The sequence below is a fragment of the Harpia harpyja genome, chromosome W (genome assembly GCF_026419915.1).
Source record: "Harpia harpyja isolate bHarHar1 chromosome W, bHarHar1 primary haplotype, whole genome shotgun sequence".
Classification (NCBI taxonomy): domain Eukaryota; kingdom Metazoa; phylum Chordata; class Aves; order Accipitriformes; family Accipitridae; genus Harpia; species Harpia harpyja.
The window spans coordinates 34,101,822-34,390,179 of NC_068968.1; the positions used below are offsets into that span (position 1 = coordinate 34,101,822).

General features: G+C 46.4%; 2 protein-coding genes across 4 annotated transcripts; both read left to right on the forward strand.

Moving 5' to 3' along the window:
* Positions 1 to 28,315: 28,315 nt before the first annotated feature.
* LOC128136246 (protein FAM219A) lies at positions 28,316 to 201,046 on the forward strand. Of its 3 annotated transcripts, none has more exons than XM_052775505.1 (6): positions 28,316 to 28,500; positions 146,287 to 146,386; positions 189,408 to 189,510; positions 193,083 to 193,163; positions 193,530 to 193,584; positions 194,794 to 201,046. In XM_052775505.1, exons 1-6 carry the CDS (start codon positions 28,441 to 28,443, stop codon positions 194,950 to 194,952), a joined length of 558 nt encoding a protein of 185 aa, XP_052631465.1. In that variant the 5' UTR covers positions 28,316 to 28,440; the 3' UTR covers positions 194,953 to 201,046. The 3 variants fall into 3 exon arrangements, with proteins under 3 accessions (XP_052631465.1, XP_052631467.1, XP_052631466.1); XM_052775507.1 differs by having other exon boundaries at positions 28,359 to 28,467; XM_052775506.1 differs by having other exon boundaries at positions 28,364 to 28,500; positions 194,797 to 201,046.
* A 48,445-nt stretch (positions 201,047 to 249,491) lies between these two features.
* On the forward strand, positions 249,492 to 251,820 carry LOC128136251 (myogenesis-regulating glycosidase-like). Its single transcript, XM_052775514.1, is given in 5 exon segments — positions 249,492 to 249,741; positions 250,343 to 250,404; positions 250,406 to 250,564; positions 250,566 to 250,740; positions 250,742 to 251,820. Coding segments are annotated over 5 exon segments (1,725 nt in total).
* Positions 251,821 to 288,358: the final 36,538 nt, after the last annotated feature.

Genomic DNA, 288,358 nt, shown 5'->3' on the forward strand with positions numbered 1-288,358 from the left:
TCTGGCCTGTCTCTTCCCCTGGATGCCTCTGTGGCCTGATCCTTTTGGACAGAGGAGTGCCCTGCTTAAACAAGCCATCTCTGGGATAAGTGGCTCATCACAGCAAAGAATCCTTGAGATGAATGGCTTGAGATGATAGTCCAAGTCTCTCACACCTAACAATCTTTGAGACAAATAGCTCGAGATAACAATTCAGTCTCTCACACTTGTGGCTGATATTGACAAATGCCTACAGTTCAGATCTTTCCAGCAGAGATACAAGCTCTTCTCCTGATTGCTGTGCAATCACCTTATTACTACCCTTGCTCACTAGTTTCATATCAAGTAAAAAACTGTAAAGTTTACTAAAAACTATAGGTACTTCATTGCAGAGGAAAACTAAGAATAATGATTCTCAGCACTCAACCTTTGCAAATAAAGCAAACAAGCAGGAACTAGAGGCTACTCATACGTACATCTATCCATATCCATGAGGTGGTTTCCTCTCCTTTTCAGAGCTATCTCCCTAGAGTGCCTAATGAGTTTTTTCACCTCTGAGCCACACTGCTGCCAAGTGGTACTCATAAACCTACCTCTAAAACCCCCTTACAGACTGCATCTACTGCTGAACGTACCTGCTTCTGGTCTGTAGGGATGAGACCACTAAAAACACCCTTTAAGCATACTCTGTCCTTCCCAATATCAAGGATCACCTGAAATTTACAGCAGGGTTGCACACAGATGGAGGTTAAATCAAATCACACACACACACACACACAGACAGATAAAACAGTTCTGAACCACACAGACAGACAAAATAGTTCTGAACCAAACTGCAAATGCACATGCACAGATACAACCCACACACACACAGAGGTTAACCTATGATTAAAATTTACCTCTCGTGAGTTTCATGAATTACTCACTTTTATGTGCCGGCATTCATCAATGCACAGTCAGTAAACCTCGTAAAATCAGGCCTTTAAGTCCTCGCAAAATCGTTGACGATCTTTCAATCCTCGTGAAATCTACCCTGAGAGGCGTCCCAGCTCAGGGGTTGATACTGGGTCACACAGCCCGCTGCAGTCCTGGAGAGCTCAAAAGGTCTCTCCTTGGATCGCTATTTATCGGGTCTCGCAATGACTGGCTTTGGTCATTATTTGACATTCTGGCCACAATTCGTGCTGAGTCATTCTGATACACAATTCAGGCAGCAGATGCCCCAGGTGTGGCCAGGGGGTGCCTGGCACCGATAAGTCTCTGCACTTGCAACCAAGATAACAGCACAATGGGAGTTTTCCAAAGCATTCATAGCTTATCCTGAGATGTCAGAGTGGCCTGGGGGGCTGCACCACCACAGCAACAAATGGACATCTATAAATGTGCTGCCTTTGGATAATCACACCAGCCTGCTGTTATTTCAAACAAGCCAGGCTGCCGGCATCTCAGTACTCCTGACCTGAAGAGCTCTGAGGAGGAGGTGCATGCACTGCAGGAGATGCTTATGCATTCCATAATTAAAAGACAGGAATGTTAGAGGTTTATGATGGTGTTGCGGCCTCTTGAAAGACAACAGATGCCTGATGAGATGGACATGTACAGCCCATGCCATGGTGTGAGAGACTGAATTGTTATCTCGAGCTGTTTGTCTCAAAGATTGTTTGTTGTGAGAGACTGGACTGTCATCTCAAGACATTCATTTCAAGAATTGTGAACTGTTTATCTCGAGCCCTTTGTCTCTGAGATGGCCTGTCTAAGCAGGACATTCCTCCGTCCATAAGGACAATTACTAGGCCACTAAGGCATCCAGGAGAGGAAATGGGCTGAAGCCGACGAAGCATGCAAGAATGTGGAGGCTACCATTCTCATGGAAACTGTAGTCTTTGAGATAAGATACTGGTTTCTGGTGTTGATCATGGGAAGGTCTGTGATAGATGAAACCTGCAGCCTGTGAACAGTGCATGAACAATACATATGTGCATACATCATCGAAATATGCCCTATAAAAAACCGTGGAGACAAGCTGTGGTGTGCACCCACCACCGAAGAATTGAAGACTGAGGACCAACGGGACACCGCTGGATCCATGGTGGTGACTATCCTTGCAACTCTATCCCGACTACTTGCTTGATTTCTGCCTTTTTCTTCCATTCTATCCTATCGCTACTATTTTCTACTTTTGATGCTTTTGATAATAAAAGGTCGTTTGGGTATACGGCATTTGACCTCATTTGTGTCTTAATCTCGCTCTTGGGATCATATCGAAACCTTCCCCGACATTGGATCGGGACACATGGAGGAGGCAATTAGAAATGATACTGCAGCTCAGAGAACTTTTCTGAAGACATTTGGCAGAAGACACAGATTTGACTGAGGAGCAAAGAAGCACCAGAGTTTTACACACAGGCCAACCTGCAGTCAATTTTGTACAGGCATGTACTTCAAGAAACAATGAATATAAGAGCAGTCATTACAGCTCAGACACCCGCCCCTATCCCATTTTCAGCAGTGGTTGACATGAGATGTTTAGGGAAGTGTATAAAAATGGTGATATTTTTTCCAGAATACTGTCTAGGCTCCTACTAATTTGTAGTTAAACATCTCCCAGGTCCCTAATGGTCCTCTTCCCATTCCCCTGTGCAGAAGCCAGCTACCAATCATTAAATCTGGACAGTATTGAGACAAGGGGAGTCAAAAGAATCTCAGTAGACATAATAAAGGGGGATGAGAGATGATGTTTAGCGCTTACATTGTTGAAATTAGCTGAGGCAGAGACAGTCTTTGATAAGAAGAGCTGGTCCCAAGGACCAGCCAATGAGGTAGAGACAGTTCCTGATAAGAAGCAGGAGCAGGCCCCAAGAGCCAGCTAAGACTGGTCTTGCAGCTTGGGTGAATACCAAGAAACCACTGAGCCTGCGCAAGAAAAAAGGTTACTAGCGGTGACGGAGTCATCTATCTTCATCTCTGCGACCACCAGGCGACCACCATAAAGAGGCACTGCGCAAGTGCAGTTGAGAGGAGACTATGGAAATGACCTCTCGGAGCTAATTTTAATATGAAGCGGGGATAGGTCATGCATATGTATAGGCGTATTGTGAATATGTAACACTTGACTGTATAAACTTGAGACAAACTGCCGAGTCGGGTGCGCACGACTTTGGTGGGACTACCCCCCGTGCTGCCCAGCGCTGAATGAACATACCTACTTTACAATCTCACTGATTGTGGAGTCTGTTTCCGCACATCACTTTAGTAAATCATCCAGCATGTTTAATGAAAGAAAAGGTGTAAAAAGAAATACTAGTTGTTTGACTCATCCTAAACCTCCAGTTCTGAAAGATTGTTTTTTTTTTTTTACTATACCGTTACATCCTGAAGATCAATAGTAGTTTGCTTTTACAGTACCATCAATAAATAAGGCAGAGCCTGCACGACGGTATCAATGGGCAGTTTTACCACAGGGAATGAAAAACTCTCCTACCATGTGTCAACATTTTGTTGCTTGGGCTTTGAAACCAATCAGAGAAAGATTTGCTCAATTTCTGATCTATCACTATATGAATGATATATTGAATGCAGGGAAAAAATCACGGAAAGCAGCTTGTGTGTGGCAGGAGGATGGGAAATGGCAGACGCACGTGCTGCAAGGAGACGGGCAAGATAGCCTGCAGACCTTAGAGCTCAAGGCGGTCTGTTGGACCGTCTTAAAATGGATTGATGAGCCTTTGAATGTGGTGTCTGATTCGCTGTATGTCATCGGAGTAGTGCGCCGCATAGAGGACGCCCTACTGAAGCGTACTGCCAACCCTCGGCTAGGAAGTTTGTTTCAAGAATTGCGGCGCGCCATTAACACAAGGCAACATCAGTATTGTGTCATCCACATTAGAAGTCATATGTGGGACGTTGGCCTAGGGGAAGGAAACGCCAGAGCAGATGCTGCAGTCAGTTGGATCACACACGTGCCTCCCTTGAATCAGTTTGAACAGGCATGGAATAGTCATGCAAACTTTCATCAGAATGCCCGTGCGTTGCGAAAACAATTTAGACTTACACATGCGGAGGCCCAAGGAATTGTTCGAACATGCCCCCAGTGCAGCCGTCATGGCCCAGGCCTCGGTTTGGGAGTCAATCCAAAAGGCTTGCGAGGCCTTGAACTGTGGCAGATGGACGTTACCCATGTAACAGAATTTGGGCATCTGAAATATGTGCATATTACAGTTGATACATTTTCAAAATTCATTTGGGCCACTGCTTTACCTGGAGAGCGAGCTCTTCATGTAAAGAAGCATCTCACAGCTTGTTTTGCTGTTATGGGGGTCCCAGAACATATTAAGACAGACAATGGCCCAGCTTACACAAGTCAGAGCGTTTCTCGATTTTTGGCTACTTGGGGGGTAAAGCACAGCACTGGACTCCCGCATTCTCCAACTGGTCAAGCTATTATTGAAAGAACACACAGAGTACTAAAGGACTATCTTGCCAAGCAAAAGGCTACAGAGGAATTAGACCCTGTACAGCGACTACACAAGGCTCTTTTTACTTTGAATTATCTGTGCTTAACGGAAGGCAGGGAGGAGCTGCCTGTGGTCATACATCATACAACAGGTGAAGGACCATTGTGGGTACCAGCGCAATTTACCCGAGCTGCACGACAACCGAGAGAAGCCGACAAGAACGAAGAAGACATCTGTGCCTCCGCAGATTAGCGGCCCTGCTGGCCTTTTAGACAGTGTGTGTGAAGTTTGAGAGAAAGATACCTTGTAATATTAAGATGAGCACTAATCAAAAGATTGGCAATCGTTTGAGCCCAAAAGGGTACCATTTGTGTATAACAAGTCTGTTCCTACAGTGGGTGACGAGCGTCATAGCCATACATCGCATTAACCCTCAGGTAAACAAGTGGGTCACATGGGCAAATGAGACGGGACAGCACTCTTTGTTTGGCAATGGCATCAGCTGCAGATCCATTTCGCACTTCTTTAATTGGAATACCCCAATTTAATGCAGAGGATTTTAAGAGTCATAGCACTGGAAACTGTAGCAAAAGTCAGTCAGTAGCACGGTGTGCTGCGCAATTAATTAATATGGCAAACATCTCGTTGCCCTGGGACCCGCAAGAGCTAGATCTGCTGGGTTCAATGCCCATTGACAACTCTACCAAAAATGTAACACAAACTTGTTTTGTATTTGGCAGTTCGTTATTTGCTGGCACAAACATGTATAAACCTCAGAGTTGGTCTCAGTGGACCAACATAACAAGCCGCTCTACGATATATGGCTATATGAATGCAGGAGATTTTTGTGGTACCAGCCGCACCGAAAGTCAAAAACAAGGCCTTGGCGTCTTAGGAGCAGAAACAAAAGGCAGTAAGCAATCTATATGGGTAAACAATACTGCTAAAGCCTTACCCCCGGAGTGTTTTTAATTTGTGGCGACCGAGCTTGGCAAGGCCTGCCAAAAAATGTAATAGGAGGACCGTGCTATTTAGGTAAGCTCACCTTATTTGCACCTACCATTAGGACTTGGAGGAACCTTACAAGAAACCACCCTCGGAGCAAGCGAGCAATAACGCAGTTGACTCCCGAGTGCAATGATAATGTGGAACTTTTGGGAACACCTGCAAGGGTAGTGTTGTCTCTCCTCCTCCCGGGTGGTGCAGCAGGGAACGCTTTGAACAATTTAAATAAGCTTGCTTGTTGGACGCAAAAGCACTTTAACACAACTGCTGATGTAATCACGCAATTATTAGCTGATCAGAGTAGCTTGCGCCATGCTGTTTTACAAAATAGAGCTGCCATTGATTTTTTGTTATTAGCCCAAGGACATGGCTGTGAAGATTTTGAAGGAATGTGTTGTATGAACTTGACTGATCATTCTGAATCCATTCACAAGGCACTGTCGCTGATGAAACAACGCATGTCTCATATTACAGTGTCAACATCTCCATTTGACGAGTGGCTAGCCAGCTTGGGCCTTGGTGGATGGCTGGGAAACTTATTTAAGGAAGGAGTTCGTTTGATTGTTTATGGATTGATATTTGTTTTAGCAGCATGTATATGTGTGTCGTGCATAAAAAAGGGTTTAGAAAAGATAGTAAGTCAGGCCTGGCTTGTCCAAAAAACAAAAAGGGGGAATTGTGGGAGATTTCATGGAAAATGGGGGACATTTCTTTGAGCCTGATTATTTAGAGTTAGCAGAAGTAGGCCGCAGTTAGCATGAGTGGGCCAGAGTACGTGACAGCTGCAGTATGAACGGACTTTGAACCACCAGAAAAACAAAGGACATGAGGAACTTGGACAGTGGAGCAATTAATAAACAAGATAACAGAACTGCAGAGGCAAGAAGGAGCTGCAAGAGCTTTAACGCAATTAAGAAAGCTGTCATTTCGGCTTAGAGCATTTAGCTGCGGGATGGGGACTTAGGAGTTGGTTTGTATCTTTGTTAAAAATCGGGGTTTCTTTTATTCTTGTGTATTTTATTAGGTATAATGTTGCTTTTACTGTGTTTAATTAATTGTGTCCATAGATCTTGTAGGTTACCTTGATCAACGTGAAGGGTCAAGATTCTTTGTGCATTGCAACTGCATCACAAAGCCCATGAACCAATAGACAGGATGGCTATGACTCGTGCAGTGCGCCTGGCCAGCAAGCGCATGTGTCATAGGCTCCCCATGTTGCAACCGAGGCAGATTTTGGCACCCGCTGGCCACGTGTGCTGAAATCTGTTCCTCTGCAGATGTATAAATACCGGGATTTTCCGAAGACCATCGGGCTGGTGTATGGCAAGGCCATCGTTGCCTACGTGGGGACGCCCACGTAAAGCTGGCACCTACCGATTGCTGGGCTGAGTTTGCGGTGCAAGACGGCACAAGAATGTATGGATGGTCCACCTTCCTCACAGTCCTCGGTTGGATGTAGTCACGGATACTGCCGCAAGCCAAAGAAAACATCTGGATGACCCTGGCTGACGTGACTGGACAAGATTGCTTATGCTTCCGTACAGCGGCACCAAGCAATCCCTTTTTCACAGGTTTAATAGGGGGTTCCACTGGCATCAACGAAGTTTAAGAACTTATTGATGGAGACAATTGATGAAAAACAAAAAAGGGGGAATTGTTGCGGACACATATTTAGCTAACGGTCGCAAAAGTATTCCAGACGCCTTTAGAAGGCCTTGAACAGAATAAACAAGAAGACAAAAAAAGAAAGATGCCAATTAGAAGAACACAGGTGCACATTCCAAGATAAAGGGAGCTTGGCACGAAGAACCTCAATTCGGCAGTTTATCTTGACCAATTAGGCTGAGACAAGTTTCGCACGTTTTAGTTAGTATAACCAATTGTGTCCTATGTTTAGGCGCGTGTACAGAGTTAGTATAACCAATTGTGTCCTATGTTTATGCGCGTGGGCAGAGATAGTATAACCAATTATATTTTAGCTTTTGGCGCGTGGACAGCTGATGTTTAGCTTGACAAGGTATATAAGCACGCTATTTGGGCAATAAAGGGAGAACAACTTTAACCGTATCGGTGTCCGGTTGTTACTCGGCTCACGTCTCCAGATGGTTCCCTGCTACATTCCATTCCCTTCAGTCTGATTTAGGGGTGTTGGCTTATGCCTTTACATAATTCTGCATCTTCCCAAAATGCTGTCGGGCTCAATTGTGCATAACACATTTCAGGCCTGAAAGGAAGTATGTTATTGAAGTACAAAGCATACATAAGTATTATTATTTACAAAGCTGCATTGGGAACACAAAGATCCAGGCACATCCAACTATTTTAACAGACTGAACACTGAAATACATTTCTTATTAATGTACGCAAACATACAAGAGCCTAAAGATGCTTCTAATTAATTGTCCTGGTTTCAGCTGTGATAGAGTTAATTGTCTTTCTAGTAGCTGGTATAAGTGCTATGTTTTTGAGTTAGATATGAGAAGAATGTTGATAACACTGATGTTTTCAGTTGTTGCTAAGTAGTGTTTAGTCTAAAGTCAAGGATTTTTCAGCTTCTCATGCCCAGCCAGCAAGAAGGCTGGAGGGGCACAAGAAGTTGGGAGGGAACACAGCCAGGGCTGCTGACCCAAAGTGCCCAACGGGGTATTCCATACCATGTGACGTCACATCTAGTATATAAACTGGGGGGAGTGGGGGTGGGGGGTATCGCCGCTCGGGGACTAACTGGGTGTCGGTCAGTGGGTGGTGAGCAATTGCACTGTGCATCATTTGTATATTCCAATCCTTTTATTAGTACTGCTGTCATTTTATTAGTGTTATCATTATCATTATTAGTTTCTTCCTTTCTGTTCTATTAAACCGTTCTTATCTCAACCCACGAGTTTTACTTTTTTTTTCCCGATTCTCTCCCCCATCCCACTGGGTGGGGGGAAAGTGAGTGAGCGGCTGTGTGGTGCTTAGTTGCTGGCTGGGGTTAAACCACAACATTAATGATTCATCCAGAAGGCCACTACCTTTATCTCTGATGGCCAACCAGCTTTTGACATATTTTCACCCAAGAATATGGAAGATTCCATTCAACGAAAAAGACATCAGGTGGCTGGAGATTGAACTGGAGGCTGAAGCCACCCGGATGAAGAAATAAAGAGTTAAATAAAGCAAGGAACTGATGTCAGAGGAGAAGGCAGATACAAGACAGGTACAGACGAAGGGCAGGCAACCACCACCTGTAAGGGAAAAGAATAAGAAAAAAAGAAGAATTGATCACAAAGCACTTGAAGAACACACAGCCATGAAAGCGAAGGAGGGACTGGGAGTAACACACAGTAAAAGGGAAGGACCTGAAAGTGTTCACGTAACTATCCTGGCTTTGAGAACAATCTCAGGAAGAAAATTTTCAAAGGGAAAGCAGTCAGTAACGAAAAAATGAGGAGGCAGAGCAGAACAAATCAATACATAGGAAATAGAGGAATGAAAAGCACAGGGATAGCAGAAAAGAGCATAGTGCTAGAGGAGAATTTGCAATGAAAGGGACAAGGATGGAAAGCCTATGGAAATAATGCTCAGCAGTAAAAACAGCCTCACTGGCAAGTATCAGGCTTGTTTCCTGCCTCACTATGAACACTGGCAGAGAGGAGGAACGTATATGACAGAAGTGCAGGAGCTTACTCACTTATTTTCAAAGATTTTCTTGTCAAGAACTGTGATCTAGACCTTGACTCACCAATTAATTTTACAGTGGTCATCAGGGCTCAGTAAATACTAATCATCAGGCCCTGATCGGGCAGTGAGTAGTGCAAAGGCACAGCCATCCACTCCCTGGACTCTCAAAACCACTGAGACGTGGGCTATATTTTGAGTCAGGGAAAATGAGGCAAAAGCCTCTGGACTCCAGAGCCAGCCAGTCATCCACACAATTCCTCCACTGCAAGAACATTCTAGTAGATAAAAGGACATGAAACAGCAATCAGATTTAACAAGCTCAAGGCAAATATAGGAAAGGGAATACAGACAAATTAAAATTATTTTCTTTTACGTTATTGTAATAAAAGTTATGTGAAAAGAAAATAAATCCAAAGAGTTTAAACAGTTTATGATGTTTCAAGAGCTTTAAAATAAAATTAATACCTTTACAGCACATTAATTAAGTTTTTCAAATAACATGTGAATCAAAGCCTCTCTGTTTCAGAATATTTGAGATGATGGCTACTGAAAATGATTGAAAATATTTATATGGAAATTCTAAAAATAAAAGAAACTGAAATTCAGTGCAAACATTTCATCCCAGGTTTAGTTTATATCATTATTATTATTACTGGGTTTTACAATTTTAGCATAACGTCCTGGTTTCAGCTGGGATAGAGTTAACTGTCTTCCTAGTAGCTGGTACAGTGCTATGTTTTGAGTTCAGAGCGAAGAATGTTGATAACACTGATGTTTTCAGTTGTTGCTCAGTAGTGTTTAGACTAAAGTCAAGGATTTTTCAGCTTCTCATGCCCAGCCAGTGAGAAAGCTGGAGGGGCACAAGAAGTTGGCACAGGACACAGCCAGGGCACCTGACCCAAACTGGCCAACGGTGTATTCCATACCATGTGACGTCCCATCCAGTATAGGAACGGGGAAGTGGGGGGGCAGGGATTCGGCTCGGGGACTGGCTGGGTGTCGGTCGGCGGATGGTGAGCAATTGCACTGTGCATCATTTGTACATTCCAATCCTTTCATTATTGCTGTTGTCATTTTATTAGTGTTATCATTATCATTATTAGTTTCTTCTTTTCTGTTCTATTAAACCGTTCTTATCTCAACCCACGGGTTTTGCTTCTTTTCCCGATTTTCTCCCCCATCCCACTGGGTGGGGGGGAGTGAGTGAGCGGCTGCGTGGTGTTTAGTTGCTGGCTGGGGTTAAACCACGACAGTCCTTTTTTGGCGCCCAACGTGGGGCACGAAGGGTTGAGATAACGACAAACCTGACCAGAGCTTGTTAAAACAAATTTGTTATAAGCATTCATTATATCGGTCTAATAGTCGCTGGTCATTATGTTGATTTATGTGTTCTTAGAGTTGTTGCTCTGGTTTTTAAAGTTCTGTTATGTATCACCTCGCTTGCTGTATGTAGTCCCTCTTCTGCTGCTTATCATCCGTGGGAGGTGGATTAAGGTTTTCGCTTTGATGTATTGTATAACACTGGTTTATGGTATGATAAAGTCGTCGGCTGTGGGATTAATCCGGTACTTGCACTCAGCATTGTCACCTTTATACTGTGGAAGCCATCTGTGGGAAACTATTAATAATTATACCATTTACCTTTCCTCCTTGGAAAACCAGTCTATGGGTGGGATACCTTTCTTCCCCTCTCCTTTCTCCTTCAGTCCAGTTACAATGGTGTTTGGGAATTTTGAAAAATTTGAATACTCTTGGGATGTTGGGACCAGCACGGTCCTAGCCCTACTGCTAGGAATTAGCATGCTTCTGAATGTGGTTCAACTCTCGTTTAAGGTTAAACACCTATTTAAGAAGATCACCCAGAGATCTGCCCCAAGGCTGGATAATTATGAGTGGCAGGGTGTGTGGGGTAGTATGGGCAAGTACCTAGAAAAGTGGGCACCTCCAATGTTTTGGAAATTCACCCCTGAACAAGTGCAGAATCAGGAAGAACTAGTAAAATATTTGGAAAAGGTATGCTGTCACCCCAGCAGCTCCAGAGAGATACAAATTACTGCAACGTGCTGGGACAATGGGGCTAATAGCTTGGAATTAGAAGGTAGGGAAGCCAAGCAGCTGGGATCGCTTGCCAGGGAAGGTGGCATTGACAAGGCAATTGGAAGAGGGACACAAGCCATCAGCCTCTGGAGGCGACTCCTGTCAAGTGTGAAGGAAAGGTACCCCTTTAAGGAAGATGTTATATGTCAATCAAGCAAGTGGACAACCATGGAAAAAGGTATCCAATATATGAGAGAATTAGCTGTGCTAGAGACAATTCATCATGATCCGGACAACCCACAATTACCCAAAGATCCAGACGAAGTCCAATGCACACGACCCATGTGGCGGAAGTTTGTACGGAGCGCACCATCGTCCTATGCCAACTCACTGGCAATAATGACCTGGAAAGACGAAGAGGCACCGACAGTGGATGAAGTGGCTCGCCAACTCCGTCAATACGAAGAAAATCTCTCCTCCTCCCTACAAGCCTGCATTTCGGCTGTGGAGAAGCTGTCCGAGGATTTCCAGCAATTCAAAGAGGAGATGTCCTATTCCCCACCTGTAAGGACCAATGTCTCAGCTATTAGGAGTGAGCGCTCCTCTGCCCAAGAGAGAGAATATAGAAGGTACACACCACGAGGTGCCCTGTGGTTTTACCTATGTGATCATGGAGAGGACATGAGGAAATGGGATGGAAAACCTACCTCGGTCCTAAATGCACGGGTACGTGAGTTGCGAGGAAAAAACACCACAAAAGGGGATTCTACCAGGAAAAATGCCGCTCCGGTTTCCAAACAGAGTAGAAGGGCTGATCTTATTTCTGATCCTCTTGAAGGGAATTCTGAGCCAATTTTACGAGAAGTGAATACTGGATACTCTGACCAGAATTAGAGGGGCCCTGCCTCCAGCCAGGTGGAGGAAAGGGATAACCGGGTCTATTGGACTGTGTGGATTCGATGGCCTGGCACGTTAGACCCACAGGAGTATAAGGCTCTAGTAGACACCGGCGCACAGTGTACTTTAATGCCATCAAGTTATGAAGGGGCAGAACCCATTTGTATTTATTTGTGGTGTGACAGGGGGATCCCAAGAGTTAACTGTATTGGAAGCTGAAGTAAGCCTAACTGGGAATGAATGGCAGAAACACCCCATTGTGACTGGTCCAGAGGCTCCGTGCATCCTTGGCATAGACTATCTCAGGAGAGGGTATTTCAAGGACCCAAAGGGGTATTGATGGGCTTTTGGTATAGCTGCCTTGGAGACGGAGGGCACGGAACAGCTGTCTACCCTGCCTGGTCTCTCTCAAGACCCTTCGATTGTGGGGTTGCTGAGGGTTGAAGAACAACAAGTACCAATTGCTACCACGACGGTGCACCGGCGCCAATATCGCACCAACCGAGACTCTCTGATTCCCATCCACAAGTTGATTCGCCAACTGGAGAGCCAAGGAGTGATCAGCAAAACTCGCTCACCTTTTAATAGTCCCATATGGCCCGTGCGAAAGTCTAATGGGGAGTGGAGACTAACAGTTGACTATCGCGGCCTGAATGAAGTTACGCCACCGCTGAGTGCTGCTGTTCCAGATATGCTAGAACTTCAATATGAACTAGAGTCAAAGGCAGCCAAGTGGTATGCTACAATTGACATCATTGCTAATGTGTTTTTCTCAATCCCTCTGGCAGCAGAGTGTCGTCCACAATTTGCCTTTACTTGGAGGGGTGTCCAGTACACTTGGAATCGATTGCCCCAGGGGTGGAAACACAGCCCCACCATTTGCCATGGACTAATCCAGACTGCACTGGAAAAAGGTGAAGCTCCAGAACACCTGCAATACATTGATGACATCATCCTATGGGGCAACACAGCAGAAGAAGTCTTTGAGAAAGGGAAGAAAATAATCCAAATCCTTCTGAAAGCCGGTTTTGCCATAAAAGAAAGGAAGGTCAAGGGACCTGCACAGGAGACCCAGTTTTTAGGAATAAAATGGCAAGATGGGCGTCGTCAGATCCCAATGGATGTGATTAACAAAATAGCAGCTATGTCTCCACCAACTAATAAAAAGGAAACACAGGCCTTCTTAGGTGTCGTGGGGTTTTGGAGAATGCATATTCCAAATTACAGTCTGATTGTAAGCCCTCTCTATCAAGTGACCCGAAAGAAGAATGATTTTAAATGGGGCCCTGAGCAACAACAAGCCTTTGAACAAATTAAACGGGAGATTGTTCACGCAGTAGCCCTTGGACCGGTCCGGACAGGACAAGATGTTAAAAATGTGCTCTATACTGCAGCCGGGGAGAATGGCCCTACCTGGAGCCTCTGGCAGAAAGCACCTGGGGAGACCCGGGGCCAACCCCTGGGGTTTTGGAGTCGAGGATATCGGGGATCCGAAGCTCGCTATACTCCAACTGAAAAAGAGATATTGGCAGCATATGAAGGAGTTCAAGCTGCCTCAGAAGTGGTTGGTACTGAAACACAGCTCCTCTTAGCACCCCGACTGCCAGTGCTGGGCTGGATGTTCAAAGGGAGGGTCTCCTCTACACATCACGCGACTGATGCCACGTGGAGTAAGTGCATTGCACTGATCACACAACGGGCTCGCATAGGAAACCCCAGTCGCCCAGGAATTTTGGAAGTGATCACGGACTGGCCAGAAGGCAAAGATTTTGGAATGTCACCAGAGGAGGAGGTGGCACGGGCCGAAGAGGCCCCGCTGTATAATAAACTGCCAGAAAATGAGAGGCAATATGCCCTGTTCACTGACGGATCCTGTCGCATCGTGGGAAAGCATCGGAGGTGGAAAGCTGCTGTATGGATTCCTACACGACAAGTTGCAGAAACTGCTGAAGGAGAAGGTGAATCGAGTCAGTTTGCAGAGGTGAAAGCCATCCAGCTAGCATTAGATATTGCTGAAAAAGTGGCCAGTGCTCTATCTCTATACTGACTCATGGATGGTGGCAAATGCCCTGTGGGGGTGGCTACAGCAATGGAAGCAGAGCAACTGGCAGCGCAGAGGTAAACCCATCTGGGCTGCCGCACTGTGGCAAGATATTGCATCCCAGCTAGAGAATCTGGTTGTAAAAGTACGTCATGTAGATGCTCACATACCCAAGAGTCGGGCCACTGAAGAACATCAAAACAACCAGCAGGTGGATCAGGCTGCCAAGATTGAAATGGCTCAGGTGGACCTGGACTGGCAACATAAGGGTGAGCTATTTATGGCTCAGTGGGCCCATGATGCTTCAGGCCATCAGGGAAGAGATGCAACATATAGATGGGCTCGTGACCGAGGGGTGGACTTGACCATGGACACTATTACACAGGTTATCCATGAATGTGAAACATGCTGCAATTAAGCAAGCCAAGCGGTTAAAGCCCCTGTGGTATGGAGGGCGATGGCTGAAATATAAATATGGAGAAGCCTGGCAGATTGACTATATCACACTCCCACAAACCCACCAAGGCAAGCGCTATGTGCTCACGATGGTGGAAGCAACCACTGGATGGCTGGAAACATATTCTGTGCCCCATGCCACCGCCCGGAACACTATCCTGGGCCTAGAAAAGCAAGTCTTGTGGCGACATGGCACCCCAGAAAGAATTGAGTCAGACAACGGGACTCATTTCCGAAACAACCTCATAGACACCTGGGCCAAAGAGCATGGCATTGAGTGGGTGTATCATATCCCCTATCATGCACCAGCCTCTGGGAAAATTGAGCAATACAATGGACTGTTAAAGACTACATTGAGAGCAATGGGGGGTGGAACTTTCAAACATTGGGATACACATTTAGCAAAAGCCACCTGGTTAGTCAACACCAGAGGATCTGCCAATCGGGGTGGCCCTGCCCAGTCAGAATTTTTACATACTGTAGAAGGGGATAAAGTCCCTGTAGTGCACATAAAAAATATGTTAGGGAAGACAGTCTGGGTTACTCCTGCCTCAGGCAAAGGTAAACCCATTCATGGGATTGCTTTTGCTCAAGGGCCTGGGTGCACTTGGTGGGTGATGCGAAAAGATGGGGAAGTCCGATGTGTGCCTCAAGGGGATTTAATTTTAGGTGAGAACAGCCAGAATTAAACTGTATATTAGTTGCTATATAACCCTGCTACTGTATGTTATCCTTACTATAATTGTTATATGCTATATTCATAGTACTATAGTAAGAATCACTTAGATCAAGCAAGAAAAGAACTGTGATAAAACTGAGCAAAGCGCAGTAGTGATGGGACCAGAACTGACTCCAGCATGCAACAATCCAACGGTGCACACCATCCTCCTGCTGCGCCAAATGTCACCTGCTTGTCACACTGCACTGAAGCCCAATTCTGCTCTACCAGAGAGGACTTTGCCCCATCCCTTCTGCCCAGAAAGACTGGTATGACAGATGGAGCCCAGAGTCGGAAACTAAATGAACTCAATGAACATTTTATGAACGTGACCCATGAACTAAAGGAATGATATCTCTGTGTGTGTATACATATATATATATATATATCATTGTTCATATGTCTTAAAGGGATGGAAAGGTGATGATTGATCAGGATGTAACTAAAGGTATGGGAACTGTGCATGACGTCAATGGTATAGAATAAGGGGTGGATACTGTCCTGGTTTCAGCTGGGATAGAGTTAACTGTCTTCCTAGTAGCTGGTACAGTGCTGTGTTTTGAGTTCAGTATGTGAAGAATGTTGATAACACTGATGTTTTCAGTTGTTGCTCAGTAGTGTTTAGACTAAAGTCAAGGATTTTTCAGCTTCTCATGCCCAGCCAGCGAGAAAGCTGGAGGGGCACAAGAAGTTGGCACAGGACACAGCCAGGGCACCTGACCCAAACTGGCCAACGGTGTATTCCATACCATGTGACGTCCCATCCAGTATAGGAACGGGGAAGTGGGGGGGCAGGGATTCGGCTCGGGGACTGGCTGGGTGTCGGTCGGCGGGTGGTGAGCAATTGCACTGCGCATCATTTGTACATTCCAATCCTTTCATTATTTCTGTTGTCATTTTACTAGTGTTATCATTATCATTATTAGTTTCTTCTTTTCTGTTCTATTAAACCGTTCTTATCTCAACCCACGGGTTTTGCTTCTTTTCCCGATTTTCTCCCCCATCCCACTGGGTGGGGGGGAATGAGTGAGCGGCTGCGTGGTGTTTAGTTGCTGGCTGGGGTTAAACCACGACACATAAACATCTTCATTATCTAGGACTGGATGAGGTCTTTGGTTCTGAATTTGTGCCCTTTGCAAACTTTATAAAGCCTTTTGCAACTTGATAATTATTAGTACTTAGTAGAAGCATTAGGAACGTCACAGTTACCCTCTCTCTCATTCTTGCCTACACTAAAGTCCAGAAGCCCTTCTACCACATGCGCAGAAATACCCAGATGGCTCCCAGAGACATCAGGCACATGCAGAACCATTTCAGTACTTCTGGTTTTCAGGCTCCAACCCTTGGTTGCAGGAGCAGGGAGATCTGATCTGGTTCTGCAGAGTCAGCTCACACTTAGCAGGGTTTATTAGCTCAGGCTTCAGAAGTCGCATAGATCTGTACAGAGTCTATACAACCCTAGTGCAGATAAACCAGAGTCCAGATGAATCACCCTTGGATAACTAGATGGGAATCAGAAGATCAGCAAGGGTTGCAGTTCCCTCATTGTTGAAAGAGCTCCTGCTGTCTGGATGCCCTCACAGACCAATGGGATTGTCCAGGGATCTCAGCTACCACCTCACAGCTCTGAACCATCACGTGTATTGGGTCTGGCTGAGATGGAGTTAATTCTTCCCATAGCAGCCCTCGTAGTGCTGTGCTCTGCATCAGTAGCTAGAAAGGTGTTGATAACACACCAGTGTTTTGGCTACTGCTGAGCAGTGCTGGCACAGCATCAAGGCTGTCTCTCCAACATTTTTGCCCCCCCCTCAATGGCAGGCTGGGGCAGGGCAAGATCTTGGGAGGGGACACAGCCAGGACAGCTGACCTAAACTAACCAAACAGATATTCCATAGCATATGACGTCAGCTCAGATATAAAAGCTAAGTAAAGGGAGATGGAAGGGGGGCATTTTTGTCTTCCGGAGCAACTACTACGTGTACTGAAGCCCTGCTTCCCAGGAAGTGGCCAGACATCACCTGCTGATGGGAAGTAGAGAATAACATCATTTGTTTTCCTTTGTTTTCGTGCACGCGACCTTTGCTTTCACTTTATTAAACTGTCCTTATCTTGACCCATGAGCCTTTTGTTATATTTTCTCTCCCCTGACCAGTGGAGGAGGGGGAGTGATAGAGCGGCTTTGGTGGGCACCTGGCACCCAGCCAGGGTCAACCTACCACAGTCCCTCTTTTTCCTTCTGCTTTCCTTGGTCAGTTATGGCTTTCTGGAATGTGTTCTGGAGTGAGGAAGCAGGCTGCTTGTTCATCTTTTTTCCTTCTGCTTTCCTTGGTCAGTTATGGCTTTCTGGAATGTGTTCTGGAGTGAGGAAGCAGGCTGCTTGTTCTTGGTCACTTCTGGGCCACCTATGCTAACCTTCTTTCCACCACCCCAAAGGTCACGTTTGTTGGGATTGACCTAAACTTGTTATGAAAAAGGTTTTATCTGCCAGGTCAGCTTCTGCTTTTAAATCAAATACTTTGGTGCTCCAGTAGCAGATGAGATCCAGGAATGAATCTGACTGAGCCATTCATCCTGTGAGAGGATGCATGCAGAGATGCCCATGCAGAGCCCAAAGGCAGACAGTGAGGTCTCACAGACACACATCCACCCACACTGCTGCTCCTAGAGTAGGTTTAGGGCCACGAAGGTTATCAGATGTCCTCACTTCATTGTCTGAACTGAGAGAAGACCAAATAGTAAAAGAAAAGGAAAGTGATAAAAGTTACAGATAAGTATAAGTGAAAGCATTTTTTAAAACTTTTTAAAAACAGGGGTTTCAACCTGTCAATTCAGCATCCCTTAAAGATTCTCTGACAGACTGGGGACATCTGAAGTGCATTAAAATCTGCCCTGGAAGGGAAGTGTTGACGCGGAAGTCACGGACACTGCGCACAATCAATATGATCAAGCAGATGCCACTTTATTGCCAAGATAGCTCGGTTTATATATTCATTCTAGTTACTGTTCACGCATAAGCAAATTAGAGATTGGTTAGCATGAGCTGTCCACGCGCCTAGTTACACCTAATGATTGGTTATAACAACACTGCACACGCGCATAAACATAAGGCATAATTGGTTGTATTAACTAAAACATGCGAAACTTGTCTCAGTCTAATTGGTCAAGATAAGCTGTGGAATTGAGGTTCTTTGCCAAGTTCCTTTTATCGTGGAATGCGCACCTGTGTTCTTCTAATTGGCATCTTTCTTTTTTTGTCTTCTTGTTTATTCTGTTCAAGGCCTTCTAAAGGCGTCTGGAATGCTCTTGCGCTCGTTAGCTAAATATGTATACACAAACAAAGCGTCCTTGAAGCCTGGTGCCTACAAAACATCCTTGGCTCACAAATTGATCAATTCCATCGAGTCTGGATTGTTCACTACATGCCCATTACTTTCCAAGTATCCCACAGGGAAGTGTCACACGCTGTAACAGTGATGAAACGGCATGACATAATGATGTCCAAAGACCTTTGTAGTCTCACAGGGATGCAACAGTACCAGTGACACAGTGTGGGGTGCTGCGGCTTTGGGACACGCTGGTTTGCCTGAGTAGGGTGGCAATGCATAGAAGTGCCACAGAACATGCAAGGTGTCACTGGCAGGGTGATGACATACCTCAGTGCAGGGACAGAGCAATGCAACATGATGTAACCACACAGCAAGCAGTGCCAAGGAGGGGCTGTGCTGAGCCCCCATGTCCCACCCAGCCCTGCAGGGTTACAGCTCTGCGGGGCACCCTGGAGGGAAACGAGCTGGGCTACACATGGTGATGTAACATGTGGTGGTGCTGGGAATGGTGATTGTGGAACGATTGCTGGAGGTGACTCATTGATATGTTCCCTCCCACCCTCTTAACGGAAGGTAAACCTCCAGGGTGGAATGCAGTGGATATACACAAAATCTGTTCCATAATAATTCCCTAAGCAACATAACCTGCAACCTTAGATGTTAGCAACACCAGGGGAACTTGGTATGCTGACTCTAAGAGAAAGAACATGGAGGGTGGAGCGGAGTGGAGACACCATGGCCAGGCTCTGTGATATCACCGCAGGGATGGGGAACTGGAACTACTGGAACAAGAATAGAAGGTCCCTGCATTGAATCCACTGAAGCAAGGAGGTGAAACAATGGGGTTCTGTCAATGCTATGGCCTTACTTCTGATTTATATCATAAGTGCCCAGTTCTGGAGTAGTGACATGCAAAATCATGTCCTCTGGGTGAACTTTGCTCATTATAATCTCATTATAATACCAAAACACACCTCCATCCCAAAAACTACCTGCCTCCAAGGTGCGACCACCCCTCACTGAGCATGCACTCTTTATTTTTTCCAGCATTTACCTTTAAAAGCAAAGCGAGAGAACTTTATACCAATCAAAGTAAAGGTATGTATGACTAGAGTCACTCAAGCTCCACCTAAAAAATAAGACAATATAAAAGGGCTTAAGAGAGGAGGAATGCTAGGGAAGACACCATCATAGACAAGTCAGGAGGACATTGCTGACTTCTGGGATCAGTTGACAGGCTGAACCTCTCTTCCCCGCCATAGGGATGCCTATTGGGTAAGATTCGAACCCTCGGTTATACTGAGTGCTTCCCCGGGAAACTTAGAAATCTATATAGAGTTTTTTCCATAATTTAGTGTGCTTGTAGTCGACTGTATTATTATTTGTACGTGCTTTGCAGACAGTGTATTTATCACCAACAATCCAAAAGAACCTGTACTCCTGTTGCTTTAATAAACTGTACTGTTCATTAATCTAGCTGTGATAGTTCGTTGAACACAACCAAACTCCTTAAGTCTGGCCATGATAGTTCATTGAACGCAACTAAATTGAAAGTACAGTGTGGTATTTGTGCATCTGTAATTGTGATAATCCAATATATTGAACGTGACTGGACTTATAGTGCTGAATTGTGCATCGCTCAGAATCTAAGCCTAGCTGCCCCTAGCCCCTCTGATACCTGAGGACAAGCTGGAATGCAAGGGGATTTATTTTCTGCCAAACTTCTTTACCCTTTAATTCAACAGTGATGTCATTGTGGGCCTGGTGTCACACTAGTTGTGGACACATATTTAGCTAACGGTTGCAAGAGCGTTCCAGATGCCTTTAGAAGGCCTTGAACAGAATAAACAAGAAGACAAAAAAAGAAAGATGCCAATTAGAAGAACACAGGTGCGCATTCCACGATAAAAGGAACTTGGCACGAAGAACCTCAATTCGGCAGTTTATCTTGACCAATTAGACTGAGACAAGTTTCGCATGTTTTAGTTAGTATAACCAATTATGTCTTATGTTTATGTGCGTGTACAGTGTTGATATAACCAATCATTAAGTGTAACTAGGCGCGTGGACAACGCATGAATAATGTGTGTAACCAATAGTAAAATAGCTAAACGCATGTACAGATGTAACCAATGTATAAAATGATGTCTGATGCTCTAGTAAAGGGTCTTCGACTATGATCATATTGATCTGTCGTTGAGTCCATTATTATGCTCCCGCAATTGGCGCCCGAACAGGGACCACCCGAAGTCTGCGCTACGTTTGGGGAACGAATGGCAGGATAAGAGGAGGACGGGAGGATCCCGACCGAAAGACTGGCTGCCCCGGCTGGTGTGCCCATAGAGGCAGATAAGACAGCGCTGTCGTTTTTTCGCCCATCGAGGTGAGGATTCGCCCGTAAAGGAGGCGAGGTGAGGACTCGCCCGTAAAGGAGGTGAGCGGTCGGGAGAGAAGATGGGGTCTACGCTTGCTGAAGAAGAAGAAGCAGTAGTTAAGCTCCTCCAACATATACTCTCAAAGAGAGGCATAAAATATGATGAAGTTTGTTTAAAGCAGCTTTTACAATGGAGCAAGGACAGAAACCTTTTAATTAGTGTGGGTACAGCTTTTGAGCTTAGTACCTGGGAAGCTATCGGAACCTCCCTATGGGATGAAATTAGTGACGGGTCTAAAGAAGTTAAAGGTCTTGCAACTTTATGGAAAGTAATTAAGACAACTCTGCAAGAAATGAAAGCAGATCGTAAAGCGTCTGCATCTGCTTTTGCTGCTCTCTCTCCCACCGCAAGTGAAGGGGAAACGCGGAGAGAAAAACATAATGCAGCGAGAGAGACTTTTGGCTTCCCTGGAGCTTGTCCGCCTGCTCCTGTGCCCTTGACTTCTGCTCCACTCCCTGGGACTGCCGATATTAATCAGCCATCTGACGGTTCCCAAGCCTCCCTAACTGTATGCTTAAAGGAAACCCTACAGAATCAGGAAGCGAGTAAAAATCCGCCTACGAGAAAACAGCCCCCAGATATTGCCGCTCAACATGAACAAATTATACCTAGCATATACCCTCCGTTGCCTCCATCTACGCCTGGGTCACCTCAAGAGCATGATGAGGGGCCAGAGCTCACTTCGCAGCAGTTGCAGTCAGTAATAGAAAAGCTGGCACAGCTGTAGGCTGCTGTGAAGCAAGAAAAACCGCCAGCCGTATCCTTTGATGCACCCCCCCCCCTCCTTCCCCCCCCCCGCCCTCTTCCTCCTCCGCCTCCTTCAAACCCTTTTTTACCTCTGTCCCCTCCTTGTCCTGCACCTATACCTCTGCCTTCTCCACCTCCCAGGGAACCAATCCCCACCTTTCCAGAAACAACGGACCCCCGGAATAAATGGCGGGGAATTATTTGCGATGCCTTAGTTGAGGGAGAAATCACAGCAGCTCCCACAGCGTTTCCGGTTATTGCTGGGGCTGGGGGTGGACCTCATCAATGGGTTCCATTTGATTGGAAAATCAGAAAAGCAGCAAAGGTTGCAATTGCTCAGTATGGTTTAAAATCTCCTTTTACGCAGGCAGTTTTGTCCCATATATTTTCTGGGTCAACCTTAACTCCACATGACTCGTGAATGCTTGCTAAAACCTTGTTGTCGCCGTCACAACAGCTATATTTTTTCCATAGGTGGCAGGAACTCTGCAATGATGCAGAGGCAGGAAATAGGGGACGTCAACAAAATGATCCCTTATTTCAATGTACTGCTCAAATGCTGATGGGTTCTGGACCATTTTCAAACGCCGCTTGGTAAGCTCAATTTGATACTCAAGTTTTAATGCAATCACAGGAATTGGCATTTAAAGCTCTCCAAAGCATACCCGAGCAAGGAAAGGTTTCTCCTTCCTATGTTAATATTTGGCAGGGAGAATCTGAACCATTTGCTCAATTTATAGACAGACTGCATACCGCATTGGAATCTCACGCAGATCTTGATATTAACATGAAGGTTAAGTTGCTTGATCAGTTGGCGTTTGAAAATGCAAATGCGAAAACAGAGCAAGTATTGTGCACGTTACCTCGAGGTGTTACTGTTAGTGAGATGTTAGAAGCTTGCGACCGTACGGGTGAACAAGGGAAAGCTGCTCTTTTTGCTTCTGCATTTGCCGCAGCAGTGCGACCTCTGCTACAAACAAAACACGGGGAAAGGTCAGGAGGAAAGAAATGTTTTAATTGTGGAAAGCCAGGGCATTTTAAGGCACAATGTAAAGTTTATGGTAAGGTCTCTGGTGAAACACAATGCGATCGATGTGGGAAAAGAGGCCACATGACTAAAGAATGTAAATCAAAGTACCATGTCAGCGGCAGGGTTTTGGGAAACTCCCAACTGAGCGCGAGATCCCCGCGCGCTACGACACAAATACAGGGTGTCTGGACAGCGTCCCCTCCGCCACAGCAGGAAGTGCCGGAGTGGACGTGGCAACAGCAGTAGAAGTAACTTTGTTGGACACAAAGGTGCATTGCATTCCATCAAACATGAAAGGACCTCTTGGTCATGGATTATGTGCGATATTGTTGGGGCGATCGTCAACATCTCGACAGGGGATTTTTGTCTTACCAGGAGTAATTGATGCTGATTACACTGGTGTGATCACGATCATGGTCCAAACAATAACGCCACCCGTGAATATTGCGAAAGGTGCACGCATAGCGCAGTTAGCTCCGTTTGAATCCCGAGTACCAAAATCTGGCGAACTTTTGCGAGGAGATGCAGGTTTTGGATCCTCTGGTTCACCTGCAGTGCTATTGGCCTTAAATATTCAAAAGTCAAAACCAGAGGAGACAGTGAGAATTATGGGACCAAAAAACGAAACCATTGTTTTAAAAATGATCATTGATACGGGAGCAGATGTTACCGTAATTCCCAGAAGTAAATGGCCTAATGAATGGCAGCTAATACACACCACTGAAGAGATTTATGGAATTGGTGGGATGCAATCCACTAGTGTGAGCAAAGAGCATTTAAATTTCTGTTTTTCTGACGGCTCTGAGGTGAAAACACGACCATACGTTTTGAACGTTCCCATCGCATTGATTGGGCGAGACATCTTGAGTCAACTGGGTGCGAGGCTGACAACTCAGGGTTTTTAATCGCGGCCATTGAAGGACTGCCAATCCTAAAACTGAGATGGAAAACTGAAACACCGGTATGGGTTGATCAATGGCCGCTCAATGCAGAAAAGCTGTCCAAGATTCAAGAGTTAGTACAAGAGCAGCTAGAGGCAGGACATATAGTTCCCTCTACCAGCCCATGGAATACCCCAATTTTTACCATCCCAAAGAAAAATGGGAAATGGCGTTTGTTGCACGATCTGCGTGCGATCAATGCAGTAATGCATGATATGGGAGCCTTACAACCTGGATTGCCCTCCCCGGTAATGATTCCAGTAGATTGGAACATTTTGATTATTGATCTGAAAGATTGTTTTTTTACTATACCGTTACATCCTGAAGATCAAGAGAAGTTTGCTTTTACAGTACCATCAATAAATAAGGCAGAGCCTGCACGACGGTATCAATGGACAGTTTTACCACAGGGAATGAAAAACTCTCCTACCATGTGTCAACATTTTGTTGCTTGGGCTTTGAAACCAGAGAAAGATTTGCTCAATTTCTGATCTATCACTATATGGATGATATATTGATTGCAGGGAAAAATATGAATTCTGATCAAGTCCTCAAGGAATTAATACCATGTTTGGAGAAAAAGGGACTTAAAGTAGCCCCCGAGAAAATACAAGAAAGTTCTCCCTGGAACTACCTTGGTTGGGTTATCACTGCCACTCAGGTTAGGCCACAGAAAATAACGTTACAAATGGACATCACTACATTAAATGATGCTCAGAAACTAGTAGGTGACATTCAATGGATAAGAAATTTGTGTGGGATTTCAAATGAGGACTTAGCACCATTATTGCCGCTTTTATCTACTAGCACTAACGCAAATGACAAGCGACAGTTGTCCATAGAGCAGACAGAAGCCTTACAATGTATCATGGATAAAATCGTGAATTCTAAGGCGGCACGATATGACCCTGACCTATTGATACAGCTGATAGTTATAAATGGCGAGAAGAGTAGTGATCATCCATTTGCATTATTAGCACAATGGGATCCAGCACTGAAAGATCCTTTGCAAATTTTAGAATGGATATTTCTAGCTTTTAGACCAAAGAAGTCGATATTAAGTCGACTTGAGTTGTTGTCTCAACTAATCATGAAAGGAAGATCTAGACTAACAGAAATAGCAGGACATGAACCTTGCCTTATCATAATCCCGTTAGTACAAGCCTATTTAGAATGGGTAATGAGACACTCCCAGGATATGCAGATTGCTTTAGCAGGATACCATGGCAAAATTGTGAATACCTACCCCGCACATAAATTGTTTTCCTTTCTGCATGGAAACAGTTTTGAGTCTTTTCCAATTAGATCTGAAACACCAGTACAAGGGCTTACAGTATTCACAGATGCCAGCAAGAATAACAGAAAGGCCACAGTTACATGGAAAAAGGATGGTGAATGGCAAGACCACATCATACAGGGTCAGGAAAAGGACTCCTTACAGACATTAGAACTCAAAGCTGTAGTTTGGGTCTTTTCACAATGGACAGAAGTACCATTAAACATAGTGTCTGATTCTCTTTATGTTGTGGGAGTAGTTCAAAGGTTGGAACATGCAGTTCTAAAAGAATTAAAAAATGTTGTCCTGTCAGGTCTTTTCCGTGAACTTTTGTCATTGTTGAATCAACGCAATGTAGCGTATTTTATTACACACATTCGCAGTCATTCTGGACTACAAGGAGGCCTAGCGCAAGGAAACGAATGAGCCGACATGCTAGCAGCCCCAATGTGGACAGGACCACCGGTGAATAGTTTTGAACAAGCCCGACTATCACATGCCTTTTTCCACCAAAGTGCAAAGGTGCTTTCTCGTCAATTTGCTATTTCATTAGCAGATGCACAAGGCATAGTACAATCTTGTCCTGATTGCCAACAGATTGGTTTTGGCATTGGCTTAGGAGTAAATCCTCGAGGCTTGCGGCCTCTTCAATTATGGCAAACGGATGTCACTCATATTCCTGAGTTTGGCAGGCTAAAGTATTTACACGTATCCATAGATACTTTTTCTTCGGTTATTTGGGCCACGCCATTGACAGGTGAATCAGCAAAACATGTGAAAAAACACCTAAGAGGATGTTTTGCAATTATGGGTGTTCCCCAAGCCATAAAAACAGATAACGGACCCGCGTACACTTCTCATACCTTGGCAGAGTTTTGTCAGCAGTGGGGGGTTCGACACCACACAGGCATTTCACACTCTCCAACAGGTCAAGCTATTATCGAAAGGGCACATCAGGTAATTAAAGGACTGTTAGCTAAACAAAAAACAGGGGAAATAGGTCTCTCCCCACAAGAAAGAATTTGGAAAGTTTTATATGTACTCAATTTTTTGCGGTTGGCAGGCAATGCCGATAACCCTCCCATGGTAATTCATAGCAGTGCCTTGAGCAATGATTTATCCACAGTAAAAACAACAGGAATTAAAGTAATGTATAAGGATTTGAACACAGGACAGTGGATGGGCCCAGCAGAAGTACAAGTAACCGGTAGAGGATATATGTGTGTCATTACAGATTCTGGACCAAAGTGGGTACCGGCTTGCTGGGTAAAACCGTGGAAAGCTTCTGCCACTGTGAATGGGAGGAACACCACAACAGACGACCCAGGGGATAAGGGAGACAACGAGAGCTATTGTGTATTTTATTAGGTATAATGTTGCTTTTACTGTGTTTAATTAATTGTGTTCATAGATCTTGTAGGTCACCTTGGCCAACATAACAGGTCAAGATTCTCTGTGCATTGCAACCGCATCACAAAGCCCATGAACCAATAGACAAGATGGCTATGACTTGTGCAGCGCGCCTGGCCAGCGAGCGCATGCGTCATAGGCTCCCCACGTTGCAACCGAGGTGGATTTTGGCACCCGCTGGCCACGTGTGCTGAAATCCGTTCCTCTGCAAATGTATAAATACCAGGATTTTCCGAAGACCATCGGGCTGGTGTACGGCAAGGCCATCGTTGCCTCCGTGGGGACGCCCACGTAAAGCTGGCACCTACCGATTGCTGGGCTGAGTTCGCGGAGCAAGACGGCACAAGAATGTACGGATGGTCCATCTTCCTCACAGTCCTCGGATGGACGTAGTCATGGATACCGCCGCAAGCCAAAGAAAACATCTGGATGACCCTGGCTGACGTGACCGGACAAGATTGCTTATGCCTCCGTACAGCAACACCAAGCAATCCCTTTTTCACAGGTTTAATAGGGGGTTCCATTGGCATCAACGAAGTTTAAGAACTTATTGATGGAGACCCCTGTGCAGCAGGTCATGGACTCAATGGATGGGAATGCCTGGTTTCCACGGATCGGGCATTCACCCTCATTGCCACCCCAGGAATCACAAATTCTGGGGTCCCTGAATACAGATTGGTGTAGTATTATCTGATTTACTGTATAGATGTAGATAGTATTAGACACACAACCTTACAAAATAGAGCTGCTCTTAAATCATTAATTAAGATAGTTTTGATTTATCTCGTAGTGGTTTTTTTGTATTTTAATTTGTGTGCCTTGTATGTTGCAATGTGTTTAAAAATTAATTGATAGATCAAGTAAGGCTGTGTTAATTGACGAAAAACAAAAAAGGGGGAATTGTGGACACATATTTAGCTAACGGTCGCAAGAGCGTTCCAGATGCCTTTAGAAGGCCTTGAACAGAATAAACAAGAAGACAAAAAAAGAAAGATGCCAATTAGAAGAACACAGGTGCGCATTCCACGATAAAGGGAACTTGGCACGAAGAACCTCAATTCGGCAGTTTATCTTGACCAATTAGACTGAGACAAGTTTCGCATGTTTTAGTTAGTATAACCAATTATGTCTTATGTTTATGCACGTGTACAGTGTTGATATAACCAATCATTAAGTGTAACTAGGCGCGTGGACAACGCATGAATAATGTGTGTAACCAATAGTAAAATAGCTAAACGCATGTACAGATGTAACCAATGTATAAAATGATGTCTGATGCTCTAGTAAAGGGTCTTCGACTATGATCATATTGATCTGTCGTTGAGTCCATTATTATGCTCCTGCAACTAGTGACACTGGCACCCACCCAGAGCAGGAGCTGAGGGCGGCAGAGACAGAGAGGGGCCACAGAGCAACGCTCCCTCATGTGAACCGCTATCCCCCCGCAGCACGAGGCACTTCAGTGACACCATTCGGGAGTGACATCACAGCGCCAGGAGTGACGTCACCACGGCGCTATCACACGGGAGCACAGCGCTGCGCCGCCCTGCTACGATGCCCGCTCGGGACAGACCCTTACCTGCCGGTGCCTGTCGCCCACCTTGGCTGCCATGGCGGCTGTCGCAGCGGCTCCCCGCCACCAGCCGCTCTTCACGACAACCCCACGCCCTCCCGGCCAATCACCGGCCAGAAGTTGATTGTGGCAACCATGGCAACGCTCCGAAAGTGGCGTGCGGCCAATCCGGCCGCAGAACGCCGTCAGCGCTGACTATTCCTTCCCCCCCACACCTCCCCTCGAGGCGAGGGTTGCGACGAACCGAGCATCCGGGCTCCGGAATTATTGCCATAGGCCCCGCCCTCCCATACGTAGATGTAGGTCGGGGCGGTAGCGGTTGAGCCCGGAAGTGGTGCGGCTGAGTCACTTCGGCGGTGACGAGAAGGCAGAACCTGCGGTGGCGTCGTTGTCTTTCGGCGTTTGAGGAGTTTTCCTGCGTTCGTTTTTCTTCCCGCCTTGCCTCCACTATCATGATGGAGGAGATAGACCGGTTCCAGGTGCCTGCCGTTCGCGCCGAGATGCAGCTGCTGGTGAGGGGCGGGTGGGGCTGCGCTGTCCCCGAGAGCCGCCGCCTCGTCAGGGGGCTGGAGGGGGGTGTTCGGTACTGTGGGGGCGGCGGTAGCGCTGAGGTCGGACCCACGCGCCGCGATCGTTATGTAATGGCCGTCCCCTCAGTGTCCCCACTGGGGCTGTGCCCAGCGGCGGCTGCTGTGTCATCTCGGGGCGCCCGTGGTCACGGTTGTCCGCCCGGCTCTTCCGTCCTACTCTTCTCCTCCCCCGGCATCTCCCTGGGTGCTGTCGGTGGCAACGGCAGAAGCCGCCCGTGGGGAGGGCGGGGGCAAGCGGGCGGCAGCGGCTCTGCTCCTGCCTCGGTTGAAACGTCGCTTCTCCAAACGCAGCGGCGTTCCGGAGCGCCCTGGCCTGGCTGGCACATGGGGCGGGTGTTTCCCGCCGTCTCGGCTGATGGGCTCCAGCGCCAGGGAGGGGAGTGCTCCGGGGGATGGGGAGAGGCGGTAAGACTGAGGAGCCCGTCCGGGGAAGGACGAGCAGCCAGAGCATCTGAGCAGCTGGAGGTGCAGAGGACTGGTGGGGTTTTAGTTGACTCTTACAGTATACATTAGATCTGGGGGAAGAATTAGGCGGTGTTTGTGCGCTGTCCGCTCTGAGAGGAGCTCCCCAGGGACGGGATACCTGCACGGGATGGGTGTTAAATACATGTCTGGTGTGAGTTGTGGTATGAAGCTGCAGGATGCTCTCTGTGGCTGATTTTATAGCCGTTGCTCTTAGTGCAAAACTGCTATTAGATACTCGTTGTGTGAAAAATCCAGGTGTTTTGCAAAGAAATATCTCTGTCAAATTACAGTTTTGCTCACATAAAATTCTTTACGTAAAAAAGCAATCTGTGAGGCATTGTGTTTTGGGTTTTTTTTTTCCCTGTGCCAGGGCATGTGTTTTTTATTTCAGGATGTTTTTTCACTTCATAGACACATAGAGCTCTGAAGAAGTTGACATAATGGTTGCACTACTACATGGGATCCTGGGGAATCTTGCCAGAGAAGGAAGTATACAGGTTTGTGGGACTTTGTGGCTGCATAAATGGGCAGGTACAATGGTCCTGGGCTCTTGGTAGCTTCTGAAATGACACTTGTGAAGGAAGGTCAGCTGGCTGGCAGCCATAGGAAATGCTAGATCATCACCAAGTAGTCCAAGACTTCTTATGAGCGTGTAGCTGCTTTGCTTTGATGTTACAGGCTGGCTTGTGTGTGTTGTGCCCCAGCTGCATTCTGCAGAACATTTGAATGTGTTTATCTGTTTGTTTCCCATCTGGGAAAGGTTCCCTTGCGTGTTCCTCTCTGCTTACTCCAGTCTGCCTCATTCTCCGCTTGAAGGTGCATTGTTACGTGTAACCTGGGACCTGTTGAAATACAGTTCACCTTGGCATTAAAGTGAAAGCTGGGTAATGGACTGACTCACTCAAGGTGTTGATTCCCTTTGGCACCTGGAGTAAGCAAATTCCATCTCAACATCTGATTGTGTGAAATGGCGATATGAAATATTTGGAGAAGTGGAAAGAACTTTAATGAAATACTTGTACAGGTCCTTTTGATAGCAGGTGAGGATAGGTTATTGGCAGGTTCATGTTAGCACTGAAGATACTACTGAGATTTCCAGTATATCAAACTGTACATTATTTAGAGTTGATGTACCAATCCTTGGTTTCTTGTTGCAGCTAGTGTTTGCAAAAAGTTGAGAACAAAATAATTGTCTTGTGAACAGAAAGACTCTCCTATGAAGGTCTACAAACTCAAATTAGCCCTCAGTTGCAAGAAAACCGCTTTTCTTACGGTGGGAGTGTTGAAAAATTGTGAAAATATTTTTAGCTTGGTGGTGGTGGTTGTTTGGGGTTTTTTTTAAGCTTCTAACCTTTGTGGTGGGGAAGAAAACTGTCCATAAAAGCTGATGTAGACTTGTTGCATGCCCTACTTGTGTGTGTGTGGTGTGCGTGGTGTTTTTTTTTTTTTTTTTTTGTCAAGCAGAGGCAGCAGACATGACAAGGCTGGCCCTCTTTATTCATGCTGAGGGTGGTAGGCACGGTAGTGAGATTAGCAAGTTTGGAAAAGCTGTTGGCAGACAAAAAAAAATACACGTAAGTATTTTCTAGAAACCCCATGATAATAGTAGAGGAGTGGAATTGGCATGTGCATGCACATTTGCATGGCCATGAAGTGACCAGAACCCGAAGAGGTTGTCTGGTCCAGCCCTGCTGTCGCAGGGTAGGATGGTATATTATGTAGCTGTGATGGTAAGCTTAGGAAGTAGGTTTCCTTCCCCTCTTCAGCAGCCAAGAATTAGGAAATTTTCACAAAGGGATTTAACACTTGCATTAAAAGAATGCTCTGAACCTTTGCTTCGGAGTTTCAGTTGATTTTTAACTAATGGAGTTCATAGTGAAACCTTGTGTATGTGAGGGGCTGTTGCTATGACTGGATGTGTGGGATTCTTCCGTGTGCCTGGAAATGCTGGCATTGGGCTCATAAGTGGGACAGAACAAGTCTGGTACAACATTTCCAGTGGTTTTGTCTGCTTTGTAGCTTCTGGTCTGTGTCTTGCAAGTAGGGACTGGATGCTTGCAAGAATCCTTGCAGTTCAGAAGCCGGTTAGGGTTTATCATAGTAGTTTGCTTGGGTAACACAATTCTGCCCAATACTGCTGCTTTGTTCTATTACAGTTACCATTTGTCCCTTCCCTCTCCCCCCTATCCCACGCTTTCAAGTATAGAATAACCTTAGCATCTTGGGACTTTTTTTTTTTTTTTTTTTTCTCTCCTCTTCCCGGTTTAAAAGCTTTCAGTTCCATACAGTCTTGGGGACAGATGGGTCATCCAATGTTGAAGGCCAAAGGAGTTTGGCAGTGTTTTCCCCATCCAAAGGGCTGAGGTAGAAGTTTTGTTTTCCAGGTGTTAACCTGAGAGCTGTTGTGAACTGCCACTAAAGCTATCAAAAACTGTTTTGAAACATGATCCCCTGCTGAAAGCAAATAGAGAAGAGAAGGTCCCTTGCCTGGTCTGAAGTGCGTACACTATAAGAAATGTTTTTTCATCTTGTTTAGGCTGGAGGGTGTCCTAGGAGAGCACTGTTCCCTCTGAGTCTGGCCAGTACCTGGCAGTGCGAGAAGGGTCCTGAAGTGAGGTTTGTGAAGCTAGCCTTTTCTTGAAATCCTTAAAACCTTTGTGTTCTTGACCAGCATGCACACTTTTGAATGTCCTGTTCATCTGCATAGATAAAGTGTCATCTTAGCTTTTGATGTCTTCATGCTGAACTCCAGGATAACTGCTGGACATCTGCCTAGAAACCATCTGACAGACAGGCCTGCTGATCTGCTAATCTTCAAAATTAAGAGATAGTTATGGCTGTTAAATGCTGAAGGGAAGCCATTCTCAGAAGCTGGTCTGAAGCCTTTCTGAGCCCCTTAGCCTCCAAACCTGCCACTGATACTGGCACTATTGATCAGCTGTCTGAAATCCTCCTGAGCCTGTGTCTCTAGCATACACCAAGCACTGGCTGGTGTATGATGGCAAACTGACAGATGATGGTGTTGGATCACATGTTGCTCCCATACACTGATGCAGGCAGTTTCTGTTCTTGGCACAAAAATGGAAGTAGAATAAAAGTGCTCTTGCCCACATGGCACCAGTAAAACTTTTCCTAAGAAAAAGCACCTGTCAAAGTGCATCAGCTTCAGAGGAGCTTTGCCACAAACTCCTGAGACTTTGGCTTGCTTTTTGAAAGTGGCAGGTGTAACACAGTATTTTAGTTTCCCAATTCTCTGCCCATGTGAAAAGTGGGAGCACTTTCTGGAGAAATTGGGTTAATGGTTCTTGTATCTTGTTCTGAAGCATTGTGGCCAGGCTGGTTCCTTGCAGATGTTTGCCAGGCTGTGGGACCTCGGGCTGGTAGCTTTAGTTGTGATGGCTACAGCCAACCTAAGGATTTTGCTTAGCCACATCCTACAGTGAGGTGGTTGGCTTTCTAGCTGAGATGCCAAATCTACGCTGGTCCTGGAGGTGTAAAATTTCCAGAAACTCTGAAGATACAGAAGATGCATTTCTATACAGCTTTTCTTTTTTGAACATGAGAAAAGAAAAAACAGAAAAGAAAAAACTAGATTATCTACTAGATGCTTAGTTTTTTAAAAATGAACTATCATTTTAGTCATTGGACAGTATGAGTGTTCAGCATGCTTAAAATCTGCATTCTTTATTTTTGGAAAATACCGACTGTCTCATCCTAGGGAAGTTGCGCTATGTGTTAAGATCTTTTTGTTTTGTCTGATGCATTCCTAAAATAGGGAAAAACCTGAAAACAGAAAAGCAGGAGTAACTAAGAAGCAAAAAGAAAGGTTATACCTGTAGGCCTTAGAGTATGTTAATATAACATTAGGTCTCTAGTGTAGATACACAAGAAACTCATCTTTCTAGAAGGAAAAAGCTTTTAAAATGAAAATGTCATCCCTATGTATATTCACAGTAATGTAGCCCAGGGGTTACACAGCTATATGTTTTGTAAATGCCTACAGTACATGAGACTTGTAATGTCGCAGTACTATGGGTTCTGAAATTGAACTAATTCAGATAGTGCTGCTTTTAGTTATACAGCCTGTTTTGATGTGCTGCTGTGTCGCTTATAGCAGTAACCTAAAAATAACCTCCCTGCATACTTCAGTTCTGTCATTGGGGTTGTCTTGTCCCTCCCCTGCCCTGTATCAGGCCTTAAGTGCAGAGGTACAGGAGCATTTTTATTATCTCCCCAGGCCAGGGAGAAATTCCAGCACAGGCTCTGAATGGCTGTGGTGAGGGATGCAGTGCTGTTGCTAGAGGATGACTTGTCAGGACACAGGAGAGTGTTCTAGCTGGCACTGTCTATGCAGGCATGCTGTTTCTTCTTCTCCACTTCTTTGCACAAAATCTTATATGTAGTTGCTCTGTCAGTATGTTTGGAAATCTCTTCTTGAGTGAAGAAAGGTGTTTAAAAAGGGGCACTGAACTCTATGAAGACTTAAACCTGCACAGTCTCCTCTTGGGATTCTTCCATAACTCCCAGGAGCTTGTTATCTGTAGCTTGATATTAATATCTACTCAGACACCAACTTCTGCTACACAAATAGCCGTATATTCTCTCTGCCAGTAGATAGTGGCAGGTCTGTAAGGAGTCAGACAAGATGAGCGAAATGCCAGGGTGAGAGAGGAGAACAACATGTGCCTTTTAATTCTGAAAGCTTTCATTCAAGGAAAGCCCTCAGCTTACCCACAGGGGACTGTAAGGTATATGTGGCCTCTCAGGAGTTGCATCTTCCTTGCTGTGAAATTGAAGACTGAACCTGATAAGAAAAGAGGAGGCGACCCCATCACTGATTTGATCTGTGGAGCAGGAGATTAAGAGGGTAGCTGGCTAACAGCAGGACTGGGAGTCAGTCAGTCATGATGATGTACCTGTTTTTTTCCAGACATTTTAAGACCTTGGCTGGAGTAGTTGTCTTTCAGCTTCCAGACATCAATTATCTGTCACTTTCCACAGACAGTCTGTAGGAAATGCATCTCCACTTTCCCCTCACTTGCACATGCCATGCATCTTCTGTGAAGTCTTGTGCCATTTTGAATATAAGGTCCCTGTGAGGTTATTCTGTGTCTGTCAGTATAAAATTTACATTGTAGTGATGCAGCTGCTTGCAACTAGTAAATCCATTAGTTCCAGCTCTAACCCTGTGTGGCCTCCCTGACTGTTGTTGCTCTTTCTGAGGTTTAAAGTATAATCTTGTACAATGGATCGGTGTCCATTTTGGAATATTGTCACGTCCCAAAGTTGGAGCGACTCAGGTTCGTGGATTTCCTTTGTCAGAATTAAGGTGAAATGACACCAGGGGAGTTCAAACAACAATCAACATTTATTCAACCTAGCTAACTTTGTCCAAGTACACATGAACTTATCAATATGAACCTTGCAACATGTCATTAAGCCGCTGTTTGAGAAGAGAAGGGAAGTATAGAAAAATGAAATGGAAAAAGGAACATGAAACTGTGTCAGGAGAGCCCTCCCGTTGAGTCACGAGGTTCAGAGCAGACCCCCTTGCTTTCTGGACTCCTTCTCAAAGAGGAGCTCAGGGGCAGCTAGATCTACTCCACTCGGTCAACGGTTTATGTTTAAAAGGATGAGGTGTAGGGACTGTGGAAAAGAGAGGAGGAAAAGAGGGAGAGAGAGAATGAGAGAAAGAAAGAAAGAGAGAAGAGAAGGGTTTCACCAGTCCTGGGTCCAGCGTTGGTCCAGCCAGCGTAGAGATCCAGTTCCGGAGGGCGCGCACTGAGGACTCGTTCTCTCTTCTTTTATAGTGTGTTAGTTGATGATCTCAACATGCGCAGTTCCCACACCTGGGGTTCACTGGAATCGGTCAGTGAGCTTTGGGGGGGGGTTCATTGTGGAGTTGCCTCTTTTCCTGCTGGCATGACCGCTTAAGATAGAAGCACAGTCCCAACTTCTGTGGGGCCTTCTTCCTCCAGGAAGGCATAAATTGTGTTCCTTCTCCTGGTCACTTAAGATAAGGAATTGGGGCTTTGGAGAAGTGCATTCCCACCCTCCATGGGGCCCTCTCCTCTGGCCACATTGTCCTGTTCAAAAAACTCCAGCATTTTTACAGAGGCTATTTTCTCCAGCAAAGCTCTTTAACGGATGTTTGAGACATTGAATTTGTTAGACCGTCACAAATATGTAATAGAAAGCAAGCATTTGCTTCTCTGCTTTGACTCTGAGGATAACAAGTTGGAGAGAATGAATTTCTAGGTGGAAATTTTCTTCAGTTTCGAAGAGTACCTGCTTTTGGACATATCCACCATTGATTCACAGGATAACAGGAAGTTTATCGCTTCTCTGGGAAGAAATGTTCTCGTCAATACATGCCGAGTATACTGGCTATATCCCAACTGCTTTTACTAAGTGAGTTGCAAAGCCCTCTTAGTTAGGGACTGAGAAAAGTTTGTTATTTTCAGTAGTAAAGCTGAAGGGGGGGAAATGATGTCTGTCTGTTCACTAAGTTTGCCACAGGCATCAGAAGAGCTTTTGAGCTGGGATGAGATGGCCTGCTTTGGTGGTAGCCTCTCCTGCTTCTTGCTTTCAAACAGATCTCTCTTATGATTGGCCAGTAGATGATCTTTTTTCCTGGTGGACTGAGTATCTTTAGCTTCCTTAAATGCAATTATTTTTGTGTCTTCATCAGTTCTTCATTTCACTCCTACACACAGTTGTCTAAGATAACTTGATGTTTCATGTTTCTGTGTGTACCTCTGTGGTGGTATTCTCAAACTTAAAGTACTGCGACTTCCTTTTTTCCCTCAAAGTGAGAAAGTGCTGCAGTCCTCACAGAAGAACGCACTGGCAGTGCCTTGCAGTATTTAAAAGGACTTGTTGGTTAGACCCACGTTTGTAAAAATGGAAGAGATTAATTTATGCTTGGCTTGCCTAAGCTCTTTTGCTAGCATTGCTTAAATCATGTCCCCAGACAGTGAACTGCTGGTTTGACTCTTTGGCTGATGTACCAGTCTTACACCAGACTTTGTAGTGATGGGACAAGGGAAGCAGATGAGACTTGCCATGTTTTGAGCCATGCTAGTTCTAGGAAAGTAACTTCTTGGAGCATGTCAGAGCATGTAGGTCTAATATCTGTTAGAGATGAGGAGGTAGGGGGATTCAAATCCACTCTTGCTCAGCCTCCCAGTTCTGCTGAATTGCTAGCCGAGTTCCTGACTGAAATGATTATTGCTGCGTTGCTCTGAAGTGGTGTGAGATGTTCTTTAAGGTCACCATATCTTTAAAAAAAAAAAAAAAATTACTGAGAGTCCAGTAAACCCAGTCTGATGTTCAAAGTGGTCTTGACATTGAGAGACCGTCAAACAAACAAAATGCACAGGAACCATAGTGGTGATATTCATTTATTCAGAAAACATTTGAATTCTGTATGAGTAGAGCAGTCCTATAAGTCAAGTCCTAATGTTTGTGGCCATGGTTAGAAATCTCTGAGTATAAAGGCTTTCACCTGCAGTAGTTAATGCAGTAGAGGAATGTACTACTTCAGTACTCATAGGGTTTATCCTCATTGGTAGTGACTCAATTGTGGGGCTTAACTTTTAATCTGAAACTTGTTTTGTGGTCGGTTGTTGCAAGTAGCTTAAGGTGTGGTGTAAGACAAATATCTGAAGTCTGCAGAACCTGAACATCCAAGGAGCTGTCTGAGCAGACTGACCTTCTAAGAAATGGGAGAGAAAGGGAGAGGTGTCTGCATTGCACAGAGTGCATGTTGTTAATTGAGAAGAAAAAACAAACAGGAGTGTTCCTGACCAACAGTGGCATTGTAAAGCTTTTGCCTGGCTGGATCTTGTGACTGACCCTTCTAAAAACAATATGCTCCTTTGTATGTGTTGTGGTTTAACCCCAACCAGCAACTAAGCACCACGCAGCCGCTCACTCATTTCCCCCCCACCCAGTGGGATGGGAGAGAGAATCGGAAGGAAAAAGGTAAAACTTGTGGGTTGAGATAAGAACAGTTTAATAGAACAAAAAGGAAGAAACTAATAATGATAATGGTAACAATAATAAAATGACAACAGTAATAATAAAAGGATTGGAATATACAAGTGATGCACAATGAAATTGCTCACCACCCGCTGCTGACTGATGCCCAGTTAGTCCCTGAGCAGCGATTCCCCCCCCCCCCCCCCTCCCCCCAGTTTATATACTAGCTGTGATGTCACATGGTATGGAATACCCTGTTGGCCAGTTTGGGTCAGCTGCCCTGGCTGTGTCCCCTCCCGACTTCTTGTGCCCCTCCAGCCTTCTTGCTGGCTGGGCATGAGAAGCTGAAAAATCCTTGACTTTAGTCTAAACATTACTTAGCAACAACTGAAAACCTCAGCGTGTTATTAACATTCTTCTCATATCTAACTCAAAAACATAGCACTGTACCAGCTACTAGGAAGACAATTAACTCCATCCCAGCTGTAACCAGGACAGTATCCACCCTTTATTCTATACCATTGACGTCATGCTCAGTTCCCATACTTTCTCTTACATCCTACTCAATCATCATCACCTTTTCCATCCTTTGAGATATATAGATATACACACACAAACACGCACACAGAGATATCATTCCTTTAGGTTATGGGTCATGTTTATAAAATGTTCATTGAGTTCATTTAGTTCCCAATTCTCGGCTCCATCTGTCATACCAGTCTTTCTGGGCAGGAGGGATGGTGCAAAGTCCTCTCAGTCAGCAGAGCAGGATTGGGCTTCAGTGCGGTACGGCAAGTGGGTGACATAGGACGAAGCCGGAGGATGGTGTGCACTGTCAGATTGTTGCGTGATGGAGTCAGTTCTGGTCCCGTCACTACTGCGCTTTGCTCAGTTTTATCGCAGTTCATTCTTGCTTGATCTAAGTGATTCTTACTGTGATACAGCAAATGACAATTATAGTAATGATACGTACAGTAGCACGGTTATATAGCAACTAACATCATACAGTTTAATTCATTGGCTATTCTCACCTAAAATCAAATCCCCTTGAGGCACACATTGGACTTGCCCATCTTTTCACATCACCCACCAAGTACACCCAGGTCCTTGAGCAAAAGCAATCCTGCGGATGGGTTTGTCTCTGCCTGAGGCAGGAGAAACCAGACTGTCTTCCCTAACATATTTTTTATGTGCACTACAGGGACTTTACCCCCTTCTACAGTATGTAAAAGTCCTGACTGTGCAGGGCCACCCCAATTGGCAGATCCTCTGGTGTTGACTAACCAGGTGGCATTTGCTAAATGTTTATCCCAATGTTTGAAGGTTCCACCCCCCATTGCTCTCAATGTAGTCTTTAACAGTCCATTGTATTGTTCGATTTTCCCGGAGGCTGGTGCATGATAGGGGATATGATACACCCACTCAATGCCATGCTCTTTGGCCCAGGTGTCTATGAGGTTGTTTCGGAAATGAGTCCCGTTGTCTGACTCAATTCTTTCTGGGGTGCCATGTTGCCACAAGACCTGCTTTTCAAGGCCCAGGACAGTGTTCTGGGCAGTGGCATGGGGCACAGGATATGTTTCCAGCTATCCGGTGGTTGCTTCCACCATTGTAAGCACATAGTGCTTGCCTTGGTGGGTTTGTGGGAGTGTGATATAGTCAATCTGCCAGGCTTCTCCATATTTATATTTCAGCCATCGCCCTCCATACCACAGGGGCTTTAACTGCTTGGCTTGCTTAATTGTAGCACATGTTTCACATTCGTGGCTCACTTGTGCAATAGTATCCATGGTCAAGTCCACCCCTCGATCGCGAGCCCATCTATATGTTGCATCTCTTCCCTGATGGCCTGAGGTGTCATGGGCCCACTGAGCCGTAAACAGCTCACCCTTATGTTGCCAGTCCAGGTCCACCTGAGCCACATCAATCTTGGCAGCCTGATCCACCTGTTGGTTGTTTTCATGTTCTTCAGTGGCCTGACTCTTGGGTACATGAGCGTCTACGTGACGTACTTTTACAACCAGATTCTCTAGCCGAGATGCAATATCTTGCCACAGTGCAGCAGCCCAAATGGGTTTACCTCTGCGCTGCCAGTTGCTCTGCTTCCATTGCTGTAACCACCCCCACAGGGCATTTGCCACCATCCATGAGTCAGTATAGAGATAGAGCACTGGCCACTTTTCTCTTTCAGCAATGTCTAACGTTAGCTGGATGGCTTTCACCTCTGCAAACTGACTTGATTCACCTTCTCCTTCAGCGGTTTCTGCAACTTGTCGTGTAGGACTCCATACAGCAGCCTTCCACCTCCAATGCTTTTCCACAATGCGACAGGACCTGTCAGTGAACAGGGCATATTGCTTCTCATTTTCTGACAATTTATTATACAGTGGGGCCTTTTCAGCATGAGTCACCTCCTCCTCTGGTGACATTCCAAAATCTTTGCCTTCTGGCCAGTTTGTGATCACTTCCAAAATTCCTGGGTGACTGGGGTTTCCTATGCGAGCCTTGATAGAGAGGGCTTACAATCAGACTGTAATTTGGAATATGCATTCTCCAAAAATCCACAACACCTAAGAAGGCCTGTTTTTCCTTTTTATTAGTCGGTGGAGACATAGCTGCTATTTTGTTGATCATGTCCATTGGGAACTGGCGATGTCCATTTTGCCATTTTATTCCTAAAATCTGGATCTCCTGTGCAGGTCCCTTCACCTTACTTTCTTTTATGGCAAAACCGGCTTTCAGAAGGATTTGGATTATTTTCTTCCCTTTCTCAAAGACTACTTCTGCTGTGTTGCCCCATACGATGATGTCATCAATGTACTGCAGGTGTTCCGGAGCTTCACCTTTTTCCAGTGCAGCCTGGATCAGTCCATGGCAAATAGTGGGGCTGTGTTTCCACCCCTGGGGCAGTCGATTCCAGGTGTACTGGACACCCCTCCAAGTAAAAGCAAATTGTCACTGGCACTCTGCTGCCAGAGGGATTGAGAAAAACGCATTAGCGATATCAGTTGTGGCATACCACTTGGCTGCCTTTGACTCTAGTTCGTATTGAAGTTCTAGCATATCCAGCATGGCAGCGCTCAGCGGTGCTGTGACTTCATTCAGGCCACGATAGTCAACTGTTAGTCTCCACTCCCCATTAGACGTTAGTGCTGGCCATATGGGGCTATTAAAGTGTGAGCGTGTTTTTCTGATCACTCCTTGGCTCTCCAGTTGATGAATCAACTTGTGGATGGGAATCAGGGCGTCTCAGTGCGATATTGCTGCTGGTACGCCATTGTGGTAGCAATTGGTACTTGTTGTTCTTCACCCCTCAGCAACCCCACAATTGCATGATTTGTTTTCCCATCCACATGCATGTGATGCAAATGGAAAATACATTGTCTATGATGGCCAGAGCAGACCCTCCAGTTGAACACCCCGTATTCAAAGGGCTTCTACAGGCACTGCTCTGTCAGTTTGGGCATGGAAAGGGGTCTCTTCTGATGATCACACAAATGGGACTAAAGTAGTGAAGGTTCACCCCTGCTGGCTTGGCTTGTCGTTTGGAGTAGGGGTCTTGGGTGTGCAGAGAAATGTACAGTGCTCCTGTGTTTGTACAGGGACCAGCTTTCTCAGCATAGCTTCCCCTCTGCAACAACAATTCCAGTATTATCTGTGGGACAGCTTTGTTCCAGTGGTAGAACTGATTTAGTACAAGTGCAGCCTGGGTCCTCAAAATGCTGTAGTGTCTTTTTAGTTGTAGTACTGAGCCTTAATGGTTGCAAATGTGTATTTATTTTGAAAGCACAAAGGAATGCACAATACCTGAACCTTGGTTCTTGTGACAGCTGGCTGTGGAGTACAAGAAAGCTGATTATGATATCCCTTCAGACAAGCTTGGGGGGTATGTGAACAGGATGGGAATGCGTAATGGGTTTCACAGAATCCACATGATATGGAAACAGCAGGAAAAACTTTATTTCCAAGTTTAGGATTATTAAACTGCAAAGAATCTTGCAGCAAAATTATGATGTAGTCCAGGGAAAGCCTTAACTTTTCCTTTTTTCCCCCTACCAACCTCTTCTGGGTCTGTGGGTCTGTCTAGATCTCTGTAATCTTACTTTCCCTTTATGTACAAAAAAAAAATTGTGAATAGCAGTCCTGAGAATAATTGTAGGAACAGAATGTTCACAAGCTTTGAAGATGGAGTTCCCCTAGTCCACTGGAGCATGTAAAAGCTGCACTTCACTTTGGGTTGTTGGCAGTTGATAAGCCTAGGAGAAACTGCTAGCTAGTGAATCAATTTCTGTAAATTTGTGTGTGTCAAAAGTTTGATCAAAACCAGAATGTAAATCACTATGCTAGGATAAAAGGGGATGGGTATGGTAAAGGAGTTACAGGAAGTCCCACTGTTCTTGAAAATGTGTTATGAAACATCCGTACTGAGGTTTAACTGGCAGGAATTGTCCCTTTCTATTCTATGAATCATTTAGGTTGGAAAAGACCATTAAGAGGATTGAGTCCAACTGTTAACCTAACACTGCCAAGTCTACCACTAAACCATGTCCCTAAGTGCCACGTATACATGTCTTTTAAATACCTCCAGGGATGGTGACTCAACCACTTCCCTGGACAGCCTGTTCCAATGCTTGACAACCCTTTCAGTGAAGAAATTTTTCATAATATCCAGTCTAAACCTACCCTGGTGCAACTTAAGGCCATTTCCTCTTGCCCTATCCCCTGTTACTTGGGAAAAAGAGACTGACACCTACCTCACTACAACTTCTTTTCAGGTAGTTGTAGAGAGGGATAAGGTCTCCCTTCAGACTCCTTTTCTCCAGACTAAACAACCCCAGTTCTCTCAGCTGTTCTTCATAAGTCTTGTTCTCCAGACCCTTCACCAGCTTTGTTGCCCTTCTTTGGGCACGCTCCAGCACCTCAATGTCTTTCTTGGAGTGAGGGGCCCAAAACTGAACACAGTATTTGAGGTGCGGCCTCTCCAGTGCCAAGTACAGGGGGACGATCACTTCCCTAGTCCTGCTGGCCACACTATTTCTGATACAAGCCAGGATGCTATTGGCCTTCTTGGCCACCTGAGCATGCTGCTGGCTCACGTTCAGCTGGCTGTTGACCAACACCCCCAGTCCTTTTCAGCCAGGCAACTTTCCAGCCACTCTTGTCCAAGCCCGTAGTGTTGCATGGGGTTGTTGTGACCCAAGTGCAGGACCTGGCACTTAGCCTTGTTGAAACTCATACAACTGGCCTTGGCCCATTGATCCAGCCTGTCCAGACCCCTCTGTAGAGCCTTCCTGCCCTCAAGCAGATCAACACTCCCACCCAACTTGGTGTCATCTGCAAACTTACTGAGGGTGCACTCGATCCCCTCATCCAGATCATTGATGAAGATATTAAACAGAACTGGCCCCAGTATTGAGCCCTGGGGAACACCACTTGTGACTGGCCGCCAAGTGGATTTAACTCCATTCACCACAACTCTTTGGGCCTGGCCATCCAGCCAGTTTTTTACCCAGCAAAGAGTATGCCCATCCAAGCCATGAGCAGCCAGTTTCTCCAGGAGAATGCTGTGGGAAATGGTGTCAAAGGCTTTACTAAAGTCCAGGTAAACAACATCCACAGCCTTTCCCTCATCCACTAAGCAGGTCACCTTGTCATAGAAGGAGATCAGGTTAGTCAAACAGGACTTGCCTTTCATAAACCCATGCTGTCTGGGCCTGATCACTTGGTTGTCCTGTACGTGCCACGTGATGGCGATCAAGATGATCTGCTCCATAACCTTCCTCAGCACCGAGGTCAGACTGACAGGCCTGTAGTTCCCCAGATCCTCCTTCCAGCCCTTGTTGTAGATGGGTGTCACATTTGCTAACCTCCAGTCAACTGGGACCTCCCCAGTTAGCCAGGACTGCTGATAAATGATGGAAAGTGGCTTGGTGAGCACTTCTGCCATCTCCCTCGGTACCCTTGGGTGGATCCCATCTGTCCCCATAGACTTGTGTGTGTCTAAGTGGTGTAGCAGGTTGCTAACCGTTTCCCCTTGGATTATCATAGGGGGCGCCATTCTGCTCCCCATCCTTGTCTTCCAGCTCAGGGGGCTGGGTACCTGGAGAACAACTGGTCTTACTATTAAAGACTGAGGCAAAGAAGGCATTAAGTATCTCAGACTTTTCCGCATCCTTTGTCACTATATTTCCCCCCTGCATCCAAGAAAGGATGGAGATTCTCCTTAGCCCTCCTTCTGTTGTTAATATATTTATAGAAACCTTTCTTTATTGTCGTTTACAGCAGTAGCCAGATCAAGGTCTAGTTGGGCTTGGCCCTTCTAATTTTCTCCCTGCATAACCTCACGACATTTTTGTAGTCCTAGTGAGTTGCCTGCCCCTTCTTCCAAAGGTCATAAACTCTCCTTTTTCTTCCTGAGTTCCATCCAAAGCTCTCTGTTCAGCCAGGTCGGTGTTCTTCCCCGCCAGCTCATCTTTCGGCACATAGGGACAGCCTGCTCCTGTGCCTTTAAGATTTCCTTCTTGAAGTATGTCCAGCCTTCCTGGACTCCTTTGCCCTTCAGGACTGCCTCCCAAGGGACTCTGTCAACCAGGCCCCTAAACAGGCCAAAGTCTGCCCTCTGGAAGTCCAAGGTAGCAGTTCTGCTGACCCCCGTCCTTACTTCTCCGAGAATTGAAAACTCTATCATTTCATGATCGCTGTGCCCAAGACAGCCTCCAACCATCACATCACCCACAAGTCCTTCTCTGTTTGCAAACAACAGGTCCAGCAGGGCCCCTTCCCTAGTTGGCTCACCCAACAACTGTGTCAGGAAGTTATCTTCCACACACTCCAGGAACCTCCTAGACAGTTTCCTCTCCACTGTATTGTATTTCTAGCAGACATCTGGTAAGTTGAAGTCCCCCATGAGAACAAGGGCTAGCGATTGTGAGAGTTCTTCCAGCGGCTTATAGAATATTTCGTCTGCCTCTTCATCCTGGTTGGGTGTCTATAACAGACTCCCACCACGATATCTGCCTTGTTGGCCTTTCCCCTGATTCTTACCCATAAACACTCGACCATTTCATCACCATTGTCAAGCCCTAGACAGTCAAAACACTCCCTAGCATACAGGGTTACCTCACTGCCTCTCCTTCCTTGCCTATCCCTTCTGAAGAGTTTATAGCCATCCATTGCAGCACTCTAGTTGTGTGAGTCATCCCACCATGTTTCCATGATTGCAGTTATATCATAGTTTTCCAGCTGCACAATGGCTTCCAACTCCTCCTGTTTGTTGCCCATGCTGTGTACATTGGTGTAGATGCACTTCAGTTGGGCTATTGATCCTGCCACCTTTTTGGGGGGAGAATCCCTAATTCCTATGTGACTGTTCTCAGGTGCTTCTGTGGTTTCTAACGCGCTGACAACCCTTGCGTCTTTGCTGCCGCATGGATCTCCGTTCCCTACCCCCATTGAGACGGCTAAGGTGCTGCATGCATTAGTATAGAGACGTTTCAAATGTGCTCCCGTGTACTCAGCACATCGTGGAGCAGACTGAAGGACCTTGCTAGCACACTGTCCCTCAAACATTGTCATGCCGCCCCCACCTGTATCTCTAAGCAAGCCTGGTTTTATCCCTTTCCCCCTTCAAATCTAGTTTAAAGCTCTTTCAATGAGCCCTGCTAACTCCTGCGCAAAGATCCTTTTCCCCCTTTGAGACAGGTGTACCCCATCTGTCGCCAGCAGGCCTGATGTTGTATAGGCTGTCTTGTGATCAAAAAAATGCCAGATTCTGCCAGTGACACCAATCACGCAGCCAGGTATTGATCATCTGAGTCTTCCAACATCATTCCCTGCAACTGGAAGGATAGCGGAAAAAAACTACTTGTGCTCCTGATCCCTTAACCAGTTGTCCGAAGGTCCTGAAGTCTTTTGATCGCCCTTGGACTTCTTATTGCAAGTTCGTCACTGCTGTTATGATTAAATTTTCTTTGCCAACTCTTGCTTTTTGTGTCCAAGTCATTAATGAACATATAAATGAAATGGCTGTTGGAGAACTCCATTAGCAATCTCTGTTCTTCTGATACTTTCTCCTTCAACACTACCTGATGTGTTTTGAGTTCCTGGGCTTCTCAATCTACTTGCTTTGCTTAAGCACTTAGTTTATAAAACTGAATTTTGTTATAGATCTACCTCAAATTACCTTTTCATTTAATTTGCATGAATTGAACTTGTTATCCCTCAGTCCAAATCTATTTCCTATGATCAGGTCTTCTATAACGTCCTCATGACTTACTAAAACCAAGTCTAAAATAGCACTATTTCCTGTCATGTTAGTGAACCTCTGGAGGATATTTTTATTGCCTAGAAATGAAAGAATATCTCAGACTTACCAATAATAATATCAATTGCTCTCCAACCTGATTCTTGATGTTAAATTATCCAAAACAACTATTGCAGTAGTAATTATCTCTCTAATAACATTACAGAACTCTCTTGGCAGTGAAAAAGGATCTTGGTGGCATATGGCATGCTGGCAGTGATAACCTTTTACTAAACTGTGAATTGTGCTATCATTAACACATACTGCTGCTCCCTGCCTTTTCCTGAAAAGCAGCCACTGGTTTTAGAGTGCTCATGACTGCGATTGCAAGACAGATGTACTGTCCCAATGCACTTGCTCATATCCTGTATCAGTAGCTCAAGGTCTTCCACTTTGCTGCATAATCTTGCTACATTTTCATATCTAACTTTCTGTCTTTTCCTCCCTAGTCACTCTTTCAGCAAGGTCTTGTCTATTCAACCACTTTCTTTTCCTTTGCTGTCCATGGGTCTACTCTGTGACATTCCTTTCTGCACTGCCATGACCAGATTTGTCTGATTATTCAGTTTATCATGTACTCAGGCAGAGCCTTGAGACTGCACAAGTGCTTCCCAGCCTTTTCCTGGTGTTTCTTTAAGGTTTCTCTTATAAATGAGGCCAACACCAGTGTTTGCAGTAGTAATGCAGGTCCTTGGGTAAAACCTATCTATCAGAGAACATCTCTTCATAATCATACACCAATGCCCAAACTTCCCCAAATCTTCTTCAAACCTTAGCTGTTTGCTGACCTTCCCTGTCACTCATTTGGTAGGGGCCAGAGCTATTCCACTGAACATCTGGGCACCCATTTCTTTCAGAGCTTTCCCCAGCATGGCATAGAATCATAGAAAGGCTTGGGTTGGAAGGGACCTTTAAAGGTCATCTAGTCCAACCACCCTGCCATGAGCAGGGACATCTTCAACTAGATCAGGTTGCTCAGAGCCCTGTCCAACCTGACCTTGAATGTTTCCAGGGATGGGGCATCTACAACCTCTCTGGGCAACCTGTTCCAGTATCTCACCACCCTCATCGTAAAAAAAATTCTTCCTTATATCTAGTCTGAATCTACCCTCTTTTAGTTTAAAATCGTTACCCCTTGTCCTGTCGCTACAGGCCCTATTAAAAAGTCTGTCCCCATCTTTCTTATAAGCCCCCTTTAAATATTGAAAGGCTGCAATAAGATCTCCCTGGAGCCTTCTCTTCTCCAAGCTAAACAACCCCAACTCTCTCAGCCTTTCTTCATAGGAGAGGTGTTCCATCCCTCTGACCATTTTTGTGGCCCTCCTCTGGACCTGCTCCAACAGGTCAACCTCAACCAGCTCCAGCAGCATCCTGTCAATGTTATTTGTTCTGATGTGAAGGACAACCAGGGGACTGCTTCCTGCTCCTATGGGAAATTTTCCAGACTTAGATTCCCATTTTTTATTAGCACAGAGTATTGTGCTAATATGATGATTCTGCTTCCAGAACTTCAAAAATATTGCTCAGAAATAGCACGAGTATTTCTATGTGAACCTTTACAAACCTACAAACCCTCCACCTCACAGTAACACACAGCTCTATCTTTTCCTAGTAGTCCAAGTCTCTGATCCTTTCCCTTTTGCTTGCAGTTATCCTGTCTTCTCTTCTTTTTACAGTACCTCTATATTATCTTCATTCTTTTTCTGGCCATGCCTTGATCTTAGCTTGATAAAAATCTGTACGTTTAAAAAGCTATGCCTTCTTTTCAAGGCATAGCTTCCTTCCTCTACCGCAGCCCAAGATAAAGGGTCCTTGCATGTTTGTAGGTCAGTTCCCTGAGCAGCAGAATCGCACTGATAAACTGCTCTGTGAGTTGTCTGAGCTGAGCTAGCATGCTCAGCCACATGCATGGAGAACTGCATATGATCCCATGAGCACCTCACCATATGTCAGACCTTGGATTCAGCCTTTTTACTCTCCATCATCAAAGACTCACCTAATTTCACTTGAAGTGGGGATGGCTTATAGTTCACGGCTACAGTCTCTCCCTCTCTCGTATCACAATCTCTGTCCGAAATAGATGCAGCTGTTGGATCCTGTTAAGAAAGAAAACGAAACAAAACAGAATGGTTTAGCTAAAAGTTATGCAGTCTCTTCTCTAACTGTTAGGTGAGTCCATTCCCACCCGCATTCAGAGGGAACAGAGAACATGCTGGTTTTTTGAATGGCTGAAACCTAGGGGCAAAACACAGAACTTTGGAAGCACGTTTAGTACGCTATACCTCTGGAAACACCAGATTTCAACATCTGACTCATATGATGGATGATACTGGGAATATATGGAAGATGGGTCACCAGTTCAAATTCAGCCTGGGCTGGCAGTAGTCCAAAACCATTTTCACATGATGACTCTTCAGGGTGTTGTATGAAATGCATTTACAATTTCAGCTGAGTTCCAAGTGGACCAGTCAACCTCATGATTAAAACTAAAAAGCTCGTGACCAGCTGTGTGAAAGTCCAGCTCAGAAGAAATGAGGACTGAATGAGTAGGAGAATTCAATCTCCGGTCCCTCTTGGAGAGGAATGAAGAAGTCTGTACTTCCCAATCTGGACCTATTTTGTAGCTAACTGGAAAGATTTAATTTCAGTATCTGTCAGCACAGCACCTTTCACTGTCACTGAAATCCCCCCGAAAACCAAAGCTCCCCAAACACGGAGTCCGCCCCATCATGCCTACTTGCAGACAAGCTAATCCAGGTAGTGTTGTACTCTGGTACAGCGCATCAAAGGATTCAGATAGACAAACTACCAATTCAGGCAGCTCCAGCACTGATGAAAATATTTAAAATCCTTTCATGGCAAACTTCAAACCTGTTGGAACTGTCTCTGTTTGGCACCATAGTGAAAATTAAAATTGGTTTTCAAACACATTCACTTCTTCCCACATAGAAGCTAGAAACTAAATTGAACATGCATATATATATATATATATATATGGGATATGTAAGGTGGTAAGTGGCAGGCCACCACCTGGGTCCAGGCTTCCCAGATGAGAACCTTTTCTTTGACAGTCTAGGAAAAGGCAGGATGCAGCCATTTTTAAAGAGCATGACTCCAAGAGCTGGATGCTTCCTAGTGCTACTGAACACAACCAAGTCCTTGGAGCCCCAATCTGCTGGCTGCAGGAAGGCATGGGAGTAGACATGTTATGGTAAAGGACATGGTGTGATGGCCAGATACTGCCTCCTGTGCTGGTGCAGTCCAGCACTTGAACACATGAGCTCCCATGTGGAAGGAACCCACAGCCAGAAGTTCACATGGCAGGGAAAGGGCCTGGCCACCTGGACTAGCTCAGGTTCAAACTGTTAAAATTATACTTAAACTCTTTAAATCAAAACCAGCCCCTAATTTTCTTGGAAGCTGATGTGCTGACAGTAGCTTCTCCTTGTGGGTAACCTGCCAGTGACATTAGACATCCATTTGCATGAACAGCAGCAGGAGAGAAATGTTCTGAGGTGCCTTTGAGGATCTGGAAGGTCCTGGACCAGAGGACTCAGCTAGAGCAACCTCAAAGCTGGGCTCTAGACCAAAAAAATAGAAAAGGCTTCCTAGACCACCAGAGAACAGAAAGATGATTTTCAAAGAGTGATTCATTCCATCCTGTCTTAGACACTCATCTTAAAAGGAGACAAGTCCATCCCTGGAGATGAGTCTTCCTTTCCCCTTACTGACTACAGAGAAGGCCTGGCAACTGGTGGAGACTGCACCCCTGCCCCTGCCACGGGAGGTGGGGATGATGAAGGACACACCAGCAGAGTCCATAACAATGCCAGTCCACACCAGGAATTCATCTCCAAGGTTTGGAATGATGCTTTTCTGCCTCAGCAGCACTGCACCTCTACAGCAGACCCACAGGGGAACACGTTACCACTGCACAACAGACTCACGACTAGCACAGAGGGATCACAAAGCACCAGCAGAGTCTGGGCAACGACCACTGCGTGCATGGGCCAGGCCCGCTCCCTCCAAAGAGTAAAATGGAACCAAAAGAAAACTGAGATGGGCCAGAGACAGCATCCCCAGTGCCAGCATGTATCTATCCCTGGCCCAGGAGCATCAAGGCACTGTCATATTTCCCATCCATCACTTCATATACATTCTGCAGCAATGCACAGGACTCCATAGTAACAAACTCCAGCTGCGAGAAGACAGCATTCCCATGGCAGCTCGGCTGGAGTTGCCTCTTTGCACAAACACGCTTTGCTTCTGTGCATACTGAATGGGCGCATTTCTCTCTCTATAGCTCATCCACCCAGAAAATCATTTACTTGACTAATTAGCCTTTTGTTTGTGAATGCCTACAAATACACTGAGATTCACCATGGGCTTTCGCTATTGGAATTCACTTGGCAATTTTGTCCTTTTTTACAAGCTTCCCTAGACTGATGCATTCAGCTCTGAGCCCAACGTCAAAATCTCAGCTACATGGTGTGACCAGTCCCAGGCCAGATGATGAGAATAGAATAGAATAGGACTATTTCAGTTAGAAGGGACCTACAATGATCATCTAGTCCAACTGCCTGACCAATTCAGGGCTGACCAAAAGTTAAAGCATGTTATTAAGGGCATTGTCCAAATGCCTCTCAAACACTGACAGGCACAGGGCATTGACCACCTCTCTAGGAAGCCTGTTCCAGTGTTTGACCACCCTCTCAGTAAAGAAATGCTTCCTAATGTCAAGTCTGAACCTCCCCTGGCGCAGCTTTGAACCACTCCCACACGTCCTGTCACTGGATCCCAGGAAGAAGAGATCAGCACCTCCCTCTCCACTGCCCCTCCTCAGGATGCTGCAGAGAGCAATGAGGTCAGCCCTCAGCCTCCTTCTCTCCAAACTAGACAAACCCAGAGTCCTTAGCCGGTCCTCATAGGACATTCCTTCCAGCCCTTTCACCAGCTTTGTTACCCTCCTCCGGACGCATTCAAGAACCTGAACATCCTTCTTAAATTGTGGGGCCCAGAACTGTACACAACACTCAAGGTGAGGCTGCACCAACGCTAAATACAGCAGGATGATCACCTCTTTTGAGTGGCTGGTTATACTGTGTTTGATGCACCCCAGGATGCAGTTTGTCCTCTTGGCTGCCAGGGCACACTGCTGACTCATATTGAGCCTGCTGTTGACCAGCACCCCCAGATCCCTTTCTGCAGGGCTGCTCTCCAGCCACTCCTCTCCCAATTTATACTGGTATCCAGCATTACTCTGTCCTAGGTGCAGAATCTGGCATTTTGACTTGTTAAATTTCATCCCATTAATCATTGCCCAATGCTCCAATCTATCTAGATCCCTCTGCAAGGCCTCTTGTCCCTCAAGAGAGTCAGCAGCACCTCCCAGTTTGGTATCCTCAGCAAACTTGCTAATGGTGCATTCAACTCCTGCATCCAGATCATTCATAAATATATTGAACAAAACTGGCCCTAGAATTGAGCCCTGAGGAACACTGCTGGTGACCAGTCGCCAGCCAGATGTAGCCCCATTCACTACAATCCTTTGAGCTCTGCCCTTCAGCCAGATCTTCACCCAGCGCACTGTGAACCTGCTCATCTCACAGTTGGACAACTTGTCCAGAAGGATGCTGTGAGGGACAGTATCAAAAGCCTTACTAAAATCCAGAAAAACTACATCCACCACCTTCCCTTCATGCACTAGGCAAGTGAACTTATCATAGAAGGATATCAAATTAGTTAAACAGGACTTTCCCTGTTGTGAACCCAAGTTGACTGTGCCTGATGATTGCATCATTCTTTAAATGCCTTTCAGTAGTACTCAGTATAATCTTCCCCATAATTTTTTGAGGAACTGAGGTTAGACTAACAGGTCTGTAGTTCCTGGGTCTTCCCTCACACCCTTTTTATAAATTGGAATAATATTGGCTAGCTTCCAGTCAGCAGGGACCTTCCCAGACTCCCAGGACCTTTGGTAGATGATCGAGAGGGGTCCTGCCATAACATCCACTAGCTCCTTCAGTACTCTGGGATGAATCCCATCAGGCCCCATGGACTTGTGAACATTCAACTGATCCCTTACAATTTCAGTGTCCACAAATAGAAAAACCGCTGTTCCCACACTCGTGGTCCTCTGACTCAGGGGACTGGGCAGCCCAAGGTCTATCAGTATTATTAAAGACTGAGGCAAAAAAAAAAGCAATTGAATGCCTCCACTTTTTCTTCATCCCTATTTGTCAGGTGACCATCTTCAACAAGTATCGGTCCAATGTTTTCTTTAGATCTCCTCTTGCTATTAACATACTTAAAAAAGTACTTCTTGTTATCATCTGACACAACACTGGCCAGTTTCAACTCTAGTTGAGCTTTGGCCTTTCATGTCTTCTCCCTGCATAGATGAACCACGGCTCTATAATCTTCCTGCAAAGCCTGACCTCGCTTCCAGAGATCATACAATTTCTTTTTCCTCTTGAGCTCCACGAGGAGTTCCCTGTTCAGCCAAGCTGGTCTTCTGCCACACTTGCTTGATTTAGGACACAGTGGAATTGCCTGCTCCTGTGCTTTTAAAAGGTGGTTCTTAAAGACTGACCAGCACTCATGGACCCCCAAGCCCTCAAAAGCAGATTCCCAGGGGATACTGCTAACTAGTTCCCTGAATAGCTTAAAGTTTGCTCTCCTGAAGTCCAGGGTAGCAACTCTGCTGACCTTTTTTCTCATTACACTGAAAATTTTAAACTCAACCATTTCGTGATCACTGTGGCCAAGACAGCCACCTACCATCACATCCCCCGTGAGTCCTTCTCTATTCACAAACAACAAGTCTAGGAGGGTGTCATGGTTTAACCCCAGCCAGTAACCAAGCACCATGCAGCCGTTCACTCTCTCCCTCCACACCCACCCAGTGGGATGGGGGAGAGAATTGGAAGGAAAAAGGTAAAACTCCTGCGTTGAGATAAGAACAGTTTAATAGGACAGAAAGGAAGAAACTAATAATGAGAATAATAACAATAATAATAAAAGGATTGAAATATACAAAACAAGTGATGCACAATGCAATTGCTCACCACTTGCCGAATGATGCCCAGTTAGTTCCCGAGCAGTGATCCGCCCCCCCAGGCAAACTCCCCCCAGTTTATATACTGAGCATGACATCACATGGTATGGAATACCCCTTTGGCCATTTTGGGTCAGCTGCCCTGGCTGTGTCCCCTCCTGACTTCTTGTGCCCCTCCAGCCTTCTTGCTGGCTGGGCATGAGAAGCTGAAAAATCCTTGACTTAGTCTAAACACTACTTAGCAACAACTGAAAACATCAGTGTGTTATCAACATTCTTCTCATACTGAATCCAAGACATAACACTATACCAGCTACTAGAAAGAAAATTAACTCTATCCCAGCCAAAACCAGGACAGAGGGCATCTTTCCTAGTTGGCTCACTGAGTACCTGTGACAAGAAGTTATCTATCTTCCACAAACTTCAAGAATTTCCAAGACCTGCTCATCACAGCAGTATGATATTCCCAGTTGATGCCTGGGAAGTTGAAATCTCCCATAAGGACAAGGGCTACCGATCCATAGATTTCTCCTAATTGCCTATAGAATAGCTCATCAGTGCTAACATCCTGGCTGGGCGATCAATAGTAGACACTCACTATGACAGCTGCTTCATTTTCCATCCTTCTAATCCTCAGTCAGAGGCTCTCAACCACATCATCCATAACTGTAAGGGCTGTACAGTCACACCTCTCCCTTACATACAGAGTGTGACACCTCCACCTCGCCTGCCCTGCCTATCCCTCCTGAACAGCCTGTAGCCCTCCATCCCAGCACTCCAGTCATGGGACTCATTCTACCAAGTCTCACTAATACCAATGATATTGTAGCTCTGGGAGCCGACCAACACTTCCAGTTCATCCTGTTTGTTTCTCATACTGCGTGCATTGGTGTACAAGCATTTCAGATGTGCTCCTAAGCCCTCCGTGCTCCCAGGAGCAGCGTAAATGCTCCCACTAGCATTGCCACCCTCAGGTGATACCATGCCAACCCTTGGCTTACCTACTGCAATCCTGTTGGTATCCCCTTCGCCCATCAATTCTAGTTTAAAGCCCCCTCAATCAGCCACGACAGCTTACACCCAAAGATGTGTTTTCCCCATCGGGACAGGTGGATCCCATCAGGCCCCTGCATACCTTGTTTCTTGAAGGCTCTTCCATGGTTTAAAATCCCAAAGTTTTGGTGCAGGCACCAGTCCTGGAGCCAGGTATTGATATCCTGGGCTTGCCTGTTTCTTCCGAAGTCTCCCCCCATTACTGGGAGGATTGAGGAAAACACTACCTGTGCTCCCAAATTTTTTAGCATTCTTCCCAGGGCTCTGAAGTCTCTTTTGATTGACCTCAGACTTTTTGTTGCGACATCATTTGTACCCATGTACCAGGAATGGATAGTAAGTAGTCTGTGATTTCTCTCTGCTCACTGGGAGGGGAACACAACACTCCCAATCCAAAGGCAAGTGCCAAGATGTGGCTGCAGGGGCTCTAAATGGCTCTGGGAATTTAATACATTTAAGGGGGTTTTTTTTTTGTTCCTGAGGCCTCTTTATGTCTTCATTCCTAGGGAAAAAATACATTCAATCAGGCCACTGTGTGAATGTTTGGCTGAGGCCAGAGTTTAATCGAAGTTTTCTCCCCACGTGCTCAGAGCTTAATTGTGCATGGGCAACCACAGTATTCGAATGGTGGGGTGGTTCCTTATTAGTTTGTTTTTTTCTATAGGCTTGACACAATGGACCTTGAAAACTCTGCCCTCCTGCTAGGTACAGCTGTGTCCTACAGTGTGTACAATGTGCCATTTGTGAACATCAGAAATTAGTTCCAGTGAACCTTCATGGAGCAGGAGTGCTGTGAATCCTCAGTATGCAGGGGCACAGAGAGACGCTGAAACCACTTTAAACTGAAATCAGGGGTTTAAGGAACGTGACATGCTCAGTAGGGTTTTTAGTCTTTCTCTGTTTAAAAAAAAGAGAAAATTCCCCCTTTCCTTTTTGCAGTACTTAGCAAGAAACACAAGAACTGCCATAATGCACCAGCCCACACTCACTATGGTGGGAAATAGCCCCAAACAGCTAGCAAACTGTGCAGTTACACCCTGAGCAATGGAGCTGGGTGCTGGGTACAAACACACCCTTGTAGCACCTTGGAAAAATGCAGCTTCCTTTACCTTCCTTCACAGTCAACACCTCTGACATCTTGCAAGCTTAACAAGCCTCTGCTTTCCACCCCGTAACTCCTCTGGGACCCCAGTGCACGTGGAAGGGAATGGGCACATGCAGTTTCTGTGGCCTTCAGCCGCCCCTTAAAAACATAGCTGGGAACTGAGATGTCTCTATCTGCCCACCTTTCCCAATGCTAAAAATCAGTCATTTTTACAGCCCTAAGAAAATATTCTCCACTCTGCTGTCTGTGGGAAATTCTATGATCATTAAAGCAGCTCTGCTTTTTGATAAAGCAGAGGAGGAAGATTGCCCTTACTGTCCAATCTGAAGGAAAGACCCAATATACAGAGCTTTACCCACCACTTCTCTCCAAAGTTCAGAGGCTTTGGTCTGATCATCATCAGCTGAATCATTATGAGCTGACTGTTCAGGAATATCATCCAGCTACCTTTGTCTCTCCCCAGTACCAACCAATGATGTGCTTGCTGTCTTCTGCCTAAATTAAAGATGCTGGAATTCTCAGTACCAACTCGTGTGTGACAGCCTACAGTGAGCGCTTGCAGCCCAGCAGACTCCTGCTTTCTGGAGCTGCCCATGTGGATCACATGTTGCAAACAAATGCTAACAAGAAAGGACAAGCCCAAGTGTTTTGCTTCTTTTCCACATCAAACACTGAGTTTGAAAATTCAATAGATGTTCTGTGCATGAGAGACTGACTTAGTGAGCAGAAAAACAAGTGAGAAACCACATGCACCCCAAATACAGGGGGTACATTCAGGTCACCAAGAAGTTTCTATCATTCCCATGTTGTCATCCCAGACTCTCAGGCTAGAACATTGTTCCTGCTAATAAATATTTATGCCTTCAGTCTCTCTGCCCTGGGAACAGAAAATTATATGCTGTTTGCAGATTCACTCTGCCTCAAGCAGTACTGCACTAGGTTACCCTGAGAAATGCAGCTGTAGGTGGTAGGCTTCTCCGGAGGGGACTCTAATGTGCACAGGTGGGTATGTAAAAACACGATCTCACAATGTTTTGGACAACAGACCTCTGCAGCCTCTAGGTACCACTACAATATAGAGATGAAATATCTATAAACATAGAGTGCTTAAAAAAACTACTGGGAACCAAGATGTGCGTAGTCTCTCTATCTATGTGAGAAACAGCATCCACCATATAGCTGAACAATGGTAAGTAATGGCATGTTTGGCAAGAGAAAGGAAAGTGTCACATGTACGGCAGGAATGGAACCTGCAAACCTCACAGACGACTCTCTCGTGCTCTCCTCCGCATCCCTCGGGCTCCAGCTTAAACATTCAGTTTTGGAGCCCATTATTTTAAGGAAGATGTAATCCCCTCGGCAGTCCTACAGATAAAAGCTAGAAGCTACAGGAACACTGGAAGAATGGGGTTGTTCAGAGAAGAAAGGGGAACACTAAGGAGGGATATAATAGCTGTCTTCAGATAAAGGGCTGCCAAAGAGAAAAAGGGAATAATTTTTTTTTCCATGTTTCTGATCACCAGAAGAAGAAACGATTACCTTAAATTGCAGCAGGGTTGCAAGGAAATATCAGGGAAAACTATAGAGGTAAGGCTAAGGAGCTGTGCATTCGCCTGATGAAGTTATGGAATTGCTGGAGGATTTTCAGACTGGGTTAGAAACTGATTTGTCACTGTGCTGAGTTGACCCTGGCTGGATGCCAGGTGCCCACCAAAGCTGCTCTATCACTCACCCCCACAGCTGGACAGGGGAGAGAAAATATAATGAAAAGCTTGTGGGTCGAGATAAGGGCAGGGAGAGATCATTCACCAATTACCGTCACGGGCAAAACAGACTCAACTTGGGGAAATTAGTTTCATTTATTACTAATCAAATCAGAGTAGGATAATGAGAAACAAAACCAAATCTTAAAACACCTTCCCTCCACCCCTCCCTTCTTCCTGGGCTTAACTTTACTCCCGATTTTCTCTACCTCCTCTTCCCCCCCGAGCGGCACAGGGGGAGGGGGAATGGGGGTTGCAGTCAGTTCACCACATGTTGTCTCTGCTGCTCCTTCCTCCTCAGGGGGAGGACTCCTCGCACTCTTCCCCTGCTCCAGCATGGGGTCCCTCCCAAGGGAGACAGTTCTCCACAAACTTCTCCAACGTGAGTCCTTCCCACGGGCTACAGTTCTTCACGAACTGCTCCAGCGTGGGTCCCTTCCACGGAGTGCAGTCCTTCAGGAACAGACTGCTCCAGCGTGGGTCTCCCGCAGGGTCACAAGTCCTGCCAGGAGCCTGCTCCAGCGCGGGCTTCCCACGGGGTCATAGCCTCCTTCGGGCATCCACCTGCTCCAGCGTGGGGGTCCTCCACAGACTGCAGGTGAATATCTGCTCCACCGTGGACCTCCATGGGCTGCAGGGGGACAACCTGCCTCACCATGGTCTTCACCACGGGCTGCAGGGGAATCTCTGCTCCGGCGCCTGGAGCACCTCCTCCCCCTCCTTCTTCACTGACCTTGGTGTCTGCAGAGTTGTTTCTCTCACATATTCTCACTCCTCTCTCTCCAGCTGCAGTTTCTGTTGTGCAGTTTTCTCCCCCTTCTTAAATATGTTATCACAGAGGCTCTACCGCTGTCGCTGATTGGCTCGGCCTTGGCAGGTCCGTCTTGGAGCCGGCTGGCATTGGCTCTATTGGACATAGGGGAAGCTTCTGGCATCTTCTCACAGAAGCCACCCCTGTAGCTCCCCCGCTACCAAAACCTTGTCACGCAAACCCAATACAGTCACACAGAAAGTCAACAGAGCTGATCCAGTTTTGGGGCAGCCTGATCTGGATTTGGTGCAAGCTGATAAGATCCCTGATCTTTTTAGGTCCCTCTCCCCACATGTCCTAATAAGAGAGGATCCTGCTTCTAAGCCAGACTCATTTAGGCAGAACACCAGTTTATCCCGGGAACGAGAGGTTCTCCAAACTCCCTTACCCACTTCCAAGGACCATGGCTGTCCTTCACCTTCTCTCTGGGTGAGCTGAAGAAAAACATCTTTTTTCTAAGTCTCACATGTTGAAGGAACTCCAGAATCATATGGTGACCAGAGCAGAAGGCTCCCCAGGAAGATGTGGTCGGCACTTTTCATCAACATGTGCAAGCTGCTGGATCCAAAGCACTAACCATTCATCTCAGCATTGCCACCCCATACCAAAGTGAAAATAAATGGCATTTTGGTGACACAGTGACTGATGCACTGAAATACACTCTGATAGCTACTGACTCCGTTCCAAAAAAGCAATAAACAACAACTGCTTATTGACTTTCTACTAGCTCTGCCAATGTACCAGCTACAACATTGCTGTTTTTCTTTTCTGAGCAAATGCTGAACAGATCTTATTTAACAGTAACAAATTAGGCCTGCAATATCCACTATAGGATCCAGATTTTGAACCCAATTCATTTATAATTGTAAGACAAACCAGTATTTGAAGCCATTTTTTCAGCAATTGAAAAACCAGCAGTGTTAATATTGCTGCACGATTAAAACCTCAAGTCTTATTAGTTAAATTGAACCAGAACGGCACTGAGATGACTTTCTACTGTGTACACCTGCAGTCGGTGTAGCTCAACTCACTGGCAGATAACGAGGAATTTGGATCTTTGCTTTGTTTCAAACGGGGGCAGAAGAGAAGTGCCAGTCTGCCTTCGTGTGCTGCAGTGCTTGCGCTGAAACACTCCCTTGGAGCCCCAGCCGCGAAGGGTCTGCCCGACTGCCACATTCATGCTGAACAAAATGCAGCAAACAGAAAGGTGTAAGCTGTGGAAAGGGAACAAGACACTTCAGAGGTCTGTTTACCTAATCAAAAATGGCATTTGCAGCACAGGGAAGAAAGTCCCTTTTTTTAGATGATAATGTATGACTAATCCTGGGAGTCTACGGTAACAGAGGAAGCACCAACTCGGTAAGTAGACCAAATACTTTGGGAAAGCAACTGAGGGCCAAGTAAGTAATGTTGCGTTAAGGCATAAAGAAGTTTGGCAGAAAATAAACCCCCTTGCGTTCCAGCTTATCCTCAGATAGCAGAAGGGCTGGGGGTGGCTAGGCTTAGATTCTGAGCCCAATTCAGCACTATAAGTCCGGTCGCGTTCAATATATTGAATTATCACAATTACGGATGCACTAATAGCGCACTAATAGCGCACCGTACTTTCAATTTAGTCACATTCAACGAACTAGAACAGCCAGACTTAAGGAGTTTGGTCGTGTTCAACGAACTATCACAGCTAGATTAATGAACAGTACAGTTTATTAAAGCAACAGGAGTACAGGTTCTTTTGGATTGTCGGTGATAAATACACTGTCTGAAAAGCACGTGCAAATAATAATACAGTCGACTACAAGCACACTAAATTATGGAAAAAAACTCTATAGAGATTTCTAAGTTTCCCGGGGAAGCACTCGGTATAACCGAGGGTTCGAATCTTACCCAATAGGCATCCCTATGGCGGGGAAGAGAGGTTCAGCCCGTCGACTGATCCCAGAAGTCAGCAATGTCCTCCCAACTTGTCTACGATGGTATCTTCCCTAGCATTCCTCCTCTCTTAAGCCCTTTTATACTATTTTCTTATTTTTAGGTGGAGCTTGAGTGACTCTAGTCATACATATCTTTATTATGATTGGTGTAAAATCTCCTTGCTTTACTTTTAAAGGTATATGCTAGAAAAAAATTCAGAGTGCATGCTCAGTGAGGGGTGGTCACACCTCGGAGGCAGGTAGCTTTTGGGATGGAGGTGTGTTTTGGTATTATAATGAGCAAAGTTCACCCAGAGGACATGATTTTGCATGTCACTACTCCAGAACTGGGCACTTATGATATAAATCAGAAGTAAGGCCATAGCATTGACAGAACCCCATTGTTTCACTTCCTTGCTTCAATGGACTCAATGCAGGGACCTACCATTCTTGTTCCAGTAGTTCCAGTTCCCCATCCCTGCGGTGATATCACAGAGCCTGGCCATGGTGTCTCCACTCCGCTCCACCCTCCGTGTTGTTTCTCTTAGAGTCAGCATACCAAGCTCCCCTGGTGTTACTAACATCTAAGGTTGCAGGTTATGTCTCTTAGGGAATTATTATGGAACAGATTTCTTGCATATCCACTGCATTCCACCCTGGAGGGTTACCTTCCCTTAAGAGGGGGACATATCAATGAGTCACCTCCAGCAATTATCCCACAAAGAAAAATGGGAGTAATTACATGATTTCTGTTAAGATTTCCCTCTGAGAAACCAGCAGCACAAGCAGCCCCTGGTCCTTTCCTTTCGATCGTGATAGAGTATATTTAACATCATATTTCCCTTCAGGCTCTTCTCATGCACATAAGCACCGGCCATCACTATTATCACATGCCTTTATAGGTTTGGTATCTTGTGCTAACTTTACATGACTTAAATTGGATCATTAACATTGCAAATTAGAGAAATGCCACACTGCACTCCCCACTGTTTGCAGCACTTGCCAAGCAGCTGGCATGCAATAGCTATTTATAAACCAGCTATTAACTGAGGTATGTTTTCAGGATGCTCTAATGCCAAAACATTTCCTTCCTTGTAAAGGGTATATACATGAGGACATTACACCTTTCCTTTTGTACACACAGCTCTGAGGTGCAACATGAGACATATGAGTATTTAAGGCAATAAAGCATCACAATTCCTTGGTAGCTGTTGTAAGAATCAGTTTAGCAACCGGCATCTGGCCAAACCAGGATCTCAAAACCCCCCAAACAACTTTACAACTGCTCTTTAAACCTCAACTCATGAGGGAGGATATCCTCAAAATGATTAAAAATTGAGACACGTGTCAGAGCCAAGGTCACAGTGTGTTTGGAGGACAGAGGCAGGAACAGGAGCCTGGGCTCTTGGCTACATGCTGTAGCTGCATCCTATAGAAAATTGCAGTGCTCTGCACATCCCTAGTGCTGCTCATAAGGGACCACAGCAGGATCTTGTAGTGTCTGAATTCATGCTCGTGGGTTAGTGTTTAGAACTTCTTTCAAAGGTGTGTCCCATCTTTACTCCTTCAAAGCTTTAAAGGAGCATCACAAAGAGGAAAAGTCTATTTTCAAAGAGAGAGTTGAGTTTTCCACCTGAAATGAAGACAAGCAGAGACTCTCCCGCATGGCAGAGAGGAACTGTGCTTCCTTTTCATGGACAACCCCAACACCCGGAGAAACTGGCTGGGAAAGTGCAAGACAAGTGGTGCCATCACTGCTGAAATGCCACGGTCGTGGGCATATACAGAATGGTTTACGGATTCTCTCTGCACACAGCTAGGCTATTCCGGCTGTACATGAAAGATGAGATCAAAGCTTGCCTGAAGGAAACACTAAAAATATTGACTGCAGAGATTATATATTCTGACAAAAATATCCAGGCACAAAACAAATGACAGTAGGAGAGTCCTGTTCCAGTGATGCAAGTTCCCTTCAACATCCTGGAGATTGGATAATCACTTTCATAGGCCATGGACTGGATCCAGCATGGCAAATCCGACATTGCTAAGCTTTCAGAGCCTCTGGCTGTAAGAACAATAGCAGGAAAAGCCGGGACAGCTCCACATCCATACCTTTCAACAGACCAAGGGCTCCAATCAGTGGTTCAATGTCACAGCTATTACTAGCATACCTCTGGGGCCACTCGTTCTTTTCCAGTTAGCAGTTAGGACTCTTTTTTTAAGAAAGGCTGCTGATTTTTACATGTTCAACTCCTATACATGTAAGATGAATGAGGTCTTGCTTTTTGCTCCTGGAATACCCCTGGCACCTTTAATCCAATCCTTCAGATCCTTTTCTGAGCTGTCTGATAGTTCCTCCTGTTCACTCCTCCATCGATCATTCTTCATCCTGCCTTTCTCTTGCACCTAGTAAATGCCCCCTCTCTCTGAGGGCAGGGGAGTCCAGCTCTGAAGGCTCTCTGACTGAGGTCTCAAGTCAACGGCAAGACCCACACAACTGACAATGCCGCCTGCTGAGTGTCAGCTTGATGTCAGACATTTCTGGAATGAAAATGAGATGTGTGAAGACTGCAGAACTTTTTTTTCAGCCTCTGGATTCACGTCTAAACCACAGGCTGCCCTCTCCATGGCACACCTACTTTGCGTTCGCCAGACCTACTACCCTTCAACCCAAGGCACCCTGGGCAAGCTGTTTGCTGTCTAGACAAGCTGAGTTTGTACGCCTCCAAGTTTACGCCTCCTGCACTCACAAGCAAGGGCTCGGAGGGTTCTTGTGAGGGCTTTCAGCAGGGAATCGCCACGTCTGGCTTCAGCTACTCAGCCAAAACTGCCTCAGGAGAGTTAAAGTCAACAGCATGGAAATCTCAAGGACTCAGCACCCTGCTTTCTAGGGAAGTTGAAGATCTGGAAATGCTGCAAATGCAAATGCAAACAGTCAGGATGCTAAGGGAAGAGCAAATACCTGTGCATTTGTCCAAGATCAAAGCCACCTCTGGCCCCAGGAAGGAGGTTGCAGAGAAAACCAAGGAAAGGAGACAGGCTGTAAACCAGGATCCAAACAAAGCCCTGAAGGAGCACTGTGGGGGCCCACCACTCCAGGACAGAGGTTTCAACAGATTTCTCAGGAATAATAATGGATGCCCAGTGGCATTCAAAGCTCTTTAACAAATCTAAAAACGTAGACTCTTCCAACACAACCCAAAAGATGAGCAGCTGCCCAAGCATATTTGTCACACTGCAGACAGGTGGGGATCTCAGCGGTGGACACCAGCTTAGCCTGGATGGAGCAGAGGACTCTGCCACAGCCCATGCTTTCGTACCCACCCAGCGCTGCCTCCTGACCCCACAATCCAGGCCGATGGGTTCAGCCAGGATTTTGGTGGGCAACACTAATGGCTTTGAGAGGGCAGCACAGGGCAAGCAGGACTGCTCTTGTCCTCACCTCACCATGCTCAGGCTTGGACACCAGTTCAAAGTCATCAGCACGTTGCCCCAAGCATGGCCTGAGAGGTCACTTGCCCGTCCTGCAAAGGTGGATCCCAGCGTTAAAACCTTACTGATTTTTCTCCACTAGTAGAGAAAACAAAGCCACCAAGCCGAGTGCTCAGCAGCCCTTTTCTCTTTAGCGCAACGCTTTGAACTTGTCCCAAGAGATGGAGAGCTCAATCATCAGATTTCCATATTTATAAGGAGAGAGTTTCTGTTTAGCCAAGCTTGTGACAGAAATAACCCCACAAACAGCAGCAGGAGCAGCAGCACGGCAAACACGTCTGAGGGGTGGGGATGCGAAAGCCAAGGGAGATCTCAAGTCGCTTTCTACCTTGGCACAGCTTTACAGCCCTGTGCGAGAAATTGCGAGGGCACAAATCATTTTGGCTTCTAAAATAAGAGCTCGCCTCGCCCCCACCCCCCACGCCTGCGTCTCCATGACTAATTAGCATCCGGAGGGGGATACAGATTCTCCTCTGATAAAGCGCTGTTTGGCTCTCATTCTCCCCTGACACATTTGTATTAGAAATATCCTCATTATGTGACTAATCAGGGAAGCTGAGATGAAGGCACAGGAGCCGTCAAAGGGAAATCACCGATTTTTACAAATGTGGCTTAGAAATTATTCTGTCTCCAAAGGGCAGGGACACTTCTTCCCCTCCCGATCCTGAAAAAAAAAGTGCAAAATTGAGGTCCCTAAAGAAAAAAACTATTTTTATTCCTAGAAGTAGCAGCTCTCATCTTCTCCCCTATTTGCTAAGCTCACTCCCGATTCCCTCAGTTATTGCAGCACTGTGGTTTATGCGCTGCAAAGGGCCTGGAGAGCCTGCCAGCCCCATGCCACCCACCGGGGCTCAGCTCAGCAAGGTGCCTGACAGCCACAGCACTGCCAGACGCTGCGGATGGGAAGTGATAAGCATGGTTAGTGTTTTACCACGTTGAGCTTAAAGTCAGCAGCACACAAAATGCCAGCCACATTCTGTCCCTCAAGAGCATCTGAAGATATTTAGCACTGTTATCTTTCACATAGCACAGCGGACTGAGCAAAGACCAGAGCATACCTTAAATATTGAGGTAAACTGGGCTTGGCAGAAGCTGTTTGAAACAAAGGCAAGCAGACACCATTTAACGGCACAAGGAGAGTGTTTTTAAAGGAGAATTTGTTTCCCCTCCGTGTTCCCTGCAATGGAGCTGGTCTCCATCCAGCTCCAGCTTGTCTCCTCGGCCTCCTGTTGACAGCACCAGAAAGAGATATCAGGCCAGACCAGACGGCTTCCGCCTCGCTTCTACTTTGAAGGCAGCCCCTTTATCAGCTGAAATCAAGCCATCTGTCCCTGTCCCCCCTTCAAAGAGCCACAGCAGATTGCAGATCACGGGAGGAAGCGCTGCACGAGGTGGGAGCAGGAGGTCGAGGGAGCTCATTGCATGCACAAAAAGCCAAACCAGATCCCTGGTTGAGCTGGGAAGGGAGATGAAAGGGTGACCGCAGCATCAGTGCTCCCTGGGACAGGCTCAGGCACATGCTCGCCAGCCAGCTCCCTCCGGGCTGCTGCTCCTTCTGCTGTGGAGACATGGACCAGCCCCAAAGCCCTGTGTTGGGGCTCCCAAAGGCCTTGCTGGAAGGCAGACTGCTACGAGCCACGGAGGGTTTTGCCTGCTTTGCTCGCTGAGCATCACTGCCCAAATCTTTGCATTTTGACAGTTTTTTTCAGTTGCCAAGTTGGGATGAAATTTTGCACTCTGGACATTTCTCTCAGCCTGATTTAAAAACTATATATAATTTTCTATATATATATATACAAAAATACTTTTTTTCTTGTTGGGGTGGGGTGCTGGAAACACATTTTGTCACTCTGAGCCCTTCCCTCTAAGTGATATCCCTCTCAGCAACTGCAGTCCGAGGCTGAGCCTGATGAGGGCAGGAGACTGGCAAGGGATGAGCAGGGAGGGAAGACAGGGTCTGCCAAGAGGACTAGAGCTGGCTGGAGAAGGGGATGGGGGAAACAGACTGGATGGGTAGCCAGGAAGGGGAATAGGAATGGCTGAAGGATGTACCTAGAAGAACAGATCTGTCCTGGTTTTGGCTGGGATAGCTAATTTTTCTTTCTAGTAGCTGGTATAGTGTTATGTCTTGGATTCCGTATGAGAAGAATGTTGATAACACACTGATGTTTTCAGTTGTTGCTAAGTAGTGTTTAGACTAAGTCAAGGATTTTTCAGCTTCTCATGCCCAGCCAGCAAGAAGGCTGGAGGGGCACAAGAAGTCAGGAGGGGACACAGCCAGGACAGCTGACCCAAAATGGCCAAAGGGGTATTCCATACCATGTGATGTCATGCTCAGTATATAAACTGGGGGGAGTTTGCCTGGGGGGCGGATCGCTGCTCAGGAACTAACTGGGCATCATTCAGCAAGTGGTGAGCAATTGCACTGTGCATCACTTGTTTTGTATATTCCAATTCTTTTATTATTATTATTGTTATTATTCTCATTATTAGTTTCTTCCTTTCTGTCCTATTAAACTGTTCTTATCTCAACGCAGGAGTTTTACCTTTTTTCTTCCATTCTCTCCCCCATCCCACTGGGTGGGTGTAAGAGACTGAATTGTTATCTCGAGCCATTTGTCTCAATGATTGTTAGGTGTGAGGGACTGGACTGTCATCTCAAGGAACTGTGAACTGTTTATCTCGAGCCCTTTGTCTCTGAGATGGCCTGTTTAAGCAGGACACTCCTCTGTCCATAAGGACGATTACCCGGCCATTGAGGCATCCAGGGGAGGAAATGGGGCTGGAGCTGATAAGATATTGGTTTCTGGTGTTGATCACAGGAAGGTCATGTGATAGACGAAACCTGCAGCACATGACATCATCGAAATATGCTCTATAAAAACCGTGGAGACAAGCCGTGAGGGCTCCCACCACCGAAGAATTAAAGATTGAGGACCAACGGGACGCCGCTGGATCCGTGGTGGTGACTGTCCTTGCAACTCCCACCACCAACTGCTTGCTTGAGGACCAACAGGATGCTGCTGGATCCATGGTGGTGACTATCCTTGCAACTCTATCCCGACTGCTTGCTTGATTTCTGCCTTTTCTTCCATTCTATCCTATTGCTACTATTTTCTACTTTTGATACTTTTGATAACAAAAGCTCTTTTGGGTATATGGCATTTGACCTCGTTTGTGTCTTAATCTCGCTCTTGGGATCATATCGAAACCTTCCCTGACATTGGATTGGGACAAACAGCTGCGTAGTGCTTAGTTGCTGCCTGGGCTTAAACCACGACAGACCATTTTGGTGCCCAACGTGGGGCACGAAGGGTTGAGATAACGACAGATCTGACCAGAGTGTGTTAAATTGAATTTATTACAAGCATTCATTATATTAGTTTAATAGTCTCTGGTCACAACGTTGATTTATTGGCTCTTAGAGTTGTGGCGCTCATTTTTAGAGTTCTGTTATGTACAACCTCACTTGCTGTATGTAGGCCCTGTGCTGCTGCTTATCATCCGTGGGAGGTGGATTAAGGTTTTTGCTTTGATGTACTATGTAACACTGGCTTATGGTATGATAAAATTATCGGTCGTGGAACGAATCCGGTATTTGCACTCAGCATTGTCGTCACCTCTACACTTCAGGAGCCATCTGTGGGAAACTATTAATAATTACACCATTTACCTTTCCTCCTCCGAGAGCCAACCTATGGGTGAGACACTTTTCCTCCCTTTTCCCTTCTCCTCCAGTCTAGTTACAATGGCATTTGAGAATTTTGAAAAATTTGAATACCCTTGGGATGTTGAAATCAGCATGGTCCTATTGCTAGGAACTAGCATGTTCCTGAATGTGGGTCAGGTCTTGCTTAGTGTTAAAGAACTATTTAAGAAGATCACCCAGAGATCTGACCCAAGGCTGGATAATTATGAGTGGAAGGTGTGTGGGGTAGTATGGGCAAATGCCTAGGGCGGTGGGCACCTCCAGTGTTTTGGAACATCACCCCTGCACAAGTGCAGAATCCTGAAAAACCAGTAGAACATTTGGAAGAAGTATGCTGTCACCCTGACAGTTCCAGGGAGACACAAATTACTGCAATGTGCTTGGGCCTGGCCCATGCCTATCGAGCCCTGTTCAACACTATTCAGTACTGTATTGGATTTGTGTGGCAAGGTTTTTGGTAGCGGGGGGGCTACAGGGGTGGCTTCTGTGAGAAGCTGCTAGAAGCTTCCCCTGTGTCTGACAGAGCCAATACCAGCTGGCTCCAAGAAGGACCTGCCACTGACCAAGGCTGAGCCAATCAGCGATAGTGGTAGCGCCTCTGTGATAACATATTTAAGAAGGAAAAAAAGTTGCAGGGCACACAGAAACGGCAGCTGGAGAGAGGAGTGAGAACATGTAAGAGAAACAACCCTGCAGACACCAAGGTCAGTGAAGAAGGAGGGGGAGGAGGTGCTCCAGGCACCGGAGCAGAGATTCCCCTGCAGCCCGTGGTGAAGACCATGGTGAGGCAGGCTGTCCCCCTGCAGCCCATGGAGGTCCACAGTGGAGCAGATATCCACCTGCAGTCTGTGGAGGACCCCATGCTGGAGCAGGCGGGTGCCCGAAGGAGGCTATGACCCCGTGGGAAGCCCGTGCTGGAGCAGGCTCCTGGCAGGACCTGCAGATCTGTGGAGAGAGGAGCCCATGGAGCAGGTTTTCTGGCAGGACTTCTGACCCTGTGGGCGACCCACGCTGGAGCATTGTGCTCCTGAAGGACTGCACGCTGTGGAAGGGACCTATGCTGGAGCAGTTCATGAAGAACTGCAGCCCGTGGGAAGGACCCATGTTGGAGAAGTTCGTGGAGGACTGTCTCCCGTGAGAGGGACCCCATGCTGGAGCAGGGGAAGAGTGTGATGAGTCCTGCCCCTGAAGAGGATGAAGTGGCAGAGACAACATGTGATGAACTGACCATAACCCCCATTCCCCGTCCCCCTGCGCCGCTGGAGAGTTAGGTAGAGAATCTGGGAGTGAAGCTGTGCCTGGGAAGAAGGGGGGGTGGAGGGAAGGTGTTTTGAGATTTGATTTTATTTCTCATTACCCTACTCTGCTTTATTGGCAATAAATTAAGTTAATTTTCCGCAAGCTGAGTCTGTTTTGCCCATGACGGTAATTGGTTGAGTGATGTTTCCCTGTCCTTATCTTGACCTACGAGCCCTTTGTTGTATTTTCTCTCCCCTGTCCAGCTGAGGAGGGGGAGTGATAGAACAGCTTTGGTGGGAACCTGGCGTCCCTCAAGGGGAAGAGAAGGTCTCTGGATCTGACAACGAAGCGACAGGCACTGTGGCTACCCCAACCCCAGCGACAGGCACTGCGGCCACTCCAATCCCCGCGACAGGCACTGCAGCCACTCAAGCCCCGGCGACAGGCACTGCAGCTGAACCAGACAATCAAGCTATGCCAGTTTCAGTTGCCCCCATACAGAAGAAGAAATATACAAAAAAAATCAGTTCACTTAGTGAGGGATGAAAGTGAACCAGGGTCATAATGGGAACAGGGGGAAGAGGCAGAACCAGAGGTAATCACCCGATCCTTATCCCTGAATGAGATGTGGGATATGCGAAAAGATTTTGGCCGTCATCCAGGTGAGCACATTATCACCTGGCTGCTCCGATGCTGGGACAATGGGGCTAGTAGCTTGGAATTAGAGGGTAGGGAATCCAAGCAGCTGGGATCGCTTGCCAGGGAAGGTGGCATTGACAAGGCAATTGGAAGAGGGACACAAGCCATCAGCCTCTGGAGGCGACTCCTGTCAAGTGTGAAGGAAAGGTACCTCTTCAAGGAAGATGTCGCCAGTCTCTTTTAACCTCTCTTCCCTTGGTGTCTAATTATCCCATTTTCCCTCGCCTCTCTCTGTTACCTCTCTTCCATCAAGGTCTAATTTTTCCCTTTCACTCGCCTCCCTGTTTTCCCGCTCATTCCTCAACGCTCCCTTTTCCTTCTTTTCCCTCTCCAGTCTTTTTTACCTCTCTTCGCTCGGTGTCTAATATTCACACTTTCACTCGCCTCCCTCTTTTCCATTAACTCTCTTGTCCTTGTTTTCCATCGCCTGTCTCGTTTACTCTGCTTTCCCTCAACTCTCTCTCTCTTTTCCAACTTTCCCCTCGCCTGGCACTTTTCCTTCCTTTCCCTCGCCAGTCCCTTTTACCACTCTTCCCTCGGTATCTAATTTTCCCACTTTCCCTCGCCTCTCTCTTTTCCCTGTTAACCGTCAACTCTGTTATCCCTCTTTTCCCTCGCAAGTCTCTGTTACCTCTCTTTCCTCGGTGTCTAATTCTTCCCACCTTCACTCGCCTCCCTCTTTTCCATGAACTCTATTCCCTATTTCCAATGAACCCTCTCTTTTCCGTCTTTCCCCTCGACAGTCACTTTTCCCCCCTTTCCCTCGCCAGACTCTTTTACCTCTCTTCCCACGTTGTCTATTGTTCTATCTTTCACACGATGCCCTCTTTCCCCTCTCTTTCCTCAACTCTCTTTTATCCCTCATTGCCCTCGCCTCTCTCTTTTACCTCTCTTCCCTCAAGGTCTAATATTTCCACTATCACTCGCCTCCCTGTTTTCCCGCTCATTCCTCAACGCTCTCTTTTCCTTCATTTCCCTTGCCAGTCTCTTTTACCTCTCTTCCCTCGGTTTCTAATTCTTCCCACTTTCCCTTGCCTCCCTCTTTTCCATTACCTCTCTCTTGTCCTTGATTTCCCTCGCCTGTCTCTTTCCCGCTGCTTTCCCTCGCCAGACTCTTTCCCCTGTTTTCTCTCGCCTCTCTATTTTCCGTGGCTTCCCTCTTTTCTATGAAATGTCCCTATTCCCTATCTGCAATAAACCCTCTCTTTTCCATCTTTCCCCTCGACAGTCACTTTTCCTTCCTTTCCCTCGCCAGTCTCTTTTAACCTCGCTTCCCTTGGTGTCTAATTTTCCCACTTTCCCTCGCATCTCTTTTTTCTATGATGTAATTCGTCAACTCTGTTATCCCTCTTTTCCCTCGCCAGTCTCTTTCCCCTGTTTTCTCTCGCCTCTCTCTTTTCCCTGGCTTCCCTCTTTTCCATGAACTCTCTCTTTTCCCTATTTCCAACCAACCCTCTCTTTTCCCTCTTTCCCCATGACCGTCACTTCCCCCCCTTTCCCTCGCCAGTCTCTTTTATCTCTCTTCCCTCGGTGTCTATTTTTCCCACTTTCACTCGCCTCCCTCTTTCCCCTCTCATTCCTCAATTCTCTTTTATCCCTTGTTGCCCTCCCCTCTCTCTTTTACCTCTCTTCCCTCAAGGTCTAATTTATCCACTTTCACTCGCCTCCCTGTTTTCCCGCTCATTCCTCAACGCTCTCTTTTCCTTCTTTTCCCCTGCCAGTCTTTTTTACCTCTCTTCGCTTGGTGTCTAATATTCCCACGTTCACTCGCCTCCCTCTTTACCCTGTTATTCGTCAACTCTGTATCCCTCTTTTCCCTCGCCAGTCTCTTCCCCCTGTTTTCTCTCGTCTCTCTCTTTTCCATGGCTTCCCTCTTTTCTATGAACTCTCTTTTTTCCCTATTTCCAATCAACCCTGTGTTTTCCCTCTTTCCCCTCGCCAGTCTCGTTCCCTTCTTTTCTCTTGCTTCTCTGTTTTCCCTTGCCAGTCTCTGTTACCTCTCTTCTCTCGGTGTCTAATTCTTCCCACTTTCACACGCCTCCGTCTTTTCCATGAACTCTCTCTATTCCCTATTTCCAACCAACCTTCTCTTTTCTCTCTTTCCCCTCGACAGTCCCTTTTCCCCGCTTTCCCTCGCCACTCTCTTTTACTTCTCTTCCCTCGGTGTCTAATTTTACAACTTTCCCTCGCCTCTCTCTTTTCCCTGTTATTCGTCAACTCTGTTATCCCTCTTTTCCCTCACCAGTCTCTTTCCCCTGGTTTCTCTCGCCTCTCTCTTTTCACTGGCTTCCCTCTTTTCCATGAACTCTCTCTTTCCCCTATTCCCAATCAACCCTCTCTTTTCCCTCTTTCCCCTCGCCAGACTCGTTCCCCTGTTTTCTCTTGCCTCTCTCTTTTCCCTCGCCAGTCTCTGTTACCTCTCTTCTCTCGGTGTCTAATTCTCCCACTTTCACTCGCCTCCCTCTTTTCCATGAACTCTCTCTTTTCCCTATTTCCAATCAACCCTCTCTTTTCCCTCTTTCCCCTTGCCAGTCTCTTTCCCCTGGTTTCTCTCGCCTCTCTCTTTTCACTGCCTTCCTGTTGACGCGGAAGTCACGGACACTGCACACAATCAATATGATCAAGCAGATGCCACTTTATTGCCAAGATGGCTCGGTTTATATGTTCATTCTAGTTACTGTTCACGCATAAACAAATTAGAGATTGGTTAGCATGAGCTGTCCACATGCCTATTTACACCTAATGACTGGTTATATCAACACTGTACACGCGCATAAACATAAGGCATAATTGGTTGTATTAACTAAAACATGCGAAACTTGTCTCAGTCTAATTGGTCAAGATAAGCTGCCGAATAGAGGTTCTTTGTGCCAACTTCCCTTTATCGTGGAATGTGCACCTGTGTTCTTCTAATTGGCATCTTTCTTTTTTTGTCTTCTTGTTTATTCTGTTCAAGGCCTTCTAAAGGCATCTGGAATGCTCTTGCGACCATTAGCTAAATATGTGTCCACAAGCAAAGCGTCCTTGAAGCCTGCTGCCTACAAAACATCCTTGGCTCACAAATTGATCAATTCCATTGAGTCTGGATTGTTCACTATGTGCCCATTATTTTCCAAGTATCCCACATAAACTTAGCTGCCTTGCACCTGATGTGATGTTGCTGTGTGCTTCTGTCACTTGTTCCACAGTAAGTTGTATGGTCACAGTTTTGAGTGTTATAGCCAGAGATGAGTTTGTGGCCATACATGCCAGGAAATGTCACAGGACACTGACCAGCCCCAGTGTCAGGCTGTGCTTCATGCTGCATATTGAACAACTCTTTTGCTAAAGCTTTTGAAAACAAATCCAGGGTGCTGGGTTAAAAGTTGCTGGTAAAGCAACTAGCAGGGATTCTTTTTGATCTCCAGAGGAGCTGCTCTTTGAAGTTCGTATCTCTTTCTCGTAGCTCAGAGAAGGGTTTCTACAGATTTAGCTATGCTTGTGGTGCTGGGTCAGGACTTTCCTCGCTGGAACTCAACTACAGGGTAGCCTTCACTGTGCTGAATACCCCTTGAATGCAAAGGCCAGGTAGTAGCAAGAGGAAAAGCCAGTATAATTTGGAGTGTTTTCTTCAAAAGCTTTTCCTTGGCTTTTACAGAATGCACCGATGGCTTAATGTGACACATCCTATTTTTAATGTAAACAGCTTCCTTCTGGAATCCTACTGTTGTCTAGAAAGTGAGCAAGAGAAATAGCTTTTAGGACTTGGTATTTAGATTGGAGAAATTAAGCTGTGTTACAAGGTCCAGTGAACAGGAGTATGAACTGTCTCATGGTGGCTTTGTTGCAGGCTTGCCATCTGGCTAATTATCTAGTGGATGGGGGGAGGCGTATGTGGTGGTTCCTTTGCTACCTGCAGGCCTCTGACAAGTTTGGGTAAACTGGAGTACTTCAGGGCTTGGAAGGTAAAGCCTTCCTGTAAACTGTTGTTTTGCTGTTTTGGCGTAGCTGTTCAAAGAAATCAAAAGTTTGTGTTTTGGGCCACTCCAAAAGCACATGTGTAGGACTTTGTGTGTAGGCAGTGTGCATCTGATCTGTGGCCACCAGCTAAGCTTATCATACCTGCTCATTTCATCTGCTATAACCCCTTTGCCTGCATTGCTGTTTGCAGCTGGCAAATCGTTTCCACCTATCTGGCCTTGCCCTGAGGAAAGGTTCTTCTCTGGTTAAGGTAAAAATTGCACCCAAGCTCCATCCACTGTGGTCTGCTGGAAGGGAGGGGTTTTAAAAATAAAATATTTCTTCTCTTCTCCAAAATGTTTGAATTTATCCTATCTGTGAACTTTTCTCTACTAAAGAACTGTTGAAAAAGGGACAAACCTGGACAACTGGTGGTAGAAGGGTTTAGTTCTGTCCCAAAATGTCTAGGAGCTTGGTAAGAGTCACAGAAACTGCCTGATGAGCCAAAAGCAGTAAAATTTTCTGGTCAGTGGAAGAGACTTTGCCCAAACTTCCAGGAAAGAGGCTTATGGTCCACTTAAGGTGATGTGCCCCCCATATTGTGAAAACTGTCATCATGTTGATGTATTGGGAAAGCCCTGCTGTAGCCCTCTCCAGTAGCATGCTGGGCTTCTGTGGTCCCTGCTGTCTCTTGAAAGAGCTATATGTAAGAAATCACTAGTGACTTCTGTTTTCCAGGGGAAGAAGTGGCAGACAGTAGAAAACCCAAATTTAAAGTCTTTTCTCTAGAATAAATTGTTGTTCTTTGTAAGGTTCAAATTTTCTATATGCAGTGTTGATTAAGAACATGATAATTTTGTGGTGCTGTACTGTATCTTTAAGTATGTTCATCTAAATAACGAAGTCTGGGTGTTAGAAAAATAGCTCCTTAACCAGATAGTTGTACTTAAATGTCAGCTCTGTGTCAATGCAAAACCTTTGATTGGATGTGCACTCAGTTAATATCCATTAAAATTGCAGTCTCAATTAAGTAGAGTCTGGCGATAGTGCCCTTGTGTTGCTATAGGCAACCAACATGTTGTAAACTTACTGAATATTAGATTTCTATTTAATGTTTCCATGGCCTTTCTGGTAGAAACAAGTTTTCTTCCCATAGAAGAAAAGGGCTCTGATAGCCCTGTGAGTATGCAGAAGCAACGCTAACAAGATCAGGGATTTAGATTTCTGTTCTCGATTATTTTTTTAACATCTTTCCACTGTGGAACAGGATTTCTGTTTAAGTCTTTCCTTTGCTTCCTGGGTGGTCAGGGGCAAACATTAGAACTACACAACATTCATCCTGTATCTCTAAGGTTAAAAAGTGAATTTTGAGTTTACACTTCAGCAATGTCTCTGAGATTCTGGCAGGTCTCCCTGTGGAGGTATGTGATGGGTTAACCCTGGCTGGACGCCAGGTGCCCACCAAAGCTGTTCTATCACTCCCCCCTCCTTCTCAGCTGGACAGGGGAGAGAAAATATAACAAAGAGCTTGTGGGTCGAGATAAGGACAGGAGAGATCACTCACCAATTACCGTCACGGGCAAAACAGACTCAGATTGGGGAAAATTAACTCAATTTATTACAAATCAACCAGAGTAGGGTAATGAGAAATAAAACCAAATCTCAGAACACCTTCCCTCCACCCCTCCCTTCTTCCCGGGCACAACTTCACTCCCGGATTCTCTACCAACCCCCCAGCGGCACAGGGGGACAGGGATGGGGTTTACGGTCAGTTCATCACACGTTATTTTCTGCCGCTTCATCCTCCTCAAGGGGAGGACTCATCACACCTCTTCCCCTGCTCCAGCGTGGGGTCCCACCCACGGGAGACAGTCCTCCACGAACTTCTCCAACATGGGTCCTTCCCACGGGCTGCAGTTCTTCACGAACTGCTCCAGCATGGGTCCTTTCCACGGTGTGCAGTCCTTCAGGCACAGACTGCTCCAGCGTGGTTCCCCAAGGGGTCACAAGTCCTGCCAGAAAACCTGCTCCGTGGGCTCCTCTCTCCACAGATCCGCAGGTCCTGCCAGGAGCCTGCTCCAGCGCGGGCTTCCCACGGGGTCACAGCCTCCTTTGGGAACCCACCTGCTCTGGCATGGGGTCCTCCATGGGCTGCAGGTGGATATCTGCTCCACTGTGGACCTCCATGGGCTGCAGGGGGACAGCCTGCCTCACCATGGTCTTCACCACGGGCTGCAGGGGAATCTCTGCTCCGGCGCCTGGAGCATCTCCTCCCCCTCCTTCTTCACTGACCTTGGTGTCCACAGGGTTGTTTCTCTTACATGTTCTCACTCCTCTCTCCGGCTGCCGTTTCTGTCTGTCCCAGAAACTTTTTTTCCTTCTTAAATATGTTATCACAGAGGCGTTACCACTATTGCTGATTGGCTCGGCCTTGGCCAGTGGCGGGTCCATCTTAGAGCCAGCTGGTATTGGCTCTCTCGAACACAGGGGAAGCTTCCAGCAGCTTCTTACAGAAGCCACCCCTGTAACCCCCCCGCTACCAAGACCTTGCCACACAAAGCCAATACAAGGTACCAGCTACCTTCCTGAGAAACCAACAAGGTAGGTGAGGGTAAAACAAGACTAAATGAATAGACTGTTAGTGTCAACTTTCCTTTGGAGCTCAGCAGCTCATGGCTTTTCTGGAGGTGGTAGGAATTCTCTGATGAAAACAACCCAAAGAAAAATTAATCCTACCCTGGCAATGAAATCTAAATAAACAGTGTAGGGAACCTTATGGTTCCAGAGTGCTAGACACTTGTGTCCCACAGACAATCTCTAATGTGATCTTGCAGCATTAATTTTTGTCTTCATACCCTCTGGTTGTTCTCACTGAAGTCAGATGGTAGTCAACAGCCATCTTAGGCTAGAAAGAGCCTTTTGGGATATCAGTGTGACATCCACATCCTCTGTTCTCCCTGAATAGCCACCACTCTTCTTGTTCCTACAGACAGGATGTTACAAGCTAGCTTAATGCAGGACCTACAATTCTGAAACGGTGTCCTGGTTTCAGCTGGGATAGAGTTAATTGTCTTCCTAGTAGCTGGTACAGTGCTATATTTTGAGTTCAGTATGTGAAGAATGTTGATAACGCTGATGTTTTCAGTTGTTGCTAAGTAGTGTTTAGTCTAAAGTCAAGGATTTTTCAGCTTCTCATGCCCAGCCAGCGAGAAAGCTGGAGGGGCACAAGAAGTTGGCACAGGACACAGCCAGGGCACCTGACCCAAAGTGGCCAACGGTGTATTCCATACCATGTGACGTCCCATCTAGTATAGGAACTGGGAAGTGGGGGCGGGGAATCGTGGCTCGGGGGACTAGCTGGGGTGTTGATCAGCGGGTGGTGAGCAATTGCACTGTGCATCATTTGTACATTCCAATCCTTTCATTATTACTGTTGTCATTTTATTAGTGTTATCATTATCATTATTAGCTGCTTCTTTTCTGTTCTATTAAACCATTCTTATCTCAACCCACGGGTTTTACTTCTTTTCCCGATTTTCTCCCCCATCCCACTGGGTGGGGGGGAGTGAGTGAGCGGCTGCGTCGTGTTTAGTTGCTGGCTGGGGTTAAACCACGACAAACTGTTTCACTTTTATATAGACCAGAAGTATATGAATGTGCCTGTACCAGAAATAAAAAATATTTCTATAACAATTTTTGTGTCTTACAACTTAATGACTTGGCTGTGTCTTTCAGCTAACTGGCATGGGATGTAACTCTCTCTCTCCTTATGAGCAACATATCATTATCTTCTAATGGGTTTCTTAAGTCCCTTTCACAGAAGGAACCTCCTGTCCAGTATGGGATAGGATATTACATAGGCAGTCCTTGGCTTCACGGTGGTGATGGCTGTAACAACTGTGTGGGAAAATGAATGGGTCTGCAGTACTGTTCTCCATTCCCAGGAACATCTGAGGGTGCATCTGTGCTGTAACCACATCAACAACTCCAGGCATCTCTACACTATGCTGAATTAATGTTTAAAATAAGAATCTCTGTCCAGGCATCCCAGCATGAAGCCCAGCAGGACTGAGAGATCTGTCCTAGAAGGCAGGTAAATTAGCCTTCAGTGAGCTTTGTGCTTTTCTGATGAAAATATACCTCAGGTAATTTGTTTAAAGCTAAATGGAGTTGTCTTTCAGCTGCACTGCAGTAACTCAGATAGCAGTGAGTCCCTCAGAGCACTGAATTTTTTTAGCCACATGGAAGAGATTTGCCTCTAAGCTATGCAAGGGTGCATGCCAGTCATGCAGAGGTTCTATTGCCTCATGGTTACATTTTTTCACTTACTAACATATTCGAGCTGCTTCCAGCAAGGTTACTTGTGAAGAGTGAGTCTGGAGGGGCGATTCTTTTGATGTTCACTTATTTGACTTGAGTTTTATGTGAGTCTTAAAGGGTGTGTTTTGTAGATAACTCTGCAGAGGAGGCAGTGTGGAAAGCCGGGCACCAAGTGTCTTTGCTTAAAAAATAGGGAAGAAAACTTGATTTCTCTTAACAGTCAGTTGCTGAACTGAACTGTAACTAAATTTCCAAACAATCTCTAAGCCCTACAGAATATTGTGTAGAGTTTCATATTTTTCAGTTTTGTGCAAAGCAATGATTATTGGGGGTAGTCTTTAGAGCTCTTGCAGAGTAACGGGGGATTGCCATCCAGTTCCAACGCTGCCATGTTCCTTCCTAAAAAACTGCCTGGAAGGTGTTCTGGGAGAAGGATTTTTTTTGCATCCTGCTGCTGTTGGAAAAGTGTTTCAGAACAGGGCAAGCTGTGTGGATTGGCCTCTGGTATCTGTTCTGTTCTTGCTTGAAAGAATTTTACTCAGTAAGCCTTGGTGATTTCTGTAGGTGACTGCTATGCTGCCATGGTGTGCTAGGCTCTAGAGGCAACTGGAAACCAATGGAAGACCTCTACAATGCCCCTGTGAAAGCCATCAGATAAGAGTTTTACATTATCTGTATGCCTTGGCTGTGCCTATAAAATAAGTAAATGAATGGGTGGGCAAACGGAGACTTACGTGAAGAAGCCTCCAGATGCTTTTGGAGGGCTATGTCTAAAGGAGCAACTACACAGGACTTATTTTCTAATAAGTATTTGTTTCAGGACAGTCACATCAAATATAGTAAACGTGTGAGTTAAAATAGAAACTTCTGCTAGACCATTGCTGGGTCAGCGTGTTGTGTGGGAAAAACCGATGTAAAAAGTTGGTGCCGATTGATTGTAATATTGCTGTGCCTTGTTTCTGGCTTTGAGCTGCTATGCAGGGTTTTGTCTCTCAAGGGCAAATAGCCCCAAAGGACTGAACGTGCAGTGTTATTTCCTGGCCGATCTGTAAGGCACTTGGGGCTCTGAGGAAACTCTGAGACAGCCCTTTTATTCACAAACATCCATACAGTTGTGCTCAGCAGAGATTGGAGGCTTTCCTGCACAGGGAGTTGTTTTGGCTGAGGCTTTTTCTTGATTAATATGTCAGTATTTTGCATGATATAGTTCTGCAAATCAGCTAGTTTGCTTTCAAAGATATCACTAAACATGCCTTTCTTAAACAGTCTTCCTTGCTGCCAGCCCTCCTGCTGCTGTCCCCCCACGTTATTTCAGATTGCTGCGGGGTCATATCCAACTTTAAATACTGGAGCACAGCCAAGTATGTTTGTGTGCAATTGCAGGTTTCTGTCCTTGGTGTGAGAGCCACCGAGCTTTGTGTGCGCACCTGCAGAGACTGCAGATGAAGCAGCTGAGGAAAGATGTCTGGCAAACTCCCAGCAGAGGTTTGTAAGGTGCTTTCTGTGTGACAAGGTGTAGATGTTGGCAAGGGGGTGACAGCAGGCACCAGCACACAAGTCATGGGACCACCTAAGACATGACGCAGGCTGTTGCATCTATGACAAGTTGTAGCAGAGCAGAGGAAAAGAGCTCCTGGAGAACTTCAAAACAACAACCCACCTATCAGCCCTACACACAGAAGAGGGAGCCACAGGCTTGTTGGGTGTTTAGTGGGTTGGGATTTCTGCCAAGAATTAAGCTGTAATTAGGCAGCAATAGGACTGATGAAGAAATACCAGAGGCCAGTGACCTTTAACAAGGCTTCTGATGGGAAGGTAGTCAAATCTTTTCTGAAGTCAGAGTTTCTGAAACCTTGGTAGACACAAACCTGCCGCCAAAACCTGCTGGGATGGGGGGAGCTTTTCCAGGAAATATTAAATGTAACACTTGGGTATATGCATTGGGGGTGCACTTTTTGCTGTGGCTGGTGACTGCAGTGGTCCTCTCAGCACCAAACTCTTTTTCTAAACAAATCAGCATAAATTTACCTCTCTCCAGAATTTGCAGGGGAGAGGCCTCTGCCTTCTGCTAGACCCCTCTTCTTTTCAGCCTCCATAAAGTGGGTTGCACAGCCAAGGGCAGCCCCTTCACAGTACAGGTATAGGAATCAACATGTCAGAGACCAAAAGCAATTGCAGCATAAAAAATACCTTGCTTTGAGCAATGTCCTGTTGCAATTGAAAACGGACTCCGAAGCTGGTTGCAAACGAAGACCCTTTATTGAACAAAACGAGTCCTTTTATCTGCTAGTTGTAGCCGACGCAACAGCCAGCAATTATAGGCAGAAACTTTCCAAAATTTTACACTCGGCAGCAACTATCTTATCTCTACACAATTCTTGGCTCTGTGTTCTTTCAGCATGATTACTTTGCCGGGAACCTCACTGTTCCCATGGCTTTCTGCCAACCAGAGCAATAATATCATTGTTTCCACAGGTGGTCACTGAGTCAAGTGTTCCCACAATGTCCAGCTTTTTTGGCCACCTTATTTTAAATGGCACTTTGAGAAATTCTTGTCAATACATTCATGGGGAGATATGTAACTCGGTTAATCACTAAAAGCATTAATGACTCTGGGTTTAGGACACCTGCTTATTTTGCAGTGCACTTCTCAACACCTGCTTGTCAGCAGAACAGAATTCAAAAGTGTAGAGGGTTGTTTTTTGTACAAATACTCGAGGCTGCACATTGTTTTTATCACCTCTATAGATAAGCTGTACTGCTTTCTGCTACTGGAAGAGAGCAGCATTCTGGTTAGGTATATATGCGTGTCCTGTACCAATCTGAACAAGATACATTTCTGCACCCTGGAGACAAGTGGCAAGGCTTCAGATATGTCTGATTAGTTGTCAGCCTGTTCTCTGCTACTCTTCAACTTTCCTTCTTCTACCAAGCTAGTGGTTATAGAGGTCCTGTGTGAAAGAGACAGTTATGCAGAGAAACAGTCTTATATCCAAGTTTAAAGAAAGTTTCTTGGAATATTACCACAGAAGTAGGGAATGTAGTGGTTACTACACGCACTCTTTTTTAGCTTTAGTTGCTTTCCTGGAAGTCACAGACTACAAGAGCTGTAGAGCTCTGAGCAGCTGCAAAATATCCATGGCAGGGAGCGGGTAGCAGGAGATTAAATGTTTGGGGACTTAACAATGCATAATGAAAAGATAGGAAGAGATAGAGGGAGATGCTTAGGGGTGTAGTAGAAGGGAAATTGCAGAGACACATGCAGAAACATTTTGCTGGAGAAATCTGGATTATGATATTATTGTTTATTGTTGCAATCTCAACCCAGTGATGTCTGTCAGGTGGTAACAGATAATCATATGGAACTTGCCAGGCATTTCACTGGCTAACATAACTGGATTTGATTTTAAATATGTAATCAGCTATTTTAAAGATTCAAGACAAATATTTATTTCAGAATCAACCCGTGTGAAAGAAACTTGCTACTGTATAAATAAAACATTCAGAAGAACATGTGATATCAACATTTTGCTGTCAAACTAGTGAACTGGAAAAGTCACTATCTGAACATTTGGTGCCTAGGTTTGACGTGCAAAGCCCCAGCTTCTCTGGTAATCATCTCTTCAGGGGCATGAGAAAGATTTTTCAGGTTATTAAACTGAACTAGTTGAATAATTTCACAGCTGAGAAATCAATTGGGAGTTAGAAAAAGGGAAGAAAGCTTACATGTCTTCAAGCTGTGAAAGAGGTCTGAAGCAGAGACCCATTTATTCTGAAATCCTGTTGGACCTGTAGTCAGAAATTTGATCAATTTTGCAACACATTGATTCAAAATGTGCATTTAGAATTTTAGATGTGCAGTGCTTTTAAGACTTTTCATTGCTTTTTAAAAGTTGGATTTGTGCACTTGACCTCCAATTTCTATTCAAATATAGTTTCAGCAGAAGAGTGGGAATTTGGGGGGAGGGAAATCAGATTAATTCATCATGACACCAGAGACTGGATAAACATAATAATGGGTGATTACTTTTGCTTTGCAAAAGTAGTAGCAAAAATAGTTACTATGATGTAAGACTAGATTTAGTGGCAAATTGAAAGTTAACCTTGTCTGAAAAATGGAGAGACCACTCACCAGAGTAAAAACTAATAATGCATAAATGTGAAGTTAGTCAATGACTTAAATTTATGTTCCATGCTTACTGATTTAATTTTTTTTAAGTCACTGATGTTAATAAGGACATAAATCACTTAAATTCATTCTGCTATCTTTACCTTGCACTTCAAGGCAATGAAAACAACCAGTGCTGCAAAGGATGTACTAGCAGGAGCAAAGATGGTTTTTCCCTTGCTAGTTCTATGTAGCAGGTCATTCTAATCTGGTGAAGCCCTGTGCCTTCATGCTCTTGTGATCGGTACATCACAGCCCAGGTCTCCACTCTAATGTTCTGTAACACTTTATGGAGCCTTGTGTTTCAACATGTTCTGTTGGTTGAGTTTCTGTTGTTCTGGTTAATAAATGTTTATTTGCACTACTTGCTGTTTGGTAAAGCTCATTGCTAGAGATTCAACTGTTCTAATATAGTTGTGTTTTCTCTCCCCATAGAAGGATGTCTGCTCATGAAATCACTGCAAAAAGGAAAATAAACTTTCCTCTTAGAAATAGCTGCCCATGGACTAACAATTGTTGTATTATACAATCTCTTCACTAAATAGCTTCAGTCCTAATATTGAGGCATAAACTTCATCAGTCCTGGCTTACTGCAGTGGTGGGAGGATAGGCTGGATTTTCTGGGGAGTCTGAGGCCTGAAAATCCTTCCGTTAGCATCACCATAGACACAATACAGTGCGCTATGTGGAACTGGGGGGAAAGGGCTACAGTTGTACATAGGGCGGGCATGTTCTTCCAAGAAGCCTCCCACCTCTCTCTGGCCCTTAGTGAGTCAACCAATTTTTACCACCAACACTTCTATGATTCAGAGGCTGGTTTACTTGAGGAGATGAGGTCTTGCTGTTTTTTGTTCTCTAAGACTGAAAAACTGGGATGGAGTGGGTAGAGTACAGAGCAAATAAGGAAAAAATTGGGCATAAAGAGCTGGAACCCTGAACTAGAAAGGATGAACTTGGCTTTCCAAAGCTTTAACCAAAGAGTGGTCCTGACTTGTTATTCTTCCACATTTGCTGGCTGGGTTAGCTCTCACCTGCCTTGGTAGGAAGATGCTCTTTTTATAAAAGCAGCTCAGTCCAGAACTGGATGGTTGCATAAGATCATCATGCTGCTTCATGCAGCATCACTTGTGATGGAAACGGTACAGGCCAAATCATGCAGTCTCTGACACTACTGATTCTCTGGCAGAATATGGTTGTAAGTGTTTAAAAGCATTCAGCGCTTCAATTATGGGTGAGGGAAAGGATCCTGCCACAGGGTTACATTGCACACTGCTCACCAGGAAAATGTTCCTAGAGAACTTAAGTGGAGTGTGTTTGATCTGGGCCACTGAGATTTGCTAACTTTGAATTCTGCAATGATACTTTTCAAATTGGTTTCCAAATGTGGAGCCATGCTTTAATTTCTATGCAGGACTGGAATACCATGGTGGCTGACCCTTATAAATGCTTGAGCGGGTTTTGAAGAAGCACATCTGTGTCTAATGAGTCTAATTAGAAATTAAAAACTTGCATTTTTACAGCTTGGGGTGAGGAGAAAAGGATTCTGATACAGAGGCTGTGTCTTGATGTATGCATGATGGGGAGGGAGAAGGAAGCTGACCCTGGACCTTCTTCCAGTTCTTGAGGCATGTGCACAGAAGCCCACTATGTTTCAGTCTTTAAATATTGTTCAACTGTCTAGAGGTAAAGGCTATTACACATTTCATCATCTTAGTTAAAATGCAGGCGAAGGCCTAGAATGCCATTGGCTTGCCCTACTTCTTAGCTGTGGTAAGTGCTGCTTTGAAGCACCTCTGCGGCACACAGGAAAATGACAGCGTATTTTCAGCAGCACATGGAAACATGAAGGTGTGTCATAAGATAAATCTTGAAGTGCAGATCCTGCCTCCGTAACGTAGTTTGGTTTCAGGAGAGGAAGCTTATGCTCTCCTCCAAAGATAATTAGGATCCCATATTTCAGGTTCACTGAAAATCAGCAGTAGGATAGAGACACCCAAACAAGTGCCCCACTGTGGGAAGGACAGACAGAATTCAGGCAGGCTGGGGTCCACATGGCAGCTGCCCGCAACCCAGGCAGCACACTCCTGGCTCTCGCCTGGTCCAGGTGCTGCTTTCTGCTTCCTGTCAGTGGTGATCTTGGAGGGATATTGCAGCGAGCTGGGGAGATGATGGTTAAAGGGCAAAATAAACAAATTTTTGTGGAACCAAGATGCATTTGTTCTCCTGGTTAGGGGAACAGCCTGTTACTTTTTTAGAAGGAAATCAGAAGGGTTGATTTTTAGAGAAAAAAATCTGGCTATGGATCAGTGTAATCTAACAACCAGCAGAGTAACAACTTGTAAGGTACAAAGCATGTTAATGAAGGGTGAACTTTGACCACATGGTAGCAGAGCACTTGGGGTTAGGACTGTATGAGATGACTCAGAAAGGCCCCTCTGAGCATCATGTTTTGTTAACTTTCATTTTGTTTTTGAGGCTGTAAGCTTATTCTTTCCACCCTGTGCTTTGGATTCTCTGTTCCTGGTTCTCTGATGCACCTCCTATTGTCCCCAGTAGCCCAATGTTCCTCTGTATATTGATTGGGGTTTTTGTTTGTTTGTTTGTTTGTTTTGTGTTGGGTTTTTTTTGTTTTCTTTGGGTTTTGTTTGTTTGCTTGCTTGTTTTGGTTTTTTTTGTTTTCAATTTAAATGATAGATTGCAATTTCCTTCAGGCAGAAGATGAAAAAAAAATCTAAGCAACAGATTAAATTGCTCTGTGAAAGCCTCAGTTACAATAATGATGGCTTTTCCCTCTCCCACACAGATTTAGATTAAATCGAAGCTGTGTTTGGGAGAAGAACCTTATTGGAGAAACCTCCACTAGTGTTTCAGACCCTTTAAATGAATTAGCTGTCCATCACATCATAACAGAGTATAGCCACTCAAGTCCTGCTGTGCTCAGTTTTCATTAGCAGAGTTTCTTCTTTTGTTTGTACGGACTCGCTTCAAAATTTAAGTCAAAATAAAAATTCATTCCTCTTAGCTGCTCTGATGTTCTGGGGCAAAGTGCAATGACTGTGCCCTTGACAAAGTCATGTGTCACCTGACTTTGGTAGCGTGTGTGTGTCCCATGAGAGAGTGGTGCCTTGGCAGCCTGGCTTTGAGAGCGGTCCCTCCTCAGGCCCCTCACCTGGTGTGGGCAGGGACAGGCATGACTAACAGCCTACCAGCCAGATTCAGTGCAAACCATCTGCTTCTCACAGCAGTGCTGGGTAATGATCTCGGCGTGTTTCACGCCCTGGGAACTTTGTGCAAACATGTTCTCATATGGTGGATAACAAGGAAGTCCTAAATGTTTCCAGCCTACAGAGCGGCTGTGAAAGCAGTAGCCAAAGCAGGGGTGGGTCAGATGTGGGCAGTCAGCAGAGATGGTGATGCCGTGGACTAAAAAGGGTCACTCCACCACACACGGCACTGATAGATTGAGCCCTGGCACGCTGAGAGCTTTGCTTGCTCAGCTGCTTCTGCAGGGAAGGCAGTTCACTGTTCTGTGCCTGTCCCTGTGGAGACAAGCTGTTCTCTCTGCACAGCCCAGGGCAGCTCTCCCAGCCCTCTCCTGTCTCTGCCACCAGGCTGCAGCTCTAGGGATGGTTTTGCTAACCACTAATTGCTTGTTTCATTCAAACAGGGAAGGAAAAGTCTTGGTGGATGTAGTTTTTTACCCATTATCTTAGATTTCAGAGCTGCTCTCTGTAACGCTGCAGTGCAGGGGAGGCTCATCTTATCCTGTTCAGATAGAGCTATGAAACGTAAGTTGTTGTGATCTGTAAACCCTCATCCTCCTGGGGTCCCTCTTGCTGGCTGTGTGCAGCCAGAGTGGGGCAGCATCTTCTGAGCTGGCTGAGAATGGTGGGAAAGGGAGAGGAGAGGAGGGACAGTGCTTGAGGACAACAGAGCAGGTTCATTCTCCCAGAAACCTGTTTCTCCCTTCTCCAAGATCACACAGCAATCTGATCTTCAAGAAAGGGTGCAAGCTTTGGGAAACTTGGACACTTGTTTTCCATGAGGCAGAGTGCTGGAATAGGTGGAGTAGCACAGCTGTTTTGGAGCTCATATATAGGGCTCAAGAAACACATTTATGCTCCTGATATCTCGGAGCTGGGACAGAAGACTCAGAGGCATTGCATTGTGTGCCACAGCTGCTGCTGGAATTAAAAGATGTCAGGATCCTGCTAAAGTGGTCCTGCTCTTTAGGTATGCTGGAGTCCCATTTAGTCAGTACCTGCAGAAAATAAGGTATCTGAGTTGGATCTTCCAGTTGGTTTCATTGCTGGAAAGGAGGAGCATTATCTCTTTGAAGCCATGTTGATTGGGTTGTGAACAAGAGAGATTTTCCACTGTCTTTTCCCCTGTCCTTTTTTTGATCTGTCTTTTTCAATATCTGATAGCTGCTAATCAGGCTGTTCCAAAAGCAGCAGAATAAAACAGAGGTAGTTTTGTTAAGGTTTCCTGCTCACGATCCTTTTCTCCACCCTAACAGAAGTACCCAGAACATCTGTTCTCACTGTGCTGCTGGTGGGCAGAGCACAAGCAGCCGCAGAAGTCCTGTCCGTCTGCAGAGTTAGGACAGCATTGCATTGCCTCGCCTCACATGTGGAAGCAGAGGGCTCAGGGCTTCACTGCTTTCACATGGAAAGTTAGCTTTTTTCGGCAGGTATGGTCATCTGTCTGTTAGGGACTGAGTCCTGCCTTCTGTTTCTTTTTGTATCAGCCTACATAAGTGATTGCTAATAAAATCTACAGTTTAAACCAGGACACCAAGGTGAAAAGCTCTGTCGTCCTTCATCAGTGCCTTATGACATTGAGGCACCAGAGTTAATCTCATGAAAGGAATTAGCAAATTGACAAGTCAATTTTTTTAATTTAATTGACCTTGTATTTTGATGATCAGTTGGAGCCACTGATCCTTAAATGAGTCAAAACCTTCAAATCATTGTCTTGGACAGTAAACACTTTGACTTGACATAGTTTCCAAATACAATGATAGACTACAATTGTAAAAGCTCTTTTAGTTATTAAAAAAAAAAAATTCACCTTCAGCAAGTTAGATGCTTCCTCCTGAAATTTGCTATATTTGAGCTGAGACCAATACAAAAGGAAAAGGAGTCAAATGTAGAAGAGGTAAATCTGCTGGTGTTCTTCTAATCTGGTCACCCTGGTGCAGTGTTTCAGGCTATTTTCTGATTGGCAAGCTGAGTATACTGGTCCTAACAATGTTAATAAGCCTTTTGTAAATGAGTTTTAACTTTTTAATTAAGAATTTCTAGCTACAGTTATGACCTGCAGGGAAATGTTTAATTGGTTGTTTTCCCTAGCTTGTTCAATGTCTTCTTACTAGAAAAGAAGAAGAGTGTATGCTTATGGGATTTGAATGCCTCAGACGTAGCAAAAGCCAGAATTACTGTGCTTAACACTGCTGCAGAAATTTTCACAGATGGTATTTGCAAGGCAACTCTCCCCTTCAGCGCAACAGAGCAAGCGCTCGCTTGCCTGCCTCAGTGTGGTGGGTTGACCCTGGCTGGATGCCAGGTGCCCACCAAGCTGCTCTATCACTCCCCCTCCTCAACGGGACAGGGGAGAGAAAATATAATGAAAAGCTTGCGGGTCGAGATAAGGACAGGGAGAGATCATTCACCAATTACTGTCATGGGCAAAACAGACTCGACTTGGGGAAATTAGTTTCATTTATTACTAATCAAATCAGAGTAGGATAATGAGAAACAAAACCAAATCTTAAAGCACCTTCCCCCCACCCCTCCCTTTTTCTCAGGCTTAACTTTACTCCCAATTTTCTATACCTCCTCCTCCCCCTGTGCTGCTCGGGGGGAGGAGGAATGGGGATGGTGGTCAGTTCATCACATGTTGTTTCTGCTGCTCCTTCCTCCTCAGGGGGAGGATTCCTCACACTCTTCCCCTGCTCCAGTGTGGGGTCACTCCCACAGGAGACAGTTCTCCACAAACTTCTCCGACGTGAGTCCTTCCCACAGGCTGCAGTTCTTCATGAACTGCTCCAGTGTGGGTCCCTTCCACGGAGTGCAGTCCTTCAGGAGCACATTGCTCCAGTGTGGGTCCCCTGTGGGGTCACGAGTCCTGCCAGCAAACCTGCTCCAGCGTGGGTTTCCCATGGGGTCACAGCTGTCCTGGTTTTGGCTGGGATAGAGTTAATTTTCTTTCTAGTAGCTGGTATAGTGTTATGTCTTGGATTCAGTATGAGAAGAATGTTGATAACACACTGATGTTTTCAGTTGTTGCTAAGTAGTGTTTAGTCTAAGTAAGTCAAGCATATTTCAGCTTCTGATGCCCAGCCAGCAAGAAGGCTGGAGGGGCACAAGAAGTTGGGAGGGGACACAGCCAGGACAGCTGACCCAAACTGGCCAAAGGGTTATTCCATACCATGTGATGTCGTGCCAAGTATATAAACTGGGGGGGCTGTTGGCCTGGGGGGGGGCATCGCTGCTCAGGATCTAACTGGGCATTGGTCGGCAAGCGGTGAGCAATTGCATTGTGCATCACTTGTTTTGTATCTTCCAATTCTTTTATTATTATTCTTGTAATTTTATTATTGTTATTATTCTCATTATTAGTTTCTTCCTTTCTGTTCTATTAAACTGTTCTTATCTCAGCCCACAAGTTTTACCTTTTTTTTTCCGATTCTATCCCCCATCCCACTGGTTGGGGGGAAGTGAGTGAACGGCTACGTGGTGCTTAGTTGCTTGCTGGAGTTAAACCACAACAGTCCATTTTGGCGCCCAACGTGGGACATGAAGGGTTGAGATAACGACAGATCTGACCAGACCGTGTTAAAACAAACTTGTTACAAGCAGTCATTATATTAGTTTAATAGTCTCTGGTCACAACGTTGATTTATTGGCTCTTAGAGTTGTTGCTCTCGTTTTTAGAGTTCTGTTATGTATCACCTCACTTGCTGTATGTAGTCCCTGTGCTGCTGCTTATGATCCGTGGGAGGTGGATTAAAGTTTTTGCTTTGATGTACTATGTAACACTGGCTTATGGTATGATAAAATTATCGGTCGTGGAACGAATCCGGTATTTGCACTCAGCATTGTCGTCACCTCTACACTTCAGGAGCCATCTGTGGGAAACTATTAATAATTACACTTTTTACCTTTCCTCCTTGGAGAGCCAATCTATGGGTGAGGCACCTTTCTTCCCGTTTCCCTTCTCCTCCAGTTGAATTACAATGGCGTTTGAGAATTTTGAAAAATTTGAATACCCTTGTGTCCTGGGTTCGGTTGGGATAGAGTTAATTTTCAGAGGAAGCTGGGAGGGGGCACAGCCAGGACAGCTGATCTGAACTAGCCAAGGAGCTATTCCATACCATGTGACATCATGCTCAGTATATAAATGGGGAGCGGGCTGGGGGGGGCCTCTCTCTCTCAGTGTGGGAAGTGGTAGAGCATCGGATTCTGCGTGGTGAACAGTTGCACTGTGTATTACTCGTTTTGTATATTTTTTTATTAGTACAGTTGTTGTTGTAACTTCTCTCCTTGTGTTGTCCCAGTAAACTGTCCTTATCTCAACCCACGAGGTTCCTTTTTTTTTTTTTTTTTTCCCCTTTCTCCTTTCTGATTCTCCTCCCCATCCCACTGTAGGGGGGCGGGGAGGAGTGAGCGAGCAGCTGCGTGGTCCTTTGTTACCGGCTGGGCTGAAACCATGACAGTCATTTCTGGCGCCCAGCATGGGGCAGAAGCATTGAGATAACGACAGATCTGGCCAGAGCGTGTTAAATTTGTTATATGCATTTCTTATATTATTTAAATAGTTGCCAGTCACAATGTTGGTTCATTTGTTCACATGGTGGCGTTCTGTAAGTTCTTATATGCTCTATGTATTCCCTGCGGTTATGTTTATCACCTCTGGGAGAGGGATCGGGATTATCATTTTGCTATACTGGGTAATGTTGACTTATGAAATGATTACATCACTGGTCATGAGGTTTAAGCTGGTATCTGTATGCAGCAGTGATATCATTTCCATACTTCGGGTGCCTTCTATCGGAATTTATTGGTAATCGCACCCAATCCATGGGGAAGTCGGGGGGGATACTTCCTCCCGTTCGTTCACCTCCCCTTTTTCCTTCCAGCTAATTACAACAGCTTTTGAGAATTTTGAATATCCTTGGGATGCGCAAGCCAGCATGCTGTTATTGCTATGTGTTACAGAGGCACGCACAATCAAATCCAACAGGTGTTAAAACTCAGATTTATTCTTCAGTAAAAAGTTAGTTAGAACTCTGGTAACATTTGTAAACCACAGGCTCAGTGATCTAAGGGGAATTAGTACTACACAGCCGACTTAAGAATTCTTAAGATTTAAAATGATGACTCAAAATGCGCATATCACTCACCTAAAAGCTGAGGGCTCTCTCCCTCGAGGAGTTACCTCGGGCGGTGCCCCGACCCAAAGGGGAGTCCCTGACTGCAGACCCGCTGCTCCGAGGAGGACCGATTCCAACATGTCCTCTGGCAGGACCCCGTTTATACCCTTGTCAAATCTGATCTGTGGTCATTTTAATCCCTATTGGCCAAAAGGTCACTTCAGTGTACCTGGTGCATCTCAATTGGTCAGTTCAATTTTCAACCTGTGGCCTCTAGGGTTTGGGGTTTTTTTTCTTCTCCTCCCTGCCTGGACAAGTTTCGTTTCCTGTCGGGGGTAGGGGGTGGGTGGGTGGGGGTGGAGTGTACTGCCACAGAATCCACCCCTGTGGTCACGATTCGACTGGTTTCCTTGGAGTGGTGGTACAGTCACCTCTTGCCTCCAAAGTTAAAAGGGAGTGCAGTCTGATGAATTTGATGCTCATCATGGGTCATCATTCCATTCTGGTCTAGAATTAAAGTGGAATATCTGACACAGGAATATTCAGCGCAGGAACAGGTTTTAAGGGAGTATATTTAACTGTTAGTATAGACTTCATTACCATGCGTTTGATACAACTTATTGCAATACAGATAACAATAATCATAACTACAAGCATTATTAAAGATTGGAGAAGGCTGGTCATCCACCCCGTCAAAGAAAATCTGAACATATCAAAACCTTTCCCAGCCAATTAGTCCCTGGTGCAGAAGCAGTTGCCTCTGAGTCTCTTGCCACTTTCTTCCGTTGATTTGATCTTGAAGCTACATTGACACATTTGGAGTGAACACAGCAGTCGTCCATCAACAGGTTCAAAACTCCACATACACCTTTCTCTTTCAGTAGCATCAAATCCAATACGGCTCAATTTTGTATAGTCATTTTAACCGGTATGTTGTAACTGATTGTTCAAGAGTCCCAAACTGGCAGATGTAACATTAGCTAAGGTTGATAGTTGTAAACTCAGTTCTAGAATGCTCTATCGGTGTTCCCTTGGGTACCATACACAGTCGCCCCCATGGAATTTCAGGGCATGGTGTAGTACCATTCCAACTCCACCCCTTGGTCTCATGGGTTAGTTGGAGGATATAGTCACATTGGGTGTTTCATACCGAACTAGCATTTACTGCACCTGGTGACCAACTATAAACAACATGAGTATAACCTCCTCCTCCATCCAATCTGAACCTCCAACTATAATTGTTACATTGTTCCCATGTGAGTTCAAGGACTCGCGATATATTGATGTCCATCATTTTTGCCATGACATTGTCATCCAGATCTTCACCATCCACGCCTGCCACCATCATCACTACCAGTAGAAACACTGGAATGGCTTGTTTCTTCATTGTCCTGTAAGAAAGCACAAAACTAGGCGTCGGTCTTAAAACCAGGTCACAGGGTTAGAAGTCTGGGATTATCCACTTGGCACTGATACGGTGAGTCTTTCCACTCCCATCTAAGGCTTCCCAGGCATGCAGGTCTCTGGGTTTTGCTAAGGTCATAGGAACAATGCCAATGGAGGGCAGTTTCACCATGACAGGTTGGCCCACGTATGTCCCCAGTGGGAAATGGTGTCTCTGGTCATCTGGTATAGAGTCATCGCCCGTTAATGGTCCTGTAGGACAAAATGCTCGAATTTTTGGAGTTCCATAATTTCCCCATCGGTTATTATCAGTAAAAACTGCCTGTGGTAATCGTGTGTCCCAGTTATGGCATGAGACATCAGCATGTTTTTTGATCAAGCCATTGGTTCATTCAACTATACCATTAGCTTGGGGGTAATATGGGGTGTGAAACACTCATCTGATGCCTTCCCCTCGCGACCAGTCTCATACCACTGTGGCTGTGAAATGTGATCCATTATCACTTTGAATGCATTCAGGAATAGGTAGAATACCAAACCACTCTCACAAAACCTGGACTGTCTGGTCTCCAGTAGCTGTGCCAACAGCCATTGCCATAGACAATCCTGATACTACTTCCACTCCCACCAAAATATATTTCCTCCCATGGGATGGTTTCAGAGGACCAATGTAATCAACCTGCCACGTGCTCCAAAGAGCCTTGCCTTGTCTGATATGCTGGGCCAGGGCTTGATTTGGGTGATTAGCCTTAAGCCTTATTCGGCATTGCGGGCAAGCTGTGAGAATTGCTTCACAGGTTTTCATAGACACTGGCCAACCCCAAGATCAGCATTCATAATAGAGATCTGCTTTCCCTGAGTGGCCTCATTTGATATGCAACCATTCTGCTAGTCTATCCCAATCTTCCTTCTCACTGGTGACCATCCTGATTTGGGCCAGGTGGTCCACCTGCTGATTCCATTTCACAGCTGGGGTTCTATCCCAAGCAAGTCCCTTCACCCATCCGACCTTTAAAGGTCAGGACCTCCCTATTGCCAGGAGACATTGCCAGTCCTCTGTCCTCCACACTTTCACATGACCTACTTCCCACTTACTAGATTCCCACTGACATAGCCACTCTGTAGCACCCTTAAAGGTTGCATAAGAGTCAGTATAGATGATGGTAGCACCATTCTCTACGGCCAGTAATAAAGCCCATAGTTCTCCTACTTGTGCACTACCTTCACCCTCTTCCTCGACTGTCTTCCCAGTACCAATTTCCAATGCCACTGCTTTATATTGCCATTTTGATCCCACTCGATGGGCAGATGCATCCGTGAACCACACTCCCTGCATATCTGAGTCTGCCACAAATTCGGGTGCCTCCTCAATCGGAGAAGGTTTATATGGTCGACACAACAAGGTTGGATCAGGGTTCACAGGTTGCTCTAGTTTGAAAACCTTAGTCGGACCCTCCTTTAGTGGGAGCAATTGGCTTATCCCTTCTAGGTATGCATACCATTTCCTAACTGTTGCCTTTTGGGCTACTCCCTCAGGAGGAGGTGACCTATTGAGGATTGAATTTAAGAGAGGGAAAGGACCCTGTACTATAACATCCTGTGAGGTACGCAGCTTTTCAGCCTCTTTAACTGCTCTAGTGAGGGAAAGGACGCCCTTTTCCCAGTCTGAATATCGTTGCTCAGTCTCCTTAAATGAAGTGGAAGAGAATAATAAAGGCCTGGCTGGTCCTTGCAGACCCTTTTGAAACATGCCACAGTATGAGGCATGTTCAGCAAATCCCCATTCCACCCTTAATGGATCTCGTGGGTGCAATGGGCCTAGTCTCTGATAAGCCTTAAGCTCATCTTTCAGATTGTTAAGGGCTTCTGTATGCTGCAAAGTCCAATCCTATTTCCTATTCTTTCGGAGCAGGTCATAGAGAGGGCGGGCAATCACTGAAAACCCAGGTATATGTTTTCTCCAGTAGTAGCCCAAAGTACCTAACAGCTGTTGTAATTCCATTTTATTGCCTGGAGTCTGTCTCCTTTCAATAGCTGATAGAGTGTCGCCAGGTACTGCAACTGCTCCAGCTATCCACCATGCCCCCAGGAATTTAATTTCTTGTCCAGCACCTTGACATTTAGAAGATGGAATGTCTAGCCCATTCTTGACTAACAGATTCCAGATGGCCTCAGCCACTTGCCCTACCTGTTCCTTGTTATCCCCACCAACTAGGATATCATCTATATATTGATCTATGTGGACACCTGATGGCACTTCCACAGCATCAAGGAGCTTAGCTAAAGCATTGTGAGCAATAGTGGGGGAATGCCTATATCCCTGGGGAAGTCAATTAAAAGTGTATTGGGTCCCCTCCCAAGTGAAGGTGAACTGGGGTTTGTCCTCTTCCCTTAGGGGAACCATAAGAAAATCATATCCTTGACATCTAAAGCAGCCATCCATGGGCGGGTCGCAGCCTGTATTGCTGTTACTATTGAGGTTATACTAGTGTTGTCGAAATCCGGAATAAAACTCCTTAACAGCAATGAGAAGTTAAGAAGCAGGCACTCCTTTATTGCAGCGCTGGGCACACGGGGGATCGCTCCACCTATCGTGTGCATCTGTCTGGTTTAACTATGTAGGTTAAATGCACACCTGTTATACATATTCACTAGATTTCCGAGAAATGTTATACATAATCATTAGTTTTCCGGGAAACTATTAACATATGTAAATGTCCTTTACGCAAGCGCAGTGAAGGTCTCTGGTGGTCTTCAGAAGCCCTCTGGTGGTCTTCCATAGTCTTCCTCACTTGTCCGCTTCTTGACCTCTCAGGTGATTCTGCGCACTACGATTCTCACCATCATCTATATTAGTTTACATAAAAATGCATACTATGTCTATTCTTAAATTTAACCTTTATAATGATTGGTCCTTCAGTCACACCATCTTATTAATATTCTTATGTTAAAACAATCATTGGTTAATCTCACTTAACTCTACTGATTGGAATCCTCGATACTCAGATCGAGATGGGAGGGGTAAGGGGGTTTCCAAGCAACAAACTGGTGTCCATGACGGTTTCCTTAGTTTCCTAAAACAAAACACTACAAACCAACAAATCTTTGTCAAAGTTTCTGTGGTTAACTGATTTTAGACAATACTTGAATTCTTATAGTCACACATAGTACATTTTCTAAAGTTCCTAAGTTCCTATGACTACATTTCAAACTTAACACTCCCATACCTATGCTTCACAATTTTCTACTTCTTAATCAAACCAAACTCTTATATATATATAATTGGATTTTAATTTCTTTATCAGAATATTTTCAACATTCCCCCCTTTGAAAGTTTTGAAAATCATTTCAATACTTTCACTATCATTTTACTAATCACTCACTATATGGTGGGGGAAACTCTGAGATTGTTTGTTCATCTTGTTGTCTTGTAACAGCTTGGATGATCATGCGATTAAAAGAAGTTTTACGAGTAATTTGCCTTTTCAAAAAATAATAAATCAAAATGATCATTACAAAAATTATCAACAAGGTTAATATTGTACTAATCAATGATTTGATCCAAGAATTCAGATTCCAACCTAATCCCTTAAAGATCTTGTCTATCCAACTCTCTTGCATATCTTGTTGCAACTCTTGAGTGTCTTAATTTTTCCCAATAATTTCAAATCATGTTTTACATCCTGAGTTACATTCGGAATGTGTATACAACAATGGTCTATTCTGTCTTTTAAATATCCACACACTCCGTGTTCTTTGAGTAAAAGCATATCTAAAGCCATTCTATTTTGTAGAGTCATTTTGGAAGTGGTCTGTAATTGTATATTTAGATCTTTAAATCCTTTTCTGGTCACACTGGTCAGTTTCTCTACTTGTCCTGTTAGTTGGTACAGCCAGTCTCGATTCCTATATATTGTCAAAGGGGTTAATAGAGATTCTAGGGTTCAACTAATTCTAACTCCAGTGGAGGGTTCATTCCATTCATCATCTATTTCTGACATTTTTGTCCGTTCTAATTTCAAATTTTCTAATGATCCTCTAAAAGGAGACTTTTTAAATTGGGTATAATGTTGGCATTCCCAAAGTGATTTGTTTTACCTTCCCATCAAGAGGTAGGTGGGTTGTCCAGGTTCCATCACTCATTGCCTAAACTAAGTGTCCTGGACTCTGAATAGTAGTTTTTCTGTAACTAAATATTGTTCCTCTTTTAGGTTTAAAGGTTTCAGTCAATTGAAGATCATTTTTAAGTCCTCTACACAAGCAGCCATACTTCACGGCTGTTGCTAAAGGTGGAATTCTTTGGATTGCCATGTCTTTAGTATTGCAATTATATATTTTCTCACATTTCCACCAAGATACTGAATTTTCCTTTTCTCGTAATGTACTCCCTTTGTCATTTACCGATGGCCAAGTTGTGAAAATGGTTCCATTCCAAGTAAAACACCAAGAAGCTTTAGCCATATATTGGAATTGAGACAGTATAGTCATAGACCACACTGAGTCTCAACTAATTGTCCTTTCTAACATTGTCTGATTAGCCTTGTCACATTTCCATTCCATGATCATTCGAGTTGTATTTTTCTTAACTTGTTCATCATAAGTACAATATCCTACATTATGAAATCTCCCAACTTTAATAAAAACAGAATTTAATAATTTTTCACAATCTGTCCTGCTCCCTGGAGACTTCCATTGTTTCTTGATAATTGTCACTTGTTCTTGTCATCCAACTACTGGTCTTTGTTCACAGTGGCTAGTCACATTTCTATGTTCTAAATTAGTCAAATTCATTGTCAAAATTCCCCATGGAACAGATTCACCAACTGCCCTTGGTATTGGTAAACAGGCAGTAATTTGTGTCACATTCTGGAAATTAGCAAATCCCTTAATCAATCCTACCATCAAATTTTCTTCCTGAGTTTTCTTTGGGAGGTAAATTAATTGTTCAGTTTGTTTCTTATTTCTTGCCTTTTTCTTCAGTTCAATTTGTCTTGCTAGATACTTGCCTTTTCCTTTATCTCTCATCCAACTAATTTCTAATTTGTCAGGATCAAATTCTGGAATCTGAGTAAAGTTACATCCCAATCCCAGAATACTTCCATAGTTCACTGTTACTTGTTGTTCAGCCACAATCTCAGACCAGACCCCCACCAATATTATTTTCCAAATCAAAATGCATTTCCCCCAGATTTCAAAATTATATGGAAGATTAGGCATGCTTCAAAGTCAGTTTTAAGGTTCTAGGGTCTCTATATATAACTTTCCAAGATGATGGAGCTTTCTTCACCCGAGTATAGTGGATCCATGTATCTGATTCAGCAATCTTGACAGCGGTGAAAGTAGTTAACAATACTTGAAAGGGTCCTTTCCAGCGTTCCTGAAGAGGTTCAAAAGTCCATGTCTTCACATAGACATAATCACCTGGTTGGAAATCATGTACTGGATTTTCCAAAGACAGAGGTCTGTTCCAAACAACCACACTCCGAAGTGCAGTTAAAGTTTTTCCTAAAGAAAGCAGATAGTTATATACATCTTGTTTTCCTTTTAAATGTATGCTCAGATTTGGTTCAGGAGATTCATAAGGTTTACCATATAATAGCTCATAGGGACTGATTAATGTCCCACTCTTTGGCTGAACCCGAATTCATAAAAGGGTCAGTGGGAGTGCTTGAGGTCATTTCAAATTAGTTTCCTGACATATTTTACTAATTTGTCTTTTCAATGTTTGATTCATTCTTTCCACCTTCCCACTAGATTGTGGTCTCCAAGGTGTGTGTAAGTCCCATGTAATTCCCAAAATTCTACTAACACCCTGGACCACTTCTGCAACAAAATGGGAACCTCTATCAAAAGAGATTCCAATTGGTACTCCAAATCTCGGGATAATTTCTTGTAATAACCATTTAATGATCTACTTTGCTTGATTGGTCCGACAGGGAAAGGCTTCTGGCCATCCTGTAAACGTATCAACCCCCACCAGAATGTATCGATACCCATTCTGTCGAGGTAACTCCGAAAAATCTATTTGCCAATAATCCCCTGGTTCCATTCCTGATTTCAACATTCTCATTTGAACCTTCTTTTTTACAACTGGATTATTCTTTAAACATATCTCACATTTCGCAGTTGTCATTTTAGCTATTTCTAGTATTTTTACTGATACTAATTGTCTTTTCAAAAGAGTTATTAATGCTTCTGCTCCCCAATGATATTCCTTATGTTTTGTCTGTATTATTTCCCTCATTACAAATGGTGGAATTACTACTTGTCCTTTTGATGTCACCCACCATCCTTTCAAATTTTTCCTTGTATTTAATAGTTTCCCCAATTTCTCATCCTCCTCTGAATATTTAGGTTTTTCCTTTGGTATTGCAATAGTTTTTGTAGGAATTAATGCCATTTGTAGGGTATTCTTTTTGGCTGCTTCCCTAGCTGATTTATCTGCTAATCTGTTCCCTATAATCTCTTTTGTATTCCCTGACTGATGTGCTTTACAGTGCATGATTGCTACTGCAGTTGGTTTCCGAACTGCTTGTAGTAAATGTAAAATCTCCTCTTTATATTTAATGTTGGACCCCTGAGAGGATAATAATCCTCTTTCTTTCCATAAAATCCCATGGACATGGACCACACCAAATGCATATTTCGAATCAGTCCAGATATTCACTTTCTTTTCTTCACTCAATTCTAGAGCCCTTGTCAAAGCCACTAATTCCGCCTTCTGAGCTGAAGTTGTGCTCGGCAAAGCATTGGTTTCTATAACTGATTTTTCAGTTGTTACCACATATCCTGCATAGCGGATTCCATTTTCAACGAAACTGCCATCATCTGTGTACAATTCCCAGTCCGGATTGTCCATCGGTACATCCGTCAGATCCTCTTGACTGGAATATACATATTCAATGGTTGTCAGGCAATCATGTTCCAGTTGTCCTTCTTCCTGTACAGAACTCAGAAAAACTACAGGATTAGTTAAGTTAGTGGTTTTCAAAATCACATTATCTTGTTCCATTAAAATTACCTGGTATTTCATCATTCTGCTCGGGGATAGCTAATGGCCCCCCTTTTGCTCCGGCACTGATATCACCATATGTGGCACATATACCACCATCATTCTTCTCAAAGTCAATTTTCAAGCCTCCTGTATTATCATCACAGTGGCTGCTACTGCTCTCAAACAAGCAGGCTAGCCCTTACTTACAAAGTCCAATTGTTTGGAAAAATATCCAACCGGTCGTTTCCAACTTCCCATCTTCTGAGTCAGCACTCCCAGTGCAATGTGTTGTTTCTCATGTACAAATAACTGGAAGTCTTTAGTCAGATCCGGAAGTCCCAGGGCTGGTGCTGTCATCAGGGCCTGTTTTAGATTCTTGAAAGCTCTCTGCTGATCTGCACCCCATTCAAATGGTGGACCTTTAAGAGCTTCATATAATGGTTTAGTCAACAGACCATAGTTCATTATCCATAGCCGACACCACCCAGTCATTCCCAAAAAGGTTCTCAATTCGTGGGTATTTCTCGGCTCCGGGATACTGCAAATTGCTTCTTTGCGGTCTGTTCCCAACTGTCTTTGCCCTTGTGAGATTTCAAAACCCAGATATATCACAGTCTGTTTTGCTGTCTGGGTCTTAGTTCTAGAGACTTTGTACCCGCTTAGCCCCAAAAAGTTTAAAAGATCAATTGTTACCTTTATACACGCTGGTCTTTCTTCTGTCGCTATCAATATGTCGTCTACATACTGTAGGAGCAAATGTCCAGGTTTGGGACCATCTCGTTTCCACATCTCAAGTTCTTTTGCTAATTGGCTCCCAAATATTGTTGGACTGTTCTTGAATCCTTGCGGCAATCTTGTCCATGTCAATTGTGTTTTTCGTCCTGTTTTTGGATTTTCTCACTCGAAAGCAAATAATTTTTGACTTCCTTTTCCAGGGGTATACAAAAGAAAGCATCCTTTAAATCAAGCACTGTAAACCACTGGTGATTCTCCCCTAGAGCTGTTAAAAGTATATATGGATTGGCCACTACAGGATATATGTCTTTCACTATCTGATTTATCGTCCTCAAATCCTGTACTAATCTATATTCTCCTGATAGCTTTTTCACTGGTAAAATTGGAGTATTATATTCAGATTCACACTCCTCTAAGATTCCATATTCCAAAAATTTATCAATTAATTTCTTGATTCCCAATCTAGCCTCAGGTTTAACTGGATACTGTTTTAATCTCACTGGTTTCACATTTTCCTTCAGTTTTACCTTTACAGGCTGTGTCATTTTAGATTCTCCAGGTATCTCTGTGTTCCAAACTGTAGGGATCACAGCATCATCAACTTCTTGCGGCATCTCCTGAATCTTAACCTTCTCCTGTATCATCAGTATTTTTCCTGTCTTTGATTCTGGTATTTTTAAAAGAATTTCTCCTCCCTCAAAAGCTATCTGTGCATTTAATTTGGATAACAAATCTCGACCCAAAAAGGGTATCAGACATTCTGGCACATACAAAAATTCATGTGTAATTGCCTTATTTCCAAATTTTAAATCAAGGGGTTGAAAGAATGGTCTATTTTCCTGTTTCCCAGTCGCTCCAATTATGTTCGCTGTTTTATTTCCCAATTTTCCTTTATAAGTATTCAAAACAGAATATACTGCTCCCATATCAACTAAAAATTCAACTTTATCATTTCCCAGCTTAATTGTAACCAGAGGTTCAGCTGGGTTCCCCTCCGGTCCCCTTCATTCATTCAAAGTCATCATTTTTGCAGCCTCTTGCTGACTTGTTTGCAATTTAGGGCAATCCTTTTTCCAATGTCCATCCTCCTTACAATATGCACACTGATTCATTCCTAGAGGTGCATTAGGTTCCCGGTTACCAAAGTTTCTAAAACCTCCTCTTCCCCGAGCTCGTCCTCTTCCTCTTGCTGCTACCTGTTAAGACAGCTATTAATCTACTGTCTCTGATCTTTTTTTTTCTTTTCTTTGCTTTTCTTCCTTCTCTCGATTATTATAGACTTTCCATGCTGTTTCTAACATTTTATTTAAATTTCTTGAATCCTCTCCCTCCAATTTTTGGAGTTTTCGCCTTATATCAGGCGCTGACTGCCCCATAAAAATCGAAACCAATTGTTGTTGTTCTGCCTCTGTTTCCAATTTCAAATCAGTATATTTTCTAGCAGTTTCCTTCAATTTTTCTAAAAACACAGAGGGAGATTCATTTTTATCTTGCTTTATCTCATATAATTTAGACCAATTCAAAGCTTTCGGCATTGCATGCTTTACTCCATACAATACCCATTTTTGATATTGAGTTAACCTTCTCCTGTGTACAGGGTCATTTGGATCCCACTGGGGATCTCCCGAAGGAAAACTCTGTTCCAAAGTTCCAGAGAGCATTTCATTCATAAGTGCTGCCTCTGCTTGTGCTTTTCCAGTTTTTAATACCATCTGTTTTTCAGTACTATCCAATAAATTATTCTCCCTGACTCAATACTCCTTTCCTGTGAATGTGAGGGAGAGAGATCCTGCTCCTCCCTTGGTGGGGCTATTTTCAATTCTAGTTCCATTTCATCTTCTTTTGGTACTGTACATCTAATGTACCTCCTTCCAATATCACAAGCCGAACAACAACTCTTAGCTTTCTTATTTTCTGAAGTTAATGTCATCACCAAATTGTCTCGACTAATTAACTTGCATTCTTTTTGCCAATCCATTCTCTGCCTCAAATAAAAGAACAAATCCACATATGGCACTTCACTCCATTTACCCTCTCTCCTACAAAATAACATTAACTGTAATATAGTATTATAACTTAAAGTTCCATTTGTTGGCCATTTTTCCTGATCTTCCAAAACATACAAAGGTCACCAATGATTATAATATTCAGTCATTTGACTTTTACGTAAATCATCATGTAATTCACTCCAATGTGCCAATAAACATCCCAATGGTGATGTTTTCGGTATCTTTTCATCAGTGGTTATATTTCCCATACTCTTACTCTTAAATAATTTGGCTAATGCCATTATACTTATATATCAAATACCAAATGCACCAAATATCAAATATCAAAGTTCCAAATATTAATAACCAAATATCAAATGCCAAATATCAAATATCGAGTATCAAATACCAAATATCAAATACCAAATACCAAATATCAAATATCAAATAAATACAAATGACAATTGTCCCAGATACACAGATGTCCAACCCAGCAATAGCTTTCGCTTATGACTTACGGGCAGACTTATCCCAGATACACAGATGTCCAACCCAGCAATAGCTTTCGCTTATGACTTACGGGCAGACGCCTAGGCTTCTCCACAGACGGGTACCCTCTGAGCCCCAACCCTGCGAAGCTTTCACCGCGCCTTACGGGCAGGCTATCCAAACAAATTCCAGAGAAGAAGTGCCTTACCCTTTCTCCAGGGAACGTTGCGAGGAGCTTTGTGAGTCGAGAGCGATGGTTCCCCCCCGAGAATCCCTCGGTGTCGGCTGGAGTTCGATCACCACTCGATCTCGTCCAGTCTCACTCGCAAGGTTCCATCTGGGTCGCCAAAACTGTTCCCGAAATCCGGAATAAAACTCCTTAACAGCAATGAGAAGTTAAGAAGCAGGCACTCCTTTATTGCAGCGCTGGGCACACGGGGGATCGCTCCACCTATCGTGTGCATCTGTCTGGTTTAACTATGTAGGTTAAATGCACACCTGTTATACATATTCACTAGATTTCCGAGAAATGTTATACATAATCATTAGTTTTCCGGGAAACTATTAACATATGTAAATGTCCTTTACGCAAGCGCAGTGAAGGTCTCTGGTGGTCTTCAGAAGCCCTCTGGTGGTCTTCCATAGTCTTCCTCACTTGTCCGCTTCTTGACCTCTCAGGTGATTCTGCGCACTACGATTCTCACCATCATCTATATTAGTTTACATAAAAATGCATACTATGTCTATTCTTAAATTTAACCTTTATAATGATTGGTCCTTCAGTCACACCATCTTATTAATATTCTTATGTTAAAACAATCATTGGTTAATCTCACTTAACTCTACTGATTGGAATCCTCGATACTCAGATCGAGATGGGAGGGGTAAGGGGGTTTCCAAGCAACAAACTGGTGTCCATGACGGTTTCCTTAGTTTCCTAAAACAAAACACTACAAACCAACAAATCTTTGTCAAAGTTTCTGTGGTTAACTGATTTTAGACAATACTTGAATTCTTATAGTCACACATAGTACATTTTCTAAAGTTCCTAAGTTCCTATGACTACATTTCAAACTTAACACTCCCATACCTATGCTTCACAATTTTCTACTTCTTAATCAAACCAAACTCTTATATATATATAATTGGATTTTAATTTCTTTATCAGAATATTTTCAACACTAGGAACAGCAGCAGTTAATGGTGCGGTATTACTGTTCAATCTCCTATAATCAATCGTTAGTTGCCACCTCCCATCTGGTTTACGGACTGGCCAAACAGGAGAATTATAAGGGGAATGTGTGCAACTTATGATCTCTCTCTTTTCTCAAGATCGTTAATGACTTCTGAAATGCCCTGTTTGGCAGCGGCTGGCAGTGGGTATTGAGGGACATGGGTTACTTTAGATTGCGGTAGTGCAGGAGCAACCTGCAAGGTTCTCACATGGATAGCCTCTGCCCCTCTGCCCCCAAAGCTCCACACCCTGCCATTGGGTAGGTACCATTGTTTGCCTGCCAGCATATCAAATCCCAGTATATTTCCCTCATAGGGCTTAAAGCCATTTCCACAGCTGTCATTCTCTTTTCCCCAGGTAGCCAGAATTGAGTTTGAGCTATGGGACATTTTTCTTCTGCCTCTGTCACTCCTATAATGTTTATGGCCTTTCTTGATGGTTTAACTCCCAGCTCACTAGCTTGTCGTTTAAAACACTAATTTGGGCTCCTGTATCAATTAAGAATTCTAAAGTTATCCATCTGGGACCCACAGGAATGTGTATATAAGGCTCTTTATCAGCAGACCATTGGCATGTATTTACCATGCGGATTGGGCAGCCTGAACCCCAAACCGCAGCTTCTAGTTTTTTAGCCCTTCCAGTTCCTCTTGCAGTGCCGCGAAGGGGTTAAGTTTCTCTTCCCGAGGGGGCGGGGTTGCTGGCGCTTCCCTCTGTTCTCTAGCTTTCCCCTCCAGCAATTCCACCCCCAGTGCCAGTGCCTTCCGCCAGAGAGCGTTCCTTCCGTGATCGTAGTTCCGACCAGACCGACCCTGAGATCGAGACCGCTCGGGGCGGGGTTTACAACCGGCTGGGAGAACCTTCCTGCTGCCCTCCGTGCCAACGCTCGGCTCCGCCCATCCCATCTCGCGCCCGTGAACGACTATGCTGTGCAGTACTTTTGCCCAAGTCATCACATGCGCGGGCGGCCTCTGGGGGTTCTGCTGATTGTGTTCAATGGCCCCCTGGATTCTTTCTCTGAGGGACTGGACGTGTATCTTTAAAGCATCCGGCAGACCTCTAATAAGGGGTGTGAGGTGGCGGGGGTCCACCTGTGCAGTCATCGGTATCCCTTGCTGCCCTCTGTCATACATGGCCTAAACACAGGCGGCTTTTTGCACTCCCTCCGTTAACTCTGACAGTCCCTTTACCCGGATAGTAATAGGTTCTCCTCTCTCCTTGGGGTCCACACCCCCAGCCCAGTAAGCTACTCAGGACGTTATTGACTGATCACCTGCCGGTCCGTCACTCAGAAACACTCCCGGTCCCCAGTAATTTCTTGCTTCGTCATCACTCAACAGCATCCGATCCTCCCCCATTAAAGAAACACTCCACAAATACTCAGTTTCGGTTTCGCCCAGCTTGCGCGAAAACTTAGCTTGTAACTCGCTGAGTTCGGGTCCCGACCAAGGGGTTGTGCGAATAGTGGTTCGGGGGCTCCCACCGTGCGGACCCGTGTGCCTTTCTGTTTTAATAAGGGGTCGCGCGTCCGTTTCCTCCAATTCCTCTACCACTTCAGAGCTGTTTTCATCAGAGTCTCCCCAGATGTCCCCACCCCAATCCTCAGGGTCCATACCCGTGATTAACTTTTGGATTTGGGTAATACTGGGGGGCTTTTTTGCTTGTGCTAGCATAATTTCAATCTTTTGTTCCAATAGATGCGTCTGCTCCTTTTCTCGTCTAAATTCCACCTTCAAACAATCTATTTCCCCTTGCTTTTTAGAATTATCCTTTGCCAATCTGTCTCTGGGGCGAAAGGGCTACAGCCGTGCTTCCGTAATAATTCCTCTATTAATACCATACTGCCAACTACGCAAATTTAAAATGTTACGGAAGCATGTACTGTCAAATCCAACAGGTGTTAAAACTCAGATTTATTCTTCAGTAAAAAGTTAGTTAGAACTCTGGTAACATTTGTAAACCACAGGCTCAGTGATCTAAGGGGAATTAGTACTACACAGCCGACTTAAGAATTCTTAAGATTTAAAATGATGACTCAAAATGCACATATCACTCACCTAAAAGCTGAGGGCTCTCTCCCTCGAGGAGTTACCTCGGGCGGTGCCCCGACCCAAAGGGGAGTCCCTGACTGCAGACCCGCTGCTCCGAGGAGGACCGATTCCAACATGTCCTCTGGCGGGACCCCGTTTATACCCTTGTCAAATCTGATCTGTGGTCATTTTAATCCCTATTGGCCAAAAGGTCACTTCAGTGTACCTGGTGCATCTCGATTGGTCAGTTCAATTTTCAACCTGAGGCCTCTAGGGTTTGTTTGTTTGTTTGTTTTTTCTTCTCCTCCCTGCCTGGACAAGTTTCGTTTCCTGTCGGGGGTGGGGGGTGGGTGGGTGGGGGTGTACTGCCACACTATGTCTCCTGAATGTGTTTCAGGTCTTGTTTAGGGCTACAAAAAATTTTCTTAAGAATACCACCCAGAGATCTGCCCCAAGGCTGGATAGTCATGAGTGGCATGGCATGTGGGAGGATATGAGCAGGTATCTAGAGAACTTCTCACCTCCAGTGGCTTGGAACTTCACTCCTAAACAACTACAGGACCCTGATAAAGTGATAGAATATTTGAAAGGAAAATGCTGTGGCTATTCCAGAGAGGCACAACTTACAGCACTGTGCTGGGCCCTGGCCAGTATCTACCAAACACTGCTCGATATTATACAGCACCCTCAGGGGGAAAGGGGGGGAAAACAGACCGACAGGCACTGCGGCTACCCCAACCCCAGCGACAGGCACTGCGGCTGCTCAAACCCCAGTGACAGGCACTGCAGCTGAACCACAGAACCAACCTGTGCCAGTATCAGTCGCCCCTGTACAGAAGAAAAAATATACAAAGAAATCAGTTCGCTTAGTGAGGGATGAAGGTGAACCTGGGTCATCACGAGAACAGGAGGAAGAGGCAGAACCCGAAATAATCACCCGATCTCTATCCCTGAGTGAGTTGTGCAACATGCAAAAAGATTTTGGCTGCCACCCAGGTGAGCACATTTTTACCTGGCTGCTCCGATGCTGGGATAATGGGGCCAATAGTTTGGAATTAGAGGGTAAGGAAGCCAAGCAGTTGGGATCTCTGTCTAGGGAAGGGGGCATTGACAAGGCGACTGGGAGAAAAACACAAGTCCTCAGCCTCTGGAGGCGACTTCTGTCAGGTGTAAAGGAAAGATACCCCTTCAAGGATGAAGTTACATGTCACCAAGGCAAGTGGACCACCATGGAGAGAGGTATCCAGTACCTGAGGGAATTAGCCGTGCTGGAGGTGATTTATAATGATCCAGAAAATGAGCAGTCACCCACAGATCCAGATGAAGTCCAATGCACACAACCGATGTGGCGGAAGCTTCTATGAAGTGCACCACCGACCTATGCCAACTCATTGGCAGTAATGCCCTGGAAAGAAGGCTATGGACAAACGGTGGATGAATTGGCTGTCCAACTCCGGCAATATGAAGGAAGTCTCTTCCTCCCTACGGGCATGCGTCTCAGCTGTAGAGGAACTGCCCCAGGAGTTCCATCAATTCAACGTGGATATATCCTTCTCCCCACCTGTACAGGCCTGCATCGCAACTATTAGGAGTAAGCATTCCTCTGCTCAAGAGAGAAGAGATAAAAGGTATGCATGACGGGTTACCCTGTGGTTTTACCTGTGTAACCATGGAGAGGACATGAGGAAGTGGGATGGAGAACCTACCTCAGTCCTAGATGCATGGGTACGGGAGTTGCGAGAAAAAGCAATCAGAAAAGAGGATTCTTCTTGGAAAAATGCCGATCCGGTTTCCCGTGAGCAGCCCCCCAGACAGAGTAGAAGGGCTGATCTCATTTCTGATCCTCTTGAAGGGACTTCTGATTCACGTTTGCGAAAAGTGAGTAACGGATACTCTGACCAGGATTAGAGGGGCCCTGCCTCCAGCCAGGTGGAGGAAAGGGACAACCGAGTCTACTGGACAGTGTGGATTTGATGGCCTGGCACGTTAGACCCACAGGATTACAAGGCTCTAGTAGACACTGGTGCACAATATACCGTAATGCCATCAAGCTATAAAGGGGCAGAACCCATCTGTATTTCTAGAGTGACAGGGGGATCCCAGCAGCTAACTGTGTTGGAGGCTGAAGTAAGCCTAACTGGGAATGAGTGGCAGAAACACCCCATTGTGACTGGTCCAGATGCTCCGTGCATCCTTGGCATAGACTACCTCAGGAGAGGGTATTTCAAGGACCCAAAGGGGTACTGGTGGGCCTTTGGTATAGCTGCCTTGGAGATGGAGGGAATTAAACAGCTGTCCACCTTGCCCACCCTCTCTGAGGACCCTTCGGTTGTGGGGTTGCTGAGGGTTGAAGAACAAGTGCCAATTGCTACCACGACGGTGCACCGGTGGCAATATCGCACCAACCGAGACTCCCTGATTCCCATCTATAAGCTGATTTGCCAATTGGAGAGCCAAGGAGTGATCAGCAAAACTCGCTCACCCTTTAATAGTCCCATATGGCCTGTGCTGAAATCTAATGGGGAGTGGAGACTAGCAGTTGAGTATCGTGGTGTGAATGAAGTCATGCCGCCACTGAGTGCTGACGTGCCGGACATGCTAGAACACTAATACAAACTGGAATCAAAGGCAGCCAAGTGGTATGCCACAATGGACATTGCTAATGCGTTTTTCTCAATCCCTCTGGCAGCGGAGTGCAGGCTACAGTTTGCTTTCACTTGGAGGGGTGTCCAGTACACCTGGAATCGACTGCCCCAGGGGTGGAAACACAGCCCCACCATTTGCCATGGACTCATCCAAACTGCACTGCAGAAGGGTGAAGCTCCAGAACACCTGCAATACATTGATGACATCATCATATGGGGCAACACAGCAGAAGAAGTTTTTGAGAAAGGGAAGAAAATAATCCAAATCCTACTGAAAGCCAGTTTTGCCATAAAAGAAAGTAAGGTGAAGGGACCTGCACAGGAGATCCAGTTTCTAGGAATAAAATGGCAAGACGGGCGTCGTCAGATCCCCATGGACGTGATCAACAAAATAGCAGCTATGTCCCCACCGACTAGTAAAAAGGAAACACAAGCTTTCTTAGGCATTGTGGGCTTTTGGAGAATGCATATTCCAAATCACAGTCTAATTGTAAGTCTTCTCTATTAAGTTACCCGGAAGAAGAATGATTTGAAATGGGGCCCTGAGCAACAACAAGCCTTTGAACAAATTAAGCGGGAGATTGTTCACGCAGTAGCCCTTGGGCCAGTCCGGGCAGGACAAGATGTTAAAAATGTGCTCTATACTGCAGCTGGGGAGAATGGCCCTACCTGGAGCCTCTGGCAGAAAGCACCGGAGGAGACCCGAGGCCGACCCCTGGGGTTTTGGAGTCAGGGATATCGAGGATCCGAGGCTCGCTATACCCCAACTGAAAAAGAGATATTGGCAGCATATGAAGGAGTTTGGGCTGCCTCAGAAGTGGTTGGTACTGAAACACAGCTCCTCTTAGCACCCCGACTGCCAGTGCTGGGCTGGATGTTCAGAGGGAAAATCTCCTCTACACATCATGCAACTGATGCCACGTGGAGTAAGTGGGTCACACTGATAACACAATGAGCTTGCATGGGAAACCGCAGTTGCCCAGGAATTTTGGAAGTGATCACGGACTGGCCAGAAGGCAAAGATTTTGGAATGTTGCCAGAGGAGGAGGTGACTCATGCTGAAGAGGCCCCGCTGTACAATATACTGTCAGAAAATGAGAGGCAATATGCCCTGTTCACTGATGGGTCCTGTCACATTGTGGGAAAACATCGGAGGTGGAAGGCTGCTGTATGGAGTCCTATACGACAAGTCACAGAAACTGCTGAAGGAGAAGGTGAATCGAGTCAGTTTGCAGAGATGAAAGCCATCCAGTTAGCGTTAGATATTGCTGAAAGAGAAAAGTGGCCAGTGCTCTATCTCTATACTGACTCATGGATGGTGGCAAATGCCCTGTGGGGGTGGTTACAGCAATGGAAGCAGAGCAACTGGCAGCACAGAGGTAAACCCATTTGGGCTGCTGCACTGTGGCAAGATATTGCGTCACAGCTAGAGAATCTGGTTGTAAAAGTATGTCACATAGATGCTCATGTACCCAAGAGTCGGGCCACTGAAGAACATCAAAATAACAACCAGCAGGTGGATCAGGCTGCCAAGATTGAAGTGGCTCAGGTGGACCTGGACTGGCAACACAAAGGTAAATTATTTATGGCTCAGTGGGCCCATGACACCTCAGGCCATCAGGGAAGAGATGCAACATATAGATGGGCTCGTGATCGAGGGGTGGACTTGACCATAGATACTATTGCACAAGTGATCCATGAATGTGAAACATGTGCTGCAATTAAGCAAGCCAAGTGGTTGAAGCCCCTTTAGTATGGAGGGCGATGGCTGAAATATAAATATGGGGAAGCCTGGCAGATTGACTATAACACTCTCCCACAAACTTGCCAAGGCAAGCGCCATGTGCTTACAATAGTGAAAGCGACCATCTGGTGGCTGGAAACATATTCTGTGCCCCATGCCACTGCCCAGAATGCTGTCCTGGGCCTTGAAGAGCAAGTTTTATGGTGACACAGCACCCCAGAAAGAACTGAGTCAGACAACGGGACTCATTTCCGAAACCACCTCATAAACACCTGGGCCAAAGAGCATGGCATTGAGTGGGTGTATCATATCCCCTATCATGCACCAGCCTCTGGGAAAATCGAACGATACAATGGACTGTTAAAGACTACATTGAGAGCAATGGGGGGTGGAACCTTCAAACATTGGGATAAACATTTAGCAAAAGCCACCTGGTTAGTCAACACCAGAGGATCTGCCAATCGGGGTGGCCCTGCCCAGTCAGAAGTTTTACGTACTGTAGAAGGGGATAAAGTCCCTGTAGTGCACATAAAAAATATGTTAGGGAAGACAGTCTGGGTTAGTCCTGCCTCAGGCAGAGACAAACCCATTCGTGGGATTGCTTTTGCTCAAGGGCCTGGGTGCACTTGGTGGGTGATGCGAAAGGATGGGCAAGTCCAATGTGTGCCTCAAGGGGATTTGATTTTAGGTGAGAATAGCCAATGAATTAAATTGTATGATGTTAATTGCTATATAACCCTGCTACTGTATGCTATCATTACTATAATTGTTATATGCTATATGAATGGTATTACAGTAAGAAACACTTAGATCAAGCAAGAAAGAACTTTGATAAAACTGAGCAAAGTGCAGCAGTGATGGGACCAGAACTGCCTTCAGCATGCAACAATCCAACACTACACACCATCCTCCTGCTGCGCCCAATGTCACCCGCTCACCGCACTGCACTGAAGCCTCATCCTGCTCTGCCGACTGAATGGACTTTGCACCATCCATCCTGCCCAGACAGACTGGTATGACAGATGGAGCCCAAAGTTGGGGACTAAATGAACTCAATGAACATTTTACAGAGATGTCCCATAGACTAAGGGAATGATACCTCTGTGTGTGTATCGTTATATATATATCTCTCTCAAAGGACGGAAAAGGTGATGGTGATTAATTAGGATGTACTGGAAAGTATGGGACCTGAGCATGATGTAAATTTTATTGAATAAAGGGTGGATATTGTTCTGGTTTCAGCTGGTATAATTGGTCTTGGATTCAGTATGAGAAGAATGTTGATAACACACTGATGTTTTCAGTTGTTGCTAAGTCATGTTTAGATTAAAGTCAAGGATTTTTCAGCTTCTCATGCCCAGCCAGCAAGAAGGCTGGAGGGGCACAAGAAGTCAGGAGGGGACACAGCCAGGGCAGCTGACCCAAACTGGCCAAAGGGGTATTCTATACCATGTGATGTCATGCTCAGTATATAAACTGGGGGGAGTTTGCCTGGGGGGATGATCGCTGCTTAGGAACTAACTGGGCATCATTCAGCAAGTGGTGAGCAACTGCATTGTGCATCACTTGTTTTGTATATTCCAATCCTTTTATTATTATTGTCATTTTATTATTGTTATTATCATTATTATTTTCTTCCTTTCTGTTCTATTAAACTGTTCTTATCTCAACCCACAAGTTTTACCTTTTTCCTTCCGATTCTCTCCCCCATCGCACTGGGTGGGGGGAGTGAGTGATCGGCTGCGTCATGCTTAGTTGCTGGTTGGGGTTAAACCAGGACAGGCATATCCACCTGCTCCAGCGTGGGGTCATCCACAGACTGCAGGTGGATATCTGCTCCACTGTGGATCTCCATGGACTGCACGGGGATAGCCTTTCTCACCATGGTCTTCACCATGGGCTGCAGGGGAATCTCTGCTCTAGCGCCTGGAGCACCTCCTCCCCCTCCTTCTTCACTGACCTTGGTGTCTGCAGAGTTGCTTATATCTATCTCGTGTATTCTCACTCCTCTCTCTCCCGCTGCAATTACTGTTGTGCCACCTTTTTTTTCCCTTCTCAAATATGTTATCACAGAGGCGCTACCACCATCACTGATTGGCTCGGCCTTGGTCAGTGGCAGGTCCTTCTTGGAGCCAGCTGGCATTGGCTCTATTGGACATAGGGGAAGCTTCTAGCAGCTTCTCACAGGAGCCACCCCTGTAGCTCCCAGGCTACCAAAACCTTGCCACACCAACCCAATACACTCTGCTCTTTCCTCGGAGATGGATACAGGCAGTGGGAGGCAGCAGAAACATACTCTGCTCTGATGGAGCATGGGCATAGATTTCCCATAGAGGTTGTAGAGTCTCTATCCTTGGAGATATTCAAACGCTGACTGGCCATGGTCCTGGTCAACTGTGTCTAGGTGGCCTTGTTTGAGCAGGGGGGGGTTGGATCACATGATCTCCAGAGATCCCTGCAAACCTCAGCCAGCCTGTGATTCTTCTCAGCCAGAAAAAGAGGGAGGGAAGGGATGCACCCTGGCAGTTGCTGTAAGGCATGCTGTGAGTCAGCAGCTAGCAGAGGTGCAGCAGACCAGAGAGGAGCAGTGGGCATTTGCAGCCACCAGCCTGTGTTTGGAAGAAGGATGGCCGAGGCATGAAAGATGACGCTTGATGTTCCCAAATGAGATGAGGGTGACTAGAGATTGTTCGTGGAACCAAAATGTGGGCTGGGTCTGTTGCCAAATGGGAATGCCTTCACGTAACCTTGACTGGATTTCCAGCATCTAAACAGTGTTTCCTCCTAGCTGCTAGAAATCTCATTGAATTACTGGATGCTGTTGCTAAATTCCACTTGTTTGTTTGCTATTAAATGCCCGTATAACTTTGGTTAGATAGTCTGGAGAAACTGTAGAAACTCATTGAGTGCTTCTTAGTGACACCCACTTTCCTATCTGCAGAAATGCAGCCACCTCTGGAGACAGCAGTACCCCTTGGGCGTGTGGGGCAAAGTGGGGGAGAAGGCACTGTGTGGGCAGGATCATTGCCATCACTTTGTTAGTTGGGACACAGCTTTCCTACTCAAGTGGAGAACACTTCAATACCTAGCACAGGCACGATTTCTGCAGTACTGAAGACGACCAGAAGAATATTTTTCTAAAAGTAATTTAGAACCTTTGTCCAATAATATTTTGAAGGGAGTGATTTGTCACTGCACTGCAGCTTCCTTTTTAAATACTTGGTTGTGGCTGAAAACAGTCAGAAGCTTGAATTCATATTTCAGCAGGTTAAAGCCAAAATCTGGAAATCCAATCACATCTGTGTACAGCCATTATTGAGTTTAATAAGAACTGTATGTCTGCAACAAACGGCACCCCGTTTGTCTTCATCTAATCATCCATAAAATCCTCCACTGCTAAAATCATCTCAGCAAATTTGGGGTGAATCCCTGGTTGAAAGTAACTGTCTTGTAGCAGTGGCCATCTGGAAACGCCTGTTGCAGCATACCTATGAAGGGTGAAGAAGTCCTCTTTCTCTATTCCTGTATAAAACTCTTAAGTAGAGCATCTCATGTGAGAGAACAGCCACATGGTGGTTACCACTGTTGCAAACCATTGCACTGATTCAGATGTATTGAGATGAGCAGACAATGTGAAGAAGTGAGTAGAAAATGACCGAGGACTGTGTGTGCAAGAAACCATTTAAAGCAAATGCTGTTGGAAGAGTGAAAAATATTCTGCTTATTAATGTAGACTGGAATTTCCTGCTAGCTGAGAATAATGCAAAGGTCAGTCACCAGCTGCAAGCAAACAGCATGTGGTTGATTCTAAAATTAGTTAATCTCTATCATTTCCATTTCTCTTCCCTGCATTTCTTGTTCTCTACCTTAAGCCTGGGAATCCTATTAAAGATACTACAGGCTTGAAAGAAAATTCATTCTTTTTTTTTATTTCTTCTCTTTAAACTTCTGTAAACTGCTGCAGTTGAGATGATAGCTGTCTGTTGCCTACCATTATGGCCAGGGTGTTATTATGGTCCTAAAACTCTTTCCACAGGCACAGTGACATGATTTTAACTCTTGAATGTTTAAACAGATTACCTGGCTATACATCCTAATGGGAATTTAATACAAAACATATTAAATGCAAACGTGCCTTTTAAATGTTGATTGTATAGAGATGTTCATGTTCTTATATACTGAAAGAAGATAAAATCATCTTAGATTTTACATTTTCTTCTCTCGTAATTTTGTTTTGACAAGGATGAGAGTGCTTAACAAGGCAGTGGGGGCTGCGGAAGCACTCTGTTATACTAATGTAAAACTCAAGCAATGCCATTAAAATAAAAGGGTTTTCTTCAGGTTTCCTTAGTGGACTGTGAGCAGAGTGTGGTCTGCAATCTTATGTTGCATCTTAAGCATGGAAAGCTCTGTACTGATACAAGCTACAAAACAGGAAAACCAGCCATCAGCAATGTGTCCACTTATACAGAACACCTAAAAAATAGCAGCAAAAGGGAAGGAAAATCCCCTCAAGCCATGTCCTTATGCTCACTGAACTTTTGTGCAGCCTGACCAGCGTGACCCATGTACTGCTGGCATCCAGAGCTGTGCTTCCAGCGCTGTCTGCGTGTGGCTGGCTGGCAGCTGTGTGTGCACAGGGTGATCAGGAGGATGTTGGTTGTTGGTACAGCTTGCAGTGATGCAGCAGGAGGATTCTGCAGCCACACAGAACTTCTCGTAAGAGGTGGTGTCCGGTCTTGTATTTATGTCCAGCTCTGCTTTCTTTTTTTAGTAGATTCCTGACCTCCTTTTTTTGACTGTTCACAGGAATATTTGTGAAACATGGCCTTAAGGAGGGTTTATCTGTACCACCCATGTCACTCAGGATGCTTGTAGCAACATCCAAGCCATGCTAACAGGAGAAGAGGGAGAGAGAGTCTTTAGAAAAGTTGATGTGTGGTGGTTGCTTGAATATTCTGGAATGGCAATCCTAGCCTTGTAAATTTTAAAGAAAAAATAACTTGCATTGATACAGGGCAGAAAATACAGCAATCTGAAATGCTTGCTGCTCAGCACTGCTCCTTAACATCCAGTTTAGGGGCAACAGTAGAAAAGAGTTAAGTTTTAAAATCCATAAAGCTTAAGAAAACTCATCTTTTAATTCAACCACCTACTTATGCCCCTTCCACTAATCTTGGAACAAATTACTCTGTGCCTTTTAAATTCAAGCTTCTGTTTTCTGCATCTTCCCTAGCATGGTTTTCATAGTCTTCCTCAAGGAGGCAAATGATGGAGACAGAGAACTGATGAGATGGTAGAAAACCTTTCATATTCAAACTGCCAGTTCCAGTCCAGCAAAGATAATAACCAAAAGCCATTTCAATGCAATTGTCATTTGGACAGAAAACCACAGATTTTCATGAAGACTAAATTCTGCTATACCAGAGCCCATATAAGAAATGATTTATGAAACACACTTTGTACTAATCTCACTCTTGATCTCACCAAACTAGCTGCAAAGGAAAACAGTGTTGGCTATCCTGTTTTCATATGTGTCCTGTCCCACTCGGTGGGCTCGGGGGAGGTGATCTTTTAGATAGTCCATTGCTGCACACAGGAGTCACGACAATGACTCAGGAGGGACAGGGAAAATTTCAACACCCTGTTTCGCTTGGCGAATCCCAGGGCAGGAGTCACGACAATGGCTCCTAAATGCTTGAAATAAATATGTTTTATTTAATGTTGACTTATAACACAAGTGTGGCTAAATTTGGCGTAGCAGATATTTTGAATAAAAAACTTGACACCTAACAGCCGTAGCAAAATATTCCTAACAACAAGGTAGGAGGAAGAGAAGAGATAAGAGAGAGAGAGAAGAAAGAGAAAAAAGGAGAGGTAAGTATCACCACCCTTGAATCCAGCAAGGAAAGAGTCTCGGTAGTAACTGTCTGGATTCCTCAGGCGGCAGGCGCACACCTGGGGGTTGGTCTCCCCCCCTTTTATACCCTTGTCTGAGATTCGTGTATGGGGTTTTCTCGAAAGTTCTTGAGGAGGGAGTGGGGAGGATGTTGCTGATGCCCCCTTATCCCATTTAACTTGTTTACACAACTGCCGTGGTAAGGGCCTGTGGCAAAACTCCGAACCTGTGACAAAACATCCAAAGTGCAACTGCTAGAAAACTTCCCAGAAAGACCATTGCCAGAAAGCCTCTTCAAGGCACAACCGCTAGAAAGCCTCCCAGAAACAGTTCACTACCCCACCTCTGCAGGGCACGTCCTGTTTCGGCTGCTTGCGGCTACCTGCTTGGTTGGTTGAGACAAAATGGTTGCCAGTCTCTCACAGTCTCTCGGTCCCTCATGATATGTTAACATTTAACTTGGAGGGACTGTGTTGCTCTTCAGGATGGCCTGCCTTGCCCCCAGCACTACAGGCTGCTATCAATCACATTTCCTAGGAGAGGTTGGGTTGCTGCCAGCAGCACTGAAGGGTCTGGAGAGTTAGGATTAACCGAGGCTGTGGAGTGGTCGGAGGAGCATCTCTAGCTGTTCCAGCAGGTAGTAGCTGCCAGATTACACTGGGTTGGTGCCTCTGAACTCTACTGATAAACCTATTCACACCTCATATGTGGGAAAATGGGGACTGATTTCCATCGTCACCTTGTGTTTAATGGGCCTCCTGGGAATTGAATGCAGACTCCTCTTCTATCCTCACTCCTATGGGAAAACACTTTGCTTATGAACTTCCAGATACTCTGCTGTCTCAGGTTTATGCAGACTCCTCCTGCATAGTTTCTCTCTTCCCTGTTTCTTATTGTATCTGTGAATCACTCTGCAGCCTGTCATAATTTATTTTTACAACACGCTGAAAGGTGTGTATATATATATAGGGAACTTATAAACATGCCGGGGAGAAGCCACCTGAAATAGCAAATGTTTCTAATTATAAAGTTAAAGCTGCCTTTCTAAGCTATTTGGTTCTTCATTATACCTTGAACAACCTGAAAATGTACTTGGCTACAATTAGACTTCCAGATACAATAGGTGAGTTGTAAATGAAACCCATCCAGTGGAAAATTACACTATTAGCCTGGAGCAGTAGCCCTGATCTTTACAGTTTATGGTGCTGCAAAGCCTACACATCCAGTAATGTTCTGTGAGTCCATAAAGTTGAGAGGATAGTCTCTTAAAAGCAGAACAGTTTAGTTTTTTGAAAAAATTAAAGTCATTATTACATTCTTTTACATTTATTATTTTTTAACATTCCCAGGCTTTTCCACTTTAGTCTAGTTTAAATGGAAAGTAATTTATCTTTGCCTTACCAAGATATATTAGACAATGTTCCTGAAAGGGCTACATTTAATTAGTTTCAGTCATGGTTTTGGTACCTGCAGGGTAAAAAAAAAAAAAAAAGTAAATTTCTGTACATGGAAGAATAATAGTAATTGTAATTTAGAGTCTGTGTGTTCCACAGTTGTGCATGGATTTTTAATCCCTTTCCTTATGCAGAGTTGCATGCTGATGGTCCAGGTTTGCTGCTTTATCAAAATGCTTTACTGACTGTACTAATTAAAGGCTGTGGTGCACACCTTCAGCCATCACTGATTCGTCACAGTGTTCACAGAGAAATGAGAGCGGCAATGTCACAGCTGGCACAGAAAAATGAAATGAGAAATGAGAAATGAGCTAAAGCTACACAGGAGCAGGTAGGGATTGGGACCATGTGCATCTAGGTTCAAGAGAGCAGTGAACAATTCAGGGTACTCACTGTCTAAAGTTGTCATGTCCTGGTTCCTGAAAAGAAGTCATCACACTGGCTGAGATTGACATCTAGAGCCAGCAGTCTGAATACAGCCCCTTCTTCGTCTGCTTGCTGTACTGGGAGCCAAGGGCATTTCAGATGCCGTCGGAGGTGGTTTGAGTAGAGTCTTCAGTAATTACATTAGTTGGCTTGGGCACAGGACATTAAAACTGACATCTTGTCCTCCTACAGGATTTGAATAGGTGCCAGTTTGCATGAGGCTTGCCCTAGTCATTAAAATAAACAGAAACAGGAGAGGAGAGGAGCTTTCACTTGACCAAAAATAAGAGCTCTAGATAAGCGGTTCTTTTGCTGGGGAAGAGGTTCTGCTTCATTTCTCTTACTTCCATCTCTGTTTACAGGTAACATAATATTCAGGGTCTTCAATTCTGAATGTATCTGTAGTTTGTTTGAGAGGTATACTTAGACAGGGACCAATACCTTAATACGGTTCTCAAATGATTTGTTACAGGATATAATACGTGCTAAATGAAATTGCTTGGGTTATAAGGTGTAGAAGACCACTGGTGTGTTTTGAATTAAACTGATGTGCTTTCCTGTTTTCTCCTGAGAAAGGAGTTTGCCAGTGGCATCTCCCTTCTTGTATTTTTTTGAAATGCAGCAAAAAGAAATAGTCTCTTTAACCATCTTCTGAAACACACATGATTCTTTTAGATTTGTATTTTCTTTTTAATTCATGGAGAACAGCTGTGGAATTGTTACTCCAACAACATAAGTGAATCTCTTAACAGATGGCTCTCGCGCTGGCTGGGATGAAAGCAGCCTCTTCCATCCTAGTGTGGCTTGTTTGTTGTTCTTAAATCCTGATATCTTGACAGGGCTCGAGTAAGTCTTTGCTGTTTTCATTGCAGTGCAAGTATAGTGTTGCTCCAGTAATTCTGGATTGAAGTCTTGCCCCTCTCCCCTTTAAAATTTTTCTTTTAAAACAAGGGAACAAAAGTATTGACTTTTTTCTTAAATCTCAGCTGTGGTGCAACACATTCAGCTAGAGAGATCTGAATGGAAATGTAAAGTTCCTCCAGCTGGAAATGGTTTTACGAGGGAGATATTGAGTGCAGTTATGTCAAAGACCCATTTTAGACCTTGAAACTTTCTTCCTTCCATTGCCTCAACTGAGGAAAGTTTATTAAAATAAAGAGAAGAGGTTTGGACCATGTAATATTTTGCATATAAAATACCAGGCTTGCTCAGGTAACATTTTGTCTCCTGTTTCTGAAGCAAGGATGAGTCTTAACATTGCAGAGATGCATGGATGCTTACTCACTTCACAAACTTGAACAGATGTAGGAGTCTCATGCTTAGAGGTCTATTTTTTTTCACCTGCAGTGTTTTTGTGACAGTCATCTTGAATATGACATAAGATGCACCAACCCCCTCCCTTTGCTGTGCTAGCAGAATCCGTGAATCAGTGTAGCCCAGCTGCAGTGGCTTCATGGAGCTGGATCCTGCTTTTGAGGGCCAGTTGATAAGTCATGGCTCCAGCAGTACACACTGGGCTGCATGTGTGTGCAAGGTGAGGTGTGATCCCAGCCTCACTCCTTCCTTCCGGGGAGTGCAGCAGCTGCTCAGGCTCTCTGGGCTGGTGAGCACCACAGCTTTGAGGAGACGATCAGATGTTAAGGCAGCCTATGCTGCCGGAAGAACCATTCCCCTCCTCTTTCAAGGAAAAAGCAGCATGCCAGCCCGGGCTGCCAGCTGAACTGCGCTGTTGTAAGTGGTGAAAGAAATACAAAACATGCTGCAAGCAAATGTAACAATTTGTGGGTGAATGACTTGTTAGCCTGGCAGTTGGTTGCAGTTGAAGGAGGAATGTGTTGCATTTGTAGTGTGAGGCTCATCTGAATAGCTGAGGTCTTGATTCAAGTCATTATCATAGACCGTTTTGTGTTCATCTGCCTCTTAGTTCATGCTCTCTGTGGGGATGTGACTGGAAAGTGATTTTCCAAACTCTTCTTTTTACCAATCATCTGCATGTAGAAGTCTCAAGGAGTCACACTGACAGAAGGAGCAGGAGGTCCTCTTTCCAGTGGCTCATTAAGAAACCCTATTAGCTGATTCTTAGTGATCTGGATTCTTCTCCCATGAGAAAACACCTTCACTGTGATAATTACATTCTGTAAACTGTATTGATTGTACGAGACCTAGGCTACTTCTGGAGGCCTTTGTGAAATGATGGTCTTCAGGAGAAGCCATACAGTACAGCTGTTGCTGGATGTGGCAGGAAGTGGAGACAGCGAGGAGTTAAACTGAAGTGAGGGGAGAATGCAACTTCAGCATCTGCGTTCTCACACGGCCACGCTTTTGTGAGATATGTCTTGACTCTGTATGAACCACAATACTAGCTCATGTCCTACTTGGTGTAATTTTTATGTCTGGATTTAAAACATGACATGCTAATGCAATTGGATACCTACTGGTGTGATGGAAATATAGAACAATTACTGAAATGTTTATGCAGGATGAGCAGGAGTGTCTGAATTCAAGGTGCTGGGCATGGTTGTGAATGAAAATCTGTTTGGCATGGCTCCTGTATAATTAAGATGCCACACATTGTCTCTTCATGCACGGGTCACCGTCAGCACCTCAGGATTATCGTGGGCATGATGGGAGCAGGCAGCTACTGCCATAATTTGCTTGATGTAAAAGCTGGACCTGAGAACTAGCAGCTCAAACTGGAGTTCAGCCATACAGATGTTTTTGGAAACTTCAAAAGCATTCACAAATTCCCTGAACCCTGCCCCATTATAGCTGGGGGAGTAGTTATATCTGAAAAGCCCTTGGAGCAGTTGGAGTAAATGGCCCTAAACTGTACTGTTTGTGCAATTTAATATCCATTTCTGCTCAAAGCAATTCTGCAGAGATTTTACATAGTGTAAGAGCAGAATAATTTAATTTTGCTATGTTAAAGTCTATTAGCTCTCCTGCAAACAGGAAATAGTTCACAGCTGCTTGATAACTCTGAAATGACTGAGGTGGGAAATTCGAGTGAATTACATTTCCCTGTATAAGCACAGGTGTATACTTAGTGTTGACTACATTGCTTTGCTTCAAATGTTTGCAAATACTGCAGAAGTAGAAGCATAAAAAACAGATAGAGACAGGGTAGATGTACATGATCTATCCTGTGATTAAACATAATGGAATCTTAATGTCATTCTTCATATACAATATTTATCCTAGTGGCTGTGCAAACTGAGTGAAACGCAGATTACAATTAAATTGTTGATCTCTCTGGCATAGATGAACCACATGAGTTGTTTTGGGTGTTTTCTGGCCATGACCCTATTTCTGTTTCTGTGACCCTGTTCTGTTGGGCTCAGGCCACCTCTGTGGGATGACCCCACATCACACCCCTCAACTAAAAACTATGGTTCTGCAGGCACTTTTCACAAGCTCTTGTGATGATGCCCAATTTCCAGACATGATACTGATCACATGGTCCTGTAACTTAGATATTGAAAATGTTGCTTTGGAGGTAAAGTAGCTACAAGATGGATTTTTACTTCAACAGTTGTAGAGACAGAGAAGAGTTTAAATGGAAATGTAACCAGTTTAAAGTAAATTGAAAGCCTCCAAGTTTTGTCAGGTTAGAGCACAGGTTACAGGTAGGGTAGAGGCTGGCTGCTTCATAAGAAGTGAGATGTCTCACCCAGGAATTATTATCTCAACAGGAGATCCTCTTCAAGACTAATGGGCTCCCATCTATGGGCAATGAACTACTTATGGGTGAAAATAAAAGGTCTGGGAATAAGGAGAGGGAGATGGTAAGAGCAAAAGGAGGTATGTGAAAGAGCAGTAAAGAGCAAAGGAACCTAAAATCATGTCCTGAGATAGCTACACTTAGCTTGCAGGCTAATTGTTATGATTTATGTCATCGGTACATTATGTGATTATACATTGTAATGAGCCAGGAATCTGCTGCCTCTTTTGAAGGTCATAACAATGCACTTTTAGATATCTTGTGTTTGTACAATATGACAGCGTCAGCTTAGATAGATCTGTATGCAGTAAAGTATGCTGAAGATATGCCCAGGGGTTAGGCTATATGTACATGAGCTTTTTAAAATGCAAATTTCATCTAAAGCATCAGAAGCTCTCTCTGAGCTGTGGTGCTGGGGGCAGGGACCTAATGAGACTGCTTTAATACAGCTCTAACATACATATTAAGTAGCGGTTGGAAAGACAGCCTATCTTTCAAGGTTTAAGCAGCACTTTCTGAAAGTGCCTTCAATTAACAGCTAAATGACAAGCTTTCTTTGGTGCTTCTCTCATTATCTTGTATAGCCAGATAATGAGAATGATCACCCAGAGAGATTCCAATTTATTTACCATTTTTTATTTCATTGGGAGGCTTCTGGATATTTGAGCCAGTAATGTTCCTGATTTGTGCCTCCATAAGTCAAGTGCTTGAGTTCAGCTTCAAGCTATCATTGCTCTTAAGATTTACATTTCAGATAGCTTTTTCCAGCAACGTAGATGTTGCAAACCTTAAATTAATGTACGAAACTGCTTCTGCCCTGCAAAAGATAGAACTAATAGGTAAGGAAAACAGTATCTCTTTCCCATGCCTGTCTTCTTAACGATAATGGAATTTAAAATATCTACAAAGGGCTGTTTCAGCTAAATATCTCTTGTCCACCAGTATTTGAAAAGAGAATAATGAGCTGAAAGTGTTTCTGTGCCCACCTGCAGTGTTAATTGAAAGCTGTGAAGACAAAGAGGTAGAACCAGGCTCAAGGGGCCTTTCTTACAGAAACTTTATGTGAACCATCTTTCCTGTATCTGAATGTATTGTCTAAGCCATCCTCATTAAGTTGAAAGACTTCAATGGTAATGAGAGGTCTTCTTAATGCTTCCCCTTGTATTAATTCTGTAGACAACTTACAAACCAAATTAAAACCCTTGCAGACGACCCCGTTCTTACGTTTTGTTGACTCTTTTCTAGTCTGCTTTTCCATATGCAGTGCGCACAGCAGAAGAAACAGACACAAACGTGGACCTAGCCTCCAAATTTACAACTGAGAAGGTACCTTAGGAGGAAAGTTGTGCATTTTTTTATTTGCTTTTTAAGATCATGTGTTGCTCTTCCCCTTTTAATTGTGAGCTCCTTATATAAATGAGACTCATAGGGAGAAGAAATTGTCAGATGTGACAGACTGGTAGAGAGGCGACTCTTTACATTGATCAGGGATGTGTAACAATTGAAACATTGGGGAGCTCTGTCTGAATTACAGTAGTTTGGATGATAATGAGAAAGGAGTAAGTTCCTGAGAAAATTAACTGAGCAAAGAGCATGAAGCTGTTCACAAGGCAATTCTGGAAAAACATTTTTCTGGAAAAGGAAGATGATAAGATGAAGAAACAAGCCTGTATACTGAGCCCAACCTTTAAAATGTCTGGGGAACAGTCTGGCCTGTGAGACTTCTGATTTGTTTATGTAATTTTCTGCTTAATTTCAAATGCTTGCAGGAAGGGACTACTTTTCAGGACTGTAATATAGTCCTGGAACTGCAGCTCCTGACCACTTTTTTTCCCCTGCAGTGTAGTTTGAAGTGTAATATTGGTACTTACTGCTTTCTGGTGCATGCTATCAAATGTATTCAGTAGAAATGCATTTATGAAAATGCTCTTATCACAGGGGACAGAACCCTGGAGGAGGACCCAGCTCTCCTGCTCTTGTGTTGAGCAGCTTCACCTCTCTGGATCTCAGTTTTCCCAAATATAAAATATCTGTGCAAAAACACTTTGAAAGATGAAAAGGAGGATAGAAAAGCTGAGACACAGGGAAAAGAACTTAGCATCACTGCAGGGAACACAAATGAAGTCATCTGTGCAGTGTGGTGACAGAGACAAAAAGGCAAACAGAAGTTCAGGAATATTAAAATGCAGACAAAAAGCTGTGAAGCCATTCTAGATCAATAGTACATTGCCTGGGACACTGCGTGTGTTTCTGATTACTCATCCTAAAAAGGATATTATGGAATCAGGAAGAGTTTGGGGGTCTGTAACAAGAAAGAAAGAGACAGTGAAAATACTGAGATTGTTTCTTCTTGAAGAAGCAAACAGTAGGAGGCATGCTAGGAGGAGGAAAATAAACAAGGAGCTAGAAAAAGGAGAGAAGGGGTTAGTAGATACCCAAACTCCTACTTCAAAACACAAGATTTTAAGAACTTAGTGAGACTGAAAGACATCAATCCCAAAGCTGAGTCAGTGGGGTGAGGGGGAGAGGCTGGGATACGAATCCATTCCTACAGCTTATGGACCCACTGGCACAAGATACCAGTTAATGGATAAGGAGGATGCCCAGATCTACACCAGAGTAAAAATAAACAGTCTGAGAAGGAATAGACGTTCATGTTTCAGCATCTCTGGCAGCCCTCTAATTACTGGAGCTTAAAAGGGAACTTTCCCAAGCGCCAGGTCATCCTGAAAGAGATTTACCTCATTTGGGGTGAATGAGTGCAGGGCTTTGGTAAGATCGAGGTAAAGATCAGGGCTGCTGCTCTGGTTTGTTATAATAGTTCCTTTGCTCTTACTTCACTGAGTGCTCCTGCTCTCCCAGCTCTTGGTGGAGAACAGCTGTACAGGCAGTGGGGTGACGCTGGCAAGGAACCTGGCAGGGTTGCAAACAGGGTTGCAAGACATGCCAGTGCACCAGTAAACACCAGTGCACCGGGAGGAAAGGATAGGCCTGCTGCTACAGAAAGACATGGCAGAGCCACACAAGATGAAAAAAGGCATAAAACCAAAATTCCCTCTGACAACAAAAAGTCATTAATTTTGTGGGCTGCTACATGGCGTTTGGCATGACAGAGAGTGTCTGAGCACTTCACAAAGTCCTTGTTCATCTCTGCAGCGCTCCTGCTAGGTGAGGGGATGGATTAGACAGCCTCACCAGATCCCCCCAGCCCTTTCAAAATCCCTTCCCTCTCCCTCATGATCTTGTGGCTGGACAGATGAGGGCTTGAGACAGAGACTGATTAAAGCCAGAATGTCATTTGGGGATTTCAGCACAACATACCTATTGCCTGATGATTTTATATTTTTTTTTCCCCTCCTGATTCGTAGCTTTTCACCTACTCAGAGTGCAGCTCCTGCTCATTTTGGTAGCATTTGTAAGCACTCAGCATATCACACTCCAGAGCTGTGATCCAGGAGCCCAGCAAAGGAGGGAGACCTTATTAGTGACACTTTGTGGGAAATCTGGTTTTAGAGACTGGACACATTTCACATAAGAGTGTAAAGGTCTGTTGTCTAGGACAGCCCCATGTTGTAGAACCACAAGATCATCTTTCCTCCTGTGCACTATGCTCCCCTGTTCCCTACGACTTGCCACTTCTACAAGAAATCACATACTTGGGCTTCTGTTTCTTCATTGCATAGCCCTGATTCATCTCCAGCATAGGTCCATGCTGGCCCCTGAATTACCAAGCAAAAGGGTTTACATGAATATGTCATTAAAGACTGTTTTGTAGCACATAGGCTGCAGGGACTCAAATTAGGCTGCAGTAGCTTATCCTGGGTTCAGCTGGGATAGAGTTAATTCTCACAAGAAGCTGGGAGGGGACACAGCCAGGATAGCTGACCCAAACTAGCCAAGGAGATATTTGATACCATATGATGTCATGCTCAGTATATAAACTGGGGGAGCTGGCTGGGGGAGGAGGGATTGCAGCTTGGGAGCAGGCTGGGCATCAGGTTCCAGGTGGTGAGCAATTGCATTGTGCATCACTTGCTTCATATATTCTTTTATTAGTATTATTGTTATTATTATTTCTTTTGTCCTTGTGTTGTCCTATTAAACTGTCCTTATCTCAACCCACCAGTTTTTACCTTTTTCTTCCGATTCTCCTCCCCATCCTACTGGGGGGGGAGGAGTGAGCGAGCAGCCGCATGGTGCTTAGTTGCCAGCTGGGCCTAAACCACTACACAGCTGTATTTGAGAGCTTGGCAAACCAGCCCTACTGGTTTTTTCTAATGTCAGTTCCCTGCAGTTTTAACAAAGGAAAATGGACTATAAAGAAACCCCAGTGTGGCCTGGCACAGCAGCACCAGCATGGTTCAGGGCCCTCTGAGCACAAAGCTCCATGCCACCAGTCTTAGCTACGTTCAGGTCACAGAGACAGTTAGGTTCCTAAATCCCATTGATTTCTCTTCATTACAAGAAGGCTTCTGGAGCTTCGCTCAAAGGTAGTCTGGGACCAGCTGGGGGAGTAACAGCAATGGTTGGTTGTTGTATTTTGTGTGCACAAGCCTGGAAGAGCACGGAGATGCATCCTATCGCAGATGTCTGACAGCTGTGACCTCTAGTGCTTTTAACCCTGACTACCTTTCACTGTCCCTGTCCTGCCTCTTCCTTGTCTTCTTGGATCTCGTCCTTCCAGTTCATAGCACATGATGAATGGGGGTGGCACGCGGCTGCATGACGTGTGCGCCCTGCGTTACGATGTAGCACAATCCCTTCGGAGCACCGGGGGGGGTCAGCAGCATCACTGCTGGCATCATTTTCCTAGTATATAAACTGGGGGGGAGTTGACCTGGGGGGGGGAATCACTGCTCGGGAACTAACTGGATATCGGTTGGAGAATGGTGAGCAATTGCATTGTGCATCGCTTGTTTTGTATATTCCAATCCTTTTATTATTATTATTGTCATTTTATTATTGTTATTATTATCATCATTATTTTCATCCTTTCCGTTCTATTAAACTGTTCTTATCTCAACCCACGACTTTTACTTTTTTCCCGATTCTCTCCCCCATCCCACTGGGTGGGGGGGAAGTGAGTGAGCGGCTGTGTGGTGCTTAGTTGCTGGCTGGGGTTAAACCATGACACTAGGTTTTCCATCCCATTTCCTCATGTCCTCTCCGTGGTCACACAGGTAAAACCACAGGGTACCCCATGGTGTATACCTTCTATATTCTCTCTCTTGAGCAGAGGAACGCTCACTCCTAATAGCTGAGATACTGGTCCGTACAGGTGGGGAGTACAACTTTTCCATCAGTTTGATCAATTTTTTGGACTTTTCAGACAGTTTTTCCACAGCTGAGATGCAGGCTCATAGGGAGGAAGAGAGATTTTCTTCGTATTGCCAGAGTCGGCCAGCCATTTCATCCACTGTCGGTGCCTCTTCATCTTTCCAGGTCAGGACTGCCAATGGGTTAGGATACAACGATGGTGAGCTCCGTAAAACTTCCGCCACATGGGTCGTGTGCATTGGACTTCGTCTGGATCTCTGGGTAATTGTGCCTTGTCCAGGTCATCATAAATCATCTCTAGCATGGCTAATTCCCTCAGGTACTGGATACCTCTCTCCATGGTGGTCCACTTGCCTGGTTGACATATAACATCTTCCTTAAAGGGGTACCTTTCCTTCACACTTGACAGGAGTCGCCTCCAGAGGCTGAGGGCTTGTGTCCCTTTTTTCAGTTGCCTCGTCAATGCCACCTTCCCTGGCAAGCGATCCCAGCTGCTTGGATTCCCTACCCTCTAATTCCAAGCTACTAGCCCCATTGTCCCAGCATCGGAGCAGCCAGGTGATAATGTGCTCACCTGGATGACGGCCAAAATCTTTTCGCATATCCCACATCTCATTCAGGGATAAGGATCGGGTGATTACCTCTGGTTCTGCCTCTTCCCCCTGTTCCCATTATGACCCTGGTTCACTTTCATCCCTCACTAAGTGAACTGATTTTTTTTGTATATTTCTTCTTCTGTATGGGGGCAACTGAAACTGGCATAGCTTGATTGTCTGGTTCAGCTGCAGTGCCTGTCGCCGGGGCTTGAGTGGCTGCAGTGCCTGTCGCGGGGATTGGAGTGGCCGCAGTGCCTGTCGCTGGGGTTGGGGTAGCCACAGTGCCTGTCGCTTCGTTGTCAGATCCAGAGACCTTCTCTTCCCCTTGAGGGACGCCAGGTTCCCACCAAAGCTGTTCTATCACTCCCCCTCCTCAGCTGGACAGGGGAGAGAAAATACAACAAAGGGCTCGTAGGTCAAGATAAGGACAGGGAAACATCACTCAACCAATTACCGTCATGGGCAAAACAGACTCAGCTTGCGGAAAATTAACTTAATTTATTGCCAATAAAGCAGAGTAGGGTAATGAGAAATAAAATCAAATCTCAAAACACCTTCCCTCCACCCCCCCTTCTTCCCAGGCACAGCTTCACTCCCAGATTCTCTACCTAACTCTCCAGCGGCGCAGGGGGACGGGGAATGGGGGTTATGGTCAGTTCATCACATGTTGTCTCTGCCACTTCATCCTCTTCAGGGGCAGGACTCATCACACTCTTCCCCTGCTCCAGCATGGGGTCCCTCTCACGGGAGACAGTCCTCCACGAACTTCTCCAACATGGGTCCTTCCCACGGGCTGCAGTTCTTCATGAACTGCTCCAGCATAGGTCCCTTCCACAGCGTGCAGTCCTTCAGGAGCACAATGCTCCAGCGTGGGTCGCCCACAGGGTCAGAAGTCCTGCCAGAAAACCTGCTCCATGGGCTCCTCTCTCCACAGATCTGCAGGTCCTGCCAGGAGCCTGCTCCAGCACGGGCTTCCCACGGGGTCATAGCCTCCTTCGGGCACCCGCCTGCTCCAGCATGGGGTCCTCCACAGACTGCAGGTGGATATCTGCTCCACTGTGGACCTCCATGGGCTGCAGGGGGACAGCCTGCCTCACCATGGTCTTCACCACGGGCTGCAGGGGAATCTCTGCTCCGGTGCCTGGAGCACCTCCTCCCCCTCCTTCTTCACTGACCTTGGTGTCTGCAGGGTTGTTTCTCTTACATGTTCTCACTCCTCTCTCCAGCTGCCGTTTCTGTGTGCCCTGCAACTTTTTTTCCTTCTTAAATATGTTATCACAGAGGCGCTACCACTATCGCTGATTGGCTCAGCCTTGGTCAGTGGCAGGTCCTTCTTGGAGCCAGCTGGTATTGGCTCTGTCAGACACAGGGGAAGCTTCTAGCAGCTTCTCACAGAAGCCACCCCTGTAGCCCCCCCGCTACCAAAAACCTTGCCACACAAATCCAATACAGTACTGAATAGTGTTGAACAGGGCTCGATAGGCATGGGCCAGGCCCAAGCACATTGCAGTAATTTGTGTCTCCCTGGAACTGTCAGGGTGACAGCATACTTCTTCCAAATGTTCTACTGGTTTTTCAGGATTCTGCACTTGTGCAGGGGTGATGTTCCAAAACACTGGAGGTGCCCACCGCCCTAGGCATTTGCCCATACTACCCCACACACCTTCCACTCATAATTATCCAGCCTTGGGTCAGATCTCTGGGTGATCTTCTTAAATAGTTCTTTAACACTAAGCAAGACCTGACCCACATTCAGGAACATGCTAGTTCCTAGCAATAGGACCATGCTGATTTCAACATCCCAAGGGTATTCAAATTTTTCAAAATTCTCAAATGCCATTGTAACTAGACTGGAGGAGAAGGGAAAAGGGAGGAAAAGTGTCTCACCCATAGGTTGGCTCTCGGAGGAGGAAAGGTAAATGGTGTAATTATTAATAGTTTCCCACAGATGGCTCCTGAAGTGTAGAGGTGACGACAATGCTGAGTGCAAATACCGGATTCGTTCCACGACCGATAATTTTATCATACCATAAGCCAGTGTTACATAGTACATCAAAGCAAAAACCTTAATCCACCTCCCACGGATGATAAGCAGCAGCACAGGGCCTACATACAGCAAGTGAGGTTGTACATAACAGAACTCTAAAAATGAGCGCCACAACTCTAAGAGCCAATAAATCAACGTTGTGACCAGAGACTATTAAACTAATATAATGAATGCTTGTAATAAATTCAATTTAACACACTCTGGTCAGATCTGTCGTTATCTCAACCCTTCGTGCCCCACGTTGGGCACCAAAATGGTCTGTCGTGGTTTAAGCCCAGGCAGCAACTAAGCACTACGCAGCTGTTTGTCCCAATCCAATGTCAGGGAAGGTTTCGATATGATCCCAAGAGCGAGATTAAGACACAAACGAGGTCAAATGCCATATACCCAAAAGAGCTTTTGTTATCAAAAGTATCAAAAGTAGAAAATAGTAGCAATAGGATAGAATGGAAGAAAAGGCAGAAATCAAGCAAGCAGTCGGGATAGAGTTGCAAGGATAGTCACCACCATGGATCCAGCAGCATCCTGTTGGTCCTCAAGCAAGCAGTTGGTGGTGGGAGTTGCAAGGACAGTCACCACCACGGATCCAGCGGCGTCCCGTTGGTCCTCAATCTTTAATTCTTCGGTGGTGGGAGCCCTCACGGCTTGTCTCCACGGTTTTTATAGAGCATATTTCGATGATGTCATGTGCTGCAGGTTTCGTCTATCACATGACCTTCCTGTGATCAACACCAGAAACCAATATCTTATCAGCTCCAGCCCCATTTCCTCCCCTGGATGCCTCAATGGCCGGGTAATCGTCCTTATGGACAGAGGAGTGTCCTGCTTAAACAGGCCATCTCAGAGACAAAGGGCTCGAGATAAACAGTTCACAGTTCCTTGAGATGACAGTCCAGTCCCTCACACCTAACAATCATTGAGACAAATGGCTCGAGATAACAATTCAGTCTCTTACACCCACCCAGTGGGATGGGGGAGAGAATGGAAGAAAAAAGGTAAAACTCCTGCGTTGAGATAAGAACAGTTTAATAGGACAGAAAGGAAGAAACTAATAATGAGAATAATAACAATAATAATAATAAAAGAATTGGAATATACAAAACAAGTGATGCACAGTGCAATTGCTCACCACTTGCTGAATGATGCCCAGTTAGTTCCTGAGCAGCGATCCGCCCCCCAGGCAAACTCCCCCCAGTTTATATACTGAGCATGACATCACATGGTATGGAATACCCCTTTGGCCATTTTGGGTCAGCTGTCCTGGCTGTGTCCCCTCCTGACTTCTTGTGCCCCTCCAGCCTTCTTGCTGGCTGGGCATGAGAAGCTGAAAAATCCTTGACTTAGTCTAAACACTACTTAGCAACAACTGAAAACATCAGTGTGTTATCAACATTCTTCTCATACGGAATCCAAGACATAACACTATACCAGCTACTAGAAAGAAAAATTAGCTATCCCAGCCAAAACCAGGACAGATCTGTTCTTCTAGGTACATCCTTCAGCCATTCCTATTCCCCTTCCTGGCTACCCATCCAGTCTGTTTCCCCCATCCCCTTCTCCAGCCAGCTCTAGTCCTCTTGGCAGACCCTGTCTTCCCTCCCTGCTCATCCCTTGCCAGTCTCCTGCCCTCATCAGGCTCAGCCTCGGACTGCAGTTGCTGAGAGGGATATCACTTAGAGGGAAGGGCTCAGAGTGACAAAATGTGTTTCCAGCACCCCACCCCAACAAGAAAAAAAGTATTTTTGTATATATATATATAGAAAATTATATATAGTTTTTAAATCAGGCTGAGAGAAATGTCCAGAGTGCAAAATTTCATCCCAACTTGGCAACTGAAAAAAACTGTCAAAATGCAAAGATTTGGGCAGTGATGCTCAGCGAGCAAAGCAGGCAAAACCCTCCGTGGCTCGTAGCAGTCTGCCTTCCAGCAAGGCCTTTGGGAGCCCCAACACAGGGCTTTGGGGCTGGTCCATGTCTCCACAGCAGAAGGAGCAGCAGCCCGGAGGGAGCTGGCTGGCGAGCATGTGCCTGAGCCTGTCCCAGGGAGCACTGATGCTGCGGTCACCCTTTCATCTCCCTTCCCAGCTCAACCAGGGATCTGGTTTGGCTTTTTGTGCATGCAATGAGCTCCCTCGACCTCCTGCTCCCACCTCGTGCAGCGCTTCCTCCCGTGATCTGCAATCTGCTGTGGCTCTTTGAAGGGGGGACAGGGACAGATGGCTTGATTTCAGCTGATAAAGGGGCTGCCTTCAAAGTAGAAGCGAGGCGGAAGCCGTCTGGTCTGGCCTGATATCTCTTTCTGGTGCTGTCAACAGGAGGCCGAGGAGACAAGCTGGAGCTGGATGGAGACCAGCTCCATTGCAGGGAACACGGAGGGGAAACAAATTCTCCTTTAAAAACACTCTCCTTGTGCCGTTAAATGGTGTCTGCTTGCCTTTGTTTCAAACAGCTTCTGCCAAGCCCAGTTTACCTCAATATTTAAGGTATGCTCTGGTCTTTGCTCAGTCCGCTGTGCTATGTGAAAGATAACAGTGCTAAATATCTTCAGATGCTCTTGAGGGACAGAATGTGGCTGGCATTTTGTGTGCTGCTGACTTTAAGCTCAACGTGGTAAAACACTAACCATGCTTATCACTTCCCATCCGCAGCGTCTGGCAGTGCTGTGGCTGTCAGGCACCTTGCTGAGCTGAGCCCCGGTGGGTGGCATGGGGCTGGCAGGCTCTCCAGGCCCTTTGCAGCGCATAAACCACAGTGCTGCAATAACTGAGGGAATCGGGAGTGAGCTTAGCAAATAGGGGAGAAGATGAGAGCTGCTACTTCTAGGAATAAAAATAGTTTTTTTCTTTAGGGACCTCAATTTTGCACTTTTTTTTTCAGGATCGGGAGGGGAAGAAGTGTCCCTGCCCTTTGGAGACAGAATAATTTCTAAGCCACATTTGTAAAAATCGGTGATTTCCCTTTGACGGCTCCTGTGCCTTCATCTCAGCTTCCCTGATTAGTCACATAATGAGGATATTTCTAATACAAATGTGTCAGGGGAGAATGAGAGCCAAACAGCGCTTTATCAGAGGAGAATCTGTATCCCCCTCCGGATGCTAATTAGTCATGGAGACGCAGGCGTGGGGGGTGGGGGCGAGGCGAGCTCTTATTTTAGAAGCCAAAATGATTTGTGCCCTCGCAATTTCTCGCACAGGGCTGTAAAGCTGTGCCAAGGTAGAAAGCGACTTGAGATCTCCCTTGGCTTTCGCATCCCCACCCCTCAGACGTGTTTGCCGTGCTGCTGCTCCTGCTGCTGTTTGTGGGGTTATTTCTGTCACAAGCTTGGCTAAACAGAAACTCTCTCCTTATAAATATGGAAATCTGATGATTGAGCTCTCCATCTCTTGGGACAAGTTCAAAGCGTTGCGCTAAAGAGAAAAGGGCTGCTGAGCACTCGGCTTGGTGGCTTTGTTTTCTCTACTAGTGGAGAAAAATCAGTAAGGTTTTAACGCTGGGATCCACCTTTGCAGGACGGGCAAGTGACCTCTCAGGCCATGCTTGGGGCAACGTGCTGATGACTTTGAACTGGTGTCCAAGCCTGAGCATGGTGAGGTGAGGACAAGAGCAGTCCTGCTTGCCCTGTGCTGCCCTCTCAAAGCCATTAGTGTTGCCCACCAAAATCCTGGCTGAACCCATCGGCCTGGATTGTGGGGTCAGGAGGCAGCGCTGGGTGGGTACGAAAGCATGGGCTGTGGCAGAGTCCTCTGCTCCATCCAGGCTAAGCTGGTGTCCACCGCTGAGATCCCCACCTGTCTGCAGTGTGACAAATATGCTTGGGCAGCTGCTCATCTTTTGGGTTGTGTTGGAAGAGTCTACGTTTTTAGATTTGTTAAAGAGCTTTGAATGCCACTGGGCATCCATTATTATTCCTGAGAAATCTGTTGAAACCTCTGTCCTGGAGTGGTGGGCCCCCACAGTGCTCCTTCAGGGCTTTGTTTGGATCCTGGTTTACAGCCTGTCTCCTTTCCTTGGTTTTCTCTGCAACCTCCTTCCTGGGGCCAGAGGTGGCTTTGATCTTGGACAAATGCACAGGTATTTGCTCTTCCCTTAGCATCCTGACTGTTTGCATTTGCATTTGCAGCATTTCCAGATCTTCAACTTCCCTAGAAAGCAGGGTGCTGAGTCCTTGAGATTTCCATGCTGTTGACTTTAACTCTCCTGAGGCAGTTTTGGCTGAGTAGCTGAAGCCAGACGTGGCGATTCCCTGCTGAAAGCCCTCACAAGAACCCTCCGAGCCCTTGCTTGTGAGTGCAGGAGGCGTAAACTTGGAGGCGTACAAACTCAGCTTGTCTAGACAGCAAACAGCTTGCCCAGGGTGCCTTGGGTTGAAGGGTAGTAGGTCTGGCGAACGCAAAGTAGGTGTGCCATGGAGAGGGCAGCCTGTGGTTTAGACGTGAATCCAGAGGCTGAAAAAAAAGTTCTGCAGTCTTCACACATCTCATTTTCATTCCAGAAATGTCTGACATCAAGCTGACACTCAGCAGGCGGCATTGTCAGTTGTGTGGGTCTTGCCGTTGACTTGAGACCTCAGTCAGAGAGCCTTCAGAGCTGGACTCCCCTGCCCTCAGAGAGAGGGGGCATTTACTAGGTGCAAGAGAAAGGCAGGATGAAGAATGATCGATGGAGGAGTGAACAGGAGGAACTATCAGACAGCTCAGAAAAGGATCTGAAGGATTGGATTAAAGGTGCCAGGGGTATTCCAGGAGCAAAAAGCAAGACCTCATTCATCTTACATGTATAGGAGTTGAACATGTAAAAATCAGCAGCCTTTCTTAAAAAAAGAGTCCTAACTGCTAACTGGAAAAGAACGAGTGGCCCCAGAGGTATGCTAGTAATAGCTGTGACATTGAACCACTGATTGGAGCCCTTGGTCTGTTGAAAGGTATGGATGTGGAGCTGTCCCGGCTTTTCCTGCTATTGTTCTTACAGCCAGAGGCTCTGAAAGCTTAGCAATGTCGGATTTGCCATGCTGGATCCAGTCCATGGCCTATGAAAGTGATTATCCAATCTCCAGGATGTTGAAGGGAACTTGCATCACTGGAACAGGACTCTCCTACTGTCATTTGTTTTGTGCCTGGATATTTTTGTCAGAATATATAATCTCTGCAGTCAATATTTTTAGTGTTTCCTTCAGGCAAGCTTTGATCTCATCTTTCATGTACAGCCGGAATAGCCTAGCTGTGTGCAGAGAGAATCCGTAAACCATTCTGTATATGCCCACGACCGTGGCATTTCAGCAGTGATGGCACCACTTGTCTTGCACTTTCCCAGCCAGTTTCTCCGGGTGTTGGGGTTGTCCATGAAAAGGAAGCACAGTTCCTCTCTGCCATGCGGGAGAGTCTCTGCTTGTCTTCATTTCAGGTGGAAAACTCAACTCTCTCTTTGAAAATAGACTTTTCCTCTTTGTGATGCTCCTTTAAAGCTTTGAAGGAGTAAAGATGGGACACACCTTTGAAAGAAGTTCTAAACACTAACCCACGAGCATGAATTCAGACACTACAAGATCCTGCTGTGGTCCCTTATGAGCAGCACTAGGGATGTGCAGAGCACTGCAATTTTCTATAGGATGCAGCTACAGCATGTAGCCAAGAGCCCAGGCTCCTGTTCCTGCCTCTGTCCTCCAAACACACTGTGACCTTGGCTCTGACACGTGTCTCAATTTTTAATCATTTTGAGGATATCCTCCCTCATGAGTTGAGGTTTAAAGAGCAGTTGTAAAGTTGTTTGGGGGGTTTTGAGATCCTGGTTTGGCCAGATGCCGGTTGCTAAACTGATTCTTACAACAGCTACCAAGGAATTGTGATGCTTTATTGCCTTAAATACTCATATGTCTCATGTTGCACCTCAGAGCTGTGTGTACAAAAGGAAAGGTGTAATGTCCTCATGTATATACCCTTTACAAGGAAGGAAATGTTTTGGCATTAGAGCATCCTGAAAACATACCTCAGTTAATAGCTGGTTTATAAATAGCTATTGCATGCCAGCTGCTTGGCAAGTGCTGCAAACAGTGGGGAGTGCAGTGTGGCATTTCTCTAATTTGCAATGTTAATGATCCAATTTAAGTCATGTAAAGTTAGCACAAGATACCAAACCTATAAAGGCATGTGATAATAGTGATGGCCGGTGCTTATGTGCATGAGAAGAGCCTGAAGGGAAATATGATGTTAAATATACTCTATCACGATCGAAAGGAAAGGACCAGGGGCTGCTTGTGCTGCTGGTTTCTCAGAGGGAAATCTTAACAGAAATCATGTAATTACTCCCATTTTTCTTTGTGGGATAATTGCTGGAGGTGACTCATTGATATGTCCCCCTCTTAAGGGAAGGTAACCCTCCAGGGTGGAATGCAGTGGATATGCAAGAAATCTGTTCCATAATAATTCCCTAAGAGACATAACCTGCAACCTTAGATGTTAGTAACACCAGGGGAGCTTGGTATGCTGACTCTAAGAGAAACAACACGGAGGGTGGAGCGGAGTGGAGACACCATGGCCAGGCTCTGTGATATCACCGCAGGGATGGGGAACTGGAACTACTGGAACAAGAATGGTAGGTCCCTGCATTGAGTCCATTGAAGCAAGGAAGTGAAACAATGGGGTTCTGTCAATGCTATGGCCTTACTTCTGATTTATATCATAAGTGCCCAGTTCTGGAGTAGTGACATGCAAAATCATGTCCTCTGGGTGAACTTTGCTCATTATAATACCAAAACACACCTCCATCCCAAAAGCTACCTGCCTCCGAGGTGTGACCACCCCTCACTGAGCATGCACTCTGAATTTTTTTCTAGCATATACCTTTAAAAGTAAAGCAAGGAGATTTTACACCAATCATAATAAAGATATGTATGACTAGAGTCACTCAAGCTCCACCTAAAAATAAGAAAATAGTATAAAAGGGCTTAAGAGAGGAGGAATGCTAGGGAAGATACCATCGTAGACAAGTTGGGAGGACATTGCTGACTTCTGGGATCAGTCGACGGGCTGAACCTCTCTTCCCCGCCATAGGGATGCCTATTGGGTAAGATTCGAACCCTCGGTTATACCGAGTGCTTCCCCGGGAAACTTAGAAATCTCTATAGAGTTTTTTTCCATAATTTAGTGTGCTTGTAGTCGACTGTATTATTATTTGCACGTGCTTTTCAGACAGTGTATTTATCACCGACAATCCAAAAGAACCTGTACTCCTGTTGCTTTAATAAACTGTACTGTTCATTAATCTAGCTGTGATAGTTCGTTGAACACGACCAAACTCCTTAAGTCTGGCTGTTCTAGTTCGTTGAATGTGACTAAATTGAAAGTACGGTGCGCTATTAGTGCGCTATTAGTGCATCCGTAATTGTGATAATTCAATATATTGAACGCGACCGGACTTATAGTGCTGAATTGGGCTCAGAATCTAAGCCTAGCCACCCCCAGCCCTTCTGCTATCTGAGGATAAGCTGGAACGCAAGGGGGTTTATTTTCTGCCAAACTTCTTTATGCCTTAACGCAACATTACTTACTTGGCCCTCAGTTGCTTTCCCAAAGTATTTGGTCTACTTACCGAGTTGGTGCTTCCTCTGTTACCGTAGACTCCCAGGATTAGTCATACATTATCATCTAAAAAAAGGGACTTTCTTCCCTGTGCTGCAAATGCCATTTTTGATTAGGTAAACAGACCTCTGAAGTGTCTTGTTCCCTTTCCACAGCTTACACCTTTCTGTTTGCTGCATTTTGTTCAGCATGAATGTGGCAGTCGGGCAGACCCTTCGCGGCTGGGGCTCCAAGGGAGTGTTTCAGCGCAAGCACTGCAGCACACGAAGGCAGACTGGCACTTCTCTTCTGCCCCCGTTTGAAACAAAGCAAAGATCCAAATTCCTCGTTATCTGCCAGTGAGTTGAGCTACACCGACTGCAGGTGTACACAGTAGAAAGTCATCTCAGTGCCGTTCTGGTTCAATTTAACTAATAAGACTTGAGGTTTTAATCGTGCAGCAATATTAACACTGCTGGTTTTTCAATTGCTGAAAAAATGGCTTCAAATACTGGTTTGTCTTACAATTATAAATGAATTGGGTTCAAAATCTGGATCCTATAGTGGATATTGCAGGCCTAATTTGTTACTGTTAAATAAGATCTGTTCAGCATTTGCTCAGAAAAGAAAAACAGCAATGTTGTAGCTGGTACATTGGCAGAGCTAGTAGAAAGTCAATAAGCAGTTGTTGTTTATTGCTTTTTTGGAACGGAGTCAGTAGCTATCAGAGTGTATTTCAGTGCATCAGTCACTGTGTCACCAAAATGCCATTTATTTTCACTTTGGTATGGGGTGGCAATGCTGAGATGAATGGTTAGTGCTTTGGATCCAGCAGCTTGCACATGTTGATGAAAAGTGCCGACCACATCTTCCTGGGGAGCCTTCTGCTCTGGTCACCATATGATTCTGGAGTTCCTTCAACATGTGAGACTTAGAAAAAAGATGTTTTTCTTCAGCTCACCCAGAGAGAAGGTGAAGGACAGCCATGGTCCTTGGAAGTGGGTAAGGGAGTTTGGAGAACCTCTCGTTCCCGGGATAAACTGGTGTTCTGCCTAAATGAGTCTGGCTTAGAAGCAGGATCCTCTCTTATTAGGACATGTGGGGAGAGGGACCTAAAAAGATCAGGGATCTTATCAGCTTGCACCAAATCCAGATCAGGCTGCCCCAAAACTGGATCAGCTCTGTTGACTTTCTGTGTGACTGTATTGGGTTTGCGTGACAAGGTTTTGGTAGCGGGGGAGCTACAGGGGTGGCTTCTGTGAGAAGATGCCAGAAGCTTCCCCTATGTCCAATAGAGCCAATGCCAGCCGGCTCCAAGACGGACCTGCCAAGGCCGAGCCAATCAGCGACAGCGGTAGAGCCTCTGTGATAACATATTTAAGAAGGGGGAGAAAACTGCACAACAGAAACTGCAGCTGGAGAGAGAGGAGTGAGAATATGTGAGAGAAACAACTCTGCAGACACCAAGGTCAGTGAAGAAGGAGGGGGAGGAGGTGCTCCAGGCGCCGGAGCAGAGATTCCCCTGCAGCCCGTGGTGAAGACCATGGTGAGGCAGGTTGTCCCCCTGCAGCCCATGGAGGTCCACGGTGGAGCAGATATTCACCTGCAGTCTGTGGAGGACCCCCACGCTGGAGCAGGTGGATGCCCGAAGGAGGCTATGACCCCGTGGGAAGCCCGCGCTGGAGCAGGCTCCTGGCAGGACTTGTGACCCTGCGGGAGACCCACGCTGGAGCAGTCTGTTCCTGAAGGACTGCACTCCGTGGAAGGGACCCACGCTGGAGCAGTTCGTGAAGAACTGTAGCCCGTGGGAAGGACTCACGTTGGAGAAGTTTGTGGAGAACTGTCTCCCTTGGGAGGGACCCCATGCTGGAGCAGGGGAAGAGTGCGAGGAGTCCTCCCCCTGAGGAGGAAGGAGCAGCAGAGACAACATGTGGTGAACTGACTGCAACCCCCATTCCCCCTCCCCCTGTGCCGCTCGGGGGGGAAGAGGAGGTAGAGAAAATCGGGAGTAAAGTTAAGCCCAGGAAGAAGGGAGGGGTGGAGGGAAGGTGTTTTAAGATTTGGTTTTGTTTCTCATTATCCTACTCTGATTTGATTAGTAATAAATGAAACTAATTTCCCCAAGTCGAGTCTGTTTTGCCCGTGACGGTAATTGGTGAATGATCTCTCCCTGCCCTTATCTCGACCCACAAGCTTTTCATTATATTTTCTCTCCCCTGTCCAGCTGTGGGGGTGAGTGATAGAGCAGCTTTGGTGGGCACCTGGCATCCAGCCAGGGTCAACTCAGCACAGTGACAAATCAGTTTCTAACCCAGTCTGAAAATCCTCCAGCAATTCCATAACTTCATCAGGCGAATGCACAGCTCCTTAGCCTTACCTCTATAGTTTTCCCTGATATTTCCTTGCAACCCTGCTGCAATTTAAGGTAATCGTTTCTTCTTCTGGTGATCAGAAACATGGAAAAAAAAATTATTCCCTTTTTCTCTTTGGCAGCCCTTTATCTGAAGACAGCTATTATATCCCTCCTTAGTGTTCCCCTTTCTTCTCTGAACAACCCCATTCTTCCAGTGTTCCTGTAGCTTCTAGCTTTTATCTGTAGGACTGCCGAGGGGATTACATCTTCCTTAAAATAATGGGCTCCAAAACTGAATGTTTAAGCTGGAGCCCGAGGGATGCGGAGGAGAGCACGAGAGAGTCGTCTGTGAGGTTTGCAGGTTCCATTCCTGCCGTACATGTGACACTTTCCTTTCTCTTGCCAAACATGCCATTACTTACCATTGTTCAGCTATATGGTGGATGCTGTTTCTCACATAGATAGAGAGACTACGCACATCTTGGTTCCCAGTAGTTTTTTTAAGCACTCTATGTTTATAGATATTTCATCTCTATATTGTAGTGGTACCTAGAGGCTGCAGAGGTCTGTTGTCCAAAACATTGTGAGATCGTGTTTTTACATACCCACCTGTGCACATTAGAGTCCCCTCCGGAGAAGCCTACCACCTACAGCTGCATTTCTCAGGGTAACCTAGTGCAGTACTGCTTGAGGCGGAGTGAATCTGCAAACAGCATATAATTTTCTGTTCCCAGGGCAGAGAGACTGAAGGCATAAATATTTATTAGCAGGAACAATGTTCTAGCCTGAGAGTCTGGGATGACAACATGGGAATGATAGAAACTTCTTGGTGACCTGAATGTACCCCCTGTATTTGGGGTGCATGTGGTTTCTCACTTGTTTTTCTGCTCACTAAGTCAGTCTCTCATGCACAGAACATCTATTGAATTTTCAAACTCAGTGTTTGATGTGGAAAAGAAGCAAAACACTTGGGCTTGTCCTTTCTTGTTAGCATTTGTTTGCAACATGTGATCCACATGGGCAGCTCCAGAAAGCAGGAGTCTGCTGGGCTGCAAGCGCTCACTGTAGGCTGTCACACACGAGTTGGTACTGAGAATTCCAGCATCTTTAATTTAGGCAGAAGACAGCAAGCACATCATTGGTTGGTACTGGGGAGAGACAAAGGTAGCTGGATGATATTCCTGAACAGTCAGCTCATAATGATTCAGCTGATGATGATCAGACCAAAGCCTCTGAACTTTGGAGAGAAGTGGTGGGTAAAGCTCTGTATATTGGGTCTTTCCTTCAGATTGGACAGTAAGGGCAATCTTCCTCCTCTGCTTTATCAAAAAGCAGAGCTGCTTTAATGATCATAGAATTTCCCACAGACAGCAGAGTGGAGAATATTTTCTTAGGGCTGTAAAAATGACTGATTTTTAGCATTGGGAAAGGTGGGCAGATAGAGACATCTCAGTTCCCAGCTATGTTTTTAAGGGGCGGCTGAAGGCCACAGAAACTGCATGTGCCCATTCCCTTCCACGTGCACTGGGGTCCCAGAGGAGTTACGGGGTGGAAAGCAGAGGCTTGTTAAGCTTGCAAGATGTCAGAGGTGTTGACTGTGAAGGAAGGTAAAGGAAGCTGCATTTTTCCAAGGTGCTACAAGGGTGTGTTTGTACCCAGCACCCAGCTCCATTGCTCAGGGTGTAACTGCACAGTTTGCTAGCTGTTTGGGGCTATTTCCCACCATAGTGAGTGTGGGCTGGTGCATTATGGCAGTTCTTGTGTTTCTTGCTAAGTACTGCAAAAAGGAAAGGGGGAATTTTCTCTTTTTTTTAAACAGAGAAAGACTAAAAACCCTACTGAGCATGTCACGTTCCTTAAACCCCTGATTTCAGTTTAAAGTGGTTTCAGCGTCTCTCTGTGCCCCTGCATACTGAGGATTCACAGCACTCCTGCTCCATGAAGGTTCACTGGAACTAATTTCTGATGTTCACAAATGGCACATTGTACACACTGTAGGACACAGCTGTACCTAGCAGGAGGGCAGAGTTTTCAAGGTCCATTGTGTCAAGCCTATAGAAAAAAACAAACTAATAAGGAACCACCCCACCATTCGAATACTGTGGTTGCCCATGCACAATTAAGCTCTGAGCACGTGGGGAGAAAACTTCGATTAAACTCTGGCCTCAGCCAAACATTCACACAGTGGCCTGATTGAATGTATTTTTTCCCTAGGAATGAAGACATAAAGAGGCCTCAGGAACAAAAAAAAAACCCCCTTAAATGTATTAAATTCCCAGAGCCATTTAGAGCCCCTGCAGCCACATCTTGGCACTTGCCTTTGGATTGGGAGTGTTGTGTTCCCCTCCCAGTGAGCAGAGAGAAATCACAGACTACTTACTATCCATTCCTGGTACATGGGTACAAATGATGTCGCAACAAAAAGTCTGAGGTCAATCAAAAGAGACTTCAGAGCCCTGGGAAGAATGCTAAAAAATTTGGGAGCACAGGTAGTGTTTTCCTCAATCCTCCCAGTAATGGGGGGAGACTTCGGAAGAAACAGGCAAGCCCAGGATATCAATACCTGGCTCCAGGACTGGTGCCTGCACCAAAACTTTGGGATTTTAAACCATGGAAGAGCCTTCAAGAAACAAGGTATGCAGGGGCCTGATGGGATCCACCTGTCCCGATGGGGAAAACACATCTTTGGGTGTAAGCTGTCGTGGCTGATTGAGGGGGCTTTAAACTAGAATTGATGGGCGAAGGGGATACCAACAGGATTGCAGTAGGTAAGCCAAGGGTTGGCATGGTATCACCTGAGGGTGGCAATGCTAGTGGGAGCATTTACGCTGCTCCTGGGAGCACGGAGGGCTTAGGAGCACATCTGAAATGCTTGTACACCAATGCACGCAGTATGAGAAACAAACAGGATGAACTGGAAGTGTTGGTCGGCTCCCAGAGCTACAATATCATTGGTATTAGTGAGACTTGGTAGAATGAGTCCCATGACTGGAGTGCTGGGATGGAGGGCTACAGGCTGTTCAGGAGGGATAGGCAGGGCAGGCGAGGTGGAGGTGTCACACTCTGTATGTAAGGGAGAGGTGTGACTGTACAGCCCTTACAGTTATGGATGATGTGGTTGAGAGCCTCTGACTGAGGATTAGAAGGATGGAAAATGAAGCAGCTGTCATAGTGAGTGTCTACTATTGATCGCCCAGCCAGGATGTTAGCACTGATGAGCTATTCTATAGGCAATTAGGAGAAATCTATGGATCGGTAGCCCTTGTCCTTATGGGAGATTTCAACTTCCCAGGCATCAACTGGGAATATCATACTGCTGTGATGAGCAGGTCTTGGAAATTCTTGAAGTTTGTGGAAGATAGATAACTTCTTGTCACAGGTACTCAGTGAGCCAACTAGGAAAGATGCCCTCTGTCCTGGTTTTGGCTGGGATAGAGTTAATTTTCTTTCTAGTAGCTGGTATAGTGTTATGTCTTGGATTCCGTATGAGAAGAATGTTGATAACACACTGATGTTTTCAGTTGTTGCTAAGTAGTGTTTAGACTAAGTCAAGGATTTTTCAGCTTCTCATGCCCAGCCAGCAAGAAGGCTGGAGGGGCACAAGAAGTCAGGAGGGGACACAGCCAGGGCAGCTGACCCAAAATGGCCAAAGGGGTATTCCATACCATGTGATGTCATGCTCAGTATATAAACTGGGGGGAGTTTGCCTGGGGGGGCGGATCACTGCTCGGGAACTAACTGGGCATCATTCGGCAAGTGGTGAGCAATTGCATTGTGCATCACTTGTTTTGTATATTTCAATCCTTTTATTATTATTGTTATTATTCTCATTATTAGTTTCTTCCTTTCTGTCCTATTAAACTGTTCTTATCTCAACGCAGGAGTTTTACCTTTTTCCTTCCAATTCTCTCCCCCATCCCACTGGGTGGGTGTGGAGGGAGAGAGTGAACGGCTGCATGGTGCTTGGTTACTGGCTGGGGTTAAACCATGACACCCTCCTAGACTTGTTGTTTGTGAATAGAGAAGGACTCACGGGGGATGTGATGGTAGGTGGCTGTCTTGGCCACAGTGATCACGAAATGGTTGAGTTTAAAATTTTCAGTGTAATGAGAAAAAAGGTCAGCAGAGTTGCTACCCTGGACTTCAGGAGAGCAAACTTTAAGCTATTCAGGGAACTAGTTAGCAGTATCCCCTGGGAATCTGCTTTTGAGGGCTTGGGGGTCCATGAGTGCTGGTCAGTCTTTAAGAACCACCTTTTAAAAGCACAGGAGCAGGCAATTCCACTGTGTCCTAAATCAAGCAAGTGTGGCAGAAGACCAGCTTGGCTGAACAGGGAACTCCTCGTGGAGCTCAAGAGGAAAAAGAAATTGTATGATCTCTGGAAGCGAGGTCAGGCTTTGCAGGAAGATTATAGAGCCGTGGTTCATCTATGCAGGGAGAAGACATGAAAGGCCAAAGCTCAACTAGAGTTGAAACTGGCCAGTGTTGTGTCAGATGATAACAAGAAGTACTTTTTTAAGTATGTTAATAGCAAGAGGAGATCTAAAGAAAACATTGGACCGATACTTGTTGAAGATGGTCACCTGACAAATAGGGATGAAGAAAAAGTGGAGGCATTCAATTGCTTTTTTTTTTGCCTCAGTCTTTAATAATACTGATAGACCTTGGGCTGCCCAGTCCCCTGAGTCAGAGGACCACGAGTGTGGGAACAGCGGTTTTTCTATTTGTGGACACTGAAATTGTAAGGGATCAGTTGAATGTTCACAAGTCCATGGGGCCTGATGGGATTCATCCCAGAGTACTGAAGGAGCTAGTGGATGTTATGGCAGGACCCCTCTCGATCATCTACCAAAGGTCCTGGGAGTCTGGGAAGGTCCCTGCTGATTGGAAGCTAGCCAATATTATTCCAATTTATAAAAAGGGTGTGAGGGAAGACCCAGGAACTACAGACCTGTTAGTCTAACCTCAGTTCCTCAAAAAATTATGGGGAAGATTATACTGAGTACTACTGAAAGGCATTTAAAGAATGATGCAATCATCAGGCACAGTCAACTTGGGTTCACAACAGGGAAAGTCCTGTTTAACTAATTTGATATCCTTCTATGATAAGTTCACTTGCCTAGTGCATGAAGGGAAGGTGGTGGATGTAGTTTTTCTGGATTTTAGTAAGGCTTTTGATACTGTCCCTCACAGCATCCTTCTGGACAAGTTGTCCAACTGTGAGATGAGCAGGTTCACAGTGCGCTGGGTGAAGATCTGGCTGAAGGGCAGAGCTCAAAGGATTGTAGTGAATGGGGCTACATCTGGCTGGCGACTGGTCACCAGCAGTGTTCCTCAGGGCTCAATTCTAGGGCCAGTTTTGTTCAATATATTTATGAATGATCTGGATGCAGGAGTTGAATGCACCATTAGCAAGTTTGCTGAGGATACCAAACTGGGAGGTGCTGCTGACTCTCTTGAGGGACAAGAGGCCTTGCAGAGGGATCTAGATAGATTGGAGCATTGGGCAATGATTAATGGGATGAAATTTAACAAGTCAAAATGCCAGATTCTGCACCTAGGACAGAGTAATGCTGGATACCAGTATAAATTGGGAGAGGAGTGGCTGGAGAGCAGCCCTGCAGAAAGGGATCTGGGGGTGCTGGTCAACAGCAGGCTCAATATGAGTCAGCAGTGTGCCCTGGCAGCCAAGAGGACAAACTGCATCCTGGGGTGCATCAAACACAGTATAACCAGCCACTCAAAAGAGGTGATCATCCTGCTGTATTTAGCGTTGGTGCAGCCTCACCTTGAGTGTTGTGTACAGTTCTGGGCCCCACAATTTAAGAAGGATGTTCAGGTTCTTGAATGCGTCCGGAGGAGGGTAACAAAGCTGGTGAAAGGGCTGGAAGGAATGTCCTATGAGGACCGGCTAAGGACTCTGGGTTTGTCTAGTTTGGAGAGAAGGAGGCTGAGGGCTGACCTCATTGCTCTCTGCAGCATCCTGAGGAGGGGCAGTGGAGAGGGAGGTGCTGATCTCTTCTTCCTGGGATCCAGTGACAGGACGTGTGGGAGTGGTTCAAAGCTGCGCCAGGGGAGGTTCAGACTTGACATTAGGAAGCATTTCTTTACTGAGAGGGTGGTCAAACACTGGAACAGGCTTCCTAGAGAGGTGGTCAATGCCCTGTGCCTGTCAGTGTTTGAGAGGCATTTGGACAATGCCCTTAATAACATGCTTTAACTTTTGGTCAGCCCTGAATTGGTCAGGCAGTTGGACTAGATGATCATTGTAGGTCCCTTCTAACTGAAATAGTCCTATTCTATTCTATTCTCATCATCTGGCCTGGGACTGGTCACACCATGTAGCTGAGATTTTGACGTTGGGCTCAGAGCTGAATGCATCAGTCTAGGGAAGCTTGTAAAAAAGGACAAAATTGCCAAGTGAATTCCAATAGCGAAAGCCCATGGTGAATCTCAGTGTATTTGTAGGCATTCACAAACAAAAGGCTAATTAGTCAAGTAAATGATTTTCTGGGTGGATGAGCTATAGAGAGAGAAATGCGCCCATTCAGTATGCACAGAAGCAAAGCGTGTTTGTGCAAAGAGGCAACTCCAGCCGAGCTGCCATGGGAATGCTGTCTTCTCGCAGCTGGAGTTTGTTACTATGGAGTCCTGTGCATTGCTGCAGAATGTATATGAAGTGATGGATGGGAAATATGACAGTGCCTTGATGCTCCTGGGCCAGGGATAGATACATGCTGGCACTGGGGATGCTGTCTCTGGCCCATCTCAGTTTTCTTTTGGTTCCATTTTACTCTTTGGAGGGAGCGGGCCTGGCCCATGCACGCAGTGGTCGTTGCCCAGACTCTGCTGGTGCTTTGTGATCCCTCTGTGCTAGTCGTGAGTCTGTTGTGCAGTGGTAACGTGTTCCCCTGTGGGTCTGCTGTAGAGGTGCAGTGCTGCTGAGGCAGAAAAGCATCATTCCAAACCTTGGAGATGAATTCCTGGTGTGGACTGGCATTGTTATGGACTCTGCTGGTGTGTCCTTCATCATCCCCACCTCCCGTGGCAGGGGCAGGGGTGCAGTCTCCACCAGTTGCCAGGCCTTCTCTGTAGTCAGTAAGGGGAAAGGAAGACTCATCTCCAGGGATGGACTTGTCTCCTTTTAAGATGAGTGTCTAAGACAGGATGGAATGAATCACTCTTTGAAAATCATCTTTCTGTTCTCTGGTGGTCTAGGAAGCCTTTTCTATTTTTTTGGTCTAGAGCCCAGCTTTGAGGTTGCTCTAGCTGAGTCCTCTGGTCCAGGACCTTCCAGATCCTCAAAGGCACCTCAGAACATTTCTCTCCTGCTGCTGTTCATGCAAATGGATGTCTAATGTCACTGGCAGGTTACCCACAAGGAGAAGCTACTGTCAGCACATCAGCTTCCAAGAAAATTAGGGGCTGGTTTTGATTTAAAGAGTTTAAGTATAATTTTAACAGTTTGAACCTGAGCTAGTCCAGGTGGCCAGGCCCTTTCCCTGCCATGTGAACTTCTGGCTGTGGGTTCCTTCCACATGGGAGCTCATGTGTTCAAGTGCTGGACTGCACCAGCACAGGAGGCAGTATCTGGCCATCACACCATGTCCTTTACCATAACATGTCTACTCCCATGCCTTCCTGCAGCCAGCAGATTGGGGCTCCAAGGACTTGGTTGTGTTCAGTAGCACTAGGAAGCATCCAGCTCTTGGAGTCATGCTCTTTAAAAATGGCTGCATCCTGCCTTTTCCTAGACTGTCAAAGAAAAGGTTCTCATCTGGGAAGCCTGGACCCAGGTGGTGGCCTGCCACTTACCACCTTACATATCCCATATATATATATATATATATATGCATGTTCAATTTAGTTTCTAGCTTCTATGTGGGAAGAAGTGAATGTGTTTGAAAACCAATTTTAATTTTCACTATGGTGCCAAACAGAGACAGTTCCAACAGGTTTGAAGTTTGCCATGAAAGGATTTTAAATATTTTCATCAGTGCTGGAGCTGCCTGAATTGGTAGTTTGTCTATCTGAATCCTTTGATGCGCTGTACCAGAGTACAACACTACCTGGATTAGCTTGTCTGCAAGTAGGCATGATGGGGCGGACTCCGTGTTTGGGGAGCTTTGGTTTTCGGGGGGATTTCAGTGACAGTGAAAGGTGCTGTGCTGACAGATACTGAAATTAAATCTTTCCAGTTAGCTACAAAATAGGTCCAGATTGGGAAGTACAGACTTCTTCATTCCTCTCCAAGAGGGACCGGAGATTGAATTCTCCTACTCATTCAGTCCTCATTTCTTCTGAGCTGGACTTTCACACAGCTGGTCACGAGCTTTTTAGTTTTAATCATGAGGTTGACTGGTCCACTTGGAACTCAGCTGAAATTGTAAATGCATTTCATACAACACCCTGAAGAGTCATCATGTGAAAATGGTTTTGGACTACTGCCAGCCCAGGCTGAATTTGAACTGGTGACCCATCTTCCATATATTCCCAGTATCATCCATCATATGAGTCAGATGTTGAAATCTGGTGTTTCCAGAGGTATAGCGTACTAAACGTGCTTCCAAAGTTCTGTGTTTTGCCCCTAGGTTTCAGCCATTCAAAAAACCAGCATGTTCTCTGTTCCCTCTGAATGCGGGTGGGAATGGACTCACCTAACAGTTAGAGAAGAGACTGCATAACTTTTAGCTAAACCATTCTGTTTTGTTTCGTTTTCTTTCTTAACAGGATCCAACAGCTGCATCTATTTCGGACAGAGATTGTGATACGAGAGAGGGAGAGACTGTAGCCGTGAACTATAAGCCATCCCCACTTCAAGTGAAATTAGGTGAGTCTTTGATGATGGAGAGTAAAAAGGCTGAATCCAAGGTCTGACATATGGTGAGGTGCTCATGGGATCATATGCAGTTCTCCATGCATGTGGCTGAGCATGCTAGCTCAGCTCAGACAACTCACAGAGCAGTTTATCAGTGCGATTCTGCTGCTCAGGGAACTGACCTACAAACATGCAAGGACCCTTTATCTTGGGCTGCGGTAGAGGAAGGAAGCTATGCCTTGAAAAGAAGGCATAGCTTTTTAAACGTACAGATTTTTATCAAGCTAAGATCAAGGCATGGCCAGAAAAAGAATGAAGATAATATAGAGGTACTGTAAAAAGAAGAGAAGACAGGATAACTGCAAGCAAAAGGGAAAGGATCAGAGACTTGGACTACTAGGAAAAGATAGAGCTGTGTGTTACTGTGAGGTGGAGGGTTTGTAGGTTTGTAAAGGTTCACATAGAAATACTCGTGCTATTTCTGAGCAATATTTTTGAAGTTCTGGAAGCAGAATCATCATATTAGCACAATACTCTGTGCTAATAAAAAATGGGAATCTAAGTCTGGAAAATTTCCCATAGGAGCAGGAAGCAGTCCCCTGGTTGTCCTTCACATCAGAACAAATAACATTGACAGGATGCTGCTGGAGCTGGTTGAGGTTGACCTGTTGGAGCAGGTCCAGAGGAGGGCCACAAAAATGGTCAGAGGGATGGAACACCTCTCCTATGAAGAAAGGCTGAGAGAGTTGGGGTTGTTTAGCTTGGAGAAGAGAAGGCTCCAGGGAGATCTTATTGCAGCCTTTCAATATTTAAAGGGGGCTTATAAGAAAGATGGGGACAGACTTTTTAATAGGGCCTGTAGCGACAGGACAAGGGGTAACGATTTTAAACTAAAAGAGGGTAGATTCAGACTAGATATAAGGAAGAATTTTTTTTACGATGAGGGTGGTGAGATACTGGAACAGGTTGCCCAGAGAGGTTGTAGATGCCCCATCCCTGGAAACATTCAAGGTCAGGTTGGACAGGGCTCTGAGCAACCTGATCTAGTTGAAGATGTCCCTGCTCATGGCAGGGTGGTTGGACTAGATGACCTTTAAAGGTCCCTTCCAACCCAAGCCTTTCTATGATTCTATGCCATGCTGGGGAAAGCTCTGAAAGAAATGGGTGCCCAGATGTTCAGTGGAATAGCTCTGGCCCCTACCAAATGAGTGACAGGGAAGGTCAGCAAACAGCTAAGGTTTGAAGAAGATTTGGGGAAGTTTGGGCATTGGTGTATGATTATGAAGAGATGTTCTCTGATAGATAGGTTTTACCCAAGGACCTGCATTACTACTGCAAACACTGGTGTTGGCCTCATTTATAAGAGAAACCTTAAAGAAACACCAGGAAAAGGCTGGGAAGCACTTGTGCAGTCTCAAGGCTCTGCCTGAGTACATGATAAACTGAATAATCAGACAAATCTGGTCATGGCAGTGCAGAAAGGAATGTCACAGAGTAGACCCATGGACAGCAAAGGAAAAGAAAGTGGTTGAATAGACAAGACCTTGCTGAAAGAGTGACTAGGGAGGAAAAGACAGAAAGTTAGATATGAAAATGTAGCAAGATTATGCAGCAAAGTGGAAGACCTTGAGCTACTGATACAGGATATGAGCAAGTGCATTGGGACAGTACATCTGTCTTGCAATCGCAGTCATGAGCACTCTAAAACCAGTGGCTGCTTTTCAGGAAAAGGCAGGGAGCAGCAGTATGTGTTAATGATAGCACAATTCACAGTTTAGTAAAAGGTTATCACTGCCAGCATGCCATATGCCACCAAGATCCTTTTTCACTGCCAAGAGAGTTCTGTAATGTTATTAGAGAGATAATTACTACTGCAATAGTTGTTTTGGATAATTTAACATCAAGAATCAGGTTGGAGAGCAATTGATATTATTATTGGTAAGTCTGAGATATTCTTTCATTTCTAGGCAATAAAAATATCCTCCAGAGGTTCACTAACATGACAGGAAATAGTGCTATTTTAGACTTGGTTTTAGTAAGTCATGAGGACGTTATAGAAGACCTGATCATAGGAAATAGATTTGGACTGAGGGATAACAAGTTCAATTCATGCAAATTAAATGAAAAGGTAATTTGAGGTAGATCTATAACAAAATTCAGTTTTATAAACTAAGTGCTTAAGCAAAGCAAGTAGATTGAGAAGCCCAGGAACTCAAAACACATCAGGTAGTGTTGAAGGAGAAAGTATCAGAAGAACAGAGATTGCTAATGGAGTTCTCCAACAGCCATTTCATTTATATGTTCATTAATGACTTGGACACAAAAAGCAAGAGTTGGCAAAGAAAATTTAATCATAACAGCAGTGACGAACTTGCAATAAGAAGTCCAAGGGCGATCAAAAGACTTCAGGACCTTCGGACAACTGGTTAAGGGATCAGGAGCACAAGTAGTTTTTTTCCGCTATCCTTCCAGTTGCAGGGAATGATGTTGGAAGACTCAGATGATCAATACCTGGCTGCGTGATTGGTGTCACTGGCAGAATCTGGCATTTTTTTGATCACAAGACAGCCTATACAACATCAGGCCTGCTGGCGACAGATGGGGTACACCTGTCTCAAAGGGGGAAAAGGATCTTTGCGCAGGAGTTAGCAGGGCTCATTGAAAGAGCTTTAAACTAGATTTGAAGGGGGAAAGGGATAAAACCAGGCTTGCTTAGAGATACAGGTGGGGGCGGCATGACAATGTTTGAGGGACAGTGTGCTAGCGAGGTCCTTCAGTCTGCTCCACGATGTGCTGAGTACACGGGAGCACATTTGAAACGTCTCTATACTAATGCATGCAGCACCTTAGCCGTCTCAATGGGGGTAGGGAACGGAGATCCATGCGGCAGCAAAGACGCAAGGGTTGTCAGCGCGTTAGAAACCACAGAAGCACCTGAGAACAGTCACATAGGAATTAGGGATTCTCCCCCCAAAAAGGTGGCAGGATCAATAGCCCAACTGAAGTGCATCTACACCAATGTACACAGCATGGGCAACAAACAGGAGGAGTTGGAAGCCATTGTGCAGCTGGAAAACTATGATATAACTGCAATCATGGAAACATGGTGGGATGACTCACACAACTAGAGTGCTGCAATGGATGGCTATAAACTCTTCAGAAGGGATAGGCAAGGAAGGAGAGGCAGTGAGGTAACCCTGTATGCTAGGGAGTGTTTTGACTGTCTAGGGCTTGACAATGGTGATGAAATGGTCGAGTGTTTATGGGTAAGAATCAGGGGAAAGGCCAACAAGGCAGATATCGTGGTGGGAGTCTGTTATAGACACCCAACCAGGATGAAGAGGCAGACGAAATATTCTATAAGCCGCTGGAAGAACTCTCACAATCGCTAGCCCTTGTTCTCATGGGGGACTTCAACTTACCAGATGTCTGCTAGAAATACAATACAGTGGAGAGGAAACTGTCTAGGAGGTTCCTGGAGTGTGTGGAAGATAACTTCCTGACACAGTTGTTGGGTGAGCCAACTAGGGAAGGGGCCCTGCTGGACCTGTTGTTTGCAAACAGAGAAGGACTTGTGGGTGATGTGATGGTTGGAGGCTGTCTTGGGCACAGCGATCATGAAATGATAGAGTTTTCAATTCTCGGAGAAGTAAGGACGGGGGTCAGCAGAACTGCTACCTTGGACTTCCAGAGGGCAGACTTTGGCCTGTTTAGGGGCCTGGTTGACAGAGTCCCTTGGGAGGCAGTCCTGAAGGGCAAAGGAGTCCAGGAAGGCTGGACATACTTCAAGAAGGAAATCTTAAAGGCACAGGAGCAGGCTGTCCCTATGTGCCGAAAGATGAGCTGGCGGGGAAGAACACCGACCTGGCTGAACAGAGAGCTTTGGATGGAACTCAGGAAGAAAAAGGAGAGTTTATGACCTTTGGAAGAAGGGGCAGGCAACTCACTAGGACTACAAAAATGTCGTGAGGTTATGCAGGGAGAAAATTAGAAGGGCCAAGCCCAACTAGACCTTGATCTGGCTACTGCTGTAAACGACAATAAAGAAAGGTTTCTATAAATATATTAACAACAGAAGGAGGGCTAAGGAGAATCTCCATCCTTTCTTGGATGCAGGGGGGAAATATAGTGACAAAGGATGCGGAAAAGTCTGAGATACTTAATGCCTTCTTTGCCTCAGTCTTTAATAGTAAGACCAGTTGTTCTCCAGGTACCCAGCCCCCTGAGCTGGAAGACAAGGATGGGGAGCAGAATGGCGCCCCCTATGATAATCCAAGGGGAAACGGTTAGCAACCTGCTACACCACTTAGACACACACAAGTCTATGGGGACAGATGGGATCCACCCAAGGGTACCGAGGGAGATGGCAGAAGTGCTCACCAAGCCACTTTCCATCATTTATCAGCAGTCCTGGCTAACTGGGGAGGTCCCAGTTGACTGGAGGTTAGCAAATGTGACACCCATCTACAACAAGGGCTGGAAGGAGGATCTGGGGAACTACAGGCCTGTCAGTCTGACCTCGGTGCTGAGGAAGGTTATGGAGCAGATCATCTTGATCGCCATCACGTGGCACGTACAGGACAACCAAGTGATCAGGCCCAGACAGCATGGGTTTATGAAAGGCAAGTCCTGTTTGACTAACCTGATCTCCTTCTATGACAAGGTGACCTGCTTAGTGGATGAGGGAAAGGCTGTGGATGTTGTTTACCTGGACTTTAGTAAAGCCTTTGACACCATTTCCCACAGCATTCTCCTGGAGAAACTGGCTGCTCATGGCTTGGATGGGCATACTCTTTGCTGGGTAAAAAACTGGCTGGATGGCCAGGCCCAAAGAGTTGTGGTGAATGGAGTTAAATCCACTTGGCGGCCAGTCACAAGTGGTGTTCCCCAGGGCTCAATACTGGGGCCAGTTCTGTTTAATATCTTCATCAATGATCTGGATGAGGGGATCGAGTGCACCCTCAGTAAGTTTGCAGATGACACCAAGTTGGGTGGGAGTGTTGATCTGCTTGAGGGTAGGAAGGCTCTACAGAGGGGTCTGGACAGGCTGGATCAATGGGCCAAGGCCAGTTGTATGAGTTTCAACAAGGCTAAGTGCCAGGTCCTGCACTTGGGTCACAACAACCCCATGCAACACTACGGGCTTGGACAAGAGTGGCTGGAAAGTTGCCTGGCTGAAAAGGACTGGGGGTGTTGGTCAACAGCCAGCTGAACGTGAGCCAGCAGCATGCTCAGGTGGCCAAGAAGGCCAATAGCATCCTGGCTTGTATCAGAAATAGTGTGGCCAGCAGGACTAGGGAAGTGATCGTCCCCCTGTACTTGGCACTGGAGAGGCCGCACCTCAAATACTGTGTTCAGTTTTGGGCCCCTCACTCCAAGAAAGACATTGAGGTGCTGGAGCGTGCCCAAAGAAGGGCAACAAAGCTGGTGAAGGGTCTGGAGAACAAGACTTATGAAGAACAGCTGAGAGAACTGGGGTTGTTTAGTCTGGAGAAAAGGAGTCTGAAGGGAGACCTTATCCCTCTCTACAACTACCTGAAAGGAGGTTGTAGCATGGTGGATGTTGGTCTCTTTTCCCTAGTAACAAGTGATAGGACAAGAGGAAATGGCCTCAAGTTGTGCCAGGGTAGGTTTAGACTGGATATTATGAAAAATTTCTTCACTGAAAGGGTTGTCAAGCATTGGAACGGATTACCCAGGGAAGTGGTTGAGTCACCATCCCTGGAGGTATTTAAAAGATGTGTAGACGTGGCACTTAAGGGCATTTTTTAATGGTGGACTTGGCAGTGTTAGGTTAACAGTTGGACTGGATGATCTTAAGGGTCATTTCCAACCTAAATGATTCTATGATTCTATATTTGGGAGACATCAGTACAACAAAGACTCAGAAATGCCATAGAGAATAAACTTGAAAACTGGAATAATAGAAATGAGAATAATATGACAGGAGAAATTCAATCTGCTGTAAACTGGAATTTACCAACTGGACATAGTCGATTGCAAGGTAACTAATTATTAAAATGGACTAATACATGAAAATATGCTGTAGTCACACTTCTATAGAGTTTACCAGCTTTTTTCCAAGGATCAGATACAACAGAATGAGTCCTTCTGCCAGAACTTCTGCTTTTCCACATAGGGAAAATTTTATTCCACTTAGCCACTGCTGAATGCTACTATCCACCAGTAAAGAGGCAAAGGGAGGTATTGGGAGAGTCTGAATAGTTTTTCCAGTAGCTAAAGGTGTACCACTGCCAGGACCTCCTCTCCAGCTAGTGCTCCTTCCCAGTGAATACTCAGTGCTGACCACAATATGCTTATGAAGGTAATAGTGGGTGAAATCTACCTGCTTAAGAGGAGTTGTCTGACAAGGCTGACGGGCATCTTTCTGCCTTGTCTCCAGAGAGAAGTCTGCTCAAACACCTCTCTCTGCCTGTGGATACAGTGTGCCTCTTTAATTAGGTGAAATATCTAGTGGCATTTGGATCAACTCTCTACTCTTAGCCATATCCAGATGAGCTCTAGGTTACCTGGGGCAAAATGAGACTAACGGTATTGTCTGTAGCCAGTGTAACATGCCTTTAATCCACATCAACTCCTGCTGCTGTTATTCTTAAAATCTGCCCAGCCTTTACAATTTTCAAGCAGTTTAATGGCTCACATCTCCTGGCTCTGGCCCCCATTCCTCCAACTCGATCTTTTGTCTCTTCTGCATTAAACTCATCAGGATTTGGATTGTTTTTTTCATCTCTTTAAGCCTAGGCAAAATTAAGGTAGTACATAAATGTTTAATGGCTTAACTGGCAGAGCCATTGTTGGGGATGGTAGCAACTGGGGGTTTAATCCTATTACAGGTTTTCCATATAGATAGTGGCATTTTTCGCTGTTAAATCAGAATCAATTGTTCAAATGTCGAATGCTCTGCTGGAAGGTTCATAAATGTCACTTTTTACTCTGTGAAGATTCATATATAAATCTGTCATATGTGCTTGCTGTAAGCTTGGTTCAAATGAGCTCAATTAAATACCAACCCAGCATGAATACAACTTTTGCTTCCAGAGTCTGCAGTGACTGAAGTGTGACAGAAAGAATGTGCTGTGCTGCATGCAGTGAACACAGATTTATTCCACTGCTTGAATGGTCTTTTCCTTAGTTGTTTCTCCCCCTTTGAATAAATACATTTCATGGCCACATGTTTGCTTGGGGTTCAGTTAGATACAAGAAAAATTAACCAGGTGGTTTATATTTCTAATGACTTCCTAAAGGTTACATATAGTTTGTAAGTGGAATAGTAAAACATTTAGCTTGCTGCTGGGGCCACATCAGCAAAGTGGAGAACCTCACACCAAGGGGAAATAATATCTCCTGGTTCGTGTAGTTCAAAATCTTAAACCCTTATTGATATTATATCCATATTAATTATGTATTTCTTACTTTTCTAGCACTCCCACTTTGTCTTTCTGTCAGGAACTGCAGGGCTCAGCCATGCTTCTTTCTTTCTTGCAAATCACTTGATAAGGAGGCTCCTGACAGCACTGGGGGGGGGCTGAGTGTCCATTAGTGCTTAGGAGATGTCTCCAGCACATCCTTATTAGGAGGCATATCCAGATGGAGCAAGCCTTTTGAAAACAGAAGAGAGTTGTGATAAGGAGAGAGGGAGGAACAGAATAATCCCCAAGTGTAAATCTCAGGAGCTCCATATCCACTGGAAGGCAACAGATCTCCATGGGATGCCCAGGAGTTGAGATATTATTTTAATGAAGCTTATGCCATCTGTTTTTCTATTTTGCATTTAAAATTTCCCTTCTCTGCGCTGAAATCCCCATCCAGACTGTCTGTCTTACCTAGCAGTCAATGATGTGACAGTGTTAAAACAGAATGGGCAACGTGGCAATTAGTTGGACTGTTGCAGAACAGGCTACTGTGGTGATGAGGGACTGTGGCAGTGGCATCTTCATCAGCACATCCACCACACTGGGAGCTTGGCAATAAATCTCCCACATCCCCATCTGCAGATGAACATACGGGAGAGAGGCAGACAGACAGACTCATAGCAGCCTTCATCCCTCTGAGATACCTGTCGCCTTAGATGTAAGCACCTCCTCTCCTTGGACTAGATAGAGAATAAGGCACTGTTTTGGGAAGATTGTTAAGTGGGGTGCCTAAATGTATGTGAAAAGAGAGTGTTTAAGCTAGGCAAACTGGATCCCACCTTAAGACTGAGTGAACTACATGCAGATGAGGTCTCCTGCCATATGACCAAGAGGAAGCCTAGTTCATATTGATGCAGGCTTGAAAGTGTTTATGGTTTTTGTTTTAGATTTTCTTTGCAAAGCTTCTTGTAAAAAAAAAAAGACCTGAATTGCAAATGTAGCAGATAATTTTCCTGCTTTCCTAGCTACTGTTTTGTTCCCCTCCCAGCTTAGATCTCATGCTGGTATTTATCTTAATACCAAAAAACATAGTGGCTGATACTAGTCAGCCCCATAAGGAGAAGTAAGTGTCACAAAGTTGCCTTTGGTGTAAGCTGCTGTAGCTCAATTATATAATCTACCAGCCTAACCAGAAACTTTCCTTGCTTCAAGAGGCAGGAAGCTGTCATAACACTAACAGAGCAGAGCTATTTAATTAATTAATAGGGTACTAACACTTTCGTCCTGCCAGCTGCATTGTAGGATGTTGCTTTTTTTTTTCTAGGAGACACAGCACAGATCACTCTTAGAGCAGGTCAGCCACAGCCCAGCTACTGCTGGAAAGGAAATTCTGCTCACTGGGAGCCTGGGCCTATTGCTAGGGTAGGCATAAAAACCTGTTGAGTCACCCCAGCCCGGCCTTTTGGCTTTCTGTGTGACAAGAAGGAGATGAGAGCAACTGAATGGCCATAGTGGGGCCTGAGCCAAGCAGATGGCTCAGAGAGAGGTGAAGGAAGTCTCGGTAGAAAAAGCTATTCTCTGACAAATAACCATAGCACTCACCCTTCAAGGAGAGATCTCAGATGAGACCACCAAGGCTTCTTGTCTGCTTCTGCTTCTTCCTGTATCAGTCCCACCTGTCCATGTGAAATGTTGACAGGGACTGTCCTTGAATTTTGCAAGATGCTGTTGCTGGTTCTGTGTAAGCTAAGAGGCTTGCTGTTGATCAGCAGAAGGAAACCCTTTGGTACCCAGAGCTGGAGAGTAGCATGTGGAGACATGAACGGTAGCAGTATAAAGCCATGCCCTGAGGGAATGGGCCCAATCCCTACCTGTTGCTCATCACTCCATCACTGTCCTCCTCCATGTACAAACATCCTAAGATTTTACATGGTGACAGCAGAGGAGTTCATATCTCTGGCTTCCACAGTCTCTAGCTGGGGATGGGGATTCTGCCTGGGGACACCAATTAGGTGCGTCCACTTCCAAGCACCGAATTACTTGTGCTATTCGATTAATTCCTGCTTGTTAACAAACAAGATTCTCAAAAACCTCAAGCAAGTAACTGGAATGATGTTCACTTAGAGCAAGCAACTCTGGTAGGGGTAAAACAGCAGCAGAAACCCTGTTACAAAGAAATATAGCATGTTGTTCCCTGGTGTGCTTGACTTGGATAAAACTGAGGATCTAATTTATGGCTGGGCCCCATCTTGCTGGAGACTGGAGTGAAAGAGAAGATAATCCATTTGGGGACAGAGGCTGACAACACAAGCTATGGTGTTAGCTCCTGCCTTCCAGCCTGCTGCTGCGCATTCATGGCAGTTATTAAACTGCCGTACGGTCAGGGAGGAGTAGTACTGGGAATATCAGTCAGTGAGCCGAGAACTACAAAGCCCTCAGGGTTCAACATAACAAAACTGGTGCATTTGTGGTTGAAACATCATTACCTTAAGTGCGCAAAGCCATTTTCCTCCCCTGGGAGCACCCATTTCCTTGAACACAGTCTGTGATTTGTATGGGTGGGATGAGTAATGTGGAAGTGAGAGTGCAGTGGCAATATAGCACTGCTATTGATTTTCTTCATGAAGATATAAGTGCAGCCTACCACTCGGAGGTCTCTTGGGCTTGGGAGGAATTTATTTAAACATTATTTCATGTGTTATTACACTTTCCATTTATAAGAGAAATTGCATACGCACATTTATTGTAGCATCCTTCCTCTAGGATATCTCCAGGCTCTTTTTCTGGAGGAGATAAGAGAGTGAACAGCTGGATCACGTTAAGGGCAGTAGGGCTATCTGCAGACAGAGCAGCAAAGATGAGGGCAGAAAAACAGTTGCGACAGGCATATTATTGCAGACTCTCATGCTCTCCTCCGCATCCCTCGGGCTCCAGCTTAAACATTCAGTTTTGGAGCCCATTATTTTAAGGAAGATGTAATCCCCTCGGCAGTCCTACAGATAAAAGCTAGAAGCTACAGGAACACTGGAAGAATGGGGTTGTTCAGAGAAGAAAGGGGAACACTAAGGAGGGATATAATAGCTGTCTTCAGATAAAGGGCTGCCAAAGAGAAAAAGGGAATAATTTTTTTTTCCATGTTTCTGATCACCAGAAGAAGAAACGATTACCTTAAATTGCAGCAGGGTTGCAAGGAAATATCAGGGAAAACTATAGAGGTAAGGCTAAGGAGCTGTGCATTCGCCTGATGAAGTTATGGAATTGCTGGAGGATTTTCAGACTGGGTTAGAAACTGATTTGTCACTGTGCTGAGTTGACCCTGGCTGGATGCCAGGTGCCCACCAAAGCTGCTCTATCACTCACCCCCACAGCTGGACAGGGGAGAGAAAATATAATGAAAAGCTTGTGGGTCGAGATAAGGGCAGGGAGAGATCATTCACCAATTACCGTCACGGGCAAAACAGACTCGACTTGGGGAAATTAGTTTCATTTATTACTAATCAAATCAGAGTAGGATAATGAGAAACAAAACCAAATCTTAAAACACCTTCCCTCCACCCCTCCCTTCTTCCTGGGCTTAACTTTACTCCCGATTTTCTCTACCTCCTCTTCCCCCCCGAGCGGCACAGGGGGAGGGGGAATGGGGGTTGCAGTCAGTTCACCACATGTTGTCTCTGCTGCTCCTTCCTCCTCAGGGGGAGGACTCCTCGCACTCTTCCCCTGCTCCAGCATGGGGTCCCTCCCAAGGGAGACAGTTCTCCACAAACTTCTCCAACGTGAGTCCTTCCCACGGGCTACAGTTCTTCACGAACTGCTCCAGCGTGGGTCCCTTCCACGGAGTGCAGTCCTTCAGGAACAGACTGCTCCAGCGTGGGTCTCCCGCAGGGTCACAAGTCCTGCCAGGAGCCTGCTCCAGCGCGGGCTTCCCACGGGGTCATAGCCTCCTTCGGGCATCCACCTGCTCCAGCGTGGGGGTCCTCCACAGACTGCAGGTGAATATCTGCTCCACCGTGGACCTCCATGGGCTGCAGGGGGACAACCTGCCTCACCATGGTCTTCACCACGGGCTGCAGGGGAATCTCTGCTCCGGCGCCTGGAGCACCTCCTCCCCCTCCTTCTTCACTGACCTTGGTGTCTGCAGAGTTGTTTCTCTCACATATTCTCACTCCTCTCTCTCCAGCTGCAGTTTCTGTTGTGCAGTTTTCTCCCCCTTCTTAAATATGTTATCACAGAGGCTCTACCGCTGTCGCTGATTGGCTCGGCCTTGGCAGGTCCGTCTTGGAGCCGGCTGGCATTGGCTCTATTGGACATAGGGGAAGCTTCTGGCATCTTCTCACAGAAGCCACCCCTGTAGCTCCCCCGCTACCAAAACCTTGTCACGCAAACCCAATACAGTCACACAGAAAGTCAACAGAGCTGATCCAGTTTTGGGGCAGCCTGATCTGGATTTGGTGCAAGCTGATAAGATCCCTGATCTTTTTAGGTCCCTCTCCCCACATGTCCTAATAAGAGAGGATCCTGCTTCTAAGCCAGACTCATTTAGGCAGAACACCAGTTTATCCCGGGAACGAGAGGTTCTCCAAACTCCCTTACCCACTTCCAAGGACCATGGCTGTCCTTCACCTTCTCTCTGGGTGAGCTGAAGAAAAACATCTTTTTTCTAAGTCTCACATGTTGAAGGAACTCCAGAATCATATGGTGACCAGAGCAGAAGGCTCCCCAGGAAGATGTGGTCGGCACTTTTCATCAACATGTGCAAGCTGCTGGATCCAAAGCACTAACCATTCATCTCAGCATTGCCACCCCATACCAAAGTGAAAATAAATGGCATTTTGGTGACACAGTGACTGATGCACTGAAATACACTCTGATAGCTACTGACTCCGTTCCAAAAAAGCAATAAACAACAACTGCTTATTGACTTTCTACTAGCTCTGCCAATGTACCAGCTACAACATTGCTGTTTTTCTTTTCTGAGCAAATGCTGAACAGATCTTATTTAACAGTAACAAATTAGGCCTGCAATATCCACTATAGGATCCAGATTTTGAACCCAATTCATTTATAATTGTAAGACAAACCAGTATTTGAAGCCATTTTTTCAGCAATTGAAAAACCAGCAGTGTTAATATTGCTGCACGATTAAAACCTCAAGTCTTATTAGTTAAATTGAACCAGAACGGCACTGAGATGACTTTCTACTGTGTACACCTGCAGTCGGTGTAGCTCAACTCACTGGCAGATAACGAGGAATTTGGATCTTTGCTTTGTTTCAAACGGGGGCAGAAGAGAAGTGCCAGTCTGCCTTCGTGTGCTGCAGTGCTTGCGCTGAAACACTCCCTTGGAGCCCCAGCCGCGAAGGGTCTGCCCGACTGCCACATTCATGCTGAACAAAATGCAGCAAACAGAAAGGTGTAAGCTGTGGAAAGGGAACAAGACACTTCAGAGGTCTGTTTACCTAATCAAAAATGGCATTTGCAGCACAGGGAAGAAAGTCCCTTTTTTTAGATGATAATGTATGACTAATCCTGGGAGTCTACGGTAACAGAGGAAGCACCAACTCGGTAAGTAGACCAAATACTTTGGGAAAGCAACTGAGGGCCAAGTAAGTAATGTTGCGTTAAGGCATAAAGAAGTTTGGCAGAAAATAAACCCCCTTGCGTTCCAGCTTATCCTCAGATAGCAGAAGGGCTGGGGGTGGCTAGGCTTAGATTCTGAGCCCAATTCAGCACTATAAGTCCGGTCGCGTTCAATATATTGAATTATCACAATTACGGATGCACTAATAGCGCACTAATAGCGCACCGTACTTTCAATTTAGTCACATTCAACGAACTAGAACAGCCAGACTTAAGGAGTTTGGTCGTGTTCAACGAACTATCACAGCTAGATTAATGAACAGTACAGTTTATTAAAGCAACAGGAGTACAGGTTCTTTTGGATTGTCGGTGATAAATACACTGTCTGAAAAGCACGTGCAAATAATAATACAGTCGACTACAAGCACACTAAATTATGGAAAAAAACTCTATAGAGATTTCTAAGTTTCCCGGGGAAGCACTCGGTATAACCGAGGGTTCGAATCTTACCCAATAGGCATCCCTATGGCGGGGAAGAGAGGTTCAGCCCGTCGACTGATCCCAGAAGTCAGCAATGTCCTCCCAACTTGTCTACGATGGTATCTTCCCTAGCATTCCTCCTCTCTTAAGCCCTTTTATACTATTTTCTTATTTTTAGGTGGAGCTTGAGTGACTCTAGTCATACATATCTTTATTATGATTGGTGTAAAATCTCCTTGCTTTACTTTTAAAGGTATATGCTAGAAAAAAATTCAGAGTGCATGCTCAGTGAGGGGTGGTCACACCTCGGAGGCAGGTAGCTTTTGGGATGGAGGTGTGTTTTGGTATTATAATGAGCAAAGTTCACCCAGAGGACATGATTTTGCATGTCACTACTCCAGAACTGGGCACTTATGATATAAATCAGAAGTAAGGCCATAGCATTGACAGAACCCCATTGTTTCACTTCCTTGCTTCAATGGACTCAATGCAGGGACCTACCATTCTTGTTCCAGTAGTTCCAGTTCCCCATCCCTGCGGTGATATCACAGAGCCTGGCCATGGTGTCTCCACTCCGCTCCACCCTCCGTGTTGTTTCTCTTAGAGTCAGCATACCAAGCTCCCCTGGTGTTACTAACATCTAAGGTTGCAGGTTATGTCTCTTAGGGAATTATTATGGAACAGATTTCTTGCATATCCACTGCATTCCACCCTGGAGGGTTACCTTCCCTTAAGAGGGGGACATATCAATGAGTCACCTCCAGCAATTATCCCACAAAGAAAAATGGGAGTAATTACATGATTTCTGTTAAGATTTCCCTCTGAGAAACCAGCAGCACAAGCAGCCCCTGGTCCTTTCCTTTCGATCGTGATAGAGTATATTTAACATCATATTTCCCTTCAGGCTCTTCTCATGCACATAAGCACCGGCCATCACTATTATCACATGCCTTTATAGGTTTGGTATCTTGTGCTAACTTTACATGACTTAAATTGGATCATTAACATTGCAAATTAGAGAAATGCCACACTGCACTCCCCACTGTTTGCAGCACTTGCCAAGCAGCTGGCATGCAATAGCTATTTATAAACCAGCTATTAACTGAGGTATGTTTTCAGGATGCTCTAATGCCAAAACATTTCCTTCCTTGTAAAGGGTATATACATGAGGACATTACACCTTTCCTTTTGTACACACAGCTCTGAGGTGCAACATGAGACATATGAGTATTTAAGGCAATAAAGCATCACAATTCCTTGGTAGCTGTTGTAAGAATCAGTTTAGCAACCGGCATCTGGCCAAACCAGGATCTCAAAACCCCCCAAACAACTTTACAACTGCTCTTTAAACCTCAACTCATGAGGGAGGATATCCTCAAAATGATTAAAAATTGAGACACGTGTCAGAGCCAAGGTCACAGTGTGTTTGGAGGACAGAGGCAGGAACAGGAGCCTGGGCTCTTGGCTACATGCTGTAGCTGCATCCTATAGAAAATTGCAGTGCTCTGCACATCCCTAGTGCTGCTCATAAGGGACCACAGCAGGATCTTGTAGTGTCTGAATTCATGCTCGTGGGTTAGTGTTTAGAACTTCTTTCAAAGGTGTGTCCCATCTTTACTCCTTCAAAGCTTTAAAGGAGCATCACAAAGAGGAAAAGTCTATTTTCAAAGAGAGAGTTGAGTTTTCCACCTGAAATGAAGACAAGCAGAGACTCTCCCGCATGGCAGAGAGGAACTGTGCTTCCTTTTCATGGACAACCCCAACACCCGGAGAAACTGGCTGGGAAAGTGCAAGACAAGTGGTGCCATCACTGCTGAAATGCCACGGTCGTGGGCATATACAGAATGGTTTACGGATTCTCTCTGCACACAGCTAGGCTATTCCGGCTGTACATGAAAGATGAGATCAAAGCTTGCCTGAAGGAAACACTAAAAATATTGACTGCAGAGATTATATATTCTGACAAAAATATCCAGGCACAAAACAAATGACAGTAGGAGAGTCCTGTTCCAGTGATGCAAGTTCCCTTCAACATCCTGGAGATTGGATAATCACTTTCATAGGCCATGGACTGGATCCAGCATGGCAAATCCGACATTGCTAAGCTTTCAGAGCCTCTGGCTGTAAGAACAATAGCAGGAAAAGCCGGGACAGCTCCACATCCATACCTTTCAACAGACCAAGGGCTCCAATCAGTGGTTCAATGTCACAGCTATTACTAGCATACCTCTGGGGCCACTCGTTCTTTTCCAGTTAGCAGTTAGGACTCTTTTTTTAAGAAAGGCTGCTGATTTTTACATGTTCAACTCCTATACATGTAAGATGAATGAGGTCTTGCTTTTTGCTCCTGGAATACCCCTGGCACCTTTAATCCAATCCTTCAGATCCTTTTCTGAGCTGTCTGATAGTTCCTCCTGTTCACTCCTCCATCGATCATTCTTCATCCTGCCTTTCTCTTGCACCTAGTAAATGCCCCCTCTCTCTGAGGGCAGGGGAGTCCAGCTCTGAAGGCTCTCTGACTGAGGTCTCAAGTCAACGGCAAGACCCACACAACTGACAATGCCGCCTGCTGAGTGTCAGCTTGATGTCAGACATTTCTGGAATGAAAATGAGATGTGTGAAGACTGCAGAACTTTTTTTTCAGCCTCTGGATTCACGTCTAAACCACAGGCTGCCCTCTCCATGGCACACCTACTTTGCGTTCGCCAGACCTACTACCCTTCAACCCAAGGCACCCTGGGCAAGCTGTTTGCTGTCTAGACAAGCTGAGTTTGTACGCCTCCAAGTTTACGCCTCCTGCACTCACAAGCAAGGGCTCGGAGGGTTCTTGTGAGGGCTTTCAGCAGGGAATCGCCACGTCTGGCTTCAGCTACTCAGCCAAAACTGCCTCAGGAGAGTTAAAGTCAACAGCATGGAAATCTCAAGGACTCAGCACCCTGCTTTCTAGGGAAGTTGAAGATCTGGAAATGCTGCAAATGCAAATGCAAACAGTCAGGATGCTAAGGGAAGAGCAAATACCTGTGCATTTGTCCAAGATCAAAGCCACCTCTGGCCCCAGGAAGGAGGTTGCAGAGAAAACCAAGGAAAGGAGACAGGCTGTAAACCAGGATCCAAACAAAGCCCTGAAGGAGCACTGTGGGGGCCCACCACTCCAGGACAGAGGTTTCAACAGATTTCTCAGGAATAATAATGGATGCCCAGTGGCATTCAAAGCTCTTTAACAAATCTAAAAACGTAGACTCTTCCAACACAACCCAAAAGATGAGCAGCTGCCCAAGCATATTTGTCACACTGCAGACAGGTGGGGATCTCAGCGGTGGACACCAGCTTAGCCTGGATGGAGCAGAGGACTCTGCCACAGCCCATGCTTTCGTACCCACCCAGCGCTGCCTCCTGACCCCACAATCCAGGCCGATGGGTTCAGCCAGGATTTTGGTGGGCAACACTAATGGCTTTGAGAGGGCAGCACAGGGCAAGCAGGACTGCTCTTGTCCTCACCTCACCATGCTCAGGCTTGGACACCAGTTCAAAGTCATCAGCACGTTGCCCCAAGCATGGCCTGAGAGGTCACTTGCCCGTCCTGCAAAGGTGGATCCCAGCGTTAAAACCTTACTGATTTTTCTCCACTAGTAGAGAAAACAAAGCCACCAAGCCGAGTGCTCAGCAGCCCTTTTCTCTTTAGCGCAACGCTTTGAACTTGTCCCAAGAGATGGAGAGCTCAATCATCAGATTTCCATATTTATAAGGAGAGAGTTTCTGTTTAGCCAAGCTTGTGACAGAAATAACCCCACAAACAGCAGCAGGAGCAGCAGCACGGCAAACACGTCTGAGGGGTGGGGATGCGAAAGCCAAGGGAGATCTCAAGTCGCTTTCTACCTTGGCACAGCTTTACAGCCCTGTGCGAGAAATTGCGAGGGCACAAATCATTTTGGCTTCTAAAATAAGAGCTCGCCTCGCCCCCACCCCCCACGCCTGCGTCTCCATGACTAATTAGCATCCGGAGGGGGATACAGATTCTCCTCTGATAAAGCGCTGTTTGGCTCTCATTCTCCCCTGACACATTTGTATTAGAAATATCCTCATTATGTGACTAATCAGGGAAGCTGAGATGAAGGCACAGGAGCCGTCAAAGGGAAATCACCGATTTTTACAAATGTGGCTTAGAAATTATTCTGTCTCCAAAGGGCAGGGACACTTCTTCCCCTCCCGATCCTGAAAAAAAAAGTGCAAAATTGAGGTCCCTAAAGAAAAAAACTATTTTTATTCCTAGAAGTAGCAGCTCTCATCTTCTCCCCTATTTGCTAAGCTCACTCCCGATTCCCTCAGTTATTGCAGCACTGTGGTTTATGCGCTGCAAAGGGCCTGGAGAGCCTGCCAGCCCCATGCCACCCACCGGGGCTCAGCTCAGCAAGGTGCCTGACAGCCACAGCACTGCCAGACGCTGCGGATGGGAAGTGATAAGCATGGTTAGTGTTTTACCACGTTGAGCTTAAAGTCAGCAGCACACAAAATGCCAGCCACATTCTGTCCCTCAAGAGCATCTGAAGATATTTAGCACTGTTATCTTTCACATAGCACAGCGGACTGAGCAAAGACCAGAGCATACCTTAAATATTGAGGTAAACTGGGCTTGGCAGAAGCTGTTTGAAACAAAGGCAAGCAGACACCATTTAACGGCACAAGGAGAGTGTTTTTAAAGGAGAATTTGTTTCCCCTCCGTGTTCCCTGCAATGGAGCTGGTCTCCATCCAGCTCCAGCTTGTCTCCTCGGCCTCCTGTTGACAGCACCAGAAAGAGATATCAGGCCAGACCAGACGGCTTCCGCCTCGCTTCTACTTTGAAGGCAGCCCCTTTATCAGCTGAAATCAAGCCATCTGTCCCTGTCCCCCCTTCAAAGAGCCACAGCAGATTGCAGATCACGGGAGGAAGCGCTGCACGAGGTGGGAGCAGGAGGTCGAGGGAGCTCATTGCATGCACAAAAAGCCAAACCAGATCCCTGGTTGAGCTGGGAAGGGAGATGAAAGGGTGACCGCAGCATCAGTGCTCCCTGGGACAGGCTCAGGCACATGCTCGCCAGCCAGCTCCCTCCGGGCTGCTGCTCCTTCTGCTGTGGAGACATGGACCAGCCCCAAAGCCCTGTGTTGGGGCTCCCAAAGGCCTTGCTGGAAGGCAGACTGCTACGAGCCACGGAGGGTTTTGCCTGCTTTGCTCGCTGAGCATCACTGCCCAAATCTTTGCATTTTGACAGTTTTTTTCAGTTGCCAAGTTGGGATGAAATTTTGCACTCTGGACATTTCTCTCAGCCTGATTTAAAAACTATATATAATTTTCTATATATATATATACAAAAATACTTTTTTTCTTGTTGGGGTGGGGTGCTGGAAACACATTTTGTCACTCTGAGCCCTTCCCTCTAAGTGATATCCCTCTCAGCAACTGCAGTCCGAGGCTGAGCCTGATGAGGGCAGGAGACTGGCAAGGGATGAGCAGGGAGGGAAGACAGGGTCTGCCAAGAGGACTAGAGCTGGCTGGAGAAGGGGATGGGGGAAACAGACTGGATGGGTAGCCAGGAAGGGGAATAGGAATGGCTGAAGGATGTACCTAGAAGAACAGATCTGTCCTGGTTTTGGCTGCTTTGTGCTTATTTGCTGGCTGGGGTTAAACGACAACAATGGGTCATTTAGGAGAGTGGGTCAGATAGCAGGGACTCAGTAGCTGCAGCATTGCCAGCAATCATCTCATTTAATGCTACAGTGGTGAGAGCAGGCAGCTGGGAGGCAGAGTCGGAAACCTCCCTTGCCTGCTGTTTGGGGGAGGTGGGCTCATTTGCCAATCAGTGGGATCTCATTAGGCCTTTAGCTGCGGCAAGACATAAAAGTGGGAGTCTTTGCAAAAAGACTAGTAACGTGTGGGGTGAGACACGGGGTCTGACATTAAGAGTCTAGGTTATACCTGCCTCCCCTTCGCCCAGACTCTCTTTTACAGTCCCCCCAAAAGGCAGTGTTAAACCTTGCTCAGGCCAGCAGTGCTTTAGCACCCATCCTCTCTCCATTGAGGCTGCCTGTGGTCCAGCAGTGAGCAGCACTGGGATGGCACTGCCATAACTACAGCCCTGAATGGGCAAGCCAGCACATGACACCTTGTGTCAGCAAACTGCTTCTAAGCATCGCTGCCCCGCACACTGTCCTGACAAAGGGTAAGAAAGATGTAAAATACATCAGCATTAAAATACTAAATCATGTTTCATTGACATCAGAGGTGTATATTAAGAACTGTCATCATCTTTACCTGCACGTTACTGTTATCTTCAGTGTGAGTCAGGCTCTTCCATGAGTCCCTTTGAACTCTCCCTGCAACCAGAACTGCCACTTCTTTGACAGAGGCTTCAGCTCAGCAGTGCACACATCTGATTTCCAGATGCAGGGCTCTGGTTTGGGATGACATCTCTCATCCCCCAGCCCTGCTTCCTCTCCTGCAGCACTCAAAGCAGCTGCAGCCAGCAACCTGGGGCCCAGAAAGCTCCTTTCATCTTGTCTTTCAAGCCCCTTCCTCAGGGGTTTCAGCAGGGACATAAACTTTGTATGACCAGTCCTGTTTCCCTCTGCCATTCGAGGCGTGGCTGTGTTTTGCCACCAGTCCCCTTGACAGGTGGAAGGAAAAGGAAGCTGCCAAACCCTCAGCCCTACATCCCATCCCTGGAAGGAAGCGGACACTAAGGAACATGAAATAGCTGGCGACGGCAGCCTACCATCCCCTCTGCCATTCCTCTACTGCTTAACGCTGCTAGATAGCAGCCCTACCTGAGAAAGGAGACAGGGCATCCCTTGAGGATAGGAAAAGGTTTAATCATTTATTATGGTTTGGGACTAATCCATGAGCCCAGTTCTGATTTCTCTGCCAAAGCAGGGTCCAAACTGGAGGAGGAAGATGGCAGCATCCTGCCCTCTCTGCCAGGTCACCCTACGAGGAGCAGATCACAGCTCCTGGCAGGCCCCATCCTTCAGAGCATGTGGTAGAGGACATAAAGCCAGAGATGAAGCCATGAGCTTTCTCCGAGCCTTCTGCAAAAAGAAAGAGGAAAGGAGTTCCTGCTCTTCCCCTGGAGTGGGCCAGCCACCTGAATCCAAGTGAGAGCAGCGTGGATATCAAAATGACAGGCTAGGCTCTTTGAAACTGTACTTGTGAGGTCTGCAGCTGCCCTAGTGTCATGGTTTAACCCCAGCCGTCAACTAAGCACCACACAGCCGCTCACTCACCCCCACTGGTGGGATGGGGGAGAGAATCAGAAGAGTAAACATGAGAAAACTTGTGGGTTGAGATAAAGACAGTTTAATAAGTAAAGCAAAAGCCACGTGAACAAGCAAAGCAAAACAAGGAATTCATTCACTACTTCCCATCAGCAGGCAGGTGTTCAGCCTTCTCCAGGAAAGCAGGGCTCCAGCATGCGTAACAGTTACTTGGGAAGACAAACGCCATCACTCCGAACATCCCCCACTTCCTTCTTCTTCCCCCGGCTTTATATGCTAAGAGCATGTCATATGGTATGGAATATCCCTTTGGTCCATTGGGGTCAGCTGTCCCAGCTGTGTCCCCTCCCAACTTCTTGTGCCCCCCCCCAGCCTACTCGCTGGTGGGGTGGTATGAGAAGCAGAAAAGGCCTTGACTCTGTGTAAGCACTGCTCAGCAATAACTAAAACATCCCTGTGTTATCAACACTGTTTCCAGCACAAACCCAAAACATAGCCCCATACTAGCTACTATGAAGAAAATTAACTCTATCCCAGCCAAAACCAGCACACCTAGATAAACCCTGCCCTGCCTCCCAGTATCTGGGACTGGGGCTGATAAACTGAATAGCAGGAAGAGGCACCCTGGGCTGTACATATCCTGTTCTCCCATAGAGATTCATAGTAAACAGGCAATTCATCTAGTGAAACAATGCCTGAAAGTCCTCTTCTAGTGAGCAGACTATTTGTAGGGAAGCATGCTAAGTTAGTAACACTCTTTCTTTCCTGGGGAAGAAAACAGTAGGTATCATACTGCAGAGCAGGGATTTCTCAAAGCATGATGGAATGAGGAGTATCCATCCATTCAGCATGTTAATCAGCCTGGTTGCCTTTTTCCATCTGCTTTCATTTTATTAGATAGAAAATACGGAATTTTGTTTGAAGTGCATATGGTTGTAGACACCCAATGCAGCAGATGATAAAACAGAATGGATCAAATAAATGACATTTTTCTGCTAAATCAAGGCCAGAAACACATCTGGGACTGTCAGTTACAGTCCAGTCCTGGGAACAAGAAAAGTCCAAGGGTCCTTTCCAAGCAGGATGCTGGAGTCAGCGAGCTGTGAGTCCCTTCCAAGCTTGCATACTGCCTGTGGCATTAGCACTTCTGTCCTTATTTGTTTTGGCTACTAGATGGGAACTCAACAAGTCATTCTAAGCAGTGGTATCTGCCAGCGAGTGAAATGTTTCCCAATTACAACATATTAAAAATAAACTAAATCTGTAGTTTATATAGGCTATAAAACACATGCTCTCTGCCATAGACCAATCATTTAGTGTGTATTTTAGACTCATGCAAGCATGGACATTTGATTAAGTGTGTATGCAGTTCAAGCCTACTTATGTCAGGCTCTATTCAAGTGGGGTTTTTATACAAATATGCACTATATGATGATCTCCTGTGTAACTGAAGGCTGTGAGTATTCAGCTAAGCAAGTTTGTACTGTTACTCTCCTAAATACATATCACACTGTGGTGGGTTGACCCTGGCTGGATGCCAGGTGCCCACCAAAGCCGTTCTATCACTCCCCCCTCCTCAGCTGGACAGGGGAGAGAAAATATAACAAAGGGCTTGTGGGTCGAGATAAGGACAGGAGAGATTACCCACCAATTACCTTCACAGGCAAAACAGACTCAGCTTGGGGAAAATTAACTCAATTTATTACCAATCAACCAGAGTAGAGTAATGAGAAATAAAACCAAATCTCAGAACACCTTCCCTCCACCCCTCCCTTCTTCCCAGGCACAACTTCACTCCCGGATTCTCTACCAACCCCCCCCCCCCCCCCCCAGCGGCGCAGGGGGACCGGGAATGGGGTTTACAGTCAGTTCATCACACATTATTTTCTGCCACTTCATCCTCCTCAGGGGCAGGACTCATCACACTCTTCCCCTGCTCCAGCGTGGGGTCCCTCCCACGGGAGACAGTCCTCCACAAACTTCTCCAACGTGGGGCCTTCCCACGGGCTGCATTTCTTCACGAACTGCTCCAGTGTGGGTCCCCCACAGGGTCACAAGTCCTGCCAGAAAACCTGCTGCGTGGGCTCCTCTCTCCACAGATCCACAGGTCCTGCCAGGAACCTGCTCCAGCGCAGGCTTCCCACAGGGTCACAGCCTCCTTCGGGCACCCACCTGCTCTGGCGTGGGGTCCTCCACAGACTGCAGGTGAATATCTGCTCCACCGTGGACCTCCATGGGCTGCAGGGGGACAACCTGCCTCACCATGGTCTTCACCACGGGCTGCAGGGGAATCTCTGCTCCGGCGCCTGGAGCACCTCCTCCCCCTCCTTCTTCACTGACCTTGGTGTCTGCAGGGTTGTTTCTCTTACATGTTCTCACTCCTCTCTCCAGCTGCCGTTTCTGTGTGCCCTGCAACTTTTTTTCCTTCTTAAATATGTTATCACAGAGGCGCTACCACTATCGCTGATTGGCTCGGCCTTGGCCGGCGGTGGGTCCATCTCTAGAGCCAGCTGGTATTGGCTCTCTCGGACATAGGGGAAGCTTCCAGCAGCTTCTCACTGGAACCACCCTGTAACCCCCCCACTACCAAAACCTTGCCACACAAACCCAATACACACACTTACTACATGCCTCAGTGACCTTAATGCTTCTTCACAGAACATCGGGACCCATAACAGATGCGATGTGGGCACTAATATTAACTCTGTTTAAGTGGTAGATTATGCCTTTTGCATAAGTGATGCTTTAAATGAAGAGAGCTATTTAAATGAAGAGAGTTAAATTGCATTTAATAGACTCCTTTCTTTTTCTTCTTTTTTTTTTTTTTTTTTTTGTCTGATACACCATACAGCAGGGTCAAGCAAATGGCTTTGTCTTAAACCTGTGTTCAGTTGAGTAGAAATGATGAGGGGGCATTTGCAGAAGTTCTTTCCAGGTGAAATAACTTCATTTTCTCTGTCTCTTTAAAAATATGTTAAAGGAGAGAGTAGCTCAGTTTTACGGATTATATTTTGTAGAGTTCAATTTATAAACTGAAACATTTTAGCTGGGCTTGTTAGGTTGCAAACACTTCCGCAGATATCTAACTTTGTTCTTCTGGCTGGCAGGAAAAATGGTCTTTGAAAAGTACATGAAAATACCAAATAAATCCTTTTCTGAAGGTAAATGTGAAAGATGAAAAAAAAATCCCCACATTTAAATAAAATTGATGCTGTTCATATATTCCAGTTTTGACAGTGATGAATGAAATCTTTATATTCAGTATTTTGCATCCATTAGGAATAAAAGTCTCAATCCTTAAAAATTAAGTGAAAAAGCACAGGCTGAATCACAAGACAATGCCCTTGTTAGCTGGGAACTGTGACAATAGATGCCTTTGAAATCAGTACAGAAAGATGTTCAAAGATGAAGAGAGATGAAGTGCTGCCTGCTGCTACGTAGTCACAACATGTCTAAATAAAATGGCTGCAGAGACAGCTCAGGCAGAGGACTGGGAGCTGGGAATCATGGTTCTCTCCTCCCCTGCTGCCACAGGTGCTTTATGTGGCTTTAAGGTAAATCAGTTCAATAGTTTCTCCCATCAGAAAAATATAGCTTACTGTTTCACAAAGATGATTCGTGATTATACCATGCCATGAAGAGGTAAAATGCTTTGTGTTCAAAATAGTAATTTTTTTCACTAAAGTTTACAGCCATAAGGTTTTCTTTGATAGTTGGCTAACTACACTGGATGCCCTGCTCTCCTACACATCAAAGCCCAATAGTGGACATAAAGAGAGAAGGCGTTCCTTCCTATAACCACATGAAGGTCAGATAAATGAGCTTTGGGGCTGAGACAGTATGTCTAGGGGACGGGGACATGCTGCTGGAACATAAAGCCACTTTTGGAGATGCTTGTGGTGTAAGTGGATGATAGCTTTGGTCATGCCCAGAGCAGTCATTTACCTGTCCTCCTCTGTGCTAAGGAATAGTGTGGCGCTTCTGTTTTGTGTGTGCTTTCCAAAGGGAAACACAAATAGTAACATCTGCGTGGCCAACAGAGACCTTTCTGCAACTTGTGCAGCCAGCACTCTTGGTGAGCATTACCCCAGAATGAGCCCTGCATTGCTCTGCATGCAATGCACTGATTGTTGCAGTAGCTCCTATATGAGAAGTTAGGAGCTGTATCCTCAGAAAAGAGATGCAAACATTGTCTTTGTACTCCTGTCCTGGTTTCAGCTGGGATAGAGTTAATTTTCTTCTTAGTAGCTGGTACAGTGTGTTTTGGATTTAGTGTGCGAATAATGTTGATAACACACTGATGTTTTAGTTGTTGCTAAGTAGCGCTTATCCTAAGTTAAGGATTTTTCAGTTTCCCATGCTCTGCCAGCAAGCAGGTGTACAAGAAGCTGGGAGGGAGCATAGCGAGGACAGCTGACCTGAACTAGCCAAAGGGATATTCCATACCATAGAACGTCATGCTCAGTATATAAACTGGGGGGGGGGTTGGCCAGGAGGGGTGGATCGCTGCTCAGGCATCGTTCAGTGGGTGGTGAGCAATCGCATTGTGCATCACTTGTTTTTTCTTGGGGTTTATTTTTTTTTATTATATTCCTTTTCATTACAATAATAATAATGATTAGTAGTATTAGTAGTATAATATTATTATTATTGTTAGTATTACATTTTATTTTACTTTAGTTATTAAACCATTCTTATCTCAACCCACGAGTTTTACTTTTTTTCCGATTCTCCTCCCCCATCCCACTGGGAGGTGGGGGGAGTGAGTGAGCAGCTTCGTGGTGCCTGGTTGCTGGCTGGGCTTAAACCACGACAGTCCTTTTTTTGGCGCCCAACGTGGGGCACGAAGGGTTGTGATAACGACAGATCTGACCGGAGTGTGTTAAAAGGAATTTGTTACAAGCATTCATTATATTAGTTTAATAGTCGCTGGTCACAATGTTGATTTATCGGCTCTTAGAGTTGTGGCGCTCGTTCTTAGAGTTGTGTTATGTATCACCTCACTTGCCGTATATAGTCCCTATGCTGCTGCTTATCGCCCATAAGGTGAGGTGGATTAAGGTTTTCGCTTTGCTGTACTATGTAACACTGGTTTATGGTACGATAAAATTATCGGTCGTGGGACTAATCCGGTATTTGTACTCAGCATTGCCGTCACCTCTGTACTTCGGGAGCCATCTAGTGGGAACTATTAATAATTACACTTTTTACCTTTTCTCCTCGGGGAGCCAACCTCTGGGGGAGACGTCTTCCCACATCTTCCCCTTCTCCGCCAAGCTAATTACAATAGCGTTTGAGAATTTTGCAATTATTGAATATCCTTGGAATGTTGAAACCAGCATGTACCTATTGCTAGGAACCAGCATGTTCCTGAATGTGGTTCAGGTCTTGTTTAGGGTTAAACAACTATTTAGAAATACCACCCAGAGATCAACCCCCGCGACAGGTACTGCCGCTACTCAGACCCTGGTGGCAGACACCGTGGCCGCTCAAACCCCGGCAACAAGCACTGTGGCTACTCAAACCCCAGCGATGGGTGATGCAGCTGAACCAGAGAACCAACCAGTGCCAGTATCAGTCGCCCCTATACAGAAGAAGAAATATAAAAAAATCAGTTTGCGTAGTGAGGGATGAAGATGAACCAGGATCATCACGAGAACAGGAGGAAGAGACAGAACCAGGGGTAATCACCCAATCCCTATCCTTGAGTGAGCTGCGAGATATGCGAAAATATTTCAGCTGTCATCCAGGCGAGCACATTATCACCTGGCTGCTCTGATGCTGGGATAACAGAGCCAGTAGCTTGGAATTAGAGGGTAGGGAAGCCAAGCAGCTGGGAACCCTGTCTAGGGAAGGGGGCATTGACAAAGCGATTGGAAAAAAGACACAAGCCCTCAGCCTCTGGATGTGACTTCTGTCACGCATAAGGAAAAGGTACCCCTTCAAGGAAGATGTTGTATGTCATCCAAGCAAGTGGACTACCATGGAGAAAGGCATGCAGTACCTGAGTGAATGAGCCATGTGGGAGATGGTTTATTATGACCCAGACAATGTGCAGTTACCCACAGATCCAGATGAAGTCCACTGCACACGACCCATGTGGCGGAAGTTTACACGGAGCGTACCATCGTCGTATGCCAACTCATTGGCAGTAATGGACTGGAAAGACGAAGCGGGACCAACAGTGGATGAAGTGGCTGGCCGACTCCGGCAATACAAAGAAAGTCTCTCTTCCTCCCTCATCTCGGCTGTGGAGAAACTGCCAGACGTACTAGCCGAGAAACTGTCCCGAGAGTTCCAGCAATTTGAGGATAAGTTCTGCCTCCCACCTGTATGGACCCATATCTCAGCTATTAGGAATACACGTCCCTCTGCTCAAGAGAGAGGAGATAGAAGGTACACACCATGGGGTACCCTGTGGTCTTACCTGCGTGAACACGGAGAGGATATGATGAAGTGGGATGGAAAACCTACCTCGGTCCTAGATGCATGGGTACATGAATTGCCAGGAAAAACAATCACAGATGAGGGTTCTTCCAAGAAAATTGCTGCTCCGGTCTCTGGAGGGCAGTGTGAGCAGCGTGCCAGACAGAGTGAAAGGGCTGATCTTACTCCTGATCCTATGAGAAGGAATTCTAATCCATTTTTACAAAAAGTGAGTGGAGAATCCTATGACCAAGGCTAGAGGGGCCCTGCCTCCACTCAGGTGGAGGAGAGGGACAACCGGCTTTACTGGACGGTGTGGATTCGATGGCCTGGCACATCAGACCCACAGGAATATAAGGCTCTAGTAGACACCGGTGCACAACGTACCCTAATGCCATCAAGCTATAAAGGGGTAGAACCCATTTGTATTTCTGGTGTGACAGGGGGATCGCAGCAGCTAACGGTATTGGAGGCTGAAGTAAGCCTAACTGGGAATAAATGGCAGAAACACCCCATTGTGACTGGCCCAGAGGCTCCGTGCACCCTTGTGAGAGACTGAAAGAGTTAATGTCTCAAACATTGTGGTGGGGCAAGTTCTGCTTAAAGACAAACCCTGCACAGCAAGGAACCAAGGTGAAAAGCCCATCAGCTCAGACATCAGCAACAGGAGGGGGAGGGCGTGCTGGAGGGTGCGCAGCTCCCTGTTCTGATAAGCTGTTCTGATACAAAGATCAAACAATGGCCACGTCTGCAGGGAAGAAGTTACTCCACAAACGACCCCCAAGCCCAAAGGCTCACAAACTGCTCATTAACCTGACGAGTTCGGGTGCCTGCCCAAAGGAGGGGCAAGGATGATAAAAGGACACAAACTGAAGCCCTGGGTGCGCAAGCCCACCGGAACTGGACCCCTTGGCTGACTGGACCCCTTGGCTGACTGAACCAATGCTGGACCCAGGACCGGTGAAATCTTTCTGTCTTCCTTTTTCTCTCTCTCTCCTTTTCCTTTTCCACAATCCCTACACCTCATCTGTTTCAAGACATAAACTGTTGACCAAGTCTGAGACTAGGAGTGGATCCAGCCACCCCTGGGCCCTTCTCTGAGGAGGAGTCTAGAAAGCAAGGGGGTCTGCTCTGAACCTCATGACTCAACGGGAGGGATCTCCTTATTCCCTGAATCGATGTATATGGTTACCCTGGGTTACATGGTTTACAGAAGTAGTCTTATGCAAATTCCTGTTGTGAGAAACCCTGCCACCTACTATCACGCCTCCCCAGTTCAGTTTGCTTCTGTCATAAATAAAATCTTTAACTGATCGTTTGGTGTTGTTTCACCTTAATTTAGCCCAAGGGAATTTTGAATTAAACACGACTCCCTGGTCTGTCCAATCTGGGTCGTGACAATCCTTGGCATAGATTATCTCAGGAGAGCGTATTTCAGGGACCCAAAAGGGTACTGGAGGGCTTTTGGTATAGCTGCCTTGGAGATGGAGGAAATTGAACAGCTGTCCGCCTTGCCCAGTCTCTCGGAGGACCCTTCTGTTGTGGGGTTGCTGAGGACTGAAGAACAACAGGTGCCAATCGCTACCACAGCGGTGCACCGGCAGCAATATCGCACCAACTGAGACGCCCTGATTCCCATCCATACGCTGATTCGTTGACTGGAGAGCCAAGGGGTGATCAGTAGGACTCACTCTGCTTTTAACAGCCCTGTATGGCCAGTGCAAAAGTCAGACGGAGAGTGGAGACTAACAGTTGACTATCGTGGCCTGAATGAAGTCACGCCACTGCTGAGTGCTGACGTGCCAGACATGCTAGAACTTCAATACGAACTGGAGTCAAAGGCAGCCAAGTGGCACGCCACAACTGATATCGCTAATGCATTTTTCTAAATCCCTCTGGCAGCAGAGAGCCGGCCACAGTTTGCTTTCACTTGGAGGGGCGTCCAGTACACCTGGAATCGACTGCCCCAGGGGTGGAAACACAGCCCCACCATTTGCCATGGACTAATCCAGACTGCGCTGGAGAAGGGTGAAGCTCCGGAACACCTGCAATACATTGATGACATCATCGTATGGGGCAACACAGCAGAAGAAGTTTTTGAGAAAGGGAAGAAAATAATCCAAATCCTACTGAAAGCCAGTTTTGCCATAAAAGAAAGTAAGGTCAAGGGACCTGCACAGGAGATCCAGTTTTTAGGAATAAAATGGCAAGACGGGCATCGTCAGATCCCAATGGACATGATCAACAAAATAGCAGCTATGTCCCCACCGACTAGTAAAAAGGAAACACAAGCTTTCTTAGGCATTGTGGGCTTTTAGAGAATGCATATTCCAAATCACAGTCTAATTGTAAGCCTTCTCTATCAAGTTACCCGGAAGAAGAATGATTTTAAATGGGGCCCTGAGCAACAAGCCTTTGAACAAATTAAACGGGAGATTGTTCACGCAGTAGCCCTTGGACCAGTCCGGGCAGGACAAGATGTTAAAAATGTGCTCTATACTGCAGCCGGGGAGAATGGCCCTACCTGGAGCCTCTGGCAGAAAGCACCGGAGGAGACCCGAGGCCGACCCCTGGGGTTTTGGAGTCAGGGATATCGAGGATCCGAGGCTCGCTATACCCCAACTGAAAAAGAGATATTGGCAGCATATGAAGGAGTTTGGGCTGCCTTAGAAGTGGTTGGTACTGAAACACAGCTCCTCTTAGCACCCCGACTGCCAGTGCTGGGCTGGATGTTCAAAGGGAAAAATCTCCTCTACACATCATGCAACTGATGCCACGTGGAGTAAGTGGGTTGCACTGATCACACAACAGGCTCGCATAGGAAACTGCAGTCGCCCAGGAACTCTAGAAGTGATCACGGACTGGCCAGAAGGCAAAGATTTTGGAATGTCGCCAGAGGAGGAGGTGACGCGTGCTGATGAGGCCCCACTGTATAATAAACTGACAGAAAATGAGAGGCAATATGCCCTGTTCACTGATGGGTCCTGTTGCATTGTGGGAAAACATCGGAGGTGGAAGGCTGCTGTATGGAGTCCTATACGACAAGTCACAGAAACTGCTGAAGGAGAAGGTGAATCGAGTCAGTTTGCAGAGGTGAAAGCCATCCAGCTGGCTTTAGACATTGCTGAAAGAGAGAAGTGGCCAGTGCTCTATCTCTATACTGACTCATGGATGGTGGCAAATGCCCTGTGGGGGTGGTTACAGCAATGGAAGTAGAGCAGTGTAGTGGTAAACCCATCTGGGCTGCTGCACTGTGGCAAGATATTGCATCCCGGCTAGAGAATCTGGTTGTAAAAGTATGTCACATAGATGCTCATGTACCCAAGAGTCGGGCCACTGAAGAACATCGAAACAACCAGCACGTGGACCAGGCTGCTAAGACGGAAGTGGCTCAGGTGGACCTGGACTGGCAACATAAGGGTGAGCTGTTTATGGCTCAGTGGGCCCATGACACCTCAGGCCATCAGGGAAGAGATGCAACATATAGATGGGCTCGTGATCAAGGGGTGGACTTGACCATGGACACTATTGCACAGGTTATCCATGAATGTGAAACATGTGCTGCAATTAAGCAAGCCAAGCGGTTAAAGCCCCTGTCGTATGGAGGGTGATGGCTGAAATATAAATATGGGGAGGCCTGGCAGACTGACTATATCACACTCCCACAAACCCGCCAAGGCAAGCGCCATGTGCTTACAATGGTGGAAGCAACCACCGGGTGGCTGGAAACATATTCTGTGCCCCATGCCACCGCCCGGAACACTATCCTGGGCCTTGAAAAGCAGGTCTTGTGGCGACACGGCACCCCAGAAAGAATCGAGTCAGACAACGGGACTCATTTCCGAAACAACCTCATAGACACCTGGGCCAAAGAGCATGGCATTGAGTGGGTGTATCATATCCCCTATCATGCACCAGCCTCTGGGAAAAATCGAACAATACAATGGACTGTTAAAGACTACATTGAGAGCAATGGGAGGTGGAACTTTCAAACATTGGGATACACATTTAGCAAAAGCCACCTGGTTAGTCAACACCAGAGGATCTGCCAATTGGGGTGGCCCTGCCCAGTCAGAATTTTTACGTACTGTAGAAGGGGATAAAGTCCATTTGACCAAGTATCTCATGAAAGGCCTCCAAGGAAGCAGAGCAGCCATAGGAAAAGAAGAAAGGTTTCGGTATGGAAAAACACATGGATAAATGGTGGGAAGCAGGGGACGTGGGTGAGGTCAACACAAAGCTTATGCATGTGGGGAAAACCAGTTCCTTGGGGGGGGGGTGATGGAGATATATAAAATATAGAGCAACCAAGTTGGTGAGGGGCCTTGAGCACAAGTCTTATGAGGAGCGGCTGAGGGATCTGGGGTTGTTCAGTCTGGAAAAGAGGTGGCTGAGGGGAGACCTTATCGCTCTCTACAACTACCTGAAGGGGGGTTGTAGTGAGGTGGGTGTTGGTCTCTTCTGTCAGGTGTCTGGAGATAGGACAAGAGGAAATGGCCTCAAGTTGAGGCAAGGGAGGTTTAGGTTAGATATTAGGAAAAATTTTTTTACTGAGAGGGTTGTCAAACATTGGAATGGGCTGCCCAGGGAAGTGGTTGATTCACCATCCCTGGAGGTATTCAAAAAGCGAGTGGACAGGGTACTCCAGGGCATGGTTTAGGGGGCATGGTTAATGGTTGGACTCGATGATCTTGAAGGTCTTTTCCAACCGAAATGATTCTATGATTCTATGAAAATCCAGAGAGGCCTGGAGAGGATGGGCAGGGGCAATCTGGTCAGGGACTGGTCCCAGATGGGATACCAAGGGAAGGCTCACAGCATGCAGGAGGTGGCTCTGCACACAGCAGCTGTGCATCCTTGCTGCCGGGGAGAGCCTGTGCAAGCCAAGGGAGGAGATCTGATAGCCACTGAAGAGTTAAACACACCAGGGTCAGGAAACCCCCCCGAGCAGGAAATAGTTTGAGGCTGGAAAAGTATATAGAGGAGGAGAAGTATCAATGAGCTTGGCCTTTCTGCCTCTTCCATGCAAGATGCTTAGGGCTATCTTAGAAGAGCAAAGTGTGAGGGTTCAGGGAGCAGCCAGCAGGGCACAGGGGATCGGAGGGGAGCAGAGCGGCCCCCCAGGTTATGGGAACCAGGCCAGGCTGCCCAGCAGAGCCGCTGCCAGCCTCACATTCAGTGCGTGAGAATCAAGAGTCAGTGTTAAATGCGGTATTATTGCAGCACTTTTCTTTCTGCTTTTACATGCACAGATCCTGCTAGTGCCTGAGGCTGGGTTCCCACCACCCATCATACCTTACTGGCTTACTATTAGGCTTCACTTCTTAAGAAGACACTTCAGCTCCCTCCCTGCTTGCAGGGACTTTCCAAAGAAACCACTGTCAGAACCAACTTAGGCAATTCCAGGATTTCCAGTTTCCAGCAGGAAACCCAACTCTCTAAGGTCTGTTGAGAGCAAGCACGTCTGTCATGCTGGCAGCCTTAAAACTCAGCAGCTCCAGGCAGGATGGGATGAGGAGAGGCTGCTGCAGGGGGAGATCAGCCCCAAGCAAAGAACATGTTTGCTCTCTGCTCTTCGAGCTTGCTTTGGGCATTGCCAGGTATTGGGGAGATAAATTCCTTTCTTGCAAAACAGTTGTGGTTTTATTAGTGGTCTAGCTGAAATGCAGCAGCTGATCGTGCAATTGCACCAAATACATTTCACTGGAAAGGAAAAGAAGTTTGCTGGGAAACATCCTATGATCCTCCTTAATTTACTAATAAAACATAGCCATGGGGTTTCTGTTGTGTGGCAGCAGTAAAGAACCACTTTCTTCTAACACCGGACAAGAACTTCATTAGAGCAAAGAGAAAGAGCAAGACCCCGAAGGCTGTCCTGTTCTGCTGGCATCCCACCATGGTGTCACCGCCAGGTCCTAACCAAACCTGCTAGAGAAGGAGCAGCTGGGGCAGGGAGCAAACACAGCGCTCAGGAGGTGGCTTAGTGCCTGCCTCTCCCCCAGAGCAGACATTCACCCACTCCTCTTAGCAGTTTAAAAACACTTTATAAAAGTGGCTGGGATGATGCCACGGTGTCCCTGGCCAAGCCATCCCAGCACCTTGCCAGCCTGTCCCTCACTCTCCTGTACTCCTGCGTTTAACCCTATTTTACATGCTGCCTTGAAATGCACCTGCAGGCACTTGTTTTACAGCTGGTGGGTTCAGACCTTTGCACCCCAAGTAACACTTCAGCAGGAAACTGGGTTAAAACCCAGGAGGAAGCTTGCTTCCCACTTTCCAGCTACCCCAAAGGAGGAGAAACTTACCCTCAAGCCAAGGAAGGAGGCAAATACAGCCCAGGCTCAGCCTGAAAAGCTCCATGGTCTGCCAGCACCTGTTTATAGGCCAGCCTTTACTCTGTGCAGCAAAGTGCTTCTTTACCTGTGTGGCCTAGGTTTTGATGTGACCATTCTCCCAATCGATACCACTCATGATTTAAGGTGATTGGATGTAGCCATCACACTCCCACTGGAGGTTATTGCTTAAGCGGTGGGGAGCACACTGGCACACTTACTTGAAGAGCTTTCTTCATACTGAAGGCAGGTCAATGCCTGATATCTCTCTGGGACTCCTCTCAGGCACCTCCAAGAGTGTTTTGGCTTCATCTGGAGACAGCTGAAGTGCTGGGAAGCAGCCCCAAACTCCTCCTTTAACTGTTTTGTCCAAGTTAGAGGCAGGTCCGTGCCTGGCAGCTCCCCAGTGCCACAGTGTGGCAGCTCAGATGGGTTTACCAGTACACTGCCGGTTGCTCTGCTTCCATTGCTGTAACCACCCCCACAGGGCATTTGCCACCATCCATGAGTCAGTATAGAGATAGAGCACTGGCCACTTCTCTCTTTCAGCAATGTCTAAAGCCAGCTGGATGGCTTTCACCTCTGCAAACTGACTCGATTCACCTTCTCCTTCAGCAGTTTCTGTGACTTGTCGTATAGGACTCCATACAGCAGCCTTCCACCTCCGATGTTTTCCCACAATGCAACAGGACCCATCAGTGAACAGGGCATATTGCCTCTCATTTTCTGTCAGTTTATTATACAGTGGGGCCTCATCAGCACGCGTCACCTCCTCCTCTGGTGACATTCCAAAATCTTTGCCTTCTGGCCAGTCCGTGATCACTTCTAGAGTTCCTGGGCGACTGCAGTTTCCTATGCGAGCTCGTTGTCTGGATCTGCCAATCAGGGTGGCCCTGCCCAATCAGAACTTTTACATACTGTAGAAGGGGATGAAGTCCCTGTAGTGCACATAAAAAATATGTTAGGGAAGACAGTCTGGGTTTCTCCTGCCTCAGGCAAAGGCAAACCCATTCATGGGATTGCTTTTGCTCAAGGACCTGGGTGCACTTGGTGGGTTTTGCGAAAGGATGGGGAAGTCCGATGTGTGCCTCAAGGGGATTTGATTTTAGGTGAGAATAGTTAATAGATTAAATTGTATTATGTTAGTTGCTATATAACCCTGCCACTGTATGTTATCATTACTATAATTGTTATATGCTATACCAATGGTATTACAGTAAGAAACACTTAGATTAAGCAAGAAAGAACTTTGATAAAACTGAGCGAATTTCAGTAGTGATGGAACCGGGACTGACTTCAGCATGCAACAATCCAACACTACACACGATCCTCCTGCTGTGCCCAATGTCACCTGCCCGCCGCACTGCATCAAAGCCGGATCCTGCTCTACCAACTGAGCGGACTTTGCACCATCCCTCCTGCCCGGACAGACTGTTATGACAGATGGAGCCCAAAGTCATGGACTGAATGAACTCGACAGACATTTGATAGAGATGGCCCATAGACTGCAGGAATTATATCTGTGTGTATATATTAAAAGACAGGGAAAGTGGTGGTGATTAATTGGAAATGTATTGGGAAGTGTGGGATCTGGGCATGACGTAAATGGTGTAGAATAAGGGGTGGATATTGTCCTGGTTTTGGCTGGGATAGAGTTAATTTTCTTCTTAGTAGCTGGTACAGCGTGTTTTGGATTTAGTGTGCAAATAATGTTGACAACAAACTGATGTTTTAGTTGTTGCTAAGTAGCGCTTATCCTAAGTTACGGATTTTTCAGTTTCCCATGCTCTGCCAGCAAGCAGGTGTACAAGAAGCTGGGAGGGAGCATAGCCAGGACAGCTGACCCAAACTTGCCAAAGGAATATTCCATACCATGTGACATCATGCCCAGTATATAAACTGGGGGGAGTTGGCCTGGGGGGTGGATCGCTGCTCAGGAACTAACTGGGCATCGGTCGGCAAGTGGTGAGCAATTGCATTGTGCATCACTTGTCTTTTCTTGTTTGATCGGGGTTTTTTTCCTTTTCTTAATTTTATTTTATTATATTCCTTTTCATTATAATTATTATTATATTTTATTATTATTATTGTTTGTATTACATTTTATTTTACTTTAGTTATTAAATTGTTCTTATCTCAACCCGCGAGTTTTACTTTTTCCCCGATTCGCCTCCCTATCCCACTGGGACGTGGCAGGGGAGTGAGTGAGCGGCTACGTGGTGCCTAGTTGCTGGCTAGGCTTAAACCACGATAACTCCCTAGGTCATTTACCAGTTCTGTGTCTGGTCAGGCCTTCAGGGGAGCTTAAAACCACTCAAAGCCCATTGGTGTTTGTGACAACTCTCAGCCATGCCAAAGGCACAGAGCAGCAGCCAGATCAGCAAAACATTAAGAAAATGCAGCTACTTGGATGCTTTAAAACCTGGTCTAAGAAGGACCTTGGAAGACAGATTTATACACCTGCCAGTTCTCACAATTAGACATAATTCACTAATTTCCCCAAGTTTGACTGGGTCAGCAAAAACAACATACTTCAGCTAAAAATACTGTGTCTTGCACAACTTGCTCAATTTGGTAGTTGGATGACTTAGCTATCTGACCTTTGCTTATCTGAAGAGTCTTTAGTGAAGCTGGGTGAAACAATCCTGATTCAGATGGCCTGTCCTGAATAATCAACACTGGTGCCCAGAGCATATCGGCTTTAAACTGTATTCCCTGTATTCAGAGCAGGGGGCTGACCGCAGACAGATCCTTTTAATTTCTGCTACCCCTGTTTACTAAAAATTGCTTTTCTGTTGCCTTTCTTTCTGATGCAGTTGCACTAATGCCACCCACGTGGTTGCACTTACGCTCTCCAAATCTCTCCAGGGAGTGCAGCGGTCTTGGTTGGCAGTGGGGGACAAAGAGGCAAATACATCCCAAAATATCATCTCGTAGACCTTGAAGATGGAAAAATACAACTTTTTCACACTGGATTAATTTCTCTTTGTCTTCCCACTGCAGCAAATCCCATGGACCCACAACGCAATGTCCCCATAGCAGGAATCTCCGTCTCCTCCTAGTCAGGCAGGTTCAAAAGCAATTGAGTTAGCAAGGTTCAGCCAGTGGCTCTCAGCAAAGAGACAGGAGCAGTCAGCATCTGCGTGATTCCAACCCACGGTGCAAAGGAAGCAAATCAGCCTAGTCTGCCACCAAACATCATTTGTGCTGATCAGGCTGCCTCAAATGAGGGGGATACACGTGGTCAAGCACGGTGGTAGTGAGACACAACGACATCCTAAACCACTCTCCACCCACCACTGTCTGACCATAGCCAGAGTCACTCACTATCTTGGGACAAATGGAAACTATGGATTTGGGGGGCGGTCTGACCCTCCAAATAGCTCTTCAGCATAGCACAGAGTGATGTTCACCACATTCCTGGCTTGTCTGCTTTGCCTGAAATTGCAAAAGGAGCGGTTCTGCAGGAGACCAAAACATATGGCTACTTTTGCCATTTCTGGTTTTGGGCAGTGTGTAGGCAAAACCAATGCCATGCATAGCAACATGTACCAAAGAAGCTGTTCAGCATTTCATTTTTAAAAAACAGGAAAACATTATTAAAACTGGTTATGATTTTGTTTAAAGACTGAAAACAGAGGAATAATTGTAAGGATATATTCAAATCTGATTTTTAACGTAGACACATTCACGTTAAGTCCATTCTGCTTCACATGCTCCATTACTATCTTCCCTCATCATAAAGCAGCTAGACACATCCAGCCAGCTGAACAGGTAACCATTTTGAATTGCACTGAGTAATACAGTATTGCTTGAAATAATTCATTAGGTCTGTAGCTGTTCCAGTAGTAAGGGGGGAATTCAGCCCCTCGTCTTACACGTAACTTTCTCTAACTGAGGTTCCCCATGGGAGTGTGTTCTCCATTTGTCAACATGCAGTTATTTGCCCATCCTCTGACACATCCTAAATTAGGCAGGTGAAAGCACACCAGGGCAGGAATGGTTTGCTGAGTGCTTAGCATGCTGGGGCACCATCTTATTGAGGACCTTTGCGTGCAGCTATAACATGAGACCATTGCCAGACAGGATGCAGGGCTGGGCCAATTATGGTCCTGATCATGTCTGCAGCATGCATTTCCTTTGCTCTTTTATACTTCGGTGTTATTCCTGCCTTATTGAAAGCTCTGTGGGCTTCTTTGTCTGTTGTCTTGTCACCAGTAGAGCTTACCTTTGAAGCAGCACTTGGAGCAGATGCTGAATGGCCCAGATGGGGTCAGCAAGCAGAACAGGCTAATGTGAGGCTAGCACAAAGGTAGCAGCTTGCTTGTTGAATGGATTTATCTTCTTTCTTTAAACGATTTTAATGTCATAAGGGGACAGAGTGCCTTAAAGATGGATTGACAAGGTGGACAAGAAAGGAGGGGCGAGATGTGATGTGGTGGTTGGCAGGTCCAGACAAAGAGATGTCCCTCATGCTGTTCAGAGTAGTATAGTAGTGTTGAAAGGATCCTGCACCCCCTCCCCACATACACACACACACGAACACATACACGTGCCGCTACGCATGTTCCTCTTCTGACACAACGTCCAGGATTAACTTAAGTGGAACTGGTGCAGACAAATTTCCCAGTGCATCAGGCTGACAGCATAGCTGTCCGTGTTCTCTGAGCTCTCCACTGAAACAGACGCTAATCCTGCTTGGCTCCACTCAAGCATGGAGCCAGGTAGATTGCCCAACACAGCAACCCTGCTAATGACCAGACAGGATCTTCAGACTCCTAATTGAGCATACTTCTTAATGTCAAAGGCACATGCAGGCTGCTTCATGCCCTCCCAGCCTCCTCTGCTCTATCCTGCTTCTTCAAGGAAATGTCTGTCTGGAAAATTCATGAAAAGCCAGCAGGAACCTGGATTTGGGTAAAGCTGTCTCTCTCCAAACTGTACCAGCCCTGCTGGTATTGCTAATGATTGCCTGTTGGCTCTGCAAGCCATCACACCTGCACTCACAGTGTGCTCAGTCACCCATAACTGCTTCATGGGAAGGAGGACAACAAGCCACATGGGTGTGAGTATTTTGCTAGGTACAATGATAAAAAGTAAAACGGCCAAGTGAAATGAAAGCTAAACAACTTATTTCAAATACTTGCAAATGCCACGTAAAGAGCATCATTGGAGCTCTGCTATTATACTGCCCTTTTACTGCCAGCAGTTAGTGATTTCTCTAAAGTAGCTGGAGAGCAGCCTTGTTTCATTCTAGCTTCCCCATCTCCAAGTCTCTGTCCTTCACCTTGTATCTCTGCTTTATTAGCTTTTCATTGATCATCAAACAGCAAACTCACCAGACACAAAATAACCAATGGCTGGAAATTAGAGTCTTCTGTTTCTTCATTTGTTCTTGTATGTTCCATTTTCTCTGTATTTGGTGGGAGTGCCTGTTAACAACCCTTCCTCATTCTTCCGGTGCCCAAGAGTTGCCCTGAGTTAGGTAGTTTTGTAGGGTTGACATTGATTTTTCCATCAAGCTGTGTTGCCTTCCTGGAAGTTCACTGCACGTACTGGAATGCTGCAGGCAGCACAGGCAGTCCTGGACATGGAGAGCCTTTTCATAGCCAGTGCCAGAAACTGCCAAGTGCTGAGGACAAAATATGCCTATCCTCACTGGTGGGACCATGCCCCCAATAAGCAGTGGCCTTGAGGCTGGGGGAGACATGCGGGAACGCAGGTCTCATCTAAGTCCAGTGGGGAATACTTGACTACCATACTGGAGAGTCTGGGATGACTCAGAAGGAAAGAGCATCTTAGCTTTTCATGCCCTGAGAATTGCCCAGGTGCATAGTTCCCAGGTTTCACACAAAGGTTAGCACAGTTGGGTCAGTGGAGGGTTGTGATCTTGGGATTCATGCTCATTTGGGTGTAGCATCAGCCAATATGGGGCAGGCTTTAAAGAAAAATGCCATTTACTTATCAAGGCTAGGTTGTGGTTCCTTCTCCCACCTTCTCTTTACTGTGCTGGTTTATGTGTTTGATTGCAGCTTCTATGAGAACTACTTTAATTTGTGAAATTACAGATTTTTGTTAAAATGTAACATCTTCAGAAGTGCCTAAATCAGTCACATTTCTAGAAGGAACTTAGGTACTTAGAGTTTGGGTCTCTGGCCTTCAAAGAAACATCTGGGGGCCAAAACCAAAAGAACTGGAAGACTGGGAAAGAGATCACTACCTAGAAATGGAGTTCACAAACTCCACCTGCTACGCCAGGAGGAAGCACTGAGCAGAAAATGGGCACTGAAAACTTCATTCCCCCATGCTGATGGACCTGATGGTTGGTGTGCTGGATTTTATAGCCCAGAATTACTTCAGGAGATTGGCACCCAAACAGCTCTTTTGGGTGATGGTGGAAGTAGCAGTAATTCATAATACTTGTAGGGCTCAGAAAGCAGGTTTCCTTGCCTCAAAGCCTGAAGTGACTCATGCACATCTCTACCACCTTCTAGGAGCTTGTCCTAATACCCCAGGGCTGGGTAGACTTCCCATTCCTCCTGCTAGCCCTCACTTTTTGGCCACCAGGGACTCAGGATTCATAGCATTCAAGAGGGAGCTGAACTGTTGATTCATGCTTAAGAAATTTGGCTGGGGACACAGGCATGGCTGTTCCTACCGCACTTACATTGCTTTGGGAATGTTCACTCCAAGCCACTAAATAAGTGAAAGAAGGAGTTAAATAGGAAATCTTGTATTGTTCAAACCCACACATTGCAATAGCCCTCAGTAAGAGCATAGAAATAGTCGTGGGGAGACCTATTGGAGGAAAAAGACAATTAGCAAAAGTCCATATTCATCGACCAAATGAGTAATCTGAGTTGGAGAAGAGCATTAGTGCTTGTACTGAGCATTTGATAGAAAGCAGAGAGCGCCAGTCCATTTAAAAGGCTCAGGCAGGCCTTAACTGTCTTGACAGAAAATGAAACCTGTAACCTTGTTTCTGAGTCAGGTGCCTTTTGTGAATTTTACAGCCTCTTAAAGCATTGGCAGCTTGTCTCAGCGCTGTGTATTTGTGGCCAGCGCTGAAGCTTCTGGTGTAGATGGGTGGAAGTCAGTTTGTATTTAGGCTTGTAAACATTTGCCTCCATTAAACCCCGCTTTATCCCTCTGTGTCTGAATAGCAAAATTCATGTGGCCTGCAAAATACTAGCCTTTTATTCTGGAGACAAAGATAACCAATGCATTTGCAAGTTCCAGTCCTGAGAAATTACTCTGATTTAAGGTTTTGACTCTGATCCTGTATCAGTCTGTTGCTCATGCCAGAGAGAGTTATTAGTCTGATCCTTTTCCTGCCATGTTCAATGAGCATTTATTCATCAGCAGGAGCAGAGCTGGGCATGGTTTGTATGAGTATGTACTCTTCTCTGCAGGTTCCTCAGCCACGCTCATCACCACAATCTCTAGGCATCTCTGCTGCTTATTTGTCCCTCAAAAAAGGCAGCCTTGGACATGTACCCCCCTGCTCTTACCTGTGTGGAAAGGACAGAGTTGGCCCATCTTGCACTTACGCACCCTGGTAGGCACACCACTTTCCCAAGACAAGTGGGAAAAAGTGCTTTTCTCTCCAAGGGGAGTACAATCTGCAAGAGTAAAAAAAATATCAGCACATTTCACACACCACAGGGGAAGCAGAAGCAAAACGAATTCACTATTCAGGTTTCCCAGCCAGCAGTCTGGTAAACCCCTATTATTCAGGCATGGCACAAAAATAGTTCCCAACATTTTCTCACACTCTGGAGGACGTTTTTAACCAGGCCCTTTCCTGCCTGACCGGCCCCATGCTCGGCTTTTCCCTGCAAGCCTTGCCTGGCGTTGCAGGATTAGATTGGGACAGTTAGCTCAACTTTTGTGGCTAATTGCTAACTCAACCCAATTGATTTCCCACAAGAAACTTTGAATCAGAAAACTGAATATCAGTTTATATGGTAATCCATCATACATGGGCTCCTATCCCTACTGGAGGCAGGGATGTATTAATACAGCACAAACACTGCATACCTGCAGAAGACTTAGCTTTTAGACCAGAATTCTAGTTGTGATCCTGTGGTGAGAAGTTATTAAGAGAAATAGTCTCTCCTAAATGAGAAGCTAATTTAAATCCCTTCTTGCACTGAATACACAAAGCAAGCTCGATGTACTGTCCAAGTTTTAAGGTACATTTCAGCAGTGAGTAGAGCAAGCTCTGAAAATTTAAGCAAACAATATACTGTTTAAAAATACAGCTGCAAAATGTTTCACTTTTTAAACAAAGCAAGCGAGCTCCCAAGAATCAGTGTGAGATAAAAGACACACAGGGTACATCACAGATTGCCAGGAAGAGAAGCAGGGAGACAGCAACATTTTCTGCTGTGGGGTGTGTTAGTCTGTTGAGTTGCTGTCCAGGAAAATGGTAATAACTCAGGCCTGGTGTCAAGCTAGGCTGGACTAACGCTAAATGGTGGTGCTTTGATGGAGACACTTTTCTGTCCCCACTGGGCCCCTCAGTAGCAGCCTCAGTAGGAGGAGAAAAAGTAAAAGGATGAATTCCCTTGCCCAGCACAAAGCACAGTCTTAGAGTCCATGCAACAACCAGGTGCAGACAGAGGCAAGGTCTCTGTCCTTTCTTTGCCCCAGCTGGTTCTCATCCAGAAGCTCCATGACCATCTTAGTGTGGTGGTGTCAACAAGCTGCTATGAGTCAGGGTATGTTAGCTTTAGCCCCTGGTGACCTTGGAGGCAATGGGACACAGCTCGTCTGGCCTTTGCAGTGTCCCTGTGTCCTGGTTTCAGCTGGGATAGAGTTAATAATTGTCTTCCTAGTAGCTGGTACAGTGCTATGTTTTGAGTTCAGTATGCGAAGAATGTTGATAATGCTGATGTTTTCAGTTGTTGCTCAGTAGTGTTTAGACTAAAGTCAAGGATTTTTCAGCTTCTCATGCCCAGCCAGCAAGAAGGCTGGAGGGGCACAAGAAGTTGGCACAGGACAGAGCCAGGGCAGCTGACCGAAACTGGCCAACGGGGTATTCCATACCATGTGACATGGTTAATGGTTGGACTCGATGATCTTGAAGGTCTTTTCCAACCGAAATGATTCTATGATTCTATGTGACACCACATCTAGTGTATAAACTGGGGGGAGTGGGGGCGGGGGATCGCCGCTCAGGGACTAGCTGGGTGTCGATTGGTGGGTGGTGAGCAATTGTACTGCGCAGTATTTGTACATTCCAATCCTTTTATTATTGCTGTTGTCATTTTATTAGTGTTATCATTATCATTATTAGTTTCTTCCTTTCTGTTCTATTAAACCGTTCTTATCTCAACCCATGAGTTTTACTTCTTTTCCCGATTTTCTCCCCCATCCCCCTGGGTGGGGGGGGGAGTGAGTGAGTGGCTGCGTGGTGCTTAGTTGCTGGCTGGGGTTAAACCACGACACCCTGCTTGGGAGATGGAGAGCTCATGTCCTTTGCTATTAATTCTGATATGCCTTTTGCTGCTATCAAATCTGGGTTTCTACAGCTGTATGGTGGCTAGCCAGGCTGATGCCCTAATTTTGCTTTTCCCCTTTGTATCCCATATGCAGAGAAGCAGAGGGAGCTGGCTCGGAAGGGTTCCCTGAAGAATGGCAATATGGGAAGCCCAGTTAATCAGCAGCCCAAGAAGAACAACGTGATGGCACGAACAAGGTAAAGGACTGGAAAAGCACTCAGCTGTGCTCTAAGCTGCAATCCCTAATGACCTTAGGATGGGCAAGGATGATGTTCATTGCTATTCGCCTACTGCCAAACGTGCTGCGAGGGCTAGCTACTAGAAAGGTGGCAGTTTTTAGTGGAGGACCTCACTTAGAATGACAGCAGAATCTGCATGAATGCTGGGTGTTTATTGATGAATGAGAAAGTTGCATGGATTACCATATATTAAGTAGAACAGGAGGTGCAGGTCAGAGCCTCTCTGTATGCAACACATCTGACAGATGAGGTTCCTTGTTCACATTAATTCCCAAAGCCCACAATAGTCATAAATCATGCCAGGACTTTGTCAAGTTTTATTCGTAAGCCCTTGCAATGTTGTTGGAATACACTGCATTGCTCACTGCTCTGTGTTTGGTTGTTGAGACCATATAAAGGAGCCAGGCCCTTAGTGGCAGCAAGAAATTCAGCAGATGCTCTCAGCTGGCTTTTCCATGCTTCTTGTCTTCCAAATACAAGCTGGAAAAACTTGATTTCTTTTGGCAATAGGCTGCATGCTAGCTTCCCAAGAGGAATGGTAGCAGATTTGCTGCTTGAGAAATTTAGAAACACTGAAATTAGTGGAGGAAGATGGTAAGGGAGAGAAGATGGGATAAGTACAGGTGCCTACCTGTAAAATTAGTGACTTCTTCTTGGAGAGGCTGCTGTTTCTGAGCTGCCAATGGAAACAAGAGTGATTTGTGTAGGGAAGGGCAGAGCAGTGATGCCCATTGATAAAAGCTTTTCAACAGCCAGCTCAGTTTTATTCCATTTGTGGACACCTGAGCACTGTTCAGAGGATATGTGGACACCTCCACAGCCAAGCAAAGCCTGCTGGCAGTAGACTTGCTTTTCTTAGTTACTTTTCACACAGCTTTTAGAAGCATCCCTTGGAATCTGCAAAACATAGGTTCGCAGCCATTGCTTTAATAGCAGATGTAGCCAAGCTCCATTGTTCCTATATGGCTGGGAGGTGTCTGGCACAGGGTCTCGCTGGCCCATGTCTCTTCATCTCCCAGCTCCCTTGGCTTTCTGGGAACCAAGCAGCGCCACAAGCACAGCCCTAGTAATACCTCAGAATGGTTTGGTCTGTCTTGCCACAGACAGGGCAACCCCAGGAAGGCAGAAATGCCACAAGCTTGTTCAAGCAGCTTCTTTTCACAAGATAATGGCTGCAGTACAATGGGAGATACTCCAGTGGGATACACTGCAAAATGTCCAGGTTATGGTAGTTCTTTAAGTCTGAACTGTTGGCTTCCTCTGGTCTCTGCAGGAGGAGAATAAGCTAAAGCCATTTCCACTTTTTTAACAGTTCTGCTCTTCTCCTCATCAAATATGTTTTCCTTCATTCAGGCAAACCACATTGCCTCTCCTAGTCTCTATTCCACCTCCTCCTCCTTCCCCAAGGCTTCTGTTCTTCTGTATTATCTGTATGAATTTCTGACATCCAGCCTCTAGTACCAGGTTGCCTTCACTATTTGGTCTTCTTCTGGGGCAGGGGCACAGCCAGCCTTAGAGGTGAAAGGTTCTGAATCCATAACATGCTCAGTCTCCCTAAGAGCAAATAAAATGTGAACAAGGTTGGGGTGATGCTGGCATACTCACTATGAGCACAGGCAGAGCCTACAACACCATCCGCACCACTTCTGCACAGCCAGATATTGTAGCCCACTCTGAGGATAACCTAAACTCAGATTTTGTCATAACATATTTCATGGTAAGTGAGCAAAAACGCCAAGACAAGAAGCTCATACTAGGACACCTCTGGATGAAAGCAGCTATGACTGCATTCTGGCTTTGTTCCAAGGACAGTGGGAAGCGAAAATAAGGACAATCAGGATGCAAGGGAAAGATTTAGATCAGGGGCAAAGACATTATCACAGTTTTTGTTTGTTGCAGAAGAAATGAAGTTCTGTGTTATTAAGAAAAAAGACACTTCTCAAGAAAAAGATGTAGTAGTGGGGTTTTTTTAATCAATTAAATAGCACCACAAAGGGCTCTTCTCCTAGATCCTCTGATAGTGCTTTGTTCATTCATGATATAGTAACAATCGTCAGTGAGTATATATGGAGCACTGACTTAAAAACTGGAGAGCGAGCATGGAAGTCAGTACTTATGATATGTGTGTGAGCAAGCTGCTGCTGCCAGATCACAGCTTCAGTTTTAGTTCCAGACATCTTGCTTCTTGACTTCCTTCCTACATGCTTTAGGAGCAGCATCTCAGTGCTATGGGAAGAGGTATTGAATTTTGCAGGTGAATCCCATTTTCTCCAGTTCCCTGGTGCTGCAGGTTGGAAATTCTGCATCAGTTTTGAAATTAATTTCTTTAATCTTGCGTTTCAATGAACACAATAAGAAAATACAACTAGTTGTGAGCCTATACATCTGCTTTGTGATAACATTTGATATATTTTACTCTCCCTAGGCCTGCAGGCCTTTGTATTGCTAAAATTGTAATGGCTTCCTGAAATTTTCTGAGCAGAAGCGGAAGAACATTGCAGGTGGTTAGAGTGCCATTGGACCATGGATGAGATGGATTATCATCTTTAGATTTATAGTTTCTAAACTCTTAGTGAAGCATTATTGTGCATCATTGTGTGTTGTTAAAGACCAGATCTTCGGTTGGGAGAAAACCTGAGTTAACCCACTGAATGAGGAGATTTTCATCACTCTTACTGTTCCCACCTGCTGAATGTAGAATCTTCTTCCATTTACTTGGTTTGGTTGATCTTATTTTAAATATGAACCAAAGTCTTTGTGCAGTTTTGTGGATGAAAGAACTCTGTTGTGAACTGGATACCATTGAATTAACGTATTTTCCTTATCCTAGAAGCTCTGAAGCCTGTATTCCATTACACAAACTCTCTCAGGCAATTAAAGGTGCAAAGTCATCATCAGCCTTTGTAATGCTTCTGATGAAGTGAAAGTCATTATAAAATAATGGGATTTAAAAAGTGCTAGTCTGACTGGGCTCTTACGCTGCACCCATCAGCTCATATTTCTCATATTACTAAATTTAGGAGTGAGACCTCAAAAGTGCTGTGTTGTGGGGGCTGGGTAGGGACTCATGCAGAAAGACCAAATCCCTGATTTCCAACAGTAGAATAGTAGGAGCACCCAGCCTCTGCCTTCCCCTAGCCTCCTTCTCCCATTTACTTATTGCTAGTGTCATGTACTTATTGCTAGGGAAAAAAAAAAGCAACACAAAAATGAGCAATCTGATACGACAAGCGATGCTAGCTGAACAGGTTTACCAGAATGAAGTGTGGAGTGTCCCAACTGTTTTTTCTTCCAGGGAGAAGTGTGTTCCCAAGGCATGTCCAGTGTTCATCCCTGTGAAACTGCTCTGAACTACCCAGAGACACAGCCTGCTTCCTCTGAATTGCACCCATTTAAATGTCTTCACCGATAAGGGAGGACTTACAAGGAAGTGAAATAGGGAAAGCCTAACTATCATATGGCTTTGCTCTAGACTATGTGTGGTACTGAGCTTTACTGTGTGGTTAACAGACAACATTTAATTATTTCAGGCTCGTCGTTCCCAATAAGGGCTATTCATCATTAGATCAGAGTCCAGATGAAAAGCCACTGGTAGCCCTGGATACGGACAGGTATGCAAAGTGTTAATAAGATGATATATATTACGGTGAAAACAAGTTTTCATGCCAGAGTGCAGCACTGAAGCTAATTCCTGCTGAAACTGCTCTTGCAGGCCACTCGCACTCTTCCTTGCTGTGCCCTTCAGCATATGCTGTAACGAGTCTGTGTGTGTAAACAAGTAGGAAGAGACGTGAGTAAAGAGCACTTTGATGGAAAGGTCTGAGGGTCACAGATGAAAGTTGCTCTCCAGACTCCCTTGATGTAACTTCTCTATGCCTAAAGTACAGCTTCACGGCACGAGAAAGATAGGGCTAACCAGGGAATACAGGTCTCTAACTGTTGTTTCCTTCTTTGCTGTATCTTGTCCTTCCCTGCAGCGATGATGACTTTGACATGTCCAGATATTCCTCTTCGGGATACTCATCAGCTGAGGTGAGTTATACTCTTTCCTGCCATCCTTGCCATGAATGCTAATAGCAGAGCAGCCAGAAACAACTTAGAGTGGCCTTGTGCTGCCAGAAACAGCTCCACAAGGAATTTACCAGTGGTGTAGACTCTGTGAGCCTGGAAGGGGCCATGGCAGAAACTGTGTCATGTTTCTTTCTTCCCTGGTGATCCAGTTGGCTCCGTCCCCACACTTCCATGGCACAGACACAGATCTGCCCATCGGCTGTTTTCACAGATACCTTTGGCTTCACTCAAGCTTTTCCCAGTTCTGCTCAGTCCTGCAGTGTTGGCCCATGTGGTGCAAAAGCATCAACTTGTCTGTCACGGCAGCTCAGCAACCGTCTACTTGCCAAGGACACAAATAAAGGATCTGAGGGTGTGCTGTGATTTCCAGTTCTTGTGGGAGTCAGGGTCACCCAGTGTGTGTTTACTTGGAGCACCAAAAAATTCCAGGGAGGACTTGCAGATATGAACTCTTGCCCTTTCAAAGAGAAAAGGCAGGGAAGCTCAGGCTTGTTAATCCCTCTGCATTGTTTCTCAATGTATTCCCAAGCTCTCTTGTGAATTAGTTGTTCAGACTCTGGCTACTGCTTCTGCGGGATCTGATTTTACATCCAGGGTGCTGAGCAGCCATTCTGCACACAAGCCACTGGGAACTCTTCCCCCTTGTATCCCTTCCTTGGGCAAAATACCTCTGAAATGCAGAGAAATGGCCAAGAGCAAGGACCAGATCAAATGATCTGGGCCATCTCTGGGCCCTGATGAAGTGTTCACCCAGATCTGGCTAGACAGCACTTGAATCCAAGATTACAAAAAGCCAAGAGGCTTTACCACCTTTCAACTGCTATAGTGCCCCAGACTGAGAGGAGGGACTGCCCAGCTGCCTGTCAGTTTATTATCATTATTATTAAATTACTTTAAATGAGGACTCATCTTCATGGAAAGATTATTCCAGAATAAAGTAGTGTATCGACTTGCTACTCTGGAATATCTCACTCTAGATATTCTTATTCTGGAAGAAGTTAGAACAACAGAAGGCAGCCCTCACCTGTGGTCAAAAACTGGGACTCTTTCATTGATGGGACAGCTGCTAATGATAGGGAAATATATTCCAGAATAAGGGACCTCCTTCCTCTTCTGACCATCAGAAGGAAGAAGTCTCAAATGTTTGACTGTTTGTCTCTTTGTCTGTAGCAGATCAACCAAGACTTGAACATCCAGCTGCTAAAGGATGGGTACCGGTTAGATGAGATCCCAGATGACGAGGACCTTGACCTAATCCCCCCTAAATCGGTCAACCCTACCTGCATGTGTTGCCAAGCCACCTCCTCCACTGCCTGTCACATCCAGTAGTAAGGCCAGCAGGCTGTGATCAGTGCTTTCCACTATAACTGTAAAACTTAACAGCCATTGCTTCCTCCTATGGTAGGACGTGCACCTCTTTGTGTTCATGGAGCCAGGAGAAACCAAAAAGTTCATTTTATGATTGGTTAATAAGTTATTTTAAACTATGGTTAAACAAAAGAGAAGTCGCTCAAAGTGCCAGGCAGTGCCTGGCAGAACTGACTGGACTGGAGAGCAAATGCAGGAGGATCTAGAGATACCTCCTTGGTTTGTGTAGGTACCGGAGATGTTTTGTAAGGTGTCTGTTCCAGAATGGGAAGGGTCAGATGGGGCTGCAGTTACTCCTGCCCACCGAAACCAATCCGTCTACAAGATCAGGGGTGAGTCTGAGGTGTCAGGGGGTTTTACCTGTGGGAGGAGGTTCGTTCTTAATTCATTCACTAAACCTGATTCATTTGTGTAACCAAAATTATACCATAACCGGGGCACAGGAATGGGAATGGAGCAGGGCATCCTTTCTTATGGCAAGGCTAGCCAGGACTAGCATGACCCAATTCATTCACTTGCAAAGAGGACAAATAGGTGGCATTTCACTATGAGTCAGTACTAGCTAGAGCTGTTGTGTCACATATCCAATGCAATCTATCCTTAGCTCCAAATTAAATTATCACCAAACACATCAGATTTGATCTGCAATACATCCATGCTCTTCAGGGATTCAGTCCTTGCCCGAGAATACCATACCCCTGAGTTCAGTCCACTCACATATACTGACTTCAGCCTATACTTCATTCCTGTGAGACCCATCTGCTTCCAAAACTCTTAAAGTTTGTTCAACTAAGAAAAAATGAGTCCTGCACAAGACAGGACTAGAGCTGTGCAGTCTGAAGGTCAGTGTCAGGAAAGCTAGTTGAAGAAAGCACATTTTTACAGAGCTTGGCTGTTGATATTCTCTTGACACTGCATCTCTTGGTGCCTGTGGGAGAGATTTGTTAACACTGAAGGCATCTCTGTGGTGGTGTCAGACTTTAAGGGGGGTTTCAGTAACAGCAGGATTATAAACAGCTTCAGCTGAAAAAAAACCATGAGAGGAAACTACTGTTTATCCCATCTCTGTCCACTTGTGAACCAGGCTTGGCCTGTGTTAGAGATGTCCCACATCAGGAGCAATTGTGTTTATTTGGTGCTGGAATAGTCAGGAAACCTGACATTACATTAGGTGGCTGGACTGAATTGCCAGTTCACCAGCAGATTGTTTTGAATGCAAAATTATTTCTGGAATTAGGAAACATGTCCTCTCCCTGGCCCATCTTACACTGCTGGCTTCAGCATACGCAGGACTCAGATGATGGATGGGCTGGCATTTTTCTTGGAGATTAAATCTTTTGCCACAGGCATGACTGTGTTTTCCTGCTCTGCCAGGAGGAAGGACTACCTGCCTTGTGTCAGCGCTTGCTTTAGAGCCTGGGGAAAGGAGAAAGAGAGGGCAATTCTGAGCTTCCCATCAGAATTCCTGAGTCACAAGACAGAGCCTGAGCTCCATCCCGAAGGACAGATCCCCCGTCTGAAATATTTACGTAGTGAGCTGAATCTTTAAGAAGTCCTCTTCATGATTAGGAGGACACTTATTTAACATCGTGGGTTTTCACTCTCTGCAGTGCAAGGCACGGTGTCATTCACAGCATGAGCAAAAGAGCAGGCACACAGGACTCCTGGGCTTTATTATTCACTAGCTGGCTGTGGGCAACCGTTAAAGCTGTGTTTGCCTCCCCTCCCTAAAACAGGGCACTGCCACCCTGGCTCCAGGCCACAGAAAGAGGACTGAGCGGCGCTGTTTACTGAGCATCCCTGCCTCCTCGTGCAGAAGTGCTGGTTAACTTGCCAGCTCCTCTAGGAAGAGAGTGTTTCTCAGTTGAATTCCTCTCCCCTTCTCATCGCCTGGTGATGCTGAGAGGGAATATTTCCAAAATGTTTCTAAAGAAGCACAAAGCATCAGGTCCCCATGTCTTTGCTTCTTCCTTCATGTGCCTGTTTTCCTCTCCAGTGCTAGCTCAGGTGTGAGGTTAGCAACTTGTCTGGAAGGGAGGGACGAGCTCTAACAACACTGCGTAGGGAGAAAAGATAAAAGGGAAAAAGCATTCCTTAAGGAGTCTTTTTTTTTAAATGGAGAATGTAGTCAAAACCTAACAGAAATCCCATGGTCAAACCAAATCCTATAGGACACAGCCGAGTCTCTTTAAATGTTCACTAATCTAAGGCAGGACTTTGCAGTTCAGCATTGGTACCATGCAACATCTTCATCGCATTTATCCTCCTGTGTCAGTCTCTGTGCCTTCCAGCTGGGCTGCACACACTCAGCCTTTCTCACAGCCCTTGCTCAGGAGCTCAGAGCATTTCAGTGTGCCTGCTAGAGCAACGAGGCATCTGTTTGCATGGGTCAGCCTTGGGAGACTGCAGGTCCCACAGGTCTCCGTCATGCTGCTATCATGTTCAGTCAAAGACAGAATGAAGCTTGCTGAGACTGTATCTCCCAGGGCTAACGCCTCCCCTCTGAAGGACAGACCTTCCCTGATAACCACTGCCCCATGGCACCACGACCAAGTCCTTTTATTGCCCCTATTGCTGGTTTTTGCCTGCCATGTGCCCTGAGGCATTCCCCAACCCTGCAACTGCCCTCAGACCTTTGCATTGTGTGATGTGCACCTGCTTCCAGCACAACCCTTTAGGGTCCCTGGGAGGGAGGGAGATAAATTTAAATGTTAACTACACCCAGTGCTTCCTCCAAATACAGACAGAAGCACAAGCCAAGTATTTTTCACTGCACACAGAAGGAGTTGGTTGCACAAATAGCTGTTTTGGCATGACAGTACAGGACCATAAAATGGCAATTTTTTGGCTTCTCCTTTCTATGCTTTGTGTTCATATATTTTATTAGGGGAATAAAGTAGAAAGGTGGGGAAAAGTAGTTACCTGTGTAGGATCATTATCAGGAAGGCTGAATGGATTAAGGCAATGCGCATGTGGCTATCATAGAAAATTGAACACTAACCCTTCTGAACTGCAGTCCCTTAAGCAGGTTATGACCATGGGGCGTGTTTGTTGGCTTGTTATGGAATATGATGGACGGCCTGGCGGTATGTATTAACCGCAGATTGGGCTGGCTCTCCCTATCTGGTCTCATGTTCAGACGTTTGCTTCAGCCAGAAGGTTTTCCTTGTGCCCTTGTTGGAGGTTATGCTGTGGTGACTTCCCAGGAAGGTGTATAGATACATGGCCATTCTGGCACTGCCCTCCTTAAACCATTCTCTGCTGCCATGGCCATGGCAAAAGCAAAGAGCACAGACCCTGACTCTCTGTCACAGCGTTATAAAGCCCTAAAATCTGCAGAGCTGCTGGGCACTCTCCTAACTGCAGATTGCTTGCAATAAAGCAAATCGTTCCTTGTTCCAGTCTTTGCACCAAACTAGATGATCTTCTCAGGCCCCATTTTCAGTCCAAAGTCGTAGAGAATACCAAGGGGAGGATCACCACAGAGTATGAAAGGCTGCACCGCTGTCCATCTAAATTACCATGCAAATAGGATAGCTTCCTTATATTGATGCTGGTGCCTCCACAAAGGAATTTGCATTTGATGCCTCCTAAAGCCAGACTGGCTTTTTGTTAGGATTTTATGTAATTTTAGTCACCAAATTACCTGAGTTTAAGCAAATCCTTTCCTTTTATCAGATGTTAATTTTTCCCTTTAATGTGAGCTGACTTTGGACTCCAGGGTCTCAGCACTCAACTCTATATCTGCAGTCAGTCTGCAAACTCCCTATTTCCAGATGTCTGTGTGAGGGGAAATATCCTCCTAGTGTTGAGGAAAGTCTCTAGATAGGATGGTCTAGTCTGCTTTTCTGGTGGTTGTATAATAACCTTTGGCTGAAAGAAGGCTGATGTCCAGGCGACCATCCCAAAGGCTCATTTGATGTCTTATCAGACATATCTTGAAGCCAACCCTTGGAAGAGCCACTGGATCATATCTAACATTGCTGCATGTCTATCCCCAACGTGTATTCTTGGCCATTGGGTCTGCTATTCTGTTCTGGCTGTCCTGCCTGCAGATGCCTTGTGACTGCAAAAGCAGGCAGCCAAGCCTGTTGCACAGACTTCGAAAGGGACTTCAGGACACTGTGCTCCCCCACGGACAGGATGGACTCAGCTGCTTCTGGTTTAGCTCTCTAGCTCCTTTCTCAAAAGGAGGCACCCGCTCTGCTCAGCTGTGTGCTGGCTGACACATTGGTCTGTGATCCTGAGCAGAATCCTTTCCTCTCCATGCAGAGTCTGTCCTCGGGCTGGTCTGCAAGCTGTACAATGGCATGCAGGAGGCATGAAAAGTACAGCACCTTGTATGTGACTCAACAGAAACATGAAGATGCTTTTGAAGAAAGGAAGGACCCAGCTGGGCACCAGATAGTGTGACAGGAAAAGGAAAACAAGCAGTAACTAGAAAGGTTGCCAAGTGCTGCCTTGGCCTAGGGCAGATCCCAGTTGTCCGAGTTACTCTATCTCAGTACAGTGCTGATACCAGCAGGGAGCAAAGCTCACTTTCAGATGCACACACCAGAAACACCATGTCCCCGAGCTGGCACCGCAGCCAAATACTACTGTGGAGAGTCTGCTGGACTGTTAGAGCACAAAAATGAGATCTGGGGTCCCTTGCTGCTGTTGGTACATACTACATGTTTGCTCTAACCTCAGCAAAGTCACATCCCCTCTTGATGTTCATTCCCTTCTGCAGCACAGGGGAGAAAGCTGCCTTCCCAAGATGCTACCACCACCCTGCATGGATGTTGCCAAGTGTGTGGCGGGCACCATTGATAGGATAGCTCTGCAAGCAAGATGCAAAAAGCATGCTATAGAAGTTTTATGTGTATTTTCAAAGTACTACAAAGAACAGCAGCACAACTCTGCTTTCCCTCTGTTTACCACCTTCTGATGTTGCTTGCATGTGCCAGAAGGCTGCAGAGTGGAGGTTAGTAGAGAGATTAAACAGCTTTGGGGGCAAGGATGTATTTCCCAGTTATTTGGCAGCTGGCTCTTGCACAACTGGCTTCTCAATCTGCATGCTGCCACAGAGAATGTGTAAGAAGATTTGGTGGCCCAACAGCACCATCCCCTGCTAGCGGAGTTAAGGAACTTAGGAGTGCAACTGGGATAGTGAGTGCTGATGGGAGGGAAGAGAGCATTGAAGGACTCCTTTGGGATATTCCCATGACAGTTTCGTGCTCTTACTTTTAGCATCCATGTAATGATCTGAGGATATAAACTGGCACTTTTGCCTGGGCTCTTCCTTTACTTTACCATTCTCCCTTAAAGCTCACACAGGGTATGGCCACTCTTACTTAGAATGAAGCAGGCTTTGTCACCTGGCTGCTGCTTGGCTCAGCAAGCACAGGCTGCATGTGCCACTGTAAATATACCCTGGCTTTGACCTCTACCACCCTTCAGAGCTGACTCTTCACATCACCCCCCTATTTCTACTTCTCATATCTCAAAAGAAACATCTGCATAGATGGGCAGTGCCACAGGGCAAGCTGGGCTAGGTTGAGCCTAAGGGGAAGGCATGGGAAGGTGTTCATTTTAAGGTGCTTTTCACCTCTAGGAGAACATGGCATCCTTGTCACTTCCTTTCAAGGCTTTCCTGTGTGAGGGATTGCTCCAAAGCTTGAACCACATCTCATCAGACAAACCCACCTCTGTTACAGAGCCACACAAGCCCTGAAGCAGAAGGACCAGCAACTTAGCATAGCAGAAGAGGTTGTGACCTGGGATTACCTACAGAAGATTAATGCCAGACCAACCAGGTGCAGGTTTCTCACAGGGGCTGGCATCTGTATTTTAAGTCCCTGTGTTGTGCAGCTGAGCTGCTGTATTGCTTCAAAAAAATTACAGCTACATCCCCTCCTTTGGCCCCCTTGGCATTGGTGGCAATCCCAGGATCACAGCAGCTAAATGCTGCCTGGCTGAGCACTCCTCTGACAGCTTGCTGAGAAGGAAAAGGCCGAGGACTAATTGAGATTACATGGAGCAGAGCACCGTGGCCCATGCAACCATGCAGCAAGCCACAAGCTGCTCCAGCAAAAGATGGATTTGCTCCTGGAAGGAGCCCATCTCGCTGGTTGTGCCTGGTCTGTGGAGCCATTCCATAGTAACAAATGGTGATACAGGTGGTAGGATTGCATCAGGGAATGGAAGGTACAAAAGAAGCCTCATTAAAATGTGACTCAGATGTGTCACAGGAAACCAGCACAGTAGGTGTCAGGAAAAGAAAAGGCCACCAAAAGGCCGTGCTGAGAAGTCCCATTATCTGCCGAGATGTTTGCCCTCCTGGAGCAGCATTTGTCCCCTAGTTGCCCATCCAGCTGCCCCAGATGAGCTCACCAGCAAGAACTGCTCTCCACCTGGGCTGCCTTCTCCCTTCTGCACTGGTCCCAAAAGAGCTGAGACTCCATTTGTTACCCACCTTCCTCCAGTCCACATGATTTGGGAGACATGAAGTTTGTTGGGAGATGTAATACGGACCCATGGAGAGAGCTGGAAAACTTGGACAAGCTCTCTTCACAACAGCCCTTCTGTTTTTTATCACCTTCATCTCCATCCCCAGCTCACTGATTTCTCTGCTCAGTTTTTTTGCATGGAAAAGCTGGGATAGCAGCTGTGTTCAGCTTGTAGCTGCCTCTGTCCTGAGACAAACCCAAGGCAAACATCAGACCAGAGGGAGATCCAACAACTGTGATGGTGGGTGAGACAGAGCAGGCTGGGATTTCTCTTCACCCACCTGAAGGCAGTGGGACTGAGGGTTAGCCAGGCTAGTGTAAAACCTTGGTGTGATCCAGCAAGCCGAGCCAGCCACCTTCACCCTCCCAGGCTCAGCGCTGCGGGAGGTCTGGGACCTAAGCACTAGGTCCTAGGCATGCCAGCCCATGTGCAAATAGACTGGAGACCCACAGCAGAGGCACAGGTGGGAAGCCTGTCGGCTGTGCCCTTGCTGTGCTGGGGCAGGGTGCTGTGAGACGCGCTGGTAGGGCTGTAGTTGTGCAGGGAGAAAGACTTGTAGAGGATGAAGTCTTTGCACGGGAGAAAATTCAGAAAGTTTTTTTCTCCCCCTTTTTGCACATTTTTAGCCATTTTTACTCCTTCCACGGGGGTTATCGAACCTTCAGTTTAATAAAGAAGGAAATGAGCCACCGTTAAATAGCTTTCTGAAGGGTTCTGAAAGCAGACACCACTTGCATGCAGAGCTGGTCTGTGCCTAACGTGCAACTTCCAGACCTCATTGTACATTCTGTAGTTGAGTCACCATGTGCACTGTGGGGACTGGGGTGGGAGAGTCAGCGCTGACCATCATGTCAAACAGCCACAGCTTCCCAAACTGAAGAAGAATCAGACGAGGAAGTGGGGAAAGCAGCAGCGACAATAGAAGGATAGCTAGTTGTCACAGGTAAACTTTGGTATCCATGTCCAGTGGCTAGTTCTAGAATCGCAAGCCTTGTTATATTGCACACATCCTCCTTCCACTCCTTTTTTCTCAAAGCAGCTATCATCTCCCCCCCCCCCCCCACGCACTAGTGATGAGCATCAGAGTCAGTTGCACCAAAGTGACTCTCAGCCCAGTTCTGCATCCCCCCACCCGAACCCAAGGCAGTCCGGACAGTTGTTGGACATCACAAGTCTTAATTTTTAGTAACTCTGCTTGGGTTTCTTTCCTCGTGTACGATAGCTTCCTCCCCATGCACTCTAGCAGGGCAGTACAGGAGGTTCCAACCATGTCCCAAGAAGTTTCTATGCCCCCTGGCAGCACCTTGCAGACATGCACCTTACTGGGAATGTACTGGGTCAATGCTGGTGAGATCTGGCGCTGCCGATCTTGCGTAGGTGGCAGCTGATGGGGATCCACCAGGAGAAGCTGGCAGGAAGTGGCTACTGTCCCTTTTCTTTTCTTTTTTGAGGGAGAGGGGAATTTTTTTGGCATTATGATTATTGTCCACCTTCCAGTGGCCAAGTTCTGGGCTGCATTAATAACTGGGGTTAATTGGCTGTCCGGGCAGGTATGGAGCTTCACACCAACCTTAATAGCAAACACTGTGGCTGTATCCAGAGCCTGGATACAAGCTGGGTTTCTCCCGTGCTGGAAAAGTGATTTCAGCAGGCTCCAGATAGCCATTTCTGGCAGAAAGGGAAATAGCACTCCTCAGAGTCTGGATCAAATCTGCACTTCCATTTCGTGTCCTCAGCTTGGAAAAAAATCAACCCAAGCAAATGCTTCCCAGGTCTCCTTTCCCCGTGTGGTGCCTGGCACCCCAGGGGAGAGGATGGCAGGAGGCAGTTGGGGGTCACCAAAAGCAAGATCCTTTTTGGATGTATTTAATGGAAATATCTTTCAGGAGGAGAGACCTCCTGACCTTTGCATTAATCTCAGAGCAGGAGATTAATTTCCAGCTGTCCTTGCATATAGTGAAACATAGCTGAAACAGCCAATTGCAGAGTACAGTTAAATGTAGGGTTTGACCTGAATAACCTTTTCATTAGATAAATTTGTTGTAGCTTGACCTTAGTCCACGTCAAGAACCTGCTAATTATTTGACATGCAGAGTGTATTAATGCTGCACTTAACTTGGCCATTGGTTTTATTATCTGGGTTTGGGAGTTTTTTCACTCCCAGAGCATCAATCTGCATCTTGTATGGGGTTTTTTTTTCTTTCTTTTTTCCTGTTCAGAACATGTAGCACACTGTTGTACTTCTGTTCCTGTCCACGTAGAGTATTGCCTTAAACAGATCAGTTGTGTTGTGGTTTGTTTTGGGTTTTCTTTTTTCCACCATCAGTTTTATGCATTAATTTATTTAAAAATGTGGGTTTTTTTGAAAAACATGAAAAGTATAATATTTTTTTAACATTTCCATTGCAGTATTTATCATTGTTACTGGTTGTGTGTAGTGTAACAGAATTAATATTAAAAAGCATACATATGAAAACCAGCCTGCCAGACTGTCATTGGAGCGAACCGTAGTGAGAGGGTATGAACCACACCATTTCCTCTGAGCCCCCAGCTGAAATCAGGGGGTGCCAGCCTTCACGCCATGGCCAATACCAGCCTCCTTGGGCCCAGTAGAAGCAGCTGGTGTGGAGCTGTTCCATATGGCACAGTTAAACCCGCTGGGGCCAGCCAGCCCCCCAGCCAGCATTTGGGAAGGTTTTTCCTCAAGGCAGCAGGAAGGCGCATTGGGCGGGACCTAGCCCCCGCATCTGGGCTCCGCCTCTCCTCCCGACAGCAGCAGTGCTGCGTCTATACAACATCGATGGGTGAAATAACCTTTTCTCCAGCCTTGCAGCCATTTCTGCCCCTTAAAGCTGTTGGCACGAGAGCTGAGCACTGATTTGAGAGGCCAACATCAGCAGCTGGAAATCCCAGGGACTGGTGGGGACAGCCACAGGGGACCACTGGCTCACGCTGGCCCCAGGGTGCTCCAAGGCCACAGGGGTGGGGAGGGGGAAGCATCACTGACACCCCCATGTCCACCCTTCCCCCCCACCCTCTCACTGGCTCCCAGGAGGGGACAGGGCTGATGGAGAGCCTGAGCCCCTCTCAACAGAGACCAGCAGGGTGTGAAAATCAACAGCAACTTGTTTTCTTCATTTCAACAGCACATTAATCACGTTTGCCTGGATGCATTTGGGTGTCTCAGGCTGCCCAGCCTCACCGTCCCCTGTAACAAAAAGAACAGGGCTCAGCAGCCCTTCAAGGGGATGGGTTGGCATCCACCCTGCCAAGATGGACATGGGTCTTCACCGGTCATCCCCAAAAATGTGGCAGCAGAGGGGTTGGGCTTCTGAGAGCCCTCATGGGGCTGGAGTCAGGAGCAGAGCGGAGCTCTGAGTTGGCACTGTGTGACAAGCCAAGCCAGAGCAGGGTTTCTGCTCGGCTCCCCGTCTCAGAGAAAAGCAAACCTGGTTCATGCAAATCCCTCCCTGGCATAACCTGGCTGCCTCTGCACTGAGATAAATGATAAATTCACTCCAGCTGTGGAGCCCATTGCAGCACTCAGGACAGGAGAGCAAATAAGCCACGCAGGATCACCTAAATCCAGCTTTTCAATTAAAAAGGGCAGACAGATCAGGCAGTAATTCCCCTGGCTACACCAGCAGGCTGGGCCAGCAGTGCCTGGTGCTGTGCCCTGGGCACTGGCTGCACAGGTGTGGTGCTGTGCTATGCTGTGTGCACACAGCTAGGTTGCTGTAGGATTTCCAAGGAAATATGGGAGAGAGGGGCTGGAAAAGTAACAATTGCTGGTCCTGCACCTCCCAAAATAAAATTATCTTGACTAGGACCAGCTGAAACTGTTTCCTACCATTGTTAAGCTAATTACCTGCAGGAGGGGAAGAAGCCCAGAGCCAGGACAAAGCCAGGAGGGTGCAGTTGTGCCCATGAAGTGATGCAGACAGCAATTATTGTGCCCTAGCCCAGGACCTGCTATTCTTGGGAGTGCAGCCACAGGGCTGACAGCCACCAAATCTGAGTACTGCAACACCTCTCCCAGCCCTGGTCCTGGAGGAATCCCTGAGCCGTGGCCTTGCTGTGGGGAGGTGTCTGTGGGACATTGCATGTATGCTGTGGACATGCAGCTCTCCCCACATGGGCTAACAAGCATGCAGGCTCCGATGCGAAGCACACTGCAAACCGGCTCGTCTCTTGCAGCCTCGTTAGCCTGTGTGTTATAATGAGGGAGCTGGCAGAGAGCATGGAGAGGGATGTCACTGCTGTGCAGGGACAGAAATGACTCCTGCAACTAGGGCACCTGTCTGCCCTGCAAGACCCCAGCCCTCTTGGGCTTTGTCAGCTGTAGGAGATTGGCTTCGTCCTGTAACTCCCTTCTCAACCTCTGCTGGCCCCATACCTGGTCGCCCTGGTGCACCCACCCCATCTCCTGCTCTGCAAAGTGCCTGGATGCCTACGAACACCCTGGGTGCAGGGGGAAAAGGAGCCGTTGATGCCTGACCATCCTCCATCCCCCAGTTTTGGGTGAGTGGGAAGCTTTGGCGGGGGGAAAATCACAGTGCTGCTACAACCCCCATGACCACCGACTACAGAGAAGTGGGGCTTGGTGCTTGTGGTGGGTCTATGGTGTTAGACCCTGCCCTGTAATTGGCTTCACCATGTGCCCCAACACCCGCGAAGGCAGGCACTGCCACATAGCCTGGGCATCTCTCCCCACTCGCTGCTGTCTCTAGGGATTAGCGATGCCCCCAGTGCAAAATCTGGTGAGCCAAGGTCAGCCTGAGCAGCTGATTAAGGTGGCGATGCAGGAGTACTACAGGAATGCCATCGACCCTACTGGCTGGCCAGGTTCAAAGGTACTGCTGAGGTCCCAACTGTCCCCCTCCAGCATCACACAGGGTATGTCGCCATGGGGACAGGGGGATGAGGGTAGTGGAAGCGGCTATGTTCATCCTCCCTTTTGCATCCTGTGTTCCCCCCCCACAGTAGTGAAGGGACCCTCCCTCAGCATCTGCACTCGTGGCTTTACCGCGGCCGCCCATGCCTATCCCCGCACTGAGACAGCCCCAGGGATGTCTGCAGGTCCCCAGGGCTTGCTCCCCCAGTGGCCCCTAAATACCCCCTGGTGGTAGGTGCTGCCTGGGGGACACCCTCCTGGCACACCATAGCCTCCAGGGACCAAGGCTGCATGGGCAGGGATGAGTAACCGATGGGCTGGAAGTGGTGGGTGTCACCTTCATCACAGATCCTTAACAAGGACTCTGGGAGCAGGACCTCTGACATGCCCTCTGGCCCCATGGCATTGCGTTTCGGGGAGAGGGGGAACAGTCGGCATGCTCCGGCCATCCCCCTGCATCCCTGGCACCACAGGACACCCCCGCCTGTCACTTTTGTGTTGCAGAGAAGTACAACGCAGTTTTTGTCAACGAGGATAAATACATCACCTGGAGAATGGGTCCCTACAACAGCACAGCCTGCAATAAGCACTCCTCCTACCTCCCCCTCCTGCCCAAGGTAGGGTCTGGGCCCTCCTGCCCCCCAAAACCGGAGCCGCCGGCACCTCAGGCTCCACAGCAAAAGGGTGGCAATCCACCAAAGGTTTGCCATCGCTCCTTGCAGGAGACGAGAATGGAGACCTTCCTGCGCAGTATACCCGTGTCATGCCACCCAAAACCCGCCTGCCTCAATCAATCCAGTAATTACCCTCTACCTGCCCCTGTGCTTCAGCTGTAGCTGTGCCTGTGCTGTGCCAGTGTGCTGTGGTTTAACCCCAGCCAGCAACTAAGCACCACGCAGCTGCTTACTCACTTCCCACCCACCCAGTGGGATGGGGGAGAGAATCAGGAAAAGAAGTAAAACTCGTGGGTTGAGATAAGAATGGTTTAATAGAACAGAAAAGAAGAAACTAATAATGATAATGATAACACTAGTAAAATGACAATAGTAATAATAAAAGGATTGGAATATACAAATGAGGCACAATGCAATTACTCACCACCTGCCGATCGACACCCAGTTAGTCCCTGAGCGGTGATCCCCCCCACCCCCACTCCCCCAGTTTATGTACTAGATGTGACATCACATGGTATGGAATACCCCGTTGGCCACTTTGGGTCAGCTGCCCTGGCTGTGTCCCTTCCCAACTTCTTGTGCCCCTCCAGCCTCCTTGTTGGCTGGGCATCAGAAGCTGAAAAATCCTTGACTTAGTCTAAACATTACTTAGCAATGACTGAAAACATCAGCATTATCAACATTCTTCTCATACCTAACTCAAAAACATAGCACTATACCAGCTACTAGGAAGACAATTAACTCTATCCCAGCTGAAACCAGGACACAGTGGCTGTCCAGGTGATAGGCTGGTTGCTTCTCCTCATCCTTACCCTCGTCATCCCCCTGCTTGCATGCTACACAGGCTGTCGCGGCTCTCACCACTGTCCCTGCAGCCTGTGTACACCGTGATGGGGAGGGGACCCTTCCAGGGCTGCTACAGCCCCTGCTCTGGGCACCACTACTGCCTGTGAGGGATGTACTACTACATCGATGGGGCTTCTGCCATCAGAAGGCATCTCCACACGCTAGTAGAGAGGGCTGTAAGGTTGGGATGGCTTGCCTTGCTTGGGGTGGCTTACCATGGGATGGGATGGGTTGGGATGGACATGACCCCCCCTTGTCCTCGGGGCCACCACTCACCCTACCTCTGCTGTCTCTTGCAGGAGTATCCTGTGCTGCACTTACAGCCCCAGAGCAATGGTCTGTTGTTGTGGTTTAACCCCAGCCAGCAACTAAGCACCATGCAGCCACTCACTCACTTCCCCCCAACCCAGTGGGATGGGGGAGGGAATCGGGGAAAAAAAATAGTATAACTCGTGGGTTGAGATAAGAACAGTTTAACAGAACAGAAAGGAAGAAAATAATAATGATAATAATAACAATAATAAAATGACAACAGCAATAATAAAAGGATTGGGATATACAAAACAAGCGATGCACAATGCAACTGCTCACCGACCGATGCCCAGTTAGTTCCTGAGCATCAATCCCCCCCACCAGGCCAACAGCCCCCCAGTTTATATACTAGGCATGATGTCACATGGTATGGAATAACCCCGTTGGCCAGTTTTGGTCAGCTGTCCTGGCTGATGTCCCCTCCCGACTTCTTGTGCCCCTCCAGCCTTCTTGCTGGCTGGGCATGAGAAGCTGAAAAATCCTTGACTTAGTCTAAACACTACTTAGCAACAACTGAAAACATCAGTGTGTTATCAACATTCTTCTCATACTGAATCCAAGACATAACACTATACCAGCTACTAGAAAGAAAATTAACTCTATCCCAGCTGAAACCAGGACAATATCCACCCCTTATTCTATACCATTTACATCATGCCCAGGTCCCATACTTTCCAATACATCCTAATTAATCACCATCACCTTTCCTGTCCTTTGAAATATATGTGTGTATATATATGTATACACACACACAGATATCATTCCCTTAGTCTATGGGACATCTCTGTAAAATGTCTGTTGAGTTCATTTAGTTCCCAACTTTGGGCTCCATCTGTCATAATAGCCTTTCTGGGCGGGAGGGATGGTGTGAAGTACTCTCAGTCAGCAGAGCAGGATCAGGCTTCGGTGCAGTGTGGCGAGCGGGTGACATTGGGCGCAGCAGGAGGATGGTGTATAGTGTTGGATTGTTGCATGCTGAAGGCAGTTCTGGTCCCATCACTGCGGCGCTTTGCTCAGTTTTATCACAGTTCATTCTTGCTTGATCTAAGTGATTCTTACTGTAATACCATTCATATAGCATATAACAATTATAGTAATGATAGCATACAGTAGCAGGGTTATATAGCAATTAACATCATAAAATTTAATTCATTGGCTATTCTTACCTAAAATCAAAACCCCTTGAGGCACACATTGGACTTCCCCATCCTTTTGCATCACCCACCAAGTACACCCAGGTCCTTGAGCAAAAGCAATCCTGCGGATGGGTTTGTCTCTGCCTGAGGCAGGAGAAACCCAGACTGTCTTCCCTAACATATTTTTTTATGTGCACTACAGGGACTTTATCCCCTTCTACAGTATGTAAAAGTCCTGACTGGGCAGGGCCACCCCGATTGGCAGATCCTCTAGTGTTGACTAACCAGGTGGCTTTTGCTAAATGTGTATCCCAATGTTTGAAAGTTCCACCTCCCATTGCTCTCAATGTAGTCTTTAACAGTCCATTGTATTGTTCGATTTTTCCCAGAGGCTGGTGCATGATAGGGGATATGATACACCCACTCAATGCCATGCTCTTTGGCCCAGGTGTCTATGAGGTTGTTTCGGAAATGAGTCCCGTTGTCTGACTTGATTCTTTCTGGGGTGCCGTGTCGCCACAAGACCTGCTTTTCAAGGCCCAGGATAGTGTTCCAGGCGGTGGCATGGGGCACAGGATATGTTTCCAGCCATCCGGTGGTTGCTTCCACCATTGTAAGGGGGTTCTCTGGAATCGGTCGGAGAGCTTTGGGGGGGGGGGTTCATCGCAGAGTTGCCTCTCTTTTTCTGCTGGCATGACCGCTTAAGATAGAAGCACAGTCCCATCCTCCGTGGGGCCTCCTCCTCCAGGCGCATATGCTGTGCTCCTTCTCCTGGTCACTTAAGATAAGGAATTGCGGCTTTGGAGAAGCACGGTCCCACCCTCCAGGGGGGCCCTCTCCTCAGGATAATCCTGTTCACAAAACTCCAGCATTTTTACAGAGGCCGTTTTCTCCACCAAAGTTCTTTTTAACGAATGTTTGAGACATTGAATTTGTCAAACCGTCACAGGGTACATCGATGCTGCAAGAAGTCCCATGGGGACAGGTATGAGATAACCTGCCCAGGACCCCTTGCCCTGACAGGGCAGTTGGCTTAACCCATGCAGAGCCTGAAGCATCCCTCAAGGACCTACCTGCAGTGTTTGATGCTCACAGTAGGTCTCTGGCTTATTCTCACAAGCAAATAGCAACCAGGAGTGGTTTCCCCTCCTAGGTGAAGGTCTTCAAGCTACTGAGCCTTTTTATCTCACTGCTGTTGCAGGCTGCTCCCAAGGGCTCCCTCTCCAAGCTGGGCCTCCAACTGAGCCTGGGACTAAGTGGGGCAAAGCCCAGCTCAGACCCAGCTCCCTCCCTGATTTAATCCTTCACCTGGCAGGAGCACAGCTCACTAACTTCATTCAGAGCAGCCTGAGATGAGAGCACCTTTTTTTTCCCACCCTTTTCCTGTATTTCCACTGTCCCAGCATGACTGCAGCTGCAGCACACGATGACCTTTTTTCCGTTGCCTGTGCTTTGCTTATTGCTCTCTGGTTTGCTGCTTCATCAGGGGAAGGCACCTCCAAAGCTCTCTGGAGCTCCTCACAAGCACCGATCCTGACCCGACAGGGTCTGATGGGCTCAGTGCTGCCCAGGGGACACCTAATGACTGGTCACCCCACAGCCCTGGGACCAGCCTGGAAGCACTCCCTGGGTCACTGGCTCAGCAGATGGAGCTCCTTCCCAAGGATGCAGGCAGAGCATCTCTTGGCATGCAGCGGGATGCTGAGCTGAAACGCTGCTGCAGCTGCTACTTGCAGCTTGGAACAGCACATGGACGTTGTGTGCAGGCTCAGGATTCAGAGAGCCCTGAAATGGGGAAATAGTTGATTTTGTAGGGTTTTTTCCTTCTGGCTTGGGAAGGAGGAGTTTTTCATTTAAGAGGATGGGAGCGGGACTTTCCACTTCCAGCTCCTATAGCAATTAGGACTAAAAGACCTGTGCAGTAAACTCTGCTTTATTCCCAGTAGTGAGGGGCTGGGATCCTCTGGACAAGGAAAAACCCCAGGTAATATTTCTGCTCCAGACCTGAGCTGGACTTGCACGGCTCCGGGGGGCTTATAGCACGGTCAAGCCTGCGCAGTGTTACCAGCTGTCGTGGTTTAACCCCAGCCAGAAACTAAGCACCACACAGCCGCTCGCTCACTCCCCCCTGGTGAGATGGGGGAGAGAATCAGAAGGGTAAAAGTGAGAAAACTCATGGGTTGAGATAAAGACAGTTTAATAGGTAAAGCAAAAACCACGTGCAGGCAGGTGTTCAGCCACCTCCAGGAAAGCAGGGCTCCATCACGCGTAGACTTATCCTTGGGCCACAATCCCTTCCGAGGTATTGTGGCAGTACACTTCCCCCCCCATCCTGCCACCAGAAAATGAAACTTCTCCAGGCAGGGAGAAGGGGAAAGAAAAAAACCCCTAAACCCTAGAGGCCGCAGGTTGAAATTTGAACTGGCCAATCGAGACGTGCCAGGTACACTGAGGTGACCCTCTTGGCCAATAGGGATTAAATGACCACAGGTCAGATTCGACAGGGGTATAAACAGGGTCCCGCTGGAGGACTTGTTGGCAGTCCTCCTCGGAGCAGCGGGTCTGCAGTAGGGGACTCCCCCTCGGGTCGGGGCACTGCCCGAGGTAACTCCTCGAGGGAGAGAGCCCTCAGCTTTTAGGTGAGTGATACGCGCATTTTGGAGCAATCACTTTAAATCTTGGGGATTCTTGAGTCAGCTGTGTAGTATTAATTCTCTTTACATCATTGAGCCTGTGGTTTTATAAAATGTTACCAGACTTCTAACTAACTTTTTACTGAAGAATAAATCTGAGTTTTAACACCTGTTGGATTTGGTTATGCGTGCATCCGTAACAGGTATACCTGCTGCGGCACAGACATAACCACGGCCACAGACGCTTTGAGATGTACCTGTTCTGGTGTGGGCTTATCCACGGCCACAGATGCTTTGGGGTGTCCTGCTCCTGCGTGGTCTCATCCACAGGTCACAGTCCCTTTGACTCAAGTTCACACCAGAGTTCCAGCCTGTCCGGTACAGCAGCACAGAAACAGCAGCGGTGCCCTGGACATCTGCCAGCCCAGGCGCATCGCCATTGCTGTTATCAAAATGTTCCCAGGCACAGCAGAGTAAGATGATAAGCAGTACAGCAAGCAGCAAAAGCAAAAAGCAGCCACTAATGAGCACTAGACTCTAATATACAGTGAGGCAAGCAAGCCCCATGGCAAGCACAGGAGCCTGCCAATTAATAGCTAAACAGCAATAACAGCTATAAATTTGATCTAGCACATTCCAATAAAACCTGTCGTTATCTCGAACCCTTCAAGCCCCATGTTGGGTGCCAAAAGGACTGTCGTGGTTTAACCCCAGCTGGCAACTAAGCACCACATAGCCGCTCGCTCACTCACCCCCATGGGTGGGATGGGGGAGAGAATCAGAAGGGTAAAAGTGAGAAAACTCATGGGTTGAGATAAAGACAGTTTAATAAGTAAAGCAAAAGCTGTGCGCACAAGCAAAGCAAAACAAGGAATTCATTCACTACTTCCCATCGGCAGGCAGGTGTTCAGCTTTCTCCAGAAAAGCAGGGCTCCATCACGCGTAATGGTTACTTGGGAAGACAAATGCCATAACTCTGAACATCCCTCACTTCCTTCTTCTTCCCTCAGCTTTATATGCTGAGCATGATGTCATATGGTATGGAATATCCCTTTGGTCCGTTGGGGTCAGCTGTCCCGGCTGTGTCTCCTCCCAACTTCTTGTGCACCCCCAGCCTACTCGTGGGTGGGACGGTGCAAGAAGCAGAAAAGGCCTTGACTCTGTGTAAGCACTGCTCAGCAATAACTAAAACATCCCTGTGTTATCAACACTGTTTCCAGCACAAATCCAAAACATAGCCCCATACTAGCTACTGTGAAGAAATTTAACTCTATCCCAGGCAAAACGAGCACACCAGCTTTGCAGCAGCACTTTGTACAAGCACAAGCCAGCAGAGTCTGTGCAGCCACCTTCATGCTGAGATGAGCTAAAAAACCCTCCGGGCCTCAGGAGCTGGGGGGAAGCAGTGCAGAGACCCCCAAATCAGCATGGTTACCAGAAATAAGCCTGCTCAGAGCAGTCCAGTGGGCGTGAGCTGGTGTGGGGGGTCTCCATGCTGCTGGTGCGGGTCTCTCCATGCTGCTGGTGCATCCCTGAAGGATACAGCCACAAGCTTCCCGGCAGGTCGGACTCTGCTGCCGATATGGGGTTAATAGCTGGTGAGGCACGCAGCTGCGGCAACGGTAAGTTCTGTGGCTGAGCTCTGTGGCTGAGCGCTAGATCGAGGTATACAGGGGGGTTCCCGGAGCCAGGGAAACCCGAGGAAGAGCAGAGAATCCCGCCAGGAGCCGGCAGCTCTCGCGAGAGAGGCTGACGCGGCTTGGGCGTTGCCAGGAGCAACCGCGTGAGATTTAAACGGCCCTAGGGAGCGCCATTGACTAGGAGCGCCTCGAACAGGGTGTGCAAACAGGGATCGAGAGGGCACAGCATTTCACGCAGAAGGGTGCATGAGAAGGGCTGTGCACCCTGCTTGTAGGCCCACAGCCCAGGGAAGTGCTCTGGGTCTCTTCCATAATGGTGGGTACTTGCCTCTGACGTGCAGAAACAGACTCCACAATCAGTGAGACTGTAAAGTAGGCGTGTTCATTCAGCGCTGGGCAGCACGGGGGGTAGTCCCACCAAAGTTGTGCGCGCCCGACTTGGCAGTTTGCTTCAAGTTTATACAGTCAAGTGTTACATATTCACAATACGCCTATACATATGCATGACCTATCCCCGCTTCATATTAAAATTAGCTCCGAGAGGTCATTTCCATAGTCTCCTCTCAACTGCGCTTGCGCAGTGCCTCTTTATGGTGGTCGTCTGGTGGTCGCAGAGATGAAGATAGATGACTCCTCTTCGTCACCGCTAGTAACCTCTTTTCTTGCGCAGGCTCAGTGGTTTCTTGATATTCACCCAAGCTACAAGACCAGTCTTAGCTGGCTCTTGGGGCCAGCTCCTGCTTCTTATCAGGAACTGTCTCTGCCTCATTGGCTGGTTCTTGGGACCAGCTCTTCTTATCAAGGACTGTCTCTACCTCAGCTAATTTCAACAATGTAAGTGCTAAACATCATCTCTCATCCCCCTTTATTATGTCTACTGAGATTCTTTTGACTCCCCTTGTCTCAGTCCCCCCTTTTCTAGAAAATAGTAAATTCTTTTACTATATCTAATCCTAGTACTTCTAATACATTGTTTCCCTATCTAGCATCCTCTCAAAGTATTTGTTGGACTTGAGTTTTCGTCGTAACTGATTCTTTTTCCATTCACTGTAAGAGTCTCCTGTACTCTTACAGTACCAAAAGCCACATCGAACCACTATGCAAAGGACCACAGACAAGAGAATGATGATTATTATAGTGACAAACAGTTGCTTCAACCATGCCAAATTTGGCAACCAGGAGGTTAATTTTTCTAATATGCCTGTCAAGCCCCAAGAAGTGTCATCTTGGGAAGCTTCATGTAGTATTTTAGTCTTTTCCCATATCTCTCCAAGATCTGTTTCAATTTGTTGGTTTTGATTGATATAGGTACAGCAAGTTTGGTTTATAACTACATATAAGCCCCCTTCCTTTGCTAAAGCATGTCCAATTCCATTCTATTTTGGAGTACTACTTTACTTAGGGATTGTATTTCGAGTTGCAGCCCTCGAATCGCATCAGTTGTAGCATTTTCTATAATCTCTAATGTAGCAGATATATTCGCGATGGCTTTCTCCAATTCGCTTACCCCTAAAGAGGGGATTAACCATCAGACAAAACTATGGTACCTAGTACCTCGAATAATTAGTGGGTTTTCAGTCCGTTTTACACGGAGCCAAGGTGTTCTCAAAAACCCTCGGGGAGGCGAAGCTCCCTCGAATATACTGGTCCGAGGTGTAAGGTACCCCCGAACACAGTGTCCCTTCCAGTTCTGGGGTAAACTCTTTCTGGCCCTGCCATCCCCACAGAGCCACCAGTATCCGGGCCCTATGTTACATCTTGGACTGAGATGCGGCTCCCTTCTGTCTTGTCCTCGCCCCCTCTTTGGCTTCCGGATATAATAGAAACTGATAGTTAAGTTCAGTCCAAGACGTTCTAATTTTCCTTTATCAAAAGTTCCCAGATTTTCCGCAAGGCTACAATTGTCCATGTCTCCCCAAATATTATCAGTAATATTTAAGCAACGGCCGGTAATTAAGACCTCTTTAGGGTCAGGTACCTCCAGATCAAAGCTGGGTCCCCGCTGGGTATTTCCCTTTCCATAAGGGCATGATCCATTCCTGTCTGGCCCGTCCTCAGTAAGAGATGTCCAATTTGTGGTTGGGACTCCTAAAAAGGTGAGTTCCATATTCCCCCGAGGAAGGGGATTGCATACCTAACAGTCTGATAAATTTAGTACTTTCGAGATACTCTCTGTTATATTTAAATAAGTATTTCAATCCCAAGCCTGCCTCTTGGGCAAGGTCCAACTCAGGAGCATGACAATCAATGTCTCACAAATTTGAGCTTCAAAGGTCCCTTTTCTTGTGAAGTCCATTGTCCTTTGGGTGCTTTCTTCACCCTCGTGTGATGGATCCAGGCGCTCTGTTCCTTGATCCTAATCGCGGTGAAGGAGGTAAGTAATACCTGAAATGGTCCTTCCCACTGCGGCTCCAGAGTTTTTCTGTAAGATCCTTTATATACACATAATCTCCTGGTTGTATATTATGTACAGTCCCATCCAAACCTCTCCCTCGAGTCCCTACCACATGCTTCTTGATTTTATTAAGTTGCTTACCTAATGCTACCATGTAAGAAGCCATAATTTCATCCCCCGCTTGTACAGACACCCCTCTCTGTATCCCATAGGGTTGTCCATACAAAATTTCAAAGGGGCTCAGTCCTTCTTTCGCCCTTGGTCTTGTTCGTATACGCAGAAGGGCTAAAGGGAGAGACTGAGGCCATGTCAAATTTGCTTCTTGTCCTAATTTCACAATTTGCTGTTTGATTAAGTGGTTCATTTTTTCCACTTGACCACTCGACTGGGGGTGATATGGAGTATGAAGCTGCCAATCTATACCCAAATGGCGGCTAATTTGTTGTACTATTCTTGAGACAAAATGTGGTCTTCTGTCAGAGGATATGGTTGCTGGAACCCCAAAACGTGGTATTATCTCTTGCACCAATATTTTAGTCACCTCCCGAGCTTTAGCCGTTCTTGTTGGGAATGCTTCTGGCCAACCTGAAAAGGTATCAGTTAATACCAATAAATATCGATACCCCCCTTTTCTTGGAAGTTCTGTAAAATCAATTTGCCATTGTTGTCCAGGCCCATTGTCTTTTCCAATCTGGCCCATTTCCGGCTTGGGGTTATTCTTAGGATTAGTCTGGAGGCAAAGATCACACTGTTGAGTCACCTGTCTCACCGTGGTGTATAAATTTCTAGCCACAATTTCTCTTATCAAATGATTATACAGAGCCTCTGTTCCCCAATGTCTTTTCCTATGTTCCTCCCGTATCAAATGCCATAATAAGCAAGAGGGAACGATTACCTTTCCCTGTGGGGTATGAGCCCACCCCTCTTCATTATATGACCCTTCTAAATCTGTAATGAGCTTCTGATCTTCCTTGGTGTATTCTGGCTTACCTTCTAGGGAAATCTGCCTATCAGGTATTAAGGCCCCTTCTGTTTTTACCTTTGTTTTGGCCACTTGTTTTGCCTCTCTGTCCGCCAGCTCATTCCCTTTTCCAAATCTGAGCTCACTTTCTGGTGTGCCTTAATATGCATAATTGCTACTTTCTTAGGGAGCTGGACAGCTTCCAGTAACTTCAGAATTTCTTCTGCGTGTTTGATATTTTTCCCTTGAGAACTCAATAGTCCTCTCTCCTTCCAAATTGCTCCATGTGCGTGTACAACTCCAAAGGCATATTTTGAGTCTGTATAAATGTTCACAACTTTGCCCTGGGCCAATTCCAGGCCGTGGGTTAGAGCAATTATTTCTGCCTTCTGTGCAGAGGTGTTCATGGGCAAAGCCCCTGATTCTAGTACCTCTTGGCTGGTGGTGACGGCGTATCCCGCATGTCGATTACCATTTAGGACATAACTGCTTCCGTCTGTGAACCAAGTTTCTCTGTTTTCCATGGGGCTGTCTTTCAGGTCTGGGCAACTGGCGTATGTTGCTTCGATGGTTTCCAAACAGTCATGATGTACTGGTTCTCCTGTGTTCCCGCTGAGAAAAGAAGCTGGGTTGACAGTGTTAGTGACTACAATCTCCACATCATCCTGCTCTACCAATATAGCTTGATATCTCAGGAATCTTTGCGGAGAGAGTCAATGTCCACCCTTTGCTTCCAGTACTGCTGATACTGTGTGAGACACCAAAACAGTCATTTTCTGGCCCAGAGTAAACTTTCGGGCTTCCTGTATGTTCAGTATCACAGCCGCAACCGCCCGCAGGCATCCAGGCCAACCTTTTGCAGTCGTGTCTAGCTGCTTAGAGAGGTAGGCAACTGCCTGTCGATACAGACCCAGGTTTTGTGCTAATATTCCCAGGGCAATGCCCTGCTTCTCGTGAGAGTAAAGAAGAAACGGCTTACTCACATCTGGGAGTCCTAAGGCCGGGGCCGACATCAAAGCCTTTTTCAGTAGCTCAAAGGCTCGTTCAGTCTCCTTGTCCCACTCAAGGTGTTTCTGCTCAGTGGCTGGCAACGCATACAGTGGTTTAACAAGCAATCCATAATTATAGATCCACAATCGGCACCACCCCGTCATTCCCAGAAAAGTCCGTAACTCTTTTACTGTCTGAGGTCTCCGAGTTTGGCATATTGCCTCTTTACGGGCCTGTCCCAAAGTTCTTTGTCCCGCACTAATTTCATAGCCCAAATAATTCACTTTGCGTTGCATTACCTGTGCCTTTTTCTTGGATACCCGGTACCCCTGGAGTCCCAGGAAATTCAACAGACTCACCGTCCATGTCATACAATCTTTCTCTGTTTTGGTGGCGATCAGGATATCATCCACATACTGCAACAGCTTTCCCTCCTCGGACGGGACTTCCCAGGATTCTAAGTCTTTTGCAAGCTGATTGCCAAAAATGGTAGGACTATTCTTAAATCTTTGTGGCAACACCATCCAAGTGAGCTGGGTCTTTTGACCACTCTTGGGGTTTTCCCATTCAAATGCAAATAATTTTTGGCTGGCTTCATGGAGAGGGAGGCAAAAGAAAGCATCCTTCAAATCTAAAACAGTAAACCAAGTCAATTCAGGTGTTAATACAGTTAACAGGGTATATGGGTTCGCCACTACCGGGTAAAGATCTTCAGTTATCTTATTCACCGCCCATAAGTCTTGGACCACCCGATATGACCCATCGGGCTTCCGAACAGGTAATATAGGGTATTGAATTCAGACTCACACTCTTTTAGTAATCCCAACTGCAAAAATTTTTCTATCACCGGCCGGATTCCTTCTCTGTCTTCCTTCTTTAGGGGATATTGTTTAATTCTTACTGGCTTTTGGCCTTCCTTGATCCTAACTTCAACAGGTGGAGCACTTTTCGCTCTTCCAGGTGCATCAGTAGCCCATATCCCCAGGTACACTTGGTTTAAGATGTCCTCGTTAATGCTTCCTTCTAGGGGGAGACTGGTTATGGTTAGGCTCAATATTTGAATATATTGCTGATCTTTTACCTCCAGAGTAATTTCTCCCTTTTTGAATACAATTTTTGCTCCCAATTGTTCCAACAAGTCCCTTCCCAAAAGTGCCTTTGGGGAGTTGGGCATATATAAAAATTTATGAATGCCCCGCTGTTTTCCTAATTTATATTCTAAAGGTTTACAAAAATATGCCTTTTCACTTTGGCCAGTTGCTCCTTTCACCATGACATAATCATCTCCCAGGGGCATCAAAGCTTGGTTCAGAACCGAGTATGTTGCTCCTGTATCTACCAAAAATTCTACCTCTTGTTGTGTTTTCCCTAGCTTAATTATAACCAGGGGATCCGCTAGGGTAGATTCCCCAGGTTCCCGTCAATCTCCCTTCACAAGGGCTACCGTTCTTCCTGTTTGAGCCCTCTGATCCTCCTTGTTCCTTGGGCATTCCTTTTTCCAATGACCGAATTTCTTACACAAAGCACATTGATCCTTGCCCAGTCGGGGCAAGTTTCATCTAGGCCCTATTCCTCTTTCTTCCTGGATAACAGCCATTAATTTCCTTTGCCCTTGCCTATATCCTTCTTCTCTGTTACTAAATACTCTCCATGCTTCATCCAATAATATTTCTAAATTCCTACTCTCTGTAGGGTGTAATTTCTGAAGTTTGTGCCTTATATCCCCTGTAGATTGACCCAAAAACAGGGAGACTAATTGTTGTACTCCTACCTCTGACCCAGGATCCAGCGGTGTGCTGCGGCGCATCACATCCCTCAGTCGATCCAGGAATTCGGATGGAGACTCGGAAGGACTCTGTTTGACTGCATATAAAGCTGACCGATTTATAGTTTTGGGGATTGCCCTCTCCATTCCTTTTGTAATCCACTCCTGATACCCCTGCAATCTTTCCATATGTGCAGATCTATTAACATCCCACTTTGGGTCCTGGAGAGGGAAATATTCCTTAATGTCCCCTCCTGTAATCTTATAATGATCTTCAGCTAGGTTCCCTGCTGTTTCTAAAATCAGCTGTTTCTCTCAGTCATATATTCCAATAATAGCTGTATATCCTTCCAATCAGGGTTATGCTGTTTTACAATAAATTGGAAATGCTTAGTTACACCTATTGGATCTCTCCTATAATCTTTTGCAACCTTTTTCCATTCCCCTAGGTCAGCAGTAGAAAAGGGTACTTTGATTAACATCGTCCCACCATCTGGCCCCACCGCCTCTCGGAGAGGTACTTGTAAAGCTGTTTGAGGTAGTTTTCTTCCTAGTACGGGAAGATACAGGGCTGTTCGGGGGGGTCGGAGTTCTATCCGAGTCTGCATCCTGTTCCTGTGGTCGAGGGGGAGGCTTAAACAAATCAATTAGATCTTGTTCTGGTGCCTGATGGATTTTATTGGTCTTTGTACATCTTTGTCCAATACTACATGCCGAACAGCACCGCCTCAGTTTACCTCTATGTTCCTTGTTGTTTTCTCGCTCAAGTGCAAGCACCATGGGGTCCTGTGGGGGTACCATTCCACAGTACCTTTGCCACTCTGGATGGTTTCGGAGGGTAAAAAACATGTCTGCATACGAAACCTCATCCCATTTTCCTTCTCTCCTTAAAAACAGCATTAGTCGTAATAGAGTATTATAATCTATTGACCCATTAAGTGGCCACTTAGCATCACCTTCTAGCTTATACAACGGCCACCATTGATTGCAGTATTTAATAAGGTTCTTTTACTTTCCGTACCTCCGGTCCCAACAATATCTTTCCAGTGGGCAATTACACAACCCAGAGGACTCTTCCTTAATACTCCTCCTTGATTGTTTCCCATTTTATAACTTCTCCTTTTAATAAGCTTCCATGCAGATCGTTTCTTACAATTCTTTATAGTCTTCCCCCAGTTTTCTTCCCACACGTCCCAAATTTCTGGAATTAAATTTTCCCTTACACACCAATATTCTTGGAGAGCTCTTTCCCAATCATAAAAGTGTGGAATTTGGGGAAAACACTCAAGGCAGTCTGGTTTCCGTCTGCTAGATGTACAGTACCACCTTCTCCCACAAGATTTACACTTCAACAAAACCCAAGCCGGATGCTAATTATTATATAGTCCAGTTGCAAGCCCACATACAAAGCAGGGAATCACCCCTATTAATATGTAAAGACATTCACACATTAACAAACATACATACACCTATAAATTTCAACATATCATTTCCATACACCCACAGAAAATCTTTAACATAAATTTCCAAACATTCACATCATACAATCATCACTCCAGTTGACAACCTTTCAGCAGCTGCAAAAATGTACCAAGCGCAATTGCGAGGGGGTGCGCTTACCCTTCTCCTGCCTCTTATATACCAGTCATCGACAGGTCCGTCCTGGCTCCCGATACCGGGATGCAGCGGTCACCCCAGATTTGCTTGATCTACCCCCAAGATCGCTGGCGGCCGCTCTATCGGTCAGCAAATCCCCCCCTTGTTACCATATAGGGTACCCTCCTCCCATACGGGGACTACGCTGCACGCCAGACGTCTCTGTGCGATTTACCAGCTGCCCCGGCCTGTACGATTTACAGGCTCCCTCTGTGACACATACCGTTTGGTCCGCGGCTTCAGGAGGTTGTTGTCTGCTCCCGCGGTGAGCGGCTGGCAGCGGAGGCTCCTCCGAGGAAAGTGCTCGGGGCGCGCCTAGGGGCGTCCGCTCTGCAGTCAGTCCCGCAGCCGAGCAGAGAGTCTCCTGGCTGGCTCGCCAAACTGACGTGCGGAAATGGACTCCACAATCAGTGAGATTGTAAAGTAGGTATGTTCATTCAGCGCTGGGCAGCATGGGGGGTAGTCCCACCAAAGTCGTGCGCACCCGACTCGGCAGTTTGTCTCAAGTTTATACAGTCAAGTGTTACATATTCGCAATACACCTATACATATGCATGACCTATCCCCGCTTCATATTAAAATTAGCTCCAAGAGGTCATTTCCATAGTCTCCTCTCAACTGCGCTTGCGCAGTGCCTCTTTATGGTGGTCGTCTGGTGGTCGCAGAGATGAAGATAGATGACTCCGTCACTGCTAGTAACCTTTTTCTTGCGCAGGCTCAGTGGTTTCTTGGTATTCACCCAAGCTGCAAGACCAGTCTTGGGTGGCTCTTGGGGCCAGCTCCTGCTTCTTATCAGGAACTGTCTCTGCCTCATTGGCTGGTTCTTGGGACCAGCTCTTCTTATCAAGGACTGTCTCTACCTCAGCTAATTTCAACAATGTAAGTGCTAAACATCATCTTTCATCCCCCTTTATTATGTCTGCTGAGATTCTTTTGACTCCCCTTGTCTCACCTCAGAGTTAAAACCAGTGTTTCTACAGAGAAAGCCCCTGAGATGTCTGATGCTTCCACCCAGATGGAACTGGTAAGGAAGGAGACTTCAGTACAGATGGTAGGTTGCAATGAGTGCCCAGACCCTTCTGGAGAAAAGGTAAGTACCTGCAAAAGATGTGCACAGGTTGATCTGTTGTGTCAGGTGGCCGAGTTGCAGGAAAGAGTTAAAAGGCTGTGCAGTATTAGAGGGGCCGAGATGGAGATAGATAAGTGGTTTTAGAACCATGCTCCTGTGGCAGACACCACAGAGAATGAGGCACCTTGGATCCTGGTGACCCACAGAAGCAGGACTCTGCTTCAGCCCCCACCCTCCAGCATTACAACCAAAACCAGATATGAAGCTTTAACAGCTGTAGACACCCATGAGCAAGGTCTGCAAGGACAAACTGTACCAGCAGCACACAGTGGATACTGCAAAAAGAAATGACGAGTGCTCATAGAGGGTGACTCTCTGTTAAGGAACACTGAGGCACCCATCTGCCAGCCTGACAGGGAGTCACGAGAGGTATGCTGCCTTCTGGGAGCTAAGGTCCAAGATGTTGCCAAGAGGGTGCCGCAACTTGTCAAGAGCACAGACTACTATACATTGCTACTCTTTCATGTGGGCACGAATGACACCGCAAGCTGGAACCTGATCAGAATCAAGGAAGACTACAAAGCCATTGGGGGTACAAGTGAAAAGTATTGGTGCCCAAGTTATCTTTTCTTCCATTTTACCAGTTAGAGGAAAGGGTGCAGCCAGAAATAGATGTATAATGCAAATCAACTTCTGGCTTCATGGCTAGTGCCGTTGTGAGGGTTTTGGCTTTTATGACAATGGAACATTCTTTGATGACTATAGCCTGTTAGGGAGGGATGGGATCCACCTGTCTAGAAGAGGCAAGGGAATCTTTGGCAGCAGGCTGGCCAACTTGGTGAGGTGGGCTTTAAACTGAAGGGTTTGGGGGGGCGGGGTCCAAAGTGGCAACACTCATGCCATTGCAACCAACTGAGGAATAAGCCAGGCCAACCAGAGCAGCGACAAATGTTCCTTAGCTGCCTCCCAAGATGAGAACCAGAAGACCAACCACCTCAAGTGTATGTATACCAATGCACACAGCCTGGGGAACAAACAGGAGGAACTGGAGCTCCGTGCCCAGTCAGAAAGTTATATCATCATAGGAATAACTGAAACATGGTGGGACAACTCACATGACTGGAGGATTGTGATGGATGGCTATAGGCCGTTTCATAAAGACAGGCAGGGAAGAAGAAGAGGAGGAGTCGCGCTCTATGTTAAGGAGAACCTTGAATGTATAGAAGTCAACTACAGCGATTGTGGAAGCCCTATCGAATGCCTCTGGGCCCAGATCAGAGGGGTTGTCTCCAAGGGGGATCTTACAGTAGGCATCTGCTACTGACCTCCAAACCAAGATGATAAGGCCAACGAAGCAATATTTGGGTCACTTAAGCAAGTTTCGGGTCAACAGAACCTGATTCTTATGGGTGACTTCAACTACCCAGACTTTTGTTGGAAGAACAATACGGCAGCTCAGATGTCATCCATCAAGTTCCTGGAATGCGTAGAGGACTGCTTCCTCATACAAATGTTAGATGTGCCAACCAGGAATGAGGCACTGCTGGACTTGCTACTCACAAACCAAGAAAACCTGCTTTGTAATATCTCGGTTAGTGATAGCCTTGGCTGCAGTGATCACAATATTGTGGAATTTGGGATCCTGCTGAGCACGCTGAAGGTTAGTACTAAGACAAAGGCCTTAGATTTTAGAAGAGCAAACTTCAGCTTGCTCAGAGCTCAGTTGGGAGGAATTCTGTGGGAAGCTTCCATGGAGGATAAAGGAGCTAGCAAGTGCTGGGAGTTTTCCAAGAATGCTCTCCTGGAAGCACAAAAGCAGTTCATCCCCTTTAAAGGTAAGGGAAGTAGGCGGAGCAAGAGACACCCTTGGCTTAACTGTGAGCTTCTTTCTGAGTCTGCTCAAAACCAAAAGAGAAGCGTACCAGAGATGGAAAAGCAGACAAATACCCGTTGAGAACTACAAGGGCATTGCCAGAGCATGCAGAGATGCAGTTAGAAAAGCAAAAGCTCAGCTCAAGTTGAAATTGGCCAGAGATGTCAAAAACTACAAGAAAGGGTTCTTCAGGTACATAAACAACAAGCAGAAACAGAAGGAAAATATTGACCCACTGTTAAACAGGAGAGGTGAATTAGTCACCAACAACGCTGAAAAGGCAGAGGTTCTCAACACTTTTTTCCCCTCTGTCTTTACCAGCACTGTTGGGCCCCAGGCCTTGGGAACAAAAATTCACGTTGATGCAAACACAGACCCACCATCAGTGAAGGAAGAGTTGGTATGTGAACTATTACAGGAGCTTGACCCCTACAAATCAATGGGCCCTGACAATATCCACCCGAGGGTGTTAAGAGAGCTGGCTGACGTTGTTGTGAGGCCACTCTCCATAATCTTTGAGAAGTCATGGAGATTGGGGGACATCCCAGAAGACTGGAAGAAGGCTAATGTCACCCCCATCTACAAGAAGGGCTTAAAGGAGGATCCAGGAAATTATAGGCCCATCAGTCTTACTTCAGTCCCTGGGAAAGTTATGTGAATGAGTCCTCCTGGGGGCTATCAAGTCAAATGAAGCACATGATTGGGAAAAGCCAGCACAGATTCACCAAGGGCAAATCGTGCTTGACAAACCTGATCACCTTCTATGACAAAGTAACCTGCTCGGTTGATGTGGGGCGAGTGGCAGACATTGTCTACCTGGATTTCTCCAAGGCTTTCAATATGGTTTCCCACAGCCTCCTCCTAGAGAAACTGATGCGTTACAGTCTAGACAAGTGGTCCGTGCGGTGGGTGGGGAACTGGCTGACAGGCCACACCCAGAGGGTGGTGGTAAATAGCTTCTTTTCAAGCTGGCAACCTGGCACAAGTGGGGTCACCCAGGGATCGATATTGAGCCCAATGCTGTTTAATATCTTGTTTTGGGTTTGTGTGGCGGGGTTTTTGGTAGCAGGGGAGGGGCTGCAGGGGTGGCTCCTGTGAGAAGCTGCTAGAAGCTCCCCCGGCTCCAAGTCGGACCCGCCTCTGGCCAAGGCCAACCCAATCAGTGACGGTGGTAGCGCCTCTGGGATAACAGATTTAAGAAGGGGAACCTGCAGTGGGGGTGGAGATTGGAATGTGAGAGAAACACCTATGCAGATACCAAGGTCAGTGAAGAAGGAGGGGGAGGAGATGCGCCAGAGGAGCTGATGCCCCTGCAGCCCGTGGTGACGGCAGGCTGTCTACCTGCAGCCCATGGAGGTGAATGGTGGAGCAGATGCCCACCTGCAGCCCGTGGAGGACCCCACACCGGAGCAGTCGGATGCCCCCAAAGATGGCCATGACTCCATGGGAAAGCCTGTGCTGGAGCAGCCTGTGACTGAAGATCGGCCCGCGGAAAGTACCCACGCCAGGGAAGTTCATGAAGGACTGTATCCCGTGGAAAGGACTCACGTTGGTGAAGTTTTTGAAGGGCTGTCTCCCGTGGGAGGGACCCCACGGTGGAGCAGGGGAAGAGTGAGGGGTCCTCCCCATGAGGAGGAAAGAGCGGCAGAGACAGTGTGTGGCGAACTGACTGCAACCCCCATCCCCTGTCCCTCTGCGCTGCCGTGGGGGCGGGGGGTGGGGGGAGGAGGTAGAGAAAACCGGGAGTGGAGCTGAGCCGGGAAGGAGGAGGGAGGGGTGCGGGGAAGGTGTTCTAAGGTTTGGTTTTACTTCTCAGTATCCTTGTTTTGATTTGATTTGTAGTAAATTAAATTGATTTTGTTTCTTCCCCATGTTGAGCCTGTCTTTTGCCCATGACCATAAGTGGTGAGTGATCCCTCCCTGTCCTTGTCTCGACCCATGAGCTTTTCTTTGTATTTTCTCCTCATCCCACCGGGGCGGGGGGGGGGGGGAGGAGCGAGCGAGCGGCTTCATGGTGCTTTGTTACCAGCTGGGCTTAAACCACAACATATCTTCATAAGTGATCTGGATGATGGGATCAAGTGTACCCTGATGAAGTTTGCCAATGATACCAAACTGAGTGGGGAAGTGGACAATTAGGAAGGGAGAGCCACCCTGCAGGAAGACCTGGATAGGCTGGAAGAGTGGTGTCGTGGTTTCAGCCCAGCCAGTAACAAAGGACCACGTAGCCGCTCGCTCACTCCTCCCACCCCCCTCCGGTGGGATGGGGAGGAGAATCAGAAAGGAGAAAAGGAAAAAAAAAAAATGGAACCTCGAGGGTTGAGATAAGGACAATTTACTGGGACAACACAAAAAGAGAAGTTACAACAACAACAACGGAACTAATAAAAGAATATACAAAACGAGTGATGCACAGTGCAACTGCTCACCACCCGGAACCCGACGCTCCGCCACTTCCCCCACCGAAAGCCGAGAGGGCTCCCCCCAACCCGCTCCCCATTTATATACTGAGCATGATGTCACATGGTATGGAATAGCTCCTTGGCTAGTTCAGGTCAGCTGTCCTGGCTGTGCCCCCTCCCAGGTTCCTGTGAAAATGAACTCTATCCCAGCTGAACCTAGGACAAGTGGGCTAACAAGAACCTTATGAAGTTCAACAAGGACAAGTGTAAGGTCTTGCACCTGGGAAAACATAATTCAGGAGTGCAGCACAGGCTGGGATCTACCTGGCTGGGGAGCAGCTCTGTAGAAAGGCACCTGGGGGTCCCGGTGGACAACAAGCTCAATATGAGTGAACCGTGTGCTGCTGTGGCAAAGAAAGCCAACAGGATGCTGGGTTGCATCAACAAGAGCATGTCGCGTCCCAAGGTTGGAGTGACTCAGGTTCGTGGATTTCCTTTGTCAGAATTAAGGTGAAACGACACCAGGGGAGTTCAAACAACAATCAACACCTATTCAACCAAGCTAACCTTGCCCAAGTACAAGCGAACTTATCAATATGAACCTTGCATCATGTCATTAAGCCACCATTTGAAAAGAGAAGGGAGGTAAAGAAAAAGAAATGGAAAAAGGAACATGAAACTATGTCAGTAAACTCTACAACACGTGCTAACCATACGTAAGCCTTACTTATTTGGGGATCAATTCAAAGAAGAAAATAAGGAGAGCCCTCCCATTGAGTCACGAGGTTCAGAGTGGACCCCCCCCTTGCTTTCTAGACTCCTTCTCAAAGAGGAGCCCAGGGGCGGCTAGTCCCAGACTTGGTCAACGGTTCATGTTTAAAAGGATGAGGTGTAGGGACTGTGGAAAAAAGAGAGAGAGAGAGGGGAAGAAAGAGAGAAGAAAAGGACTTAACCAGTTCTGGGTCCAGTGTTGGTCCAGCCAGTCTAGAGATCCAGTTCTGGAGGGCGCACACCGAGAACTCGTCCTCCCTTCTTTTATACCTAAAGGGTCCGCCCCTGTAGGTGGGGATTTGCCATCATTGAGCAAGCGCAGTGTGAGCTCAGGAATGTTCCAGAAATGAGTCAGTGGTCTCGACATGCGCAGTTCACGTTCCCGGGATTCTCTGGAAATGGGTTGGTGGGCTTGGGGGGTCACTGGGGAGTTGCTTCTCTCTCCCTGCAGGCATGACCGCTACCTGGCCTTTCCTTCAGGTGCATACGTTGTGCTTCTTCTCATGGTCGCTTAAGATAAGGAATTGTGGCTTTGGAGAAGCGCGGTCCCACCCTCCGTGGGGCCTTCTCCTCCAGCCACATTTTCCTGTTCACACAACTCCAGTGCTTTTACAGAGGCTGTCTTCTGCACCAAAGTTCTTTAACGAATGTTTGAGACATTGGCTATAATTTGTCAGACCGTCACACCACCCCGTGGCTCAAACAGTCACTGGACTTTGATTCTCGTTCATATCATCTTCGCCTGTGGTGATTTTAATATAGTGGACAGTAGGAAAAGAGAGCGAGCGAGCTGAGGATAATAAGCGGCTAATCATACATCTTACTATGGCAAGGCCTACTATTAAACATATAAATCCAATTAATATCATAAGCCCAATATTTACAAGCCCTTTTCCCCATCCCGTCAGTCCCAAGGATCCCAAAATGGAACGTAGCCATGAGTTTGGACTCCAGCCGTCAAACCAGTCAGCTGGTTGCATTGCGCGGAAGAGCTCCCCGGTCTGGTCGGCAATCTCCTTCATCTTGGCTCATGCTTCTTCAATGGAGGTCGTGGCGTCATGAGTGGTAATACAACATTTGGATTCAGTCAAGTTTAACATACCACACACACCTTGTTCTTTTAACAATAACATATCTAGGGCTAAACGATTCTGTAACGCCATTTTTGATACTTGTTGCACTTGCAGATTTAGTTCCCCAAAGGCATATCGGGTCCAATTACTTAATACATGTACTTGCCAAGTTAGGTTTTCTAGCACCCATTGGTGCCGAATAATATGCCCAGATGGCGCAAAGAATACTTCTAACTCTAATGATACCTTCTGTCCCCAGGTATAATAATCGGGCTTTTGAATGCTCTGAATCCACTTCTGGGTGCTACTTGGGTCATCAAGTTCTCATTTTTTTCCTTTGAATAGGTGGTGTGGTATATTAAAAAAATTCACCTGGGGCACATAGTAGGAATTCCCAAAGCACACCGCAATCCAGCCCGTTTGATAACATTCAAGTGCGAGTACATTTTCCCATCTGAGCACCCCCAGACGGTCCCCTCGGGGGCGGCATACAAAGCGTTTTGACAAGTAGCTGCGTCTCCCTGGGATATTTGATTATCCCCTCCCACCTTATGTCTTGGGAAGTGGTTAATGGGAATTCCGCATTTTAGCCAGATATTAACGTTATTGGTGATCTGATTACATTGGCTATTTCGGTTTCGGTATCCAAAATTAGGATATCCCCAACAGGTGCACATATCTCAGATTAAAGTTCTAACTTCCAAACTGACGCGCGTTTCAATGGGATTGCCAGCACCTGTGGTACAGTCTATAATGTGGGTACAGTTTAACAAATGGGCATTATTGGGGTTGGGCGTGCCCACGAATTCTTTCTTTAATAAGTGAAGAGGTTGGGTTTTTAACATGTGTTTCACTGACCATCCCCAAGCAGTGTGGGCGTTATTCATTAAAAGATATTGTCCCTTCACGTCAGGTATGTGAATACACCAAGCTGAATCCCATCTTACATTATACTGTAATTCAAAAGGGGTAATTTCCGGGGAAGCGGGCCAAAAGGGCACTAGATTACAAGATATATTGTGGTAGGAAGGGCAGCCTGTTATTCTCCACCAGGATGGAGAAGGTGGGAATCGTCTGGAATAGGCTTCCTCGAATCCCGGAGGACACGGCGGGCTATGACTAATACAATTTCGCGACTGACCTCCAATCTCCATCACTTACAAGTTTTGTTTATTAAGTCAGGCCACCCCGTGTCCCGAGGGATCTCATAGAAGGCTGCTTCATCTCGCCACCATCTGCCGGAGGAGGTTTAATCACTTCGATATTGATACTCAAATGGAGCATCTACTAACCCTATAATGCCATTGCTCATATTTTCCAATATTGAGCCTCATGGGTATCAAACCAAATCTAATCCCCTGCTCGGCAGAAGTAGGAATCTGAATACAGATCCCCTGATCCGTTCTATTCCAGACATGTATGAATCCTTGTATTGTATCACTTCCCAAGCTAAATTGGAGGCCCTTTCTCCTTGTCCAGATGCACCAAAGGTAAGAAAGGCAAGGAGGAAGGAACTCCAAACCATCTTTCCCTGTTGTACCATAAGAATATTACAAACAAAATCAAACAAACAATACAGATAATGGCCCACTCATCAACCGAAAACATAAGTCCTGCGGTGGGCTTCCGATAACCTGCAAAATATATACAAAGATAACCAATGATTAGAGGGATGGGATCAGAGGAGATGTCAAGCAGTGCTGCTAGTGGTCAGGATCCATCCGAGAGGCTGAGGTGCGCCCTTTGAGGTGCTCATGCAGCTTCCGTAAAACACCCTCATACAGGCCATGCGCAGGATGTGTTATTTATTATAGGTGCATACAAACTAGCCTTAAACTTCAAGCTCTCTTGACTGGCATTGCTCTGATTAAAGCATCCGTAGATCAGCAGAATGTGCTCATTGTGTGTAAAAAGGCTAATAAGTTTTTAGCGACCTCACGCTCCTGCGTGGCGTCAAAGGAACATTGCCTGAACTTTGTGGTGAAGGAACCACATCTTAATCAGGTAAAAAAGTGACCTCTTGCTCTTATGTGGCATAGGTGCGGCTGCAAGAACTCCAACGCGGTCTGCTGCCGAGCTCCTTATGTCCTCCCCCCCCCAACTCAGGAATCCTGAGAAGTCAACACAGGGTCACTAGTCAGAAATACAAAAGTAATAAAGACATAAGCAAGCAACCAAGCAGCTATGGTCTTAGCACCATAGCAGAGGGTTGGGGTTATATTGTGCATCTTAACTGATGTGCTTGTTAGAATCCAGCTAGTGGGATACATCTTCTCCACCAAAGTTCTTTAACGAATGTTTGAGACATTGGCTATAATTTGTCAGACTGTCACAGAGCATCACCAGCAGAGATAAAGAAGTCATTATCCCACTCTACTCAGTGCTTGTCAGGCCATACCTGGTTTGGGTCCCTGCTATGCAAAAAAGATGTGGACAGGCTGGAGAGGGTCCAGAGAAGGGCCACAAAGATGATCAAAGGACTGGGAAGCCTGCCATAGGAGCGAAGGCTGAGAGAACTGGGTTTGTTCAGCCTTGAGAAAAGAAGCCTTAGGGGAGACCTTATCACCATGTTCCAGTATTTAAAGGGTGGCTACAAAGAAGATGGAGACTCCCTTTTTACAAGGACTCACATGGAAAAGACGAGGGGTAATGGGTACAAGTTCCTCCTGGGGAGATTCCGACTGGACACAAGAGGAAAATTTTTCACAATGAGAACAATCAGCCATTGGAATAATCTCCCCAGGGAAGCGGTGGATTCCCCAACATTGGACACTTTTAAGATTCGGCTGGACAGGGTGCTGGGCCATCTTGTCTAGACCGTGCTTTTGCCAAGAAAGGTTGGACCAGATGATCCTTGAGGTCCCTTCCAACCTGGTTGTATTGGGTCTGGCTGAGATGGAGTTGATACTCCCCATAGCAGCCCTCATAGCACTGTGCTCTGCATCAGTAGCTAGAAAGGTGTTGATAACACACCAGTGTTTTGGCTACTGCTGAGCAGTGCTGGCACAGCATCAAGGCTGTCTCTCCAACATTTTTGCCCCCCCCTCAACGGCAGGCTGGGGCAGGGCGAGATCTCGGGAGGGGACATAACCAGGACAGCTGACCTAAACTAACCAAACAGATATTCCATACCATATGATGTCAGCTCAGCTATAAAAGCTAAGTAAAGGGAGACGGAAGGGGGGCATTTTTGTCTTCCGGAGCAACCACTACGCGTACTGAAGCCCTGCTTCCCAGGAAGTGGCTAGACATCGCCTGCTGATGGGAAGTAGAGAATAATATCATTTGTTTTTCTTTGCTTTCGCACGCGACCTTGGCTTTCAGTTTATTAAACTGTCCTTATCTTGACCCACGAGCCTTTTGTTATATTTTCTCCCCCCTGTCCAGCTGAGAAGGGGGAGTGATAGAGCGGCTTTGGTGGGCACCTGGCATCCAGCCAGGGTCAACCCACTACAGTCCTTTTTGGCGCCCAACGTGGGGCAAGACAACGGCAGTTTTGCATTAAACGTGCCATAGCTAGTTATTAAGTGACAAGCTCCTGTGCAGGTCACGGAGCTTGTTGGCTGCTTGCTTATCTCTACCTTGCTGAGTTTGGGAACATGGTAACGCAAATAATGGCTGTGTGCTTTGCCCTGGCACTGATGGCTTTGTTGTGCTGCGGGAGCTATCTTGTGGGGAGAATGAAGGAACTCGGGAACATGCTAATACAAATAATATCTATGTGCTTTGTCCTGGCACTGATGGCTTTGCTGTGTTGTGGGAGCTATCTTGTGGAGGAGATGAGGGAACACATCTCCCTCTCCCTACCGGGCATTGATGTGAATGGTTTTATTATGCAGGCTCCTGAGGTCCTTGTTCACCCTTATGTGAGTTATTCAGTACTAATAATTAATACTGGTGGTATATTATGGGTATTGTGGAATCTGGTCTCGTCCTGGTATAAGAGAAGACAAGTTTTGGGTGAGGCAATACTGAAATGTGCCCTCAAGCGACCGGTCCCTGGGTGGCAGGGTATATGGAAGGATTTGGGCAGATTCCTAGGACGGTTATCACCTCCCATAATCTGGGACTTTACACCCGAACAGGCAAGTAACCCTGGCAAACTGACGCGCCACCTGATAGAAGGGTGCCTTGCCTATCCCAATGAAAACCAGCAGCTTCTCGCACTGTACTGGGGCCTGGCCTATGCCTACCGAGCCATAGTTCAACACTCTCAGAGGACCACGGTTGAGGCAGGGACCCAGACTGCATCTGAGGACACCATGCTCGAGGCAGGGACCCAAACAACAACAACAACTACAGTAATTGCCCCAATAGTGAAAAAGAAACAGTGGACAAGGAGATCAACAGGTCCATACCATCGATTAGTGAGGGAAGAAGAAGAAGAAGAGGAAAGGCTTAATCTAGAAGCTGGTCCTTCGATAAAGAAATTGGAGGAAGGAGTGAGGGAACTTAGACAGGAAGTGGAAACTACCCGGTCCCTGACGTCCTCAGAACTTCGGGACTTGCGGAAAGACTACAGCCGCCAGCCAGGTGAGCGGATTGCTGCCTGGCTGCTCCGATGCTGGGATAACGGGGCCGACAGTCAGCAACTGGAAGGCAAGGAAGCCCAACAGCTGGGATCCCTCGCTAGAAACCGGGGAATTGAAAGAGGAATTGGAAAAGAGGCAGCAATTTGCAGTCTCTAGAGCCGGCTCCTCTCAAGTGTGAGGGCAAGATATCCATTCAAGGAAGATCTTGTGAATTCCTCAGAAAAGTGGACTACCGCAGATGAAGGCATCCAGTACCTGAGAGAGTTAGCAGTGGTGGAAGTCATCTACAGTGATCTAGATGATGAGGAAGTCTCAAAAGATCCAGAGGATGTCCTGTGCACACGGGCCATGTGGAGAAAGGCGATTCAAGGTGCCCCAGCGACGTATTCTAACAGCTTGGCAGCAATGTATTGCCCAGATATGGAAACACCAACTGTGGAGAAAGTGTCGTCTTGGCTCCAAAACTTTGAAGAAAATCTCTGTGTCTCCTCATCCCTACAGGACAGTGCCTTGGCTCTTAGGGACGCTCCAAGAAATCAGTCCTCTCCTGCCCCGGTCAGAGGGAAAGGGAGCCCAAGGCGTATGCCACGTGGTACACTCTGGTTCTTCCTGCGTGACCAAGGGGAGGACATGAGGAAGTGGGATGGTGAACCCACCTTTAAGCTGGAAGCCCGCGTACGTGAACTGAGAGGGAAGACAGCTGTTAAGAAGGGGTCACCCAAGAAGAAGGCTGTCAGTGTCGTTGCTGTAGAGGCCCAAGAAAGCAATCAGCGATCCTCCAGGCATAGAAGAACTGAAACGACCTCCCTTGACTCTGGTGAGGGGACTTCTGGTCTGGCACCGCAAGGGTCAGACAGTGAATACTCTGATGAGGAACAGCAACAGAGGGTCCCTGCCTTCGGCCAGGAGGAGGAAAGGGATGACCGGATATACTGGACTGTGTGGATTCGATGGCCTGGCACATCAGACCCACAGAAGTATAAGGCTTTGGTAGGCACTGGTGCACAGTGTACGCTGGTGCCATCAGGGTACAGGGGCACAGAACCCATCTGGATCTCTGGAGTGACAGGGGGATGCCAGGAATTGACTGTATTGGAGGCTGAAGTGAGCTTGACAGGGGACAAGTGGGAAAAGCACCCCATTGCGACCGGCCCAGAGGCCCCTTGTATCCTTGGCATAGACTACCTCAAGAGAGGGTACTTCAAGGACCCAAAGGGGTACCGATGGGCTTTTGGTGTAGCCACTGTAAACGCAGAGAAGATCAAACAGCTATCTACCCTGCCTGGCCTCTCGGAAGATCCCTTCATTGTGGGACTGCTGCAAGTTGAAGAACAGCAGGTGCCAATCGCTACCAGGACGGTGCACCGGCGGCAATATCGGACAAACCGAGACTCCCTGGCTCCCATCCATGAGCTGATTCATCAACTAGAGAGCCAAGGAGTCATCAGCAAGACTCATTCACCTTTTAATAGTCCTATATGGCCAGTGCAAAAGTCTGATGGAGGCTGGAGGTTAACAGTAGATTATCGCGGCCTGAATGAAGTGACACCGCCACTGAGTGCTGCTGTACCAGACATGTTAGAGCTCCAGTATGAACTGGCATCAAAGGCAGCCATGTGGTATGCTACAATTGATATTGCCAATGCGTTTTTCTCCATTCCTTTGGCAGCAGAGTGCAGGCCACAGTTTGCTTTCACATGGAGAGGTGTCCAATACACCTGGAATCGACTGCCCCAGGGGTGGAAGCACAGCCCTACCATTTGTCACGGACTAATCCAAACAGCACTGGAACAAGGCGATGCCCCTGAACATTTACAATACATAGATGACATCATCGTGTGGGGCAACAAGGAAGTAGAAGTGTTTGAGAAGGGAAAAAGAATAATTCAGATTCTTCTGAAAGCTGGTTTCGCCATAAAGAAAAGCAAGGTCAAGGGACCTGCACAGGAGATTCAGTTCTTGGGAATAAAATGGCAGGATGGACACCGTCATGTCCCTATGGATGTGGTTAACAAGATAGCAACTATGTCTGCACCAGCTAACAAGAAGGAAACACAAGCTTTCCTAGGCCTTGTGGGGTTCTGGAGAATGCATATTCCAGGTTATAGTCAGCTTGTGAGCCCTCTCTATCGAGTAACGCGGAAAAAGAACTATTTTGAATGGGGCCCTGAACAACAACAAGCCTTTGAGCATATCAGACAGGAAATAGCTCGTGCGGTAGCTCTTGGGCCTGTCCGGACAGGACCAGATGTACAAAATGTGCTCTACACTGCAGCTGGGGAGCATGGTCTCAGCTGGAGCCTCTGGCAGAAAACACCAGGAGAAACCCGAGGTCGACCATTAGGGTTTTGGAGCCGGGGGTACCGAGGATCAGAAGCCCACTACACCCCGACTGAAAAAGAGATACTAGCAGCATATGAGGGGGTTCGAGCCGCTTCAGAAGTTGTTGGTACAGAAGCATATCTTCTCTTGGCACCACGATTGCCCGTGCTACACTGGATGTTCAAAGGAAACATCCCCTCTACACATCATGCAACCAGCGCTACATGGAGGAGGCGGGTAGGTCTGATCACGCAACAAGCTCGAATGGGGAAATCCAACCACCCGGGAATCCTGGAAGAGATCATGGACTGGCCAGAAGGCAGAGATTTTGGAGCATCGCCTGAGGAGGTGGCTCGTGCCCAAGAGGCACCACCATATAATGAGTTATCAGAAGATGAAAGGCGTTATGCTTTGTTTACTGATGGATCCTGTCGTGTGGTAGGGAACCATCGGAAGTGGAAAGCTGCTGTGTGGAGTCCCACACGACAAGTCCTTGAGGCCACTGAAGGAGAAGGCGAGTCAAGTCAGTTTGCAGAAGTGAAAGCCATCCAACTAGCCCTAGACATTGCTGAACGAGAAAAGTGGCCGGTACTCTACCTCTATACCGACTCCTGGATGGTGGCTAATGCCCTGTGGGGGTGGCTACAGCAGTGGAAGAAGACCAATTGGCAACGCAGGGGTAAACCCATCTGGGCAGCAGCATTGTGGCAGGACATTGCTGCCCGTGTAGAACACATGACTTTAAAGGTACGTCATGTAGATGCTCACATGCCCAAAAGCCGTGCCACTGAAGAACATCGAAATAATGAACAGGTAGACAAGGCTGCCAAAATAGAAGTAGCTCAGGTGGACCTGGACTGGGAGCGTAAGGGTGAGCTATTTGTAGCTCGCTGGGCCCATGAGACATCGGGACATCTAGGGAGAGATGCAACATATAGGTGGGCTCGTGATCGAGGGGTGGACCTGACCATGGAGGCCATCACACAGATCACTCATGAATGTGAAACATGTGCTGCAATCAAACGAGCCACCAGAGTAAAGTCTCCCTGGAACAGAGGGCGGTGGCTGGGCTTTCGATATGGCGAGGCCTGGCAAATTGACTACATTGGACCACTGCCACGAACACGCCAAGGCAAGCGCTACATACTCACGATGGTGGAAGCAACTACTGGTTGGCTAGAAACATATCCTGTAAACCATGCCACTGCCCGAAACACCATCTTAGGCCTCGAAAGGCAAATTTTATGGCGACACGGTACCCCGGAAAGAATTGAATCAGACAATGGGACTCATTTCCGAAATAACCTCATAAGCTCCTGGGCAAAGAAACACGGCATCGAGTGGGTGTACCACATACCCTATCACCCGCAAGCATCTGGAAAAATTGAGAGATATAATGGACTGTTGAAGACTATGTTGAGAGCGCTAGGCAGTGGGACATGGAAGCATTGGGATACAAATTTAGCAGAAGCCACTTGGCTAGTTAACACCAGAGGGTCTGCTAACCGTCCTGGTCCTGCCCAAACAAAACCCCTACATACTGTGGGAGGAGATAAGGTCCCCGTAGTGCACATGGGGAAGTGGCTGGGGAAGGCAGTGTGGATTTCCCCTCCCATGGGAAAAGGCAAACCCATTCGTGGGATTGTCTTTGCTCAGGGACCTGGGTGTACTTGGTGGGTAATGCGGAAGGATGGGGAGACCCAGTGTGTGCCTCAAGGACATTTAACCTTAAGGGAAAAATAATCTGTGATGTGAGTTGTATGATGTAGGAAGTAATGTAGCAGGAATGACCTGAACTGCAGAGGAGTGAACTTCGCAAGGAACCAGACAAGTGCATCGGTGACCCAAACCAAGCCGGTGTTGGTGCTCAACGATCGAACATACTGCTTCTCCTGTCCTGACCACTCATCTTGATGGATGGGGCCCAAGTCATAACCTGTGTGTGAACATCTGGAGGAGTGGAAGAAGCCCATGGAATATCTATCTCTTAAAGGACAGGGGATAGTAATTAATAAGAATGTATAAATCTGTATGTTGGGTATAAAAGTGGTTTACGTATGTAGTTTCAGTTGTAAGTGTTGGTAAGAAGGGATTTCAGTAATGAGAATTAAATACAATGGCATGGTTAGAAGATATCTGTATTAAATTATGTGGGACCTGAGCATGACGCAAATGGTATGGAATAAGGGGTGGAGATTGTATTGGGTCTGGCTGAGATGGAGTTAATACTCCCCATAGCAGCCCTCATAGCACTGTGCTCTGCATCAGTAGCTAGAAAGGTGTTGATAACACACCAGTGTTTTGGCTACTGCTGAGCAGTGCTGGCACAGCATCAAGGCTGTCTCTCCAACATTTTTGCCCCCCCCTCAACGGCAGGCTGGGGCAGGGCGAGATCTCGGGAGGGGACATAACCAGGACAGCTGACCTAAACTAACCAAACAGATATTCCATACCATATGACGTCAGCTCAGCTATAAAAGCTAAGTAAAGGGAGACGGAAGGGGGGCATTTTTGTCTTCCGGAGCAACCACTACGCGTTCTGAAGCCTTGCTTCCCAGGAAGTGGCTAGACATCGCCTGCTGATGGGAAGTAGAGAATAATATCATTTGTTTTCTTTGCTTTCGCACGCGACCTTGGCTTTCAGTTTATTAAACTGTCCTTATCTTGACCCACGAGCCTTTTGTTATATTTTCTCCCCCCTGTCCAGCTGAGAAGGGGGAGTGATAGAGCGGCTTTGGTGGGCGCCTGGCATCCAGCCAGGGTCAACCCACTACACTGGTATTCTATGATTCTATGATTATGAACCAAACTGCTGTTTCAGCCCAAGGACCCGCTGTAATGAGATCTCCAGGGGCCAAGGGTTGAGGCGGCGAGGCCAGCCATCACTGTTGCCCCCGCTGGAGCTATCAGGAATTGCTCAAAGCCCAGAGCTGGGGTGAGGGGTGCACGCAGCACTATGGCTAATATCCTCCCTGCTTTGGGACACAAGCAAGCTTTGATTTTTTTTTTTTTTTTTTTTTCCCCCCAGATCTCAGGAGGAGCGGGATCCTGCACCGCTCCACAGGAGGGACTCCGGCCACGTCCAGGGATGTTGGTGCCCCTCTTTGCAGAGAGTCCTTGGCAATGTCACCACACCCTCTGCATCCATCCCCCAGTGATTTCCCCCTTGCGTTAAGCCTTGTTGGCTTTGTAGCTAATTTGTGGCAGCTCATGCAATAACCTTGGCTCTCCCTTGCTCCCCCTCCTTGGCTACAGCAATAGCAGATACCTCTTTTCTCACATCATCTAAATACACAGTAAAAACGGTGAGCAAACCTCCCCTGGGCCCCGTTTAGCAATAAATCCCCCATACGACGGCCGTGTGTGCCAGGCTGCTATGGGAAATGAGAGCTGATGGGAACTGCTTTTGGTGTGTTTTCTGTTAAAAAGGTCCCATTTGAAACAGTTGAAAAGGGCTCAGTAAATGGTTAATCAGTTCTTGCAGAGTTTGACAGAGCAATAGTTTGTTTATGACCATGACTTATAGCTTCCTATGGCGCTTTCTGCTAGAACGTGTTGTGTACCCTGCCTGCGAGCACCTGATAGTGACTCCTAAGTGTTTGATAACCCATTATAAAAGCAATCTTAATATAGAAAACAATCCCTTTATTTAACGATAGAATTGTTTCCTGATGGGTTGTTTGACAAACGATGCTGTCCCTGCACCAGCAGGAAGGTAAACGCGTTGGAAACGCAAAAGTCTGAGGATTCAGGTATCACATAGCTGGGACCCGGACCGAGGCCTGACAAACTTGTGCCATGTGTGCCAAGAGATCAGCAGGGTTGCTGGGGATAGATTTGGTCTGGAGGAGGCTCTGTGGGTAGGTGCACAATGGGGTTTAGGCATGTAGCTTCCCTTCAAGCTGGCTGACATGCGTTTCATCCCTTGAAACCCTTGCTTAACTCCTGTTTAACTCTAAGAGGGTCTAAAGTCCCAGCTCATTTTCTGCATGTCACGGTGCCAGGTATATCAATGTTTAAGCCATGCATGCTAAGGGCTGCTCAGATCCTCAGGGTGAGGAATCCCGGCTCCTTTTGGAGGAAGGCCTAGGGGAGTGACGGGGCCGGACCCGTACCAGATCAGCATCTGATAAACCAGCCCAAATATAACACAACAGTGCCTGTGTCCCCGGGGCATCCGGCTTTCAGGGTGCTCTGGGAGCATTCGGCCCATCCTTGCTTGGAAGTGGTTGCACTTTGCATGGGTTAATTAAGTACTCACCGGAGCAGAGAGGCTTTTCGAGGACCAGTTAAATATTCATGGGGAAGGGACACTGTGATGCCATAACCCCGTGGACGGAGCGAGGAAAAGGCTGGATCCATGCCGCACTTTCTCCGCTGCGACAATCTAGGGAAAACGACGCATCGCCAGGGACTCGCCCTGGGGAGAAAACGGACCAACACAGATACTGTGGATCAAACAGTTTCTCCGTTTATTAACTGCGCAACACTCGGTTATATATGTTTCTAATACCTACTCACACATAAGCCATTTGTTGATTGGTTAACATCTGCCGTTCACGCGCTTAAACAATAGTCTGATTGGATAAAGTCTTCTGATCACGCGAATAGTTCCTCCACCTGCATGCTGTCTTGAACCCTGTCTTCGGTCACGTTGCCCTCCTGTTATCAGTCACGTAGGTCCGACCTTGTTCTACTTTTGTGCTTACTTCAACAAACTTATAACAAAGAACAGTAGTGTCTTGTGCTAGCAAACAGAGAATAACAGTTGTGCCTTACGCAGTTTCCCTCGTTCTCCCACAAGTTCTCCCACAATTCCCCCTCCCTAAGCTCATCTAAACAGTTTCACTTGCAATAGGTGAGTACAATACATAAGCGTGCATAGTTTGTTTAACTATTCTAACATACTTTTCAAAAGCGCCAAAGCACAGGGAATGATCATACAGACAATGGCCAAAACACACAGACCTCCAATGATGGAGAAACCCCATTTTTTCAACCAGCCAACCAATCCTCAGGAATACCTGAAATCCCTACCACTTTTATGGCATCTTGGAGTTGTCGAATGGTCTCGGCTTGTCTGATGGTTTTCAGCGTCTCGGTGTTGTTTGTAAAGTCTAAACAACAAAATTCTGGAAAAAGGGTGTTGTTTTGTTTGCATCCTACCTCAAATTGAGCCCGCAGAAAATCTATGGGTGGAAGCAGTGCTTGTAAGCACTGTTAATGCGTCGATGGCTCGAGCAGTGGCATTTCCTTGTTTTAAAACCAAACAGGCTAAAGCTTGAATATTCATTCTGTTTATCCAAGGTCCTACTGGAGTAACCGATGAGAGTGTCAAGTATAAAAAATCAGTGGGTAAACGGATGTTGGGGTCACAAGAGCTGTCCAATTTCGTTACCTGTACAGTTCTTTTTTCTCGATGTGTCACGTTGATTAATTGTGCTTCTGTAGGTGCCCAGGCTCTCAATCGTCCTATGGAACAGAGTCCTCCTCGCAGTTTTGTGGGTATCACTTTGTAGGCTGTTAATCCTTATTGGTTCCTTGTACATCTGGTCAGATCCATTTGGCCGGTACCCATCTGGGTCCTGAGTCTGTTTGGACACAGGCATATCCTCGCCCCCATTGTAAAATGGGTACCGGCCCTTGCCATTCCATCATGATTGGATCTCGATACCGAACTGGTGCTCCCAGCGTACGGTCAGATAGCAATGCGGTAGAAAAATGTCGCTGTGCCGCGGTGTGATGCTGAGATGGATCTGAGTCGCCTCGTGGCATATGATTTATTACCACACAGGCCTTGGCTAACAGTTCATTTTGATAGCTTACAGGTACCTTCTCCCCCTCCCTAAGATGGTCTAACTGCGTCTTTAGGGTTTGATGGGCCCGTTCAACGATTGCTTGTCCTGTAGAATTGTAGGGTATTCCGGTTATATATGAGATGCCCCACTTATTTAAAAATTCGCGAACTTGAGAACTAATATAATTGGGGCCATTATCGGTTTTTATTTCTTGTGGACCCCCTAATATACTGATGGCGTGACAAAAATGTCATATGGTGGCAGTGGCATTACTTTTAGTTTTGGCAGTAGGGCAGATATAGCCGCTGCAAGTATCTATAGTAACATGTAAATACTTCCGGGGTTTGAAAGGTTCATAGACTGTGATGTCTGTTTGCCAAATTTGATTCGGTCGTAGACCGCGGGGGTTAATTCCCCATGTCCAAGAGTTAGTTTGACGACAGTGTGGGCAAGAAGTGACCACTGCTCGAGCATCAGACAGGGGTAGTCGGAATTGTCTTGCTAGTGCTTTAGCTCCCTGATGAAAAAATTCATGAGAAAGTTTGGCTTGTTGTAAAATGGGAACACCTACTGTCTGAATGAGGGTTCCTGCTGCTTTGTCTGCATGAGCATTTCCCCCCGTTAAAGCACCCGGTATTTGTGTATGACTGTTAATATGTGCAAAAAATACAAGTTCTTGTCTTTTCTCTAATATTGATAACAGCTCTCGAGCAGGTTCAGTCCCTCCCGATAAACTTTGTTTACATCGTTGTGTTAAGTTATACACATATTTGCTATCTGTTACAATATTTAGAGGGATGGTAGGCCAAGTCATTAAAGCAGTTAACACAGCATGTAATTCTAAAATTTGAACAGATCCTTGGCTTTTCCAAGCTCTGGTATGCCATTGAGTGTCCAAACACCAGGCTATAGCTGCCTGTTGAGTCGTTCCAGAGGCATCTGTAAACACAGTGAGGCCTTGGAGGGGTTTCTCTGAAATGGGTGTTTGTGGTTTGAAGGTTGATGATAATAGACTCTTAATGAGAGGGTCACCCCTAGCCGGGATAATTTGCCCCATAAAATCTGCTAAGGCTGCTTGTAAACACATATCAAACATTAGTAATTGTTCAAAATTACGGGGACTAACAGATGTTGAAATAAATTTAGGATCTCTTCCTGATAACTGCTGCCTTCGTCGTTGTCCTCGAGAGATCGCATCTGCCAATGCTACTAAAAATTGTGGTGCGGCTTGTTTGGGATAACTGGTATACAGCCATAACAAAGGACATACCCGTGAATCAATGAATTGATATATTAGACCATTTGCTCCTTCTCGTTGCATAGTTATATGCAATTCTAATGGGATTTCTGGGGTATAACGGTTGAGACTCTTGTGAGCTAGTTTAGTAGTTATCTGTTCTAACACAGCCTTTTGTGTGTCTGTCAATGTGCGAGGAGCTGCGACATCTGGGGTTCCTGCTAAATCTGCTAACAAGGGTTGTAACTCCTTGTGTGTTATGGGAATAAATTGTCTTAACCACTGTAGGTTACCAACCAACACCTGTAGGTCACCAACCAACACCTGTAGGTCGTGTAAGGTCGACACTTGGTGTTCAATTTGTAGTTTTTGAGGCTGGACTGCCCGTTTCTGAATGAGTGTTCCCAAATATTTCACTGGAACAGTTGTTTGTACCTTTTCAGGTGCTATTTCTAGACCATGTTCTTTAAGAGTTTGAACTAAGTGTTTTAAAGTTGTGTTAATGTCTCCCTCCCCGCATAGCAAAATATCATCCATATAATGATAGAGAACCCAATTTTGATGTGTATCCCGAAACCGACGCAACGCGCGAGAAACAAACCACTGACACAGAGTTGGGGAATTTTTCATCCCCTGTGGTAACACCGTCCAATGGTAACGTTGCACTGGTTCTTGATTGTTGATCGTCGGGATCGTCATCGCGAACTTGGGTTGATCGTCCGGATGGAGTGGAATAGAAAAGAAACAGTCTTTTATATCAATCACTACAACAGGCCAGTTTTGGGGTAACATGGATGGCCAAGGTAAACCTGGTTGTAAAGGTCCCATGTCCTCAAGAACGGCATTGACCACTCTGAGATCATGTAGAAGACGCCAGGCACCTGACTTCTTTTGGATGACAAACACAGGGCAATTCCACGGACTGGTGGTTGGGACTAAATGCCCCTTTTCTACTTCACGCTGTACTAATAGCTGTAGCTGAGACAATTTTTCTTGGGGAAGGGGCCACTGGTCAACCCACACCGGTTGTTGAGTTTTCCACTTCATGGCTAGGGCCGGTGGGCATTGGCCAGCGGCCCCTATAAAAAATGCGGATCTGTGTGCAACTGTGAGTCGGAAACTATGCGCAGCGACAAGCCTTGCATAGCATCTCTCCCTAACAGGGGTAAAGGAAGTCCTTTTAAGATAAAAGGTTTGATAACAGTCGATTGGTTCTCTCCTTTTATTTGAATTTGAATTGGCAAAAGGCTTTTTTGGGTACCTCGACTTCCTCCAACCCCTGTTACTGAGATGCTGGTTTCTTCCAGAGGCCATGACACTGGCCAAACTTCTTGTGGGATTACTGTAACATCGGCCCCAGAGTCTAAAAGGGCTCTAATTTGACATATGGTCTGTCCCCATCGCTCACACACTGGTTGCATTGTACATTCAATAGTAGGTCGCCTTGACATATCTAACACCAAATGGGCCATAGGGGTATCTTCAGGAATATACATTGGTATTTCAGTGAGGGGAACTATAGTGGCTTGTATAGCATCGTTTGTTTCAGTGCACATTCCCGGAATAATATCGACTCCCCATTTGTGAGCCACATCACCCACTAAAATTCCACCCGTACTCTTTCCCAATCCTCCTCTCTTCAATGTTACCGTTGTTGGTTGCTCTACCCACACTCCTGTGGTAGTCTTTAAAGCCCATCGGTGGTCATCTTCCAGGGCAGGGGCTCGTCCTTTTGCTGTCCAATCGTCGGTGATTCTCGGCATTCTACGGGATATACTTGACAGGACGTTTTGTTCTCCAGCAGCCCCGCCCACCCCATGCTGGGACCGCCCCTGTAGTTTCCCTGATGTTCCCCGGCCCGTGTCATGCGACATTGCTTTGCAAGATGCCCTAACTTCCCACAGTGGAAACAACTCCCTTTTTGGTCTGAATTTGGTGTCCTGCCCAGATTGGCTCTAGACACTGAAGGACACTGGCTTCTAATGTGACTGCTTCCCCCACAACCAAAGCAAGAAATGTTTCTCCTCGGGTTGTTATTTGTGCGATTGTGAAGTACAGCTGTAACTGCTGCAACCACAGGTGCTGCTGCGGTTTGAGCTTCTGCTTCTAACACTCGTTTAATCCTATCTGCTACTGAAGCTTTTGCTGGCAATTGCGATAAAATTTGCCTTGTCTGGTCATTTGCTTGTGTACGAGCTAATTCTTTCGCAAGAACTGGCTTAACCTCGTCCGGTATGTCTGCTACCTCCACCGCCTTTTGCAAACGCTCTAAGAAATCCTGATATGGTTCATTAAGTCTCTGAATAACCTTTGTATACGGGACTCTTCTTTTCAAACTTACTGACCTTCATAAATGCATTTCTAGCACACTTTGAAGAAGCTGCTATCACCTGACCTAGCAAACCGGCCTGATTTTGAGGGGATGCATGATCTCCGGTCCCCATTAACTGCACCACAGAGACCCCTACTAAATCGTGTCCTGGAGTAAGAGCGTCCAAAACAACCGCTTCTGCTTCCTCTTTAAACGCCTGCTCCCAGAGGCACATCAAAGGTGCTGTAAGTGCTGCACGCACCAGCTGTCTCGAATCAAAGGGCAGTAACAGCTGAGCATAAATCACATCTAACAGAGCTCGCGTCCTTGGGCCTTGCAGTCCATCATCTCTACAGCTCGTTTGCCATTCCTTTACTAATTTGTAATCTAATGGTTGCCATCTAGGTCCATCTTGAGTGATTAACAACGGACATGCTAATACTCCCCCTTCATCTGAAGGTTTGAAATCCACACCCTCTAGAACACAATTTTTTGCTATTAACTTCCAATCTGTAAACACTGGAGGCTGTGCCGCACGACCTACAACACTTTGAGCATGCTGTACTGTCTGTTCAATAGTCGCCACTAAATTTTTAAATTTTGTCAAAACCTCCGTTACCTCAGTGATCTGATTCTGTTTTGCATGCAGTGGACTCTCCTCATCCGAGTCCGGCAATGGAACTGCTTCTGCTTGCAATTTCTTTCTAATGCAATGGTCTTTTTCATCCGAATGTACCTCCATCATAGACACCGGGGGTGCACTAGGACCCGTGGTTGTACTACTCGCTGGCGGGACATACTTAGAGGGCTCCTCTGACTCATGTGAAAACAATCCTGGAGGGGGGAGAGGTGGATACCCAAAAAAAGAATCCTCTAATTGCCCGCGAGAGACTGGAAACGCCAAGGCGTCCGGAGCATCCCCCGCTCCTTCCACTCTCTCTACTTGTTTTCCTAACATCTCCTCACCTCCGACTCCTGTAGCGTCTTTACTCTCTTTGTCAGCCTGTACCTCTAACAAATCAACCACCTCTCTACTCGCCTCTCCGCGCAACACCGCTGTAGCCGCCATCCAAACCGCCTTTGCCTCTCTCCCCTTCCTCAATACGGTCAACACTGAACCAAGAGCTGTGAGCTTATCCGCAGCTCCTTTCTTCCCACTCAAACACTCCTCCACCAACTCCTCGCGCGCAGCCTGCAGCCGCAACGCATCAAATCTCTCTCCCGGCTTTACTATGAAGCCCCGTTGTATCATCCACTGGATGAGACTCGTGACTGGAGCCGTATGCACTCCACAGTCCACCTCCCTGCCTACCGCCTTTAGTACCTTAATAATTATTCCGATGGATGCCATCATCACCAGCAGGATCGCCCCGAGGGCCACCTTCCAATCGCCTGGCCAGGCAAAACACTCACACACTCCACATCCGCGTCTGCATCGGGGTCACCACTTGCCGCACTTTCTCCGCTGCGACAATCTAGGGAAAACAACGCATCGCCAGGGACTCGCCCTGGGGAGAAAACGGACCAACACAGATACTGTGGATCAAACAGTTTCTCCGTTTATTAACTGCGCAACACTCGGTTATATATGTTTCTAATATCTACTCACACATAAGCCATTTGTTGATTGGTTAACATCTGCCGTTCACGCGCTTAAACAATAGTCTGATTGGATAAAGTCTTCTGATCACGCGAATAGTTCCTCCACCTGCATGCTGTCTTGAACCCTGTCTTCGGTCACGTTGCCCTCCTGTTATCAGTCACGTAGGTCCGACCTTGTTCTACTTTTGTGCTTACTTCAACAAACTTATAACAAAGAACAGTAGTGTCTTGTGCTAGCAAACAGAGAATAACAGTTGTGCCTTACGCAGTTTCCCTCGTTCTCCCACAAGTTCTCCCACAAATTCTCCCACAGATCCAGGCTCTGGGTCACCAATGTGTGCCCCTTGGTAGGACTCTTTCTCATTGCCCCTGGGAAGCGCTCAGGCTGCCGGCTTGGCCAGTGAATGTTTAACACTTTCATGAGACATAAGCCTTGAAGGGCAGGAGTCCACAGCCTCAGAGACCCCCTTACCCTGGCGGGATCCATCCCGGGAATCCCAATTTCATCCTGCTCTGCCTCCAGATATGCCAGTGCCTGCTCGGCCCACCGACGGCATCTCCCACGTGGTACCTCTCCTCCGCGAGGGGCAGGGCTGGGGTACCAACATGGTGCAGCATCCTACCGCGAAGGAGGGAGGAAACCCCAAAAGGCCCTGGGGACAGGACAGCTTGGTCCAGGAGCCCTGATTCCCTTGTATACTGTCTTTCTAGCACTGATCTTCTGCCCCCAGGGTAAACCGAAGGATTCAAAGCGATTGCCAGGGAGAGAAATCACATGTGTGTGCATAGAAATCTGGGAAACTTCCTGCACATCCTTTATTCTTGTAGGGATTTTGGAGTCCTGATGGTTTTTTTTTTAAGGTGCTGTTGTTTAATATTAAAAAAAAAAAAGAAAAAAGAAAAAAGCAGAAGTCCTGAAAAACTTATTTCCCTTTCCCTTCCTTTTTTTTTTTTTCACTCTGGAAAATGGTGGGGCTCATCTTAAAGGAGAGTGCTGTCTCCAGGCTGGCTGGGAGGGTGAAAGGAAGAAGGAGGAGTAAAGCTCCAAGGGTGGCAACTGAGGACTGACCCAGCACATAAAAACATCTTCAAAGTGAAGAGGTGGTTGTGCAAAAACACCAGGGTTTTGCTGGAAACCACCTGAGCTGGAGCTGCAAAACTGTGTCAGGAGCCGGGCCAGCACGGGGGAGAGGCTGCCAGTTCTGAGCACTTTGCGGCTGGCAGAGTGCCCTGAGTGCATGTGTAACCCAACCTGCTCCCCAAAACTGTCCCTGTCCTGGATCACCATCTCTTTGGGGCAGCAGCAACCTTCCTTCTCTCACCCCCCCGCCCCAGCTAGGGCTTGCCCAGGAACACTTTTCTCCACTCTGACTCTTTTTCATGGCAAAGAAACCCGAGAGCGCGTTAAAAAACCTAACCAATCAGCTCCTTTGGGTGGTTGGGAGGCTGCTGCGATGGATCCCAAACACAGTGACCTCTGGTATTTTTAATGGCTCCTTGGGCAGCTTATCTGTATACTTAGATACTGATGTTAAGGTGGTGCGGGTAAATACGCCTGACATGTATTGCGGGACACGGCTCACGTGAGCAAGCTGGCTCTTTTTCCTCCTCTCCATACAGGCTGCTTCTGCAAATTTTCATCCCATCAGATCACACAGACACCCAGGATGGGGCCAGGGAAGCCGGGAGCCCAGTTGCACAGAGTGCGTTGCCTTGTGCCGCCTGCCTCAGTTTCCCCCGCCTGTTGTTTTGGTTGGCAGTGGATGCTCTTTCAGATGCTGCAAGCTGCACTGTGCCAGCTGGCTTGATGCAGCTGGGACATGTGTTGTCTTCTTGTGCATTTCTCAGCAAAACAAGGTTTTCACATGGTCCTGGTCTTGCAACAACTTCAGTTTAACACCCCCATCCCCAAACTCTGTGCCTAAGTATCTTCCACCCCCTGCCATTGCACTGTAGCCTCTTGCCTGGCATAAGCCAGATGCGTGTCCTGGGAGTTACAGGAACTGAATTAGGATTTTAAACAAATAGAGAAGCGAATGCAGGCAAACATCCTCTTTTTCTCCTGCCGAGGCAAGAAGGGCTGTCCCAGGGTGACAGCTCCGGGATGGGCAGCAGGACAAGCAGCTGAAGGGCTCTGCTGAGCTGCCCTGGAGCAGCTCAGCACCAACCGCAACATATGTGCATCCTCATGTCCCCACATCCCCGCTGCAGCTCAGGAAAGGTGTAAAGTGCAGGGAGATAAAACATCACTCGCTGGCTGCATCGCGGGGGTGGGGGGGTGGGGTAGGGAATGGCAGGCAGAGGCTGGACACTTAAGCACAGCATTTCCCTGCCTGCATCCGATGCAGAGAAGTCATGGACAGGTGGGGAAATCCGCCAGGGCATGTATTTAATGGAAAAACAGATCAGCTTGTGATGTCCAGCTTGACTGTTCAGGTAGCGGTCCCTTTCCTTGGCCCTGTTCTCCTCCGTTCTCTGGCCTGACTTTCACCCCCTCACCCTCGTTCAGCAGGACGCAGTGGGGCTGCAGCCAAGAGATGGTCACGGGAATCCCGGCACAGCCCCGCTCCAGAAAAGCTCAGCCAAGCTGCCCATGAACAGGCTGCCACTGCACAGAGCAAAGTAAGCCAGAGCTGCAGAGCCAGGGAGGCTGCCGGGCTGCAAACGGGAGGAGAGGAGCTACAACTGCTAGGAAGATTTAATTGTTTTTTTGCTGTTTATAACCCACTGTTTCATAAAATAACACTGCAGGTGTGAGTGGCCAGGCTTTGGAAAGGAGACTCTGACCACCTTCACGCAGCATCTTGGATTTCCTGTCCACCGGTTGGAGAAAAAAATTCAGCAGCAAAGTCTCTAACCAGGCACTGAAACTGCCAAGGAGTCATGGAAATTCTGATTACTCACCGCGCGGGAAAACACGGAAACGCTCAAAAGGGGGATGCCAAAGAAACCTGTTTGCCCAAAAATGTCACACCGGTGAAGCAGAAGCCTTCCAAGGAGCTGAGACCCATGCTCTCCTAACAGTCCGTTTTCTTCTCCCGAGAGCCCCAGGCTTGCTGCAAAGACATCTTTCCTTCCCACTCCTCTGCAAAAAGCACTAGAGAAAAGAGAGCATCATGTACACCTTCCTGCCCAAGAACTTCACGCCAGTGAAGCAGAAGCCTTCCAAGGAGCTGAGGCCCATGCTCAAGGCCATTGTGCTGGGCCTCATCCTGTTCATTGCCGTGGTGGTGGCCTGGTGCTACTACACGGTGTCCCTGCAGAAGGCGGAGCGGCTCAAGACGGAGCTGATGGACCTGCGGCTGGACGGTTTCATCATCAGGAACCAGCATGGGGAGGTGGTCTTCTGGCTGGCCTTCCGCTCAGGCAATATCATGGTTTAACCCCAGCCAGCAACTAGGCACCACGCAGCCACTCACTCCCCCCACCTCCCAGTGCGATGGGGAGGAGAATCGGAAAAAAAGTAAAACTCGTGGGTTGAGATAAGAATGGTTTAATAACTAAAGTAAAATAAAATGTAATACAAACAATAATAAAATATAATAATAATTGTAATGAAAAGGAATATAATAATAAAAAAAAAAGAAAAAAAAGAAATAAAACCCAAGAAAAGACAAGTGATGCACAATGCAATTGCTCACCACCCACTGAACGATGCCTGAGCAGCGATCCACCCCTCCTGGCCAACTCCCCCCAGTTTATATACTGGGCATGATGTCACATGGTATGGAATATTCCTTTGGCAAGTTTGGGTCAGCTGTCCTGGCTATGCTCCCTCCCAGCTTCTTGTACACCTGCTTGCTGGCAGAGCATGGGAAACTGAAAAATCCTTAACTTAGGATAAGCGCTACTTAGCAACAACTAAAACATCAGTGTGTTATCAACATTATTCGCACACTAAATCCAAAACACACTGTACCAGCTACTAAGAAGAAAATTAACTCTATCCCAGCCAAAACCAGGACAGGCAACCTCGACCTGGAGTCATGCTCCAAGGAGGGTGAGATTTTGAGCTGCACGCGGTCGGGTGGGGGGGCCACTGAACTTCATCCAGACAGTGAAGCCCAGAGACACGGTGATGTGCTACCGTGTGTGCTGGGAGGAGCTGGCAGCCGGCCTGGCAGTGGAGCACACCATGTTCTGGGAGGACGCACACTGGTATGGGGGCTCAGAGATGAGCACCCAGCACTTGGCCCATACACCTGGCTGGCTACCAGGAGCCTGTGCTCTAAGTGATGAGCGACGTCTACTCCTTCCACAACGGCTTCGGCAGCATCCTGGAGCACTACTGGCTCTCCTCCAAGGAGGCAGCCATCAAGATCAGTGACTCTGTGCCCTTCCACCTGGGCTTCAGCACCACCGAGCATGCAAGCCTATGGGGACTTTGACTTTGACCCTGTCAAGTTCCCCAGTGTAACAGAGATGTTTGCAAAACTGAGGGAGGATGGGTTTAAGGTCACCCTGTGGACTCACCCTTTCATAAACTACAATTCCTCCAATTTTGGGGTGGGGATGGAGCATCAGCTGTTCATCAACGAGACATCAGGGTGGCTGCTGGCCATGGTGGAGTGGTGGAATGGCATCAGGGCCATCCTGAACTTCACCAACCCAGTGGCCCAGGACTGGTTCCAGAGCCACCTGCGCCAGCTCCGCCACAAGTACAGCATCTCATCCTTCAAGTTCGATGTGGATGAGACCAGCTACCTGCCCAAGCAGTTCAGCACCTTCTGGCTGCTCTTGGACCCCAGCATCTGGCCGTGGTGCTACACAGAGATGTCCATCCCCTTCTACGAGCTGGCCGAGGTGCGAGTGGGCTACCAGTCGCAGAACATCTCCTGCTTCTTCTGCATCATTGACCGCGACTCCGACTGGGACTACGAGCTTGGCCTCAAGTCCCTCATCCCCGTGGTGCTCACCATCAGCGTGCTGGGGTACCCCTTCATATCCACTGACATTATTGGGGGGAATTTTTTCCCCAATAAGACAGATGGGGCAGTGGAGATCCCAGACTGGGAGCTATCCGTGTGGTGGCTGGAGCTGTCGGCTTTTATGCCCTCCATGCAGTTCTCCATCCTGCCCTGGCTCTACAACAAGGAGGTAGTGGAGATCGCACAGAGGTTCACAGAGCAACATGAATCACTAGTGGCCCTGCTGCTGCTGGAGCTGGCCAGGGAGGTCACCGACACGGGCGACCCCATCATCTGGCCCATCTGGTGGATCTCACCCCACCATGAGGCCGCTCACAGAATCGACTCCCAGTTCCTCATTGGGGACACCCTCATGGTGGCACCCATCCTGGAGATGGGCAAGCAGGAGCGTGATGTCTACCTGCCAGCGGGCAAGTGGCACAGCTACAAGGGGGAGTTGTTTGAGAAGACTCCGGTGCTGCTCACGGACTATCCCATTGACCTGGATGAAGTCACCTGTTTCCTCTGGGTTTCCTAACAGGCTCCTCCATCAGCTTTGCAATGGTCTCAGGGATTAATTAACCAATGACTTTAATGATCTGGGAATTTTAATAGTTTTTAAAGTAGAAATACCTTAGTATGAAATTTGAAGAAAACATTGTGACCTCTGTTTTGTGTGGCAAGTGCTGTAGAATAACTTACTTATTAAAATATATTGGATGGATGTCTTGGTTATTGCAGTATGACAAATACAATGTATAGAAACACAGTCTCTGCTCGTAATCTTTTTCCCAGCAAAAAATGCCACACATGCTTCTGATTTATAAAGGAAATTTCATGGACTCCTTTGTTATCCAGTTTCATAGCTGATCCCTTGAGATATTTATAACTTTCATTTACTTAGTGAAGGAAGCAGTCAGAGCAGAGTACTTTTTTTACAAAAAGCAGTCTGTGATTATCCTGAAGAGGAAGGCACCCAATTTTCAGCCTGCACGTCAGATGGGTGCTGATGCAGGAGCAAGGGGAGTTTGCCTTTCCCACAGCCTGAGTTATCTGAGCAAGCATAAAGAAGCTATAGCACTTGCTAACACTGTGGCAACCATTTTCCCCCCTTTTTTGGAAGAAATTATTGAGAACCATATCTGTGGTGTGGATTTGGCCAAGCCTGTTAGCATGTGGTGAAATCTCACTGGCAGTCAAGATCAAAACCTAGCACCAAGTCATACATGGGTTAGGACCTAATAGGATCCATGTGTGTTTTGGGACTGCATTTAGATCCAATGTATGCAATCCATCGGATCCCAAGAGAGGACTCAGCCATCATCCTCCTGAGAGATCTCGGACAAGTAACAAACCAGCCTGAGTGCCCTTCTGCCTCAGTTTCTCCATGGAAAATGTCCTCCCATGCCATCAGCTGTGTTGATGGAGATTTTTGTCCATGAGCCAGCATCCTTCTGCCCATGGAGGTGACTTCTGGGTGAAGGCATCTCAGCAGCACCTGCAGGCTTGGGGGAAGCGGGCTGGCTGTGAAATGCTCTCCATTCTTGGTCCAATCTTCCCTATTTTTAAGCAAAGGCAAGTTTAAAGGTGACATGACTGAGCAGTTTAGGAGAGTCCTGGGGTCTCTGGGCTGTGATGCCCCTTCCCAAAGTGAGAGACTGATTCCTTTGCCAACCCCAGCGGGCTGCTAGTGGGCACCTGGAAGGTAAAGCTGTACATGGCCCCAAAGCAGGAGAAAGCCCCTTTCCTTAGGGGTTTGCCCCAGAGCTGGTCCATATAATGAGTAAACAGGGACTGGAGAGCATCGCGGTCACTCCATAGTTGGTTTGGTCCTCGTGAAGCAGCCCCAAAGCCGGCTCAGACCCCCCATTGCCCATCAGCATGGTCATGGCAGCACAAGAGCAGTGCCAAGGGGGACGAGCCAGAACATCTTCTAGATGCCCCTGAAAGCAAGGTGAAAAAGCAGCCTGAGCCACAGTAATGCTATCACTGGTGTGGCAATGGGGAGGGAAAAAACCCCCACCCTTTAATCTAGGGATGTGAAAGGGAAAGCAATGCTCTATCTGGCAGCAGTGTTCAGGGTTAACAGACCATCTCCGGGTCCTTACCGTGGGCTTCCTCCTGCTCCAGGATAGCGGTTTCCACTGATGTATCTCCCTGAGGACGAGAAAGCATTTCTGAACACTTTTATTCTTGGTCGCTGCTTCTAAGCCCCAGCAAAACTCCTCTGGCTGTTGTTGCAGCAAGAAAAAAGCTTTCTGAGACGCTGATGCCCACGCTGCTGGGGAGAGGTGGGAAAGCCACACGCAGGGCTCTGCCGCCCTCCTGCGTCACAGGCTGGGGAAAAAAATGCATCAACTCTCGGGATGATAGGAGCTGCCTGGTCCCATTTGGCTGCAAAAATCCCTCCCCCAAATCCCCATCCCTTTCTGGTCTTTCCCCCAGTGACTTTCCTTGCTGTAGAATAACTTAATTATTAAAATATATTGGATGGATGTCTTGGTTATTGCAGTATTCCCATTAGTATCCCTTTATTATGAAAATGATGGGAGCAACCAGAGGAGTGCCTTCAATCCCCTCCCAGCGGTTTCAGGCACTGTCAGAAAGGTCTTGGAGGAAATTCCCTGTTAGACACACGGTCCTCATTCCTCTCCCCTCAAAAGAAAGGATTTTATTATCAAAGTTTTTTCTTTTTATTTAACTGTATGAATAAATGAGTAAGATTATAGAGTGCCCTTATTTTTCTAAATGCTGTAGTTAGGGCATAAGTGGCTGTGGCTATTCAATGCTCCAGCTAGGAGAAAGGTAAAGCTGTTGGGAGGATGTAAGGGATGATGCTGAAGAGTGGGTATATGTGGGTGACTCCCCATGGGTCCAAGCCTTCCCCGCATGTCAGGGACAGGCTCTGGGCAAATGTGAGGAAACCCCCCTTCTTTTTGAGCATGAACAAAGCTGGTCACAGCGATTCCCTCTAAAGGGGTTGGTTTGTTTTTAACAAAAAAGAAAGAAAAAGATCCAAAATGAAATACCGAACCCTCTCCCTGCCGCGGGCGTGACAAGCTGGAGCACATTTTCCTCTGCACCTCGAACAGATCTTACTTCCCAGAAAAGGACAGGTAAAGAAGAAGGGGGTCCTGAGCATCACCTAAACCCTGCTGCTCCACTATGGGGATGCCCAGGTGTAAACCCAGAACGACACCTGGGCACAGGCTCAATAAAACACACAGCATTTTATATTAGTCTTGAAGCACGTATTGGGCCAGACGCTGCAGCTGGGGGGACCTTTTCATTGCTGGCCGGGTCATTTTAACCTTCCCCTGGGGGCCAGTAACTTTCTAGGCTGCCAGTTGCTTTAAATGGGATTACGGCAGCATTAGGAAGCAATTAGCCTGAACAGGCAATAGGTTTAGCTAAACGACTTGTCCCATGGCCAAGTCCCACGGAGCCCTCCCACGGGATGGGGGTGGCTCCAACCACCCCAGCTGTGTCACCCAGGGCTGGATCCTGCCCCCCCAGGAGGGGAACGGGGCCCTCACCCACCAGGACATGTGATGAGAGGCTGGCTGAGCCCAGCAAAAATTGGGTGTTAAAGGCAGGGAGGAGACGGTGGTGGGAAGATGCTGTGTTTAGGTTAAACCTTCATCCCCTCTATCAATCCCCCCTTGGCTTTAGGGTGAACCAGAAGCAGTGCAAGATTGTACCAGGGACAGGGTGGGGGAAGGTTTGCAGAAGGGTCCTGGCCAAAACCAAGAGTGATGCTGCAAGTGGCAAGATGCTTCTGGAAACACAGATGGGTATGCTGAACCCAAACGAGCTCCCTCCCTCGCAGCACTGGGAATATTTGGAATGCCAGCAAGAGAGATGCAAATACCTACCACTACCAGAGATGCGCCTGTGTCTCCTGTGTGCCTTATCTTGGGACTGGGAAGCTCAAGGAAGGAGAAAAGAAAATACAGCTGCCCACTGAGGAGGGCTCGCAAATTATTTGGAAAAAAGAATTTTTAAAAGTTTTCACGTTTTCTGAAAAAAGCTCTCATCTAGGGTTTTAAGCCCAAGAAATGGGTGATCCTGCTGCGGCGGGGTCAGCCACCTCCTCACCTCCATGTGAAATTGAGAGCGACACAGCAGCTCCCAGGGCTTCAGGGAGTTTCTAGATTTTCATCTCCTTTTCAGGAGGCTGGTTTATTATTTATGAACTACTCCAAAGCCACTCTATTTTTAGGCTGCTTCTTTCTTGCCCCCCCCATGGGCTGGAGTTCATGACATACGCGAAGGAGCCATCACCGCCGCTGACAGTAGCGCAGTAGCGAAGTAATGTGTTTTTTAAGAAAGGTTTTGCAGCCTTTTGTGGCCCTCGGACACCGATCTGCCTCAGAGGGATGTGCAAGCTGGGTGTCTGAGCCGGCAGATTTAATCCAGCTCTGGTTGCTCTGGCCGAGCCAGGATCAAACCCCTGTTGCTGCCCTGGGCTGACAGACATCACCTGCTTGAGTACTGCTCCAACAAAAATGCTGAGAAGGGCGTTTGCAGGCATCGCCCAGTGCAGCAACGGGCCAGGGGGGACTCCGAAAACAGGATCTCACTCTGTACCTGTCCGGCTCCTCTCTTTTTTTGCCTCTTTAACAAAATTTACTGTTCTCCAGCCGGTGATTTGGCTCTGTCCCAGATGAGAGGTAAGTCTCCCAAGCTCCCCAGAGACAACGCCTGCCACCTCACAGCCCACAGAGGTGCCTGCTCATGCAAAGCCTGTTCCGACATTTTTTTTTTGGAATGCAAACTTGTTATTTTGCTCAAAGATGACATTGTGGTGACCTTCAACTCCTCTTAAAACCAAAAGAAAATGGGAAGGGAGGGCATCAAAGCCAAACAGCATGTTTGCAGCTTGCTGTGCTGGAGCTTCCCAGCTGACTCAAAACAAAGCTTTTTCTTCCTGTTCTGTGGAAGCAGCCAGTCATCTTGCCTCAACTCGAGATGAAAGCAAAACATCTGAGTGGGACGGACTTTACAGAGTAAAAAAAAAAATCCATTTTTTGACTGTTTCTATTTTTACCAACACCATCGCTAACCACGGGCTGCGAGACCCACAGCACCACTAACCTCAGCAACTTCCCAATTAGGGCATTCGTTTCTTTAAAAAAGGGTCAATAACATTTAACTGGTCCATACTGCCCCAGCAGGGTCAGGTCTGAACCGTGCCGGGGGCCAAGCTCGCACCGGGGACACGCACCTATTTCCTATGCTGTCCTGTCCCCAGGGCCTTTTGGGGTTTCCTCCCTCCTTCGCGGTAGGATGCTGCACCATGTTGGTACCCCAGCCCTGCCCCTCGCGGAGGAGAGGTACCACGTGGGAGATGCCGTCGGTGGGCCGAGCAGGCACTGGCATATCTGGAGGCAGAGCAGGATGAAATTGGGATTCCCGGGATGGATCCCGCCAGGGTAAGGGGGTCTCTGAGGCTGTGGACTCCTGCCCTTCAAGGCTTATGTCTCATGAAAGTGTTAAACATTCACTGGCCAAGCCGGCAGCCTGAGCGCTTCCCAGGGGCAATGAGAAAGAGTCCTACCAAGGGGCACACATTGGTGACCCAGAGCCTGGATCCAGCCTTTTCCTCGCTCCGTCCACGGGGTTATGGCATCACAGTGTCCCTTCCCCATGAATATTTAACTGGTCCTCGAAAAGCCTCTCTGCTCCGGTGAGTACTTAATTAACCCATGCAAAGTGCAACCACTTCCAAGCAAGGATGGGCCGAATGCTCCCAGAGCACCCTGAAAGCCGGATGCCCCGGGGACACAGGCACTGTTGTGTTATATTTGGGCTGGTTTATCAGATGCTGATCTGGTACGGGTCCGGCCCCGTCACTCCCCTAGGCCTTCCTCCAAAAGGAGCCGGGATTCCTCACCCTGAGGATCTGAGCAGCCCTTAGCATGCATGGCTTAAACATTGATATACCTGGCACCGTGACATGCAGAAAATGAGCTGGGACTTTAGACCCTCTTAGAGTTAAACAGGAGTTAAGCAAGGGTTTCAAGGGATGAAACGCATGTCAGCCAGCTTGAAGGGAAGCTACATGCCTAAACCCCATTGTGCACCTACCCACAGAGCCTCCTCCAGACCAAATCTATCCCCAGCAACCCTGCTGATCTCTTGGCACACATGGCACAAGTTTGTCAGGCCTCGGTCCGGGTCCCAGCTATGTGATACCTGAATCCTCAGACTTTTGCGTTTCCAACGCGTTTACCTTCCTGCTGGTGCAGGGACAGCATCGTTTGTCAAACAACCCATCAGGAAACAATTCTATCGTTAAATAAAGGGATTGTTTTCTATATTAAGATTGCTTTTATAATGGGTTATCAAACACTTAGGAGTCACTATCAGGTGCTCGCAGGCAGGGTACACAACACGTTCTAGCAGAAAGCGCCATAGGAAGCTATAAGTCATGGTCATAAACAAACTATTGCTCTGTCAAACTCTGCAAGAACTGATTAACCATTTACTGAGCCCTTTTCAACTGTTTCAAATGGGACCTTTTTAACAGAAAACACACCAAAAGCAGTTCCCATCAGCTCTCATTTCCCATAGCAGCCTGGCACACACGGCCGTCGTATGGGGGATTTATTGCTAAACGGGGCCCAGGGGAGGTTTGCTCACCGTTTTTACTGTGTATTTAGATGATGTGAGAAAAGAGGTATCTGCTATTGCTGTAGCCAAGGAGGGGGAGCAAGGGAGAGCCAAGGTTATTGCATGAGCTGCCACAAATTAGCTACAAAGCCAACAAGGCTTAACGCAAGGGGGAAATCACTGGGGGATGGATGCAGAGGGTGTGGTGACATTGCCAAGGACTCTCTGCAAAGAGGGGCACCAACATCCCTGGACGTGGCCGGAGTCCCTCCTGTGGAGCGGTGCAGGATCCCGCTCCTCCTGAGATCTGGGGGGAAAAAAAAAAAAAAAAAAAATCAAAGCTTGCTTGTGTCCCAAAGCAGGGAGGATATTAGCCATAGTGCTGCGTGCACCCCTCACCCCAGCTCTGGGCTTTGAGCAATTCCTGATAGCTCCAGCGGGGGCAACAGTGATGGCTGGCCTCGCCGCCTCAACCCTTGGCCCCTGGAGATCTCATTACAGCGGGTCCTTGGGCTGAAACAGCAGTTTGGTTCATAATCATAGAATCATAGAATACCAGTGTAGTGGGTTGACCCTGGCTGGATGCCAGGCGCCCACCAAAGCCGCTCTATCACTCCCCCTTCTCAGCTGGACAGGGGGGAGAAAATATAACAAAAGGCTCATGGGTCAAGATAAGGACAGTTTAATAAACTGAAAGCCAAGGTCGCGTGCGAAAGCAAAGAAAACAAATGATATTATTCTCTACTTCCCATCAGCAGGCGATGTCTAGCCACTTCCTGGGAAGCAAGGCTTCAGAACGCGTAGTGGTTGCTCCGGAAGACAAAAATGCCCCCCTTCCGTCTCCCTTTACTTAGCTTTTATAGCTGAGCTGACGTCATATGGTATGGAATATCTGTTTGGTTAGTTTAGGTCAGCTGTCCTGGTTATGTCCCCTCCCGAGATCTCGCCCTGCCCCAGCCTGCCGTTGAGGGGGGGGCAAAAATGTTGGAGAGACAGCCTTGATGCTGTGCCAGCACTGCTCAGCAGTAGCCAAAACACTGGTGTGTTATCAACACCTTTCTAGCTACTGATGCAGAGCACAGTGCTATGAGGGCTGCTATGGGGAGTATTAACTCCATCTCAGCCAGACCCAATACAATCTCCACCCCTTATTCCATACCATTTGCGTCATGCTCAGGTCCCACATAATTTAATACAGATATCTTCTAACCATGCCATTGTATTTAATTCTCATTACTGAAATCCCTTCTTACCAACACTTACAACTGAAACTACATACGTAAACCACTTTTATACCCAACATACAGATTTATACATTCTTATTAATTACTATCCCCTGTCCTTTAAGAGATAGATATTCCATGGGCTTCTTCCACTCCTCCAGATGTTCACACACAGGTTATGACTTGGGCCCCATCCATCAAGATGAGTGGTCAGGACAGGAGAAGCAGTATGTTCGATCGTTGAGCACCAACACCGGCTTGGTTTGGGTCACCGATGCACTTGTCTGGTTCCTTGCGAAGTTCACTCCTCTGCAGTTCAGGTCATTCCTGCTACATTACTTCCTACATCATACAACTCACATCACAGATTATTTTTCCCTTAAGGTTAAATGTCCTTGAGGCACACACTGGGTCTCCCCATCCTTCCGCATTACCCACCAAGTACACCCAGGTCCCTGAGCAAAGACAATCCCACGAATGGGTTTGCCTTTTCCCATGGGAGGGGAAATCCACACTGCCTTCCCCAGCCACTTCCCCATGTGCACTACGGGGACCTTATCTCCTCCCACAGTATGTAGGGGTTTTGTTTGGGCAGGACCAGGACGGTTAGCAGACCCTCTGGTGTTAACTAGCCAAGTGGCTTCTGCTAAATTTGTATCCCAATGCTTCCATGTCCCACTGCCTAGCGCTCTCAACATAGTCTTCAACAGTCCATTATATCTCTCAATTTTTCCAGATGCTTGCGGGTGATAGGGTATGTGGTACACCCACTCGATGCCGTGTTTCTTTGCCCAGGAGCTTATGAGGTTATTTCGGAAATGAGTCCCATTGTCTGATTCAATTCTTTCCGGGGTACCGTGTCGCCATAAAATTTGCCTTTCGAGGCCTAAGATGGTGTTTCGGGCAGTGGCATGGTTTACAGGATATGTTTCTAGCCAACCAGTAGTTGCTTCCACCATCGTGAGTATGTAGCGCTTGCCTTGGCGTGTTCGTGGCAGTGGTCCAATGTAGTCAATTTGCCAGGCCTCGCCATATCGAAAGCCCAGCCACCGCCCTCTGTTCCAGGGAGACTTTACTCTGGTGGCTCGTTTGATTGCAGCACATGTTTCACATTCATGAGTGATCTGTGTGATGGCCTCCATGGTCAGGTCCACCCCTCGATCACGAGCCCACCTATATGTTGCATCTCTCCCTAGATGTCCCGATGTCTCATGGGCCCAGCGAGCTACAAATAGCTCACCCTTACGCTCCCAGTCCAGGTCCACCTGAGCTACTTCTATTTTGGCAGCCTTGTCTACCTGTTCATTATTTCGATGTTCTTCAGTGGCACGGCTTTTGGGCATGTGAGCATCTACATGACGTACCTTTAAAGTCATGTGTTCTACACGGGCAGCAATGTCCTGCCACAATGCTGCTGCCCAGATGGGTTTACCCCTGCGTTGCCAATTGGTCTTCTTCCACTGCTGTAGCCACCCCCACAGGGCATTAGCCACCATCCAGGAGTCGGTATAGAGGTAGAGTACCGGCCACTTTTCTCGTTCAGCAATGTCTAGGGCTAGTTGGATGGCTTTCACTTCTGCAAACTGACTTGACTCGCCTTCTCCTTCAGTGGCCTCAAGGACTTGTCGTGTGGGACTCCACACAGCAGCTTTCCACTTCCGATGGTTCCCTACCACACGACAGGATCCATCAGTAAACAAAGCATAACGCCTTTCATCTTCTGATAACTCATTATATGGTGGTGCCTCTTGGGCACGAGCCACCTCCTCAGGCGATGCTCCAAAATCTCTGCCTTCTGGCCAGTCCATGATCTCTTCCAGGATTCCCGGGTGGTTGGATTTCCCCAGTGGAGCTTGTTGCATGATCAGACCTACCCGCCTCCTCCATGTAGCGCTGGTTGCATGATGTGTAGAGGGGATGTTTCCTTTGAACATCCAGTGTAGCACGGGCAATCGTGGTGCCAAGAGAAGATATGCTTCTGTACCAACAACTTCTGAAGCGGCTCGAACCCCCTCATATGCTGCTAGTATCTCTTTTTCAGTCGGGGTGTAGTGGGCTTCTGATCCTCGGTACCCCCGGCTCCAAAACCCTAATGGTCGACCTCGGGTTTCTCCTGGTGTTTTCTGCCAGAGGCTCCAGCTGAGACCATGCTCCCCAGCTGCAGTGTAGAGCACATTTTGTACATCTGGTCCTGTCCGGACAGGCCCAAGAGCTACCGCACGAGCTATTTCCTGTCTGATATGCTCAAAGGCTTGTTGTTGTTCAGGGCCCCATTCAAAATAGTTCTTTTTCCGCGTTACTCGATAGAGAGGGCTCACAAGCTGACTATAACCTGGAATATGCATTCTCCAGAACCCCACAAGGCCTAGGAAAGCTTGTGTTTCCTTCTTGTTAGCTGGTGCAGACATAGTTGCTATCTTGTTAACCACATCCATAGGGACATGACGGTGTCCATCCTGCCATTTTATTCCCAAGAACTGAATCTCCTGTGCAGGTCCCTTGACCTTGCTTTTCTTTATGGCGAAACCAGCTTTCAGAAGAATCTGAATTATTCTTTTTCCCTTCTCAAACACTTCTACTTCCTTGTTGCCCCACACGATGATGTCATCTATGTATTGTAAATGTTCAGGGGCATCGCCTTGTTCCAGTGCTGTTTGGATTAGTCCGTGACAAATGGTAGGGCTGTGCTTCCACCCCTGGGGCAGTCGATTCCAGGTGTATTGGACACCTCTCCATGTGAAAGCAAACTGTGGCCTGCACTCTGCTGCCAAAGGAATGGAGAAAAACGCATTGGCAATATCAATTGTAGCATACCACATGGCTGCCTTTGATGCCAGTTCATACTGGAGCTCTAACATGTCTGGTACAGCAGCACTCAGTGGCGGTGTCACTTCATTCAGGCCGCGATAATCTACTGTTAACCTCCAGCCTCCATCAGACTTTTGCACTGGCCATATAGGACTATTAAAAGGTGAATGAGTCTTGCTGATGACTCCTTGGCTCTCTAGTTGATGAATCAGCTCATGGATGGGAGCCAGGGAGTCTCGGTTTGTCCGATATTGCCGCCGGTGCACCGTCCTGGTAGCGATTGGCACCTGCTGTTCTTCAACTTGCAGCAGTCCCACAATGAAGGGATCTTCCGAGAGGCCAGGCAGGGTAGATAGCTGTTTGATCTTCTCTGCGTTTACAGTGGCTACACCAAAAGCCCATCGGTACCCCTTTGGGTCCTTGAAGTACCCTCTCTTGAGGTAGTCTATGCCAAGGATACAAGGGGCCTCTGGGCCGGTCGCAATGGGGTGCTTTTCCCACTTGTCCCCTGTCAAGCTCACTTCAGCCTCCAATACAGTCAATTCCTGGCATCCCCCTGTCACTCCAGAGATCCAGATGGGTTCTGTGCCCCTGTACCCTGATGGCACCAGCGTACACTGTGCACCAGTGCCTACCAAAGCCTTATACTTCTGTGGGTCTGATGTGCCAGGCCATCGAATCCACACAGTCCAGTATATCCGGTCATCCCTTTCCTCCTCCTGGCCGAAGGCAGGGACCCTCTGTTGCTGTTCCTCATCAGAGTATTCACTGTCTGACCCTTGCGGTGCCAGACCAGAAGTCCCCTCACCAGAGTCAAGGGAGGTCGTTTCAGTTCTTCTATGCCTGGAGGATCGCTGATTGCTTTCTTGGGCCTCTACAGCAACGACACTGACAGCCTTCTTCTTGGGTGACCCCTTCTTAACAGCTGTCTTCCCTCTCAGTTCACGTACGCGGGCTTCCAGCTTAAAGGTGGGTTCACCATCCCACTTCCTCATGTCCTCCCCTTGGTCACGCAGGAAGAACCAGAGTGTACCACGTGGCATACGCCTTGGGCTCCCTTTCCCTCTGACCGGGGCAGGAGAGGACTGATTTCTTGGAGCGTCCCTAAGAGCCAAGGCACTGTCCTGTAGGGATGAGGAGACACAGAGATTTTCTTCAAAGTTTTGGAGCCAAGACGACACTTTCTCCACAGTTGGTGTTTCCATATCTGGGCAATACATTGCTGCCAAGCTGTTAGAATACGTCGCTGGGGCACCTTGAATCGCCTTTCTCCACATGGCCCGTGTGCACAGGACATCCTCTGGATCTTTTGAGACTTCCTCATCATCTAGATCACTGTAGATGACTTCCACCACTGCTAACTCTCTCAGGTACTGGATGCCTTCATCTGCGGTAGTCCACTTTTCTGAGGAATTCACAAGATCTTCCTTGAATGGATATCTTGCCCTCACACTTGAGAGGAGCCGGCTCTAGAGACTGCAAATTGCTGCCTCTTTTCCAATTCCTCTTTCAATTCCCCGGTTTCTAGCGAGGGATCCCAGCTGTTGGGCTTCCTTGCCTTCCAGTTGCTGACTGTCGGCCCCGTTATCCCAGCATCGGAGCAGCCAGGCAGCAATCCGCTCACCTGGCTGGCGGCTGTAGTCTTTCCGCAAGTCCCGAAGTTCTGAGGACGTCAGGGACCGGGTAGTTTCCACTTCCTGTCTAAGTTCCCTCACTCCTTCCTCCAATTTCTTTATCGAAGGACCAGCTTCTAGATTAAGCCTTTCCTCTTCTTCTTCTTCTTCCCTCACTAATCGATGGTATGGACCTGTTGATCTCCTTGTCCACTGTTTCTTTTTCACTATTGGGGCAATTACTGTAGTTGTTGTTGTTGTTTGGGTCCCTGCCTCGAGCATGGTGTCCTCAGATGCAGTCTGGGTCCCTGCCTCAACCGTGGTCCTCTGAGAGTGTTGAACTATGGCTCGGTAGGCATAGGCCAGGCCCCAGTACAGTGCGAGAAGCTGCTGGTTTTCATTGGGATAGGCAAGGCACCCTTCTATCAGGTGGCGCGTCAGTTTGCCAGGGTTACTTGCCTGTTCGGGTGTAAAGTCCCAGATTATGGGAGGTGATAACCGTCCTAGGAATCTGCCCAAATCCTTCCATATACCCTGCCACCCAGGGACCGGTCGCTTGAGGGCACATTTCAGTATTGCCTCACCCAAAACTTGTCTTCTCTTATACCAGGACGAGACCAGATTCCACAATACCCATAATATACCACCAGTATTAATTATTAGTACTGAATAACTCACATAAGGGTGAACAAGGACCTCAGGAGCCTGCATAATAAAACCATTCACATCAATGCCCGGTAGGGAGAGGGAGATGTGTTCCCTCATCTCCTCCACAAGATAGCTCCCACAACACAGCAAAGCCATCAGTGCCAGGACAAAGCACATAGATATTATTTGTATTAGCATGTTCCCGAGTTCCTTCATTCTCCCCACAAGATAGCTCCCGCAGCACAACAAAGCCATCAGTGCCAGGGCAAAGCACACAGCCATTATTTGCGTTACCATGTTCCCAAACTCAGCAAGGTAGAGATAAGCAAGCAGCCAACAAGCTCCGTGACCTGCACAGGAGCTTGTCACTTAATAACTAGCTATGGCACGTTTAATGCAAAACTGCCGTTGTCTTGCCCCACGTTGGGCGCCAAAAAGGACTGTAGTGGGTTGACCCTGGCTGGATGCCAGGTGCCCACCAAAGCCGCTCTATCACTCCCCCTTCTCAGCTGGACAGGGGGGAGAAAATATAACAAAAGGCTCGTGGGTCAAGATAAGGACAGTTTAATAAACTGAAAGCCAAGGTCGCGTGCGAAAGCAAAGAAAAACAAATGATATTATTCTCTACTTCCCATCAGCAGGCGATGTCTAGCCACTTCCTGGGAAGCAGGGCTTCAGTACGCGTAGTGGTTGCTCCGGAAGACAAAAATGCCCCCCTTCCGTCTCCCTTTACTTAGCTTTTATAGCTGAGCTGACATCATATGGTATGGAATATCTGTTTGGTTAGTTTAGGTCAGCTGTCCTGGTTATGTCCCCTCCCGAGATCTCGCCCTGCCCCAGCCTGCCGTTGAGGGGGGGACAAAAATGTTGGAGAGACAGCCTTGATGCTGTGCCAGCACTGCTCAGCAGTAGCCAAAACACTGGTGTGTTATCAACACCTTTCTAGCTACTGATGCAGAGCACAGTGCTATGAGGGCTGCTATGGGGAGTATCAACTCCATCTCAGCCAGACCCAATACAACCAGGTTGGAAGGGACCTCAAGGATCATCTGGTCCAACCTTTCTTGGCAAAAGCACGGTCTAGACAAGATGGCCCAGCACCCTGTCCAGCCGAATCTTAAAAGTGTCCAATGTTGGGGAATCCACCGCTTCCCTGGGGAGATTATTCCAATGGCTGATTGTTCTCATTGTGAAAAATTTTCCTCTTGTGTCCAGTCGGAATCTCCCCAGGAGGAACTTGTACCCATTACCCCTCGTCTTTTCCATGTGAGTCCTTGTAAAAAGGGAGTCTCCATCTTCTTTGTAGCCACCCTTTAAATACTGGAACATGGTGATAAGGTCTCCCCTAAGGCTTCTTTTCTCAAGGCTGAACAAACCCAGTTCTCTCAGCCTTCGCTCCTATGGCAGGCTTCCCAGTCCTTTGATCATCTTTGTGGCCCTTCTCTGGACCCTCTCCAGCCTGTCCACATCTTTTTTGCATAGCAGGGACCCAAACCAGGTATGGCCTGACAAGCACTGAGTAGAGTGGGATAATGACTTCTTTATCTCTGCTGGTGATGCTCTGTGACAGTCTGACAAATTATAGCCAACGTCTCAAACATTCGTTAAAGAACTTTGGTGGAGAAGATGTATCCCACTAGCTGGATTCTAACAAGCACATCAGTTAAGATGCACAATATAACCCCAACCCTCTGCTATGGTGCTAAGACCATAGCTGCTTGGTTGCTTGCTTATGTCTTTATTACTTTTGTATTTCTGACTAGTGACCCTGTGTTGACTTCTCAGGATTCCTGAGTTGGGGGGGGGAGGACATAAGGAGCTCGGCAGCAGACCGCGTTGGAGTTCTTGCAGCCGCACCTATGCCACATAAGAGCAAGAGGTCACTTTTTTACCTGATTAAGATGTGGTTCCTTCACCACAAAGTTCAGGCAATGTTCCTTTGACGCCACGCAGGAGCGTGAGGTCGCTAAAAACTTATTAGCCTTTTTACACACAATGAGCACATTCTGCTGATCTACGGATGCTTTAATCAGAGCAATGCCAGTCAAGAGAGCTTGAAGTTTAAGGCTAGTTTGTATGCACCTATAATAAATAACACATCCTGCGCATGGCCTGTATGAGGGTGTTTTACGGAAGCTGCATGAGCACCTCAAAGGGCGCACCTCAGCCTCTCGGATGGATCCTGACCACTAGCAGCACTGCTTGACATCTCCTCTGATCCCATCCCTCTAATCATTGGTTATCTTTGTATATATTTTGCAGGTTATCGGAAGCCCACCGCAGGACTTATGTTTTCGGTTGATGAGTGGGCCATTATCTGTATTGTTTGTTTGATTTTGTTTGTAATATTCTTATGGTACAACAGGGAAAGATGGTTTGGAGTTCCTTCCTCCTTGCCTTTCTTACCTTTGGTGCATCTGGACAAGGAGAAAGGGCCTCCAATTTAGCTTGGGAAGTGATACAATACAAGGATTCATACATGTCTGGAATAGAACGGATCAGGGGATCTGTATTCAGATTCCTACTTCTGCCGAGCAGGGGATTAGATTTGGTTTGATACCCATGAGGCTCAATATTGGAAAATATGAGCAATGGCATTATAGGGTTAGTAGATGCTCCATTTGAGTATCAATATCGAAGTGATTAAACCTCCTCCGGCAGATGGTGGCGAGATGAAGCAGCCTTCTATGAGATCCCTCGGGACACGGGGTGGCCTGACTTAATAAACAAAACTTGTAAGTGATGGAGATTGGAGGTCAGTCGCGAAATTGTATTAGTCATAGCCCGCCGTGTCCTCCGGGATTCGAGGAAGCCTATTCCAGACGATTCCCACCTTCTCCATCCTGGTGGAGAATAACAGGCTGCCCTTCCTACCACAATATATCTTGTAATCTAGTGCCCTTTTGGCCCGCTTCCCCGGAAATTACCCCTTTTGAATTACAGTATAATGTAAGATGGGATTCAGCTTGGTGTATTCACATACCTGACGTGAAGGGACAATATCTTTTAATGAATAACGCCCACACTGCTTGGGGATGGTCAGTGAAACACATGTTAAAAACCCAACCTCTTCACTTATTAAAGAAAGAATTCGTGGGCACGCCCAACCCCAATAATGCCCATTTGTTAAACTGTACCCACATTATAGACTGTACCACAGGTGCTGGCAATCCCATTGAAACGCGCGTCAGTTTGGAAGTTAGAACTTTAATCTGAGATATGTGCACCTGTTGGGGATATCCTAATTTTGGATACCGAAACCGAAATAGCCAATGTAATCAGATCACCAATAACGTTAATATCTGGCTAAAATGCGGAATTCCCATTAACCACTTCCCAAGACATAAGGTGGGAGGGGATAATCAAATATCCCAGGGAGACGCAGCTACTTGTCAAAACGCTTTGTATGCCGCCCCCGAGGGGACCGTCTGGGGGTGCTCAGATGGGAAAATGTACTCGCACTTGAATGTTATCAAACGGGCTGGATTGCGGTGTGCTTTGGGAATTCCTACTATGTGCCCCAGGTGAATTTTTTTAATATACCACACCACCTATTCAAAGGAAAAAAATGAGAACTTGATGACCCAAGTAGCACCCAGAAGTGGATTCAGAGCATTCAAAAGCCCGATTATTATACCTGGGGACAGAAGGTATCATTAGAGTTAGAAGTATTCTTTGCGCCATCTGGGCATATTATTCGGCACCAATGGGTGCTAGAAAACCTAACTTGGCAAGTACATGTATTAAGTAATTGGACCCGATATGCCTTTGGGGAACTAAATCTGCAAGTGCAACAAGTATCAAAAATGGCGTTACAGAATCGTTTAGCCCTAGATATGTTATTGTTAAAAGAACAAGGTGTGTGTGGTATGTTAAACTTGACTGAATCCAAATGTTGTATTACCACTCATGACGCCACGACCTCCATTGAAGAAGCATGAGCCAAGATGAAGGAGATTGCCGACCAGACCGGGGAGCTCTTCCGCGCAATGCAACCAGCTGACTGGTTTGACGGCTGGAGTCCAAACTCATGGCTACGTTCCATTTTGGGATCCTTGGGACTGACGGGATGGGGAAAAGGGCTTGTAAATATTGGGCTTATGATATTAATTGGATTTATATGTTTAATAGTAGGCCTTGCCATAGTAAGATGTATGATTAGCCGCTTATTATCCTCAGCTCGCTCGCTCTCTTTTCCTACTGTCCACTATATTAAAATCACCACAGGCGAAGATGATATGAACGAGAATCAAAGTCCAGTGACTGTTTGAGCCACGGGGTGGTGTGACGGTCTGACAAATTATAGCCAATGTCTCAAACATTCGTTAAAGAACTTTGGTGCAGAAGACAGCCTCTGTAAAAGCACTGGAGTTGTGTGAACAGGAAAATGTGGCTGGAGGAGAAGGCCCCACGGAGGGTGGGACCGCGCTTCTCCAAAGCCACAATTCCTTATCTTAAGCGACCATGAGAAGAAGCACAACGTATGCACCTGAAGGAAAGGCCAGGTAGCGGTCATGCCTGCAGGGAGAGAGAAGCAACTCCCCAGTGACCCCCCAAGCCCACCAACCCATTTCCAGAGAATCCCGGGAACGTGAACTGCGCATGTCGAGACCACTGACTCATTTCTGGAACATTCCTGAGCTCACACTGCGCTTGCTCAATGATGGCAAATCCCCACCTACAGGGGCGGACCCTTTAGGTATAAAAGAAGGGAGGACGAGTTCTCGGTGTGCGCCCTCCAGAACTGGATCTCTAGACTGGCTGGACCAACACTGGACCCAGAACTGGTTAAGTCCTTTTCTTCTCTCTTTCTTCCCCTCTCTCTCTCTCTTTTTTCCACAGTCCCTACACCTCATCCTTTTAAACATGAACCGTTGACCAAGTCTGGGACTAGCCGCCCCTGGGCTCCTCTTTGAGAAGGAGTCTAGAAAGCAAGGGGGGGGTCCACTCTGAACCTCGTGACTCAATGGGAGGGCTCTCCTTATTTTCTTCTTTGAATTGATCCCCAAATAAGTAAGGCTTACGTATGGTTAGCACGTGTTGTAGAGTTTACTGACATAGTTTCATGTTCCTTTTTCCATTTCTTTTTCTTTACCTCCCTTCTCTTTTCAAATGGTGGCTTAATGACATGATGCAAGGTTCATATTGATAAGTTCGCTTGTACTTGGGCAAGGTTAGCTTGGTTGAATAGGTGTTGATTGTTGTTTGAACTCCCCTGGTGTCGTTTCACCTTAATTCTGACAAAGGAAATCCACGAACCTGAGTCACTCCAACCTTGGGACGCGACATGCTCTTGTTGATGCAACCCAGCATCCTGTTGGCTTTCTTTGCCACAGCAGCACACGGTTCACTCATATTGAGCTTGTTGTCCACCGGGACCCCCAGGTGCCTTTCTACAGAGCTGCTCCCCAGCCAGGTAGATCCCAGCCTGTGCTGCACTCCTGAATTATGTTTTCCCAGGTGCAAGACCTTACACTTGTCCTTGTTGAACTTCATAAGGTTCTTGTTAGCCCACTTGTCCTAGGTTCAGCTGGGATAGAGTTCATTTTCACAGGAACCTGGGAGGGGGCACAGCCAGGACAGCTGACCTGAACTAGCCAAGGAGCTATTCCATACCATGTGACATCATGCTCAGTATATAAATGGGGAGCGGGTTGGGGGGAGCCCTCTCGGCTTTCGGTGGGGGAAGTGGCGGAGCGTCGGGTTCCGGGTGGTGAGCAGTTGCACTGTGCATCACTCGTTTTGTATATTCTTTTATTAGTTCCGTTGTTGTTGTTGTAACTTCTCTTTTTGTGTTGTCCCAGTAAATTGTCCTTATCTCAACCCTCGAGGTTCCATTTTTTTTTTTTCCTTTTCTCCTTTCTGATTCTCCTCCCCATCCCACCGGAGGGGGGTGGGAGGAGTGAGCGAGCGGCTACGTGGTCCTTTGTTACTGGCTGGGCTGAAGCCACGACAGTCCTTTTTGGCGCCCAACGTGGGGCACGAAGGGTTGAGATAACAACAGATCTGGTTAGAGCGTGTTGAAACAAATTTGTCATACGCATTTCTTATATTAGATAAATAGATGCTAGTTACAATGTTGGTTCATTTGTTCACATGGTGGCGTTTTGTAAGTTCTTATATGCTCTATGTATTGCCTGTAGTTATGTTTATCACCTCTGGGAGAGGGATCGGGATTATCATTTTGCTATACTGGGCAATGTTGACTTGTGAAATGATTACATCACTGGTCATGAGGTTAAGCTGGTATCTGTATGAGGCAGTGATATCATTTCCATACTTCGGGCGCCTTCTATCGGATTTTATTGGTAGTTGCACCCAATCCATGGGGAAGTCGGGGGTGATATTCCCCCCGTCCGCTCACCTCCCTTCTCTCCTTCCAGCTAATTACAACAGCTTTTGAGAATTTTGAATATCCTTGGGATGCACAAGCCAGCGTGCTGTTAGTGCTATGCCTCCTGAATGTGTTTCAGGTCTTGTTTAGGGCTACAAAAAGGTTCTTTAAGAATACCACCCAGAGATCTGCCCCAAAGCTGGATATTCATGGGTGGCACGGCATGTGGGAGGATATGGGCAGGTATCTAGAGAACTTCTCACCTCCAGTGGCTTGGAAGTTCACTCCTAAACAACTACAGGACCCTGATAAAAAGTGATAGAATATTTGAAAGTATCAGTCGCCCCTGTACAGAAAAAGAAACACACAAAGAAATCAGTTCGCTTAGTGAGAGATGAAGATGAACCAGGGTCATCGCGAGAACAGGAGGAAGAGGCAGAACCTGAAATAATTACCCGATCTCTATCCCTGAGTGAGTTGCGTGACATGCGAAAAGATTTTAGCCACCACCCAGGTGAGCACATTGTTACCTGGCTGCTCCGATGCTGGGATAATGGGGCTAGTAGTGTGGAATTAGAGGGTAAGGAAGCCAAGCAGCTGGGATCTCTGTCTAGGGAAGGGGGCATCGACAAGGCGATTGGGAGAAAAACACAAGTCCTCAGCCTCTGGAGGCGACTTCTGTTAGGTGTAAAGGAAAGATACCCCTTCAAGGATGAAGTTACATGTCACCAAGGCAAGTGGACCACCATGGAGAAAGGTATCCAGTACCTGAGGGAATTAGCCGTGCTGGAGGTGATTTATAATGATCCAGAAAATGCGCAGTCACCCACAGATCCAGATGAAGTCCAATGCACACAACCGATGTGGCGGAAGTTTCTACGAAGTGCACCACCAACCTATGCCAACTTATTGGCAGTAATGTCCTGGAAAGAAGGCTATGGACAAACGGTGGACAAACTGGCTGTCCAACTCTGGCAATACGAAGGAAGTCTCTCTTCCTCCCTACGGGCCTGTGTCTCGGCTGTAGAGGAATTGTCCCGGGAGTTCCAGCAATTCAAAGTGGATATGTCCTCCTCCCCACCTGTACGGGCCTGCATCGCAGCTATTAGGAGTAAGCATTCCTCTGCCCAAGAGAGAGGAGATAGAAAGTACATACGATGGGCTAACCTGTGGTTTTACCTGCGTGACCATGGAGAGGACATGAGGAAGTGGGATGGAGAACTTACCTCAGTCCTAGATGCACGGGTACGAGAGTTGCGAGAAAAAGCAATCATAAAAGAGGATTCTTCTTGGAAAACTGCTGCTCCAGTTTCCCGTGAGCAGTCCCCCAGATGCAGTAGATGGGCTGATCTCATTTCTGATCCTCTTGAAGGGACTTCTGATTCAGGTGTGCAAAAAGTGAGTAACGGATATTCTAACCAGGATTAGAGGGGCCCTGCCTCCAGCCAGGTGGAGGAAAGGGACAACCGAGTCTACTGGACAGTGTGGATTCGATGGCCTGGCACATCAGACCCACAGGAATATAAAGCTCTAGTAGACACTGGTGCACAATGCACCCTAATGCCATCAAGTTATAAAGGGGCAGAACCCATCTGTATCTTTGGTGTGACAGGGGGATCTCAAGAGCTAACTGTATTGGAAGCTGAAGTGAGTCTAACCGGGAATGAGTGGCATAAACACCCCATTGTGACTGGCCCAGAGGCCCCGTGTATCCTTGGCATGGACTATCTCAGGAGGGGGTATTTCAAGGACCCAAAGGGGTACTGGTGGGCCTTTGGTATAGCTGCCTTGGAGATGGAGGAGATTGAACAGCTGTCCACCTTGCCCGGCCTCTCTGAGGACCCTTCGGTTGTGGGGTTGCTGAGGGCTGAAGAACAACAGGTGCCAATTGCTACCACGACTGTGCACCAGCGGCAATATCGCACCAACCGAGACTCCCTGATCCCCATCCATAAGCTGATTTGCCAATTGGAGAGCCAAGGAGTGATCAGCAAGACTCGCTCACCCTTTAATAGTCCCATATGGCCCGTGAGGAAATCTAATGGGGAATGGAGACTAACAGTAGATTATCGTGGGCTGAATGAAGTCACGCCACCGCTGAGCGCTGCTGTGCCAGATATGTTAGAGCTTCAATACAAACTAGAATCAAAGACAGCCAAACGGTATGCCACAAATGACATTGCTAATGCATTTTTCTCCATTCCTTTGGCAGCGGAGTGCAGGCCACAGTTTGCTTTCACTTGGAGGGGCGTCCAGTACACCTGGAATCGACTGCCCCAGGGGTGGAAACACAGCCCCACTAGTTGCCATGGACTGATCCAGGCTGCACTGGAAAAAGGTGAAGCTCCAGAACACCTGCAGTACATTGATGACATCATTGTATGGGGCAACACAGCAGAAGAAGTTTTTGAGAAAGGGAAGGAAATAATCCAAATCCTACTGAAAGCCAGTTTTGCCATAAAAGAAAGTAAGGTTAAGGGACCTGCACAGGAGATCCAGTTCTTAGGAATAAAATGGCAAGACGGGCATCGTCACATCCCTATGGATGTGATCAACAAAATAGCAGCTATGATGTCCCCACCGACTAATAAAAAGGAAACACAGGCTTTCTTAGGTGTTGTGGGTTTTTGGAGGATGCATATTCCAAATTACAGTCAAATTGTAAGCCCTCTCTACCAAGTTAACCTGGAAGAAGAATGATTTTAAATGGGGCCCTGAGCAACAACAAGCCTTTGAACAAATTAAACGGGAGATTGTTCATGCAGTAGCCCTTGGGCCAGTCCGGGCAGGACAAGATGTTAAAAATGTGCTCTATACTGCAGCCAGGGAGGATGGCCCTACCTGGAGCCTCTGGCAGAAAGCACCGGAGGAGACCCGAGGCCGACCCCTGGGGTTTTGGAGTCGGGGATACAGAGGATCCGAGGCCCGCTATACTCCAACTGAAAAAGAGATATTGGCAGCATATGAAGGTGTTCAAGCTGCCTCAGAAGTAGTTGGTACTGAAACACAGCTCCTCTTAGCACCCCTACTGCTAGTGCTGGATGTTCAAAGGGAAAATCTCCTCTACACATCACGCGACTGATGCCACATGGAGTAAGTAAGTGAGCTGCACTGATCACACAATGGGCTCGCATAGGAAACCCCAGTCGCCCAGGAACACAAACATAACACACTCCCACAAACCCGCCAAGGCAAGCGCCATGTGCTTACAATGGTGGAAGCAACCACTGCATGGCTGGTAACATATCCTGTGCCCCATGCCACCGCCCAGAGCACTATCCTGGGCCTTGAAAAGCAAGTCTTGTGGCAATACGGCACCCCAGAAAGAATCGAGGCAGACAACGGGACTCATTTCCGAAACAACCTCATAGACACCTGGGCCAAAGAGCATGGCATTGAGTGGGTGTATCATATCCCCTATCATGCACCAGCCTCCAGGAAAATTGAGCGATACAATGGACTGTTAAAGACTACATTGAGAGCAATGGGGGGGTGGAACTTTCAAACATTGGGATACACATTTCGCAAAAGCCACCTGGTTAGTCAACACCAGAGGATCTGCCAATCGGGGTGGCCCTGCCCAGTCAGAACTTTTACGTACTGTAGAAGGGGATAAAGTCCCTGTAGTGCACATAAAAAATATGTTAGGGAAGACAGTCTGGGTTTCTCCTGCCTCAGGCAAAGGCAAACCCATTCGTGGGACTGCTTTTGTGCAGGAACCTGGGTGCACTTGGTGGGTGATGCGAAAAGATGGGGAAGTCCGATGTGTGCCTCAAGGGGATTTGATTTTAGGTGAGAATAGCCAGAAGTAAACTGTATGATATTAGTTGCTATTTAATCCTGCTACTGTATGTTATCCTTACTATAATTGTTATATGCTACATCCATAGTACTGCAGTAAGTATCACTTAGATCAAGCAAGAATGAACTGTGATAAAACTGAGTGAAGTGCAGTAGTGTTGGAACCAGAAGTGACTCCAGCATGCAACAATCCAATGGTGCACACCATCCTCCTGCTGCGTCCAATGTCACCTGCTCATCACACCGCACTGAAGCCCAATCCTGCTCTACCGACTGAGAGGACTTTGCACCATCCCTCCTGCCCAGAAAGACTGGTATGACAGATGGAGCCCAGAGTTGGGAACTAAATGAACTCAACGAACAGTTTATGAACGCGACCCATGAACTAAAGGAATGATATCTCCATGTGTGTATACATATATATATATATATACACACATATATCAAAGGACAGAAAAGGTGATGATGATTGACCAGGATGTAACTAAAGGTATGGAAACTGAGCATGACGTCAATAGTATAGAATTAGGGGTAGATACTGTCCTGGTTTCAGCTGGGATGGAGTTAATTGTCTTCCTAGTAGCTGGTATAGTGCTATGTTTTGAGTTTGTTATGAGAAGAATGTTGATAACTGTCCTGGTTTCAGCTGGGATAGAGTTAACTGTCTTCCTAGTAGCTGGTACAGTGCTATGTTTTGAGTTCAGAGCGAAGAATGTTGATAACACTGATGTTTTCAGTTGTTGCTCAGTAGTGTTTAGACTAATGTCAAGGATTTTTCAGCTTCTCATGCCCAGCCAGTGAGAAAGCTGGAGGGGCACAAGAAGTTGGCACAGGACACAGCCAGGGCACCTGACCCAAACTGGCCAACGGTGTATTCCATACCATGTGACGTCCCATCCAGTACAGAAACGGGGAAGTGGGGGGCAGGGATTCGCCGCTCGGGGGACTGGCTGGGTGTCGGTTGGCGGGTGGTGAGCAATTGCACTGCGTATCATTTGTACATTCCAATCCTTTCATTATTGCTGTTGTCATTTTATTAGTGTTATCATTATCATTATTAGTTTCTTCTTTTCTGTTCTATTAAACCGTTCTTATCTCAACCCACGGGTTTTGCTTCTTTTCCCGATTTTCTCCCCCATCCCACTGGGTGGGGGGGAGTGAGTGAGCGGCTGCGTGGTGTTTAGTTGCTGGCTGGGGTTAAACCACGACAATAACACTGATGTTTTCAGTTGTTGCTAAGTAATGTTTAGTCTAAAATCAAGGATTTTTCAGCTTCTCATGCCCAGCCAGCAAGAAGGCTGGAGGGGCACAAGAAGTTGGGAGGGGACACAGCCAGGGCAGCTCACCCAAAGTAGCCAACGGGATATTCCATACCATGTGACGTCACATCTAGTATATAAACTGGGGGGAGTGAGGGTGGGGGGATCGCCACTCGGAGACTAACGGGGCATCGGTCAGTGAGTGGTGAGCAAGTGCATTGTGCATCATTTGTATATTCCAATCCTTTTATTATTACTATTGTCATTTTATTAGTGTTGCCATTATCATTATTAGTTTCTTCATTTCTGTTCAATTAAACTGTTCTTATCTCAACCCATGAGTTTTACTTTTTTTTTCTCAATTCCCTCCCCCATCCCACTGGGTGGGGGGGGAGTGAGTGAGTGGCTGCATGGTGCTTAGTTGCTGGCTGAGGAAGACACTCAGACCATAGTTCAGAGGAGAAGGATTATGGCCCCAGCTTTACTCCCACCCTCTCATGTAATGTTGAACCAAGCAAAGTTTAGCTAGAACCTGTGTTCCTAAGCTGTAAAATGGTGGTTATACTTTTGGACCTGAGATATGGTGTAGAGATAAAAAATATATTAACTTGGTGTCATACGCTACTGAGGAGCTATACTAATCTCAAAGGAAAGCACTTCAGTTGCAGTGTTGAGGTTCCTCAGCTCACATGTATTCCTGTGGCAGGCAGGCTGCCCTGGACCTTTGGTGGGGTGAGCCTCTGAAAAAATGAGACCTGCATAAAACCAAGGGAGCTGGTAGAAAGGGGTAGCTCAAAAGTGCAAAAGGCTGGTAGATAACATGGGGGAGTGCAATGCTTGCTGCTAACGTGCAGGTAACACGTCGATTCTTTAGAGGGGAACATATACTACCAGGGACTGTACAGAGAGACCAAAACACAAATCTGCTGGCTGGGTTAAACATTAACATTCTTTGAAATTTAAAAAAAAAAAAAAGGAACTTTCAAGTGGAAAGTCATTGCCAAGCAAGGAAAAGGAAAAATAGGCATGTTTAATAATAAACTCCGTAATAAAACATATGAGAAAAAGATTTAGAGGAGCAAACTAGAGAGAGCATAAAAAACTACTAACAGAAATTTTCAAACATGTTTGAAGTAGGAACTCGGTGGGGGTAAGGAGGCCAATAAATAACTGATGGAAATGTAAGAAGAACAACCAAGGTAGGGCAGGATAGAAAGGCTGAAGGGATTATTGGTGCTGGTGTTGACTTCAGACATGGCCAGGGAGGTCCTCGCATGGCAGCCACTCTCTGCAGTCTGAAGAATATTATCAAACAAAATTGTCAAAGTGGAAATTTTGGAAAAAAACAGCTAAATAATCTGTGGCAAATAACCAGACCACATGGCATTCACACTGAGTTAAAGGAAACTAAAGAAGACATTTTTTTTTCAACTTCTAAGGAATATGTAAACTGTTACTTAAAGCAGCCTCAGCACCAAAGGACTGCGTTATGGCAATTATGTCCATCTTAAGAGGGATCCTTGCACAGCCTGAGGAAACATAGGTCACTAGGTTTGATTTCAGCATCAGGCAAGTCAGTAGAAACAAAGAACAGAATTTGCAGACACACAGATAAATATGAGAAAAGTCAATACAGCTTTTGTAGTAGGAATGCCTGACATCCGTGATGGCATCAATGAGCACATAAACAGTGAGCTGGTCTGGACATTGTGCTTGTGTTTGCAAAAGGCTTTTGATAAGATTCTTCCAGAAAAGCCCTTAAGAAACTCCATTCTCATGGAGTAACAGAGATTTCACCCACAGGCTGGAACACAGAGGTGGAATAAGTTAACAATGATCACAGCAGAGTGAAGGTATCAGCAGGCACTGACAAAGATCAGTGCTGTTCGACACAGTGATCTTGGAAAAAGGGTGAATAATTAAGTTATAAAGTTTGCTGATGGCACAAAATTACTCAGAATAATAAAAACTGAAGTTGAATGTGTGGAGCTGCAGAAGGAGCTCATACTGACTGAGCAATAAAATCTTTTTTTAACTTCATAGTTGAAAAATACAATGTAGTGTACATGGGAAAAACTATTTTAACTGTAAATACTGAGCAATGCTCCCTTAACTAGCTGATACATTTTAGGAAGGAAGCACTGGCCTCCTTGCTGTCTTGAGTGAGCTCTTTACTTGTCTGATTCTCATCCTCTTCCCCTATTAGCAAATGCTAATGCCCAGTGCTGGAGACAGGATACTGGGCTCATCAGATATTTTATCTGACCCAGTACAGTTCTGTCATGGTTTTACCCCAGCTGGCAACTAAGGACCACACAGCCACTTGCTCACTCACCCCTGCTGGTGGAATGGGGGAGAGAATCAGAAGAGTAAAAGTGAGAAAACTCGTGGGTTGAGATAAAGACAGTTTAATAGGTAAAGCAAAAGCCGCACATACAAGCAAAGCAAAACAAGGAATTCATTCACTGCTTCCCATCGGCAGGCAGGTGTTCAGTCATCTCCAGGAAAGCAAGGCTCCATCACACGTAATGGTTACTCGGGAAAATAAATGCCATCACTCCAAACATCCCCCCCTTCCTTCTTCTTCCCCCAGCTTTATATGCTAAGCATGACATCATATGGTGTGAAATATCCCTTTAGTCAGCTGGGGTCAGCTATCTCAGCTATGTCCCCTCCCAACTTCTTGTGCACCCCCAGCCTACTCACTGGTGGGGTGGTATGAGAAGCAGTAAAGGCCTTGACTCTGTGTAAGCACTGCTCAGCAGTAACGAAAACATCTCGGCATTATCAACACTGTTTCCAGCACAAATCCAAAACATAGCCCCATACTAGCTACTAGGAAGAAAATTAACTCTATACCAGCCGAAACCAGGACAGGTGGTCACTCAGGACAGGAGAGGTGGTGTGTTGTGTGAAGTTATTGGGCACCAAAGCCAGCTCTGGTCAGGTCACTGCTGCACTTGCACTGCTTCTTGTAAGGCTTGTCCTCCATTGGTTCAGATGGTTCCTGCTGTAGTAATTCCTATAACATGCAAATCAAATCATGGGTTACAACAATTTAAAGGTATATCCATTACAATCTCCACCCCTGGCCCCTTTGGACCAGACCATAGGGTTTAACATTGCAATGAACTCCTCCCCTTGCCCCTGCTCCGGCTTGGACTTATCCACAGACTGCAGTCCCTTAGGGGAGTACCTGCTCTAAGTGGAGCCTTATCTATGAGCCATAGTCTCTTCAGGGGTATACCTGCTGCAGCATGGACTTATCCACAGCCACAGTCGCTTTGAGGTGCACCTGTTCCAGCATGGCCTTCCCCATGGACCACAATGCCTTCAGAGATATACCTGCTCCAGCGTGGCCTTACCCACAGCCACAGTCACTCCAGAAGTAAACCCACTCCAACATGGCCTTACCCATGGCTGCAGTCCCTCCAGGGGCATACCTGCTCTGTTGTGGGCTTATCCATGGCCACACACTTTGAGGTGCTCCAGCATGACCTCATGCACAGGCACAGATGCTTCGAGGTGTACATTCTCCAGCATAGACTTATCCTTGGGTCACGATCCCTTCAGAGGTATACCTGCTGTGGCACAGACATAACCATGGCCACAGATGCTTCGAGATGTACCTGCTCTGGTGTGGGCTTATCCACGGCCACAGTCCCTTCAACTTGAGTTCACACTGGAGTTCCAGCCTGTCCAGTACAGCAGCACAGAAACAGCAGCGGTGCCCTGGACATCTGCCAGCCCAGGCGCATCGCCATTGCTGTTATCAAAATGTTCCCAGGCACAGCAGAGTAAGATGATAAGCAGTACAGCAAGCAGCGAAAACAAAAAGCAGCCACTAATGAGCACTAGACTCTAATATACAGTGAGGCAAGCAAGCCCCATGGCAAGCACAGGAGCCTGCCCATTAATAGCTAAACAGCAATAACAGCTTGTGTTCCCTGTTACATTTTTATGCGGCTCTCAGATCATTACCTTGGAAATGGGTTTCTTCCAGTTAGGATGAAGCAAAGAGGTGAGAATCTTGGATTCCAGGTCCTAGAAAAACCATGGGGGCGGGGATTGTATTCATCCCTTTGGATTTTCTAAATATTATGGGAGATTATATATGAGACATTTCTCCTGCCTTTGGAAGCTGGCAGCAACTTGGCTTTGAGGCAGAAACTCAAGTCCAAGGTGCATTAAACAGCTTCCATTCATCCATCCATATCTCTAAGTGGTGAAGAGGACTGGACTCACGAGCTGCCCACAGATCCCCCAGAAATTTAATTTACATTTAGGCACATGGGCTTTGCAGGAATTGCCTGGATCAATGGCTATCACAGGTCCACAAAACACAATATCCCAGCGTAAACACAGCCATCCTCATCACAGAGCTGGCACAGAAGTTATACCGTGGTTTCTGGCTGCCTCTCCCCACACTGTCAGGCCTGAGCAGAAAGCCCCAGGCACTATTAATCTAGCAGACCCCCAGAATTTCCTGAGAGAAAACATGAGAGCTCTTTTAAGCTATTGTTCATACCCTTGGTATTGTTTACACTGTCATTAGTTTTTTCAGGTACTGAGCCAAATCTTTGCTGCCAGGGAAAAGTATTGTTCTTTACTTTGGGAGGGGAAATTCTGCAGAAATAGATGTTTAGATAAACATCAGTGTTCTTGTCTAACATCAGTTTTCAGTCTCCTCTTACTCTTTATACTCAATATTGTATGCTGATGGGGCTTTTAAAACTGTGACTCCTGGGGAAAAGAGGAAAAGATGTCACCACAAAAGCTGGAAGTTACCATGTGTCAATTATAATTAAAACTAAAAGATTTCCCAGAAACTTGAAACTTTTATTTCTATCCCTCTATCTGTAACTTAGGCATAAAATACACAGCAGAAGGTACACCCATGTCAGTGACATATGGTTTAGCATTTAACATTTTGCTCAGGATGTTCATAGGCCACATCTGATGATTTTGTACTGAAAACGGTGGCAATTGTCCAGCTAACAGGATGATATCCATCCCGAGTCATCAGAGATGTTAGGACCCATTGCTATACAAGAAATTACAGAAATTGCTTCAAATTGTGTATATCTGTTGTGGGATAGCTGTAACATCTTGTAAGAGAGGGAATTGTTATCTCGAGCCATTTGTCTCAAAGATTGTTAGGTGTGAGGGACTGGACTGTCATCTCAAGGAACTGTGAACTGTTTATCTCGAGCCCTTTGTCTCTGAGATGGCCTGATTAAGCAGGACACTCTTCTGTCCATAAGGATGATTACCAGGCCATTGAGGCATCCAGGGGAGGAAATGGGGCTGGAGCTGATAAGATACCGGTTTCTAATGTCGATCACGCGAAGGTCATGTGATAGACTAAACTTGCAGCGCATGACATCATCAAAATATGCCTTATAAAAACCCGTAGAGACAAGCCGGGAGGCTTTCCCTACCACCGAAGAATTGAAGATCGAGGAACAATGGGACACCGCTGGATCCGTGGTGGTGACCGTCCTTGCAACTCCCACCACCGACTGCTAGACTGAGGACCAACGGGAAGCTGCTGGATCTGTGGTGGTGACTATCCTAGCAATCCTATCCCGACTGCTTGCTTGATTTCTGCCTTTTCTTCCATTCTATCCTATTGCTACTATTTTCCACTTTTGATACTTTTGATAATAAAAGCTTTTTTGACTATACGGCATTTGACCTCGTTTGTGTCTTAATCTCGCTCTTGGGATCATATCGAAACCTTCCCCGACATTGGATTGGGACATTTAAATTGGCATGACAGACAGGATCCCTTGAGACGAGAGTGCCGTACTCTTTCCCAAATACGTGAGACCTCTCAGGAACGTAAGGGGGGCAGGCTTGTGGTGTTTGAAACTTTACGTGCTGCCTTCCTGAGATGACTGCTTCCCCGCTTTAATACGTGAGACCTTTCAGGAACGTAAGGGGGGCAGGCTTGTGTTGTGTTGTGTTTGAAACTTTACATGCTGCCTTCCTGAGACGACCACTTCCCCGCTTTAGATAAGATGAGTGATAGTAAAATTGCCCCTTTGGGGAAAGAAGTTTTGTTTGATTTTTTAGAAAAACATAAAGCACGACCCTCTGTGCTTGGGGTAGACTGGGCTCAGGGAAATTGGTATAATCTGCAGAGCGTTGTTGATCAGATGGTCGCTTTACAGGAAGATGCTAGAATGTGGTCAGGGAAAGGAAAAGCAATTGTCTGTGCCGTTCTCAGTGCTAGTCTGGCCGCAGCAGTGGAGGATAGGGATTGCCACCTCACTGCAGAATCTCAAATTATTGAATCCCTCCAAAATCTTGTTCAGTCCCTTCTGGGACAAGTGGCGGGATTAAAAGCACAACTTGAAGCAGAAAAGAACCAAGTGAACCATTTGCAAATTGCTCTTAAGGAGCAGCTCCTTGCGGGTACTGTCCGTGAGGAAATTCCTCCAAGATCAGAAATTGGCTACCCCTTTAACGACCTGCAGGCAGCAAAAGAGAAAGCGGAGAAGTTGGAGCTGCCTTCATTGCGACCCTTAGTCAAAACTGAATATATTGATGATGATGAGCAGGACCAGTTCCCCCAAGTTACAACTAAAGAGGTCCCCTATACTGCCACTGAGTTGGCAAAACTAAAAAAGGAATTTGGCCGAACCCCTAAGGAGTCAGAAACGGAGTATGTGTGGAGAGTATCGTTGTCGGGGGGGACCAGATTCTGTTAAGTGAAAAGGAGGCAGAAGGGTATCGGGGACCGGGAGTGTTTTTAACTACTGGGGATTACCGTGCCCCCTGGTCTTTAACCCAACGGGCAGCCTATTGGGCGGGAGGTTTGAACCCCTTGGAGAGGGGGGATCCCCTCACGATTACGGGGACTGTTGATCAATTAGTGGAGAGTGTGCAAAAGGCAGCTTGCCTGCAGATGATGTATGATCGAAAATTGGAGCCTACACAGGAGTCCCCGATGATGATGTCGGTGGATCCTGAGTGAATGACTCCCCTTATATGGGGACTCCCTGATTCTCTGAAACCGATTGGTATACAATTACAAGGAAAGATACAGGCGATGCCCCAGGGCGAGAGTGTTGCGGCTGCTTCAGGAGGATTCATGCCCGATCGGCACTGCTGACCCCCGGATAGGAAAATGTGGACTTGGGGAGAAGTGGCCCAGGAATTAATTAATTATGGGCGCAAATATGGTCCTGTTAACCCTCCAGCCACCAAAACGGACTCCAGGGGCTTGAGGCGGGCTGAAGTAAAAATAGTTCCGTGCCCTGGGAGTGATAAGAGAACACCCCTTGCTAAACCGCTGCGGGGGAGAGATATCCCGAACAAACATAATAGACTGTGGGCACAGGGATACTAGAAGAGGATCCCGCGTGACTTAATGGACAGGCTGCCAACAGACAAATTGGAAAAATTGGTAACAGGGTGGCCTGATAAATCAGCAAATAGAAAAGTGGATTTTGAGAATACTACTCCCAGCGCACCCTCCCTGACTGATTTATCAGAACCAAACGCCACCCAAAAGCCAGTGGGAAACTAGATCCTTCGCCTTTTGGTGGTGAGCGGGGGGCGAAGGTTGGATGTATATCAGACAGCTCACTGAAAACGGCCAGGGTGATTTACTAATTACAGGCGTTGTGGGGCCAAGACAAGTCCCGGTCACCTTTTTGGTAGATACTAGAGCTCAAATTTCAGCTATTAAAACCAAAGACGCTGCTAACTGCGGAATTACACCCTCCAAACAGCGGCTTTTTGTGGCAGATGCGTTCGGCATTGTTCAGCCACAGGCATTAGCAATGGTCAGCCTGCGTTTGCCAGGAGAAGATAGTGCCACTACAGTGACAATGGTTGTGGGGGAGTTTCCACTTAACCTTTTAGGACTCGATGTTTTAAAGGGAAAGACCTAGATTTATAACAAAGGGAGACAGTGGTCATTTGGCTCTCTCACAATAGATATTCGGCTGTTACAAGCAACGCTGCTGTTTCCCCCTTCAAAGCTTACAAATGTTAAGCCCTACCCGATACCCTTGGGGGCCAGAGAGGGAATAGCACCTGTGTTAGAGGACTTAAAGGGACAGGGTATCGTGATTCCAACCCATTCTCCTTTTAACTCCCCGGTGTGGCCAGTGCGAAAACCTAATGGCAAGTGGAGATTGACTGTAGATTATCGCAGACTTAATGCAAATACTGGTCCATTGACAGCTGCGGTACCAAATATTGCTGAGCTTATAGCTACAATCCAGGAACGAGCCCACCCGATTATGGCAACAGTGGATGTTAAAGATATGTTTTTTATGGTCCCCCTGCAAAGAGAGGATCGAGACCACTTTGCATTTACTTGGGAGGGTCAGCAATTTACTTTTACCTGACTCCCACAAGGGTATAAGCATTCCCCCACTCTAGCTCATCATGAGCTAGCGCAGGAGCTAGAAGTAATTCAGACAGAGGAGGGGGTCAGAGTTTATCAGTGTATTGATGACATTCTTGTGGGTGGGGATGAAACAGAAAAGGTTCAGAAAACTCAGGATAATATAATTTCTCACTTGGAAAGCTTGGGGCTGAAAATTCCACCAGAGAAAATACAAACACCCTCAAGTGAAGTAAAATTTTTAGGAATTTGGTGGAAGGGAGGAATGACATGTATCCTCCCGACACCCTTTCCTCATTGGATCAGATTAAGATGAATAAATATGCTTGGAAAGCAAAAGATGCTCATGGAAAAGAACATAAAATCAATAACAGGTGGATTATTCCATCCTTCTAATAACAATTTGCTTCCTTAGAACGAACCGAGTCTGTTTTTTCTTTTCTCTTTCAGGTGAAGACTCGGGAGCCTGCCTGAAGGAATATGTGAAGCTGTTGATTGTTTGTGTAATTTTGTCAGTGATTGCTTTGTTAATATTTATAGGATGTTTGGCATACCACTGCAGATGTTGTTTTGGTCGACCATTGTCACCGCCTTTAATATCTGGGGAAACTCCTGTACCCCTCTTTTCGCCTCGGAGTGGCAAAATGAATTTGTGGCTCTAGGCCAGCAAGTGGCCAACACTTTTAATCTGAGTAAGTGTTGGGTATGTGGCGGACCTTTAGGTTTGGAAAGCTGGCCATGGACTGCTGTCCCTATTTCCCCTGAATGGTTAGTGAGTAATTACAGCGAGGTCAAAAATGATTCTTACTGGGGTGAAGACACACAGCCCTGGACAATACAATACCCAGTCCAAGGCGAATATTGTCTGAACCGAACACAGAAAGATGGTATTCCTGTGGGAAATAGCAAGTGCAACTGGACCTATACTTATGACAACCATTGCCTCACTGACGGTTGTAGACCTATTGATTGTTCAAACCATGGGGCAGCCATGTCACTGCCAGAAGGGGACGGCCAGGCATATTGTCACCTCTTGAGTTCCAGTTCTCCAAATTTTGTACCTCGCTGGCCTGGATGGGCTTGGGTGAATCAAACAGGGCACAGGAAACAGTTTTCCCATTTTTGGTCTTCCACTAATCAGTCTAATAACCATCTTAATGTTACCTGCTTTTGGCACCATGGTTCTGGTGCCTGGAAATGCAGACTCACTGATAAAACATATTCTCGTCTCCCTGATGGGACTCAAATTTGGTGGTCAAGTGATAATAGAGACCACTGTCAGGGACATTTGAGCATAGGTCCAGATGGACTTCCTATCTGTTGGGGCACCACAGAAGAAGTGGGAAAAACCGTGGACAGGTTGTTGATGAACGGTCCATCAGATCATCCTCTAGGAGTAGGTAATTCAACATATTTCCAATCACCACGGACACCTACCGGTTTGTTTGAAAATGGTGCCCAAGCCTTCAAGGGTCACTATTGGGTGTGTGGCCAACATGCCTACAAACTGCTACCAGCAAATTGGACTGGAGTGTGTTATGTGGGGGTAATTCACCCCTTGTTTTTTCTGCTCCTGGAGGATGAAGGGGATGGACTGGGTGTTAAGGTATATGATGATCTCAATCGATATCAGTGTTCCATTGATACCTCTATAGCAGGTGGGAGTGGTCAAACCTGGGGCAAAGACAAGTGGACGCCTCAACATATCATACAATATTATGGACCTGCCACCTGGAACCCCAACGAGTGGGTTAGCAGTGCTTGAGAACCTATCTATAACCTAAATCGCATCATCCGGTTACAAGCTGTCCTAGAGATCATTACCAATGAGACAGCCCGTGTCCTTGATCTATTGGCAGATCAAGCCACACAAATGCGAACAGCAATATTACAACACCACATGGTTCTCGATTACCTGCTAGCCGAGGAAGGAGGTGTTTGTGGTAAACTAAATGATTCTAACTGTTGTTTAAAATTCGATGACAGTGGGAAGATTGTTAAGCAAATTACTGCAGGAATACGAAAGCTGGCCCATGTTCCTGTCCAGACATGGAAAGGCTGGGACATTGATATGTTTTCCTGGCTCCCTGGTGGTCCATGGGTTAAACGAGTCCTATTTTACTTGTGTTGATACCGAAAAGCTGGTCGAAGAAACTCTCTAAGACTCATTTTGGAGTTTTAGAAAGCACGCGTTCTTTATTGCAGCGCTGGATGCACGGGGGATAGTTTCACCTAGTGTGCATACCACGGCTTTAGCACAAACAGGTTATATAGAATAACTAATTGCATATTAATCAGATTAGTATACATATACATAAAAATGATTGCAACTGATTATCTTAGTACTGCCTACATCCGATCATGCGCAATGAAGGATCCATTTGAGTCGAAGGGCTGCTTTTGCGACCACCAACCCATTTGAAGTTCTTGCTGGCTGTCCTTGAAGTCTTTATTCTTGTCCTTGTTCTTTGATCTTGAAGCTTAACGCAGTTTCAATCACATGTGGTCAGTTTCAACATTGTTCTCATCTAGCGTACAGGAACATCTAGTCATAAGAGCAAAGAACGGCAAAACTTATGAATAATTACTAGTTAATCACTTGACTACACTTTTGTAATTATCTCCCCAGCTACCCTTTGTCTATTGTTTCAACCATAACGTTAATATATGGTCATTTATCAAATCTCACTTATACAGTTATCTAGCAGGAAACCAGTTTTCATAGAAGGTACAAAATATTAAAACCATAAAAATTTGAACAAACCACACGAAATGTATGGACATATGCTATAAATATAATAATACATTTGGCATAGTCTGAATGAGGAAACAGTGTTTTTTTAGTAATAACTGAAAAAAACAAGTGCAGAAACCATCTTCTCAACAAAAAAAATCCTTATGTGAAAGATATGTTTTCTAACTGCATTATGCAGGCATATCAGTTTTTCAGATTTGACAGAAGCTCTGTATATGTCACAGAAAGAAGCAGAAGTAACACAGAAATATGCAGAGATGGGACAGTTAAAGAGATGCTTCCAGCATGACCCTGAGAGAGCACTTGTCTGGATAGGAGGTGGGCCTGGAATTGTGAGCAAAGAAACTGTTGCCCACTGTTCTGACTTGTACTGTGTTCCAAGAAGCAAATTTTTACATACTTTCTCTGTAAAAACCCCACGATTGCATCACAGAAATACCCGATTGCATTTCTCGTCTGGTCAGAAACTATTTTGGCAAATTAATGGCCCAATAGGGAGAATGTTGTTTGTGGGAGTAACTGTATTAAGGGAGAAAACATTAATATTGGATTCCTTCAGGAACATTACTGGAATTTCCTGGAGTTTCATACTGTTATTGAGTTCATCATCACTGAGAGTAATGACTTTGACTGATGTATCTAACACACTGAGCTCTCTTGCCTGCGATAAAAGACTAAGGTCTGTTAGTGGGCATTAGCACAGGCTTATCAACCCAGTCTGTGTAGCTCAGCACATACTAAAGGGAGACTGGAGTGCTAAATAGCTGAATGTGGGTTATACAGTTCTTTCATAAAATGTGGAAAAGATCAGTTTAATTTTGTGGTTAGCATAAATTGAAAATACAGTAGAAGATAGAATTGAAACTGCAACCAGATGGACTTCTGGAAAGATGATGTTTTAAATGTAGTAGCTAATAAATTTTGAAAACAAATACTGTTTCAAAAGTAGTAGATAATCTGTCCTGTGCCCTTCTGAGCTGCTGGAGAAGAATCTTTTTCAAAACATTAAGCAGGCTTCCCTGATACAGGGGTTTCTTATAGAGTCTTACAGATGTTACTACTATCCTATATAACCCATTTGTCGAGCTGTTGAAGATCCAAGAGGAAAATCTTGCACCGATCCCAAGACAAAAATCTGTTATGCTGAAACTTGTGGTTCCAGTATTTGGTTTCTTGAAGCTGCAGTATCTTCACCCTATTTACCCATGTACCCTTGTGAATAATCTCTTAGATCAAAAGAACTGGAGGAAACATTTAGAAGAATTCCTGAACTTATGTGAAAAGTCATGGATGCTGAATCCAGCTTGTACTCTCAAATACAGACTAAATCACTTGATGATGCCAAAGAGTTTTTAATGAAACATGCAGATATATATGGAACAGACAGTGTAAGATGAGTTCTTGAGGGTTGATCTGTTCTGCAAAAATAAGGGCTTACACTAAGCAGTAGTAGCACAATAACAAAACTTGCTTTAACTTAGTGCTCAAGCTAAAAATTAGTTGTGAGATACTGTTTTACTTAGAACAGAAAATGTATCATTATCTTTTGATGGTCATTTATGTTCTACCCAGGATTTCTTTATTTCACATTAGGTTGGCTCTGACCTCAGTGAATAAATATGAAGAAGCAGTTACAAGTTACCAAAAAGCACTGG

What these genes read in the sequence shown, in the direction of transcription:
- LOC128136246 (XM_052775505.1), top strand. Translation starts at nt 28,441, where the DNA reads ATGATGGAGGAGATAGACCGGTTCCAGGTGCCTGCCGTTCGCGCCGAG. An exon ending in GCGCCGAGATGCAGCTGCTG is followed by an intron (nt 28,501 to 146,286) that starts GTGAGGGGCGGG and finishes CTTTCTTAACAG; the next exon opens with GATCCAACAGCTGCATCTAT. An exon ending in CCCACTTCAAGTGAAATTAG is followed by an intron (nt 146,387 to 189,407) that starts GTGAGTCTTTGA and finishes TCCCATATGCAG; the next exon opens with AGAAGCAGAGGGAGCTGGCT.